Here is a 288,358-nt window from a genome sequence, read left to right as displayed (position 1 = left end):
CGAGTGGATAAGGGGGTAATACATTCGCCTATGTAAAAGGAAGTGCGTGACATGACAAAAGATAAATAATGTTTTTTGAGAGGCAATTAGCGTGGGAACGAGGTGAGGGGGCAATGAGGGGATGTTGGGAGAGGGGAGTAGACCTAATAAGAAGACAGGTTTTACATCGGGGGCGGTTGCAAGTAGGGGAAATATTAGGAAATTTGTCACGGAGGGGTGCCAAAGGGTTGGTGAATTTCAGAAGGGGCGCCCACCCCCCCGTGACGCCCCTTCCCAGGAAGACCTGGTACCCGAAAAATCACATAGCTTAGGTGGAGCTGCAGGTTCCCAGAGTTCCTTGCCCGGGAATCGAGCCCGGGACCCTCCGGTCAGTAGTCCAACGCTCTACCCCCTGGACTACCGCGACCCACATATACATATATATATATGCAGAAAATACATGCATATACATAAACGTACATATACACAATCTTGGGGAAAACAAGTAGCGGACACCGAAAATTCATATAAGATACTATTAAAACAAGTAACAATAAGAAGTAAACCACCATATAATAAATTTCCAGTTTCGATGGCCGTGCAATCTTTGTTGTAGATCCTTCTTCCATCTACAGAGGAATACCGACCGAAACGTTAGAAATTAATAAATGTTTTTAATTTATGTCTTTATGCTGATTCTACCATGTATATGCACTGTGTGTGTGTGTGTGTGTGTGTGAGTGTGTGCGTTCGGGCATGTTTGCGTAGGTACTATAATCAACTTCGTAAACATGTTCACGTATTTGCCAACTAAATCGCAAACTCTTCCCCTCCTGCTACGCTAGGCAAAGCGCCCCATCCCTCGCATTAAGAACCACAATGCGTCCTCCCGTTCTCCTTAAGCCCCTCCAACAGTTTCCCCCATTCACACCTCCCTCCACCATGTCCCCTTCAATCACTCATTTCAGCGTCTCAATTGTTGTCTCTCCTCCCACTCGGACACGCCACGTGTCTCAAACCCTCGATGGGGCGTGCATTTGGCTCTGAGGAGCACGCTTGGACCCGGGTTTGAGCCTTGCAACCTCCGGGTTCTGCTCTCCTTACAGTCGGGTCTCAACTCCGACCCCCGCCCGTCGAAACCTATTGTCCTTCTCCACCCCCCTGCCGATCACATAAGATTGGCTTTCTTCCTTCCGTTGTAAATGGTGGTTATAACAACCGAAATATTAAAAAAAAAACAAAATTGTTCGTATCTTTTTTGTGGCTAAGCCTCCCACTGTCGTCGCAGAAGATTTCATTTCTTGGAAATATTGGAAAGTTTTTATTATGAAATTTATATAATATTTTTGTACTTATTTAAATAACTTAATTAATGCAAAAAATGAATAATAATAATATTTTTTTAAAATTTCATATGAAATGTTTTTAATAAATCATTGTTTTAACTAACTAATTTAATGTACCATTTAGCTGGGCCGAAGTAAAGTGACGGTGCTTTTTTAAAAACATGCGAGAGGTCTTTGGACCCAATGGAATGACATTGGCCTGTTGTAGTTATTGGGATAGGGTGGTGGACGGCGAGGGCTTTGAATGATTTAAGAGGGATTCTGAATGTAATAATGGATTGAGGAACAAGGTGCGTCAGGTGGGAGGATAGATACTGGAGAGGGAAAGGTGTCAGTGGAGGGAGAGAAAGGGAAGGAAAGTCCTTTGCTTTTAAGTCGGCGAGAACAAGGGTCGGGTTGGATTACGGGGGAGAGGGGGGGCAGGTGAGGCGAAAGGGCCTCCGAGCGACAGCAGCAGGGACAGGGAGAAAACCGAAGTGGATTGATAGGGAAATGCAAGGAATCTGGTTCGGTTTTATTTACTTGGCAGAGCTCTGGATTTAGAGAGGAAGAAAGAAAAGGAAAAAGGAACGGCTTCTTTGTCGCCAATGGATAAAAAGAAAGTTTCCTTTCCCCCACGCCTCCCTACTGCCAAGCCCTGGATCAGATGGGATAAAGCTCGAACCGAAGTGAGGAACAAAGGGCAACGAGCGTGCCATCTAGTGGGCAATTGCATTAAGCTACCCTAAGTGGAAACAGTTACAGTAACACAACGGATACTAGATGCTCCGTTGGGATATGTTTTGGCAGAAACTGAAATATTTCACTCCATTTGCGAATCTAAGCGTGTGCAAACGAAGTCTGCAAATACGCTCGAGTCCCATTCTTTAAACAATGATTGTTATCAAGATTTATGGCGATTAGAGATAAAATTCAAACGAATTGTTTTTATTCATATGACACCTAAGTACCTACGTTTAAATAGAGTGACTTGGAATTGCCCAAGGATGCGCTTCTTAGTGAATTAAATGGAAAATATGATATACTCAAACTATTAAAAATTACCGCTAACAAAGATTTGCAATTATAAAATTCAATTTTTAACACATTGTGTGTTTACAAGTTATTTGAGCAAAAAGGGGTTTTTAAATATTTAAGTTGACATGTGAATGAATATAGTCTCCCTTTTATCTTCGAATTACCAACAACCTATATGAAAAACCACAAATGTTAGTTATTTCAAAACGCCCCATTAATTTGAAAAAAGGTACGAAGGGGTTTAATTTGAAAAACATGAAGAATATTCTCACTGTTGAATTTCAAAGACAAATATATCAATTAATTTTTACAATATCAATTAATTCTGAAATGAATTATTCTAACATGATTAAGTATAAAATCCACGGCTTTTCCACTTTTACTTTGGAGGATACCAGGGTCACCAACAATTATCAAAAACCAATCATTTTCTGAAAATTTCGTGTCTAAATAATTATAATAAAAATAACAAGAGCCCAACGGTGGACTTATCATTGCAAGGGAAATTTGTAGATAACCTCTAATTGATACGAAATCTATCGGAAAGGGACCCAGCCATTCAATATAGCCTACCTAGGACAATGAGGAGTTAGTCCGCTTCAAAAAGCTTTCCTTTAGACTTCACTCAATTAACATTCCCACTTTTCAAAACAATCAACTAAGTACTTTTTCGGAATGACTATCAGATACCTCGTTGTATTCCCTCTATCTCGCCAGCATCAAAAATATCGTCATAAGCCGCAAACTATAACTCAAGTTTTCTAAAAAAGGTCATAATTGGAGATGAGTCATGACTCTACGACTGTAACCTTGAAAACAAAGTCTAGTATTCTCAACAGCCGGTGAATAACAAAAACACTCCAGAGTAATTTCATAAATTAATAACGAAAACAGAGGGGAAATATTTAGTAGTTATGTGGTCAAAATGTCTTCTCCAATTCTAACAACTTTTAAAAATTGTTACCAAAGTTTTTAACCCGAAGTTTAATTTGATAAATTAAAGTAGAGCTCACCCAGTACTAAGCGCAAAGGCGTTTTATATTTACTCATCAGGGTTGGAGGACCGGATCATGCTGATATGACTGCGAAAAGAAGTGAAATGAAACTCTGCATAACTTACCCAAAAAATGTATATCCATTAAAATATGACTAATTTTTATTCAAAAATAATTAATGGTTTGATTAAACTTAACCACAATAGAATTAACAGTCCGAACGGATGTCATTAGAAGGTGACGTACTAATTGGCTGATCAAAGGACAGCGTATTTGTTTTCTTAGCGTATTTCTCTTTGCAATTTTGGTATGAATTTCGCGGCGACACGTGTCACGCCCTAATCATTGGTAAAAATCTAATGACACGAGGTTTACCTTCTGAAGTGCCAACTTTGCCCTGCCTATTATATTGGGCATTGCACCACACCCCTCAATATCAGAATTAACAATCACCGAGCATCATGCGAAAATTCTTCCCTAATTGCTACTTCCTATCCCCAAACACGCCTCCAAAAACAACACTCCCTTTGATAAATGCTATAGTGTATCCATCATAGCATCCCTCCCACCCTCTGATCCTCAACTGAAACTGAAAATATTAGAGCAATCCTTCATCTGGCTCTTGGAGTCCTGGAATTGGCCAGGAATCAATATTAGGAATTAACTACCCTGCTCCAAACATATATTCATCCCCCTTCCACCTTCACCTTTTACATTTTCCCCACCCTTCTAACGCTGCCCTTCCAAACCCGTCCCTTCAGAATTCTCTCCCCACCTTCCCCTTCCATCCATCGCTCCAGCCCTCGTATTCCCTTTAGTTCTGTCCCTCTCTTCCTTGATAAAGGTGGTCACGACCACAGAAAATTCGAAAAATAGTGAGTCTCTTTTTTGTGTGTTTCTGTGTGTTTTTGTCTGTGTCCACTAGTACTAAGTGTTATACATTATTATTCACGTCCGTGAGACTTTCAAAAAGTGTTATTTATATTTATATATATATATATATATATATATATATATATATGTGTGTGTGTGTATATTTATGTATATATATATAGATATTAATAAAAACAAATATATACCATAAACAGAGTAATCAACCCGAAGGTCGGTTTGGTAGGTGATGGTAGACCTCAACCAGTGCTAAGCCCGACGGCGTGTGAAATATACACATCAGGGTAGAGGGGCCGGTTCCTATCCCTGTGCTTATTATGGTTTCCGAGGAAGATCTGGTATCCGAAAAATCACATAGCTTGGGTGGAGCTGCAGGTACCCAGTGAATTTCCCGGGAATCGAACCCAGGCCTCTCCGGTCTAGAGTCCAACATTCTATGTTCTCAGGATCATAAACAAAAGGATAGAGAGTAGGGCAAATGATTACTTAGGGGATGGTCAGTTTGGGTTTAGGAAGGGGAGAGGTACGCGTGATGCCATTGCAGTAATGAGATTATTAATCCAGAAGAATATAGAATACAACCAGGAGGTATTTGCCTGTTTCGTAGATTTCGAAAAAGCGTTTGATAGAGTGAATTGGGAAAAACTAATGAGCGTATTGAAGATTTTAGGAATATATTTGAGGGAAAGGAGGCTAATTCGCAACCTGTACATGTCTCAGACTTCTCAGGTGCGAGAGGGGAACGGGGAGTCCGTATGAGCAGTGTTAGGAAGAGGTGTGAGGCAGGGTTGCCCATTATCACCGCTGCTGTTCAACCTGTATGCAGAGGAAATGATTAAAGAGGCATGGGAAGAACTGGAGGTAGTAACGAAAGTGGGCGGGCAATTCGTAAAATCAGTTAGGCTTGCTGATTAACAAGCTTTATTTTGTCAGTCAGCCAAGGGGTTGCAAGCATTGCTTAGTGAATTGGAAATTCAGTGCTACAGGTATGGGATGACAATCAACATTAATAAAATATAGGTTATGCGATTTTCTAGAAAGAAAAAGGCTGAGGTTAACATTAAAATAGGAGGGCAAAAACTAAAGCAGGTAGAACTGTTTACGCATCTTAGAAGTGTTTTTGACTAACACGGTCAAAGTAGAAGGGACATAAGGAGGGGAATTGCGCTAGGCAAATAGGCTTTCACAAGGAGGAGGGAGTTGATGACAGGGACGTTGAGTAAGGATGTTCACAAAAGACTCGTAAAAACATTGACATGGAGCGTAGCTATGTACGGCGCGGAAGCGTGGTCATTGAAGCAGGAGGATAGACGTAGACTGGAGGCTTTTGAAATTTGGGTGTGGAGAAGAATGGAGAAGGTGAAATGGACCGAGAAGAAAACAAATGAGGAAGTACTGGGTATGGTGGGCGAAGAGAGGGGTTTTTTGGGAGAAATCCTATAGAGGCACGAAAAGTGGATGGCGGGGGTATTGACCGGGAGTGGGATGTTGAAGACTGTAATTGAGGGGAGAATGTTAGGCAAACGAGGAAAGGGAAAGAACAGGATAAGGATGTTGGATGGGATGAAGGGAGGAAGAAAGTACTCAGAGCTGAAGAGGGACCTGAAGTAGAGTAGGATGCTGGATTTTGCGTTTCGTTAGGAGTCACAAAATATTTTTTTAGTAGTTGTGTCCATCCAAAAACCTACCTTAACCGGTAGATTACCTAATAATAATAATTATATGTATAATATTCATATGTATACATAATATATACATATATATACATATATATACATACATGCATATAATCTTTATTACATATTTACATTACATCCATTACATATTTATTACATTATTTACTTATATATATAAACGTTTTGGCAGATTTAAAGGAGCAAGTAGTGTTTTTGAAATTTTGCTTTCCGTTTGAAAAAACGGCTTCAGGAGATTTCCAATTGCTTCAAGAGGCTTTCAAGAAGGATGCCCTTAGCCATGTCATACCCAAGTTTTTGATTTGTTGAAACTTATAATCCTGGTGAGATGAATTTTAAAGATCTTGCCCCTTCTGCGAGTCCTTTAATATCTTAAAACTACTAAAACAATGAAAAAATTCGCTAAAAAAACCACGAAAATCTTCGCTTCACGATCAACAAAATTTCAGAACAGATAGGGGTGATTTGGAGCTCTTGCTAAGGAATTTTGACTGAGGATTTTCAAATGAGACGTTTCGCAGCTAAATTTTTCCTTCCCTGCTCGCAATAGATCGATCGAATCGAATAAAGACATGTCTGAGTTTGAGCCTGGACTTAAAAAATTAGAATGAAAGTAACCAAAACCTCTTCACCTTGGTCATTACAGATTATGACAGTTTTTGTGTATGGTATGGACCCCGAGATCAAGGAAAGTTCTAGCCATTGGACAACCCCCAACTCCCCATGAGGCCAAAAGAAAACTAGACAAGTGAAGTCGAATGTTAAAACGATGAAAATTGGTTTTTTTATGTTCGTTGAATTCAGCATCGAAAATGTGTACATCCTGGTCAAATCATCGACCAACACTTTTATTGGTAAGTTTTATGACTTTTGCGGGAGTATATAAGGAGGAAACGCCCGAAAATTTGGAGATCAGGTGACTGACCCCTCCATCACGACAACACCCCAGCACACACGGCACCCACAGCACACCAATTTCGCTTTCTTCTATATGGCTAGCTCGTTCTTTGACGCCATTAAATTCTCACGTAATCCAAAATTCTCCTTTTATATGCTGTTTAAAGCCCTCATATCTTTCACTATCCATTACCACTCACGCAGACAGTCATTCCTAAACGTGAATATAATACATTTGCAGTTTACGTGATTCATTCTCTGAGTCTATTCTTTTCATGAGTTTTATAAACGGTGATGGGAAGAAGAAACCTCCATTCACAACATTGCATTGTCATCTCGGCGAAACAATAACGTTTTTATTTGCCGACCTGATTCAATCTTATAAAAATCTGTTGTGGATCCATGAATCCCACTATTTCTGTATCCTTGCAGTAAAGATTCGTTCTTTCTTTGGTGATTGTTTCCTATGCGTCTAATCAGTGACGTCACGGATGTCACAAAGAATGGCTCTAAAGGTGATATGAAGGAAAGGAGTAAGATTTCGTTAAATAAGTCGCTGGTGATAAGTAACTCATCACAAAACTACAAAAATCCGTAAAATAAAAATTCTTGAACATAAAATGAGACATTACACAATAATTAATCAGTGGCTCAAGAATACATAGCCGACGGTCCATCAAACCTTCAATGATAAAGCGAAATGTTTAGCATCTTTACACTTTAATTAGGAAATCCATTAAGGGCTTTTTTTAATTTATACTTCTACTTCTCCATCTATATCCTGTTCATTTTAATTTTGAACCCTCACACATACAAAAAAAGCAGAGTTTTCCAAATTTCAAATTGATCCGTAATACATGTATATATGGGTTTTCGGAAAGAGTTCGAAGAAATTTTTATTGCAATTTTTAAAAATCATCTTTATACCTTTCACTAAGGGGGGGATATTTCCTCTCCGGTGATGGGATCGGAAGGGAGGCTTCCGGCGGCGGGTATTCTGATCATACTACGTACTTTCCAGTGCTAAGTGGCGCGGGAGTGAATGGCAAAGTTCTGACGTTGTGATTACGGAATCTTTAATGGACAAAAGAGGGAAAGAATTTCCTCTCCTAAATATTTTCAGAGATCCTTTTTGGTTGATCGGTGGCAGCCTAAGGCATCAGGAGGATAAGAAAGGTTGGAAAGAAGGAGTCGGCGACTTTGCTTGGGGCTAACAAAGACTCGAAAGTTAACAGCGAGAAATTTCCTCAGGTTTCAGCCATAAAAGAAAGTATTTCCAAACTGCCACCGCGGAGGTATCGACGATCCGAGGAAATGGATCACCGTTTTTTTGCGCCTTCCTCGTTCCTGACCCTCCATAAATTTCCTGCGCTGGAACTCAATAACTACCCCATCGTGAGTTCGTCGTTTACGACCTTAGCCTGAGTACATAGAACCCGAGTGATGTGTTCAGCCATTCAACCTAAGTGACCCTGAGTTATCGCAAAAATTAACGGCTCCATAATTTGAAAGTATTTCCTTGCATAATTATATAAGAAAAGGAACCCTTCCTACCGAAATTTGAGGTCAAAACGTAGTTTTTTGCCCAATGTGCTGATACTTGGGATTTTTTATCACACATATCGCTAATAAACCACCATTTAACTTATCAACTTTCCTCCATCGTAATATCTACCTTAAACAACTATTGAATTATCCAATGTTTAATTTATTTGGCCTAAATTGCCCTCACGGTTGCCCATAGGAGAGCGATTTTTAAGGTTGAATTTGGTGTGGCTAAAAATAATCTTCAATTCCTGTATATTCCCATAATTAAGAATTTCCACGATATGAAACAACATATAGCATTAAGTAATATGATCCTGATAGATATGCAATTGACGCCTCTTTTATGCCACAGTTATTGCCGCTGCATTCAGGATAACCTTTTTCTCAAGCGGGTGCACCTCGGAGCTTAGACGATCGATCGGTCATTACCAACCAATAAGGTTCGACTATTGAGTAAACCCTTCTGTCTTCATATGCCACCGCATTGCTCCGTGGAGTTCAAATGACACTTTAATTCGAAACAGTGCCCACGGAAATATTACGCCTTGCTTGGAAGTTTCCAGCGGCAAGATATTATACAAGTCTTCATTAGTTTAAATATTAGAGAATACGTATCAGTCACTAAACTTTGGGAAAAGGAACTGAGAACAAGAGTAAGTGACGCAAAAAATGACGTAAAAATTAATCAAAATCAAGGAAATCATCGGAAAAAAATTAATAAGAGACCTATTGGAAGGAAAATCTCTATTATCAAATATTAAAATATTATTAAATTAATTTTATTAAAATATAAATGGGCAGGAAGGGTGTCATGTGGCAGGGAGATACCTAATATCACCATAAAACTCTCCCTCTATTATCAATAGTATGAAAAGTTCCAACATCAATCTCTATCGCAAAAGGAACACATTCACATTCATCAAAATCGAATTTTCGACCATAAATTCAAAATTTAGCCGCCTTATACAAAAAATAATCAAGGCAAAAAAAAGTAAGTTACCTAATAACAGGAAACACCGACACTATTATATAACATAAATAAACTCAATCTCATAAATAACAGATTCTTAATCAATAATAAATCAAAACTAAGAGGCGCAAACTTTCCCATCAAGTAGGCATAGACCAGAGTAAAAAAATAATGAAATTTTTCATCCGCATTTATCATGAATATCATCCAGAAAGTTCCAGTTCGAAAATATGGCGGCGTCGGAGTAGGGGTCTCAGTAGACTCCTAGTATATCCATCTCCATTCAGCTTTTCTTATTCTTTGCCAGAATTTGACTCTGCAGGACGTATAGTTAGTACACGAAGAATTATGGTCACGAACGGTTCAGTGGATTAGATACAGTTAACGACTTCAGTTTACGCTCATTTTCATTCGACCTTAGCATAAACGAAACGGAAAGAGGGTTTGAAGAGAAAATGAGAAAGTCTGGGCACAAGATTAAAACTAGCAGCTAGGTGAGCGGCTAACTAACCACATGACCAATACGCGAGCTGAGGCCGTAAAAAATTTATTTTGCAAAGTAAAGTCCACATTCATTTTGTCCCCTTCAAAGTACTCTCCATTCGTTGCAATGCACTTTTTCCATCTTCTTATATTCCACTGTTTAAACCACCCTTTGAAGTCCTCGGCAGTTAGTCAGGTTAGTTTTCTCGTCGTTTCTTGCATTATTGTGTCCACATCTCCCCAGTGATGTCCCCTCATCACATTTTTGCATTTTGGCAATAGGAAAAAGTCACAGGGGGTAGGATTTGGCAATTAAGGAGGATGATCAAGGATGGTGGTTGAATTTTTTGCCAAAAGCATGTTAACAATCTGATCTGGCGCCAGCAGCTTGGGTAAGATTTTTGCACAATTGTATTAAACCTAAATATTCGGTTAAATAGCGTGCAATGTAGAACTTCCTACATTCAGTTCATCAGCTATAATTCGGATAGTTTTTTAAGGATCGGTAAGGGCAAGGGACCGCACACGATCAATGTTGTCGGAAACCCAGGTGGGTGAAGGTCGTCCCGACCTTGAATCATCCAAGGGGTGTTTTCGGCCACCTTTAAAACGCTTAATCCACTTGAAAATGGATGTTTTCTTCAAAGCATTGTCACCGTAAACAGTGTCACCATTTCATCAATATCTTGATAACTTTTACCGCGCTTCACCAAAAAACTAGATGTTGGTTCGTTGCTCCGTGGTTTTGTCGATTTCTATTTTCGACAAACAGTAAAAACAAGGACAAGAGAAACTAACATAACTGGCACCATACGCACAGCTCGACGATCCGCCAAGCACAGACGGCTCATTGGGTCTCAGACAAATAGCGCCGCTAGGGGGGGGGGGCTATAGTCCGCGTCATGGCCGCCAGATTGCACCACTTCAAGTATTTATTGCACAGACAACGTAATAACCTCTCTCACTCTCATGCGTTGTTTTTCCGTGATCTTCTGCTCATCCGAGACTCCATCCATCCATCGCACTGAGAGTATCTTTGATAAAATTAACCCATTACTTTCTCTGTCTATGTTTTCCTTTCAAACCGTTTGACTGCGATGGCTGTGTAAGTTGACTACGACCAACAGTGCATCTACTACGTCCTTCACCGGAGAAGCAGGGGCATTCTAGATTGGACTGCCTCACCTGCACGACATATCCTTGAGCATTTTTCCCGTATTACGCGAGCCGGGATGGCATGATGAGGGATGGAAAGAGAGGGGGGCGTAATTCGGATGGAAGGATGGTCGAGAGAGGTCCGAAATTGAATGGCGCTCTGGAATTCTGCGGCCCCTCCCCCCACAAAGGGAAGGTGGAGGGGGGGCACCTGATCGGATTGCACACCCTCTTACGAAAGGGGAACGAAATGAGAAGGGACACCCCACTATGACCACCAGAAATTCCCTCTACTCTTCTTCACCCTTAAAACTGAATCCCCAACCCGCCCCTTCCTCTCTCTCTCGGAAACCTCCTTTAGGTGCCATAGGCGCCCTCGATTTAGCGCCTCCCCGTCGGTTCGGGACGCAGGATAGTCTGCTCACCCTCATCGAAACAGGCTCGCTCGGGTAGGCAGTCTACGGACAAAGCGGCAGATTTTGGAAGAGTGCAAATCGTGATGATTCAAATTAAAAAATGTAAAACGCGCATACTTTCTTAATTTGCGATCTTTTTCAAATCTCAAAACACAACTTTAACTTTTCCACATTTAGAGAAAAAAATTCATTCACACGTAATTTTGAAATGCGGAAAGTTTAAAGCGTAAAAATCATTTAATTTGACGGAGACTCGAACCTGGATCCCCTCTATTTCCGGCCGAAAGCTTAATTAAGCTGAGTAGGTTAATTTAAAATTTTCGGATTGATGACTCCGTCGAATAAACTGTCGCGGCTTTTCTCGCACTTCTTTGTAAGCATAACATATTATATGAAAGAATGAACGTTTGTAAGCCCTGCAATTCAAAACAGAGTTATCGGCTCCAAGTACCGAATGAAACAAAATGGACATATCGCTTCATTCAGCTAGCATCCACGGAATTCAAACGCTAAAAGCCTGCCATGATTGATGCATCTCTTTCGGAAAATATTCTTCAATTTTCTCCAGACGAATTGCTTTTGAAGTTTACTTCATTAATATAAGCCTAAAATTCTCGCCCCCCTCTAGTTCCAATTGTATAAATAAGCATGTACAATGATACAGGTAGAGTTACCCAATGTACGCATATTTTCTGTACTTTTGTTTTTTCAGCCACAGAAAAAATTCTGCTTGGAGTGGAAATTTGATATGATAGATAAATGACGAAAATTGATATCAATTTATAATTCCTACTAAACGTAGATGGTGAACTTCTACATTTATCAGGCAAAGGTTTTCTTTCTCTGACTATCACGAAACTTTCCAAAAGAAAAAAATGCATGAAAACATTTTCCACAGTCAAGGTCGTCAGTATCCTTTATAAGTAATAGGATCAGATCCTAAGCTCTCCATTTCATTTTCATTTCGTCCATTATTTTTCTTATTTATTAATTCCCTATTAACGAGTCTATTCCTCGTCATTTGCTTGAGAACTTCAATTTTTAATTTTCTTTTGTAAAACACCCCTAAGATTCCTTTCTAATATTATACCCATTTTGCTTTTTTGACACTAATTATATGTATAATGATGATTCATTGTTCTTTTAGCCATTTACGCATACTTATTTCTTAAACCACTCTTAACGGAACTGTTAGTGATCAGATTAGCGAATTTAATTTTCATTCTATCTACAGTTCAATTTTCTATTTAATGCGAGTTATTTTCGGTTTTAAACTTCTCCCGCCAATGAAAAATTTTCTTCTTAATTAAAAAAACCCAGAAGAAAGTTATGAAAGTACCCCTATCACTGTCATCTTTGTATTTTGAGCAATAATATATGTCGTTATATTAAGATATCATCTCATGATATTTTTTATATTTTAAATGTCAGATTGAAAGATTATTATTGACAAAATAGGATTCCAATTCCAAAAATTACTCTAATTAATATGAGCGTATGGACGGCTCAATCCTATTACGCTCGTAGCAGAAAATTCACTCTACTCAGAGCGGAAATTGTTAGTTCTCCCATTCAGATTTCAACTTTTCAATGAATCAATCAAATGCAAAACCAAATTATTAGGATCTAACTAATGACATACGAGGGTAACATACCTAACAAAGATGCAAGACATTTTTTCTGAAATTGTCTGAGGTCAGAAACTTTTCAGACCACCCTCGAACAAAATGAAACCTCCCGATTAAAATGGGAACCCTATGTTAACTCTAACCCTGACGAGAAACCTAAGACTACAGTATATATTTCATATTTTATAGTATTTAAATATATATACAGGTATATATTTAAATACTGTAAATACATATTTAAATAGTATTATATATAGTTCAAGTCCCGGTCTAGGAAATATTTTTACAATTGTGATTTGCCTGATTCCGCCTTCCCCACCTCTACTATGTTCGTCCTTTATACGGGTTCCTATCCCTTTTCCTTATGTCTATTTCTATGTGAATATATATATATACATTAAATATATACATATATACACACATATCCATCCATATATCCAATGGACATAAATATATATATATACAAATATATATATATATATATATATGTAAATTCTACCCCTTAAAAAATGTCAAGAGTACTTGTTACGTTTCACAAATTCAGTTGTACAAAACAACTGATTTCGCTAAGTGGGCAACATCATAAGGGCAAAAAGCGAGGTGGATGACAGGACTTATTAAGGAGGGTCTAAGTTAAGTAAAGGTCAAAGGTAATTGACTGAGCAAATGACCTATCCTCACTCCTATTTAATTTAACCACTCCCAATCTGTAAATTTACATAAATTTTAAGGGTAAGCCAAGCTAATCATTCCGTGATATGTGATTCGTAATATTTCTACTCCCCCGTCAAAATCCGATAATTTCTCCGGATATATTTTTCCAGTTCCTGAGTCTCATTTTCATTTACGTAATCGTGAAAATTTCATTCTACACGTGTCGTAGTTTAGTTTTGGATATGGAGGTTTAAAACAGTAAGATGCAAAATCGATCAAATAAATCATTTATGCTTTTATATTACCATTAACGAGATGAAATACATTATTACAAGTAATCAAAATTATAACCTCGACACTGTTGAATGTATTCATAAATACATGCAAAGGAAAAAAATATTTTATTACAATTGTACTAGTCTTCAATTATAAAATGTATGCATAAGCAATATTTATTCGCCTCCAGCTTTACCCTGTGTTCTTGCAGCTTATGCTTTGTCTTTGGTCATGCATGAAACCATTCATAATATATGCAACAAAATGTATTAATCATTAAATACTAGAATACTTTTTTATGAATTTTCATGGTTTTTTAAACGTATTCATTGGAGCTAAATAATAGGCATAGACTGGAAGATTTTCCGATAAGAAAGTGGAGACGAATGGAAAAGGGGAAATTAGGAGTGCAAAAAACGAGGAGGTGATAAACACGGATGGGGGAGGAACACTGAAATGTTGGGAGACATCCAAAGGAGGCAGGAAAGCATGCAGAGCATGTTGATTGGCAATGAGTTATTAAAGTCGGTGATAAGATGAGAACGTTAAGCAAGCAAGGATGAGGAGAGAAAAGGATAGCCATATTGTGTAACCAAATAAGAGGTAAAATGTATGCGGAAATGATGAAGGGTTAATTGTAGTTCAGGGTTATTTTGTTTCTTGTACGAGGATTAAATATATATGCGTGTGTGCATATCTTTAATGGCAGACTACCAAAACATTTATGTATTATAATAACTCTATTCAATGTAGATTTCTACCCCGTGAAAATTTAACCGAATAAAATGGCACCTGTCCTTATCCGTATAATGGCGAAGATTTAGCATTTACCTTTTCTCTTCATATTGGTGGCATACCAAGCCAACTGTAGCTCTTGCATTTAGTGCTTGCCTGAGGGCATAAGTAGTTTTGCTTGCCACTGCCAGGGCACGAGAAAAATCGCGCAGATAGTGCAAGAAGCTAGTTTCCTTCCTCTCTGACATGCCTCACTATTAAGTCTCTCGGCGCGATAACCCAGAAGGATTTTGGGATAATTATGAGAGTTTCCTCAAATCAGATCGGAAACCTCGTATCCAGCGGAGTGCTCAGCCTTAAAGACCGCCATGCCACTTGTATTACGGGCATTATCTGTACTAACGCACACTTCGCTCAACTAGTGAAGAGTTCCTTCTATAAATAATCCCCGCAAATGTTTTAATTGAGATTTTACAAATATTTTAATAAAAATGATAAACTAGTAAAAAGCCATAATATGTATAAAATTTGGCAATTGACCTTTTTTTAGTGCGCAAACGATGGGTTATAATGAGAATGATAATTGACTATCTCTTTCTATTCCCTCCGTTGCCGGAATTACATTTTGGAAACTTCATAGAGGACCCGATCGCTAACAAGCCAAATTTACTTTGAATACCCAATCATTTCCGGCAGGAGCAACTCCATTTTCCTAGTCGTTAATCTTTTCCGGGAACCTCATCCAGGTCCAACGATATCTACTAGTAAAGGTTGAATTCCAAAACCGATTAATTAGTTTTCCCGAGCAAAACATTAAAGGCGAATATGGCCGTAAAAAATCCTCTTCATGACGCTGCTTGAAAAAAAGGAACCCGGAAATTTTTGAATTTCAAAAATTCCTGCGTACCCCCCACTAACGCGTTATTTTTTCGAAAGAGAGGCAATGAAAAGTATTTTGAACCATAAAGGTTTAATAAAGGCAAAATTTTGGCTCGACCTCGCATGCCTCATTTGGAAAACAGATCAAAATTTTGAAAGTTATATTTATTCCAAATTTCTTAATTAGTCACAATTTATAGACCGCAAGAATACTGGCGATAATTAAGGGGTTAAATCTTTTGATCCAAAAAGGAGAGGTCATAAAATGATGAAGAGAGGGAGGAAATGGCCTCAACTTATACTGCTTAGTATGTTTCGCAGATTTTTATTTTTGTAAAAATTGTTTTTTTTTGTTAAGAGGATTTTTTGACTTGATTGAAATTAAGGATAGTGTGACTTTTGATGCTCAGTTAGGAAGATGATTGAACTAAAGCGGGTGCTTTCAACTTTGCCAAGATCCTGCCAAATTTAGAAGTTGCCATGAAATCTACTCCAAATTTCTGGAATCCATCCTCAATGGTTTACGGTAGTATTTCTTAATAGTGTAAAAATAAAATAAAACAGAAATTACTGCCGTTATTTGCATAAATTTTCAGAGGTAGAGCGTTTCCAAAATTTATATAAATATTATATTTCAAAATCTCCTTAAACAAATCTGATTTGGTTCAGACGAACCACCTAAGAGATGAAATTTCATAAAATCAATGTATAATAGTCTTAGAATTTATTTTTCTTCTCTGAGATTTCCTTTGTCTGTTTTGATTAAACATTTATTCTCATCTTGAAATTATTTTGCTTATAATGCCAATTATCATTGGATTGAATTGGACATCGCCGTCATGTCGTCATTCCTTTAAGTAATATTAGTGTACGTATTTTGCATCAAATTCTGAACTCTTTCATCTCCCCCCCGAATACAATATTCATAATTTCCAATGGCAAGAAAATTCACGCAAAGTTTTGAGTAATTTAAATGGTGACAGACCAAGAATAAACTATCTATTAACAAAAATATCTAAAGGAGGAGACGTTGTTGATAAAAATAATTCTTTGACTTGCGCCTCTTCGGATAGTATTCACATTATCAGCAGTCTGTACTCATAATGTTTACTCCATCTCATACTTGAAATTTCATACATTTTAATTTAGATAGGGACGAAGTTGTTCAGTGGTAGGTCCCCAGACTTAGCTGAGCGCCCAGGTTTGATTTCCGGGGACGTCTCCGGGCACCCTCAGCTTTACACGAACTGTGTAATATTTTGTGTACCAAAACTTCCTCGATAATCATAGATGGCATAGAAAAAGAAACTGACCCCCTTTAAACCCTGATGTTTCAATTTCACACACCGTTAACTTAGTAATGTCTAATTTCTCTCCTCACCTATGAAACCAACCTTCAGTTTGATTGTTCTGGTTTGGTTTGGGTTTAATATAATAATATTATTTTGCGAGGCAAGTATAAGATTTTGAATCATATCAATTTAAATTTCGAAAGCAGCTTTCCTTGCCTTTCTTAGCTTAACTGCAAATTCAAAAGATAATTAAGTTAAAAATTAATTGAAGTTGAGACTGAATTCACTCTTCGGAGTGATTAAAACTCGCTTGGTTTCAAAAGAAAATATTAGGCACTTTTTATCGGATACTTTGGTACAGAAAACTACTCAAGAAAAATGATAAATAACATTTACTATACGCCCATTAATCCTTATATACGATAATTAAGGTATTGCCTAGTTGAATATGAGCTGTCTGTAAAAATTTACCTTTCATCTCCACAACAGATATCATGCGGCCAGGAAACAGATATAGGCAATGATCATATATATTTTTTAATGAATGCTTTTAATACAGTACGAGTAATAAGGATATTTGTATTCATTTGAAGTACTATTAGAACAACACAAATAGATATTATACATAAGAAATCTTTTAAAAAAACAGTTTTATCTTTGATTTCAAATGAGAACGACGCATTTCTTGTGTGGAAGTTTAAACTTCTAAATTTAATCAATAAAATTTGTTAAATTATTTTGATTGGCAGCTTTCTGTCATCGTGCCTTACAACGGTCACGGAAATAACGATAATTACAGAAATTTAAATGTTCCTTACAATAATCACTACAGTATATGTAATCATTCGAATTCTTACAAAATCATCTCATGGACGAAGGTCAAGAGTATGTTGCTCGACGCACCAAAGTATTAAACACACTCATTTTTGTAAATTATTTTATTTGCAATTTTTATCACATTACGTGTACAATCACTTTGTTATTCTTAATTGTAGTAAGGAAGACATTTCCATCGACCTTGTGTTGGATTCTAGTTTTTTTTATACATTCGCCACCGTCATTTACAATATATCACAGATTACTTCTAATTTCAATTACTCTCATATTTATCATTTTCAACTCAGGATTCTTTCCGCTTTATAAATGTTGGTGGAATTTGCCCCGCCCATACAAAAACCACAAATTTAGTGTTTTGAAAGAAATGTAGTGTGTTCAAATTACGAGGCGCAAGCGTGGCAATGTAACCACTCGAATCGAATTCGAGGTGTAAAACAAGCGATTTCGACTCAGGGCCGGCTAAACAATTCGCAACTCACCTCAAAATACTCCCCTCAACCCAACTCTCAATTTCCTCTCTCTTTCTAACGCCTCGATTCGCCGTCCGACACTCCCCTCGCCCCAGTTCCCTCACCCCGCCGCCCACCCTCCCTCCCCCGCCCCTTCTCGAACGTTGCCACCAAACAATTTCCGCGAACGCGCGCCCCACTTGCAGACCCCGCCAAAGAACGGAGCGCACACAACACGCGACCGGCGGAAGGGAAGTGGAAACACGGCTCTTCCGCCGCGCAGACACGACGGAAGGGGGCGGGAGGGGGCGAAAGGGAGCGGTGCGAACGCCGTCGGCCGCGATATTAAACGAAACCTCCCCGAACGGTTTTAAACGGCCGCACCTTCCCACCGCGCGCCCCTCTTCCGTCAGCCAGACCCCACAAACGACACGCGCTCGCTCCCTAGAGACCCTCCGACCACTCCGCCCCCCCCCCCACAACAACTCCCTTAAAGTCGCCTTCGCCCTCAAAACCAGGACTCATTATACCCTTAAAGGGAACGTGTCCACGCACGCAGAAATCAGAGCTTGAGACTACCATACCCATCCATATTATTGGGAGGAAACCTTCGGTGGTTGCTCCGATTTGTGAGGAAAGGGCTTTGTTTCTTTCATCATGTGTAGAGAGGCCATGTAAATATATATATATATATATATATATATATATATATATATATATATATATATATATATATATATAGTATATATATATTCTCATTCACATAGAAATAGATATAAGGAAAAGGGATAGGAACACCTATAAAGGACGAACACAGTAGAGGCGGGGAAGGCGGAATCAGGCAAATCACAAGTGTTAAAATATTTCCTAGACCGGGACTTGAACTCCGGATCTTTCCACTTACCGGGCGGATGCTCTTAACCACTTGAGCTATCCAGGAAATGTAATTTACATTGAGATCTGCGATGCTTTAAGCAACCAAGTGCTCCGATTCTTTGGCCAAGAGATGGCGTTAGTGAGCTGTTTCACCCATCAAAGGAGAAATAGACAACACACAAGAGGAAAGGATAGTTAGCAATCATGCAACATCCCAAAGGTCAACCCGAAGGTCGGTTTGGTAGGTGATGGTAGAGTAGGACCCAGTACTAAACCCTATACGGCGTGTGAAACTCACACAACAGGGTAGGGGGCAAGTTCCTTTCCCTGTGCCGGTTATGGTTTCCCAGGAAGATCTGGTACCTGAAAAATCACATAGCTTGGGTGGAGCTGCAGGTGCCCAGAGAGGCTTGCCTGGGAATCGAACCCGGCTCTCCGGTCAGTAATCCAACGCCCTACCCCTGTACTACCGCTCTATCTATCTATCTATCTATGGACTACCGGCATTTCAGAGCCTTCAATTCACGCCTTTCGTTCTGCTTCAATAACCATTTTCTGCGCCGCACATAACTACGTCTCATATCAATGTTTTAACGAGCGTTTTTTTAACATCCTCACTCAACATCCTTGCCATCAATTTCCTCCTCCTTGTGAAAGCTTATTTGATCAATGCAATCCTTAACGATATATCTCTCCTACTTTGAACACTTTGGTCCGAAACACTGCAGTGATACGTAGACTGTTCCACCTGCTATAGCTTTTGTCTTTCTATTTTAATATTAAGCTTAGCCTTTCTCTTTCTAAAAAAACACGTAGACTTTTCTATTTTCATTTATTCCCTTCCAATACCTATTGTATTGATTTTACAATTGATTCAGCAATGCTCGCAACTCCTGGGCTGGCTAAAAAACTAAGGCTTGGACATCCGCAAATGTAACTAATTTTATAAATTCCACGCTGACTTTCATTCCTACCTCCAGTTCTTTTCATGCCTCTCCACACATTTCCCCCGCATACACATTGAACAGCACAGGTGATAATTGACAGCATTATCTTACCTATCTTCCTAAGTAAGGGAGGTGGAGGGTCTTGGTAGATGGCAGCATTTGCAGCGTCGAGGGTTGCATGGTGTGGACAGGGGCGGGGAAAAGACAGGGATTCTCGCAGGTAGTTATGTCGACTTGAAGATATATCGCAAGTTCGACGGGCGTTTAAATGAAACGAAGAGGCAAAGTGGGAATAAAATTGATGTAAACCGCCTGTTATTATTAATTGGGAAGAATTCACGGATTATATGTTCATTTTGTGTTTTCCAGGGAAGAAAGTGGTGTTAAGATTAGGGCATTTTGGGCGGTTTGGTTTGGGGAGAGGAGTGTATTGAGTAGACGGTTTGAGAATTTTACCGATCAGTGGTTTGTCAGGGTTCCCCGAGAGAGTCATTTATCTGGTCCATGTACTTTTTCTGGGGGTGGGTGTTGTTGCAGAGACGGAGGCGGAGGGACTGAGAGTAAGAAAGGGATGGAGCGTTTCGTAAGCGAGAGTGGCAGCTCTTGAAATGGAGGTATTGTTGGATGTTGGTCGGTTTTATTTAGACTGAGGTGTTGAATTTATTGTTCTGGATGTGAATATATATATATATATATATATATATATATATATATATATATATATATATATATATATATATATTGATTACAGGGACGTTGAGTAAGGACATTAAGAAAAGACTCGTAAAAACTTTGATGTGGAGCGTAGCTATGTACGGTGCGGAAACGTGGTCATTGAAGCAGGAGGATAGACGTAGACTGGAGGCTTTTCAAATGTGGGTTTTAAGAAGAATGGAGGTGAAATGGACCGAGAAGAAAACAAATAAGGAAGTACTTGGTATGGTGGGCGAAGAAAGGGGTTTGTCGGGAGAAATCCTATGGAGGCACGAAAAGTGGATGAATGAGGTATTGACCGGCAGTGGGATGTTGAAAACTGTGATAGAGGGGAGAATTTTAGGCAAACGAGGAAAGGGAAGGAACAGGATAAGGATGTTGGACGGGATGAAGGGAGGAAGAAAGTACTCAGAGATGAAGAGGCACCTGATATAGAGTAGGATGATGGATTTTGTGTTTTGTTAGGAATCACAAAATATTTATTAAGTAGCTGGGTCCATCCAAAAACCTACCTTAACCGGTAGATTACCTATATTTAAATATATTGATTGATTACTTCCATATCTTTCGATGAAGACGGAGCAGAATTCCGTCAAAATGATCAAGAAATAACGTGTAAGTGATCTTTTTATGTTTTTCTATACTGTTTGTTGCTGTCCAATTTATTATTCCACACTTCCGTCTTATGTTGACGAAAAATCATCTATATATATATATATATATATATATATATACTAATACTATATACTACTAGTATATATATATATATTTATATTTATTTATTTATATATATATACACATATATATATATATATATGTGTGTGTGTGTATAAGAATATTAAATTCTTTGAAATGGAGATTATACTGAGAAAGGCACGAGGGTAGGAATGAGCGGCTTTGGGGGATGTCCGGGGTCTCAGAGACGAATGACACAGGTGTGAATGTGGCAGAAGCGAACCAGCTGTGCCAGGAGAGAGAGTGGTGTTGGAAGGAGGAGTTGAAAGGGAGTCGATCTTCCAGACCATGACCTAAAATTAGATTTTTTTGACTGTGCCTATCACGGCAGGGAACGGCGTGAATAGTATGTATTCTTAGTTCGTTGCGATTGGATCAATGTCTTCAGAGCATGAACCGTCTCCGCGATCTCTGAGGGGAGAATTAGATGACGAGATTTTCCGCATTACCTATTTCATATGCACTATGGTCATGAAACATGATAAACACCTATTTAGAGCACGTATTCCACCAGTCTTCGTATATCACTAATCGGTATGCACCTCTTGATAAATATTTACACCTGGTAGTCGATCATTATTCCAGCGTCTAGTATTTTAAAAGCAATGAGTTTAAATATTTGCATAGCATATGTTCACACAATTTCTGATTACATAAAATAAATTTTGTTTGAATTCTGTGAACAATAGTTCATGTTGATTAAGATTTGATACGATATTTTTTGACACTAGATACGAATAGTTATATACGAAGCCCAAGTGGAATCACTTGGGTTTAACTTTCCTATAGACACCCTAGATCTTAGAAAAGGCAATGCCTAGGCTGAAATAATCTATAAAATACCATATTTAATATCTTATTATTTAAATATTTTATATACTAAATGTATTTTTAATATTTGCAATTCTTTCAAGCGTATTTCCGTAACTTCCAAAATACGCTGTCTTGTTTGTCAACACAATTAAAGTTTCCAAATTTAAAAATTAAGACAACGGAAAATAAAAAATAATATTTACACCTTCATTTTTAACGTAAGTCAAAATTCAAGCTGACGGAATGAGCGAAAACGGATTATTTTTTAAGTTTAAAGGAATCCGCCCGGAGGGCAGTTTTTTCAAGAATTGGAGTGTAACGTGTAACAATTGTAAGTGTAACGCATGCATAAGAAACTCGCAAGGGATTGAGTACCGCGAATGAAAGAAGAATACGTATGAAATGAAGGGATATAGTGCCTAACAAAAGAATTCTGCAAAGAGGGGTCAAACTAAATATCCAAGCGGAAATACTAAAAGGGCATGAGTCCGAAGTCGTTTCGTACACTTTGCGTTTGGGATTATAGATTAGTTTTGTAACGGTAATTAAGCCGGTAAGCTTATCCCCTCGCAAAGATAATTAGAAATTACGTCTAGTTAAAACACCTCATAATTTTCTGTTTAACTAATTTTTAATGAAAGTGCTTGTAGCTAAAGCATGGTCTCAAAGAAAAAAATGGAATTTTATGAGGCAAAAAATTGGGAAAATTTTGATTAGAATGGATGGAAGGTGAAGAAAAGAGATCATTTAAAGTAAGTTTAAGTTATCTCAAAAATAAGGATGAATGCGCGAGAGTCGATGGGAGAAGGTGCATACTTTAGGGCAAGTGGTATGAGAAGAATACTGTTATGGGTGGAGGCAACGTTTTGAGGGTGTAATAGGGTGTGTAGCTTAATTCGACAGTACTAATATAACTTGACGAGGTCATAAGTCTTATAGTCACACGTTTAGCTAAGTATGAATATTTTATATTCCTGTTTTATTACTTTATGTTTTATCATTCGTTAATATGCAACAAATCATGCAAAATTCATTGTAAAAATCAAACAGGATTTAAAATACCAATCTACATAATACCCTGCAAGTTTCCGCGGGGGCGTGTGGCGGAGGGTGTAGGTGACCACCAGTAAAATAGAATAAAAGCACATGCAAAACCAAAGCATGTCACCTCTACACAAATATCACACAAACGCACAGTTTGATCATGCACTCGATTAATTTTAATCACACGAAAGAAAGTACTTATATGCAACAATATTCAATAACAGGATAAGAATATTCAAATTATAGCGTAGAACTGTTTAAAAGATAGGTTTATCAAATAAAAAGTATAATAATGAGCAGGATATCGACGAATACATACACAAACTATTGTAATTATCTCCTAAGCGATTGCTGTTATGTCTATTTTGATCTCTAATGGTTCGAGGAAAAACGACATAATAAATGTATCTGTTCTACAATAAATCTCCATGATTTCACGTACGTGAATCTGATCCATCATAGTAAGTGGGGGCCTGAAATATGCCCTTAACATCCTCAGATATGTAACTTGCCTCAAATTTACGCAGTAAAATTAACCTGTATTTAAGCCTACGGTCAACGAGCGGATCATATTCTAACTCTTCCAATAGAGTCATGACACTGCTATCTTGTTCATGACAACTTTTCACAAACCTAGCTGTTCTTCGTTGCACTCGATCTCGATCCAGAATTAAGCTTGCTTCATGAGGATCCCATACACTTGCAGAAATATACTCAAGTTGGGGCCTAACTAACCTGAAATAACAAAGTTCCTTGACCCTTTCATTACAAATCCTGAGTATTCATTTTAGGAATACTTAATTTTTATTAGCTGTTCCGAAAATTTCAATTTCTTTCAATTTGTCTCTCAAATATTTGTAAAATCGAATAAAAAAAAGGTAATCCCGCAAAAAAATATGTGAAGATGGTCTTCCAATAGAGCAAATTAAATGTAAACATTGCACATTTGAAATAAAATGGGTAAGCTATTCATATGCTAAAGTGGTAACAAAGTTGCCCACCGTATTTGTACTGGGTACATATTCTGGTTTAGTACAATACATTTTATATATATATATATATATATATATATATATATATATATATATATTACTCCCGCATATTTTTAAGAAATGCAAAACGTAAACAATGTATAAGTTACGTTATTCCGCAACACTTTTTGCCAAACTATTTTTTCACCATCAATACATAAATTAATAAAAACAATTCACTTATTTCTACGCCATCTTACGGGTGCATCTATGTTCACCATAATACGAGTATATGTAAAATAACTCTGATCGTAAGGAGCACGTGTAGGTGAGGGGCGGAAAAGACGCGGGCCGCAGATACACACGCACGTGCTATGGAAGGCAGCCACAAAAAGATACTTGCGTTTTGAAAGTAAATATGAAAGCAGAACGTTGTTAGGATAACCTTAGTAGCATATCAAAAATATTGGGGGAGCTAGGCTGAGAATCACTCGCGAAGCGAAGATTCAATTACGGATTACCCCTCTTTCATAAATTGCAGGGATTAATTCTTTAGGAATAATAATGTATTATTACCCCATCGTACTACGGTAGGTGAAAATTATGTCAATAAAATTAGAAATTTTAAGTGTACAACTGATTGGTTCAAGATTAATTTTTTCGGCGAACGATAAGAGATCAGAATAACGTTGTCCGACCGCACTAGAGGGGAAAATATTCCGGTGAAAATTACTCTGGTATGATTTACTCCCTGCTACATATCCTAGCGGTGGCTTGCAGGGTGCTTAAAAATAAAAATAAATTAAAACTATTCAAAGGCTGGTTGATTGCAGTGCACTACTCTTCCCTTTCTAAGACCAACTCCCTTGAAGATCCCCTGATAAATATTCCGGCTGACTCTCTTTAATCTTGGGACTCCCTTCTCATTTGGTTTATATATTTAATCTTTTGAATTCACCTCCAGCACCAGGTTTCGAAGGCTTCTATTTTCCTCTCGTCTGCTGGCCCAGTAGTCCATGTATCTGCTCCTTAGATCCCTGGGTTCGCCACGATACCCCATACGAAAACTTTCAAAGCTTCCTTATCTGCCATTTTCTCTGGGCGATGCGGTTGCCTCTTCATTGAGAACGCCTTCACCGCATGAGTTCATCTCCGCTTGATATCCGTCGACCTTCTCCCATCCCATTTACGCCACTTCCCCGGAAGGTGTGACACATGCCGCGTTTTATCCCCTCTCCCTGCCTTCCGTCTTCTCGTCTCCGACTACTTTAATTTCATTGACTTCATTTCCATGTAAAATCACTTAATAACCTCTATGGGTAGAAAACCCTCGTGGCATGTGGCAACCTGTAAGCTCTAAATTCCCTATATTTTGCATTGGTGATGACTTTCCCCAAACTAAAACATCTCTATTACGTCTTCATATTTAGCCTTAAGTTATTACTTTTTTTAACAGCTAAAAACTTGTCATTCCTAATTTTTACACTATCTTGTGATCAAAAACTGCTTTATTTCAAATTAGGGTTATTTTGACTACTTTGAGTTACTATCCGTATTTTAAGAAGGCTCCCATTACCTCTCTCTTTGAGGGGGGACGCTTCCGCTGCCTGTGCCTTTGAGGGTTGGGACCATGGTGTCCATGCCCGCGTGATGGTGGAATTTCCCCTTCCTATTTTTCAATTCTATTTCCACTTTACTAGATAAATTCCACTACATTCTTAGGCGCACGTGTATATTAGTTCATAAAATATATAGGGTGAGTTCCAAAAGTAATGCAATCAAATTTCAGCGGCGCTCCAATTGATCAGAGAGGAGTTTTAAGTTTCACTTTCTCGCAAACCGCACTTCCACCTCATCTATGTTTCTTTCTTCAGTGCCATGCGTTCCTTATGTACAATAACCGGTAAAGGTGGGACTTCACTCACCGGGACGGTTTATACTTGCCCGCTTGGGCAGTCAATGAACTTTTGTGTAGAGGGATCGAGTTTTGCCGAAAATCCAGTCTCAGTGCTCTCCAAACTGTGAAAGCGGTAGAAGGTTAGTTATTGTAAACCTCTGCGCGCCGAGTGTTTCACAAAAGATTGACCGAGCGGAAATTTCAAGTGAACTCTTGCAATGCATTGAAAATGAACCTGATTGTTTGGACAACGTCATCACAGGTGATGAAACGGGTTATTTAATACGACCCAGAAACAAAACGCCAAAGCTCTGAGTGACACACCGACCAGTCCCCTAATCACAAAAAGGCAGGCCTGAGCAAATCAAAAATGAAAATAATGCTCATTGTCTTTTTCCACAGTAAAAGAGGGGTCCATAAGGAGTTTGTTCCCCTTTGACAGGCAGTTAACGCTACCTGTCATTGTGGTTTGCTGGAAAGACTCCGAAAAAGGATCATCAGGACGAGAAAAGACATCTCCTCTACCTGGCAAACCCATCGCGACAACGCGCCTTGCCATAACGTGCTGCGAGTCCGCGAGTTCCTGCCAAATACAAGGTGCCAAGGCTACCCAACCCCCCTATAGCCCAGATGTCGCCCCAGCAGACTCCTTTTTGTTCCCTTGGATCAAGGCAGCCCTGAAAGGAACCCGTTTTCCGTCCATGGAAGAACCCAGTCAGCTGTGACGAAGACCTTGAGAGAGGTCCCCGAAGATGCCTTCCAGGTCAAGTACCGGTCATGGCAGAGTCGCTGGAAAAAATTTGAAGAGGTCCAAGGACAGTACTTTGAAGAATTTTAAGTGTTTGAGTAAATCTGTTCAATAAATTACTTTAAACAAATAATTGCATTACTTTTGGAAGTAATACTCCGCATACTTGCATGTTTACAAGTTGCAAGGTTTTAGGATGAATATATACGCCTCTGTGTGTGTAGATTTGCATGAATATGTTGGTTTTGCATATAGTTTTATTCTCCTTTACTGGTGGTGCCCTAAAATCCCTCCCACATGCCCCAGCGGTGGCTTGCGGGGTATTATGTAGATGTAGATTACTTGTAATTTTTTCAGGTTTCAATTATGCGAGGATCAACGTCCAATGTGAGCACTAGGGATCGTCAGGCATGTAATCCGCCTTCATCGATAAAAAAACATTAGCACGCGAAATGAAAAGTTGCGCGTGTACGTTAATACTTCCGCGCTAGCACTTTCGATGCTCACACACGCGAACGCAACAGCAAAGCGGCTCGCCGTGCCGGTGCACATGGTGAAACGCGGGGAAGAAGGAATAATGGAGCCGTTCACAAACCCAACGCACCCCACAGTAATATCTCGGATCGAGTTCGGACCGGAAGAAAAACTCGAAAGAAAATCATTTGGACGCAACAATCTCTCGGGTCTTTTCTGAGCGTGGTTGCGATGAGGGAGGAGGAGGGGGGTTGGGTGGAGGGGTAAGAATGGGGGCGGGACTGTTCCCTCTTCCCTCCCGCCCTTGGGTTTCCGCAGGGATTCACTCCCCGGGGACGAATCACTCTAAGTGGCACGCCATGCAATCCCAAGTGGGGCTGTCATTGGCCATCTCCACATCCTCCAGCCCGCTTCATTTCCTTTCTTCCGATCCGCAGTCACCCCTCTCCCCCACCCCCCTTCTTCCTATTCTTTCGTCGTCCATCCACTCCACCCCCCCCCACCCGATCGCTTCCCTCCCAAGTAGCCACCGTTCGCCCCCCCCTCCCCTTCGGGAACATCGAAGGATATGAGAAGAGAGTCGATGGTGGAGGAAGAGGGAGGAACGCGGGGGATGGAAACACGAAGGAGAGCAAACAGGGGCAAAGACGTAAAATAAAAGGAGAGAATGACGGAGTCGGTGAAGAAGTTATGATCATCAAATGAAGAACGCATTGTATTTTTCAACTGTTATTTTCGATCATCTCGTTCAAAAATATTTTAAATGCAACAATCTAATCATTGAAGAACCGGATAAAGGCAACACAGTGGCGGTGAAGAATAGAATTGACTATATAAACAAGTGTTACGACTTCATAAACAGTGAAAAAATCATGAAATTCCCGAATTTCCCTACCACGAAATTAGAAAACAATAGTTACAAAGTGTTTAAAAATTACCCCCAATATCCTAAAACAAAGTGAAACAAACAAAGTAACAGTAATAAACCCGAAAGCTACCAGATTTTTTGGCCTTCCAAAAATTCAGAAAGAAAATATTCCAATGAGGCCAGTAATTTCCGGTGTATCGGCCCCCACGAGGAAACTAGACTCTCTTCCGAGCTCCCTCTTTAGGAGTTTACAGATTTCCAACCAAAGTTAGGAGTAAATTCAAGTGATTGCTGCGCTCAAATATATTCTGGTGTCATTTGATGTTACAAACCTTTTCACAAGTATCCTGGTTTTTGAAGTTTTGATAGTGATGGAGAAAAAGCTGGGGCCGAACCACCCTTCCTCAATTAGTTTATGTCACTAATGATATTTTATGTTGAACAAAACTATTTCCAGTTCAATAATGAATATAACAGACAAGTGAAAGGTTTAGCAATTGGGTCTCCCCAATCACCCTCACTTGCTGACCTTTACATGAACAACTTTGAAGAAAAATTATTCAGCAGTCCCTCGGTACGAAAGGTTGAGAATAAATTTGATTTTTCATGAAAAAAATAAGAGACCTTACTTTTGGAATCGCCCACGTACAAACAAGTGGAAGGATTAGCAATGGGGTATACTCCTTTATCACCACTGATTTAAGTGATTTCTTTACTAATTAAGTGGCATTTACATAAACGAATTTGAAAGAAAAATATTCAGCAGTCCCTCATTTTTTACAAAGAACATTCAATGTTGGCTTCGTTACGTAGACCATATCTTTGCAATATGGACAGTCACTGAAAGACAATTATACAATTTTGTAAACACCCTAAATTCCCAATGCCAAGAAATCAATGTCACATGTGAACAACAGTGGAAATACATTGTGTTCTTCATTTAATGAACATAAACTTTGAGCCAGAAACAATCGAATACGAAGAATTTATGATTGTTCGGACGAAAATAAATTGAAGAGTGCAATGTTTTTTTGATTGAGTGTACATTTTATTGAAAGAAAAAAGTCATAAATTTATTTTTTTAATTTCCTGCCGTGCGGATGTGTTGCGTCATCGGAGCATTTCGACAGAGTTTCCCATATTTCCCGGCTGATCTCTCGTGGAGATATTTTACCGCCAAAGGGTTAGTTCATTTTACTGCAATGACCGACACGAATTTTATTTATGAAAAATGGAAAAGTTTACGATTGAATGTGGTGTTTCAAATGCAATTTCACTTGAAAACGTTCGAAATCTATTAGGCTTGTTATTTTCCTCAACTGCCGCATGGGTTAAGCAGTAGATACTAATTCCGTTTATTTAGTCAATTTTCCGCCACTGGCCACAACTATCTGGCGGTTAATCAATAGCATTCAATGAACTCACAATCCACGCCGACATGTTTCATTTCAATATATCCTACCTAGCAAATGCCGGAATGTCTCGATAATTTAAACGATGCGTCATGAGTTTATTTAGGTCGTTTATGCTTATTCAAAAACAATTCACGGCCTTCTATTCTAATTACTGGATGCCAAAAAGCTAAATAAAACATATTGTTTTTTGCGATTTTTTTACCATTAATTTTAAACGCGGCGTTATTTAGAGGAAGTATTACGCATTGAAACTTTTACTAATTCACTTATTTTGAAGCCCAATGTGCAATATTCGTATTATTTATCTCGGATATTTTTATCATGAGCCTGTAAGCTTATTTTCTTTGAGATTTGAGAAAGAATAACCACTTGGAAAATCATATCAGTTATAAATACTTCAGACAAATTGAATGCACCAATATTATTAAAGAACAAATGTAAGTAAGGATAGTTCCTCAAAAATATTCCCCTGCCGTACATGTTAAAATTAGTTCATCATTTCTGGGTTTGAGTTAAGAGCCGAAAGATAGAATCTAGATTCCAGCAAGCAAATAAGTTCAAAGCAGTGCGGCAGATGCCGTGAAAGTCACTTTAATACAGTTACCCGATGATATTACAGCGTAAAATTCCTTCTTCTTGACCGGAACTCGATCCCGAATATTACGAATTCCCATCGAATTCTTGCCCCAATTAACTCCGGAGACGTCCTATTACAACGTGGATTACTAGAGATTTTAAAGAAGTAAGATGTTATCAACGGAGAAATTAAAAATACAAAATTACGCCTCGCTAGCTTGATTGTTTAAGGCACTCTGCCGGAAATGAAGTGAACATGGGTTCAAATGCATGTCAAGACGAATGCGTTTTACGCGGTGACTTATTGCTCATTAAACCAATATGAGCGAGGTTTTACAATCAATTTAACGAGACGATAGGATTCAGCGAGATTAGCGTAAAATATACCCTATGTGCACTAGTGCTCACCAGAAAGTACCTTACGTTTCGGCCTAGCGTGGCGGTGGTTAGAGCCACCACCTTAATGTCTAAATGTCCCGGCACTATGTACGCATCCTGCTGCGCAGACTGGGGTCCTTCTACTTTGCTCACATTGCGAACTGTTAAAATGTGTATTACAATCGGAAATCCCATGAGTTGTCAGCGATGGCCATCCAGAGAGTAACTTACGTTTTAAAATAACATATCAACCTAGTTTAAAGACGAAGTTTTATTTTACGCAATTGAAAGGCACACTCTTTAACTATTTTTCAGCATATTTTCCATTCAAATTGAGGCATTTATCATAACGATATACGAGCTTTTCAATTCCGTCCCTGAAGAAATCTTCCTATTTACATTTAACCATATGTTTACACCAGCATGCAATTCTGCGTCCCTGTTGCAAGCCACGTCCAGTGAGAGACCCGTAATCGTAAATCGGTGGTTTTTACGAATTTCTTCGTTGATTTCCACAGTCAGGTCATCTGCCACAAGGCTAGGCTGACCACTGCGGTCCACGTCGTGAACATTGGTGCGGCAATTTTTAAACTGAATGCACCACTGCCTCACTCCGCCTTCAATCATTATTCCATCTCCGTACAGTTCACAAAGTGTTCTATTCATTTCAATTGGCTTGTAGCTTTTCCCAATTAATACCTAACCACAGATCGCACTTCGTGGGATTATCTATTGCAGCGCACATTTCAACATTTCGCAATGTGAGCAGAGTAGAAGGACCACAGTCTGCACACAGCAGCAGGATGAGTAGGATACCACAGCAGGATGAGTAGTACTGAGTGTACTGGACGTTTCAATACCTCGATGTTGGCACTAGCCCTCCTTGCTACGCCGAAATGTAAGTTACTTCCTGGTCAGCCCTCGTGCATTGAAAGCAGCGCAGTAAGTATACTGTGCATCCCATGAATACGGCAGTAACACACAAACGCTCCGAAAAAACCCTTTATACGTTAGATGCGATTCACTTCTTTTTTAATACAACACCTCCCCGGAGAAATACGCCCACGAGATGTGATAGATAGCCATGGCACTAGGCTACCTGTTCCTCTGTCGTGGCGGCAAGAGCAAAGCCCTCAGGGCTGAAGGGTTGGAGAATCATGAATTAAGAATTGGGCGCCTTCATCAACCCCCGCCGTTCGGTAAAAGATTTGCCCAAAATTCTTGCCACGGTCTTGAAATAAATCTCGATGCAGAAGAAGATTCCCGAATGTTGCATTAAGGCGGAATCGATGTTTTGGCTTTTTTATTTGCACCAAAACTAACGTATATGACGTGCACTGCACTTAATTTTTTTTTCAATTAAAACATGAATATAATTGGCAAACCACCAAAATACATGGATATAATAGGTAAAAATAATGGTTGAACATTCAATTACAATACGGGGGGAGGAGCTGCTTTTAAAGTTTAGAATATTCACTTCCAAACGGAATATAAATCACTAATTTATTCAAATATATATTTGAATCACTCGTTTAATATCAATTTTTTTAATGAGTGAATATTTCCAGCTGCAACAACAATATTTATATTTTTTATTTATATATACCCTGTAAGCCACCGCTTCTTCATTTAATACACCGCCAGTGTGTTTGGCAGGGGGTGAATACACACCTGAATGATTTTACCGGAACATGACCCTACCGCAGTCGAACAATGTTATTATGATCCCCTATCGTTCGTGGAAAAAATGACATCTTAAATCTATTGGGTCTACACTTGATCTCTTTAATTTTATCAGTATGATCTCTCCTACCGTAATACGATGGGGGTAACAATATTTTTTCAACATCACTGCTAAAGACACCTTCCAATTTATTCAAGAACTTAAATCTGTAATTTAACCTTCGCTCCTGCTCGAGTGATTCCCAGCCTATCTCCTCTAATATTTTGGATACACTCCTAAGTTCATCGTAACAATGTTTTACCATTCTAGCTCCTCTACGTTGCATGCGATCCAATTCGGCAATTAATCCATCTTGGTGAGGTTCCCATATACTTGCAGCATATTCTAAATGAGGCCTAACCACAACAGATAACATTTCTCTATGACCTTTTCATCATATTTACCAAGTACTCTTCTAATAAATCCTAATTTTTTGTTAGCTTGTCCACATATTCCCCGTATGTGTTTTACCCAGGAGGGATCATAAAATTAATCAAAATATTAATTTCCTAGCATCCATATATTATATTAATACATTCATTTTTACTCCACGGACTGACAACTTTAAACCCCCCTTCCGTGTGCTACACGAAGCAATGGGTAGGTTGTACGCATGTGTCTTCCTCAAGCATTTCCTCCCGGGAACCGGTCGACCTAATCACTTCTGGGTAGTGCAAGCACGGTCCTTGTTCACGCTGGCGGCTTTGGCTTCATCGATTAGCGATCTAATATGCTCTCTGGGACTTGGACAGTTACACGTGAATCAATCAGATGGACTGACCCACTCCATTGGCAGAAAATCTCTTTCGCCCGAGATCCGAATGAGGAAATACTGCTCTGAGGGCTCGTGTCACCCGCTCGTGCGCAAATCGCTTACGAAATGATCAAAGATACCGTCGCAGTCATTTCCTTTTGAATTATGAGAACATTCGGAAACTGCGCAGACTATTTCAATCGCCATGACCTCTTCAATGAATTTAACGATTGAGATCCCTCCAACCGAGAGACAGTCCCTCCCCCCTTACCCCACACCCACCAATCCGAGAGTTGATTAAATTGCAAACCAATCATTCGTAAAATATCATTCATAGAGGTGTGTGTCGGAAATATAATACGTTTAAGCATGAACTTAATTCATGAATGGCATTTATTAAAAATAACTTAAGTTTGATTGTTCATGTGTGAAGCTCATGAGAGAAGGAAAGAATTTTGGTATAAAAAATGGTTAAAAGGCAATCAGTATCAGTAATATGAGTTGCTACAATGCTTCATATAATGTATCATTTTTTTAAATTCATACTTTTCTTATCTTTCAAACGAGCTTGTTAGACACGTGCCTTAGGTTTAGAGTTTCTTTTCTGATTGAAGTTTGAATTAAGCAGTAACTTGTAGGGCATTATAACTTCAGTCCATAAACGACTCATCTCTTTTTGGATTTACTTTGTGTCCGCGTAAGTAATCAAAAAAAGAAGTTGAGTCGAAAATTCTATATTGATGACAACTTTTTCACAGAGCTCCATTTTGAATTTAAAGTTAAAACTCTACAAATCTGATTTTTTAAAAACCTTAGCATGAAAACATATAATAGATTAAGGCAATCCTAACATGAAGAAAAATTGATTTACAAATTCATTGAAATTGACTCGTCTTACTTTTTCATCGCAGAAATGTATATTTATTTTGTTAACTAGAAATATTATAGTGAATGGGATATTCTCGGCATTTTATCTTGATTTCAACTCGAGGAATAATATGACTCGAAAGAAAATACCCAACTGTAAAAAAATTAATAATTTATCAAAAATATGAAGTTTTACATTCTCTGCGCATTACATTTAAAGTGGACTAAAACAAGAGCCATAATTCAATTCGATCGAGTCAGGTCACTTAATTCAAATCATATAGAATGTTGGTGATGGTAATTACCTCACCTAAAATTACGACCCTAGATAAAAATTATTCCATCATTTGAAAAATAAATTAATACTATATTTCATTTAAATTCAGCGCTATGCATAAAAGTGGCAGAAATAAATTATCTGATCAGGTATTTCTATTGAATTTACTTTAATTAAAAATTTTAAACAACTTTATTAAATGAATATGTAGGATGCGCATTAAAAATTGACATGCAAAGTTCAAGAAATTTTCATTCAAATAATTATAAACACCGACATTCACAATTTAATTGATATCGGCTTCATGTTGGGAAATACTAGAAAGGGTATAAAAGTCTAATTCAATGAATATTCGATAGCAGACTGCAAAGAGGTAATACAGCACATCTAGTGAATGGAAAGTCATTAGATCTTTACCAACGAATGGTCATGGTAATTCACTCTTGTGACTTCAGATATCCATCAAGTTGTTAACTGTGCCAAATTAACGATAACATATATGTAGATATAATGTCGATATTTAGATTCAAACCATTTTGAGTCAACCATTTAGATTCAAACAACAGTTCAGAACGCGTTACCATTTTAAGTACTTTTAATACATTAATGGAGTCCTGGTAAATTTATTGCTTTTTAATACTTATTATATCTTCTCCAACACTAACATCAACTTCTCTGGGTCAATAGACAAGTTAAAAAATTTCTTAACTTTAATGATCAACTCGCGGTTCATCCCTTTTGTGAGAATTACTTTCAGATCAAAAAACTGATACCTCTTAGCCAAGGGTGATATTTTTCTACGAGCAAGAAAGTTTTTTGAACTCTTTTGCATTGCCCAAAATTATTTCCGATTCAAAAACCAGTTGTTAAAGACAAATCGTGAGAATTTCATAGGTAACCCCGCTCTCCCTTTTTAATTAAACTATGTTTCAATAATTTTAAAATCAAATCCTCCTCCAGACATGGTACTTCACATTTTCATTCATACTACCATTACGTTGATGACATATTCAACCTCTTCGACGCTTCCCAAATATACATCACTTCCTCATTTACCTCATCAATGTTTCCCCAACCATTTCTTTCGCCATAGAGAAAAAGCACAACAATTTTCAACCATTCTCAGATATTTTGATCCAAAAGACTCCTAGAGACCCTTTCTTTGGAAATATATAGGTAATTATCACAGTCAGACTTTTTCATCACTTCAGATTTCTCAAATCACCGCGAAAAAGAATTTTTTTCATTTTCTCCTAAACCATCTCATCACGATCACATCTTATTAGATAAGCCTTTTCCAAAGACTTTTAAGCACGAATAAAACAAGAGCCACGATTACAACACCAATTTGATCCACCGAATCCTCAATATACAGGTATTCAAAAAACCAAAAGAGTGCAACCCAATCATTTCTCCAATTTCCGACAAAAAAATATATTCCATCTATTCTATCCGTCTTTCTCCACACCATCATAGATCACTTTCTTGAGCAAATTAAAATTAAGAAACTTCCCTGCCCGTGTTATATACATAACCCCTATCATCCAGCATGTCGTGTAGTGAGTTAATATCCCACTTCTAGAAACAAAACATACGCAAGACTTAATAATTGACTTCTTGGTAATAGATTATTCCCTATTCATGGACTACAGTCTTGACGTGGCGAAATGGTTTGTACGTTCTGATGACCCCTAGAGCTGTGTTGATGGAAGCAATGATATTCTGATCCTGATAGGGTCAACCATGGGTCAGAGGCTAAAATCCAGACGAAAGGTAGTCCGCGAAGCGTCTGTTCCTCATAGGTGGCTGCAAAGGCGCCTGACCCCAGTGGGGCGGCCATTTGAGGAAAGGTGTTACGATAAGATTGCTGCACAAGGAGGCAATCGGAAACCACCTCCATTATATCCCAAGGTAATTTAAATAGACAACATAATGAAAATGAGTCCCGGCAACTCGATTCAATCGGGAGATGCAAGGCTTCCGCGGTTAATATAAATTGATCAATTAAATAATAATTCGTCATCTCACAAAATACTTGCCAAGTGGAAGCGATAGGGAGGACGAAGGGAACCGAGCTATTTACAATTGAGACTTGGAATGTTAGGACGATGTTTGAGGATAGGAAAATTTAAAAAGTATAAAACGAGAGATGAAGACCAAAATTGAGCGCTTTTCGAGAAAGAGAAAGGCTACTTAAATATTGCAATAGGATTTCATTAACTAAAGAAGATGAAAAAAATGAATTCATTCGGAGAAGGAGAGTTGTTGACAGGGACGTTGAGTACGGGAATGCTTTTGAAATGCGAGTGTGGAAAAGGATGGAGAAGGTGAAGTGAATGAAAAGGAGGTGCTAGCCGTGGTGGGGGAAGAGAAGGGATCGCTGTCAGAAATCAAAAGGCGACAAGAAAAATGGATGAAGGGCGTATTTGATCGGCAATGGAATGTTGAAGACTGTGATGGACTGGAGAGTGTTAGGCAAACTAGGAAAGGGCAGGTACAGGATAGGCATGTTGGTCCGGATGAAGGGAGGAAGGAATTAAACAGAAATGAAGGACTTGGAGAATGAGATTTTGGGTTGTGTTTTGTTATGAGAGACAAGATATTTATTTGGTAGTTTTGCCCATCCAAAAACCTACCTAAAGAAGTAGATACCCTAATAATAATCATATATTTATGAGTGTGTGTGTCTATATATATATATATATATATATATATATATAGATGATTTCGTCGACGTAACACGTAAGTGCCGAATAGTAAATTAGACAGCGACAAACAATATAGAAACACAAAAAAAGGTCACTCACACGTTATTTCTTGATCATTTCGACGGAATTCCGCTCCGTCTTCATCGGAAGATAGAGAAGTAATGACTGCGGGAATAGTAGAGGTGAGAAGTGCGAGGGAAAGGGAAGAAGGCCAGGGGAAGGGGCGAACGGGAGGCGGAGGAGGGGTAAGAGGAATGGTTGGGGAGAGGAAAGGGAGAGGAGAGGCTAGAGGGGAGCGGAGATAGGGAAGGAGGGAGAGGGAGGAGATGGAGCGGTCTCGATTCCGCCCGGATAAAAACATTAACTTATGTATCAATTCAGCCTCATCAGCTTTCTTAATGTTTCAGTACCATATTAAGCTCTTGCTTCGGTTTAAACGACCAACGAGCCGTTCATTTGCGCTGCGCCGATGCGTCTTAGGAAATCCGCCTCTCTCGTCATCCTGCGATCCCCACTCCTCTTATCATGTTCCACCAAAAAAACATGAACATTAATATAATACCTGTAGCACCTTATGTGGATCATGACTATCAACCTTATACATGTAATCATTTTCCAATTATAGTAATGGTTATTCTATTTGAGACAATTAACTCCGTTCCCAAGTCTCTTTCAATTAAATGCGATAAATTTCATTATGTAATCTAAATAGTGCGCTCTTAAATCTTAGTAGCTATATGTTACCTTTATAGCTTAATTTAATCCTTAATTTAATGTTAATTTAAATTCTTGCGTGCGGAGGAGAGAAGCCGAATGCAGATATCACAATTCGAGAGGTGAAACTGGAGCTAGTGGAATATACCTGGGCAGCAGCATAACATGGGATGGAAGAAGTTCGACCGACATCAAGCAAAGATTAGCCCAAGCTAAGAACGCATTCATGAAGAAGATTTAATTACTAGTTTCAAAAACCTAAGGCTGGAAACAAAGAAGTAATTCGTCAATACTTTCGAGTGGAGCATGGCAGTCTACGGATCGGAGACATGGAATATTGGAAAATTGGACCAACGAAGAATAGAAGTCTTTGAAACATGATGCTGGAGGAGAATGCTGAAGATTAAATGGACAGACAATGTGAGGAATTAGGAAGTATACAGAAGAGCAGAAGAGGATGGGAACCTATGAAGAATTCTTCGGCAAAGAAGAAAATGGATGGATCGGACACACATTGAGGCACAATGGATTGATTAGGAATATAATGGAAGGAAAAATAGAAGGGAAGATTCCACGAGGAAGACCAATAGACATGTATATAGGACAAATTAAGAAGGACGTAAAACAGAGAAGGTATCAAGGGTTGAGGAAATTGACATTGAATAGAGTAGAATGGAGGGCTGCAGTAAACCAATCCTAGGATTGAAATACTGATGATGATGAGCTTAATTTCAGCATTATATTTCAATTATAGCGTTCTATCTTTGTTAAACCCCAACTGTGGTCATACTTCACAGTGCATTTACTAGTAAACTAGTGCATACGTATACTTAGTACAGTAAATATATATTTAGTGAAGTACCTAATGAGCATAATTACATGGGAGGACTCCTTCATCGCCTGGGAACAAGAAGTGAACGCACCAGAGTGAAATGAGCCCACATCTATTAATATTTATCCCGGAAGATACGTAATCAATAAAATTTGAAAAAATAAATATTTAGTTTAAGAGTTAGTTACATCTACTCTTATGCCTCGTGATTGGTTGGTTGTAATATGGGAAGCCTCAAATTTTCCATCCTTGAGGAGCAACTAATATCTCTAAGAAATTTGAATGAATAGCAATTAAAAGAATCATTTCGAGAGAAAATTCTCGCAATTTCTCGGAAACTCCGGGAAAATGTTTTTTTTAGGGATAAAAAAAGAAATTTTCTGGCAGTTTGATGGCGATCGTTTCGGCGTCCATTACTCTCGGAGGTTCCCCGAATGGAAGCACCGGGAAGAAAGGATGAGGAAAAAAAATCCGCTCGCCTCAAATTGAACTTCCAAGCTTTTAGAACTTAGTGCCGCTTCGAGAAAGCCACTCGGGTATATTTAACAGTTTGGGCATGAACAGAGACGAGAAGTCACAATCCACATTAAAATGGACAGAAAACCAGTTCCGTGCGATGGTTTTGGTCGTGGAAAATTTAAATACCTGGTCTTTTTTTATTTTTTTGAGCGTTATGGGACCGAAAGACCCTTATGAAAAATTCTACGCCATTAGCATCAGCTGAAATACCACCGACAGCCCTTCCGGTGACTAATGGAGTCATTTTCGAGAGTCCTTCCATCCCTTCACTGAATAAACCCGACACCTATTTCTAGAGTGTCTCGTTGAATGTTGTGCACACCAGAATTGAAGGGAAGAAAAGTCGTCCATGTTGTGGTTTACTCTTCTTGAAGATCCTAATTTCAATAGAAATCAATCGCGAAACACTCAAAACGTTAGTCCTTACTTGAATCCATAAACAATTTAAAACGACCCAAACGATACGGAACGGCAACAGCTGTCTTAAACCTTCGGGCATTATCGGCCATTACCAAAATCGTTCTTCCCACCCCACGTCGCCATTGTGGTAATAGCCTGCTTCAAGGAAAAACTTCTCATTTTACCTCGTAAGCGTAAATATGAATCATAAATGGCATGCTATGGGTGTGCTATTACCAAGTTTGCCGAGGAGGAAAATTTCATTTCCATCATAATCCCCAGGCTATTTTCAACAACCGTAGAACTCAAGGCGCAAATCGAATTTGAAGAATAATTTATCACATTCAAATATTTTGATTTAATATTATAAATAAATAAATAAATTGATGGAGTCCCAATTGTTGTTGAATTTTTTAAAATGTATTATCCCTAACGTTTTACTCTTTGTGGGCACAAGGATTTTAACAAGGATATGTTTAAAAACTAATACAATTAAACTTAAAGCATAATAATTATAATAAAAGAAAAGATGAACAGCGTAGGCTAAGCAAATCCTCACTCTCTCTCTCTCACTTTCTCTCGGGTTTTCGATTATCTTGAGGCACTCCCACACAGTGAGGGCTTATAGGGTTTCCACTCAAGTGCTGGGGGCATCGCACAAATTTACAACACTAACGGAAAAGCACGCACGTATAAACGCACGCACACCACCACTCGGGTTCGTGATACAAAGGGACCATCTTCTGTCGCACATTAGCACTATCTGCAAAATGATCGAACTCTAAAGAGGGGGATCATTTTGAGGATAAAGGTGTCGCACTTGGTGTCAAGTTATTCCGGGCAATGGTTCGTACTCGTGTACCAGTTGGGTGGTCATTAAAAGAGATGGTGTCATCAGAAATACTAATGAGAAAGAAATGTGATGACCAAGGCAATTAATCACCCCAAAAAGTCACGATGGAACAAAATATGAAAATGAGTCCTGGCATCTACAAGACTCGGACCACAGAGCCGAGTCTTGCGCCCGGCAGCGGAGGAGGCAAAGCCTTCGTGTTGGTCATCATATTGCATATCCGAGCGGATCGTATCACAAAAGAAGAGGAAGATGACGACACCCACCGTGAAATCAAGAAATTGGAATGCTAGGTCGATGGCGAGGACAAGGGATTTGGAAATTACGTGCACTAAAATAAAAATGGAGTGTGAAAATAAAGGCATTTAAATCTGTGCGAGGCGTTGAGATGATGCGATAGCGTAACCTTATTGGAGTGGTAGTCATAGCTTTAAATTTAGTAGAAGAGTGGGAAGTCCAACTCAGAATGCAGTAGCACTGAAGAAGATACTACGGAGAAGGGCAGTTGATGAATAACACGTGGATTAGATTATAATTATAGCAGAAATAAAAGCAGCCTCATTCGATGTAGTGATGACCTGAAGTTGCATCCCTACAACTAGTTACTTTGAGGAAGAAGATTACAGCGTACATATACGATCAATTAGACGAAATAAATGTGAATGTGCACGGAATAAAACACTTGATTGTGCAGGGGGATTAAAATTCTGTGGTAGGCGAAGGGAGAGACAGGAATGGGTTAGGAGAGATTACGGTTAAAGAGAAAAGAATGACCACAGGGAAGTAACAATAAAGTTTGGCAGAAGATCTGTCTAAAGTACGTTGTCTGTGCAATAAAAACGAGAACTGGTGCAATCTAGCGGTCATGAAGTGGACTATGGCCCCGCCCACTAGCGGCGCTAGTTGCCTGATACCCAATGAGCCGTCTGGGCTTGGCGGATAGCCGAGCTGTGCGTATGGTGCCAGTTATGTCAGTTTCTGTTGTCTTTTACTGTTATTCGAAAATGGAATGAAGGAAAAATTTAACAAGATATTACTGAAATGTTGAGAGCTGTTCTATGTTGACGATAACATTGATCGTGTGCGGTCCCTTATCCTAACTGTAAATGCTGAGTTCTACCTTACAGTTCTCAAGTGTTTGAGAGATCGCGTGCGTCGTGTGCGACCAAATTTGGCTCAAGGCGATGGATGGATCCTTCACCATGATAATACACCCGCACATTCAGCATTGACTGTTCGCCAGTGTCTGGCAAAAAAATCAATCACCATCCTTGACCATCCTCCTCATTCGCCAAACCTACAAATCCCCCAGATCTCGAAATCCCCCTTCGACTTTTTGCTATTCTCAAAATACAAAAATGTGATGAGGGGACCTCACTGGGAAAATGTGGACACAATAAAGCAAGGAACGACGAGAAAACTAAAAAGCCGATCTGCCATGAGGACTTCCAAAGCTGCTCTAAACAGTAGAATATAAGAAGAAATGAGTGCATAGCAACGAATGGAGAGTACTTTGAAGGGGACAACATCCATTTTGACATTTTGACATTCTCCCCTCTATCACAGCCTTCAACATCCCCTTGCCGATCAATACCCCCTTCATCCACTTTTCCTGCCTCCATAGGATTTCTCCCAATAAGCCCCTCTCTTCGCCCACCATACCAAGTACTTCCTCATTTGTTTTCTTCTCGGTCCATTTCACCTTCTCCATTCTTCTCCACACCCACATTTCAAAAGCCTCCAGTCTACGTCTATCCTCCTGCTTCAATGACCACGTTTCCGCGCCGTACATAGCTACGCTCCATATCAACGTTTTGACGAGTCTTTCCTTGATATCCTTACTCAACGTCCCTGTCATCAACTCCCTCCTTTTTGTGAAAGCCTCTTTGCCTAGCGCAATTCTTCTCCTTACGTCCCTACTACTTTGACCGTGTTGGTCCAAAGCACTTCCGAGATACGTAAACTGTTCTATCTGCTCTAGTTTTTGCCCTCCTATCTTAATGTTTAGCTAGCCTTTTCATTTCTAGAAAATCGCATAACCTTTGTTTTATTAATATTGATTTTCATCCCATACCTGTCGCACTGAATTTCCAATTCAGTAAGCAATGCTTGCAGCCCCTTGGCTGACTGACAAACTAAAGCTTGGTCATCAGCAAACCTAACTGCATTTACGAATTCCCCGCCCACTTTCATTCCTACCTTCAGTTCTTCCCACGCCTCTTTAATCATTTCCTCTGCATAGAGGTAGAAAAGCAACGGTTTTAATGGGCAGCCCTGCGTTGTAACGCAGGGCTGCCCATTCGCAGGGCTGCTCCTCTTTCTAACACTGCCCATCCGGACTCCCCGTGACACACCCACACCTGAGCAGTCTGAGACATGTGCAGGTTGCGGATTAGCCTCCTTTTCTTCCAATTTATTCCTATTTTCTGCAATATACTCATTAGTTTTCCCAATTCACTCTATCAAACGCTTTTTCGAAATCTACGAAACAGGCAAATACCTCCTGGTTGTGTTCTATATTCTTCTCGATAATAATCTCATTACTGCGATGTAATCACGCGTACCTCTCCCCTTCCTAAACCCAAACTGATCATCCCCCAAGTAATCATTTGCCCTATTTTCTATCCTTTTGTTAGTGATCCTCAACTTTAGATGCGTGGGATATCAAACTTATTGTCCTGTAGTCTTCACATGATGTAGCCTTTACCTTTTTCGGAATAGGAACTAAATCTGATCTCACAGTCTTCCGGCCAGATTCCTTCCTCATATATACTACAAATCATCCCATATAGCCTCTTACTACCTCATTTCCTTAAACATTTCAGTAGTTCCACAGGAATTTTATCCAACCCCACGGCCTTATTTAGTTCCATCGCCCTTATGGCCCTTTCTATCTCATTGTCTAGTATGCCTGGGCCTAAGCTATCTTCCTCTATGTCATATTCTTTTTCAATGTCTAACTTTGTTGGTCGAAGTTCTTTACTATACAGTTCTTCTATATACTCCACCGTGCTTCCCTTGCCCTATTTAATGCCCGCCTCAATTCATTAACTCTTTGTACTTCATTTTGCCTAACTCTGTGTTCATATTCTTCCATTTTCTCCGCTCATCCATCTTTGTAATCAGCTCATCCGTGATCCATGGTTTCGTAGTCCTTTTCGCGTTAACGGTTCCAATAGTGTATTTTGCGGCTTTCGAAAACCCTTTCTTTATCCTTCCCCATTTTTCTTCGATAGTACTTAGCTCTTTACCATCCTCCATGATTTCCCTTACCACCTATTGATACTCCTTCCTTTTCAAACCATTTAATGCTTCTACATCCCATTTTCTAACTCGCCGCCCCTGCCTTATCTTTTTGAAATGGACGCTACATTTCATAACAACTAAATTGTGATCAGAGTCCGTATCCGCTCCCGGAAAGCTGTGCGAATTTATCACACTGTTCCTAAACCTGTGTCTAACCAGGATATAATCTAGCTGGTACCTCTCTTAGTCACCTGGCATTTTCCATGTATACCTGCGTCTTTTCTGGTGTCTAAACCAAGTGGTGGTGATGACCAATCCCTGTATCCTGCAGAACTCAACTGCTTTCTCCCCGCGGTCATTGCTCGTGCCTAAACCGTAGTCCCCCACCTCAGCACCATATCTTTCTTCGCCTACCGTTGCATTCCAATCCCCCATCACTATCAAATGTTTCCCTGAAGGAACACACGCGATTATATCCTCTAATTGATCGTATATCCTGTTGACCTCTTCCTTTGCATGGTTGCTCGGTGGCATGTATACCTGAATAATAACCAAGTTCATCGGTTCTTCTTTTATCTCTTCTAGTAATAATTTATCCGTTACCTGCTCTATGTTGACTACGCTTCTTCCTACCTCTTTTTTTAATACTATGGCGACCCCTCGTTGGCTCTCACCCCCGCCACTGTATATTATTCTATACTGATCACTCAAGTAATTCCCACTATCCTTCCATCTCACCTCACATAGACCTATAATATCTATTTTTCCCCTTTCCATCTCTCGCTTAACATTCTCCAATTTCCCTGTCCTCATCATTGTCCTAACATTCCACGTTCCTATTCTGACTAATGTGGTGTTCTTCTTCTGCGTCTTCTGTCCTGCTGCTGCCGGTTTTCCCTTGCAAGGGTTCCTTGGGATGACGACCGCGGAAGCCTTGCCCCTCCCGCTGCCGGGCACGGCACACGGCCGATTGGGCCGAGCCCCGTAGTTGCCAGGACTCAAAATCTCTTTAGTGACCATCATATTTATCTTGGGAATGATAATTGAGGTGGTTTCCCGTTGCCTTCCTCAATAGTGTTTTTAACGTGACACCATCACTTACTGGCCGCCCCACTGGGGTCAGACGCTACTGCAGCTGCCTCACTGAGGAACAGACGCTGCGTGGACTACCTTTCGTCTGGCTCCTAACCTTCGACCTATCTGGCATGGGTGACAATACCGGGAGAAACTATTATTACTCCCGCCAGCACAGCTCTAGGGGTCATCGGAACGCACAAGCCCTTCCACCACGTCAAGGTTGTAGTCGGGATATAGAAAAGATAAATTCGTTTACGCTACTACTCATGCAACGGGTAAAATATTAATAAATAGAAGATTTTCTGATGAAATGGAAAGTATACTAAGATGAAGTACGCGTCAGAGATAAAAGGTCAATAATTTTGTATAAAGAAAGGTAATATGATGTCCATGAGGATAGCTTTTGACCGAGAATACAAGACAAAGAAAGCATTAAATGAAAAGAAATCGAAAAAGGCTGTGAGGAGAAATAATATCCTTTCAGAACCACTCAAAATCTTACGAAAACGGGAAAGGCTTTTATGGGACCGATTTCAGCATTTACGAGGAGAAAATTTGGCCCGGAAACTATTAGATCAGAACTGATACGGTCCTAAAAAAAGGAAAATTCAGGAGTCTAGGAGGACTATGAGGTTAATGTCACACGCAGCGAAATTTATGCTTAAGAGAGTCAAAAACCAACTCCTTGAGAAGGAAGACTAGATATGGAGGAAGAGGTACAATAGGGGCCGTATAGGGCCAGAGTGGGAGAAAAGCATTGTGGGTATGAAGGAGAGGAAAAGGGGTGTGGAGAGGTGGAAAATTGGCGGGGGCAAAGAGGGTTGAGTGAATCTGTTGGGGTGGGGGTCCCCGTACTTTGGTAAATACTCAATTGAAACATCTTCACGACACTGGTTTTGCTTGAGTGTGAGCAAACGCGGCACCCATCTTGCACACAGCTTTCTCATGTCCAAATTTTCAGTTATTTTGCGATTTACTGCACTTTTGAAATGCCTACTATGTCTGCTAGCTCGCACACTATCAGTTGACCATCATCCAGTATCACTTTGAGGAATTTCTTCGCCGTTTCTGGAGTCGTCACCTAATTTGGTCAACCAGCGCGATGCTCGTCTTGACAGCTCGGTCTCCTTTAAACTCTGCTACCCAATATTTTACTGTTGTATACGAAGGAGCAGACTCACCCAGAGTATAATCCAGTTCAGCTTTTATATTGAATGGGCTGAGGTCTTTCAAATAAAAGTGTTGGGTCACAAAACGATGACCAATTATCTCTTTTTTCACAAATTCAATGAAAAGTTCACTATTGATGGCTGCCAAACAAATACTAAACAACGTGGCATCTACAAACTTGAAACATATGCATAATAGATTTCATATTTTCTAATACAGTGATATTTTTAAAACAACTACCCCCTATCTCTAGGTAGGACGGGGTTCTTATGGGACCACCCTCGTAAGTAGAGAAGTGTTTTAATGAGACCTAGCCAATTCTGGGTTCGAACATGCTTGCAAAATCCAAGCAAACCCCCCTAATTTTTTCTGCTAAGTTGTGAGGCTGTGTGTGGATGATAGGGCAATATGAAGCCGTTGTAGCGTTTAAGCATTGTCAATCAAATACTTCTTCGGTCCCTACACCTTCGAAAAGTAAGAGCACTCCGTGATAATAAAGTAAGAAGTTTAATTTAAGTTTCTATTGCCGCAGTAACTTTTTTAATTTTTTAATGTAATAACTTATTCTGAAGTTCCTATTGCTGTTTGCAAACAAGAGAGAGTGTTTTTCTGCATTCCACTAATAACACCTTTTCTGAAAAACATTTCTGAATAAAGAATACTGAGTATAGTGAATCACGTTCGCAATGGCTTCGAGTAAATCAATGCTTGACCACGCGGTAGTTGAAAGAAAACGAACGCCGGCAGAGGTTGGTGCATTAGACTAAAGTAGTCACCCCGTTCCGACGATCAGAGGAAAACACATGGAGGTTCAACAGTCATATTTTGATAATCAAATAAAAAAAGAGAAGAGGCTTTGCGGAGCCATGAGAATTTGTTTTTGGAGTATCGATTGAGTAAATAAGGGGGCAGTCTCTTTGGAAATAAATATAAAAATGGAATTAAAAATTACCCCAAATCCCTCCCTCTTTCATACTGCCACGGAGTTGGGGAAACGGGGGGGGGGGGTCAGAGAATGTCCCTCGCGTAGAGACCAAAAAATATGGATGATGGTGCCCGAGGAGGGGGGGTGGGGAAATGGTTTTAGAAGGTCACAGAAATAACCCGGAGGACATCCTGCTTCAGATGCGTACACCGCCTCCCGCAAGAGCCTTCAACATACTGCCGAACCCCGGCCAGAGGGAAAAAAGGAAACGCCGCGCCATAAAATAGTCGTGGAAGAGGCAGCCGTAGGCAGCCGGTTTTTCTGACACACGCCATAAAGCAGGCACTTTAAGCACCGCGCGTCCAAACCCTTAAACCTTTGCGGACAATGTCGCTTCCAACACACGCACTCTTGAACTGCCGGCGAAGATATTAAATAAATATCCAGCCGATTAAAATGCCTATGTCAGATATAATAAAAATGGCTGCTGTTTCCGAAAGTGTGTGCGACTTCCCAACATTTCACCCACGGCATTCGTGTATATGCTTTACATGTCCTCAAACTATAGCCACCCAAATCCATAAAGTTTTCAAAAACAAAAGCTTAAATTAATTTGGGGAGATTACCACGTGAAAAGAGGAGAAATTAATAATTTGGGATTTAACTAAAAAAAATGAATTTAATTAATCTAAAAAGTTAAATTAACATTATTGCTGGTATTGAAAATCATTATTTCAAGCAAACTCACGCAAGGGTTGTCAATTGCTCATATGAATAAATAATATTTTTAGTGCGTATCATGTCAATTTAATTTGTAAGCGTTTGATCCAGCAGGACCGGTTTTTTGGTCATTAGTTGTCATATCTATTCCATCTCCTTATCTGCTGTTTAAAGCACCCTTGGGAGTCCTCATTAGTTAGGCTTTTTAGTTTTTCCGTCTTTTCTTGATTGATTGATGGGGGGATTGTGTTCACATCACCCCAGTGATGTTCCCTCATCACAATTTTGCATTTTGGGAATAGGGAAAAGTCACAGGGGGTGAGATCTGGCGGCGAATAAGGAGGATGATTAACGACGGTGATTAAATATTTTGCCAGAAACTGGTGAACAATCAATGCAGGTTAGGCATTATTTTTCCACACATTTTTTTGAACCCAAATGTTCGGTTAAAATAGGGTGCACTGTTGATTTTCGTAAATTCAGTTCATCAGCTATCCTTCGGTCAGTTTCCCGACGATCGGTGAGGACAAGGGACCGCACACGATCAATGTTGTCGTCAACACAGGTGGTTGAAGGTCGTCCCGGCCTTGCATTATCCCTAGCGTCTTGTAGGTCATCTTTAAAACGCTTAATCCCCTTGAAAACGGATATTTTCTTCAGAGCATTACTACCGTGAACAGCTGTCAACATTTCAGTAATTTATTGATAACTTATACCGCCTTTCACCAGAAAACTTGATGTTGATTCGTTGCTCCGTGATTTCGTCAATTTCCATTTTCGACAAACAGTAAAAACAAGGACAACGGAAACTAACATAACTTACACCATACGCACAGCTCGACGATCCGCCAAGCACAGACGGTTCATTGGGCCTCAGGCAACTAGCGCCACTAGTGGGTGGGGCCATAGTCCGGGTCATGGCCGGCAGATTGGACCAGTTCGCGTATTTATTGTACAGACTACGTACGTGTAGGTAAGGCAGCCCAACCATTACTAAGCTCTTAGAATCCTAAGCAGATGGTGACGTAAATTCAAATTTGAAGTCTTTAGGATGCAGCAAAAAAGTCTATATATTCGCAGATATTCAGTTTGGGGTCAGTAATATTGGTGTGTCAGTCAATCAGGTGACCGTCATCCGGGATGGGAAAGTATCTGGAGTGGTTTGACCATGGCTCCTGGCCTCCTACCACGTGAAGCCACCCATAAACATTCCACTCCCAATATTGGTCACCTGGTTGATCAGTATATTAGTATTAGGAATTCTTTCCATGAACTGGCTGGCGCAATTTCCTTTAGTTATTGGCTAAAGCAAAACGCGTATTTTGAAGCATATTGATCACATCTCATCTCTTTTAATTTCCCCTTTTAACCCACAATCCTTGATGAACCTCGAGAGTGTTCAATGATATCTCTCGGTTCCTATTACTACCAGCTACACAGCGGTATTCCGCACAGATTGCAAAGACACCTTAGAGACAGAGAGAAATGGGATGAGGACTCGGATAGGAAAAGGAAACCATTAGGTCGCTGTTACCCCATCCTGTTCACGAATAAATAAGTCCTATACATATCCAATGATTCGGACTTTCATAACTCTAATTTTCTTGAGAATAGAAAAAGAAACTTTGCACTTCCTCATAAATATTTAATACTTCACACGACCATGGTTTCGATGCTGTGCATCATCATCTGGTGACATACAACATGAAAAATGTTTCAACTTATATATCCTGGCTCCAAGAGGGGAGGCAGAAGGTAGGGGGAGTAAGGGAGAGAGTGGGTGAGTTGAGTGCAGGTGCAGCAACCTATTAGTGGGCTAGGGGAGGGGGAGGGTATGCATTCGATGGTTCCTGGCTCAAATTTGTGAAAGTTCATTTTCATTAAATGAAGAACACAATGTATCCCTCCACTGTTCTTTTCAGTTTTCAGAACAGTTTTCTCTTCTCTTCTATCTTCTTAATTATTTCGTCAATGATTCGTAGTTTTCATGTTTTTTTCCTAGTTAAATGCTCATGCAGTTTCGTTTTCGGCTTCTGACATCCTTTTCTTGTCATCTTCCCACTTTCCCTCTACTGTGGCCCTCTCCTTGCCCTCAATCATATTTTTTCTACTTTAACCTGGCATTCCTTTCTTTTTGTTCCGGCTTCCACCTTCCGTTTCCTCATCCGCCTTCCCTGTTTTAGCCTCTTGAGTCTGAAGTTGCTCGTCATTAGTGGTAAATTACTATATAATCCTAATCCACATCAGTTCCCGGGAAACTCAGCAATTTGGTCACATTGTACCGACATAACGATAAACTTATATCCTTAGACAATTCAATTTTTGCTTAATTCTCCAAGGAGAGCACAGTTTCAAAAATTCAAGAAAGGAATAATGCTTTCTCAGTTTTGAATATGTACAAGGGTAGGCTGAAAACCAATGCTCGCATGCTTGGCAGCCAGGGAGGACACCATTTGATTTCTCACTGTGAAGTCTCGCGCTCCTCTTTGTTTCCCCAATTGGGTTGAGGAAAAACCTCGCTCGCGGTTCGAACCCAGAACCCTTCGATGGATAGCCGAGCTCTCTAATCGGTAAGCTACCACTTTACCTCATCATTGTGCATATCCTTAGAACGGTAACGTGGTGAAAAAAACCCCCGGAGCGGGTTGAAATCTCGCGCCAAACGAAAACAGCTTACGTTTGCGACTCGGAGCCTCTAACATAATTCAAATTAATCAATGTGCCACGTAATTCTACGTTAAAAAACGAAAAAAATGAGCCCCCATAGGACTCTCGTAGTCATAATGGGTGTGAGATTCGAATTTTTGAAAATTGCCATCCCACGTTACCAAATAGGGTGAAAAAATAGCGTTACCGTTCTAGGGATATATAATTCGATGGGAATTCAATTTATAAATGATCAGTTGGTTGTGAAATAGTTCCCATTCTATGACCAAAATGTTGACGAGATGTGGGAAAGGCAATCCGAGTAATTGCACTTTTATTTTTTCTCCGTTGTTTATATAACCCTCGCTGGACAAGTATTTAGCGCACGAGATGAACTTTGGCCAATACGTTTTAGTAGCGATTCGTCGAGTTACTTTCTGTTGATGCAAGCCAATTTAATCAGTTAATATCGGTGGCAAAGGTATGATTTTGGGAAAAATTATTATTGATTTAGCGAAATACCTTCAACAGAGAGTTGCATAGATAACATCAAAGCCATTTTAGAATATGTTGTTACTCTAACGCATTAAAAGGCAAACCCTTTAGAATATCACGAAAATACTTTGGTTCCTAATTTTAGCATCCACATTAGCATAAAATTGACAAATGAAATCCGCAAGTCTCTCTAGGGAAAGGTCACTTAATGTGGCATTCTATAAGGGAGATTGAAAATACCTACTCAAAAATAAGTCTCCAGCACATTCTCATCAAAATGAGTTTCTTCGACTGATTGTAATTTCAATTTAACAGAGATCTGATTGAATATTTAGAGATTGTCAGGAGAAGCCACATTAACTATTGCTCGTGTTCCAAATTCAAAATGTATTGAGGTCCAAGGCAGCCAAGAGGGCTGTATTTTCCTTTCTATAACAATCGCATTAGCTTTTGTTCGGGGAACCCTAATAATCACAAACCCTGCCGACTAATTATCTGCTTTAATAAATGGCGCATTGTTGCTGACTTAATGTTAATAAGACGATTACAGAGGCTAAATAGATATGTACAAAGCTCGACCTCTTTGGAATCTGTAGAGATTAAAGAGCATAAGCGGAACTTTATTAGAACAAAATGAGTTACAATTTTGAAATGCAAAAAGTGCTTTCAAATAAAGAGTGATCTTGCACCGATTCAAATATTATAATCACAAATTTACTGATAAATTATTACCTTTACCGTACATTTTAAACTACTTTCATTTACATTAATAAAAATTTCTTTCAAATCCATAATTATTCATGTAGCCATTTTGCAAACATTTGGAACCGAAAAAAAACTTGGAGAGTGGAATTGATTCAATCATTTCAGATAACCGATGATAAGACTGCTTTCTTATTTTTCGAGCTATAGGTCACTAATCATTTATTTCTAGGTGGGGTAGCTTCAAATCTACCTTTTTTATGCGAAACATAAATTAGTGAGATTCTTCAAAATGAATCTGGGAGCAGTGAGCGTGTTTATCGGCGTCTAGGGGATTATTAACTAGTATTAAAGACATCCTGAATTAATAATGACATCATCACTTGTTAATAATGTATTTGCGTTGATCATACTCCTTGCTTAACTGCAATTTCTCCAATTATTTTCGCATGCACATAATTCCATATCACTGACGCACTTTGACATTCCGAGAGACGTCCTCCTCGCAAATTCCTCTCTAATTACGACAGTGACGACAAACAAATAGACCACGTAAACCCTCCCCCACACGTGCCATTGGCCTCCCGAATCGATCAGAAAGACTCCCGTGACATATGTCTAACAGAATATCTTCCGCCTATACATAATGGAGGCTGAATAAGGAGCTCAATCGTGTCAAATGCTTCCTTTCATTTGGACAGGCATTTGAAAAAAACCTAAAACGTTACTTCTCCCTGCATTCAGATATCAACCTATATCGATACATCCTTAAATAAGGCTTTGTCATTTGCCACTTCCATACAATCTGCGACTGCCTAGCAAACACATTTTTCTGGATACAAGTCTACTATTGCACGCGCCTCCGATAAATATCCATTACATTTTTAAGGAGCGCGCTCTATAAAGGTCCGATGCCATTTGAACTAAATGCAGTTGACAAGAAGAGTAGGATTAAACGGATGGATGGGTTACCTGTTGATGAATAAAGCAGGTCCGTTTGAAGAAGTTCTAATAAGAAACCACAAGTAGTCTGTACAATAAATACGTGAACTGGTCCAATCTGGCGGCCATGACCCAGACTATAGCACCACCCACTAGTGGCGCTAGTTGCCTGAGTTGCCCAATGAACCGTCTGTGCTTGGCGGATCGTCGAGCTGTGCGTATGGTGCCAGTTATGTTAGTTTCCGTTGTCCTTGTTTTTACTGCTTGTCGAAAATGGAAATGGACGAAATCACGGAGCAAAGAATCAACATCAAGTTTTCTGGTGAAAGACGGTAAAAGTTATCAAGATATTACTGAAATGTTGAGAGCTGTTCTATGTTGACGATAACATTGATCGTGTGCGGTCCCATACTCTAACTGTAAATGCTGAGTTCCACCTTACAGTTCTCAAGTGTTTGAGAGATCGCGTGCGTCGTGTGCGACCAAATTTGGCTCAGGGCGATGGATGGATCCTTCACCATGACAATGCACCCGCACATTCAGCATTGACTGTTCACCAGTGTCTGGAAAATAAATCAATCGCCATCCTTGACCATCCTCCTTATTTGCCAGACCTCGAAATCCCCTTGCGACTTTTTGCTATTCTCAAAATGCAAAAATGTGATGAGGGGACCTCACTGGGAAAATGTGGACACAATAAAGCAAGGAACGACGAGAAAACTAAAAAGCCTGTCTGCCATGAGGACTTCCAAAGCTGCTTTAAACAGTAGAATATAAGAAGAAATGAGTGCATAGCAACGAATGGAGAGCATTTTGAAGGGAACAAAATCAGTGAAGATTAAATTTTGCAAAATAAAGTTTTTATGGCCTCAGTTCCTGTATTTATTGGATAGTCCTCGTATACTGAGCGTTGATGGGCGAAGATGCAACAAGTAATGAGAATAGACTACGTTGCCTTTGTTAACAATGGAACACAAAAATTTGGCTGATAGAATTGAAAAGAGACGAGCGGAGGGCTTCATCAAATTAATTTTCGGATTCCTGCTGATAAGAGCGATCGATATTGCGTTAATAAATTCCAATACCGACGCTACACTTCCACTACTTATTTTCAGCCGAAAAATTCAGCGGTAACATCCTGGTCTTTAAAGCATGAGGGTTTATCCGTGAAAACACCGTTTCAACGAAACGACCTCTTTTTTTTCTATAATATTACTTGTTGTGCTGCGGACCTGTGGATCGAACCCAGTGAAATATAATAATTGTACCATCACCACTTTTCTGCTTCCAATCTCCTCCTTATCTTTATTCGATGGGCATACAGGGCATTTTCAGGGTTGGGTTGTGTGGGCATATCGGAGGGAGGAGTCCCGATGTTCTCAATTTCGCCACCGCTCGAATATCCCTTTATCCATCCGACCATCTATCTCCTTCACTCGCAACTCCAGCCATTAGGCCGTCCGCATCCCTTCAGAGGCCCACCCCCCATTCCCCCCCCCCACCCTCTAGTCCGCGGGCGTGGAGGGGGGGAGGACACTCTTCGTCCCCACCCCCTCTCCTCCCGTGCGCTCACTCCTCGTCGCGCCATCTTTTTTACGCTCCCATTCGGGCCCCAGGGTGGGAATTCCTCCTCCCTCGCGCGTTGGTTTTAATGGCCCTCCCTGTCAACTCCCACGGGCAAAGCGACGCAGAAGAGGCGAAAAGAAAAGGGAGGGCTTCGAATGGGTTCCGGAGTCCTCCAGAGGGAAAAGTGGAACGCCCCCTGGGAATGATTACTCTCTCGCGGTGTGATAGTAGTGTTCTCTCTCTCTCTCTGTCTTTGCCACTTCCTCCTCTGCCACTGCATCCTCCTCTTGTATTTCATCCCTCTCTGTGTGCGTTTATGTTCAAGTGTAGATATCGCATCCCCTTTCTCCGCTACCTAGGGACATGTCCGGACCTTTTTTTCAAGGGTTCACACGTACGAGGAGTTGTATGTCCCTGGAGGTGGCAGGACACTATATCGGTAAATAAATGCTTTATGCAGCACCCGCAAGGCTTTCTCCTCTCTCAATCTCTTGGTGCGTGTGCGTACGTACGTACATACAAGGTGCGTTCCGAAAGTAATGCAATTATTTTTTTATAGTAATTTAGTGAACAGATTTGCACAAACACTTAAAATTCTTCAAATTACTATCCTTGGGCCTCTACACATTTTTTCCAGCGACTCTGCCATGATCGACACGCGCTCTGGAAGCCGTCTTCTGCCACCTCTCACAAGGTCTTCATCATGGCTGATTGGATCTCTTCTATGGACGAAAAACGGGTTCCTTTCAGGGCTGCCTTAATCTGAGGTAACAAAAGAAGTCTGCTGGGGCGACGTCAGGACCATAAGGGGGGTGGGACAGCGTTGGCACCTGGTGTTTGGCCAAGAACACGCGGACTGTAGCGCGTTGTGGCAAACACCTGGGGCACGAGCTTTCTGCACGACGCACAATTCCTTCATTCCTAAATCTTCAGTAACAATGCGAAACTCAACAGTAGACGACAAGTTCAGTCCATTGGTAACTACCTTAACACTCAATTAACGGTCAGATTCCAACAATTGTCGAACACCAGCCACATTGATGTCGGTTTTGCTGGTTGACGGCCGCCCAGAGCGTTGTTCCTCGTGAACCTCTTCCCGGCACTCCTTAAAGGCCTTTAACCACCTCAAAACTTGTAAGTAGGACAGATCAGAGTCCCCGAGGGCATCACCAATAATTTCTCTAGTCTCCTCAAGAGATTTTTTTAGTTTAGCACAAAACTTAGTATTCGCGTAACTTTTCTCGATCGTCGATTCCATTTTTTTCGTGACACGGTTGGCGCGCTGATGTTTACAATAACTGACGTCCTGCCACTGCCACGTTCACAGCTTGGAGAGCACTGAGACTGGTTTAGCGGCAAAGCTTGGTGTCTCGCCCACCTATGGGATTGAGAAAGGTGTGTGCAAAGTTGGTACCGCGAATCCTCTCGGGCGAACAAAAGTAAACTCGCTCGCGGATCTGCCAAGGGCTTCTCGACCATGCCCCAGCCACTCTACAGCCCTAACGTTGCTCCACCAGACTTCTTCCATTTCCCCCACCTTAAAATCCGTGCTGAAAGGACGTCGCCACGGCTCTGTGGAAGAGTCATGATAGACCGTGACGAGGGAGCATAGCAGCATTCTGTTTACTTTTCATTACCTGTAGGCAACTCCCTTATCTCTAGTACACTCCGCAGGCTAATGATTTTGAATTTATCAACCTCGGCAGCAAGGAAGACATTACGGCTTCGACAATTCCCGAGTATTTTATAAAAGAATCGGCATCTTTACTTGTCAAGGCTATGAAGGAAAGCCTTCGCCCTTTACGTGGTTCAATAATTTCGAGTGCATTTCCTTGAAATGACTTGATCGTTCGATGTTTCCGTGTTTCTAAGTTTTTCTTAATGCCAATGCAAATTATCCACGAGGTTAGGCTGAAAAGTAATGCACGCATGCTTGTAGAGCGCGAACAAAAAAAATAGCAAGATCGAGTGGAAAGTACATTAAAGTACATTTCTTGAGTTTCAAAATCATATGCTTATTTGGCAAAATAGTCACCATTAATGCCAACATATTTCTCCATACATGTAACAAGTTTTTTTCATTCCATCACTGAAAAACTCTTCCGACTTTTCTCGAATCCAGGACTTGACAGGTGCCTTCACCTCATCGTCCGAGGTGTAATGATTACCTTTGAGGTGGCTCTTGAGTTGAGGAAAAAAATAAAAATCACAGGGCGCAAGATCGGAGGAATAAGTAGGGTGTGGAATCGGTTCAAATTTCAGTTTCCGCAGAGCTTCTCCAGTTGCGCGTGAGGTGTGTGGTCCAGCGTTGTCATATGGCAAGATTATTGGCGCCAGACTACCTCTAACACAAAAAACTCGACCAATATGGTTTTCGATGCGCTTTTGAGTGATTCGCCGGTCATTTTGAATCAAATCTTCGACGAGGTTGCGATGTTTATCGTCTGTGGCAGTGATCGGACGTCCGCTGCGTGTTTCATCAACAATTATGGCTTTTCTAGGCTCGCAACCACGAAATTTCACTACCCTTCGATTTACAGTAAACCTATCAACAGCATCGTCACCATAAACAGCCTTTAAACGACGATGAATCTCAGTAGAAGTCACTTTTTAAGTCACGCTGTTTAACTCGCGTTGACATAGCATTGCATTGAATGAAACGACCTCAAACCTGCGCATGCATGTTGAGAGGGAATGTTACTTCCAAATAGCACCAGGAGTGCTTCTGGAGGTAATTTTGTTTATGGTCTACAAGTATATGTGCATTAGTTTTCAGCCTATCCTCGTACCTTTTGAAAAGAGAGAGAGAGAGAATGATTACCACTTATTTACATTCTAAAAAGGTCGGAAACCTTTATTGCGCCATTCATCATTTCAAAAGAAAGTTTGAGGAAAAATCACGCCTGTTTAACAGAGCTTGGCCGAGCGCTTGAGCAATACAATTAGCTTATTGAGCACGAATGCACTTATGCACACTGACGCACGCACGTCAAGCCCAGCGTAGGAAGCTGAATAGGAAACGAGATGGGACACATCAGGATCAGATTTACCAAATCTTCCACACATATCCGTAGCTAGGATCAATCTCATTCATGATCATTTGGATGGTTGCTCTCTGATCGAATACGTGGATAAAGTCCTCCACTTTCTTCACTGCGCCAGCATTGCCCGTGGGTGATGGTCTTCCACTTCTTGGATCGTCGTCTTTGAGGGACATGTGGCCAGTTTGAAAATTCATTTTCCACCTCACAATTGTGTCATATGACGGGCTATCATTTCCATAAACAGCCATCGTTTCATCACTGATTTTCAGGGCACTCTTACCTTTTAAATGAAGGCACTTAATCACAATGTGAACCTATTATCTTCTCCATACTGGGAGTTACTTCATTCAATGGCTTCCTGAAATAAAACAAACCTACATTGATGGCTGCAATTAATTACATTATGCACAAGAGACCATATTAATATGCAGAATAAATTTTATACAGATATCTCAGTTATTTCCCAGTAATAGTTACTTAAAAACGATACCTCCACGTAGTGTTCATTTATAAACTACTTAAAAATATGCACGTTTCAAAAATTTCCACTCCTAAAATTTTTCACTGCTTGGAATGTGTTTGATACTTTGGAGGATACTTCTGATTTGGAAGATACTTCTGTTTGATACTTAAAAGGGTACTTCTGAAGGTTTTATTATACTTTTATCGTGATAATGAGAAACACCTACTATATACATTTATCAAACTCAAGCATAGATAATTTCTGAAAAACATTTCATCCTCCAACAGCAATCAGTCCAGCAGTAGCACCCTCTTAAGTACGGTCCGTGGGTTTGACGGAAGTGGCATTTGTAGATCTTGGCATTAATCCGATCGCTTCAAATTTCATATATTTAACATCGGATCAAACTTGGGTTTTTCGTCTGTAGAGAGCATTTCGTCTATGGAGAGCGTGTGCAATGGATCAGCAGTCATGGGCGATAAGAAGCAGTGCTTGAGGGCGTAGGGGTTTACTCGTATGCTTGCGTGACCTCCTTCAAACATAAATTGAAAACTCTTGAAGATATTGATACTGGTCGCCGCCACCAACATCAACCTGAAAGAGAAGCCAAAGGCCCTTCTACATCTACCTGATACCCCGCAAGCCGCCGAAAGGACGTGTGGCAAGGGGTGACCAGCCATGCACGCACAATCGTCATCATGTTACCTCCACGCATATATTAGGTTGATCATGCATTCGAAAAATTTCAATCACATGAAAGAAAGAACTCACACCCAACACTATTCAATAAAGGATACGTATATTCAAACCAATCTGTAGAATAGTTTGAAATATGGATCTATTAAATAAAAAGAATAACATGCTGGAAGAAACATGCAGGATATCTAAAAAAATATATACACTACGAATTCTAATTATCCCCTATTAGATTGCTCTCATGTATATTATGATCTCTAATGGCTCGAGGAAAAAACGGCATTTTAAATCCATCCGCTCTACAATAAATCTCCATGATTGCTGATCTGATCTACCATGGTAAGTGGGGGCTTGTAATATGTTCTTAACATCCTCAGATGAGTAACCTGCCTCTAATTTAGGCATTAAATTTAATCTGTATTTAAGCCAACAGTCAACTAATGGCTCCCATCCTGATTCTTCTAATAGTATCGCGACACTGCTACCGTGTTCATAACAACTTTTCATTAAACCTAGCTGCTCTCTACGATGCACTCGATCTAGTTCCAAAATTAAGACTAATAATTCATGAGGATCCTCTACTCTTGCAGCATACTCAAAGTGGGGCACTAACTAATGTGAAATAACAGAGCTCCTTCTGATGAGGGGATCGAGATGGTGCGGGGGCTAACGTACTAGCTTCCCACCCAGAGGGCCCGGGTTCCAATCCCGGCGGTGTTCAATATTTTTCAGTGGTATCTCGATCCCTACTTGAGGTGCTTTATGGAGGGCACTTTGAGTGAGTACGCCGTCCGTCGGATGGGACGTTAAGCTGCGGAACCCTTAGCGCCTTTCGCAAAGAGTAAGCTAACGTCGACGCCGGGTTTCTCTCCACCCTTCATCCTTTCCTATCCATCCCCTATGGCGCAAATGACCTCAGCTCCTAAATACTAAATCCCCTAAATACTACCACTGCTCCTTCTGATGAGAGAAGGCGGAGTGCGCCCAAAACAGAACTCATTTCACTGCTGGCTAGGATAAAGATGACGGTAATGGAAAGAGCATTTAGATGGGGAAATACCACATCGGTATCTCGAGGAACAACCCCATAACCATTTTTCTCATTCGTTTGTATTATTGATCTGTTGACAGAAGATGTGGAATCCTAACGAGAACAGATGGTGTGGTTTAAAGAACTTCGACGATATAAGGAGGCAAGCTGAGGAGTAAATTTGGAGTAAATCAATCTCTTGGGTTGATAGCAGTTCCTGACGATGAACAAGAACACTATAAAAGAGGGGTTATTCATTCAGAGGTGCAGAAAGCCAGAACCGCTGGTTTTTCTTCCCGACTTCTGCGTTAAGTTGTGAAAACTTGTGGAAAGGTCCCATCTTGTCACAGTAATCAACCGGAAGGTTAGTTTTGCCGGTTAGATTTAGGGAAGAGTTCTCTTCAAACTAACCCAAAAGTCTCTTGAAGTTCGCACATCCAGAGTAGGGGGGCCCCCTTCCTTCCCTTGCGGCACCTGAGGCTGTGGTTATTCCCGAAATTATGTTATCCATAAAACCGCACCACCTCGGTTGGGACTGTCCAAAGGCATCACCGCCGGAGACCCGCCGACAAGTAGCCGAACGCTCCACCCACTAGACTACCACGCCGCCCGAAAGGACCAAGAGAACTGTTTTAAGTCCTATCTCGGCCATCCACGTACACATAAACGTGTTGAATGCCGTGTTAAATATAGGGAGAGAGATAAGAGGAGGAGATGAGAGGAATAAACGGACCGAATGGGACTGGATGACAGGGAACAAGATGAATGGGACGGGGGATATGGCGACCGGCGCAGCATGAGTGGGGTGGGAGAGGAAAAAGGGGGGCAGTGCTCGGAGGAGACGGGCCAGCAAGGCGATTCGTATCCGTCCTCCCTTAACGGTCCGCCGCGCCGCTGAGGGCGGTTGACAGTTCGATCCGAGGACGCCCGCCCGTTGAACCACACCCACGGGGTATGGCACTCCCACGAGCGATATCCTGTTCGGATGGGAAAGGTCTTAAGGGTTTCTATGGATTGGTTTCCGCGCCACCGTTCAGGGTCAGCTCAATAGTGCGCGCCTGAGTGTCCAGTTCATTTACTGAGTCAAATTTACGTGTTATGGCAAAGGTCATCGAATAACTTCCACTGACAAGTACTTTTTCAATTTTTAAAAATTCAATACGTCTCCCACAAGTGCTTTTTTAATGAAATACAATTAGCCTATTGCCTAGAATTATGAAAAACGACGTCTTATATTAAATTGATGTATTATAAGTAGGTTTAATAAAAAAATTGCAATAATTGAGAGTTCAATATCTCGATTTTAAAAAATCATAGAAAAATTTGTAACTTCAGCGTTTGCCTATCTCGTGATTTGTCGTAAAAAACTGTACTGGGCAATAGAAAACACCTTTTTTAATCCTACCCTTAAATTACTCTTTTTTATCATTTGAAGACTTCCTACTGCCAGCAACCAGATTCTCGGAGCCACTATATATTACGGGATCAAGATTTATCAGATGATTCGAATAATTGTCATGGTGTATGATAGAAATTCGTTTCTGTTTCGTCCGACTATAAATAAAGTCAGTGATTTTGATGACTATTTATGGGCATTGTACATTGTACTAATAATATGAGATAGGTCGTTGCGCAAGCTTGTCATCGGCTGTTTTGAAACCCGCGATGTTACCTGAATTATTTGGAACTGCACAATTTATTCGCAAACACATGGTAACTCTGGCGGAATCCATTAGAGGGGAATCATATTTGATTTATTCGGTTCTATTGAGCATCGCCTTAGTGATGTCTCATAATATCGCGTTTTGGTGTATTATAATATGAAAAATGTTAAGGGTAAGGTGAATTATTTTAGATTTCTTTTTGATCCTTCGATACAAGTGAAGTAATACGATATTTAAGAACATACAAATGTATCAATTATTTTATTTCAAATTGTTTGTTTTGCCCCAATTTCTCGGAGTAGTGGTGGGATGAAATATGGTTTTTCATTATCATGTGATTCATAATTGTCATCATACAGACTAACTATTTTGAGGAGTTTATTTTATGAATTATTTATGCTAGGGTATCAATATTCACTTATTATGTTTACCGCTTTTGTATGTAGTGTTAGCTTTCCTCGTAACATGTTGGTGTTACAACATGAAAAAATATTATTACAAGTTCAGTGTACGTTAGTCGTTTTTATCATATCGGTATATCTTTTTGTGAAGGAAGATCTATTCATGATGGCATTATGGAACTAAATGTTTCATTTTGCGCCGTTATAATTGCATTGTGAAGCGCATATTAACGACTACCAGTTTTTCAATGTATTGTTTTGCATCTTTGATAGTTTGTTTTTTAAATACGGCAACTTTTGGTATTAAACACTAAATATTTTGGTTAATTTAGACCTTTAAGTATAAATGGATGTTGTTGGCTTGGTTCCTGTAGAACTCGACGGCAATAAACGAAATCCCAGGTTCCTCAGACTATTAGTAGTGACCGCAAGCAAAAAAGGGAAGTCGTATTTTGTTAATAGAATTGTTTGTTTGCATTTAGGATACTCGATGAATTTATTGAATATATATATATATATATATATATATATATATTATTTATAGGTAATCTACCGGTTAAGGTAGGTTTTTGGATGGACACAGCTCCTAAATAAAACATTTTGACTCCTAACAAAACACAAAATCCATCATCCTACTCTATATCAGGTCCCTCTTCATCTCTGAGTACTTTCTTCCTCCCTTCATCCCGTCCAACATCCCTATCCTGTTCCTTCCCTTTCCTCTTTTGCCCAACATTCTACCCTCTATCACAGTCTTCAACATCCCACTGCCGGTCAACACCCCCTTCATCCACTTTTCCTGCCTCCATAGGATTGCTCCCAACAAACCCCTCTCTTCGCCCACCATACCAAGTACTTCCTCATTTGTTTTCTTCTCTGTCCATTTCACCTTCTCCATTCTTCTCCACACCCACATTTAAAAAGCCTCCAGTCTACGTCTATCCTCCTGCTTCAAGGACCACGTTTCCGCGCCGTACATAGCTACGCTCCATATCAACGTTTTGACGAGTCTTTCCTTGATATCCTTACTCAACGTCCCTGTCATCAACTCCCTCCTCCTTGTGAAAGCCTCTTTGCCTAGCGCAATTCTTCTCCTTACGTCCCTACTACTTTGACCGTGTTGGTCCAAAACATTTCCGTATACGATACCGTAAACTGTTCTCCCTGCTCTAGTTTTTGCCCTCATATTTTAATGTTTCGCTTAGCCTTTTTCTTTCGAGCAAATCGCATAACCTTTGTAACCGAGGACCTCCGACACAACACTCTGCACGGAGAAGTAGCCACTCTCTTCATTGAAGCCTCCCTTTATCTCATGAAGGGTAATTCTTCGGTTATTGCGGACCATCTCGTCAATTGGAGCCACTGTTGATTCCGGCAAACTTGGCCATCGCGACCGCTGCTCATCGTGGACGTTTTCCCGGCCATCAAAAAACTCCCTGCACCACTTCCGCATGTTTTTGATGTCCATACACTTCTCACTGTGCACTTCCACTAAATGGCGATGAATTGACATCGAAGAAGCAGTCGTCAGTTGGCTTCGTGACACGGCAGGAGAAAGGTACGACGCCGGTATTAAAAAGCCGCTTAAAAGGATGCAAAAAGTGATTGATCGTCAATGTAGAAAATATTTAAATGCTCAACCTTTCCAACGATGCACGCAAAGTTGAGAATAAATAGGTTTTTTCATGAAAAAAGATAGAGGACCTTACTTTTTGAATCGCCCTCATAATATCCTTACTGAAGCTGTACTTCTGTAACCTCGGAAAAACTGGTTTACTGATGGAATGGGGAGTTTCCCTGCAAGTTTCTTACTGCCTTTCAAGCCGCAGAACCCTTTTAGTGAGACTAGGATTAGTCGAGACCAATTTTTTAACGCTTCCAATGGGGATGAGTACATTCCCTTTAATGCTCCCAGGTTGGTCTAAGACTCAAGAGAGTTTCATCATTTATCATGGGCCATCATTTTATCGTCCTAGTGATATGCTGGTATTTACATTTTGCACTCATTCCATTCTAAATATTATTGAGGATTCCATCCAAATAGTTTTCTTGATCCAGCAAATGAAATAGTATCATTTAATTTTAATATGCAATTAAAACTTTTGAAATCTCTCACCAATTTGCTTACAATAGTAGACAACAGTTTCCTGAAATCTGACGTCGTTAAAATAATATTAATTCATATCTCGTTGACATTTTTAAAACGTAAGAATGGTATCAAGTTTCCTTGTTCCAATTATTACTTTATACTAAAAAGGTTTGACTTAACAATAATAGGAGTTAATGACGATTCAGAAGGAAGAAGGGTGATGTATCGAAACCCTTACTTGCTATTAGAAACTCACATGACATATCACTTTTTTTCAGGGAATATTTTATCAAGTCGGACTACGATAAAAATAAACTTCCTATCTGACAATTGTATATGGCGATTATAAGTTTAACAAACGCATTAAGTATCAAGAAGTTTTATTCTAAATCCGAACAGACAGATGATTACATGTCATGCTGATATATTATAAATATTGATTTAAAGAAGGTATTTCATTCATTCCGTCGCAAATGCCGACCTTTCATTGGCAGTAAGTTATTATGTGGTGCATTTGTTATTAACCAGTTCTTTCTCAGAGTTGCTAACTAAACTAACACGATTAACAAAATGATTCGTTGGGCTTACGGGGACTCTGCTCTGACTTATTCACCAAGTTTCGAGGTGGTTGAAGGCCTTTAAGGAGGGCCGGGAAGAGGTTCACGACGAACAACGCTCTGGGCGGCCGTCAACCAGCAAAACCGACAACAATGTGGCTCGTGTTCGAAAATTGTTGGACTCTGACCGTCGATTGAGTGTCAAGATGGTTACCAATCATCGGAACTCGTTGTCTTCTGTTGTGTTTCGCATTGTTACTGAAGATTTAGCGATGAGGAAAGTGTGCGCCAAGCTCGTGCCCAAAGTGTTGTCAGACGACCAAAAGACCAACCGAGCGGAAATTTCAAGTGAACTTTTGCAACGTATTGAAAAATAGCCTCAAGACTTAGACAACGCCATCACTGGTGATAAAAGCTGGATTTTTTTTAATACGACCAAGAAACAAAACGCCACAGCTCTGAGTGGCGCACCGATCAGTCTCCCAAGCCCAAAAAGGCAATAATTAGCAAATCAAAAGTGAAAACAATGCTTATTGTCTTTTTCGACAGAAAAAAAGAGTGGTCCATAAGGAATTTTTCCTCAAGGACAGACAATTAACGCTGCCTACAACGTGGATGTGCTGGAAAGACACCTAAAAAGGGTCATCAGGGCAAGAAAAGACATCTCCGCTACCTGGCAATTCCATCACGACAACGCGCTACGAGTCCACCAGTTTCTGGTCAAACACCAGGTGCCAGCACTGCCCCATCCCCCCTTATGGTCCTGACGTAACCCCGGCAGACTTCATTATGTTCCCTCGGATTAAGGCAGCTCTGAAAGGAACCTTTTTTTTTCGTCCATAGAAGAGAACCAATCAGCCGTGACGAAGACCTCTGCGAGAGGTCCCCGAAGACGCCTTCCAGGGCGCGTACCGGTCATGGCAGTGTCGCTGGAAAAAATTTGCAGAGGCCCGAGGAGAGTACTTTGAAGAAATTCAAGTGTTTGAGCAAAATTGTTCAATAAATTACTTCAAAAAATAATTGCATTACTTTCAGAACGCACCTTTTATATATCATAGTGACATGAAGGCGTAGAGTAGTCATTTAAAAATTTGAATTATGAGACGTCAATCATGAATAATCCTAAAGCTGTGTAAATTTTGTAAATGTTTTAATTTCAACAATGTGCACCTTCATGACGAGACTCAAGCACATCGGCATTCTATTCTAAAACTACTACCCAATAGTTTTCTTTATTCAACAACGGGAATAGCATCGTTGAACTTTTCAACGACGATATAGAATGGTAATTCTATAATTAGAATTTAAAATATACATAAATGTATAGCGTTATTATTATTTGATAGCCAACCGTTTAAGGTAGGCTCTGTTTGGACACCGACTGTACATTTCTTAGCCTCGCCAAACAAGAAAAAAGCTGGCACCGCCCAATATAGTAAACCCTTCTTCACTCTTGCATACTCATAGGTACGCATTTCCGCCGATTACAATGTCACGATCGTTGTTTTTAGATGCGAAATTTTTAATTTTCAGGACTAGTTCTAGCGCTGAATTATTTCTGTCGTCCGGCGACCTGTAAAATGCGTATTCTATGATTCTTTTGGATTCAGGACTTTCGATTGAACACCAAACGCTTTCCAAACCGTTATCTGAAATTTCCTCAGCCCTGCTGACGTTAGAATTTTTAACTACAATAGAAGCACCGCCCCCGATTCTATTTACGCTATCCTTTCTGTAAACAGAGAGCGATTTTGGAAAAATTGGCCATCAATTCATTTAAAGTTAAATTATTTGGCAATGAGAACTCTAGAGACCCTCTAATTGACATACCCGCTGCCCTACACTTTGATCTTTAAAAAGCCCTACAGGGCTCAAATATCCTACCCGCTACACAACTTGCGGCCTCAGATGTGTGATGAACACCAGAAGGATTCTGATGGTTCCTACACGATTGGATTGCCCGCTGAAAGTCTACGAAAGAGGCCCCGATATCCCTGCAGAAATGGTGCAACCTCTGATTTATGCCTTCCACTGGGCTCCAAACCAAAGGGATCAATCACCAGGACAAGGATAAAAATACCGGGCGTCTTATCAACCCCCTTCACTCCAGAGTTCAATTCCATGAAGTAATCCAGAATATCTTCAGATCCGCGGGTCGCGGCACCATTGACGCCGTGAATTCGCGGCTCTAAGGGCCCGTATCGCTGCGTTGGAGGGTATCATCTGTGAGCTTCGATCAAAAGTAGAAGGGAAGGTAACTCTTCTGTAGAAGGATATGGCTTTGGATGGAATTGATAAAACCCACTGCGCCAACGCGACCGCATCTATTCGACCGACCGAATGCAACCAGCAGCAAAGTAATAGAAAAACTGACCACGGTTCAGTCTTTCGGTGAAGGAGAAGCTACTATCCATAAATCGGAAGATTGGAGGGTTGTCTGGTGCTGTAGCGGAGGGAAGTTAACGCTACGGCGAGGGATGGGAGACTTCATCCCCGTCTCCAACAAGTACTATCTGGTGCTATCGGAGGATAGCCCAGCGGTATCTGCAGACCCTACCTCCGCCCCTGTGAGAGTACCTCCCAGAAGAAACCATCAGAGTGGGAAGGGCGAATTTCAGTGATAGGCAGCAGTAATGTCAGACGTGCGATTTTTCCATTGCGGAAAAGGGCAAACCATGAGGGTGTGAGCCAGCACCAGACAGCAAGGTACGTTCTGAGTGGTGGCATTTCCCAGGTGACAAAGGCGGTTGGAGCAGCGTCTGCGAGCTCAAAGTGTTCCAGGCTTCGGGTCGTGGCTCATGTAGACACATGACATAAACTGCATAATTAAATGACTTATTGATTAAATCAACAGATACCAGCAAGAATTAATAAAAAGTGTTGACTATTTTCATGGGTCTAGCCCCATTAAATATGCAGGTTGCACAAATGTAATTCTCTCATCCCACGGTAGCAAATATGACGACATGCAGCAGTACTGATATACAGGAGTTATTTGATTGGTATCAGCAGAACTTCTTGAATCTGAATGCTGAAAATTCCCAGCCTAATTACTCTGCAAATTAAAATAAAAGAAATATAAAATTGAGCATTGACCTTGGTGGCAAAATCGTCCAACAGATATGCCCTAGTAATTTCATAGGAATTATTGTTTATAATCAATTTACATTTTTGGATAACATGAGAACCTTTTATCTTCTAATGACTTATTGCAAACAACATATGGGCATGTAACTTTAACTTTTCTATGAAAAATCATGCACTAAAACTACATATAAAATAATGTATTTTATGTGATCAAGGAGAACAAACTTACTCAATCTAACAAAGAGGTGATGAAATATAATATAGAGATATGATACAAAGAATAACAAAGGAAAATAGATCAGAGAGATAATTGTATGCTCACTTCCTCTAGCCCAGTGTGGTTTAGTTGGAAATAAACTGGATAGTCTCACTAACGGCTGAAAGTGATATTCCGTGATATTTCAGATCAATTCAAATCAATGTCAGTTCAATTCAAAGGTCGCTTGATAAGTCATTATCATTGATTTTTAAAAGTATAAATACATTATAAATGATTATTAAATAAAACTGATTGACTCATCACTCTTTGTCAACACTCAAATGATATAATGCATCCCTTCCAAGGCTATCAAACTTTGGAACACTTCCAATGTACTTGTTACACCACAGTCATGGTTATGAATGGTTTATGAGCAGGGGGGTAAATACAAACAGGGAGCTTTTCACCCACCCATGTAGCATTTGTGTTTCCACTGGTGACCATGCTCCACGAAGGTTTACCTCTAAAATTGGTGTAATATGGAACCAGAGCCTCCTTTCCACTTTCATTCCCATGGGAGGGTCACCCATGTCAGAGAGATCAAAGAGTAGGAGCCCAATGGAGAGCAGTCCACACAGCATCTCTTCCTTATTGATTGAAAGGCATCTGACCCCGTCCACTGGGCAAATTTTGTGCCTGGAAGAGGGTAGGGAAGGTTTACGTGGTCAACATCACATTGAATACTTGCACTCCAAAGCTAAAAATGGCTTAGAAGAACACTCAGAAGAGGCCCGCAAAAGGATAGGGACATGGAATTATTTTAAGGTACTGATAAGAATAGGGAACTTTGAAAACATTGAGAGTGAAATGGAGAAAGAAAGCATAAATATGTTTGTTTTTTGGAGGTGTCATAGAAAGACAGTCAGGATTTCTGAAATGAGAGTAAAAACTGTAAGAGCTAAAGCATAGAGAATGTTTCTAGTATGTACTTATAAAGTATAGTTGAACTACTGTTAGTTATATGATAATTGTTTGTTTGCCTGAAGAGTAAAGCATGTGATAAACACATTAAATAGATCAGGTCAAGATTATAAGGTTTAAAAAGAGTAAGCAATAGTTGGATGAACATTAAAGCAATGAAAATAAGTATGCAGGATAAGGTAGTTAAAAAATTATTTTAACAGAGGATGATAGGTCGTGCCTGTGTATTCATTAGCATTCAATAGTATGGACCTCTTTTAGGAGAAGGCCTAGCAGGGTAGATGTAACCCAGAACAGAATACAATATATAACTTGAGAGTATGATTGGTCATAAAAAATTAAAGTAACACAATCACATATTGTTTTGTGAATAGTCATTAGAGGGCAAAAGATGAAGTTAAGTGGGTTACCCAAGATTCTCATGAGTTCAACGAACGTGAATTTCTCATCAACTATAATTTCTAGGAAATAACTAGGACATATCTGTTGCATCATTTTGCCACCAAGGTCAATGAGCAATTTATATTTCTTTTATGGTGATTTGCAGAGTAAATAGGCTGGGACATAATTCAGCTGACACCAAGTAAGGAACAGCTGCATTTCAGCACTGCTGCACGTCATCATGTCTGCTACCGTGGGATGAGAGAATTAGGTAGGTTTGTGTAGCCTGTACATTAAATGGGCTGGAGCCATGAATATGACCCATAATTTTCATATAAACTTGCTGATATCTGTTAATTTAATTAATAAAATTGCATTATGCAGTTCATGTCACATAATTGCTGAATGATTATGTTTGTCTTTAAAGTTATTCTTTGTAGACATGAGTGTAGACTTTGTTTACTGAGAAGTTACAAATTAAGATTGGCCTAATTTATACTCATGAGATTTGGTACTTTCCTGGAGCACAATTCCAGTAAAGTCATTGCAGGTATTTATTTTATGCTTTAACTTAGATCGTTCTGGTGGAAAAATTATTCCATGAAATTGTATTTGTTAAAATCATACTGGAGAAATAGCTACTTCATAATGGATTTTTTTGTCTAAAAATTAGATTAAAGTTATGGGCAGGATGGTAACTGCCAACTGGGACCAAGGAATGAGGTTCAATTACAGGAAAAATTGAGGCATTATTGAAGAAATTAAGATTATAGTCTTAATGTTAAGATTTTTATGGGCAAACAAAGCTCAAGATTGTGAGTTGAAGAAAAACAAATAAATTAACTACCAGATAGAAGTAAAGAAAAGAATTTCACTCAATTGTCAATGCATGCTGTTAAGTAAAACACCAGAAAAAGAGTTTTGATGATGCTTGGTTTTTTTCCGATTATTGTCAATTGTCATTTTTTGGCTACCAAAGAGTAGGCCAAGACTTTTTCTTTTCTGCTTTCCAGTTCTCAGTCAGCAGCCATATGTAGAATGTCACTAGAGCCATTCATGATATTCTCCAGAATGATTCAATATGTTCCAAATGACAAATCACTATGAGTCTTACTCATTTCTCATTTTAAACATTATTGATTCAAGGCTGCATAGGTTTTCGCAGTGGTGGTTTGAAGGATTTTGCATTCTCGGGTTTCAAATAACGATGCAGTGAAACCCAAGAATGTAGAAACCTTCATTATTGATTCAAGCAGATCTCTGCCATAGCCCCACAGATTTCTCCTTCTTACTCCCTGATTGTACTTTCACCTTCCAGTAGGTTACATCTGTTTCTCCATTCCCCTAAATTTATCCTCCACCATATTTCTTTCATTCTATTAGTTTCCCTTTCAAAAAAAATTTGTTGTCTCAGGCGCAACTTTGTGGAATTTGCATAACATATTGAAATGTAAGAAATAATTGACTTTGTAATTCCACACACTTTATTTAAAAAACACGACCCAGGTTTCAACGTTGAACGTCATCATCAGGTCAGGCAACGTCGAAACCTGGGTCGTGTTTTTTAAATAAAGTGTGTGGAATTACAAAGTCAATTATTTCATTACATTTCAATATATTTCCCTTTCAAGTTTACATATGCATAAAAGTACTTCTTTCTTCCCAATTTTGTTTTTGCATTATTCCATTTCCTTCCCTCCTCTATCTTCATAATCATGTCATCTGTAATCCATGTTTTCCAACTAACATTCCCTATCGTTTGGTTTATCAATATGCTCTTCCAATTTCTTTGCTTAACAATTAGAATACTGCCATCCTCAGTCATATATCATCAGTCATCTGTTTGTTAGTCAGATATCCCAACAAAAAAAGCCGCAATAACTATTACTTGCACAGCATTCCAGGTCTACTATGTAGGCAATGACCTTAGCAAACAGTGGCTTAGCTAACTAGTTCAAATCACAACCTCAAGGAAAATAAAGGTTGTATTATCAGGAAATTTGAATATTGAGGTTCATATTCAAGAAAAATTTCAATTTGACTTTCTATGGCATAGCCATTATAATGGATAGTATTCTATGAATTTATGTGACTGACAATGCAATTTGATTAGATAAATTCAAATTTGCTAAGTATGCTGTTAATACCTTCGTAGTACATCCATTTTCATTATTAGTTTACAGGATTAATTATTCTATAGGGGAAGTATTTCTAAACTGATATTATGGTTCCTTGATTAAATCATTTAACTATTCTTTGCTGTATAAGTAACAACATATCCAAAGAATAGCACAGTTAATAAGTGATTTCCTTCTCAGTTTTGAAATTGCTTTGATCTTTGCTAACATTCCCATTCAAAAATTGTTGAACACCTTCAAACACCTCACCTACTGTGGAGTTCCAGAAGACCTCACAGAGCTGGTGGTGCATTGCCTTCAGAATCCATTCCTCCTGTGTAAAGGGAGGCATTTCAAACAAACAGAAGGATACAATTGGTTTGCCATTATTCCCAGTGGTAGGCAGCATTTATAAATAGGAATTTGAAGAGAAGTTACTAATTGACTCATACAAGAAGATATCAACACTATAGCTGAGACATATGGATGACCTAATTGTCATTTGGCCACATTGGAAAGAATGATTGCAGAAATTCCTACAGCAAGGTGAGGTTTAGGAAGTTCAGCATCATGCAATTCAATTCAGCTGGTCACTTGCTGCAATGGTTTCCCTGCTTTCTTCACACATTTTTCTAACCTTTTGCTGATGTTTTCAATGCTTGAAAAAATTGAATGCGTTCAGTGCCAGTCATTCAGCTGGGGCTTCCTCACTCTCAGAAGCAGTTTATCAGAAGAGAAAGCAATGCCATAGAATGGATTTGTCAACTTGGATGGAGAGGCATATGATCCACTCCAGAATACCTTTCAGAGGTAGCAGCCCCTCATCCAACTCCCACCGACTACATCCTTAGCCCTCTTCTAGATACATATTAAAAAGAATTCCCTCCCTTGTACCTCTTACTCTGAATAAATGACAGCATCCATTTCCAATCCTAGTCTGTTAAACTTGCCTGTTGAAATACCTGTTAAACAATGAGCAATTCATTGCATTGACACTTTGCCTATACCTGAATAAACCACCATCTGAGTCCTGTCTAATCACGTAGGGGGCTTATTGGGAGTTTGCTCTTCCCTATAGCACAGTTAGAAGATGGTTGGTATGGCTTAGCTAGAAGAGAAAGAATCAATTTCACAGGAAGTTGGAGCTGGAGCTCCATGGAGCTCAAATAACCGCTCTTATGGAAGTGAACAGTGACACCCCTGCTGCCAATGGAAGAGAATACATTCTAATAACAATAACAGCACCAACAGAATTACTGAAAATGTCATTGGGTGCTATTCACACCTTGGTAACAGAAATATTGCATGTGAGATAGATAGATGTATTTCAATCACAAGATGGCATCTAATGATAACATGCCTCCGAGTGGCTTCCGTGAAACTTATATAGATTTGAAGGGCAAATTTATCCCCTGTGATCTTTGCTCACTTAAATTCCGTTCTAAATGTTCAGGTATTAATGATATCTCTCATAAAATACCACTTGAATTCCACGACTTATTTTGGAAGTGTTTTCCTTGCCAGTGCTAAACTTTAAAAATATAAAATATGATGAATGACATCAAATTTCTCAAGCATTAAGTGGGTATTCTAAAATCAGCCCACATTTCTATACCAGTGAATTCAAAAAAAGTTGTTTTTTTTTTGCCGACCAAATGAAACATGTCATAAAACCTGCTAAAGATGTGCTAAAACGTTCTTCTAACAGCTAAGAAATCTTCACCTACTGCAACATTATGAACAACCAGTTACTCCAAACTCAAAGTGCAGAGTCAAGGCTATTGCTCATTAACACTTGATATCTCGGATATCAGATGCTGGTCCCTGATACCCAAAAGATTCCTGTGACTTCCAAGGTTGAAACTAGAAAAAATGCTGATGTTAGCATTCCTGACATGGAAAACAAGGAATTCACTCTCATTCATTGTAGACGTAGACATTCTTGTCCAGCATTGGGCTTCTCAGTTAAAAATGCCCTCTTTTGGGGGTCCCTAGACAATCGAATCTACATGCCTGGAACTTCACTCCAGACACAATAAAAGATGAAGCAATAGTGCATCTAAAGGAACAATTTCCAGCAATCGCAGACTCATCAGCTGCAATTGAACAACTAAAGGTGACTTGTGAAAATTATGACTCCTCCCATATCACAATAAATGAAGATCTTCATAATAAAGTATTGTAGCCTGATCTTTGACCAAATAATATTTACTTTGGAAATTATTCTTTTGCAAGACTACGCCTACTGACAGAAGCAGGTAAATCCATCACTTAACACCCCTTACTAAGGCGGCATCAAAACCAAATCTCTTAACCTATTACCAAAATGCTAGAGGTTTGTGCACAAAGTCACCTAATCTGAGAGACTCGGTTCTAAACTGTGTTTCGGATTTATTTGCCCTTATTTGACTTGGCTTTTTGCTAGTAAAATAAGCTTTGAACTAAGCCTAGGTGACTTTAATATCTACAAGAAAGATGGAAGTGTTTCTACTAGCTTGAAATGCAGTGGTGGAGGAGTTCTGATTCCAGTGAGATCTTAATATCTGTGCAATTTAGAGGAATAACACCTTAATCTTGAATCCTTTTTGTTTCCAATATAACTTCTCAATCAAAAATATTGATTGGCAAGGTTTATTGGCTCCATACTCCTCAACAGATGCATTCATGCATATTGCAAAGAAATTGAAAATTTCATTGACCCAGATAATTATTTGGAGGTTTTAATAGTGGGTGATTTTAATATACCAAGAGTTTTTTCCTGAGATTAACTGAAATCAGCAAAACAGTCATCATGTTTAACCTCCTCTTTGCCTGCTCCTGCTCATGTGCTGATAGGTTCTATGTGCTACTTAAAATTTCAACAAGTTAATAACATCTCTAATTACAATGGAAAATTATTAGGCCTAATTTTTACAATTTCAGGCTTCACTTCCGTTTCCCAGGATAACAATCCTCAAATATCATGTGATCCTTATAATTCTGCCATACATATTTTTCTTCAACTGGATTGTCCAATTCAGGTAATTGTGCAAATATAACTTCAAGAAATGTGATTTTTTTGCTCTGAAAAATGACTTGCTGAATATTCACTGGTGCCATAAACTCATCAATATTGATACAAATGTGGCTTTTAACTACTTGTATGATGTTCTATATTAGGGAATCCAGTTGTTTACTTCAATTAACCCCTCAAGCTGGAATAAGTATTTAAATGCTTTAACTTAAACAAGAATGTATTAATTTCGGGGTATTTACAGTATTTTATTTTTCTAAGATCTATCCCTGGTGCAGCATTGTTGGAAATAATTTATATCTTTTCAAATATATATTCTAAAATTTGAAATAATTACCTCATGTTAAATTGCTTATTCTATTTAGTAAACATTTTATATACCTTATACTTAATATTTTCTCTTCTTTATTCACCTTTAAGTTTTGAACCTCCGTTCTAAAAGTTCAGTTTTGTGTGATACCAGTAACCTCAGGCACCAGACATCCCTCCTTATGCCTCGTGCGGAGCACACCTGATATTTTCTTAGAGGCCTGGACTTCTTCCCGGTCGGCCGTATCTTTTCAAACAAAGTGCCTCTCGACCAATCTTCGTCACTTGAACTTGCACTGTCACATTCAATACTCACTTCGCTTTCTCTGTCTAAATGTTTAACTAAATTCTCTATTTCATCTTCACTCAAAAAAAGCTTACACTTCTTGGAATCCATTACGGGGGTTAGACACAAGGATTTTTACTTCTCTTTCTCAAGAAAGAAATCTAACAACTGAGACTATAGAAGGTGGAGAGGCCTTTTGCCCTCTTAACTATTATGACGAAACAAAAAGAAAGAATGAAGCACAAATGGTTCCAGAGAAATTAGATAGGGAAATCATATCGAGCAATAAAGAACAGAACCGAGGACAAAGCATAAATGCAAAGAACTTGCTTATCTTATAAGGATGGACTTGATAGATTTATCTTCCTTATTGAGTGGCTTTTCATGTAGCCACAACAGAATGATTAGCAAGACTTATTATCTAAGAGGCCTAGGGCAACCATATATATTGAAATAATTTGATGGTACTGCAGAAAAAAATTCAAAACCGAGGGAGCAGAGCGGGGCATACGGCATACGTCGATGCGTAGAAAGGGCCTGCCAACTGTGACGTATCACATACTGAGAACCACACTGAGGGGTTAATAATTAAAAAATTAGTAGTTATCCTAGGAAGTTTAGCTTTGAACTGGAAAATTTGATTGGGAAGAAGAAATTACAGCACAAATTTTATAAACAAACTGAATTGCAATCTGATTATGCTAAATGTTAACAGTTAAGGCCAGAATGTGCTAAATTGATAAGGAATTATTACAACAGAGTGAGTCAGCTATCCAACATAATACAAAACATTCTTGGAATCATGTCAGCAGTATGAGGAAGACAGACAAACTAACCAATGTAATGTTTTTTTAATGATTTTTCTGCTTGTTCATAACAAACCTTTTTTCAAAATATTTCAAAAAATCTCATGGCTTGATTAATAAATATAAAAGACCAAGGACTGCGAGTTAACATTCCATCAACATTATAACTATGTTCAATCTAAAGCATAAAAATTACTTGGATTTCATTTCCGATACTGTAAAAACTTTATCATGTAAATCCATTGAAAGTTCTGCTCATCTCATTAGTTATGTCACTCTGTCAATAATGCTCTACTGTTTGGTAACCTTACTACAAACTCCATATTCATACAATGAAATATGTTCAAAGAAAATTTGTGCATAGAATTGCACTCAAATTCAATTTTCATAAAGATCTTTATAGCTATCTTAAAATGATCCCCTAAATCTTTCCTCCTTACATAAACGTAGTAAAATCAAAAACATAAGTTATCTTTATAAATTACTGCATAACAAAATTGATTCCTTAGAATGTCTACAGGGTCCACTGTAAGAGTAATGCGTATTCTCTAGGATGTACCGATCGTTCTTGTACAAATACTTAAAATTCTTCAAAATGCTCTCCCCATGCATCAATACACTTGCGAAGACGAGTTCGCCATGCCTGAAAGGCGCCCTGAAACTCCTCTCACTGGGAATATCTCTCAGGAACGTTGTCATATGCGTTTTTCACGGTCTACCGATGCTTTCCTTTCAGCTCTCTCTTCAGTCAGGGAAACAAAAAAAAGTATGTAGCCAATCCAGCACAAACTGCAAGGGGCCCGGGGGACCACCAGGGTGGTGTTCTGGGCCAGAATATTGGTAACGATAAAGGACGTGTGGCTGGGGGTATTATCATGGTCGAGCAAACACTCCATTTTCGCGCCGTGTTTCAAAGTAAAAAACACACTACACATGGAGGCACGTCTTTCCGTTTAGACTGCTTGGAGCAAACTGGTGACTGGCTGCGTTGGAAGGGCAGACTCCCCCACCACATTTCCTGACCAGTTTTACTGTACAGCCATCGATAATCGCATCACAATAAAATCATGCACATTAGTTTCATTATGAACCATGGAAGTGCAACATCTTCCAGAGTACCTACATATAAAACAAGGTATGAAGCACTTTTTGAAATAAGATATCATGCACAAAACTACACTTACTACTCGCCTATAAGCTAGATGATGAGAGATGCCCTTTGATGTGTTCTATATTTATACAACAAATCCTCGAACAAAAGAAAATTGATTCGATTTGCCAGCAATAGCGATTATATTGACCTACTTTCTTTCTCTCACCAGGATCCAAAGTGTTATTACATATACCTGAAAATTGTAGAATGATAATTATGGCCAAGTGGATATGTGTACATGCCAATAAGTTGCTCCCAATGCCCAATGGGTTAATTTTCTTAACCGAAGCCACAATGTCTATTTAATTAATACAACTAAAATTAGGTGTGTACGATTACTACCATCTGAAAATGTCTTTCACGCATAGGCAGTCAAGGTTCTTCTTAAATTCTAAATTATATTTAAATTCTCAATAATGAGCATGTATATTTTTTATAATTTGTACCCAAATGTAAATGTTTTTTATAATTGTTGAACTAATCTATTTTTGCCTTTCTTTTTATAAAAGGGTTCCTCCCATCAATAAATAAATCTTTGGGCACGATGGGTTCCATGAAACCCATGGCAAAATTTTGATCATTAAAAAATGTATGGCTTTGACCATCTCAGTGGGATGAGTCTTGGAGTCCTCTGGGAAGAACTACTGGTTGACAGAAGAGCTGCATGATGTTCACTTCTATCTGTAGACATGTTAACACAGAGTGGTGTATACCAACTTCAACATAACGACCGCAATGGTGTTCACATTGGGCAGACGGGAAGAGAAAATCAAAGAACATTGGGTGTGCTTCATACACAAACAACAAAGTTGCTCAATATCTTGTGAAACATTTATCAGAAAACAAACGCAATAATGATTTCAAATTCACTGCGTTACACGCAGAAGGAAAAGGGCTAAGGTTAGATGGTCTGGAGGGATTACTGATATTGCTAAAGGCTAAAACCAAAAGGGAATTTTTGTTAAATGAGCTATGAGTCCCCAACCTGCTGCCCCCCCTCCACACTCCAAACACCAGCACTTAACCTCTCCTAAGTGTCTCCTGCTATATGGAATCTCTCATACCCAACAATCTTTTTGGGGTGGATGAGCGAGCATGGGCACCCTCCTGTCCCAGGCAAGAGAAATCCTCCACTAAGGTGAAGGAACCAAAATTAATGGTCAACAGCATGAAAATTCAGAAGGCAACAGGGAAACCAGTGCATTAAATATCCCAAGTTCCTCTATGACTATGTCCAATGCAAAATATAAGGGAGTCTCAATTCCTCTAATCGGATCTCCAGGGGGAAATTTTTTGGATAAATCTATAAGCAAGGAAAAGTCCAAGAATAAATTCATAATAGGAACATGGAATGTAAGATCCATCTTGAAACCTGGGAAACTTGAAGAATTCAAGCTGCGATTAAAAAATCAGAAATGGACATCCTAGGTGTCTGTGGAACAAGATGGACTGATAATGGGGGTTTTATGTTGAGAGAATTAAGAGTTGTCCCTAGTGGGAATACAAAACCAGGAAGAAATGGAGTAGCAACAATCTTAAGAGGAAAACGGAAAAATAATCTTATCGTATACAAACATATACCTGCATCACTACAGTAACAGAATAATTATGATTAAACTCAAAGCTTGCCCTGTTGAACTGTGTATTATAACAGTATACCTCCCAAAATGCAGAGCAAAGATGAGGAAGTAGACCAATTGTAAGAACAGATAGAAGAACTTTCCAAATTAGTGAGAGAAAAAGATAATCTTATTATAATGGGTGATTTTAATATAACCGTTAATCAAACAACCTGCTGAAAATTGATTGGAAAGTATGGATTAGGAATAAAGAACACCAATAGAGAAAGATTGATTGATTTCGGAGAATAATACAAAATGATAGCTGCTAATACATTCTTCGATGTGCCCTTCAGAAGAAGATATAAATGGAGAGCACTAGGGGACACTAAGATATCAAATAGACTATATATTAGTCAAACAAATATACAAGAAACAGATCAAGTCTAGTCGGCATGGATAGTAACCACCTTCTTGTGATGGTGAATTAGGTTCAAGAAATACCACGGAAATATACTAAGTAAATGGTGCTTAGAAAAGTTGAAAGAGAAAGAGGTTGCCCAAGAGCTGACAGAAACAATAAAATTATAGATTATAAAGAAGATTTGGAACAAATGAAAAATTAATTACAACAGCGACACAAAAAATACTAGGAAAAAGAAAATTAGAACCGTGAAAACCATGGATCAGTAAAGAAATATTAGATCTCATCAAAGAAAGAAATAAGATGAGGAGGAAATATTTTGGAGATTACAAAAAGCTAAAGAATCAAATTACTGAAAAATGTCGGGAAGAGAAAGAAAAATGGAGGAACTAAAGAAGTGAGGAAACAGATAAGGATTTGGTGAGGGAGAGAGTGGACAAAGTATTAACAAAAATTAAATCACTTCAATTGAAGCAAAGAATGTGGACAAATGTGATTCCAGATAAAAATGGTGATATACTCTTTGAAATTGATGAAGTGGGTGAAAGATTGAAAGAATACATTGAAGAATTATAAAATGGAATAGAGGCACAGAATAATCATGCCTATATAAGGGATAAAAAATGTATTGACAAAGATAGGCGAGGCCCTTCAAAAACAAAAGAGGAATTAATTTTTGCTTTGAAAAATTTGAAGGGCAAAAAAGCAACAGGCCCAGACAATAAATCTACAGAAAGACTAAAAAATATGGGCAATATGACAGAAGAAAGGCCCTTCAAAATGATTGATGAATTCTATGAACCAGGAAAGATAACTGAAGATTTTACTAGTTGTTAAATTCGCTGACCCCAGTGACAGTGGAGGTACATCCTCATTTGCCATTCCAAGGGTCGTGGGTTTGATTCCCACCTGAGTGAGTTTTCCTCCACCTAGGGCTTGGGTGTTTGTAAATGTAACCATTGTTAATAGTCCAATGTAAAGGCCAAAATGTTCTGTTTATGGACTATTGCTGAATAAATAAATAAAAGTTAAAATTCCCAAGAAAAGAAACACAACAGACTGCTTCAATTATAGAACAGTTTCCATTATTTAACGCAATACAAAAATTCTTTTGAACATAATGAAAAACAAAATAATAGGAAAAATCAAACCAAATTTAGCAGATGATCAATTTGGATTTAGGACAGAAAGAGGAACCTTTAAAGGAAGCATTATTAACACTATGGTAGATTTTAGAGAGGACGATAGACATTGATAGAAATACATATGTGGCTTCTAAAGATTTGAAAAAGGCATTTGACAAAGTTGACTGGAGACTACCATTACAAATATTATTGAAAAAAGAACTTTATTGGAAAGATACAGGTAAAAGATTGATTTTAAATTTGTATAAGACAGAAAACCAAAATTGATATAAATGGATAGAGGAATAAAATAAGGAATAATAGCAATAACAGTGAAAAGAGGTGTGAGACAAGGTTGTCCCCTATCCCCATTCCTTTTTCATTAATTCATCAAGGAAGCAATTGCAAAAATGAAAAAAAGGATCACAGGTATTAAGGTGAATGGCAGAAGAATTCACAGTATCCGCTTTGCTGATGATATAGCAATAATTGCAAACTTTGAAAATGACATGAATAAGATATTCAAAATACTATCCAGAAGCCTGAGAATTGATATTAAGTGTAAACAGGTTAGCCACACCTTACTCTCTTGGTGTCGTAATAATTTCCTAGATTTGAATAGGGGAAGTCTCACCTAATATATTTTGCAAATAAAAATAAAGCAAGCAAAGTACTTTCTATTGAAGTTGATGGGAAGGTGATCCCACAGGTACAAATTACCAAATTTTTGGGTTTCCACATCAATTCTCAAATTTCTTGGGATGAACACATAAGTACTTAAACCAGTAAGTTAAGCTCGGCCTGCCTTTTAATAAGGTCCATTAGATCCACAGTTTCAGTGGCTGTTCTCTGTGCACTATACTATGGTGAATTTTATTCTCACATAGCCTATAGTATCCTTTACTGGGGTTCATCATCTAAGGCCTTGGCTATTTTCAGGGTCCAAAAAAGAGCCATTTGGCTAATGAGTTTTGCAAAACACAATGCCCCTTGCCGTCCCCTGTTTAAAAAATTGGATGTATTGCCAGTGCCATGCATTTATATTTTTCATGTAGCACTAATTACAAAAAGAAATCTATCTGAGTATGTGAAAAATTGTGATATCCACAAATATTCTACAAGGCAGAATGAGCAGCTGCACGTTTTATATGTGCGTACAAAAATTGCAGGTGCTGGCCCAAATTTTATGGGCCTTCAACTTTATAATAAACTCCCAGCTGAGATTAAGGCCCATAAAAGTGTGGCTGCATTTAAAGTCAATCTACTTAGGTTCTTAAAATTAAAAATGTTTTATTCAATTGCTGAATTTCTGGATAATGCCTGATATGCCTTGTATCCACAAATGTATTTTGTCGCTTTCCCCTGACGTGTCTTATATCAAGTGTAACATTTGTAGCTACTTGATCGCTGGACAAATAAAATGTATTATTATTATTAGAATGTTGTCAGTCACAGAAATGAAAAAGACTTCTGATCATATGCTGGCCTGAGGGAAGCAGAAATGAAGAGAGAGTAGTGTTGCTATTGTGACGAGGCTCTGCGTTTGATGATGATTGAGCATTTAAGTCAACCTAACACCAAGTAAACCAACAGCATTGTACCGTGAAAGTATCACACCAAATAGCTTATATTAATTAAAAATAGGGTTTCACTAGGAATTGCCAAGTTATACACATAGTGATATAAAAACCTTGGTATAAAGTTCTTGATATAAAAACCTGAGAAAAAAGTTACAGAATACAGTATCCTCCATGCATCTTAAAATTTTGATATTCAAATGAAAAATGATTTTTTTTCATAATGGGCTAGTAGCATTGAGTTTAATGACAACAGATCAACAGTATACTGCAAAATTACCTGAATCATACAGTAAACACTCACACATTACAAAGCCATACGAAGTAGATTCACCATTTCACCAGATGTCATGGTTCATCTCATGAAGACATGGTATTCAGTCCTCTTGCTGAAACAAAATTTCAATGATTCACACCATCACTTCAAGATTGTGAAGTCAAAGTCCTTTTCAAACAGTCAATTTAAAAAATTAACCAAACAGACCTTGTATGCAACGTTATCCTAAGGAACCTTCACGTTTTATTGAATAACAAAACAACTATTCCCCCTCATTACTACTGGATGACATTATTTTATTTTAACCATACAATGCTTTAATTCATACCAATTAAAGTTTGGAAGCCTTTTCCCCTCCACTTAACGTAATAGCTTCAACAGAGACATCAAAGACCTATAATTGACAGGAATCTCAATTTATTTTGCATTTTTATGGAAGAACTTATGACTATTAAGTAGTATCAAGTAGTCGCTCATTGGTTCTTATTTTTCTTTGTTCATTTATATGCACTTAACCTTTCTGGTTCCAGCAGTCTTAAAGAATCATTCTTGATGGAATGAAGATGTACAGAAAAATCAGGAAAAGAAAAAGTCGACCATGAAACCAAAATATTGGCCCCTAAAATTGAAATCTTAGGCAAAATAAAATTGGGTAAAAGAAGGAAAGCACTAGGGTGGGAATATAGGGTTGATGACTCAGCAATTTAATTCAAAAGATAAAATAAGCTCAGATAAGATTTGGGTGTTCACACCATTTCCACTGGAGCAACATGTTAAAGAATGTACAAACAGTGTTCATTAGGGTGCAGTAAGGAGGAATAGTTTCTGCACACCATCAAGCTACAAAAAATATTTCCCTACAACTTTCTGCCTTCATTGAAGATAAAAAGAAGTTCACACACCCCAACAAATTTTCCACATCAATGAAATGGCCTTTTAATTGGAAAAGAAATTGGGAATGAGGTGAATGTCAACGGAGAAGTGATCAGCATCATTATTGTGTCTATTTATCTCTGGTGATTTTTAAGGGCAAACAAATGCTACGAGGGTAGGCTGAAAACTAATGCACACATGCTTGTAGACCACAAACAAAATGACCTTCAGAAGTACTCCTGGTGGCATGTGGAAGTAACATTCACCCTCAACATGCATGTGTAGGTTTGAGGTCGTTACATTCATCCAGTGTATTTTGAGAAGCAGAAGTATGGAGACATGTTCTAGTGCTATGTCAACTCGAGTTAAACAGCATGACTTAATAAGTGACTCCTACTGAGATTCATCGTCATTTAAAGGCTGTTGATGGTGACGATGCTGTTACATTATCTACTGTAAATCGATGGGTAGAAAAATTTCGTGGTTGCCAGCCTGGAAAAGCCATGATTGTTGATGAGACACACAGCAGACATCCGATCACTGCCACAGATGATAAACATTGCAAACTCGTTTGATTCAAAATGACCGGCGAATCACTCAAAAGCATATTGCAAACCATATTGGAATATCCGAGGAAGAAGTTCGTCCTGTTAAAGGTAACCTGGCGCCAATAATCTTGCAACATGACAATGCTCATCCTCACACCTTGCGCGCAACCGGAGAGGCTCTGCAAAACCTAAAAATTGAACTGATTCCACACCCTCCTTATTCCTCGGATCTTGCACCTTGAGATTTTTATTTTTTTCCTCAACTAAAGAAACACCTCAAAAGTAATCATCACACCTCGGACGATGAGGTGAAGGCAGCTGTCAAGTCCTGTATTCAAGAAAAGTCAAGAGTTTTTCAGTGATGGAATGAAAAAACTTGTTACACGTTGGGAGAAATGTGTTGGCCTTAACAGTGACTATGTTGAAAAATAAATAAATGATTTTGAAACTTAAGAATTGTACTTTAATTTACTTTTCACCCGATCTTGCAATTTGTTTTTGTTTTTTGATCTTAAAGCATGTGTGCATTACTTTTCAGCCTACCCCCATAGTTTAATATGCTACAAAACCCCCACCTGCTTTAAAGGGGAAAAATAAGGCTGCTGAAACTCCACATGAAAAGGTTTAATATAAGCAGTATGTTCGTGGATTGGTTCAAAATTTCCTCAGTTCAAGTCAGATTATCTTAAAAATATAAAATTCTATTGCTGCTTGATGATCCCCCTGGAAACCCAACTGCATGCGAAATGCAGACAAAAATGTTGAGGTGCTATTTCTCCCACCAAATACAACATATATTGCAAGAATAGCTCAAAATATTAATGCATTTATTTAAGTATGAAGGCGAAATTATTTTCAAGGCAGGTAATAAGTCCACATAATTCTCCTTGAATTAAGTCCAAGATTTTTATAATTCAAGAAAAAGATTCCATGTTCCAATTTTTTCAAGGAGTACTAGTTAAAAAAAGTGATTTTTCGGGTACCAGATCTTCCTGGGAAACCATAACCGGCACAGGGAAAGGAACTGGCCCCCCTACCCTGATGTGTGAATTTCACACGCCGCATAGGGCCTAGCACTGGGTGAACTCTACCATCACCTACTAAACCGAGCTTCGGGTTGATTACTTTGTTTATGGTACTAATTAAAATCAGGTGGCTTTCAAAGTAAAAAACGGTCATTTTTTGATTCTACACCAACAGTTAACTTTTATAAATCTATTTTTTTTGAGCCAATCAAAATTTAAACTTAATACAGCTAAAAAAAGGCTCAATTTGTATTTGTGAGTTCTTCATGATGACGATGATGTATGGTTGCACTATCTGGGTTTTAGAAGAAAGACTGACTGGTAGAGAGTATGTTTAATAGTTAAAAACCATTGGTATTGTAAAAACAACAAGCGAACAATTCAAATGAAATACTGTATTCACAGCAAAGCATTTTATAAAAAATTATAGGATGCCAAGGGTGGAAGACTTCAGTTAAAATTCCATGAGAAATATATTTACAAAGTCAATTTGCCACTTCTTACACGAACCAAATGTGCTTTAGTGTGTTATCAGGAGACAAGAAGAAACCTAAAAACCAGCTCTGATAATATGTACAATGCTACAGGAAGTAGCATTTAAATGCTATAAACACAAAAGTGTACCAATATTGATTTAGAATTTGTCTCCTTGAATCACATGTCATTCAAATTATATACAACACATAATTTCCAAATTTATAAAATACAAAATATTGATGATGTATAAAGTATTTGGTGGTACAGTGGTTGCTTTATAGGCCACAAATGGCACCCTTTTAAGGCATTATGCATATACACAATTGTATAAATATGTATTCTTGTACACGTGTTTGTCACACAGTAATGGCATCAGTACAAAACTGGCATTACAGCATTCACAGTTTAATATTTCGAATAAAAAATATATAGAGCTAAAACTGCAAGAGCATATGGTAGAAATAACATTTCCTTTTAAAATTCATCATATGTTTGTCTATAACTATAACAATAAAACTGCAATAGCACATAATATTTATATATATTTGTTACAATGGTATAGTTTAATGTTTGTAATAAATGTTTGATTGTGAAAAATATGGTCAACATTTTATAAAGTATATGAAAAGCTTTTAATAAACATTAAAATGGATTAATCAGGTTACTTTGGAATTTTGTGCAAATGGAAATAGTTCAAGGCTTTACATTATTGATTTATCTAAGGCACTTTGAAACTGTGCATTACAACACAAAGATGTATTTGTGCTTACTCCTTCTGAAGACCATCTCTGCAACTAATTAGTTAAGCATTCTATTCTTCAGAAAAAAACCACAGCTATACATGATTAAATACTCATCCATGAGTATTGCTGCATCTCGTCAACATCCATCAACCAACATGCAAAATAAATGGCAATTAACATATACACATCCTTCTAAAAATACATTCCATGCAGCCTACTGGGCTTTAGTAACAATACACTGCTCAGGATGAAACACACGCAACTCAACTAGGCTTAAGCCCAGCCTCCCGTCAGTTTGTGGAACATCTCCAAATTGAGAGATTGGTTTGCTTCCTTGGAGCGCATCGAAAGGAATATATATCCGCCAATAAACTCATGAATGACTTTGCAATCAGCAGACAGACAGCTAAAGATGATATTTCCTTCCTCAAACTGGACCATCATGTGCTTAACCTCCCAATTGACATTCCATGCCTGCAAATAGAGAAGAAAAGAAAAACAAAGTTACACCAAAGTCGTAGGTTGCAGCTTGATTACGGAGATCCACGACATTTGTGACAATTGTTTTTATCTTCATAATTTTATTAAATCTTTTCAAACTATTAATACAATATTAGAAAATCTATTTCTAGATTGATTAGAAGTGGCTCTCAATTTATATTTTTTGAATCAAATTAAACTTTATAAAAAATAATTAATAGTATGATAAATATCTTAAGAGGCAATTACTAGGTTCAAAGGACCTAAGGCTGGAAACAAGGGTGCAATTCGTCAAGACTTTCGTGTGGAGCATGGCGCTCTATGGTTCCAAGACTTGGAACATTGGAAAAGTGGATCAACGAAGAATGGAAGCCTTCGAAACATGGTGCTGGAGGAGAAGGATGAAGATTACATGAACAGACAAAGTAACGAACGAGGAAATATGTAGAAGAGCAGAAGACTATAAGACCACTTGGAGAACTTTACTGCAAATAAGAACTAGATGGATCGGACACACATTGAGGCAAAATGGATTAATTAGGAATATAATAGAAGGAAAATTAGAAGGGAAGATTCTATGAGGAAGACCAAGTGACATGTATAAAGGACAATTTGAGAAGGACGTAAAACGGAGAATATATCAAGGATTGAGGGAATTGACATTAAATAGAGTATAATTGAGGGCTGCAGTAAACCAATCCTAGGACTGAAATAATGATGATGATGATCCATTTCTAAAACTTTTTTTTAATTTTATACAACCAGTTTTAACATTATCATTGGGTGTATTGTGTACAAGGCAGATCCCCTTAATTTATGTATGTTGCAGGGTAAGAAGGGAGGGCGAGGATGGCAATTGTTCTGGAGATGATTGGAGGAATGCATGCATTTGGGGAGTGTGGAGGTGGCCGCAGTGTTCTCATTTCTTTAAGTGGGGAATTTCAAACTGGGGGAGTGAGGTGGGAATAGGAAGTCACTTGCAATGCACAGGCTGATGTTATGTACCACATGTCATAGGTATCCAACTTTTCCTTTCTTCTCACTCGTAAATTTGTGTGCCACCATCTACCCCATCCCGCATTTATTTAATCCTCCTGAACAACCCTTCCTCATGCCCCCCCCCCTTTCTTACCCCACAACCAACATAAAGAGAGATCTATCCAGTACAGGTTACAACTGATGATAATGTTGAGTATTGCGATAAAGAAACCGGTTATATTAAATAAGTGTGAAAATGGATTCAGCTCTTTATTCCTCATACAATCTATTACATCAATCCCAATTTGAGGAGGAATGTTAAAATAATAAATGTTACCTCTACAAAATCTTCCCTCCTTGCATAAACATAGAAGAATTAATCACATAACTTTTCTTTATAAATTACTGCATAACAAGATTTATTCCTTAGAACTCTTAAAGTCAACATATTTCCAAGTACCTTCACATAACCCAAGGTATGAAGCACTCTTTAAAATTTGATATCATGCACAAAACTACACTTACTACTCGCCTATAAGCCAGATTATGAGAGATGCCAACACTTGCGATTATATTGACCTACTTCCTATCACACCAGGATCCCTTAAAAAAATGTTATCAAAAATATCTGAAGAATTTTAGAATGCTAATTATCATCAGGTGGTATATGTCAATAATTTGTTCCTTGATTGTCCATTGGGAACATTTTCTCAATCAATGCGACAAGATCTAGTTAATAACTAATACTAACATTTATCATTTTGTACCATCATCTGGCCCATAACAAATACTATATTTCTAATATTCTGTTCCATTTTTAAATTTGGAATATTATTTAATATTGATATTTTCTATGTTTGCCTACCTAACTAGGCATACCTGTATACCATTTGAAAATGTCTTTCATGTCTATCTTGCAAATCAAAATTCTTCTTTAACTTTTAATATTTTAACTCTCAATAACGAGTATGCAACTTTAGGTAATTTGTACCCATTTGTAAATGTTTTTTTATGATTGGGGAACCAATATACGTTTTTTGTCTTTCTTTGGGTAAAAGGGTTATTCCGGTTAAATAAAAAAATTACTAAATATATGTGTGACCACAATACAAATTGAAAAAAAATACCAGATGGGAAACTAATGTCAAAGGCACCTCCGGAACAAGGTTTCAAAGAGACCTCTACTTTTATTTGCAGCTAATGCAAATAGCCAGTCACCCACCTTCATAGTGTTGAACCTCCATGTCTTCAAGTGGTCACCAGTTGCAATATCCATGCGCATGAGCCTATTGAAGGCAACACCCAAGAGCTCTTCTTTCCTGTGACCCATGAACTTCACAACAAAGAGAGAGACACCATAGTCAGGAAGAGATTGCCATGCCCTGATGAAGTTCATCTTTGCTTCTGTCAGTGCAAGTGACTTAACGTTGCCGTGGGCTTCAAGGATCCTCTGTATCAGCTGTGGATGAGAACAAAGAATCAATTTTGAGTGTTTCATTACTTCCACAATTGAAAGGACCCTAGAAAATGTTGGGGAATTTTGCTGGACTAATATTGTCACAAAAATAAATGCTAATTGGAGAACTTCAGAGAGCAACGTTTCAATGTTTCATTAACACTCAATAATAGTTATCACAACATTAAAGATAAAAAAAAGACTGTTTTCCTCCATGTTTTCATTCCATACATCACTGGTAGCCCGCATAGTAATTTTTTTTGCCTCCAAGATTTTCACTAATATGCCACTCTTGGCATATCATCAGGGAGTCAACCACCCACCCCTAACCCAGTCAGTAATTTAAGTCACAAAAAGTATATAACCTGAGTTTTTAATTATATGAACAGACAATAATTGGAATGAGAATGTGATTATCAAATTTGACTATTGTTTCACATGCACCATTACAACAATAACAACGATTTCTTATTTGTAATTATTCAGAAGATTTGACTAACTGAGAATTAATAACTAAACTATTATATTTCATCAAAAAAACCATAGTAATCAACCCGAAGGTTAGTTTCATAGGTGAGGTTAGAGCTCACCTAGTAGTCAGCCCAATGGCATGTGAAATTCACACCTTAACAGGGTAATAAGGGGGTCCAGTTACTTTCCCTATGCCGTCCATGGTTTCCCAGGAAGATCTGGTGCCAAAAAAATGAAAACTGCTCGGAAATCCAACTTGGGCCCTTCATTCACTAATCTAAGGCTCTATTCACTGGATTACAATGTCCCAGTGTATTAACTATCAATTAAAATCAATTCATTCCCGGAGCTTCTTTGATGTGTGTAAATATTTACACCATGCAATAACACACTTTCTTAGAAACATGCAACATAACACAAAAAGGAAAAATGGGCAGGAATAAACACTAATCTAAAAGTACACTCAAATATGGTAGGAATCACAAGAAATATCTAGTACACTTAATTGTCAGCCTTTATATCAGAGGAAATTATTGGCATTCAAAAACATTTGTAAGAGTAAAAAAATATTTTGGAAGGGAATCAATGTTTTAGCGCAAAAAAAAGAATGGCTATATTGCAAGTTACATCTAACATTGTTGTCTGCAGCTCCATTTATGTAAAATTTAAATTTTTTATCACAACTTAATAGAATTATATTTTTCTCACTGCTCTGAGTGAAAGAATATTAATACAATATTCCTAATGAATTTTCATTTGTACGTCTGGTCACAATTTATTTATTAGATATAATCAAATGCTACACAACACCACCCCTTCATCAAACATTTTTTTCATCTTGAATCCTAGAGTTTGATATATAGAGCTCTGACTGAACATTTAAAATGTGAATAATCCCCTAAGGGTCACACATCACTATGAAGATGGCCAGGGAACATTTTCAATGGGATCAGGATGGTGAAATGTCCAGCGTACTGGCTTCCCACCCAGAGAGCCAGGGCTTGAATCTTGGAGATGGCAGATCTTTTTCATCAGTATCCTGATCCCTTCTTGAGATGCTTTGCAGAGAGCACTTTGAGTGTGTATGCTGTTTGTCAGATGGGATGTTAAACTGTGGACACCAAGGCGTCTTTTAATAAGAGTAGGCTAATGCTGATGCTGGGTTTCTCTCTACCCTCCCTCTCTTCCCAACCATCCCTAATGGCACCAACGACCTTAGCTGTCGGTCACCTCTCCTAAATCTCCAGCTCACAAGCTTGGTACCAAGGTGTGCTCCTAATGAAATACCTCACATAGCATGTAATAAACGTGGTCTGCCAAATAAATACGCAAATGGTTGCAATCTGGCGGCCGTGACGTGGACTATAGCCCCTCCCACTAGCGGCGCTAGTTGCCTGAGACCCAACAAGTCGTGTTTGCTTGGCGGGTCGTTGAGCTGTGCGTATGGTGCCAGTTATGTCAGTTTCTGTTGCCTTTTACTGTTATTTGAAAATGGAAATTGACGAAATTACAGAGCAACCAATCAATATCAGGTTTTTTGGTGAAAGACTGTAAAATTTATCAAGATATTACTGAAATGTTCAGAGCTGTTTATGGTGATAATTCTCTGAAGAAAACATCCGTTTTCAAGTGGATTAAGAGTTTTAAAGATGACCGACAAGACGCCACAGATGATGCAAGGCCAGGACGACTTTCAACCACGTGTTTTGACGACAACATTGATCGTGTGCGGTCCCTTGTCCTAACCGATCGTCGAAAAACTGTCCAGATGATAGCTGATGAACTGAATTTAGGAAAATCAACAGTGCACACTAATTTAACCTAAGATGTTGGATGGATCCTTCACCATGACAATGCACCTGCACATTCAGCATTGATTGTTCGCCAGTTTCTGGCTAAAAATTCAATCACCATCCTTGATCATCCTCCTTATTCGTCAGATCTCACCCTCTGTGATGTTTTCCTATTCCCAAAATTCAAAAATGCGATGAGGGGACATCACTGGCAAGATCTGGACACACTAAAGCAAGAAACGACGAGAAAACTAAAAAGCCTAACTGCCAAGAACTTCCAAGGGTACTTTTTAAACAGTGGAAAAGAAGATGAAATAAGTGCATAGCAACGAATGGAGAGTACTTTGAAGGGGACAAAATTGATGTAGACTAAATTTTGCTAAATAAAGATTTTATGATATCAGTTGACGTATTTATTGGGCAGACCTCCAGCAAAATCAGGGAGCTTGGATATGACTATTTGTGATAATTTATTTTTATAGAACAGTAAGTAACAAAGTTTCAAAAAAAATTTAGGATATTAATTCTTTGTAATTCTCATTCAAAAGTTCTAAAAATAAATAATATTTCCTTGGTGGAAAAACAGGTAGGCATTTGTACAATATGCACAGAATAAGACAGGAAAGACACCATGCCCATCTAACGTATGCTCTTGTCCTAAACTACGATAGAGCACACAGAATACTATGGATACACACATTGAACATAGAAAACTCGGGGCACATTTGCAGAATATTCCTGCATGCAAAACATCAAATAGAGTGGTAATAATGCAGGAAAAATTGGTGCAGACATCGCTGATATCTAGTGCTGTTCTAAGGGAAAGAAAAACAGCAGGAGAAATATTAGTTACCAATTCTTTATCTGCAGGACAGCATCCTCTACAATTCTGTAAGAAAAATATCAACATTTCAGCTAAAACAAGAGTAGATTATATAAATAAGGGTGTAATATGCCAAGAGATACATAAAAACTACCATTCTGGAAAAAATTTGCATATTTAGATGATTATAACTAAGGTATTAATGAAAAATAAGCCAAGCAGATAATTATACCAAAAGGGAAATGTTAGTTTCCCAATTGAAAGCATTATTTTACTGGGTAAGTTGGAAAAATGTTTTTAATGAAAAAATTCAAGTTTTCCTCACCAATGCCTGTATAATTATGTACTCAAACATATAATACATATGATTCTTAAGAAAAATTACTTCTAAAAAAGTTTATATGGAAGAATATACTGGTTACTAAGCTCAATATTAAACCAATTTATTATCTATTTATGGCTATCAAAGAGTTAATAGCATTCTCTGAAAACTTCAACACTGAATAGCATTCTCGAATACTCTCAAGTTCCTCTTACCTTTCCCTTAAGCTTTCTGAGGAACCTTGGAGCAATGTAATCCTCTGGGTTGATGTCGAGAGAGCTAGGACTAATGGCAGGAGTGGGTGCCGGGCGCTGCATTTGCAAGAATGCCATGATTGATTTCACTTCGGCTTCGTACGAACTGTCTGCCAGGGAACGCCCTTTGGCTCCTAATCGACAGGCAGCCATCCACTTGGCATACTGATCCTCCTTTAAGAGTGACAGAGAGAGAGAGCGCAGAAACATAAGATTAATGACCGAGTTTGAAGTAGGAGCTAATGGCAATAAAATATGAATTCTTGCACCTCAACATTCAATATGATTTAAATATTTAAATAGATCATTAGTAAACACCTCTTCCAGGACTAAAGAATAATTACAAAGTTTTATAAACATGATTGATTGGTAATTATAATCATTCAAACAACAGAAAAAATTTTCTTCTAAATTTACTAATATCAATCAATATGTTTTGGCAATACCACTCCAAAGCTACGTACTGAATCACATCTGATCCACATTTCTGACATTCCTTCTGAGCTTGGTACTTCTAACTTGATTCCAAACTTCCGACTGGCCAGGTTCACTTCCGGTGTGACTTCACAACCCCTGAGATTAATGGTATGAGCAGCGGAGGCACCCTTCATCGCATCCTCCTTTGTCTTATACAGATTCAGGTGAAGATCACGACAAGTAAACCAGAACCTCTTGAAAGCCTTGAGTGTGAATCTCTTGGGCCTAAAATGATAAAATTCATGATTATTTCCAGTGGAATACTATACACACTAAAGCTTAAGCACACTGAGAGATGAAGAGATTATTATACTGATGACCAATAGAGGAGTTTAATTCAAAAACAAATTATTTCAAACACTTCCATAATAAGAGGTGTTTGCATACCCAGCTGTTGTTCAGAAAATTGAATAATTACAAACATGCTTCATGTCAAATGCATTTATTTATGGGTGCCCCTCACTGTTTTTGTTTAAAACTCAAGTTTCACGATATTTGGTTGCACAGCCACTCAGTTTAAAATAAAGGCATTCGCTTAAAAAATTAGGAGGGCATCACTCAAAAAGATTTGCTGTGCTGCCATTGCCGCAGCTCACAAAGAAAAGAGAAAGCAATAAAGAACAACAGCACTTTTTAAACTCAAATTGTACAGAAGTATTAAGTTGAAATTAAAAGAAGAGCAGAAGTATAATTTCAAGAATAAACTTGCACAAAGAAAACTTTTAGTTGAGCCGTAGAATGAGGAGGTGGGTGAGATACATTATCCTAACACATTCAATGATGTTCCATGGACAAATGAGTATTTAAGGTGATTGATAGATCAAATTCAAACTTCTTTAAAGTAGCATTTTAAATTAAAAGTAGCTTCCATTCTTGATTTCAGTTCCAAAATATCTGGAGGATGGGCAGGTAAGCAGCAATCCATAATTAAAACAGCAAATAAAAATTTAATTCGTTTGAATGAAAATACTTTGTAACTTCCACACAATTTTTATTCGTACTACTGGTTTCAACGCTTCGGCATCATCATCAGGTACCTGAAGCGTTGAAACCGGTAGTACAAATAAAAATTGTGTGGAAGTTATAAAGTATTTTCATTTAAACGAACATGAACCTCCACAAAGTTCAGCCCGAGACCATAGAATTCAAAAATTTAATTACTTCTGAAGAATTACCATAATATGAGAAAATTCATGCCCCTTCAGAGTTTTGCATATGATCTCTATGATTTTTTTAAAGTTCAAAACTAAAAGACGATTCTCAAATTTTAGATACACACATGTATTCCATAATAAATTTTAGTCCCATATTAACACCAATCTTAAAGCATCTGCTTCTATCTCCTTTTGTCTTCTTCAGATGTTTATTTTAAAAGAGATGAAAGGCTGAGGCATTGCATTTATTGCAAACCCACCCACAACGATATCTAATTCAATGGTAGCATCCACCACCATCCTGTCATCATTGATACACAGGGCCAAATCTATAGCCAACAAGGAGAGCTTGCCAGGCAAAATTAAACACCCAAGGAAGACGTTTCTCCAGAACAGATACACTGAGCAGTAGATCTCCCAGGCCCTAAAAAGGTCCTTGGACGAACATGGAAGGTGAATAAAAGAGATGGACGAAAAATCTGTCGCCACTGCCTGCCTGCCATTCCTCTCTACTTGATTCGGAAAAATCTCTCGAGCACTATGAAGATTCAACATTGTCACGATTCATCTACCAACAGCCAAAATTAGGCACCAGCTGGCCAACATGAAGGATCAATTGGCCTCAAGACTTGACATCAGTGAAATGGGCCACACGATTGAAACCTGAATGAAAGAACTTAAAAGGTGCCTAAGATTGGGACAGTTAAAAAAATCAGCAATCGCTGAATACAGCATTAGCCGAGATCACGTCATCCAATGGGACGAGGCCAAAATACCACGCTGTTCATGAGGCTTTTAGAATCTGTTGGACAAAGAGGCTGTTGAGGTCTGCCTCCAAAAGAATTACAACAGGGAATCAAGTTTTCGATTATGCAACAACTGGAGACTTATTCTGAAATGCATAGCAGAAATCAGGCAAAATACTCCACCAATCAGGAGATGCCAAGGTTGATGTTGGTCTACCCACCAATAAGAGGACAACTTATCCCAAGACAAACATATACGAGGGCGATTTCAAAAGTAAGGTCTCCTGTTTTTTTTCATGAAAAATCAAATTTATTCTCAACTTGGTGTACATCGTGGGAAAGGCTGAGCATTTGGCTATTTTTCTACTTCGTCGTCGTCAGTTGGCTTCACAACGCGGCAGGAGAAAGGTACGACGCCGGTATTAAAAAGCTGCTTGCAAGGATGGAAAAAGTGATTGATCGTCAATGTAGAAAAATAGTTAAATGCTCAACCTTTCCAACAATGCACGCAAAGTTGAGAACAAATTTTTTTTTCAAGACAAAAAATAGGAGACCTTACTTTTTGAATCGCCCTCGTACATCAGACAAAATTGATGAAACGGCATTCAGAAGTCCTGAAGACAATGACAGAGTCGGTTTTCGTAATGCCATCAATGAAGACCCTAATCCAGTGGAAGACCCGAGAGGACTTCACTCAACAGATATACTGGGCAAGCCCTTGAGAGGCTTTTAGTATTAGCTAGTAGCTGTGCAACTTTATTTTTGGACATTTGAATACCAATTATTAAAAAGATGAACTAGTAACTTAATTACAAGCCTCTTCAAAGCAATAATTTCAATTCAACTGGAGGAATCAAGATGATTTTGCAAAGAGACTGCCAAATGTCAAGTCCAAAATTCAAAACACAATATCTCTACTTAAACACGTGCTAATTTAATTTGCATTAACATCAGGTTTCAATGAACTTTGGGGAATGAGTCATGGTTTGGGTACCTAATATGAATATGAGCATATTAAAATGTCTAGGTACTTACTTCAAAAAGCGCAGGTAATCATATAGCTCTGGAACTTGCATTATATCCCCAGGCTCTCCTAATGAAGTCGTAATGTGGGACCCTTCAAGTGTAACCTGCAAATCTGTGAGTGCAGCATCAATTTCATCATCATCATCGCCTATTCCTGAGGAGCCTGATTCATCCAGGGGCATCGGTTGTGGAACTCCAGCTTGCAGTGTCACTTGAACCTGTGATATTTAAGAAGAGATAATTAAATCACTTTCCAGTTTTCAGAAGCAGTAACTGTTGTAGCAGGTTGGTTATGTACCTTACTCAAACCATTATGCCAAAGAACCAAAGTAACAGGTTGGATAACATTATGCATATCATGCAAAGTGCTTGAAATAGTAGCTATACATAGGTGAAAACATTAGAGCACCAATTACCCAAAAGTGATGAGGGGAATCTGTCTGCGGGGTCATGAAGGCCTTATTTCTAAGGGCACAATCATGTTTTACATGTCTCACTATTGAATTTGCATTGGATCTTTTTTTGTAATTTCCTTTATTTAATCATCTATTGCATTAACTCTTCCAAAAAGTTTAGGCTAAAATCATTGCTAGTTAATCAAGTGTGGGTACCTCTCCTCATTTCAATGCAAAAAAGTTAACATTGACAGTTTATGTGCAAATATTATCAGTCAAAAAGTTCATGATGATTCATTTTCCTTAACTTTTAACAAATCAAGTAGGTGTTAAGTTTTTAAAGTAAACCATTTGCTCATTAAGCAAATGTAGAGATCCCCGTTGAAAAAAGCAGCCTCACTGATGTGGAATTACAATATATGCCCAAACATAAGCAAACCCTGAATATAACATGCCCCCCTACCCCCAAAAAAACAACCTTCATATTTTGGCAACAAGTTATTTTTGAACACTCTGTGTTTAAACATTCCAGACATGCATGACCTACCTAAAATACATAATACATGGCATTTTACAAGGATAACATGAGAAATAGTGGTCATTACTGGAATAAAGGCGTTTTTTTTACCTAACCATTTAACTTTCCATACTTTCATTGTAATTATACAAAAATGCTGGAGTCTAAAAATGATATCTCAATTTGTTTTCAATATCACTGCAATTGATAGTCCCATGCTTCAGAAAATACTTCAACCAGCCTCCGAACTCACTTTCTCCTGAGGGATTAATGTTTTTAAAAAGAATTCGAAAGGAGAAGGTTTAAGGCTAGGAAGTGAAGACGATGCTCTGAAGCTTCCACTTGCCACCTTGATTTTAATTTGGCAGCACCATCCCATTCCTTTAAAAACACGCCTTAGGGTAGCCTTGCGTACATAAAACAATGAATGGCATTGCTTTGTGCCATACTCTCATTTCCCATCACGGCAATTACAGATCTACATTTTTTCCTAAGCTAAGGGTCGGCTCTCTTGGCTCAAACAATCGCATCATAATGGCTCTGCTCTTTCCAAACCCCCATATAAGTCTCCATTTTTATGTTACTGGAATTGAAACCTTTGAGCACACTATTCCATCACTGGATTATATGTCTGTTTAATTAACACACCTAATTTTTAAGAGAACTTTGGAGTTGGATTGAAATATTTAAACAACAGTAATGAAAATAAAATTGAGACTCCTTTTAAAATACATGAAAAATACAAGCTTTTAATATAAATACTTGCAATGCTAACTTTTACTTTTTACGAAGCAATGAATGACCCTACAATTGAGAGAACTTTTTCTGAGGCTTGAATTGAAAATGAATGTTGAATATTTTCATTAATGATATTGGCAAAAAGCATTGCCTTATATTACGGGGGATCAAGATGGTGCAGTGGCCAGGGTACTGGCTTCCCACCCAGATGGCCCCAGTTCGAGTCCTGGAGACAGCACATCTTCATAACATCCACCAGATGTATAACATCCATCAGATGGGATGTTAAACTGTGCGACCCCTTGGTGTCTTTTGAAAAGAGAACGCTAATGCAGACACTGGGTTTCTCTCTATCCTCCCTCCTTTCCCATCCATCCCTGATGGTGCAAATGACCTAAGCTGTCAGTCACCTCCCATAAATCTACTACTTATATTTGGGCAAATATGGTATATTCCAGATGAAGTAGAGTTATCACAGATACACGCACTAAGTAAGCACAGGTTCGCTGCACAATAATCTTCAGATACTCTCCACCAGTGCCTGCTACCACTCTCCCATAAGCCGAGGGAACACAATAGACCCTCCAGGAGATGAAACAGCATTGTCCAATTGAGATCGCCTTGCCGAATCCCCAGCAGTCCTGGCCACTACTCTTCCCTCCCGCCTCCCAAAAGCCAACTAATCAACGTCACCACCTTCCCTTACACCCAGTCATTTGGCACGGCTAAAATAAGCACTTCACACGTGGTCCTTTTTGTATGCAGTAAAGAAGTTTATTTTATTAAAACACCCTCCAAGAAGTTGAGGAGTGATTTATGTCAACCAGGAAATGTAACCATTAAATATAATTGAGCTGCACACCCAAATTATTGAAAAAAAAATTCAGTTTTGCATTATTAACTGCCTAATTTTAAGCTTCAGCAGAACAAGTGAAAACTACAATATAAAAGAAAAGGTGAAAACTACAACATAATAGAAAGAAAAGAGAAATTCATTTCAATTTTGACATTTTAACAGAGAAAGCTGAGAGCGCCCATCTGTAAACAGAAATAACGAAGTTACCTTTCAACATGGCTAAAACCTCACAAACAGCCATAAACATTTGAAAAAATGCTAAATTTTTTTATTCATAAATACAGGAGGTATAGAATGAAATGACATTAAATATGATTAACTTTAGTGATAACACAAGTACAGAATGCACAGAAGAGTGAACAGAAGAATATATATGCATATTATATTTATTATTTAACACATATAAACCACTACAAATATTTTTCAAATAAAGTTAACATTAAAGAGCCTGACAAAATGATGATGAGCAAGGTAAAGCATGTAAGCTAATTAAAAATTATATATGACTTAAGTGGGGGTGAGGGGGGGAGGGGCACAAGTAAAAGTGACAAACCTGGAGGGCAGCAAACATGAGCATCTCCTCTTCGGTGCAATCGATTTCTTCGTTCAAGAGCTGCCACTTTGCCTGCTCGTAGATCTGGTTGATCCTCACAGCATCGTACTTGGGGTTGAGGTCATAGAAGCAGAAGAACTTGAAGCGAAGGCAGAGCGTATCAAATTCCCTTACGCCTTGCTCCATGATTGACAGAGACGAGTCCAACCAGCTGCAGGGGAAATTTTTAGGAGGACTAATTAAAACACAATCTTTTATCTTATAATTATTAAAATTAATTAGAACTTTTCTTTCAGTCAGATTTTCACTCATGAAAACCATGCCTACGAGTTGATAAGTGAACACTACTACTGTGGCCATCAGGGAGCAATAAAAAAACCACAAACACGGCAATCAACCCAAAAGTACATTAGGTAGGCGATGGTATAGTTCACCCAGGACTAAGCCCAACAGCGTGTGGAATTCACACATCATGGTAGGAGGGCCAGTTCCTTTCCATGTGCCGATTATGGTTTCCCACGAAGATCTAGTACCCAAAAAAACATAAAGCTTGGGTGGAGCTGCAGGTGCCCAGGAATCGAACCCGGGCCCTCCGGTCAGTAGTTCAACCGCTTAGAGTCCAATCCCTGGACTACCGAGACCACAGAGAGCATGTGGTCATCAGGGAGAAAACAATATGGGACTGAATACTTTGATTGAGAACAGATTTGATCACAAATTAAAACAACTATAAAATCAATTTCTGTCCTCGACTTCTAGATTTTTGTCATTTACATTAAAATATGAAAACATTTGCATGAAGCAAATAACTGGGTGATTAGATACTAGATATGCACTCAAAACACATCAGTTTAGACTTGTATTTGATCATCTTATTAACTTCCACTATGATAATTAATAACTGCCTCACCCTGGTGCCCAGATTATTACAAGGGTAGTTATTTCCTTGATGGCTGACCCCAGGCATTGGTTGGGGAAATATGAACAGTGAGAGGAAAGCATTTCCGCCATCAAACAAAATTGAATCTTGAATTAAATCTTTCCATTAAAAAGTTTACTTTCTGATGAGTTCAAAAAGCAGATTGCATACTCAAATTGCTCAAATGTTCCTTTTTTTCAACTTAACCTCCATCCTTTAAGAAAGATCAAATTAAGATTTCGAAACCTTTTCAAAATATTTTTGTCATGCTGCCATTGCTTTGGTCAATAAAAATAAACAGTAAAACAAAATAAGATTAATTCAATGGCTTGAGGCTCTACTTTGTGAAAATTGATGATCACTGAATAATTCTGAATGGCTTATTAAATTCTTCAGCATCAAATATTGTGATCTGGCCAATCCCTTACTTTGAGAAAAGGGTATTTCATCCCATTTCTACTGTAAATTATTCAAATGGCTTATTACTACTCACATAATGCATTGTCACAACCAGTAATAATATGCATTCATTTTTATTGTTTCTCATAGGATTCTTTTTTAATCAAGCTAGTGGGAGGTGAAGTCACAGAGATGATGTAGTCGGGCATATTTAGGGTCAATATTAACATTTTTCCTCCCATGCAGCTAAATGGTTTTTAACTTACAGCAAACTCTTGATTATTCGTGAGTAACGAATGATGCATGATGTAACACAGATAATTGAAAAAAAACAGAAAACCAAAATAGGCGGAAAATGTGGTCATGAGTAGCAGTAGTTTAAAGCAGACCGACAGTTGAGGTCATTTTTGACATTAGGGATGGACAGGGAAGGGTGGAGAGAAATCCTGCATCGGCACTATTAACTACTATTAACAAACAAACGCCAAGGGGTCCATAGCATAACTCATTTTCCCACTCACTCAATGACTTAAGCTCCCATCCGACAGACAGCATGCTCACTCAAAGTGTTCTCCACAAAGCCCCAATTTGGTCCACCTCAGCCCCAACTAATCTTAAATCCCTCAATTGCATCTCTCACTTATTAGCCAAAATAGTCAAACACTGAGTCCCACATTTCTGCAATATGTCTTGAAAATGCTGTTCTGTATTCTTTATCCATTTCTAACCCCCAAAACCACAGACTTAAAACTGATTTTAAACTCCTCCACAACACCCTAAACTCGACTATTGATTGCCCTGAACTGCTCTCTCTCTTCAACTTTAGGATACCAACTCAATCCACCCACTCCCTACTCCATCTCTGCCTATTCCTAGAATATCTCTCACCAAGCGCTCACCTTTATTTCGTCTCTCCTCCCTTATTAATTCACTCCCTCATGCTGAAAATCCTTTTTATTTACCACGCAACAATTTCATCACCTAAGCTTTATCCCACCTTTCAACAAATTAAATATTTCCCCTGTCCATACTGAGTTCTCATCGTTTATTGTTATGCTGATATTGTATTTTGTCATCTTTCATGTTTTTATCATATTTTGCACTTTAAATTGGCCCAAATGTTGTATGTGAATAATTTTTTAAAATAAATAAATAAATAGACATTGGGATACCACTGAAAATTATCTGCTGCCTCAAGGATTTGAACCTGGGCCCTCTGGGTGGGCAGCCAGCACGTTAGCTACCGCACCATCCTGATCATCAAGTGGTCATGACACAAATGGATACACATATGGAAACTCTCCTCTTTCATTCCTGGTGATTAATTCCAGTCTTCTTAGAAATCCAAAGCACAATTTATCCATTTTTCCAGCCACTTTTATAAGGGTGGGATTATTATAGTTTCAAAAGAGCACAGAATCGTCTGATCAAGTGGAAAGAGTAGAATATATTTTTCCTCAGAAAGCCAACCTAATCACAAAGCCTAGGAAAAAACAAATGACTGGCAAAAGACGAATATTAACTAAGGACCACTGATGCACGGATTCATATTCATCATATGACATAAAAACCATAAACACAGTAATCAACCTGAATGTCAGTTTGGTAGGTGACGGTAGAGCTCACCCAGTACTAAGCCCGATGGCACGTGAAATTCACACATCAGGGTAGGGGGGCCAGTTCTTTTCCCTGTGCGGGTTATGGTTTCCCAGGAAGATCTGATACCCAAAAAATCACTTTAGCTTGGGTGGAGCTGCAGGTGCTCTGAGTGCCTTGCCCAGGAATCAAACCCGGGTCCCTCCAGTCAGTAGTCCAACGCTCTACCCCCTGGACTACCGCGACCCACCAAATGCTATACTGATTGTAATAATGCAGTGTAGATAGTTGATGACTAACTTGTTACATATTAAGTGAAACTATACTATATATATTTCTCAAAAATTTCTGCCTCAAAAAGGAGAATATGGAATTCTCACAGTTAATGAATGAAACAGGAAACAAAGATGGGAAAGAATGGATAAAATAAAAATGTTTATTTTAAAACATTAATCACTATTGACAACTTTCGATTTCATAAAATTATAAAAAAAACTTTTAAGGAAGCAGAGGTATTTCAGGGAAAGTTTTTAAAAAGTACATCAAAGTTTCAAAAGCATTTAACTATCATTACGATTATACTTGTATTGTTATTAAATTTTTGAAATGCTGGGAAAAGAATAGCAGAGATAATCGACACATGGATAATTGACAGTTAACTGCACCTCCAACCTCCACATTCCCTAGGAATATTGGCACTCTGCCCAACATTCTGATTAGCTTTAATAGGCAATGCCTGCCTGGAAATGATTTCACATTAAAAATATTTTGGTGACCATCTGTGATTGGCCAGGGATACCCCCTCACTAACGTGACTTTTTTTGCTTAACAAATAACCAGGGTAACTTAGACTGAGTAAGTTATTAGAGACTGTGGAATACATTTCAGCAGCAGAGAATAAGAAGGCACAACTTACGCAACGTTGAGTCGTGCCCTCTCCACCAGTGTCTTGGGCCTGAGGAGACGTGCCCTTGCCTCAGGGCTTGGCGTTGCGGGACTGTACGCAAGGGAGGAGGCAGAGGACTCAAAGAAACTGCCGCCACCATTCGGGGTCCCATCGAGGACCAAACTGGGTGGAGAAATTGCACTGCCGTAAAGGGGCGAGCCAACTGATCCATTGGCATCACCTCCATGCGGAGTCCTTCTCCATGTCCCGCTCTGCACAACGAAGAAAAGGAAATAACATTATGAACTAAGCTCCCCAGTTCCTCCTCCTCACTACATGGTAAGGCAATAAAAGGGTCAAAGTTATAAGCAACGAATATAAGGAAAATATCATTTAGGACTACTTTCCTTAACTTCATCATGAGCTTATTAATATGGTAGGCCAATAGAAGGGTAGAAAAATATTAATAAGGTATGTACCATTAAATAAGGAAAACACATAGCCATATTACAATTTCAATGATGTACACAGTACATGTCCTCAAGAGGGAGGAAAACAATGGAGCTAGAATGACAGCACTGAGATAAGCTATCTCAAAGCACTCACAGGTGTGGTGCTCCCTGGCCCGCCATGGTTTGAGTGATTTGGGGAGGTCGTGTGCGCATTGTCTGATGATGTCCGAGGATGTGACCCTGACACTGGAGCGCACAGGAACGGGGATGCTGGGCTTCGATCAAGGCTGTTGTTGGAGCCTCCCATGTCATCTCCTTCGTGCTTGTGCCCATTGTTGCTCGTCGCTGGGATGAATGTGTTCGTGTCGGGCGAAGGGTGTGCCGGACTCCTTCCCGGTGTGCCATTCTCCATGCCACGCTTCTTGGGCATGTCCTTGTAATTATATTTGAGGTGGTTTTGCTCGAGCGGTTTGCAGAGTGACAGTTCTTCTGGATGTCTGATGCCTTCACAGGAAAATACAACAACACTCACTCAATTATTAATGCAATTATGTGCAAAAACATTAAATAATATCAAAAGGTTTTTAATGAAAGTAGTTTTAATGTGTTACTTTTAAGGTTTCAACCCAGGGAGCAATTACAGATTACACTTGAAATTTAAATTTTATGGAGAAATGTGCATATCCACCTTTCCTTGTGTTTACAAATACCAAATTAAACAATAGGAAACAAAATATTTTATAACATGGACTTTTACAAAGTATCTATCAACTCAACACTTGGCATAAATTTATCAAAAGCCAATGAGAATCACAAAGTGTATCTGATATTTTACTCCTATTATTTTACTTTGGCTTAGATGATTGAATGTGTTGAGTAATTTAGTCGTTGATCAAAGAATATCATATCCAAAACCATCTAAGGATCTAAGCCAGCATTGTTTGAATTTTGGGACCAAATTTTCTTTTTTGAATTGGGCAGCACATTAAAAGTATATGACTCACCACTCACCCTGAATGCGAAACCTCATATAATAAATTAATTTTTTTTAAAGAATAAGTCACCACCATATTACATAAATATAATATAATCATAATACAGAGTGCGGCAACATACCTTCCTTTTTTTCAAATGCAAAATGCTTTCAAAAAAAAGGAAGTTATGTTGCCTCACCCCGCATAATGAAAGGGAAAAACATTTATCATCTAGATAAAAAAGAGAAAAGGAGAATAAGCCAAAGAGAGACGTGAGCTCAAGAATTTGTTGTTAGAACATTAAAGCATATTGCTATTCCGCCAATAGGCTGACATTCTACGGGGCTAATAGAACAAGAGGAGTTCCACCCCCATTATTATCCAGCTCTTCAAGTTAAAAACCATTGTTCATGCTGCCATTAGTATTAATTACAAATATATTAAGTTCAACACCCAAATGTCTCAGAACTCAATTCTAAATAACACAAGAAGTTTTCAAGGTACCCCTCCATTATTTTAAAAATATATCGCATAGCATGGAATTAGCCCTGCAGTGCGTTTTGATCAAAAGGTTTGACTGAAATAATGAATGAAACAGTTTCTGGCGTCACTTGGTGGAAATTCTTCTTAAATTTAAAATACTTCGCCTTTCCACATAAACCACTTTTATTACTACCTAGGTTTCATTATGGTATATACCTGATGATGTTATACCATAACGAAACCTAGGTAGTAATAAAAGTGGTTTATGTGGAAAGGCGAAGTATTTTAAATTTAATTTCAATATGAAATAATGAAGCTTTCAAATGAGGGGACACAATCAACAATGACGTGGATGATTAAAATGGAAGGCTTCCTTACCAAGGTCTTTGCAAATGTTGATAACAGCACTTATTGTGTCGACAGAGTAATTAACGCGGCAGTCAAGGTAGCGAAGATCGGGGAGTTGAACACGCAGGGTCTTGTGCATCGGGGTGAAGTGAAGAAGGGCATCTGCTTGAACGCCGTACTGATCCAATGTCGAGCGAGTCCGACTGAGCCACATGTTCCGTGCAGGCCACCATAGTGCATGGTCCGACCAATCTATTGCAATGTCTGCAAGGAGAGGAAAATTATGTTTAGTTCCATTATTTAAAACAACACATGAAGAAATATAAATTATGATGAAATACTCTGGGACAAAATGAATTCTAAAATGTCGGTTGCAACAGACAAAATTTAGGGAAGGTATTTTTTTGCAGTGACAGTATGACAGTTTGAAAAATACATAGAGTTACAATTATTTTTAGATAGTTAACTTAAACTTAAATGCTAGGGTATCTTAAAACAATGCGGTCATTTGAAGTTATTTGGAGAACAACATATCACATACAATTTGTCTTGTTCATTGGTTGAGAGTTCAGCATTTTAAAATATCAAAAATAATATATTATCAGCATCCCAATTAATAATTTTGAAAGCTGCAATGAGAGTTGACAGGTGGGCTCAATGCTAATTATTCATTATATAGGACATAATTAACAATTAGTAACAGCAGTGTTAACTGTGCTATGACATGTTATCAACATGCACAACGTTTGGTGATGTGATTGTGGACACTCCAAATTTAAAAACACATGGCTTCAGAGTGTAAATACCACTTCATCGCATGCCAAATTTTCAGATGTTGACAACATACTCACACAGTCAAAGTAAAAAAAATAATAGAGGGATTTCATGGAAATTGTCGTGGGAATTATATGTGGCCCCAAAATATGAAAAATTCTATAAACAATACCACCAATAACTGATACTGATATAATCAATTATTAGTGACTCACAGTCCATACATTTATAACATGATGGGAGAGACCAAGTGCTATTTCAGATGTGAATACACTCAATATATTTCAGACTGGAATGCCAATACAATTAAGTAAATCAACAAGAACAAAACAAATTTATAGACATCCCTAGGCTTATAACAGACGTGTTACATAATTATTGGTGGGAAGGTATTAGCAATGGTATCAAACAAACTTTTATTATTTTCTTAAGCAAATGTTACATTCGTTTATTAATAATTCAAATGACGTAGAGAACTATCTGCTCCTTCGAGACCAAAACTGATCCTATGGAAACTCGACTCATGCAAACAATTATTCATATGCATAAAACTCGCATATACTGTGTGAGAAATGTCGATGCGGCGTGATTGCAATAAGTAAGAGTAAATGCGACTGGCGGAAATGCAATGATGCCTTTTAAGTTTCGCTGTAGATACCGCACGTCTTGCTAGATTCAATTCTCATCGCAATGACACGCTGTGTGGGGATCAACCAACCTCGACACGAGTCGTGGAAGGTACACTTCCACATCCTTGCCGAATTTCCACCGATCGTGGGGCGTAATTATTTGGACAAAACCTGTCCGCTCTCTCTCTCTCACACACCCTTTTCAGGCTCCCACATCCCCATGGCGGAAGAGGGGGAGGGGGGGATTTAAAAAAAATTAACTACGCGGAGATCTCTCCGCACCAACAACGCCTTTGCCGACTTCACGATTCTGTCCGCGCCTTAAAAAAATGATAAATCCCACGCGACGGCCGCGCGTAAAACTCGACCACTTGAACCCGCTCAACCTCTCTCCCGTTCCTTCCCCTTCGTCCGCACGGGAAACAGATTGCTCCTGCCCACATCCCCCGAGAATGGGGTGTCGGCCTCTCTCCATCGACTCCCACCGCCGAGGGAAGGAAGGGAAAGACACCCAAGTTTGGCGGTGCCCACGCGAGCGGGTGCCGGGGGCGTCGTTGGGCCCTGTCGTGCACACTTTGGCATTCACGTTCCATTCCGCAAATCTGCTGAGGTGAAAGAGCAGGACAATTCCATGGTTGCCCGAGGAATAGTTTCTATTTTCCTTTGATTTCCTTTACCCTGCTACGCGTGAATGCTGGAAATCCAGCGGTGCTGTCTATAGCATACACAAACACCAATAAAAAATTTAACTTTCAAAGGAAAAGGTAGCGTCATCCGATAAAAGTTCACCAGTCTCTCGCGGGAAAATATAATATGATTTCAAGAAAACAAACGCTATCAAAGTTAACTATGTGGATTTGTTCTCAACTTTAATGAATAGCAAATGCAATATCCTAAACATTATTTTCACGACACTGCTTCGAGTTCTTGAGGATTATTTCCTATACTCAATGGTTCAGAACTGAAAAAGTTTATTATTCCATAATTTTTACCTTAAATTGGACACTTAAATGGTACAAGAGACGTAGAATGACGAAAGCGTCTCGAAGAAGAGGCGGAGGGGATAACGCCGGCAGAGTCAGGTAAAAATTCAATAAGGAAACACGAGCGGACCTTTAAGGTTGCTTGGCAGCATTTCCCGACAGAAACTTACAACACAGAGCATTTTCTCTTTCACGCATATTTTTTTTAGCAATTTACTATCGAACCTGCCCAGGATCTAACGCTTACTTATATGGATTAACATGAAGCAACCGCCTCGATTAAATCCACTTAGTAGTAATGAAGCATCAAGTTGGATAACGAGTTTCATCCAGAACATGATCGTATGTTCACGCTCTCGCCTTCATTTCCTTCCTGCATGGGCTAGCAGGGACATACGACTTGCGGCATTTAGTGCTCGACAAAATATTATACCCTTCTTAGAATGTTGACCCGGCTAGAACTCTAAATTAAATCAGGACGGCAACTCTTTTCCAATATTCCCATTCCCCACTTTTCACGACCTCCTCCTCCTGGTCCATCCCGATTACTCTCCCGAGTGCTTGCAATCCGTACGAGTACATTTCCTTACCTGGAACATCCCTCGTCACCTCGCACGAGAGACATTGACATCACTGAAGTCAGGAGCCGAGATTCCCTATTTTTTCCGCGAATTCCGAAGAAGAAATTGAGCAATCCAAGTTTTCCCCGCCTGAGTGGCGGCCATCCGGAATAATATTATTTCCTCCGGCAATCTTTCACCATGACATCACAATCACGAACCGTAACTCCATCATACGAGAAACTGCATTTGAAATGAGTACATTTTGAAAATAATAAATGCAACACTAAGCACACAGGTTTTTTTAACGTCTGAAAATCTGAGTAATCACTGGGAAACATCCCTTCGTACATTCCATGCTAACTCTATATCGTACGATCAACCACTTTCAAACTATCCTAAAAAACTGTCTTCTCAAGGAATTAATCAATTGATCTGACGTAATGGAGCTTATTTTTGATGGCACGCGCCGTTGGTTTATTTTTTTTAATGCTCGCGGGCTTGGCTCCACAAACATAAAAAAATGTCGCGCAGCTGTCCCTTCGGCAGCTGGAGGGAAGCGACGCTTGGTTTCACCTGAAGGCGTTGGAGGCTGGACCGAAACATCCGTACCCCCATCCCCCTCTCCTGCGATTTTCTCGCTATCTCATTCACGTGGAGAGGTCTCCAAGGTCGCCACCCTTGCGCAACGCCCAGAAACTGCGGGGGAGGAGGAGAAGGGGGGCGGAGGAGGGGTGGAATTGGTGGGAGGGGAAGGGCGCGGACAAGGGGGGAGGGAAACTCGGCAAACTCGGGGTGGGCGACCGAACGACCGCCCACTCCCTCTCCAATCATTCCGAAAACACATCCGTCCTTTTTTCTTCATAAATACGAAAAACCACGACTCCCTGCGGATTTTTGATGTTCGGCTGCCTTATCTAGAGGAATACACATTTGAGTAATGAATGGAGTGCCAAAACATGCAGTCAAGGGGAAGAAGAAAAAATGCCCTTTGGGGTCAAGGTTATTCAAACAATCCCACACTCCCATTCTCTCGATTGGAGAGCTCTTGAGAAAGTGTCGACGCTCATGTTCTAAATCAAAATATAAGCGAATCGTTTTCTCTGCCCATTTATGTCAAACGCGCCATCGCCTCTGGGTGTTGTCCTCGGTGGGCGGCACTGCCCGCTTCGGCAAGAGCAGATGTCAAGAGCCGGAGTGCGAACATTCGCCGCGAAAGTTCACTTGAATCAAACACAACATGAATTCTGTGATTTGCCGATTTGTCGAGGTTCGTGCCGGCTCTGTTTACCGCTAAATAAGACAGCTGAAGGCTGATGAACGTGAGAAATGCCCGCTGAGGGTGCAGCACTTGAGACGACTCTGGATGCGAGAGGAGAGAGTTAGAAAAGCGAAAAACCACAAAAGAGTGACCGACAAAATCCAGGGAATCAAAAGTAAGTAAATTGATTGAAATGGTAAGAAATCAAGCGCGGAGCACTTCCTCCATTTTCTAATTTCTCACACATTCATTGGTTGATTAGTTCATTACATTTTCTTTTGCAACTAACCCCCCCCTCTTTGGTCCAATCACAACTTCACTTCCCTCGCTACGTCTCGACGCGGGTCGCTTCGCTATTGTTTCACGTTTTATTTTCATTACTAATGCCATTTTCCAATCGGCAGGCACGCTTACTGTCCCGCCGAACAGATCAGGAGATCTAAATCTACATAATATCCCGCAAGCCGCCGCAAGGCCGCGTGTGGCGGGGGGTGTTAGGTCACCACCCGTGAAAGGGAGCAAAAAACCAACACATACATGCCAACCCATACCCACAGTGGCGCATACATTCGTGCAAAAATTCTTTCATTTTACACGCATGCAAATGCATATACTATCATCTAACAAATAACTGCACCTTAGGATGCAGTGCAAAATGTAGCCAATAACGTGCAAGCTATAATTTAAAAAAAAAGCAAGAAATCGAAATACCACCACCACATGAGATTGCCCGCAACAACGACGTTTCGCTCAATGGCCTGCCGCATTTGCACTCGCCACTGTGACTTCCCCGAAGTCATCTTCGCCTTAAATAAGGTTGTTTGCCCGACTCATTCGGAGACGTCTGCGAACCATGCGACGCATTAAATGGCTTTAGGCACGCCTCTGCCCCTCTCAGGGCAACATGATTTCCATCCCCAAGCGGCCAGCATTTTTCTTAACTCTATTAACACCGGGCGTCAAACGACATCGCACACATCTCCTACAGGGGGACACACCTATGGATTCTTGTTTATGGTCACGAGGAGAGGAAGTGGTCGAAGATATATGGCAACAGAGATATGGAGAGAGTATTAGCTTAAGTAAATATTTCAGACCGGTCCTATTATACGGATCCGAATGTTGGGCCATCAAAGAATATTGGGCTCAAACCATGCATGCTGACGAAATGAAAACACCGAGACGGAACTGCGGTGTAAGCAGAAGGAATAGAACCACAAAAGAACGTATATGAGTAAGCTGCACCATAAAATTGATGCGAATGGAATGCATTGCTTGTATCAGTGAAGCGGCGTATGCAAACATCTGCGAATAAGAGAATGCGTAGTTATTCATTAGTTTCTGTTGTCCTTGTTTTTAGCGTTTGTAGAAAATGGAAATTGACGAAATCACGGAGCGACGAATCAACATCAAGTGTTTGGTGAAGTGCGGTAAAAGTTATCAAGAAATTACTGAAATGTTGACAGCTGATAATACTCATCGAAGTGAAGAAAACATCAGTTTTCAAGTGGATTAAGCGGAGATTAAGGATGGCCGACAAGAAGCCACGGATGATGCAAGGCCGGGACGACATTCAACCACCTGTGTTGACGACAACATTGATCGTGTGCGGTTCCTTATGCTAACCGTAAATGCTTAGTTCCACCTTACAGTTCTCAAGTGTTTGAGAGATCGCGTGCGTCGTGTGCGACCAAATTTGGCTCAAGGCGATGGATGGATCCTTCTCCATGACAATGCACCCACACAGTCAGCATTGATTGTTCGCCAGTTTCTGGCAAAAAATTCAATCACCATCTTCCTCCTTATTCGCCAGATCTCGCCCACTGCGATTTTTTTCCTATTCCCAAAATGCAAAAATGTGATTAGGGGACATCACTGGGAAGATGTGGACACAATAAAGCAAGAAACGACGAGAAAACTAAAAAGCCTAACTGCCGAGGACTTCCAAGGGTGCTTTAAACAGTGGAAAAGAAGATGGAATAAGTGCATAGCAACGAATGGAGAGTACTTTGAAGGGGACAAAATCGATGTGTACTAAATTTTGCTCAATAAAGTTTTTATGGCCTCAGTTCGCGTATTTATTGGACAGACCTCGTAAATCTAATGGGCAGAAAGAAGTGAGAGGTGCTGACCAAAGAGAAGGTGGGATGATTCGGAGTGGTGACCGGAGTGGTGCGGGAGGATATGCGCAAGGTCGGACGAGATTGAGGAGACGGACGAGAAATGTCGACTCCTACGAGGGATACTGGCTAAGCGAACGAATCCCCACATCGCCGGCGATATGGCGATAATATTGCGTCGGGGAGATATTTTTGTTCGATTCTATCCAAGGTAAATGACGAGCCTTCGGGTCAACTAAAGCGTGCCAAAATCAAAGGGTGCCCCTGAAAAGTGCTTGCGACATTCAAAATTGACTAAGTCTAACTAAGAAATCGGTAAGAGGTTTTGCATCTCCATAACACATTGGGGAAAAGGTTATCCAGCAAAGAGCGCGGGTGATAGCAAAGTGTTGAAAGAATTATATTTGCGACTTCATAGCGATGTTCTGTCTTTCGAGGATGATACTTTTTCCTCGCTTTCCCCATTTGCTCTGAACTATCTTCCCTTGGTTTATTTTCCCTCGCGGACATCCAGGAAATGAAAAAATGTACTTAACGGCTAGTCATATTATTTGTTTACCAAGGTTCAACATCACTTTTCCGCCGTTCGCCCAGCCCTCGGAAAGTGGTTAAAGAACGAACGTGGTTACGAACATTCAACGGTCAAAACATTTGAATTTGTAACAAGAGAACTCCCCATATCCATGGATGAATAATATTCTGAAAAATTTCCTACACATCTTCAGTCGAACATGAACATATGCGTGAAAGAAGACACAATCAACGATGGAAACTGGATCGAAACGTTTGTAATTATTCAAACAAAACCACAGAAAAATTTTCCAGTATACAACCCACTGCACATCACGGAAGTAAGACCGTAGTCATTTAAGCTTCCCGCTTAAAAGTTTATCATCAGATTTTCACAGATAAAAATTCGAGAATTGAGGAAAAAAATTCCAAGACTACGAATCACTACGTGTTTTTATTTAACGACCCATCACTGCGAAATGAATAGGCATAATATACATTTTAGCACTAATTAACAGAGTCTTTTAATTTTAAAATATGTCACATAAACCTAATAACTCCGACAAATTCCAAGAAACTGCGGTAGATGCCGCAACAGTAACTTTTAACGAGGTCATCCGCTAATATCCATTTCAATGCAACAATTTCAAAGTGTAAAAATCGTTCGCAGGGATTCAAACCCAGATTCCTCAATTTCCGGTCGAGTGCTTTAGCCAGTTAAGCTATCAAGGCGTCCTCTTAAACTCAGAAGTTTCGGGGCTTAAAAGGGACAAGATATCATCATAATCATCGTCGAAGTCGCACAATCATGTCATCAGAATCATGTCGCCGTAATCATGTCGTCGTAATAATGACATCGTAATAATGACGTCGTAATCATATTGTTCCTTTAGAGTCCCCATAATTTCAGAATTTAAGAGGGCGCCTCGATAGCTTAACTGGCTAAAGCACTCGGCCGGACATCGAGGGATCCGGGTTCGGATCCCAGTCAAGGCGAATGATATTTACATTCTGAAATTGTTGCACTACTGACTCCCTACTAGTCAGCATAACTGATAGATGCAATCGATGGCCAAACACGACATTTTCTAGCATTGGAATTGAATCGAAAATCATTTAAACTGTTCCTGTTCAGATTTTCTTCGTCATAAATGAGAAATTGGAGACAATTTATGGACACGTCGAAGAAAATTTTCTGGACAGTTGTAAATTGGAATACGAGCGCTGGAATGACTCAGGAAGTGACCACACTAATAATCACGGCGGGAGTTTTATGAAGTTTATTTTTAAGCGCTGTTTTAGAGTGCTTTAATCACTTTATAAGAGCGCAATGCCACCTGTTTAAAATATTAATTCATGGTGTCCCATCCCATCGTCTCATTCGGTGAACGCATATGAAGGGCACGCGACTACGACATATAGGACGCAAATTTTGGACACGCTTCGTGAACACAAAGCGCAATCACTGTATTCACTTAAATGGATCCCATCACAGCGACGGGAACTTGACTTTCCACCATCAAATAACAGACCATTGTAATTGATTTCGAAACAGCAACGACGTACGCATCAACTTCGGTCTCGTTCGGGGTGGAGGCGTACGATGTCTTCCCCTTTCTAAGACTGCCTCACACAGAAGGCCCCTTTGTGCATGCCGTGCGGCTTGAACCTATTTTCGTACCGTTTCCTTCAAACAATATTTTGAACCCCGATTAAAACGTTTCTTCGAAAGATTAAGCCAACTGCACACACGATAATGACAAATAAGTGTTTCCGCATGTATGTATATGATGTGGTAATATTTGTTTTTGAATGCGCATATTTGCTCTGGAAGTTAACATTAGTCGACGTGTACTCGATACCTTCCAATCGTACACATTCGTGGCGTCTCCGAGGACAACAGATAGACAATTTCAAAATAATACTACAACAGTTGAGGCCTTTAGATGCTAAAAGGAGGAAGAGGAACAAAAAAATTTCGTGAAAATAAGCAAAACGAGAGGGCCTGTTCCTTCGGTTACAACAGACTAAATATGGAGGTATACAAAATAATAATTTTTTATCAAATTTACTTGTTTAGGTTCTTACCATTGTTTCCCGCGTTTTTTATTTTGACAATTATTACTGTAATATTAATCAAACATGACTTTTTAAACTTAAAAAGGGATAAAAATGCGTACGTGAATAAACGCGCGTAAAAATAGCCATCAGTGAAATCCTCCCCCAATCCCTTTCACTAAATTCTTGACCCTGTCAGCTGTTTACTTCGTGTGAGGAGGGGGCAGGTGTAAATAGTGAAAATGTATTAGTTCTTTATTCAAATAAAATTATTTCACAGGATGATGATGTGCTTGACAGCATTTTTTTGTCTGAGGCGCAGGTATTCGCGCTCTCCAAATGCTTCCGAATCGATTCACACTGTGTTTGCATGAGTATTGGATGAAGGGATTTTTGCATGAGTGTGTGCGCTGCTGTGGGTGTTATTTTCCGTGTTGTTTTTTTTGCATGTGGTATTTTTCTTTTCTACGGTTGGTGACCTAACACCCCCCGCCACACGCCCTTGCGGCGGCTTGCGGGGTATTATGTAGATGTAGATGTAGATATATATATACCTGTATATATATATATATGTATATATATATATATATATATATATATATATATATATATATATATATTTGTAGAAACCATTTATTCTTCGGCTCGTGCGATGAATGAATGTGAAAAACAGGTGATGAACTAATATTCCTAGAATACCTGCCTAAATAGGATCAATTCGAAAACATGTTGGGCACACGGAAAACCGTTTAAAAATTCCTTGACGATCCTGTCTGCCTGAAAGAACACACACGAATATATCCGAAGATAATGACCGTGGCTAATTTGCCATGCCAAAAAATTAATTATCAAAACTAACAATACTGAAGTTTAGTTAGGCAGTGGTCTCACGGCGGACAGGAGTTTGATCAGCCGCCGCCTCTGGCGGTCGGACATCAAACATCAACTATCGAAATGTCAACTTCGGCGCCAATGCCAAGGTCCTCCCTCCCATAAAGTTAGAAGACGCATCCAATGCTCAAGGAGAAGGAGAAAACGGCGCCATCACAGTCACAAATGAATCTTCGCGAAAAACATTTGTTAAAGGAAAATCACTTTTGTAGAGAAAAACTCCAAAAACTAGTCTAGCCCAGTTAGAATTCTGCAACATTGCAATATATATTTTACGTTGCACCAGGCAGTTAACAAATATATCTATTTTGCATATCGGCCGCTATAGCGCTATTATCCGGTATGAGAAAAATTTTCCATTTTTCCAGTCGCTAAAACTTGTTATAACTACTCGTTCATTTTCGGGTCCCTGCCATCGCAAGAGGAAAACTAAAGAGATAACTTAAATAAATCCTAAATAGTTGCCGGGGTCGCCTACTCCTGGATAACGGGCGTGGGTCACGTGACAATGGTATGCCGAAATGAATAGCGTGCAGCGTAGAGGAGCTAGATTTGTAAAACGTTGTTACGATAAACTGAGTAGCGAATCCTAAACATTAGAGCAGCTAAGCTGGGAATCACTCAATAGAGCGGAGGTTAAATTACAAATTTCAGTCAATTGCATTAATTGGAAGGATGAATGTAGTAATGTTGAAAATGTATTATTACCCCCATTCGTACTACGGTAGGAGAGACCATGTCAATAAAATTTGAGAGATTGTGTAGAACTGATAGATTTAAGATGTTATTTTTTCCACGAACGATAGGGGATCATAATAACATTGTTCGACCGCGGTAGGGTCATGTTCGGGTTAAAATTAGTCTGGTGTGTATTCACACCCTGCCACACACCCTAGCGGTGGCACACTTCTACCTTCCTCAAACCTACGCTCCCGCCATAGTCTCGCTTTATTGCCCTTTCCCAGATTTCGAGCCCAGCCCACCAATTGGTCAAGTTCCCACTTCGACTAAGGCCGCGACGGGTGCATCCGACCATAAGTAATTCAAACTCGATTATTTATCGCGGAGGCTTTCGCCCTCCTCGAGGGTCGGGGACACGCCGGTTTAACGGCCTCAACGGAAATGCACGCAACCAAAACAACCAAAGGTCCGCGTAATTGCCGCCTCCAATCCCACCTCTCGTATCATTACGGGCCGTTACATGACCCGATTTATTCCTCCATGTACTAATCCCGCCTTGAGACAATGTCAAGACGAGATGCCACTTGTTAGTGCACTACTTCCTCGGCATTTCCCAAAGACCCGTAGCACCCGTCTTATGAGCTCGTCATAAGAAGCTAAGAATTATTGTGTTTACCTTATCGATTTTATTTTCTTTGACTTAAATTCCATCGTGAATGTGTGCACGAGTGAACAATGAGCGCCGTGGCAGGGAAGGATTAAATGGGAAGCCGGGTGAACGCGAGTGGAAATATTCAGAAGAAAAATTAAGTAGTAGTAGTTTAAGGGGAGGCGACCGACAGCTGAGGTCGTTAGCGCCATTAGGGATGGATGGGAAAGGAGGAAGGGTGGAGAGAAACCCGGCGTTGGCATTAGCTACTATTGTCGAAAGGCGCCAAGGGGTCCGAAGTTTAACGTCCCATTCGACGGACGTCGTACTCACGAGTGCTCTCCCCAAAGCACCTCAAGTAGGGATCGGGATACCACTGAAAAATATCTTCGCCTCCGGGATATTTTGACCCCGGACCCTCTCGGTGGGAAGCCTGTACGTTAGCCACCGCACCATTCCAATCCATGATAAATTAACGGGTAAGCATTACGTGCGAGGCACATCTCCGATTCTTACGCTTGGATTTTTCTGGACTACTTAGAAGCACACGTGTGTGCCGTGCGGAGAATACATTCGAAAATAGCACGCCCTGCGTCCGATTGATTCCGCACGGCGCGCTTATTCGGGATCACTCAATGTCTCGCTTCACAGTTCCCCGATCCCTTATACAGATATATCCCTGTACGTATTGATTCATTACTTCCGTGATGTTATTTGCCTCTCTGTTAACGCTTTCATTTTATCAATTATTGATAAGTCGTCAAACAAGCCTTAAAATTAATTATTACCCTTAGTTTAAATTTATCTTAAGGAGAAAAACGTATATTTCATCATGGTAACACTTATGTATTACACGTGGATACGTACACTACGTTTCAATTAATATATTGCCTTAAATTGATCGTTTCCATTGCCCCACATCACGCCTCATTGGTTCTCAATTAAGTGCTCAGCTCAAGTGCTAATCATCTCCACCTGCGCACATACGTACTTTCCATTTCCAATACTTATGCCTCAACTTCTAAGACATTCTTTTCAATGTCCTGAATGCTATTAGTTAATTATTTCGCTGGCCACGCCACTTAATGACATGGACGTCGCGAGATCTTTCTATAAATAAAATAATTCAACCTAAGTCGATCCCGACTCAACCCGAGTCAAATTCGAATGGCGAAATTGCTCCAATAAATTGCCATTACAGGAGGGGAGGGTAAAAACATTAATTCGTCTGGACTTAAAGAAAATACCCAACCTTACTGTCACCAAATCTTACGACTGCAAAATAAATCTACTCAATAATTTACTCATGCATCGTAAAACCGAAGCCCATAAGTTTTCAATACACGGAATGTGCATCCGAGGAGGCATCTACGCGTGTTATGGACATCATGTAGACAGGGAGGGTGCTTAGAAGGCGAATGCAAATGTTCGCGGCGCTGCTGAACTATTACAGCCCGGGGGCTGATTTTGACCCAGTAGCTCCCACCTCATAAGGCGCGTAGGCTCTCATTGGAAATCCAGCCGAGGATAATAGCTCGAGCACATCTGCTGGCAATGCACAGCTCTAGGACTAATCATACCATGCCCGAGCCACCAAAATAAAACTGAGAATTTTTTCTACGACAAAAAACAGGACAGAGTCAAAGAGCATGGCGTAGGGCTCAAAGCAGCGAGGTGCGACGAAACCGCGGGTCCGAATGCGTAAACGGAGCATGATTTACTCCTTATCAGTGGCAATGGAAGAGAACACATTTTTTTTTGTTTTAGAAAGAAAATAAGGCGTGGAAAGTAAGACTTTTGCAATGATTATGTGATTTTTTTAAGCTAACCACAATACGTACATTTAATATATGACCACTATTAATTTATTAATCGGTTGAAAATAATAACGAAGAGAGTACTAATCCAACTTATAAAATTATTCGAGCTTGAATAAGACATTTTTATTTTTCATCTCAAAAAGCCAAGCGTTTAGCTCATTGGAAGTACTAGTATTTCGTTAGATAACCTTCGCGTCAATCTACACGGCAGCAAATTATCTCCCAACAAATAACGCTGCACATAATGTAGGTACTCATATTACCAATTTTACATGAACGTCAATCAAAAAAATTATATAATTCAATATTTTTTAATATCCAAATTACTATTGACATAAAATGGAGCATAAGTTTAGGCATAAGAAATATTCCCGAGTTTTAATCCAATAAGGATTCTTGAATTAATTTGAGTAATATAGCAAATATTTTTAATTAGCGCGCTGGACCGTTTCTCCTAAGCGCGCCCAACGGCCAGATGGGCACATTCAAAATACGAATACGTCATTCTCAACTTTCGGACTCGTGGGCGTGGATTTCACAACACGAAGGCCCTTCCTCCTCTTCCCACCATGAACACACGGCGCCACTTCTCGAAGCTATCAACAGTCACTTTCACGGGCCCTTGGGCTTCAGCTCCTATCGGCGCCACCTCCAAAATCCTATCTATCTACCTACCTTAAATCCTATTTCATGACCGAGGTTCGGTGCGCTCGCAATCTTCGCCATAACTGTCGAGACAATACGGAAGGTAGCAAACAAACGAAGACAATACACCAGACACAAAAAAAAACTAAGTTAACAAAAGCCATAGGACGGAGTCCCGAAAACAGTGGCGAATACTTGGACAGACAACGCATCCCCTTACAAACTACCAACACCAGAGCCTTGTTTACAGCAATACGAACTCGTATCTTCAACTGGCATTGGTACCACCAGCCGGAACTCGCTTTTTCTTCTCTCTCGAAGAAAATCATTAATCACAACACGTCACCGTCGAATCCAAAACCTGATGCAACCTGCAGTAAGTGACTGCGACGCCCGCGGGAAGGAAGATACAAAAAAATATTCATAAGATGAAAGACTTGGATGAGTAATAAATCGGACTCCACGTTCAAATGGATTGCCCGAAGGATTACAAAAAGGAAGACGGGAAACAGATGCATTGGCTGCACGTAGCAAACAAAAAGGAGGGGCAAACATCGCCGTAACTCGGTGAGGATTATGGAATGACTACCCAGGAACCACGAAGCGGGGTCCCAAGGCGGCGAGGGTCGACATGAAAAGGCCGAAAGAAGGCCGCAGAGAAAAGAGAAAGAAAATTTCTCGTTAAATAAGCGTGCATTGTTCACGATAGGCCATCGGGGCGAGCAGCGGAAGTCTACACTTCCCTCCAACCAGTGAATTTCGTATAGGAATGCTTGACCGACTAAAAACAGGGAGGAGACGCGGGTGCCTTCACGGGGGGGATCTGAGGGATTCGAACACGCATCCCTCAGATCGGTAAGCTCTTAGGCCAACCCCTGCTGTGATCAAGCGGCGCGCGAGTTGACAACATTTCGTGAAAATTACACGCGCAACCTGAGAGGCTCCGCGAAACCTGAAATTTGAACTGATCCCACACCCTCTTTATTACCCTGATCTTGCGCCTGGCGATTTTTATTTTTTTCCTCAACTCAAGAGACAACTCAGGTGTAATCATTACACCTCGGACGATGAGGTAAAGGCAGCTGTCAACTCCTTGATTCGAGAAAACTCGCGTTGATATAGCACTACGACAAGTCTCCATACTTCCGCCTCTCAAAATACACTGGATGAACGTAACGACCTCAAACCTGCACATGCGTGTCGAGGGGGAATGTTACTTCCACATAGCACCAGGAGTGCCTCTGAAGGTCATTTTGTTTGTAGTCTACAGGCATGTGTGCATTAGTTTTCAGCCTACCCTCGTCTAAGTGGCAGAGGAACTGGCCCAAGTACGCCGAATGGACAAATTTCACACCCCAGGAACCTCGATGGACTTCAAACGAGGCCTGGAGCCTCTTCAAACGAAAGAAGCGGCTGGAGATCGGATTACTGAGGTGATTAAGACAACTCTATACACTTCACGCCGAGGGCCCGGGTTCAAACCCAGGCGGATATTTCCCAGTGGTGCTCCTATTCCTAATAGGATGGTGCGACTTTCAAAAAAACCACATGCAACATCGCGGTTCTCTCTCCCGATGAGCTAAGATCACGGCAGACATTGCACGAAGAAACAACACTCGCATCAAAAACAATATATGTAAATCCCAGTTTATTGACGGCCACTTCTTCAATTCAAACGATGGACGGAGAAAGGATTTACGTGAACATTCCCGTTACACCGCTTATAAATCATCACATCGGGAATATTTTGGCTATAAGAAAATTCAAATGATTCATATGACTTTGAATTTTACCCTAGGCATAATACCTTCTCGGTTTTCCAATTCAATGTTCAACCCAGGATGTCTTATCAACTTACATTGTAGGCAAATGTCCGTTAAAATTAGTTTTTTCAAACACGGAAAATGCTCCCCCTACAACACTGCGGTATGTGAAATTTACGAAATCGGTAAGAGAGCGGGCGTGAGCCATTCTTCCTTTCCTACCAACGATTTCATATAAATCTGTGGTCCACGCGAAAGCGCACAGCGTGAGTAAACACAGAAGCAAAGACAGCAGCAATTTTTCAATCCCAAGACCCTCCGATGAGTTGAACTCTCTAGCGACTTGACTAAACAATCACTTCAAAATGTTCCGAAATGTGACGTCGCCCAAAAACCGTCTCGATATTTGGAATCGATTCGTCTGAAATCAGTAAAGCAACACATCCAACACAATCATTATTTAATTAAATCAATTAATAATCATAATTTGACGTATTCCAAGAAACCAAGGAGAAGCCGCGAGTGTAATTTTTCACTGTCGCGGTATCTCCCGCAATTTCTTGGCATTTATCAAAGGTGGAACACCCCTCTGTGTTTAAAGTTGGCTGGAACCTCGTGGACTGTGGCGCATCGCGCACGACTACGAATGCCTGTGAATTTGTATGCACGGTATTCCGTCACAGCATCTAGTTCCATTAAAACCTCCAAAATTTCGGAGTGAAAAGGGCGCCTCGGTAGCTTAACTGGCTAAAGCACTTGGCATCGAGGGATCTGGGTTCGAATCCCGGGAAAGGCGAATAATTTTTACACTCTTAAATTGTTGCATTGTAATAATTTTATGTGTTTGGCATTCACATAGCGTAGTTGATTCAAGTTAACGTTCCAACTATTATATAGAAATACTACGCATTTTTGAGAGTAACATTGAGCACAACTCATTTTTGATGCCGCGTGCCTCCAAGTATCGCACACCACAGTGGCGGCTTGAAGGGTACACCATGCGGATGTCGAATTAACGCGAAACGGTCAAATAAAACTATACATATTTCGCGTGAAGCGTTTGCATCTCAATTCATTAAAAACCCATTTACAAAAACGAAGCAGTGATGGCGACATTATATCAATCAATTAATAGCTTTCTTTGAGCAAGAGAGAGACTAGTAATTAGAGATGCCAGTTAAAAAAACTCTCGATAGGTCTCACCCAGCGCGGAAGTGTGTCGTCCACGATGACGGAAGAAAACTTGGACCAACAGAGGAAAGAAAATCCACGAAATACTAACAAAAGCCAAACAAAAGCATGTCAAATGGCCGTAGAGCAAATGAGTGTAATCATATGGGTTGATGGGCGGCTCCCGGCCAGAGTCTCTCTCACAATTCCCACCAGAAGAGGTGGCCATCGTGGTGCTTGATGACGGTGGGCGTACCAGGGGCGCGGCGGGGGGCGGGGGACGTTGCAGCGGGATCCGCTAGCCTCCCCGCAGCCTCTCTCCCTCCGACACGTGGGCGGGCCGATTTCCATGCGCGACCACAAAAGAGCCCTTCTTGCGAGCGGGGAAGGGCCTCTGCGCCCACACGCCCAGGGCCCACGCCGCCCCGCGGCCGACACGGAAAGCTCTTTAAAAGGCGAGCGGGTGGGTGGGTGAAAAAAGTGTGTGTCGGGGGCTGGGCCACGCACGCACACAGACCGCCACGCTGTTCTCACGCCACGCACGCACGCACGCGCAAACTCCCCACACGCCATCCTCCCACACTACCTCTCCATGCCTCTCTAGACACGCGTATCTCCTGCCTTTCTTTCCTCTTCTTTTTGGAGATAAGAGAGAGACCGGAAATCGGGACGATGTGCCCCCTCCGTCCGGGCAATCGCCTTCGATCTAAGGAGTTGAGTGATCTTCCAAGATGTGAGACCTCCCTTCTCTCTCGGTCCCCTTGTCAACCCAAAAATGGGCCGAATCGCGAGGTAAGGCGGCGAAGAACACTAAGAATTCATTTCGAGGTGAGGAGGAGACCCAGCCGCTGAGGTCATTGGCACCATTACGAACTGCTCGTGTATTTATTAGGGCACACAGTTTTTTGTTTTCATTTATGCTTTCATTTTTTACGCACGTTCCGACATCAAACGCCACAGTTTTTTCCACCGGCCGTGGAGGAAGTCGGCCTGAATGCTCAATTCCTCCAACGACAATTCCAGGTCCAAAAAAATCACTAACGCGTGATGACTACGAAAACCGCCGCGGTCATCCCGTAGGTTGGCTTGATGGTCGAGGGGGTAGAGCTCACGCAATAATAAGCCCTATGCGGCACACGGGCATCAGGGAAGGGGGAGGCTAGAGGGCCCTTTCCCTGTTGCCGGCTTTTGTTTCCCAGAAAGAACCGGTACCCGAAAAAGCAAACAGCTTATACAGCAGTAGATGAAGCTGAGGGTGCACAGTCGTCTCTAATTTGCTAATTCTCGTGGACGGACCCCCGTTACTCCGGTCGGGGCTCCACTGTGTTGCCTTTCCAGCCGCCTAGGCTTCTAAGGCAGGGCGTCGTCTTCTGCGTTGTCACGGCGTTCTGGCGATCCCTGCTACTGAAGCCTGGGCCTCTTCTTCGCTGGGAGGGCATCTTGGCGATCCATGCTCGCAATGGGGCGCTTATAGCGGTCCCACGTTGAAACCTGGATCTCTCCGAGGCGTCGGATGGTGGCGACGTCTGAATCCGCAGCCCTCTCGAAGAATCTTCGAGACAGCTCCGGAAGAAGGACGTTCAGAGGTTCCATGTTCCCGTCCTGGTGCATCTCTTCCACGCGGGCGTAGCGCCCGCATCCCAAGATGCACCGTAGCGCAGAGTTCTGCACCACTTGGATGAGAGCGAGGGTAGACTTCGGCACTCCTGACCATACCGGCGCTGCGTACGTGATGACAGGCAACACGCACGCTCGGTACAGTCGACGCTTCGTTTCCGAGCTCAGGACCCCCGGACGAATAATCGGCCGAAGCCGGTTAAGCGCCGCGAAGGCCTTCCCTCGGACACGTCGCGCTTGGGCGTTCCAAAGGAGTTTCCGGTCCATCAGCACTCCGAGGTAGAGAACCTCGGATTCCCACGGAAGGGTGACTCCATTCACCGACAGCTCCTCTTCTGTCGGCGCTCCTCTGCCGGTATGGAAGACGATTGCCTTCGTTTTCCCGGCATTGACTGCAAACCGCCAGCGACGATACCACGAAAGTAGCTCGTCGACGACGATCTGCAGCCTCTCCACGGCGAAAGATATTCGCCGGGAGCTGCACAGGAGCGCCGCGTCGTCCGCGTATAGTGACAGGACCTCGTGCCTCCCATGACTCCTGGGAATGTCATGGGAGAAGATGTTGAATAATACTGGCCCGAGAACCGAACCCTGGGGGACACCAGCGGAGATCCGGTGCACCCCAGAGAACGAGTCAGACCAGGAAACGACGAAGGTCCTGTCTCTTAGGTAGGAGCGGATCACCTCGATGATCCACGTCGGGAAGTGGAGTCTCCGCATCTTCAACAGCAGTGCCTGGTGCCAGACGCGGTCAAACGCCTTGCTGACGTCGAAAAATGCGCCTGCCACAGACATCTTCCTGTTGAAGGCGTCCGTGATGAAGTCCGTGGTTCTCACCAGCTGATGGACCGTGGAATGCCGCTCGCGGAAGCCGAACTGCTCATCCGGGAGGATGTCAGCCTCTCGGACGAAACCTACTATCGGCTCCAGCAGAAGTCTCTCGTACATCTTCCCGAATCCGTCGAGTAGAGAAATGGGCCGGAAGTCTCCGGGTCCCACCTCCGTCCTCGACGTCTTCGGGAGACATATGATCCTCGCTCTCTTCCAAGTGGTCGGGAAATAGGAAATCCTGACGCAGCCGTTGTAGATGCTGGTCAGGTACGCCACCGCTGCATTCGGAAGTTCCCGGATGACGATATTGGGTATATCGTCATTTCCCGGGGCTTTCCTCTTGCGTAAGCAGCGTATCGTGCCCAGAACGTCCTCCTTCCGGAACTGGGGAGCAGCCTTAGCATCTTCAGGGGCAGCATTCACCGCTTCCTCCGACACCGCGATCTCCTCCTCGATGGCCGCCGAATCCGCGTTCCCGGGGTTAGGACTGAAGGTGCCCTCGAGATAGGTCGCAAGCATTTCTGCCTTCGCCCCGGGAGATGTCGCCACCTCATCACCGCAGAATACGATGGGGTCCAGTCGCTGGCTTCCTCGCAGCTTCCTGCAGATCTTCCAGATCTCTTCCATGTCCTCCGCGCCATCCTCCCGCAAGAGATCTTCCCGTAGGTGCGCCTCCCAGTTGTCCGAGCGGACTTCCTGGAGGGCGCAGCGGACTTCCCGGTCAAGCGCATGTAGCTGCTGCCGAAGGTCGTCGGTCCTGTACCGCTGCCAGCGCCTGCGGATGTTATTCCGGCGCGTGATGAGTCCGCGAACCGGGGGAGGAAGCGGCACACGCAAGTAGTACGAGCGCCTCTCCCTTCTAGGAATCGCAGCCTCAATGGCAGCGGTGATGGTAGCAGTGAGATGACCGACCATTTGGTCTGCCATCTCCTCCGATGTTGGTGGAGTCAGTTCCCTCGGCAGCTTACCAGCGATGAGCCCTCGGAAGGTCTTCCAGTCCGCGGCACGAAGGTCAAGTTGAGATCTGGCTGGAATCACTGGAACTCTGGTCCCCAGCAGCAGGATGGTCGGGTTATGATCCGACGACAGTTCAACACACGAGTGCATACTGAGAGACGTCCGGACACCACGTGAGATTGCAATGTCAAGGACGTCTCCAAGCTGGTGCGTCGCCGTCGCCGGGCCAATCACCGTTAGTCCCTCGTCGTCTGCAAGCTCGCGGAGGGCTTGTCCTCTCGTGTTGGGAGACCTTGAATTCCAGGTGGGGTGCTTGGCGTTGAGGTCTCCCAGAATGATGGCCGGGCTGCCGTTTCCTAGTAGGTCCAGGATGAGATCCGGGTCCCAGGGCTTCCCTGGCGGGAAGTATAGGGAAGATATCCGGAGCCATCCTCCCCGCGTCCGGACGTCCACCGAGACAGCCTCCGCGTTCCGATGAGTGATCATTCGGCACGCTCGGTGTTCAATGTTATTCCGGAACAGTCGTCTCCAGGAATTGAACACAGGTCAAAGGTCCAGTGCTCTACCTATTTGTCGGCTTTTAGTGCTTGAATGTGTATTTGGCCAATGTGGCTCGTTTCCTTCTCCTGGCTATGCGTGCCATGAAACTCACTGTTCCTATCCTTTAAGACGTTGTATGATTGCTTTCCCTTCCATCCTTTCCTCTTGTGTTCTCGTCCATTTCTCCTTCGGTGGGTGAAACAGCTCCCTAACGCCATCTCCTGACCAAAGAATCGAGCACTTGGTTGCATAAACCCCCTCAAAGCAGATTTCAGTGTAAAATTACGTTTCCTCAATATCTCAAGTGTTTAGAGCATCGGCCGGCAAGTCGAAAGGTACGTGGTTCAATTCCCGGCCAAGGAAATATTTTGACACTTGTGCTCTGCTCAATTCCGCCTTCCCCACCTCTCGTGTTCCTCTTTTATAAGTATTCTTATCCCATTTCCTTATTTTATATATATATATATATATATACACACGGAGCTAAATTACGTCGAAATTAGTAAGAAATAACGTGTGAGTGTTCTTTTTATGTGTTCTTATATTGTTTGTTACTGTCCAAGATTTTTATTCAACACTTCCGTGTTACTTCGACGAAATATATATATAAGAAATATAATGTACTGTTTTGGTTTGGCCCAACCTGTACAATGGCACAATACATTTACTTGCCTCTCCTATAATAGTTCGGTGGTCTCAGCCACCTTCGTCAGAAAGAATGGGAGCATAAGGAGCATTACCCCGCTCCTTTCCCTTGTACACCTCTATAAATTGAGTTGGCCTTATTCTGACTGGCGTGCGAAGGCATCTTTTCCTTTCTTATCTTGAGGATTTCAGGCGATTTACATATGGCGTCATTTTCCAGTAATTTCCGTTACTCGTGTCACAATTGCTTCACCTCATTCCCATCATTTCAATGTGACGCAATGCGCGGGCATCAAGGAATATTGGCGCCGGCCTTAGTCTCTTAGCAACGGACCACGAGGCTTCCGCAGCCTCGCATCTTCTCGCATCCGAGGACGGCTTGCAAAACATTCCCAAGACGACACACCCACTTGATGATCGGAGCATGTCTGAATAATGTCACCGCTGGGATTTGAACCTGTGCTTCCGAAGAGGAATCGCATGCCCTTCTAATCTCGTGCACTGACTCATCAAACGGAGGTCAGTCGACTCAAGAAGGGTCGACTCGCGGACAGGGCCGATATACACGCAGTGCATTCCTGCCCACGAGCATCCGAAGGACAGTACTTTGGTAGAGATGTAAAAACATGCTCATCCCAGGAGAAATCATTTGCGACAACTCGGGTTTTGGTATGATGAGAACAGCATGCAATTGTGTCCATGCGAATTCTCCAGATAAGTGCACATCTCGCGCAAGCCTGGTGAAACCCATTTCTTTGAAATCAGCAATGGGTGCGCTTACTTGATTTCTTTTCATTTTTGTCAATTTATTTTTCATTCAGAAACTAAGTAAAAACTAAGTTTTGATTATATGAATAGATTATTTTTGCAGGGTTTTAAAGTTTAATTTTCAGTTTAGAACAATACGAACATGGAGTCCCGTATGTTCATTTTGCGGGTCTTTCCTCAGTGAATCTTACACTAAGAGCCTTAAGCCAATTTTGACTCGGTGGGATGTGCTCGACAAAAAACCACGTTCCGTCAATGAAAGTGGGAAGCTATCTTATTATCTTAACAGCGTATCCAGTACGAATGGTTGGTAGAAGATGCTCAAAATAAGGAATGGTATAAAATACAGGAACCAAATAATGATTTTACGCACGTGGAAGATAACTCTTACACTTGACCAACGCTTCCGACACAACCGGCAAATGTGACAACTTCGAATGCAACGTGAATGATTCCGACAAATTTCTTTCTATTATTCTTTCGCTTCCTAATTTCTAACTGCGTCGCCAATTAGTAACTTTTCCAGGGACATGAGTGAGCGGATATTCCTCGCCGTTGAAACTGTAGGAATTTTGCGCCAATAAAGGCAATAGACCAAAGTAAAAATTCATTCCGGCTTCACTTTTCAGAAATTCAAGTCGAGCGGTTTTTCTGGGTGCAGCGTTACACTTGTAGCAATGTGGAGACCAAGGAAGGCTACGTGATGAACCTCTCTCGGCTCTCCATACATTACTCCAAACGCTAAGGAAGTGCAAAGTTAACTCCGCTTAGGCGTCCATCATTTTTCTGAGATCTTTAAAGTCATTTGACAAGAAAAGAAATTCCAAATAATAAAAAAATCCATCTTACTTTCCTATTCTGTGATCCCAACTCAAGGTGAACATAAAACGAGTATTCTGGAAGGATGCCAAATGAAACAAATACGAGAAGCGGCCGACACTATTTTGAATTGGACATGAAAATCTTGAGTGAACTCCTGAACTCAGTTTCCGAATGGGATATTTTTTTCTTCCTTCCATTTAGGCGTGTTATAGAAGTGAAAAAATGTATCGCAATACTAAATAAGGTTTTCTTTATGGCCCCTTAAAATTCACATTACAAACGTTGATTCCTCACAAAAAGCGACATTTTACAGTCATTATCCGTCGCGCTCTACAAGCGGATCGGCAGAGCTACCTGACGTGGAAGAAGATGCATTGGATCGAATCTAGAGCAATTCGAGATGCGAAGTATTTCTTCGAGAAAAACATCCCTCAATAAAAAACAACTTCACATTTTTTTCACTCTCTCACATTTACATCCAACCCGGCCTTGAGCACGAAGTCGACAGAGAATAATTAAAAAAATAACACATACACGAGGCATGAGAACCTTGAATCCTAACATGTCCATTAAAGGCTCGCTCCACATCAATGCCGACCTCATCCGGAGTCGAAATTCAACGCCGAAGAAAAACACCGATACCCGATTTGAATGTATCGCAGAGTATTCAAATGAATCTGATCGCCTTGTACACTTCTGTCGACAAGCAATGAACTGAGGGGCTCAATGTCAAACATTGGAATAACGTTTGGACCCATTTATGCGATTCAAAAAACTTGATGATCGAAATGCAAGCGCGAATTCAAACCCATAGCGGAGTTGGGAAATACGTACTCGTAATGTATTTTTCAAGGACCAGCCACGACTGCCAACGTTCGCCAGGGAGGAAAATAATGAAGTATTATATGAATATTGAACAGGTATTGCTGCACATTTAAGAGAAACGATTTTAATACTAATGATCATTTGAGACATTCACAAAACACTCTCTATAACTATGCATAACAAAGCCGACTGGAATAACCTGGTAGGCAAGGCGATCGCATGACAATCTAGAGACCGCGGGTTCAAATCCCGTCTCATCCGCGGATTCGATCGTGATGACACGTTATGGCATGTCGAAACCCTAGGATGATCCACTCTTGGTCTCCTTCGAGTTAATGTCCCGATGATAGAATCAATTCTGCGATTAATTGCCGAGTATTGGTCCTTCTTAACCCGCGCTGATATTATTTAGCAAGCTTGAGTAACAGAGACGCAGTAGCATGTCAACTGTAATTATCCCCATGAAAGCTAAAAACTCAATTTTCGTAAAAAATACCATTTACCTAATAATACTTCCTGGCACGTATTCTAAAAGGTAGCATTTGAAAAACTTTCAATAACTACGGAATAAAAATGTTGATACCTGAAACAACTTCGGGATGTTGGGGAAAATGAAATTGTGACGATAATGAGCAAATGTACATGATAGGCTCATGCACAACATCGCTCCATTGGCAGAAATAAATGGGATTGAAAATATTTTGGAAAGCAGAAAAAGCAATTGCGGGAAACAACAGGAGGCGTGGGAGCCTACATGGAGGCGTCAGCGTTCTGCAATTGACCGGAGGAACTGAGTTCAATTCCTGACGACGCCTTTGGTCACCCGCCTCCAGCCTCACCCGAACCCTGCCGGCCCGGTGGCAGCGGGGTAACGTCCTCGCATACCCTAGGTGGATTTTCCTCCGTCTAGGGCTTGGTTATATGTGATTATCTTCAATTTAATGTCAATAATGTAAGGGTTAGGTGGAAGAAGGGACTATAGGTCACAACCTCGCCCAATTAAGTCGATAAATAAATAAAAATAAATAAAACCCCTCTTCGATTTCACAGACAGTTATCTTCCTGGGGGAAACCTCAAGCAGCGCAAGGAAAGACATTGCCCCCTTTGATTGCTGTTAACTCGTTTAAATGTAACACTGCCAAATTGGGGTCGCTACGAGGTACGCTTTATCCTCACCTATCAAACTGAGGTAGAAACGATAGTTATATCGTCAAAAGAAACGTCTTCCACTAAGATTAGGAGCCCCATTTTCATCCGAGGCTTGAGCAACCAGTCGGGAAAGCAAGCGCTCTTTCCGCGCGAATTGATCGCCACTGAGGAAAACAAACGGCAAAGGGAATTTCCTCCGTGGGAGGAGCCCCGCGGGGGCGTTTCCCTTTAAGGGAGTCGCGGCCCGCTCGCTTACCCGTGGCGCGAGCAGAGCCGCCGCCACCTGGCGGACCAGGTTGCATCACCACACACGCGGGGCGGTTTAAAGGGAGTGGGGAGATGCCTCTCCTCTCGCTCCTTTTAAAGAGGACCCCAGACAAAGATTCAACAGGTGAAATTACCGACCGGGGGGGGTGGGGGTAAAGGGGGGGCAAGGAAGCCTATCCGCGGAAGCGTCACCTCCCGCGTCAAAAATGTCAAGGCAGACGGATGGACACTTGTGGCCAAAACATTAGTAGGAACCCACGTGGATTTAAATCCGCATTTCCCACAGCATGGGATTATCGGGATCGATAAGAAACATTCGGGATGAGAATGGACCGAACGGAACTACCCCTGGGAGTTATGAAGTTGGAAAGACTCGACAAATTAGCGTGCCAGTCCTGAAAAATGACCACACTTGAACGGTTGAGTGACGTCAAATTTTGTTGACGGATTGCTTCGAGTAGAAGGGGAAGCACCCGGGAGGGGAAAGCGTTGTTAGGGGAGGAAATGAATTAGAGCAGGGATAAAACATTTATTAAGGCAATATTTTGAAAGCAGGAGGACAAAGCCGTGAGGTCATTAGGATTCGAATCGCGTTGGCACGAGGGCAACGATCGGAATAAAGGGACGGGAGTTGAATAAAAGATCAGTCAAAACGGTTGTTTGTTGGAGTGTAGCGTATGGTTCGGACATTTACGACTCGAAGAAATGAGGACAATTGTAGGCGGAGGATTTGGCAAAGCACGGAAATAGAGAGTTGGACAGAAACGAAGAAAAATAAATGAAAATTTAAGGAGGTGCGGAAATATTATATATTATACTATATAAATCACCTTACAATTAGGCAATTTTACTGGTGGTAACGGTCACTCTTACAATGCACATACATAAAGCACATAAGAAGAACAGATATGAGACAAAATGCTCTCTTATGTACAATGACACTTAAAGATTACCAACGCCACCTTTACCATAACACATGGGAGAGGTTCACACCATACATACTACAAGTACAACGCTCCGTCCATCGCCACACTGTCCATAATCACGCACTCTATTTCATATACCGTTCGAAAGCACACACCGTTAACACATCATTCACTTTTGCAATACAACTTCTCACGCCGCCCACATCACATACAAAGAATATTTTAATAAGTACAATAGTATAATAATCACTGATCAATGAAGTGTATCACCCAGTGGCTGCTTTACACTTATTCTTAAAACTCCTAAAATTGGATGGAAAGGACTCAAACAAACCTTCAGGCAGCTGGTTCCATCCAACAATAGTTCTGTTTAAAAAAGGAATATTTTTTCTTGTTTTTATGCGTTCTTCTTTTTATTTTTTAAACCGTGGTCGTTTTTTCCCTTAAAGTTTGGCTTTTCTATCTCTTTCCATAAATCTTCCCAGGCTTCGTCCTTTTTAACAATTCTATACATCGCGCCTAACCTACTCCTTTTTCTTCTATTTTTCAAACTCTCCCATTTCAGTATAACCCACATTTCCGTGACACTATCTGTTCTTTTGTACCTTCCGAGTACATATCTTGCTGCCTTTCTTTGAACTTTTTCTATCTCTTTAATATGTCCCCCCTCATATGGATCCCATACTATGAACGAGTATTCTAGGATAGGACTAACCAATGCCCTTTATGTTTCTTCTTAAATTTCTCATTACCTAATGCAGTACTTTAAATGCCTTTCGTGTCATATTATCTACTTGGACTTCCCACCCAAGATCCCTATTTAAGTATATGCCTAAATATTTTCAATGACTGCTACATGGGATTCTTTCTCCAAAGAGGGTGTAAATATCCTTTTGTGCATACTTTTTATTTGAAAAATTGATGTTTTCTCTTACTACCCTTAATGCCCATATTATTATTTGTAACCCAGTAACCCAAATGTGAATAGAAAATTCCTAAAGGGTATGATAAGAGGTTTTCGGAGATGCTGCAGGTGATATGTATTTGGTTGCTAGAGCACCGAATTGCTAGGGAGTGGGGGATATTGATAGACGTTGATGAGGAAGGGAGGTATGCACACAATAGCACGGATAGCAATATAATTATGAGCGCGTGAAAGGGGCAAAACTGTTACTGGAAAAGTTCATTCGTGAGGTCGAGTCGCACAGGGCCTAAACACAACTTATCGCAGAAGGGTCCAATCTAACCCCGGTGCGGCCCGTTAAGTCCGTCAAACCGACCCACGGATGATTGATGGGAGAAATATAATTGCAATGGAAACGAAATTCTGAAAGTCACCCAGGAACCAGGCGGAATGATTGCCACGAAGCTTAGTGTAAGCTTAATTAAATATTTTATTCGGACGAAAAAGGAAATGATTAAAATGTTATCATTCATTAATTCTATATATAATTAAAATTCTATCATTCAAATTAATTTTGATAGTTAATATTATAATAGATAACATAAATTTATTATTAAATATTATTTAAAATAAAATTAATAATATTTAATAAATTACTAAAGGTATAACATTGGTCCATGGTCTACTTCTCCGTCAAAATTATAGTCAGGGGTGGATGGGGAAAATGAAGGATTCTTCTGAGAACGCCGCGCACAGATTTTCGCTTCTTACTTCCCGACAGTTCTCTCTGTGCCCAGCAGTAAATAATTTCTCATTTTTCAAAGTATTGGACGTTAACTATTAGCAAAATATCAAGTAACAGTCAAATAAATGGACATGACCTTCTCCATGAATACGTCTATGCGTTTATTATGATACGCTTAGCAAATGCCTAGTTGAAGGAAATGACAAAATCTAGCATCATGGACAATAAATACTACACCGTTAGAGGCTATCCCTTCTGCTTCAAATCCATTTGACTCGGCTTTTTTCCTTAGCCCCTTTATCCTTACTGGTCTCCTCCATTCCGTTCATATCAATTCCCTTTTTCCCTCTTTCTCCATGTTTACCTACCATGCTCCCCTCTACACTCTCACCCTTCTTCATCAAGAATCGCCAGAAGGCGTGTGTGTTCATTGACCATCCAAAACAAATCTTCGCATACTACATACATGTGAAGATTTGTTTCCACATACACAACCTTCCTGAGAGACACTCCCGTCAAGAGGAGTTGTAGGGTGCCCTCAAGGCGTTGCAGATACATCTCCGCAAGTGTATTATTGATGCAGGGGGAATGTATGCTGAAGAATTTTAAGCATTTTTACAAGTACGATCAATAAATCTATTTTTCCCAGAGAATGCACATTACTTTCACAGTGGACCATGCACTGAGGAATTGCTTTTTCATGTCATCCGTGCGAAAGAAAAGATATTTGAATCATTTTAAGAAAATGTCTGCGTGTGATGCAAGTTGCAGGGAGCATAAGACGCTATCTCGACACATCAAAATATGGATGGTGAAACATTTGGCGCTGGACATTTTTCCTCCCGAGAATAAAGGGAAAACCTGTCCGCTTCCAAAACCTCGAAGGGCTTAGGGAACGATAACGAACGAACGTAGATATATTTTCGATTGGAAGACGAGAGGGGAGAAGTGAGGGGGAGGGGGGGAAAGGAAACTTACTTCTGAGGTGAGAATCGCGTCTTCAAGTACTGCTGGCGATCTTTTCCCCGAAGGATGACCTGCTTTGAATGTTTGTTTCGCCGAGCGCGCGTGGGGGCACTTTCACTTTTGAGGGGGAGCGGGGGGGGGAGGGCTCGATTCCAGGCGCAGGTGACACTTTTCGCGATTGGATTCGACCGCTTTCGAGGCGGCTGACACGGAGTGAGAGGAAGGGCGGGCGGGGGAGAGTGGGAGGGGAGAGAACTCGAGCCGAGAGTAAAAGGAATGGACCGGGTTACCCGCGCACCATCCCAGGAATCGTGGTGCACTCTAGTGCACAGCTGTCCGCGATGTAAACGTCAAACGGAAAACCTTGTATGCCCTGACAGTGGAATGCCACACGTTCCGCCGAGAAAATGTATGAGGCTACGTGGTGTTCATCAAATCCGTTGAAATAATTTCTATCAGAGTTCCATGACTTCTCAAATTGCTCTTCGTCCGCGATTTTTAGCGTTGGCGTGTTTGGTAAGGTAGATTAGTTCACGGGATATCGGCATAAAACCGTAAACATTAACAGAAGAACTTTTTTAAGAGATTAAAATTAAGATTTTATTTTCCGTCTCGCAATGCTAGCTATGGAAACATGGACCAGGAAAACATTCCCAGGAGTACCATTCATATAAGCTTATCAATGCATCGGTTCTTCCACAAAATGAAGTTTGAAAATGTCAATTATTAAAGCAATGAAACGAATTGGAAACGAAAACGATTCACGCAAAAATATTTCCTTGACCGGAACTTGAACCACGGATCTTTCGACTTGCCGGGCCGATGCTCAGTGAGCATCAGCGTGAAAATATCTATCGAAGGCCTTCTTAACTTCTTCATTGGACCCGAAGCGCTTCCCACAAACAAATTTCTTCAACTTTGGGAACAGATGGAAGTCTGAGGGTGCTAAATCAGGAGAATAGGGGGGATGGCCGAGCAAATCATACCCCGAATCCCTTAGTTCTTCCATCGCCAACGCACCTGAGCAGGCGACAGCAGGTTGTCCAGGTGAAATATGACTTTTTTCTTCTTCAAGACAGGCCTCTTCTCGCGAATTTTAGCATCCAGCTGGTCAAGAAGGTTGGCGTAATATTCGCCTGTAATTCTTCTGTCTTTTTCAAAGGTAATCGATTGACAGGATCCCTTTCACATCCCAAAACAAAACGCCATGGCCTTTCCAGCAGATGCGATCGACTTCGCTTTCTTTGGCACTGAATCACCGGCTTCCACCCACTGCTTCGCCTGCTGTTTCGTTCCTGGATTGTAGTGGTGGACCCTCGTACTTATTTGGCACGATACGCTAGTCAACGGTCCATTCCCGGAGCGGAGGAAATATCACATTCCTCCCCGATAACACGTCTCCTCTCGAGTCTCCGGCGTGTGCAAGTCGCTTATCTTCAAGTGCTTACATAAAATACCAGGCGCTCCAGAAACACACACCAGAGATAGCAGTTGGAAATGAAGCAAACACCGATCATCTCACAAGCGCGGAATTATGCGAAACCAGGACGGAAGCCTCCAGCAAGGTTTTCGGAAGGGAAAACTACTCAATGCCACGTCGTTAAAAAACAAAAACTCAATTTGAAATAAGAGCAAGTGTACTACTTTGGTGCATAGTTGAATGGTAAAATAATGTTAAAATGACGATATTGGGATCGAACGGAAACAAATTTATGAGCTGGGATACGTTTAATCAAGAGGTCAACATGGCGAGGCTTGGATTGCATAATAATGGCAAGATTCTATTATTCGCGATCAATGCCTTTGAAATTAATACGTGTATATATTCATGTTTAAAAGACGTATCCCCGAATGGAGATAGATGTGGTTAATTCGTGAGGTCCGTTTAACTATATACACACGTTTGTAGACAAGCTAGACCCTATCTACGCGGAAAATTGAGTTCCCCGCAGAGTTTTATGATGCGACTAGGAAATGGACGAAGAAAGGCTGGCGCGATGCAGAGAGATGGCGTCCATGACTTTGAACCGTCCTCCCACGTCCAATCGTGATGAAACAGACGCGAGATAGAAGTCGCCGATTCATTAAACTAAGACTCTCCAAATGTCACTCATGCCCACTCAAATAACTTAAGAAAGGTGAATTTCTCGTATATTTTGGCGAAGCGCCCTTCCTATGGGAAAACAAATTGTTAGCTATTTTTCTATTTTTGATATTTTCTAATTATAAAATAAAAAATTATTAAAAAGTATTAGCAGAAGTGTAAGAAAAGAGATCGCTCTTAAGAACAATAGGACAAAGAAGAGAAAAATTAATCGGACATTTATTAAGGCATAATCAATTCCTTAAGAACATATTTGAAAGAAAGGTTATGGGGAAGAAACCCAGAGGACGTCTCACATCTGCTTCCTTCAAGAACATGAGGCAAGAGAAGGACTCATGAGAGGCGTGGCTATAGAGAGAGAGACATGTAGAGATGTAAAGAGAGGCGTGGCTATTGCGACAAAGCACTTCCTTAAGTGTTTCATGGTTTTCTAAGTTTTATTCATTCTACCCCATATTTTATGATACATTCATATTTAATTATCCATCCCCTATTCCATATTTTAAACGAAAAGAAACAAATAAAACATTTAACGACACAGGCTGCAGGATGACAAGATAACTTTGAACGAAACTTATGCAAATTAGTTCAAGTCATGCTACTTAAATATTTACCTCCGCCTTTTTCACTGGAAGGAGGCATGTTTGGATCGCATATATTTGAAGAACTCTTAGGAGCGCGGCGTGAGAGATAACGGATAAGAATTTAATGCAAAACGGTGAATTTCAGAAATTGGCGTTTCAGCCAACTCAGCAACGTTTCTATTCCACACACATCCGATAGAGCCATTGTAAATAAGAGAAAAAAGACAAACCTAATTTGAAAATGATTCACTACTCAATGTACGCCACGCGAGGAATGCATTATGAACTTGGAAGAGCCCATTCCGAGTCGACGGCACGCACACCATTGATCTGCGCGGCTGAAGCCAGAACGTATACACAAGTTACGCACGGAGTCCTGTTGGGGAATACGCACGATGAAAAACCTCCGAAGTACAGACGACGAAGCAAAGAGCCCTTATGCCCTTCAAGCTTTTTTTAACTGTAGTCTCCGTTATAACAACCATTCATAAACTAAGTGGATGAGAGGAACTGTCCAGCCTACTCGCCGTTAGGATCAAAAGTACGTGGTCGGCCCAAAAATACACGAACTGGTGCAATCTGACGGCCATGACGCGGACTATAGCCCCGCCCACTGGTGGCGCTAGTTGCCTGAGACCCATTGAGCTGTTAGTGCTTGGCGGATCGTCGAGCTGTGCGTATGGTGCCAGTTACGTTAGTTTCTCTTGTCCTTGTTTTTACTCTTGCTCGAAAATGGAAAATGACGAAATCACGGAGCAACAAATCAACATCAAGAGTTTGAAGTGTGGTAAAAGTTATCAAGAAATTACTGAAATGTTGACTGCTATTTACCGTGATAATGCTCTCAAGAAAACATCCGTTTTCAAGTGGATTAAGCGTTTTAAAGATGGCCGACAAGACGACACGGATGAAGCATGGCCGGGACGACCTTCAACCACCTGTGTTGACGACAACATTGATCGCGTGCGGTCCCTTGTCTTTACCGATCGTCAAAAAAACTGTCCGTATGATAGTTGGTAAACTGAATTTAGGACAATCCACAGTGCACACTATTTTAACCAAACATTTGGGTTTTAAAAAAAATGTGTAAAAATCGTGTACAAAAGGCATTGGTCGCCATTTGCTGGCAAAAAATTCAATCTTCATCCTTGGGAAGTGTGGGTTTCTCGTAAACCTCCACTATCGGTTAACTCTCCCAAGGAGTACCCCCCAGCATACCAGAGGCCGAGGTGCAGTCTTTCATTATGGCATTGCCGGGAATTACGAATCATCTTTCTGAAGCAATCGCTTAAGTAATTTCAGGTAAACAACAAGACCTTAAAAAATGGTGGAGTGTTAGAGCTCTGTTGTGCCGTGTGAGAAAAGCGAGGATTTGTTTTATCAGCTGTAAGGACGTTCCATGCACCTTATCCGGGTACCCTATTCTTTTGAGACAGCAAGGGACTCAACCTCGTCAGTGTCAGAATCATCAAAGTTCAGCACATTTTCTTATTAAAACGCTATCCGCTAGTTTGATCTCTTCGAGACTGATGTGACTCCAAATCTCCGACTAACAATAGCCGCCCTTAAACTCCTATTGCTCCTAACCTTTGCATCATTTTTCGACAATTAAGGGCACCGTTTTCAACTGTATTTAATTCCTAAAATCGTCGCCTCGATACAATGGGGTCCAAAAGTGAACTTATGCACTTCGTTGTTGAATGTATACATGCAATGTTGAATGCATACATGTACTTGTATACTGTGTGAAATTTATCTACAACTTTATTCTTATATATGGGTAACGAGGAGTTAGGCAGTAGAAGAGAATGCATAGTCTTAATCTCGCCCCAAAATAAAGAATTATCTATCAATGAAACAGTTGCGGCATACGTGGCCCAACTGAAATGAACTCTAATCTTTTGCTTTCGCGCCATTGATGACTACTTATCGCTCAAGATATGAAGTCTCCAAGCGATTTTATCACTTTATAATTCATTCCATAATATTTACGCTAGCGTAATCAGATTGCTAGCAATCAATTAATCAACCCTTAATTTACGACACCTCAGCGGTTATTAGAGCCTAAAACATAGTATGTACATATACACACTACCGCCACTTCGTGCATAAAAGAAAATGATACCTTGTCATCAATACCTTCACCAATCTCGAAAGTGCATTAACACGGAAGTGTATTCATAACCCAACCCTCAAAAGCAATATCACTCTATAAATATGCACACACAATACCTTGGAATAAAATACACGGGGAAAGAAAATTATGGTTCAAGGAGAACGGAAATTGATTTAAGACGGATGCCGCCGTGGCACGGGATTTCTCCGATATTACACGAGCTATTTAATGGCTCGCATTCTATTTCATAGTTTCCGTGCCGTTTCCGTTTAACACTAAACGTTTATGAGGAACGGCGGACAAAAAACGAATGGCTTCTTGCATAAACCTTGGGAGTGATCGTGCTTTATTCTCAATTCGGCGAAGCAGCTGGGAGAGCTTGCAGAGGCAAAGCCGTTTCCCAGAACTCCTTCCCTCAAACGACTCGTTAAAAGCGAATTGCTGCCGATCATTAGGACCCTCCAATGAAGCCGACAGCCGCTTGAGGCAATTAAACAGTGAAAACAAATCAACTCCATGAATTATGGCGGGAAAGCGTTCTCCAGAACTGTGAGTGACGAATCCGAGAGATCCGCCGCCGTTCGGCGGGCCGCGACACTTTCGAGGGGTGTGCGAGGAAAGAGGGCGGCAACCGAGTGGCCCTGAGGGGATTACGAGAGAGGGATGCACCAGGGGCGGGTGGCTGGCGCAGTGTCGTGTACGTGGCATGTTAAATTTCGATCCACCTATCCCCAACAACGGTGCAGTGCAAGGACTTAAAAAGAGCCCATGTTGCCTGGATGGCTATGGTAGATTAGCACTGTTGACTCGCCCATCGGAAAACAAAAATGTGTTTTGACAACTTATAGGGACAAAGGCGAGATTCAAACCTTCGGAGTCATCGGCGAACCCGATACACACCCAGCGTGAGCGTGTCACGACGGGCTCCCAGAAGAGAAAGGGCCATCGGTTCTTTTAGAATTCTCGAAAAGCCGTCTCCATCTTCACCAGCAGTCCACCGAGAGAGTGAAACCGGAGATCGCACCGGACGGAAGAGCGACCACGGAGCCCCAGCCACCCACGGAATAAAGCCAAGAGTGCTCTCTACTGCTCGGTAGAGTTTTTAATGTCTCGGACACCGGGAAGATTAAAAAAAATGAAATATTCAAAAAAACCAAACTCTCAAACGGATTCAAGAGAGGGCCATCATGGAAATGGCCTTTCACGCACAGATAGCAATATCATCGAGTTTAACGGAACATAAGGTTAATATAGTCTCTGAAATCAGTCGCAAATTTGGATATTTTTTTAAAAATTCAAAACAAGGATGCCAAGCTGTTCCATTTTGACGCAATAAAGTTTCAAGACTGGTATCATTTACCTCGAACGTAACAAGGTTAGCCTTGTTTTTTTTAACAAAACATAAAATCTTCCGATCAGTGGATTCTTGGCTTACCAGTTGAGAGGTTTAGACCTAAATAAAAACAATTGGAATGTCCAGAATCATTTCAATAACAATTTTTCAATCTGAGTGACGGCTGAGTGCGGCAGCCGCTGCAATGGAGGCAGTCCGCCAACACCACACTGCCTTTCGGTGGCGGACCACGCTCCTAGTCGGAGGCTTCGACACTCGGTCACGTGCCCGACGAGTCCATTCCAAGCGTCGCAAATTGAAAACGACGGCGCTCGAGAAAGGAATACGTACACTTGCATATTGAGTGGATATCTAACAGAGCAACAGCTTCCTTGAACTGAAGCCGAGCCGGGAGGACGCCGCCGGGCTTATTAACGAGGATGCAAGCGGTTGACAGGGGATGGTGTCATTACGACGGCACGCACCCTCTCGGTGGAATGCAGAAGGAAAACCGCAGACGTGGACGGGTATCGGTCATACGGATGTTTTACAAGGGGGGAGGAGACTGCCTCCCGCTCGCGTGTCCCGTCACGGAGGGGGTGAGGAAGAACGGCGTCGAGGGGGAGTGGGGCGGGAGGGAGAGTACGAGAAGGGGGGACAGGGGCAGGGGGGGGTGTCAACGCAGCGCCGCAACCCTCCTCCCCCATTCATCTCTCTCGCTCTCTGCGAACAGTGCGTTACTCTCCCGGAAACGCCCCCAAGGCGCCTCTTCGTCTGCCGCCAACGTTCTGAACTCTTCGTTTTCATTGGAAAAGGTGACCGCTTCTCATCAAGTGCCCGATTGTCCAGGCGTTTGGTTCAAGGAGCACATTGTCCAGGGTTAACAGCACAATACAACAATGGGTTGACGAGATTACTACCTGGAGTGCATTGATCAATCTCCCTGACGTAAGGGCCTCGATTCCGTATCTATTGAAGACCTTATCCAGTTATGTGTGATTGGTTCTTACTTTCTATGTGCTCTGTCCTTCAGTTGGGGTTGCAGATTACTTTTTTAAGTTGATGGTTCCCGGATTAACTATTTGGAATCGATTCATATTGGGAATGAAAAATAGTAACTTAGTGATTCCACAGAAAATTTATTACGATACGACCCTTGTTTCGACGTTCAACGCCCTCATTCCGTTTGCCAGAAGAACTTCAGGTTACCTGAAGATGACGTTAAACGTCGAAACCTGGGTCGTGTCGTAATAAATTTTCTGTGGAATCACTAAATTACTATTTTTCATTTCCAACACTTTTTTAAGAGCACAAACAAGGGAATATCGTGGAATGACGAAGCAGGAGGACTGAGTGATCGGATTTTAAAACTTATCGGTCCCCTTTGGTTTCGATGGCGGTCGTCGTGTCACTTTTCACATGCTCTGACTGTTAGCTTTTAAGGAGAGGATTAAATGGCCATGATAGAGATGAGAGAATAGCATGTTCGGGTGGCTATAACCAAGGCATACCTATGAAGGGCGCCGAGACTAAAGTTCACAACTTGTCGAACTCCTTGCGAGGAGTGAAAGGGGTGGTACGTATTGTCATCAATTTTCACACGCTTTCAAACCTTTGGTTTAAGCAGCAATTCCGGCGGCCATCAACACCAACCTTCAAGATATCATTCCCAGATATGACCATTATTCACGTTCTAACAGCGAAAATCAGCAGTGATCTACGATACAGGCTTCCCCGCTTATGAACAACAAAGTTCTAAGCAACAAGAATACCGTTGATATAAATAAAAAATTAACAACGAAATATAAGGGGAATATAATAACTATACTATAATATAATAACTATAATATAAGGGGAAATATAATAACTAATGATGTGGAATAGTTCAATTCGACCGCCTGTGCAACATCAGAACAGGGTTGCCTAATCTTAGCCAACGCGATTACGGAAGAAATATTACGTAAATAGGAACCATTCCCCAAGCAACGTATTTAATGAAAAATAAAATTACAAAATCAAGGCGCTAAATATTCTAAATCGCAGCCCTCAGTGCATTGGAATTAGTTCTATGCGAAACTTGGGAGAAGGCCAGGGAGTGGCAAGGGAGAGATGGGGGCGGACGCATGGGGGAAGATGACCTCTCGGACATTAAAGGCTCGGGAATGTACAAAATGGTGTCATTATGAGTGAGCACATGGCTCTGTCAAAGGTTACTATGCATGTCTATGGGTAACAATTTTCACAATAATGAGAGAAAATCACAGACTAAATTTGAGATCGAGATTACTCTTGATCTTGGAGCATGGAGGATGAGATCCCATTCTCGGGCTGAAAAATAATCACATTTTTGCGCTATGCGGCGAATCGAGTGAAGTATTGAACGCATTATCAAAAAAAATAAAATAAATGAACAGTCGTGTCGTGGGAGATGAATGGAAATGTGGCGATGGTATGGGAGAGAGATGAAGCCCCGTTTAACGGGCCGAATAACCGAAGGGTTTCTACGTGTATTACGTAAAAAAAGCGGAAAACCGAAAATAACAAGGGAGCGCTTTAACGGACGCATTTTGAGTCAAGACAGTTCGATGAAGTCACTTGTTGACAAAAATGGAAACAAAGGAAGAAGCTGGATGAGAGACTCGAACAAATTGCGCTTTTCCCACAAACCTCATTCTTCGCTTTGACTTTACCTATTTTATTGTTCTCTTTCTTCACTGTCATTTACTCTGAGTATGCCTGCATGTTTAGATGTTTCCTTAATTAATGTATATAAATCCCGGGAGCGGATGCGGACTCTGACCACAATTTAGTTGTTATGAGATGTAGCGTCCGTTTCAAAAAGATAAGGCAGGGGCGGCGGGTTAGAAAATGGAATGTAGAAGCATTAAATGGTTTGAAAAGGAAGGAGTACAAACAGGCGGTAGAGGAAATCATGGAGGATGGTAAAGAGCTAAGTACTATCGAAGAAAAATGGGAAAGGATCAAGAAAGGGTTGTCTAAAGCCGCAAAAGACACTATTGGAACCGTTAACGCGAAAAGGACTAGGAAACCATGGATCACGGATGAGATGATTACAAAGATGGATAAATTAAATCTTTATCGGGAAGTAAGGAAGGGAGATGTATGCTAACACTTAGAGATAAGGCGGGAACATAATAGTTGACACAGGAAAGACCCAAGACAGATGGAAGGAATATATAGAAGAACTATATAGTAAAGACTTAGACCAGCAAAGTTAGACATAGAAAAGGAACATGACGTAGAGGAAGATAGCTTAGGTCCAGGCATACTCGACGATGAGATAGAAAGGGCATTAAGGGAGATGAAACTAAATAAGGTCGTGGGGGTGGATAACATTCCCGCGGAACTATTGAAATGTTTAGGCAAATGTGGGAGGAAGAGACTATATGGGCTGATTCGTAGTATCTATGAGGAAGGAATCTGGCAGGAGGACTGTGTGAGATCAGTTTTAGTTCCTATTCCGAAAAAGGTAAAGGCTACATCATGTGAGGACTACAGGACAATAAGTTTGATATCCCACGCAGCTTAAGTTGTTCTCAGGATCATAAACAAAATGATATAGAGTAGGGCAAATGATTACTTAGGGGATGATCAGTTTGGGTTTAGGAAAGGGAGAGGTACGCGTGATGCTATTGCAGTAATGAGATTATTAATCGAGAGGAATATAGAATACAACCAGGAGGCATTTGCCTGTTTCGTAGATTTCGAAAAAGCGTTTGATAGAGTGAATTGGGGAAAACTAATGAGTATATTGTAGAAAATAGGAATAGATGAGAGGGAAAGGAGGCTAATCCGCAACCTGTACATGTCTCAGACTGCTCAGGTGCGGGTGGGAAACGGGGAGTCCGGATGGGCAGTGTTAGGAAGAGGTGTAAGGCAGGGTTGCCCATTATCATAGTTGCTGTTCAAGTTAATGTATGGGTATGTGTATATATATGTATATACCTGTATATCCACCGGCGACGACCCCTTCCCCGATAGAGCATGGAAGGGGCGGGCAACGGCCCCCACGCCAGAAGAGCATTCCTTCGGCCGGAGAGGGGGCAGGCGGACGGGGGCGGGGGGGGCCGAGGTGGAGCGGGGGGGATCGCCGCTGCATCAGTGCCCGCGGCCTCCCACTGACGCTGTGGGAGGTCAGGGGCGTGGACGAGGGAAGTCGCCACTTGCAAATCAAAACAATGCACGGCGAAGAACGCCCTTCAAGTACTCCACGGAAAAGTGAAAGCGGAGAAAGAAATCTGAGGATAGCAGTGGAAAATCAAGGGTAGAAAACAAAATCGATGCCCATCGTTAAAAAAACGGTTCATATGCCGATGAACATATATTTGGCATTGACAGTATCATGAAGTAGTGGAGATGAAGCATACGTAAGAAGTGCAAAGGAGTGTACGAATATTCCAAACACCATAACTCAAATAAGTAACCGCAAAATTAAACACACTCAATTTATCCGTAAAATGTTGTAACATTATTACGACTGAACTCTCACGCCAATTCTCAAAAAAGCATTATGCAACCAAGCCGCCACAGGTGTTCCACCAAGGTTATGAATTTTGCCTCATTCCATTAATTTTTATGGGAGCCAATTATTCTTATAACAGACAAAATGATGGGCCACATTGAGGTAATCGACATTTCAACGCAAATCTATCCCAATGCTTTTTGAGATGGGTACACAATTAAATTTTAAAACGATCTGTCTACTAGGTAAAAGTACTCCCTTGGCAATCCCAAAGGCGCAATATCACGATTTGCGTCTATCGGGAAGAAAAATCAGCAATGCGTGTGTGTATACATCTAGCAGTTATCGTGAGTATCATTTCACTGTTAAGGTGATTTCCTCATAGATTGGGTGAAACAGAGATGGATTTTCTCAGCCTTAGTAATTGCCTTCCACAGCAACTGTTCAAAATAAGATGGAGACGGAGAAGAGATGGTACACTTTACCACTAGGTGCCATCGCAAATACGGCCTCAATCTTGAAAAAACCTCTAAACAATAGCGTACTGAAAATGACGAATTAGCGGTACGCAATTTATAAGATTTAATTACAAACGTATTTCATGATTACAAGAGCGAATCAAGTACAATTCACGAAGTGCGGGACAAGGGTGATACGTGAATTAATCACTGAAATCACATATCGGATAAGGAAGATGCATTTTATCGATGTGCATTACCAAATATCGATGACAACTCAGATTTTGACCAAAGGGATTCAATGCGACGGCTGAAGGATTTTAGTAATGCCCTCCTAAAGAGTTTGTGGACCAGCAAATTAGAACACCAGCGCGCTAATTGCGACTCTCCCGGTGGGGGCCTCAAGGGCGTCGTGGGGGTATCCGAGCCCAAAGTATCACGAGTGATTATCGGCAGAATCACAAGTGGGTGAAAAAACGAACGGCGCCGGACCGGCGACCTGACTCCAGATGTGGCGTTTCCATTCCTTCCTTAGTCCTGAAATGTAAAGGCAACGCGTGATCGGCATTTCAGATCTGCGGAAAGAAAGTTAGCCCAAACCGAAGGGCTGTCTGATCCAGTTAAGCATCACCCCCCAGAAGAACCCCGGCGAATACGCGCGCCTGCCCGCGTGCTCGTAAGTCATTGCCGCAGGTTTACGTTTGGAGTCCGATGCGGATTTAGTTTATGGTACTTGACAAAAATCTATTCGTGACACCCTCAGACTAGGAAGCAAGCTGGAATGATATTAATTGCTACTCAAGAAACGTCTTCCGCTTGTCTGGATCTATGACCTTAACGCGAGGAAACAGGGTTCACACAATCAAATAAATAGGCTAACATGATGATTCAGCGCCTAAGCGGCCTGTGGCGGGGGAGGTGGTTTTTGGGAGGCCGTAACGTAAGACCTCTTCGCCTGTAATTAAGTAAACGCAGTTCGATGTTGAACATTATACTCAAATTCCTCCTTTATCTCGAAGATTACGAGACTGTATCAACTTCACGGATTGGAAGAGCCCACGACACGTTATCTAACACGCAAGCACCCTTCAAGTGAAAATAAGTTTTTCCATTTGGCTACGAGTGAAACTTCTTTCCGTTTTGCAGATAGCATGGACCAATTAATTGATAAATTATTAGCATCCGTACTATGATTGGGATTTTGAAAATGTAAGTGAGATAAGTCGGTTTCCAGGAAGCTAGAAGTATTTAAGTCATGAAAAATCAATACGATAGCAATTCAAATAAAAATATATTTACTAAGCGACAAGTTAATTCTTCGCTCGAAAAACTAAAATCATTAACGTTCGCGAATAGTCACTGCCATTCGCTCCATCAGCACCAAATGTCTACTCTAGCCTTTGCAATATCCCCTTCGCTATAGATACTTTTAAAACCAGCATGAACTCCAAGTGCATTCTTAAATATTCATAATAAATGTACCTATTTAAACATATTGCATTGGCATTCATGTACACACGAGATCTCGATAAGAATTAAGTCATAGCCATGGAAGATACGTGATATGGAGAGTGAGTGACATGAACTAATAAAATTGGAAAACAAACTTTAAATTAGGTAAAATTAATGGCAAGGAAATTGATTTTTAATTCATTACACGAAATGATATCTAACCCACTATTAGCCCATTGTAAATTAAAGCCCTTGCGGCTCAAGATCTTCACATTTTCTACTAAATCGCTATAAATAGCAATCCGCAATAAAATACCAAAAGAAATCGGGCGGCCATCCACCATCATTATAATACGCAGCCTGCCTGTCTGCGGAACCTGAATGGACCACGCCAGTTTTCCGCTTAACTCTGGGCCTGCCTTTTTGTGTTAAGGGCCCACACCATTCAATGAAATGAATCCCCATTGAGTCACAAAAGACTTTATTGAAGCGAACTTCTTACAATGTCCTTTTAAAAAATATTGGAAATGAAGCCCTCGTCAATGCAAAATGGTAACCAGATAACTGCGACGTGAGGAAAAAGTCACCGGCGCAGCAATCGCAAAATATGAATGAAACTAAATTTATGAGTCCCCCTTTTTCGAAGCACGGCATACTTAGCACACTATCTCCCATGAAGAACCTTTACCCAGGGACTGGACGGCGGAAAAGGGTAAACCGTAAGCCTGGAGGAGAGGAAGGAGCCGTAGGGCGCCCAGGGATTGAGGGGGGTGGGGGTCATAATGCCACTTGAAGCGACTGCAGTGCGGAGCTTCGGGGGTCCGCGGAGGGGGGGGGGAGGGTGCTTACTTTCCTCCTCTTAAGAGACAGCTTAAGCATTGTCGTGGGAGGGGGCGTTGCGTGGCTGACCTTTTGGCCGACATTCGCCTCATCGGAACCTTCGGCGCAGGAGGGCGCCCGAATTGAAGGGAGACAGAACCACGGCAAGCACCACGCCAACGAATTTGACGCAGGAAAGCGTGCGTTATGACGCCCAGGAATGCACGACCGGGGCCATTCGAAGCGGCGCTACAAACATCGAGCACTTGAGATACCCTCGGATCACGATACTAATGCTCCCTCCCCGTCCGCGCCCACCAAAGTAATCCCACATGCACTCGGGCCGAAAAGACTTACCTTCTCGAAAATACTAAACCGCTCAGTGCTTGCGATTTTACAATAACGTAGTAGATGTAGAGATTTGGTATACTACTTAATGACATGCAATAAATTCCACCAAATCACAGATGAAGGCAGACAAAATCATTTATATGACTTCGGATACTCAAAAACTCTTGAAAAAACGCCGAAAATATTTGTTTTAAATCTACATTTAGAATCTGTCAGACGTAAGTGTGAACGATAAAGAAATTTCAACGCCCACAGCAAACCTTTCCTTGAGCTACTTTAACGAATGTGTTAGCGTAGCTTTCAACACGGGCTTTCAAGCAGACGAAATGAAACGACTCCAGTTATGGACCATAATTTTTGCCCCCGACATTTGACTGAAGCCTCAAATATGGCGGGGTTTGAAAGGAGCCATACCTGGCGCTATGAATGCCTCGTGAACAAGACAGGGACTCGATTTCCGTGAGGACCATTTTATGCTATCACTAGTAGCGATTTCTACTCTCCTTAGTGGCGTTCAGTTGTGCTTTAGGGTTTCATAATTGACGAGTCTCTGGGGCACGCCTAAAAGCCCAGCACGTCGTACGCCATGAAAATGGAAAACTAGGAACGTTGAACCTTAAGAGAAAATTAAGATAATGTCGACTCCCGTCCTCCTCTAACAATGCAATCTCCGCACTAGTTACGACTACGCTTCACAACACCAAAGGGTCGTATTAAAGGCCTAAAAGCACAGGCGCCACCTCCTGTCAGAAGTTGTAAATCCTTAAGGTTTATTAGATGGAGTTTTTCGCCACCATCTGTTTTAGGATACTCTCTTCATTTCTTTTTCACTTCCTACAGTCATATTTTCCATTTCTATCCACTTGATACGAGGGCAGGCTGAAAACTGATGCACACATGCTTTTAGAACACAAACAAAATGACCTTCAGAAGCACTCCTGGTGGGACGTGGAATTAACATTTCCCCCTCAAAACTCTATGTTAACTCGCGTTGACATAGCGCTAGAACCCTGTCTCCATTTTTCCGCTTCTCAAAATACACTGGATGAATGTAACGACCTCAAAACTGCGCATGCATGTTGAGGGGGGAATGTTACTTCCACATGCCACCAGGAGTGATTCTGAAGGTCGTTTTGTTTGTGGTCAACAAGCAAGTGTGCATTTGTTTCCAGCCTATCCTCGTACAATTCCACTACTGACCTGATCCTCTCCATGCGTTTCCCGCTTTTTCTTTCCTTGCCCCAATTCCTGTCTTCGGGGGATCGCTATGGCTTATAGCGCTCACAACGTGACAAACTCTCGTTTGAAATATTGTTTACAGCCTTCAATATTATCCTGCTCTCTGCAGGATTTTTATAACGGTAATTTGCTCCGTTCGCTTAATATTCAACAATCTCCTGCGACACGAAACCGTCTGTTAACCATCTCATCCATCCTACGGTCTATACTATGTAAAAATGATTGTTTGTTTGTTTTAATATTATGTAAAAATGATTGCTACAATGTATATGTATCTTTCCTTTAATTAGTAGGGGTTTCGCAGGATTGTCACTCCCCCCTTTTCTTCGCGGTGTTTTCCTGCGTGGTTTTTTACTAGGTGAGCAATGCCACGCTCTCCCTAGCTTTTCCCACATACCCTCATTCTTTGCTAAGACTTTCCCTATTTTATTGTTCCCTTTCTTCACTGTCATTTACTTTTAGTATGTGTGTATGTATAGGTGTATCCTTAATTTATATATGTATATATGGATGTATATATATATATATATATATATATATATATATATATATATATATATATATATTTTCCGTTTCTTTTCGATGTGCAAATCTGTGCATAATGAACTTGTGTCTGTCTATATGTATTTATGTGTATATATATGCATGTAATTATGAACATTATGCCTGATATAATATGTATACGGCGATGGGTTAAACGATGGGATAAGGTCTCAAGTTCTCCCAAATGAAGGCCTCTATCTATCTATATACGGTACCTTCTACACCTGAAGCGAAAAGCTCCCATTTTATTCCAGAGCGAAGAAGCTCACACGCTTGGGAAGTAAGCAGTAGCTTATAGAGACCGCATGTTACGCAATATAGAGTTCCTGACAAAGCCGAGATAATTATTAGGCTCTACTCCCAAGCGTTTCGTTCGACGCCTCTTCTGCGCGGGACTGGGAGAGGACGGGGCCTGGCCGGGCAAGCATTCTCGTCGTAAGCGCACGACAATCCGACCACTGCTCGTTAGTGCAGAAACGGCTTACCATAAAGATCACGAATCCGTGAATTTCACTCTTTCAAATGTCCTCTTCCCGAATTTCAACTTCTAAGTTTTAGGCAAGAAATTTTTCCAGCGACGTTAACTTATCCGAGCGCAAGTAGGCCACTATGTTCATTAGTGGATAACCACCAACATTGATTCTCTAATTTGGCACTAATGCGCCATAACACCCGAGGAATGACATAATTACCTTGTATGTCCAATTTCTGCTTTACGATTACGACCTGATAAAACCAATTATTATTTTGAAATAACTAACAGTGACCTTTTCTTATATAAATCAACGCATCATTTCCTCTGGGTCTCGACTCTGCTGTCTAATGTTAGAACAATGACCTTAATAATGTAAAATTAACGGGTGAGATGTTTAACAAATTCTTCGCAAACGAAGGGCAGATGGTAACAAGATGTAACGGCAATGTTGGAGGTGCTTTACCTTGGATTTGCTGCGATTGCGATTTGTTCCAGAGTGTAACATGAAATTGAATTTTTCTGAAGGGGGTTCATATTTCTATTATTTAATAGGAGTGGTCTAATCTGCCTATAAAGTGTGGGTTCATAATAATTCTTCATAGTCAGAAATATTAACTGGAGTGTCATTCACCTTTCTTCTCCCGTTAAATCTTCGTCTCGCTTGCTTGCGTCATAACCGGAGGCCTCCATATTCCAGTTTCTCTCTTAAATTCATCGGTTTAGCTTCTTAATTATACCAGAGACGTTACATGATTCACGCCAAAATTATCAGTACATTCAATTCAACGTACCTGCTTTGAATGTTCGAGTTTCCCGGGATCAATATCCAAGCATTTTAACTTTTGACTTAGTTGCCAACCGTAACAAACCTGAAAGTGCCAAATTATCGTTCCGTTGCGCCCGATTCTTTACGATTCTTTAGCCCCGTAGGGTTTAGAGAAAGAACATAACGCAAACGAATTGCAGCAAGTCGTAAAAATTATTTTGGGAACTGTCAACATATAATTGAGGGAGTAAAAATGATCGAAGAATGGGAGAACTTATAACCTCAAAAGAAAGACAAAATCCCGGAGACTTCCTTACATCACGCAGATACCCATTTAAATTTTGAATTATTTCCTCCGTCGACACTCAATCAAACCAGTTTCATTTTCGACAGGTCTCAAAATAATTTTCAAATGTCACGAGGATTTATTACTCAGGGCAATTAACAGAAAACTACGGTGTTAAGCCATATGGCGTCTATTAGTATTGCCAGAGACAACGAATACAAACAGCAAATTTTAAAAATTCGACTTTTTCCGACACGACGGCTGCCGTTCCGACAGTGGCCGAAGGAAATGTAAAACATGTTCCATATTTGACACAAGCACACATTTATTTTCGTTTTGAACATCTTCAAGCAATGCCCGCCCTTGGATTTAAGTTAGTCAATATTGCCTTAATTTTTTCACAAAAATTGCATTTCTTTCAAATGTGTGAGTGCCGGTTGACGCGGCGGCATCACTTAACCGAATGACTCGGTGCACTCAGGCAAGCAAGACGGGAAAATAGAAAAAGGCAGGCGCGGGCGATTGGGCAGCAGCACTCTTTCGGCGGATTTGAGGCTGAAATGAGAGAAGCGAGGAGGGAGAGGGGTGGGGGGGAAGCGAATGGGTGGCGAAAGAGCAGCTAGAGAGGCGATCTAAATATAGGGGTGAATGGAGCGAAACTACCTTCTTCCGAAACGGAGTCAACAGGAAGGCGGAAGGGGAGGGGGGAGCGGCAGGGTGCGGTTAGCTAAGACGCAGGACGGACGGAGAGGAGACGTGGCCTCTCTGCACGGGGGCCGCGGAAGAGACGTGGAAATTGATCGGACGGGAGCCCTATGAGGCATTTTTTTAAGGATCTGGGTCAATGGATGGCGGGAGGAAACATTCGGATGCCAAGTCGTTAGATGGTGTTTGGTGCACGACTCACCACACTTGGTGCTTCGCATTGCGGCACGCGCTAATCGATTCGCATCCCTTAGGATCACAGACTGCAACAGCGAAGACAAGAATGCACACGTAAGTCACGCACACATAATACAAATTACCTAACGACATCTGCTTCGCGAGTGAGAAGCAATGAAAACAGATCCAGAGACGCAATTTTATTTTGGAGCACATACTAACGTTTAATAACACTCTATTCTCAGGTACTTTGGTTCCTAGTCCATAATTGAATAACATACCCTTAAAAATCCTCCTGAATTCAGTGCACCGTCGTAAAAAGGTCTTTTGGACACCGCGCGGCAGAGTGTAATCCACCTCTCAGGCACTCACGTGCATATTCAAAATAATTCAACTCACGAGACCTTAAACTGTAATTTTGGTGATTTTGCCAGAAATTAATTGATTTTGCGGATTGATTTGCAGATAAGACAGCAATCATTTTGTACCGTATTTAAATGTATCACTCCAACACCATTTCCTTACTCAATCGACATCACCCGTATTCCAATAACATCCGTCCTCTTCCGATAAAAGAATCCATGGAGATGCAGGTTATTACGGGCAGGAAGGTGAAAATTAGCCGACATTACAAGCATGATGAGTTACGACGACTATTATCACACTCGCATTTCTCCTAAGATGTGCACTCATCAAAAAAAAGACTAAACAAAACCAAATGGTTTACGAATCAGGGAAATAAATTGAAAATTCTAAAAGTCGTAATACATTGGACGTCACCATTTATGTTTAAATTTTTAAGTCGACTGAATACCATCCACGTTTCAATTTTTCCATCTATTGGATAATGAATAACAAGTGTCTTTCTGGATTTAAGATCCCAAAGCAATGCCGAAGACTGGAAAATAGCCACCATTCTTTTACAATTAAATCGGCAAATACACAATCACTTTCCTTCTTTTGCAATCTTTAATCCTCCGGCGGAAACTTCCTCAATCGTGTGCAATTCTCGGTATGACATTACGGTCATCCTATGGTCAGTTTCGCGAGAAAGCCACTGTCTGATCGTTCATTGCTCTAAACATGTCCACCAATGCCGGTAACAATAAGGAGAAATATTTCAATAGCTCAGATAAAGAATTCATTCGCAAAATTCAAAAAGTTGTAGTTTTTCTCGAGCTCCAACGAAATCGCTAATTATAGTTCGCTCATTTCGACAGTTCTGGAGGTATAATATTTTTCCCTCAACAAGACATTTGAGAGTTATAAAATCAAAACCAGTTCCAAAAAAACGTCATGTTTTAAATTTAAGTGTCAAGGCAATATTCAAAGCTTCCAAACCAATGCACGTATATCTCCCCGCTCAAGAGAATCATCCAATGGCAAGTCTGAGTAGAGTGGATGCCTCGCGGCAGCGAAACCATGGTCGCGCAAGAAATAAATTGTGGATTGCGGTATTGCAGGGTTTTGTTTCGACCGTTCCTTTAAATGCAAAATTAAATGTTAAGTAAATGGAATTAAACCAGACCCCATATTGCCTCGGCAATCAATTTAAGAGTGACGTAATTAGAAAGACAGCGGAACGGATGTACTCGAAGATTAGTGTTTACCATCCACACAATACACAACCATATCACACGAAGAACAAAACACTAACCCGAGGTATTGCGCATACTACCTTGATCAAAAAGTTCCCGGAATAACCACCGTGTGGCGCTCCCATCGTTCCGATTTGAGTTCTGTTTTTTTTGTTAAATTGGTACATCTGTTGTTGATATTCCCTTTAAATCTTAGTGTCATAACTTGACATTTGCAAAAGTTACGTAGCCAAGAGTACATCTATCTCTGTGTGTGTTGGCGATTTTTTACAATTGCAGAAATGGATTTAAATTTGCAACAACGAACTTGTATTAAATTTTGCGTAAAAAACAGATTTAGTGGCGCACGGACGTTGGAAATGTTGGAAAAGTGTTTCGGCAACGATTCTCTAAAAAAAACGGTCGTTTACCAGTGGCACGAGCGGTTCAGAAGTGGTCGTGAGTCAATCGAAGATGATGAACGCAGTGGCAGACCATCGACATCGAAAGTCGGTGAAAAAATTGATAAAGTAAAAGAAATGTTGGTCAATAACCGCAAATTAACCATCAGAGAAATAGCGGAGGACTTGAACATTGCCTATGGATCCGCCCAAGACATTGTGGTTAATGATTTGGGTTTCCGTCGTGTAGCAGCAAAGTTGGTGCCAAAAGACCTCAATTTCATGCAAAAAAGAGACCGTGTTGACGTCGCAAAAGACATGATTTGCGAGGCTGAATCCGATCCCACATTCATCAAAAGGATCATTACCGGAGACGAGACGTGGGTTTATGAGTACGACACGCAATCCAGACATCAGGCAAGTGAATGGCGTTCACCAAATGAGCCGAGACCAAAAAAACCACGTCGTTTTCAGTCAAAAAAGAAGGCAATGCTGTCGGTTTTCATGGATTACAACGGTGTAGTGCATCATGAATTTTTTCCAGAAGGCCAGACAGTAAACAAAGAGTATTATTTGGGCGTTATGAGACGTTTGCGTGAAGCAATTCGCCGAAAAAGACCAGAAATGTGGGCAGAAAACTCGTGGATTTTGCACCATGATAACGCACCGTCGCACAGTGCTATCATTATTCGTAATTTTTTGACGAAAAATGCAACAAATACCATCCAACAGCCACCGAATTCACCTGATTTGGCTCCCTGTGACTTCTTTCTGTTCAATCGAGTTAAAAAACCATTACAGGGAACGCGTTTTAGCAGCCGAGAGGAAGTAATGGAAAAATCGCAGGAAGCACTGATGGACATACCGAAAACCGAATATAAAAAATGTTTCGAGGATTGGATCAAGCGCTGGCATAAGTGTGTTGCAGTCGATGGGGATTACTTTGAAGGGGACAATATAGATTTAGATGAATAAACTTGTATTTTTAATTTTCTGAATAAATTCCGGGAAATTTTTGATCAAGGTAGTATATGTCACCCTACTACAGAATTCGCCTTCATTTTTATGACTGCTGTCACACAATTACTCTCGTGAAAGCATGCGCAAAAAAAGTGTGGATACGGATTGATACATTGATCAGTGTTTCCGACCGCTGATTGGTTGTCTACATGCATCCATCACTCCTCTTTCATGACCTTTCGCACCGATGGCTCTCCCGTCTTTCATTCCTCATTACTTGGCCCAGGTCCATGTTCCTGTCCTGGACATACCCCGTGCGACATTTACTTCCATTATTTTCCCAACCGATCCATTGTTTCTGTACTCCACCAAACCATCCGGTCCCTTCCCGCATACGGACCCACATGGACTTTCCCTTTCCTGTTTCTCATCATATCTATCCGTTTGATCTTTAAGCAGGCAGACGCAGAATTCCAACCGCGTTCGAGCAAAAAATACTACATTGAAATGGAATCCCCCCCAGCATTTTGCAAACTCGTCGACGAGCAGCACAAGCAAACCAACGCAGGAGAAGACATTTGCCTCGGACATCCCAGACGCCGGGCGTGCGATAATCGACACGGGAGCGATATCCCCCGCCGCCACCCCGTGGTGGGAGTCCCGAGGCCACTGGCTACGGGCCGGCCGGCTCCGCTTCGCCTTGACAGTGCGTTGACCGCCCTGGAGCGCCGCTATAAGGGGCGCACACCTGTTTCCATTCGCGAGAAAACGGACGAGGAGAGAGAGGGAAAGAGGGGGGGATGCAGGGAGGAGGCAGGCCGACGATGCTATGGCAGGGAGGTAAGGATAAGGAGAGAGAGAGAGAGCGAAGCGTGGAAGAGACGACGTGGCTTCCGAGGCCGACCTGGGCGCGGGAAAGTGATGATGAGCACTTGCACAGCCAGAGAACATTGCCGTGCTCTTCAAGAACACCACACGAAAAACCAATTAACGTCGAAATAAATCTATCGATCACATCGAAATGCACAAGTCTTCTTTGGGACCATGCAGGCACACCACTTTCTAACTTTTCACGATCGTAGACCGTTGAAAGTGGGAAGCATAACGACAAATTCAAGATCCTAAATGTTTTAACCACCAATTATTTTACTGGATGACAAACTACATCCGCCACACACACACGTCAATGCTTGCAGGTTTAGTGTAGATACCGCTCATAGGATTTTTAGGCCACTTTCGTAGCCCTCCAAACAGAATTAGAATCCCTGATTATGTGCCTTTAGCATGCCAAAAGACTTGTTTCTCTTTTCTTTTATCCCGTAACTATTCCGTACGTAACTCCAAATTGTGATCCAAATCACCAGAGTGCGGCCACTGTCCTCCGGTATCCTCATTTCTCTGTAAATCACAGTAGTGCCGTCTTAAAATAATCTAATGTTACGGCTAACTAGGGAACTCCGGTCACTAACGAACCCTAAGAAATGTAGAGGCACCATAACCATTCCTGCGGTAATATTGTATTTAAGTCTGTCTCAGATGCACTAAACACTACGACTATTTTTCGTTTACGGTTTTATAATGAGTCCAGCTGACCTTTTTCTCATCAATGCCATAATAATTTCGTGCTCGTGAATCAATTTCTCGGAAGGGACCTTGACGAGGGTTTTCCTGAAATATTAGCGCACAGAATCCACCTGTGCATCCTCCTCTCCCGATTACAAGATATTATTATATAAGGACTCAATTTTGTTTCATATTATCTGCTTCTCCTGATCCTGCAAATGGCTCTTCTTGTGGACGTATGTATGTGCATTGTAAGGGAGACCAGACTTGACCGTTTCCACCAGGACAATTGCCTCATTGAAACGCAATTTATATAATGTATATTAAAAGTATACTGCTACTGTAGAGGAAGGCCATTGCAATGCTAGCAATGATATGTTTCAAGATATTGGAGGATATTAATGCTAAATAAATCGGCCTGCAATAACTGGGGTTCTCCGGATCACAGCCGAAGTAGGATGGAGATGAAATAACGGCGTGATGCTTTCCCACCTGCCACACACCCGGGTGGTGCGTTGGAGGGCACTAAAATAAGAAAACAAAATTCTTAAAGTGACGAGAGAAGAGAGTGGGAGGAATACTCTCGGCTCCTCGTCGATGTCCTGGCACGTTCCAGTTGTGTTCGCCTTAACGCCCTCAATACCTCGAGAACAATACGTAAATCAGACCAACCCTTTGACCTACCACACGCCCGGATCATGCACAAAGATTCACACCTTAAATCCCATTATTCTGGGTCTCTCCGGCATATAATAAAATTAATCCATAATTTGCTATCAAAGCGTTAAAACATGGCCGTTCACATTTATGAAAATAATGCCTCAGAAAAAATAATGAATAGCCTTTGGTTATAAAAACGAGTACCAACTCAGACAATGCATGCGAGAGAAAAAATTCCATTTCATAATTGAGGATTCCAACTCTGTTTCTGTAAAAGATTCCATTCGTGATTTGCCTTCTCTTCACATTTAATGATCCGCTATTAACCTGGGATTAAGGTTGTCCGACGAGATACTAGGAGACGAACCAAGAAGCCCTATACGACCTTCTCTCTTTTTTTAAACTGGGAAAAAAGGCACTAGAGTCGTTGATAAAACTATTGATCTAATTAAGTAGATGTACAGACAGACGCCCAAGCGACTCTACTTGCGCGGCATTATTACCATGTACTGAAGGAATTATGGTTCAACGCTTCAGCCTCACAAGATTGAAGAGTATCCGAAAAAGATGGCAGCGTGGTGGCAAAGCGCCATCCACATCTCTTGGGAAAAACTCCCCGATTTCTTTTAACGTCGACGGAAAAGAATTTTTTTCTAACGCCGGCAATACGGCTAAATTCATAAATTCACCTTTGAAGACACAAATATCGTAAATGTGTCGAGGGAAAGAATTAAACCTACTCGAACCATTCCACGCCTTTTCGGCAATTTGGCGGGGCAGTCAAAGAGACTTTACGGTGACAATGGTAAATAAATCCACTTTTCAAAGCTACAGAGAACCCTATTTTTCTAAAAAACAATTCCAACCTATAAATCTAACCAAAGTTGATATTTTCCTGGATAAACAAGTTGTGTATCGATAACTGTGTGCACCTATTCAACGAGTTCTCTCTAAACGGAACCACAGGTGGGAAAGATGAGGGTTGTTAAGGCTTAAAATTTGGTGATTCCGGTATTTGAAATCCACGTGTTCGTATTCACGGACGAATTTACACATACAATTGCAAATTCAAATAACAACGAAAAAGTGCCACTTTTGTCAAATCGAGTCTCTGCGCAGTAGCTAATTGTTATGGCGCGTCCAGCATTCGAAGCAAGGGCCAACGGGAATTTCAATTTTATCTCCCATAACAAGAACGTTAAACCAGGTCAATTTCAGCATCAAAGGTTCCAAACCAATCCATCTGATGGTGTATTCAGTGGGTATTTATGGCATGCATTATCCCCAATGCAAATGCTAATCACAATGAGTTGTTAGAAACGTAAGAAAATATATAAATGAGATGATATACGCCGAAGTCTGAACAAAAATGTACATCAAATCATTCGAGCGTTCGAATCGTACAGATTTATTCTATAGTTAATTTATTCTATTGTTTATCCTTGTCATGGTCGTATTAGTTCATTGATTAGAGACTGCAGCTACAGACTGGAGTCACCCGCGCCGCTGTGTGATTTCTTGGGTACGGGATCTTTCTGGAAAACCGCAGGCGACACAAAGGAAATAAGGAACTGACCCCCCTTAATAACCAGATGTTTGAATTTCACAGCGCCGTTGGGCTTAGTACTTGGTGAACTCTACCCTCACCTATCAAACAGACCTTCGAGTTGATTACACCAGGTATTTTTTTCTGTTCGAGACCCAACTTCTTACACTATAAAATTCCCACACCAACTTTTGGATGGATCGTGTACCCGGACAAGAGATCCAACTGAGATCCTATATCTCGCCCCCTGTGACTTTTTCCTATTCCCAAAATGGAAAAATGTGATGAGGGGACATCACTGCGAAGATGTGGACACAATAATGCAAGAAACGACGAGAAAACTAAAAAGCCTAATTGCCGAGGACTTCCAAAGCTGCTTTAAACAGTATAATATAAGAATAAATTAGTTCATAGCAACGAATGGAGAGTACTTTGAAGGGGACAACATCGATGTAGACTAAAATTTTCAAAATTAAGTTTTCATGGCCTCGGTTCGCGTATCTATTGGACAGACCTCGTATGCACCGAGTTAACTGTTGGAAGACCCCAGCGGAGGGCAGGAGAATTCTCCGGGACTAATACGGGGTTGACGATTCAAGATCAGCAATTGGTGTACTATATGTGGGGCGAGTAACATTTCCCTTCAAATAACGCTTGCATACGACTGGCTAGGCGCGGAAGTACGCTTTATTTGGTGATTACCCGAAAGGAGCCTGGCAGGGGGTGCGTACTGTCCACGAAAATAACTAACGCGGGGAACTCTCCTCATTTAGCGAAGTACGCACGCGTTTGGGAAATCCTCCCCAAGATGCGGGTGGACCACCTTCCTCGCTTTGTGTGAACTGCCTCCGAGAGTAGATTTTGAAAATTAAATGTGGCCGGGGAAAGTCAAAAAGAAGAGGAGGCAGTACTGCGACGGGGGCAGGGGATGGACGGAAATTAGCGCTCCTTCGTAAAAAAATAGAGGAAGGGGTGGGTTTTGGGAACGATAGCGGGGGAGAGAATTGTAGAGGGGGTAGAGATATAGCCAAAACACCCCTCTCCAACCCCCTCTGGGACTGAGTCAGTGGTGTATTTTTACTCCTTTGGAACTGAAAGAGATGGAAAGGGGTCAGAAGCGTGAGAGAGAGAGAAGGGGTGGGAGAAAGGGCGCCAAGATGATGAAAGGGAAGGAGTAAAACGAGGGAGGGAGGAGGGTATGGTGGGGGAGGAACATGGGGTTGCCCAAGGCTCGTGATATAGGAGGGGGGATTGTGTATGACTAGTGTAACACCCAAAATGGCATAGCCTAGATACTATGAGTCTGGGGTTGTCTGGGGTTGTCGGGGCCAGGGAGAGGGGAAAATGAAGACTTGAGCTATGCATTCGATAACCCTGCCACAAACGAGAGACGAGTGAGAGAAACAATCGAAAGTAGGCCATCCTTATCCCCTTTCGTGATATATGAATCCTTTTTGGGTGGCAGAAAACATACGAGATGATGTATATTTGGCCAGGAGAAATGACGGCATGGCCTATATCCATTAGCGGCTTCTCTCCACCCTTCATCGGCCACACTTACAAGTTATCAGTAACAGCGAAGTCTGACAGCAGGGCGTCGAACGTGAAACGAAATCTTAAAGACTCCTAATAGAATAATCTCCTTCGACCCAGGATCCATTAGGCAATAATTAGAAGAGATGAAATCGGATGCTCATGATGTCGTGGGAAAGGTAACTAAAGAATGAAAAATATTAGAAGGAATGAGTCTTAAGAGAGCTAAAGGACCACCACGATGCCTATCCCTACTTGTACAAATATTAACTCATATTTGTAGAGGTGAAAACCAAGTTTGCGAAAGTGATTGAGGAAAAGTGTCCAGAGTATCTATAAAATTACGAGAATTTTAATGGACTTCGGGAGAAATTTAAACAAAAACTGCAATCATTCATGTGAGGAACTCAAGGGTACTGCTACAGAACACCCTTGGAAATACTTTTTCAATAAAGGAGAAGAGAGTTTACCCACGATTTAAAAATAGTTAAAAAAAAGTCATTGCGTAATTCTAATGAATGGGTCACCAGAAGGGTAAACTCGTATAACGTCGACCACACATGAAATCAAGGATGCGCGAAGCCTCACGTGAACGTCAGGGCAAAAATTATGCGATTATTCACAGGAAACCCCTGTATAATATGTGTATTACGTTAGATAATTACAAGGGAAGCATCCAACTACACATTATTTAATGAAAAAAATGGCAAATTGGTCACAGACACCGTAAAAAAAGACCAGTACTTGGAACAACCTGTTTCAGAAGGTATACAGCACATTTATCGATGCACAAAACGAAGATCATCCACACACAACCGAAGACCTCATCAGCAAAGAGATATTTCGCCCCAGAAAGGAATAGAAAAATAGCTCCGAAATATGAAAACAAGCAAAACCAAAATTCCCACTTGACTAAAAGGGCTCGACCAAGGGAACAAAAAATAAAATACAAACACCGTCACCGACAGATATAAGTATTCGTTCTTTCCCATTCACCCCAATATATTTAATCACTTTAACGATTTAGTTAAGCATTTCAAGAAGATCAATTTCAGCACGTATGCATGAATGTGCACGAATGCTTTCTATATGATTAAACAAATATTTAAGTGCAGGTATACGGCTGTTAATGTATGACTGGAGCCCTACCACCCTCACCACTGTATATTAATTGAGGCGCCTTGCGAGCTATTACATAAGTGCATTCGGGGCGGTCGTGCCATTGCCCTCCAAACGTCTTTTAAGGGAATTTCATTTAAAATTTGGCTTAAAAACTAATTAAACGTTCGCTTTCATTCGTGACGCAACTCTCTTTATCAGTGAATTCAAAGCCATTAAACACGACAAATGCTCTATTCCGTTACACCTTGAAGAAAATATCCTTTTTCCATCATGTAAAAAAGAAGTTCACATGCCTGGAACATATCATTACGCACTATCATGATGCTGTTATATGGCAAGAATTCACGAGAGCTCAAATTATGAAAGGCTGAAAAAAGACAATCACTAATATAAGACACAACCCTGGTCACGAAATGCATGTGAAATAAAATTTGTTTCCAAACAGCGAGCACAAAAAGATGTAAAAAACCGAGGTTTCAGCTTCAAAGCTCCTAATGATAAACATATCGTCCATATTCTACGTACTTCACGTGACTATTATCGCATATTCCGACTTTTTAAATCTAAGAACCTATTCACAGTTACCTGAGTGAATTATTAAAATAATGAATTTAATATTAAATCCCCCCATAGAGCATGTTTAAAAATGACAATACCTACTCTCATTGCTCTCTCGGTGTGAAGAATACCAACCGGATTACTTGAGTATGGACCGTACTTTCATACTGGAACTAAAGGTCGCGGCTTCGAATCCCTTCCATGGCATGAACGTTGCGTTTAGATTTTTATCTGTTAGTCAAGTTTCTTGCGATGATAGAACTTACGGCGGTATACCACCTTTAATAACTTTAATGCTGTAGCTTTGAGAAATATTGAGTGCGTGATTACCAGCTCGTGCGCCGAGTTAAAAAAGCGAACTACCCACCTGATCTCGAAGAGTAGCGACATTGGGGGGGCGCCGAACGTGCGCCGCACACTCCTCCGTCCAAAACTTTTGACGGAAATACGCGGGCTACAACGAAAATCCACCCGCACACGACTGCCTTTCTCGACTATTTTTACGATCTGGAAAAATCTAATTTTTCTCACCACCTCGAAAACAAGCATGGCGCGCCAAGAGGAAAGGTTTCCGTTCTGAGGAGGAAAAGGGAACACAATCGAAATGACTGCCATGATGAAGAACGCAAGAGCGCATTCACTCTCGCCGTGGAGCGAGGAGCCCTCTAGACAGAGACGAATCAAGTACCCCGTCGAGGTCGTCTACGATAAACGTCAAGCATCGAAATAATTGCGCGGCTCACGGAGGGAAATATTAATCGACGGCAACCTACAAATACGAGGGTAGGCTGAAAAGTAATGCACACATGCTCGTCTGTGAGACGGCGTGGTACCCTTCGATCACAGATTTTACGGTATCCCAATTGTTCAATAATGAAGCCAACACGTTCATTGAATATTCCAACATGGTTTGGGATACGCTATTGATTGATTCGCCGGTCATTTTGAATCAAATCTTCGACGAGTTTGCGATGTGGCAGTGATCGGACGTCCGCTGCGTGTTTCATCAACAATTATGACTTTTCCAGGATCGCAACCACGAAATTTTACTACCCATCAATTTGCAGTAGACCTATCAACAGCACCGTCACCATAAACACCATTTAAACGACGATGAATATCAGTAGGAGTCACTTTTCTGCAGTAAAAAATTCGATAACAGCACGCTGTTTAACTCTCGTTGACATAGCACTAGAACACGTCTCCATACTTCCGCTTCTCAAAAAACACTGGATGATGCAACGGCCTCAAACCTGCGCATGCGTATTGAGGGGGAATGTTACTTCCACAAGCCACCAGGAGTGCTTCTGAAGGTCATTTTGTTTGTGGTCTACAAGCATGTGTGCATTAGTTTTCAATCTACCCTGGTATTATATCGATGAGGCAGAGATGGCGTCAGCACCGCCAGCGGCGGCAAGAGGTGCTCCTTTCCTCCTCCTCTTGCGTGAGGGCTCTTTGAGATGAGAGCCACGCCCCCCCTCGCCACGCGTCTGGCGATAAAGAGCCCGGCCGGGGCACATGGCCCCGCAGTGCACCCTCGAGAGCGGCGGCGGCACACGTGGAGGCGCAGATAGAGCGACGGCGGAGTGGGGCTTCGCGGAATATGGAATTCGCGCGCGGCGAAATGCAACCGAGGGGGAACTGCACCCACTCCTGCGGCAACACCGTGGGCGCAGTTTCTAAGGCATATTTTTGCCGAAAACATTAACTGCCCACCTAAAAGGTGATTATGCTCACATTTCGAATAAATCCATGTGTTTCGAAATTCTCATCAACGCATTTTCAGATTATGGCTTCTTACATACGACGCAGATATCTACTCAAAAATATATTATTGCTATTATTGTCAAAACTTACACGTGCAGATGGACAATCTCAGGTGGCACACAAGTCCCTAGTTTTAAAATCAAACTTGGCTTGAAAAAATAGCATGGCATCTCAAATCCAAACAATATCACAACAGATAATGAATAACATCAGTCAGAAAAAAACAATACGCTCAAAGGAAACTGCCAAACACCAATCTCTAACACAAAAAAAGAAAATCTCCATCTCATCAACATCGGTCTGTTAATTAACAGGAACAATATCAAAACTAAGCTGTCACATACAATTTTTAACAACACATCAATCAAATTATTATATAAATTGTTTACATATTTTCTTTAAAGTATTAACGCCGTTAGGAAAGGGCTCCAAAAGTTTTGCAGGTAAACTGTGCCAATCAACAATGGTTTTATCAAGAAATGAATTTTTTTTATTGGCTCTTTGTGCCCGGCATTTTATAACTATAACTTATTAAGTTTATATGAATAAATATTTTATACAACATTTTATATAAAATATACATTTTATTTTATAAAAAATTTATATTTTATAACTTAAAGTATCGAGGAATAACCCATTTTTTCGAACCTACAATTATAGCTTGGTATTTTCGAACGCTTGATACGCGAAGATAAGAAGTGAGGCACGCTTTTAGCAAGGTTCAGAACACACCATGAGTTTGACAATGACGCGGCGAGAATTGTTAGGGCCCCACACTATTTGAGTAGTTTATGCCACACAGATAAGGTATGGGAGATAGACTCCAGTACAGATATCAACATTCGTTCTTTTCTCGGACAATCAGGAATCATAACAGTAAGAAATGGTAGTCATAATAGAAATAGCAATGGCGTTCGAATTAAAATAGAGTGAGAAGATAAAACGCTGGTGCATTCGCAGGTGAATATGCCTGTTTATGCTAGCTGCTAGTCTCCGCGGGGGTGAATTGGCATGTTTTGGGTTGTTTTGCAAGTTGCTGCATTTTTTTTTACAGATGGTGTCCACAACTTTTATTTTTTTATTTCCTGATGAACATAAACACTCCCACACATAGGTACATGCCTATATACACAATTCAATAATTGGTGCGTTTAACTAAACTATTAAAATTTGGTCCCTAAGTGATAACATTCGGGTGCTTGGGTTCGATTTTGTTATGATCATGTATTGTGCCAAGAAAGATCAAGTAGTTAAATCCTCCGGTGGGAGTTTTCATATCGCATCTTGTATCCCAGTGGTCGAATGTGCTCGTATAATGAAATTTGAGCGCATAGTAATTCCCTCGGTGTAGCAAAATGACTCACATGTCCTCTACTTTTCTTTCAATTTTGGTCTTGCCTGCTCTCCTCGTGCCTCAAGGTGCTAACAACCCAATTCGATCCAATCACGCTCACCCTTCTCTCGTACCGATTTTGAGCAAACCTAGCGGATTCCCTGTGAAACTTTTCCAGTGCCTTAATTAACGATTCCTCCCATGGATCCTAGATGCTGGCCGCGTACTCCAAACGTGACCGAACTAAGCGGAGTCGCAATTCCCTTTTAGCTTATCATTACGTTTTCCTACAACCCGCCTCACGAATCCCTCATTCTCTAAGACTGACCTGCATGGGCCTCTGATATGTGCGGGTCAAAGATTTCAAAGGTTTGACGCTAGTGCAAAACCCAACCTGTATTTGATCAGAGCTACTTATTTCAAACCCATCCATTTTACCTCTCGTTTTTTCTTTTCCTTTATTCCAAAACTTCAGCGCCGAATTGAATTCAATTTTCAATTTCAAGTGTTTATTTATCCAAGTAGGTGTACATACATTTAACAAGTAACAATTGTAACAATAAAATTTCATAAAATTTCACATTTAACAGTGCCCCTACAAGGAAGCCCTGTTTTAGGCAACACGCCTCTTCAGGGTCTGTTTCCACTGATTGTTAATAGTCTGTGGTCAGCGGTAGCAGAAAAAAGATTTAATTTATGACTGGAACTCTTTTCTTCGGGATGGCATTGGTCTGGCATTTGCCCGCGGCGGAGGGGTAACCCGAAAAACCCTCCAGCGCGGTTAATTTTCCGATACTTAAATGCTACCTCCACCCAATATAGTAGACAATAGCTCCAACAAGACAAAAATACGCTCACTCCGATTTCTGGCCTAAATCGCTAGAGAGTACGTAGCTCCGCATCTGCCAGCATCTTTATTTTTCTATCAATGTAGAACGGAGAGAACAAATACAAATAGACTTCAAATCTCAGATTTCCAACGTAAGTCTTTAATTTTTTGAGAGTAAGTAATGCTCATTGTATATGACCCTACGACTAACAAATCCGAATATCAAACAGCTGAACTTCGGGACTATCAATTTCAGTTTTTTTTTGTGCAAGTGAAATCATCCCTCAAATGACACCACCATGGAACCCTAAGTGCCTTCAAAGAAGCTTGCACACGTAACCCTTAGGACGTTCCGGGATCCCGCCTACCAGGGAGCTTTCGAGTCGTGGAAAAGCCGCTGCCACTGGTGTTTTGACGCACGAGATGCACTTTTTGGACAACTTTGAGGCATAGCAGCAATATCTGAAATAAATCTATTTTTCCGAAACTTTTCATATAAACCATGTAAGCAATATATGCACTAAGTATGGGTATAAACACCCATTACTTAATACATATATTACTTACATCGGCTATTGTACAAGTCAAGAGCAGATGACGGATCCCGGAGGAATCGCGACCAATCAAAATGCACCCCGCGACAATCGCGGGGTGCATTTCCCGCACCCCGGGGCCCTTGTCGTGAGTGAGAGAGCCTCGAACGACTGCCTCGCGCCTTCGACTTGACACCGCAAAATAGACGGAAATAGGAGCGACCGGAAATTCCCACGCGACTCGCTCTTATTATCAGCCGAAGGGCGGCGAATGCGCGCTAACGATTGCTCACAAAATTCTTGCAAGTCCGTTGATGAGTAACATCTAGAGAGAGAGAGAGATAGAGTGCATCGGGGTGTAACCGCTCCTCACCATTTTGAATAGCAACAAACCACCGCCGAATTGTCTTACGCACATGCTACCAACTAAAATGATTGTGAGCTAGTATTTTTTAATAATGAAATCGGCCACGAAATATTCCCATTACTATCGAAGTTTCTCAAACCGAAGCGCGATGAATCACCAAAACACGCGCTAGTTTACGAAAACTTTCAGACATCGTTTTTTCTTCTGAAATTCTTTTAGTAAGTCATCACGGCGCGGCGCTCTCTTTACCGATGCCATGGAAAAACATTATAAACGAGAAAATATTCGCGTTTCCACGTGATAAATAAGCAAAATTTTTAAATGAACCAACCATGGAAATAACTTTAAATTATAAGAAGAGTACTTGGTAAATGTGATGAAAGGGTCAAGGATAAATGTTATCTTTCGCTGGTTAGGCCTCATTTAGAATATGATGCAAGTATATGGGATCCTCACGAAGTCAGATTGATTGCCGAATTGGATCGCGTGCAGCGTAGAAAAGCTACATTTGTAAAACATTGTTATGTTGAACTTAGTAGAGTACCTAAAATATTGAAGTAGCTAGGGCTGGGAATCACTCACGGAGCGTAGATTAAATTAAATATTAAATCTATTGCATAAATTGGAAGTATGCCTTTTTAGCAATGACGCTGAAAATGTACTCCTATTATTACCTCATCGTAATACGGTATGAAAGATCTTATCAATAAAATTAGAGAGATTAGGCGTAGAACAGATAAATTTAATGCCATTTTTTCCACGACCGTTAAAGAGTCAGAATAACATTGTCCGACCGGGATACGGTCATATTCGGGTCAAAATTAGTCTGGTGTTAATTCATCCCCTGCCACACACCCTAGCGGTGGCTAGGCAGGCTACTATGATAAAATAAAGAAATAAAACTTTATAGCCAGTCAAATGCAACATTTACCACGTTGCATTCGGAATCTTTCTGTTAAGGTGCGCCGAAAATGCTTCTCGGAGGAATCATATTCGGAACAGCTGAAAAACTTACACGACTCTCACCCACGCGTAACGCAGGCGAAACGGGCTGTCCCCGGCCTCCGACCCGGTCGGTTCTCCATCGGCGGATTCTACCGCGCCGAAGACATTCACAAGAGGCGGTGCTCGCCAAACCGAACTGGACGCGTGACACAACCGAGGGGGTATTTTAAATTGTGACGCGGGCAGATGAAGCGCTATAAAGGGCAAGTGGGTGTGAAAGTCGTGATCCCGGCACACGGTCCGGCATTAGGCAAATCCTTTCCAATTCACCGAGGCGAGTCAGGTGCGAGTCGCCCGAGGCAAGAGGTGGCTGCGGGACGAGTATGGCCGTGCGAGGGAGAGCCCAGCACCACGAGCGGGCGAGAGGTGGCGGCCGTCGTGTTTATTTGGTTTACCCGGGCCGTGAAACTGCTTCGCCGATGCATGGACGAGGGGTTAAGTCAATTGACTGGGCCCTCGTGGAATTTCAGGGGGCGCCTTACAACCGTCTTTGTTAAAAACATCATATTCTCGAATGAATACCATCGCTTCAACGCCGTAACTACGAACTATTTCCTTAAATTTAGACGGTTAGTATATGTTTAGGATTGGTCCGGATAAGCTATTTTCAAAGTATATTTCAAAAAATTGTCAATACTTAAGAAAGGTGTTTAAGGGTCATGTAAACAATTAAATACTTATACGAGCCTTCACATCAATTTTCGTAGAAGTACATTCGAGCGTTTTAGGTCAGTTAATGTCCACGGTTGTGGGCGTGGAAAACCCTGCTAAAACAAAACATTCGAAAAAGTAGCCTATACACTGACTTCGCCTATCTATTACTATCTATGCCACCATATCTTGGGTTTCCATTATCATCTTTTGAAATTAGCTGAGCATCATCTCTGGTACTACTTCCTACTAGCCAATGATCATCAGGTAATATTGCGGAATCATCTTGAAATTCAACTGCAGGGTATATTTTACAATCTTTAATGTTCACATCATTCAAAAATCAATTGACTAATGTTGTCTAATGTTTGAGAGGAACAGAGAAATACTCAATTGAAAAAATCTCACATTCTCAAATAGAAAGACTCCCTCTGCCTGCGAGTGAATGACATCCCGAAATGAAGAAATGATGGTCCCTACTGAGCAGCAGAAATCGAACGACCCTTTCCAAGGGAAAATTTCATGTAAGGTCAACCACATACTGGCACTTGAAGATTTTCTGGTCACCAGTTGGAATTTTCAATATTTTAGGTTTCTCAATCTCTTCGGGTTAAGACGTAGGCAACAAAAATGAGCGAAAGCATGATGAGCTATCGACGGGTTATTCAGATATATATTATCCAATGCAATAGAGTGAATCACTTCGGACTTGGAAACTTCAACCGTGTACCTAAAGACTGGCATGGAAATAGGTTTTTATCAATGAATCACTTTGGAAAATCACAAGCTTTCTTATTTCGGGATGAATTTTAATTTCTACAGATTAAAACCACTTACACCAATTGACATGAAGAACTTAGACTCACTTTTTGTAACATCAGATCCGTCTTACTCGGTCGCCGTGCGTCAAATGTATCAATGCGGTTAGAAACGAAGTATAAAGAGGAAATGGAAAGTGTCCGGGGAAGAGAAGCGCATGTGGGTACGCTACACCTTGAGTTATGGGAACAAAATAAAAAGGAAAATAGGATAGGTCCCACAAGGTAAACAAATATCGTGGACAAATAGAAACGGGAGTGGGGACGTCATTGCTAAAGAGGAGAGAGAGGAGAAATGTCGTAGTCGACCAATACGATTAGATGGACTGAGATAATGTTCAAAACTTTTGAACTTTTAAAATTCCCAAATAAAACAATTGTTGATTGGAACAGTTAACCTGCAGCACTTTTCGAGCCCTATCCTAACAGCGTAAATACTTTTAAGAAAAGATCTGAACTGATTACATAATAATTTGAATAATGTGTTGTGTAAAATTGTATTTAACACCTTAGTTTTGATATTTTTCTTGTTGATTGGGAAACTGATGTTGATGAGATGGGGTTTTATTTTTTTATTAGGTGTTGGAGATTGGTGTTTGGAAGTTTCCTTTAAGTGTATTGTTTTTCTGACTGATTTTATTTATTATCTTTCGTGATATCGATTGAATTTGAGATGCCGTGTTATTTTTCCAAGGCAAGTTAGATTTTAATACTTGGGACTTGTGTGCCACCTGACATTGTCTATCTGCACGTGTGGGTTTTAATAATAATAATAACGCAACGAAATTTGCCTTACGAGGAAAAACGAGGGAAATTCGCCTTATGAGGCAAAAAGGGAGAAATGTCTACCGCTAGCCCTTATCTGCAAATATTATGTCCGTGTTCATCACACAAAACAGGAGAAACTCTGGTGGCTGCCTCGAAGAGAAAATCGACAAGTCCCACGCAAGGAATTTTAACGTCGTCACCTGAATCCAAGGGTTTGCTCTGGGAATAACAAATGCCCAAGGCCTTCTACATACTACATGGAACCAGCTCCTTACAACGCCGAAAAGTCTCCGGCAGCAACACATGCATTCGAACCAACCTTCTCTTAAGTGTGCAATCATATTTGCAAATATGCTCAAGTTTATGCCGCGTGAAAATTGAGAATACTTTTATCACGTGCTCGTAAAAAAATTTATTACGCTGCCGTATATGCCTGTACTGAAAGATATACCGACCACGATTTATTCCTCTTTTATTACATTCAAAATCAGTTAAAATATCAATTCATTCCTTCGTTCAGACTTCTGCCCGGTTTTCAGCTGCTAACCAGTTAAACTTCGCCATTGTAGCTATCTCTACCGTTGCCAGAGCGAACTAGTGCCCACATCACTAACTTGCAAGAGGTATAGGATTACATCACTAAAATACTACAATGAACTAGGAGCATGGTATCATGAGGTTTTCAGCGTATTTACAACAAAAGATCAATATTATGAACTCCATTTAAGAATGACCACGACTGAATATTGTAAAATGGAAGAATTACGCTGATTATCCCGCCGTATTTGTATGCACAGCAAGGTAACGTTGCGAACTCACAAGAGAATTTAAATGTAATAAATAAAGGGGACAAAATCGATCATGGGATGAATATTTATTTTCAGGTTGAGCACGCACAATGGAACATCAGATGGGTTATCTAGCAAGTTAAAACTTTGATGAAGTCAGCAATTCGAACAAGACGCACCAGGGGGGATAGACCAGGGTAGTCGGTGAGCAAGAAACGTTGGAGGAATGGGGGGGGGAAGACACGAAGAAGAAGAGGGGTGGCCCACTTCACGGCGAGAGGACGCAAATGTCTCTCCGACAACAACAGGACAAGGTCGAAGGCGCATCCAGATCAAAAGATTTCACCGCAAACAAGGGAGGACTTATTCCACGCACACGCTATCGGAAGGAGAGACGAACAAAGGGGCATCGGAGGGATGAAGTGCTCGATGCATGGCGATGATTACTGGGGGCACTCGTCACCCAAACGGGGCGAAGGAAAGAGAGCTGCTGCGTAGACTAGATACTCCCACGGTAATTCCCTGAAAGCGCCGCGCCACCCGTATCGCAGGTTGGCCCCACCGCCCGAAGCAATCCCAAGCACTCTCCCCTTCCCTTCCATCACACGCTGACCATCGAAGCACGGGACTTTGTTCCCGTGACGACTTCCTGAAAAAGCTTCATCGCCGACTATGCGCAACGGTGAACAAATTGATAATATGCGTGAAAGTAGCAATACAAACAAAATGTTAATGATTTAGCCAAACACACCCAATACTGAGTGATGCATAAAAGCATGCATGCGTGCACGATTACGTGGGTGTGTGTATGTGTGAGCAAATGTTTGTTCATATGCATTTACGAACTCATAGTTTTGCATGAATGACTGATACCCCATTACATCCCCCGCCACACACCATCGTGGAGGCTTGCGGGGTACTGCGTAGACACTGGCAGGCATGGAATCCGCTATGGGCAATGAAAATAGCCAAGTTGAAAAAATGAACGAAAGACGAGAAAACATTACAAAAAATGAAAACAAATACGATAAATTAATATTAACATGAAATATAATTCAGCGAATTTTTTTTACTTTTCTGCGCCTTTTAAAAAAATGTTTCAAGCGTTACTTTCACCCATACCTGTGGTACTGCGGATAAAAAAATTCCCAGGGAGTAAAATGTATATAAACTACCATTTAACTCTTAAAAGTATTATAAAATCAATTATTAACCGGTAGTTCCAAAAATTAGAATTATTGAGAACATCGATTACAAAGTTTTCTCGCCTGGCAAAACACTTTTCACTTTTTACAAACAAATTTCAGCTATTAAAGCTACGAACACTTTAATTAATGAGAGTACTTTTTATTAGGCAAGAAAACGTTTAAACCCAACTACCAAACACAACAGACACCATCTACCCAAACAAGTATTCTCCTAAACCGGCGCTGATCTCCAAATATCCTTGACGAGATCGTCATTTTGAACATCTTCACAATAAGTAATGGAATACCCCGAGGACGCAGTTTTTCCTATAATTTATTCTATAATATCCTTCTCAAAAAATTACAACCCTACCCTACAAAAATTAAGAGCAATTTACCACCACACAAGTAAGAGATCTACGCTTAAATCCATGAAATATATTTATATCGATTTTCACGGGTGGAAATTCGTACAAGTTATTTGGACGTGCTCTAGAAAAGTTGAATTCTCCATTCCATTCTTCCGGGATGACACAGATTTGGAGCGAATCCCAGATCACATTACGAAGGCGTTTCTCAGGAAGGCGTAGTACTGCGAATGAGGCGAGTCATTCGAACGCATCTCGCTGTTTCAAAACCTACCGGGATTCTGAATGAAGTTAATCTTCGCCAAAATACTCATAACATTCACTTGGACTGAGTCTTTGCATTACTGACTAATCTTCAAGCAAAATCTCTGGTGCTATCATGATATCAGTAGTTCCTTTTGTGGTAAGTTGTCACTAGTTTCGAGAATTTTCAGTGTTACTTAAAGTAACAGAGGGTGTTACAGTGTTTATTGTTAGTTACATATGACGATCGATTCAATACATAAAACTTGAGAAGTATCCATTAACAATATTATAATGATATGAGCCACAATACAAGATGCATTATGACTTGTACAGAGTGAAACATGAGGTTTTTCCAGCCAACTACGGGGGTAGGCTGAAAAATAATGCACACATGCTTGTAGACCACAAAAAAATTACCTTCAGAAGCTCTCTTGGTGAAACGTGGAAGTAACATTCCCCCTCAACACGCAGCTCTTACTTCCAATGGCCTCGGTACACTGATCAGTCAGCCTTAATTGGTATATAAGTTTATATGTACTTGAATGACATTATTAACTCAAGTGCCGTTTATTTCTCATACAAATATTTATAGGAAGGGGAGAAACCTCACTGGCGTTCCGTCGCTAACGAAATGGTTTTAGTATCTCAGCATGCTTTCCATTAGTCGCATTTATGCAATTTCACTCCATACCCTCCGCGAATATACGAGTGTAGGCTGAAAACTAATTCACACATGGTTGTACACCATAAATAAAATGACTTTCAGAAGCACTCCTGGTGGCATGTGGAAGTAACATCAACACGCATGCGCATGTTTGAGGTCGTTACATTCATCTAGTGTTTTTTGAGAAGCGGAAGTATGGAGACGTGTTCTTGTGCTATGTCAAGCCTACCCTCGTAGTTAGGAATCACGAAAGTACATGCGACAATTTCACCAGCCATGTACTTCACCACGATTTAACTGCATACACATGAATAATAATAATAAATAATAAAGGAACGTTTGTATAATGTGATTAACACATCAATCTCGAAGGAGACAGAATCCATACACAAGTCGGCGATTCGGGTGAAATCAAGACCTTACAACCACCCACTAACACACACACACACACACACACACACACAACTAACCTCTCTTCCCCAAACACAGATATAGACAAGCACCCTTTTAAAAGCCCTTCCGGAAAACATCGCTGCCTGGCCCGCCGATCATAAATAGATCCCGTCTACAGCGACCACGCCGTGTCCCCCCTCACCCTCCGAGGCCAGGCCTTCCTCCTCCACCCACCCACCCACGCACATAATAATCTCCCCCGACGCGCCGGAACAACTACCCTTCCCACCGGGACCGCTCGCGCCATATGACAGGAGAGGGAGAGAACCCTTTTCCGGAAAACATCGCGAGAGAACCGCCATTCATCCTCACCGACGCCACAAAAAGAAACCCTGGCGGCGGATCCTCTTGCCGGCGGTTTAAGATTGAATCTATTTTTCATTGGGCTTCGGCAAACCGCGGAGTGATCTCCGTAATGAGAAAGAGATGCGAGAAGGAGAACACGGAGTTAAATGTCGGAGCTGTTTTCGGACGGGAAACGACTCCGGCTGTGTCGACTTATCGCTATCATGAGGCCACATAACGCTCGCCTGAAATATTAACATCACAGGAGTTCCAACAAGTATTGGAGTTTGGATTTAGAGACGGCGTCAATATATTTCGATGGGAGTTCAAAAGACCCACGCAAAAATATAAATCCGGGCAAACAATACATTTTAGAATATACAGGTATATCTGTATCAGGTATATACCTGTATTGTATGCCCAAATTAATGACGACATTATCTCGCTTTCACGGATCATTCAGCGAATGAATAGCTGACGAACGCTGTTCCAGCCACTGCTAATTGGAAAATGGGACTGCGGAGGTTTAACCTATACATACAATAGTGACACCGAGAAAGTGCTCAATTTCTCACCTAGAACAATATAAGAGGTCATTTGCAATCAAATCTTCGACGAGTTTGCGATGTTTATCGTCTGTGGCATTGATCGGACGTCCGCTGCGTGTTTCATCAACAATTATGGCTTTTCCAGGCTCCCAACCACGAAATTTTACAACCCATCAATTTGCAGTAGACCTATCAACAGCATTGTCACCATAAACAGCCTTTAAACCACGATGAATCCCAGGAGGAGTCATTTATTAGGTCATGCTGTTTAACTCGCGTTGACATACTGTAGAACCAGAAAACGTCTCCATACTTCCGCTTCTCAAAAAACACTAGATGAATGTAACGACCTCAAACATGCGCATGCGTGTTGATGTTACTTCCACATGCCACCAGGAGTGCTTCTGAAAGTCATTTTATTTATGGCGTACAACCATGTGTGAATTAGTTTTCAGCCTACACTCGTATATTCGCGGAGGGTATGGAGTGAAATTGCATAAATGCGACTAATGGAAAGCATGCTGAGATACTAAAACCATTTCGTTAGCGACGGAACGCCAGTGAGGTTTCTCCCCTTCCTATAAATATTTGTATGAGAAATAAACGGCACTTGAGTTAATAATGTCATTCAATTACATATAAACTTATATACCAATTAAGGCTGACTGATCAGTGTACCGAGGCCATTGGAAGTAAGAGCTGAAAGAGAGCAGATCGGTGGGTGGTTAAAAATGTCTCGCTCTCGACAGTGACAACAGGCAACTTGAAATACCAAATCTTCCCGAATTGCGAGCAATAATATTCGTCAAAACTCGGAGCAGACAAGCTGCCAATTGGTCTGACGTTTCGGTTCCCAAGGATGTTGTTATCTGATATTCGCCGAACAAAAAAAATCTTAAATCGAGTATTAATTAATTTTAAATTTGGTCTAGGGAGGCATATTCGACCGGTTCGGTTTGGGTTAAATGTCATCGGTCATGGTATGGGCAGAAGGAAAGGTAATATCTGAATTTACTGCCCCATAAGAAAAATGAACACGGAAATGATTAATCTATTAACAATCACTCATAGAGAAGATATCTCTCCTTAAATAGCCTATGACATACACATAACTTTTTAACAAGAAACGTTTTTGCAGCCGCACTCATTGAAAAAGGGGTAACATTCCCAGCAGAAGACGTAAAGACTTTTTTTTAAGCGTTCATCGTTTCAGTGGACCATTGCAAAATTACTAACGAGGGAAACTGAGTCAACACTTGTTATTTAAGGGAGGATAAAATAAATCTGTACTGGATTACTGGAGAAAAATGTCAAATATAACCGGAACATAGCAAGCTTCTTCTCCAAAGATCCACCCTGGATACGACATCCGGCCATTATTTCCGCGAGTACTTTGGAATGGCAGGCTTTTGCTGGAATCACAACGCCGAAAGCAACATTTTCGCACAAATTACAACGAAAAGTAATCGACTGGAAACAGAAAACTCGAAACTCTGATGCTCCGAAACCCAGGTTAGCATGAGAGGGAAAATATCCGTACGTAATCACACGGAACATCACGGCAAATTCTTGAAAATTATTTAGACTGAATCCTCAATGGATTAAGCTTGAGACATCGAGATTAGGGTTTGTTTTTAAACTCATTGCTGTGTGAGTAGGAAAATTACGGATTTAAAACGCATTCATGAACTTATAAACACTATGTACACATAACACTTGAAAATCTCCTCCTCGACCTTTGCTGAATATGAACGATTTTTTCAGCATAATTCATAGAAGAGAATGAAATTATACAGGAATTTCCACTTGACCTATGACAGAACACTGGCAGATAAAATCCTTTTTCTATGGATTGTTACAATGCATAAATATAACAAAAATTCTAGCGTCGAAACACATTGCACTTACACAGCTGGGGTCAGACTAAACTTATTTTGCCGACAGACGAAGAATAACAAACTGGCGGGTTACTGAGAGCAGAACAGAGTTACAAGAGAAACTAGCTAATACACACCTTGAAATGTCTCCCGAGATGTCACTCTCACTTCTCGTTCGGAACTTGGAAACGGAGATTGAAGCTCACCAAGAAGACGGTAACATCATCGAAACACACCTTAAGAATGACGTCTGAACGAAGCGACCTTGGTCTACCCAGACTCAATACTGGTTTTGGTCGATTTGGTCTTTCACCACACGAGTGAGGCTCACCAAAGACTGATAAAACACACCAAAACTCGCGAGCAAAAACACCGTATAGGATGAATTAGCAATTTTTGGCCCTTAGATTTCACGCAAATGTCATGTATTTGCATATCGTATGAAATGTTTTGGGAACACGGTCACCCGCGATAGTTTAGTCACGCCATCGAACGTTACCGAGGATTGTTCGACATTTGGCTTTTCTAGTCATCAGCGAGATAACCACCATATTAATTCGAGATACATGTATAAACTACTCTGGAAGAAGAAACGTCGACTACACCATGATTGGAGTATGAAACCATATCGAGAAGGGAAGTACCTATTCTACGGTGAAATTGAAAAATACATATACTGATGTAGCGGTCTTTGGTCATCGGTATAGAACCTGCCGTCTCAGTTTTATACAGGTTTTAACACACTCCTAAGGAATTATACGTGCAAAAGTACTCATATACAAGTACTTCGTTCACCAAGTGACCAACTTCAGCAAGGAATTGTCTTTTATTGCAGGAAAGGGTTTGCATTCAGTCCATCCATGCGAGGTCTCAGCCACCACGAGATCTCATCGAGATGTGAGATCACCGTCTGAATCGAATCCCGAGAACTTTTAACGCCGTCAAAAATGCTATCATAATCAAAGCCAGAGGAAAACCATTTTCTAAGGTTGACGTCATTCTAGGCGGTAGCCAAAGACGTTCGGCAAACGGCCAAGAAAGCGAAGTTACAATGGGACCATATCTCAAGAACTGCCAAGTGCTGTCTTCCAAATACGCACGCTCCGCAAATTAAAATTATTTAAGGTAGCAAGGATGTGTGCCCTTTATTTTTTTCGATTAGGAGTGAATAATGCTTGCCTCCGGTTGGAAACGACTTGGGAGGCGGCCTGAGGCGCACTGAACCCTCTACGCAGACGAAATGGAGGGTCGAGAAGAGACAGGACTCCCGCCTGGGATACCAACCAACCAACCAGGCATGCTTCTTTCGTTTGGTTTAAATTGGGCGCGGACCAAACGACGAAACCGGGAATAGGAGACGTGATGCAGACAGGAATACGTAAAACAAATCAAAGTCGAAAGGTCCATTGTTTATCTCGAGGAGGCATAATTAAGCAAGGGAGGGCGGAGTAAAACCGTGGCCACGCGTGGTACGGCTGGTGCCGCGTCATACGAGGAAAGGCTGAAAACTAATGCACAAATATTTGTAGACCACAAACAAAAGGACCTTCAGAAGCACTCCTGGTGGCATGTGGAAGTAACATCCCCCTCAACACACAACTTTGACATAGCACTAGAACACATCATACTTCCGCTTCTCAAAATACACTGGATGAATGTAACGGCCTCAAACCCGCGAATGCGTGTTGAGGTGGAATGTTACTCCCACATGCCACCAGGAGTACCTCTGAAGGCCATTTTATCCGAGTTGTAGAAGCATGTGTGCATTAGTTTTCAGCCTACACTCGTGTTAACTCTTTAAATGTGAGATCTAGATAATTAAAGCATACATATGAAAGCGGAAAAACTAATACTCGTAGCATCGTTGTGTGAAATATCTAGATGTAAACAAGATAATGCAGTGCCAACTTCTACAGCACTGAAATAGAGAAAATACGTCAAATTTTACGCGGAACTACGAGTTAAACGCCCGTGAGTGCGGGCGCCAGCCAGTTAGTCCATCGTCTAAAATAAGACTCAAGTGCATCGCACGTGGTCCACTAGTGACGGTGAGACGGCATCTCTCCCGTGATTAACGAAGGATAAAGAGAGGGAGCAGAGGCAGGCCAGACGTGAGTCAAGGAAAAGCATTCATGGACTGCGAGAAAGGATAACGGGGCGCCCAAATTTCATTTTCCACAAGTTGCACCGCGGACTCGAAATAGTTCTCACAATTACGCATTTAAAACTTAGGCCTGACATTGTAAATGATTATTTAAAATACAAAAAAGCAGTGGGATTGAAACCACATCAAAAGAATCGTGCCATTGTCTTAATTAAGTGTGACAGGTCTCTTATTATTATAGGGGATTTAGACTGGGAGCCACTAGAGATACGAAGAGAACAAGCGAGACAGACTTTTAGAAAGGTTTAGAACAAACGAGTTTAACAACGACACTGAAGGAATTATTATGGCCCGTTACTACTTGGATAGATCAGACCACAAAGATAAAATAGGGGAGATGGATTCCAGTACATATACAGACAAATACCCATTCCTTCCCCGGATCAGGAATCCTAATAGCAAGAAACCTAAGTCATTTTAGAAACATTAAAATCATTTAATTTAGAAGTCGTAACAAAATTGAACATGGCAAATACATCTAGTATACATATTTGTAGGTGCATGTGTATGTTTGTCGGTATTTTGTATGTTTGCATGTGTTTGGGTTGTAAGGGTTTTAGCATTAATGGCATTTGGCATGTTTTGTTTGTGGACTGTTTCGCGGTTTTTGCATGCGGTTTTTTTTTCTTAATTACGGGTGGTGCCCTAACACCCCCACCACACGCTCTAGCGGGGTATGCAGTAGATGTAGATGTAAAATTACTGACAAAAAATGCATATGAATGGTGACTACAATACGGGAAGTAGTTAAAATTAGTCCCTAGCCTTTCAAATTGGAAAATCCCTTACCTCAGCTCATGGGATATAATCCTTATGTCGGGCTTTCCGAAGGGGCGACGGGACGATAACGGTTGCTTAGCAACCAAATAATAATGCACACCGCCGGGAAACGTTAATCCACACACGATAGCGCGGCTCCGTGAATAACACTGCGCCGTTCACGAAAAATAAAAGGGGCAGTCATATTCCGTCCAACACACCTAGCCACTTGCATGGCGCATCGATTTTTTTCTTCCATTAGCACAGCCCCACCCTCCTGTAGGCTTCGATTTATCGGCTCTTTGGCAGCAAAGCAAGCAATCGAAGTGCTCCATTAACGAATGTGTACCACAAGCAACTGCCCTCAGCAGCACTGCAAGCACATCGACATAGGAGGGTAGGCTGAAGCCTAATGCACATAGGCTTGTAGACCAAAAACAAAATGACCTTCAGAGGTACTCCTGGTGGCATATGGAAGTAACATTCCTCCATCAACACGCATGCGCAGGTTTTTACGTGGTTACATTCATCCCGTGTTTTTTTGAGAAGCGGAAGTATGGAGACGTGTTCTAGTGCTGTGTCAACGCAAGTTAAACAGCGTGACTTAATAAGTGACACCCACTCAGATTCATCGTCGTTTAAAGGCTGTTTTATGGTGACGATTCTGTTGATAGGTCTACTGTAAATCGATGGGTAGTAAAATTTCGTGGTTGCGAGCATGGAAAAGCCATAATTGCTGTTGAAACATGAAGCGAACGTCTGATCACTGCCACAGACGAAAAACATCGCAAACTCCTCGAAGATTTGATTCAAAATGACCGGCGAATCACTCAAAAGCCTATCGCATACCATGTTGGAATATCCAAGGAAGAAGTTTGTCGTGTTAAAGGCAGCCTGGCGCCAATAATCGTGCAATTTGACGACGCTCGTCCACACACCTCGCGCGCAACTGGAGAGGCTCTGCGAAACCTGAAATTTTAACCGATTCCACACCCTCCTCATTCCTCCGATCTTGCGCCTGGGGATTTTTAATTTTACACTCAACTCAAGAGACACCTCAAGGGCAATCATTACACCTCGGACGATGAGGTGAAGGCAGCTGTCAAGTCCAGGATTCGAGAAAAGTCGGAAGAGTTTTTCAATGACGGAATGAATTAACTTGCTAAATGTTGGTAGAAATGTGTTAGCTCTAACGGTGATTATGTTGAAAAATAAATATATATTATTTCGAAACACTAAAGAACTGTACTTTAATAAGCTTTCTGCCCCATCTTGCCATTTGTTTTTGTTTGTGGTCTACGAGCACGCGTGCAGTACTTTTCAGTCTACACTCGTACCTTCCGCGAGCGTCGCAGAACAAGTGGGGTATTATTCTCGAGGAAATAGGGCACTTGGCCAGTGGCTATTAATTCAGAGAGTAGTTCCAAATCTTTCACGCGGGAGCACTCATTAAGTAAAGAAACTTCATAAATTCAGTCTAAGGCTCGAGTTTAACAATAATAAAGAGATGAAACTTCATTTGGGAACAATTTTATGCCTCCATATGCGATACTTTTTCACGTGAGCAGTTAGCCAAATATGACCCTACCGCGGTCGAACCATGCTACAAGTATTATGATCCCCTATTTTTCGTGGAAAAATGACATCTTAAATCTATCCGTTCTACCCTTAATCTCTCTCATTTCATTTGCATGAACTACCTTAGTCCTACCGTAGTACGATGGTGGTAATAATGCATTTTCAACATCACTGATAAAGAGACCTCCTTCCAATTAATGCAAGAGCTTCAATCTGTAATTTAACCTTCGCTCTATTGAGTAATTCCCAGCCTAGTTGCTACTAAGTTTATCGGAACAAGGTTTTACAAATTTAGTTCCTCTACGCGGCCTGCGATCTGATTCAGCAAATCCGAAGCAAAAATTGTTTTAAAAATATTAAACAACTATCGTACGACGGTCCTTGACGATACAACCAATTATTTTATTTATACCTAAATAAACTGTCATCCGCTCAATTTCTCGATAATTTCTTACCATTACTCGAAAAATAAAGCATCCTTTGGAATTTGGTTTACTTACTTATTTAAACGCAGCTATTTTTCCAGGTGTAAGGCCTTCAAACACTTTGTCAAAGTATATAGATCTACGTATACGTAGAGTATTTTTCACTGACTTATCTAGAAAAAAACCAAGACGTATAAATGTACATTTCAATGCTATTTTAAAAACTAAGGCATCGGATCAACAGAAATTTGAATAAATAAGGCGGGAGAGGGCTCGACAAAAGTACATAAGTCGACGTGAGTGTCGCTCTCCAACGGGATCTGTCCATTTCAAGCGATTCTCTAATAGTTACGTCAGTGTTTTCTCAACAGCGCGCTTCTCCGACAAAAAAAACGCAAGGGGAGATACAATTCCACCCATTAGAAATTCGCGGACGCTTCTTCTGTTGTCTATCTCCAATAATAGATCGATTGTTACGTGATGCCGGCGAGGCGAGCAACAATGCGCCGAGGCCGACGACGATTGGTGCATCGCCTCATGACGTCACCGCTTCCCGCCCACGTGCCCCCCCCCCCCACACCCCGGCCGAGAGGTCAGCGGAGCACGCCCACGCGTCCTTCGCCTCCCTCCCGTCCCTTCGCCGCCCTTAATTGGAAGGCACGCCGTCCGGCCGCCGCCCTTCACAGCTGCGTCGCACGTCCGTGACATAACCGCACGCGGCGAACCCAGCCATCTTCTGCGCCAAATGCAACGCAGGGGCAGCACACAATAGCGCTCGACGCGTGCGCGAAATCACCCAACGTACAACATGCATGATCGCAGCTCGAATCGCGACCACCCAGGCCGGGGGACGTCTCCGCCAGCGACGGGAGGGAAATAACCAGTGGTCGAGACACCCCCTCGTCTCCAATGACGCGAAAATGAAGCACTCCACGAGAAATACGAAGACCCACGAAATTCCTCGAATGTATCGTCGTAACAACAATATAGTTGGAATGACATTATTATTCATTATTGATTAAATTAATCAATATAATGATGGCGACGTTAATTGGGAAGAATTTGAAGCAACTAATATCAAGATGAACGGATACATTAATTCCGTGTTCGCTAGGGTTTAGCATGACAGCACATTCTACGCTAACGACGTCATCTTAATTTTGTACTAATTGCTAAAACATAATTCGCCGTAATACGCTGAGGAAAGTATACAAATCTCGTTGAGATCAAATGTGGTAGGAATGCTTTGGCAAGCATCAAGGCCAAACGTGCTTGCAGACGCGAATCTAAGCTGTAATTTAAGAGGAGACTTGCGTATTAAGATAGCCATGCTTGCTGCCATCAGCAAACTGGAATGGGATCCTCATTACGAAGAAAACACCTTGTAAGGAATATGACGAGAGAAGAAGGATCGCAAAGAACATCCGCCTATTTAGTGCTTTTTCAATAACGATATCAACGTAAACATTCTAGACGAGCTGACGGCATACAGCAACTCAAAAAATGAACCGATACCAATGTCCACGTCATGATGGACCTAATATAATGCCGAGGCTTTTTACAATTGTAGTGTAATCTTCATCATATATGATATACAAAGAATTAGGACAATCAATACAACGTACAATTACGTACCATCTTTATCATATACCATAGTTATATGATGTTTCTAATATACAATAGTAGTATAAATTACAAATCCATATATGGAATGCTCAATTCTGGTCCTGCTAAGCCAGTCAGTCCTGTCTTGCAACGTAAGTAAAAATGAGAGCTTAAAGTGTACGCAATTATAAAGCTACATACATTCGGTGCCACGTTTTTTCCAAGCCCTAATCCATTCTACATAATAGTAAGTCTTTTATTCTCCCTTTCACAGCGTTTACTGGCTGTAATATTCATAATTCTTTTAGGTATTTCATTAAAAATTAGAGGTACAGTAACCTCCAATTTTATTCTACTTTGATTTGTATGAAAGTTTTTTGGAATATACTGAATATTGTCCCTTAATGATAATTCCTATTTGCTTTTAATTTTAATTTAAATTTTATTCAAATCAGGTCGTATTTTAGAAGGAACGAGCTAAGTTGTACATATTCCTCGCGTGAATGTTCTCCCGTGTTCTAATCGTGGAAATGATGCGCCGTCGGAAGCCATTCGATGCAAAAGACAATTTATTCGCCCCCGACAAGACGGCTTGGCGCTCCGGTGATTTATTCCCTGCTTTCAAATATCGAAGTTCAAGGCCTTTCTCCATAAATCGAATTAATCGATCCACGGGAGTACGTGAACTCATCGCTATAACGTCCACGCGCGTGTCATTCTGGATCGAGGGGGAAGAAACATTTTAGCGCATACATGGCAGATGGCCCGGGGTGTTCTGCATGAGCTGATTCTACATCATACAAGCTACATCCAAATCAAATATTACAATCGGACTACTTAAGGGAAAACGAAGAAGCTTAAGAATATATTTTTTTTTAATCAAACTCAAACTGATAGAAATATTTGTTTACAATCAGAATTACAAAAAGTAAAGTGTCTCAATGTAAGTTTTAAGAACCAATAAGGTGGAGATAGATGCAAGAAATGATGGCAATACAATATCAGGAATAATGGCTACATAAAACCTCGCTATCTACGTTACTATGAGTTTTTTTTCTGGATCCCATCACTCCACCTTATTTTCATGGCTCGACTAGCGTAGTGCAAAGGGGGTTAATAGTACAGGCGTCAAAATCATTAAAAGAGAGAGGAGTCTATTCCATTAAAGGGAAGGGATTCCGTGAACGCGACGAATCAAATTTAAGGGTAACTTACATCAATACAAATCGAAAATTTTGCATAATATCTGTTTTAAATCGACCATCGTATGAAATTATGAACAAGACAAAACTGTTTCAACCGAAAGCATTTTATTTGTAAACAAATACTACTTTCCTTCGCCTGCGGGCGCCCAGAAATATTGAAAGCCTTGAGCGCATATGGCGCTGGCCTACGTCACTCATTAATGAAAGTTACGCTTAAGTGAATCTCACTCAGAGCACTCCAGACGCGAGGAAGGCCTTGAAGAAAGTAAAAGAGAAAACTAGCAAAAACCTCGAGAAGCAAGAGAGGACAAAAAATGACGCGATCGGAGGTGAAGTCTTCGAGAGCGCCTCCTTCGATTGGGGTGGTGATGGCAAGCATGACGCCAAGCGTGGCTCCAATATGCCTCCCACATGACCACAACCTTCACCCACTGGTATGATGTCATGCGCGCGCGCACGCATATATATATATATATATATATATATATATATATATATATATATATATATATATATATATATATATATATATATGTATATATATATATATATATATATAATTACACACACATATATATATATATATATATATACCGATATAATCCTATAATATCCTATCATAAGTGCATTACTTTTGGAACGCACCATGTACATTGTACAACCTGAAAATAATGACCGGCCGGAAAAATCCTAACTTACGATATAATCACGTGAATCGACGAATTCATTTATGGGCAGGGGATCCACGTACAAGCATGTCCTTGACAGCAAACGAAACCAGCGAAATCTCGCCATGGGTCTCCTTCGCATGCCAACAACATCAGATTTCATAAAACACTGATAAAATAAAAGAGAAAGGATAAAAATTGTAGAATCTATTTGATCTAACACTGCATGCAAAACGTATGAGATGAGCAAATTCTTCGCAAATTTACAAGTCTCTCTATCGATAGATAAATGTCTTTATTTTTGGGGCGAGATAGAGACTATAGAGTCTCTTCTACCACCTAACCCCCGTAGTGTGCAGACACAGAGGAATGTTAAACATCGAATAACACCCGTCCCAGTGTCCACGTGTATAATCACACATGGTATATTCACATGGCACGTTAACAAACATTTAATTGGGAGGGGGTTTAGAGGAATTCTCTCCTTCAACTCTCCGTGGGAGAATAAATAGCGGGGAACCCATCACGCGCTCTCGGCCCAAGTTACGGAAAAACGAGGTCAGGGTGTCATATTTTATCTAACGCCTAGGTGGGCGGAGTCGGCCCGTGGGAAGACACCCAGTCTTCCGCAGGGTTGCCGCCTACAAGGGGCATCGACCCCCCTTGCTGACGCCCCCGTGGGGGGCAAGGGGCACTAGCCGCGCGGAGCGGGAGCGCGACCACACCCATCTCACTCCATCTTGGCGAAAAACGAGAAGCCAATCAAGAGACTATGGACGTGCCCCCCTCCTCCACGGGCGGCGATGGACACACACGCGCTGCCCGGGCAAACCACGCACGCCCGTCAACGACCGCGATCTTTGGGGTCGGCGGCGCCGTTGCTGAGGCCCATCCGGGGGCGTGGGAGGTAAGACGACACCGAGCTCCGGAGGAAGCCGCTTAACTGGCCGGCTAGAACTACTGCAATACCCAGCACCGATTTTGGAAGAGGAATTCTTCAATAAAAATGTTTTCATAGATTACAATAAAACAAGTTTCTCAGGTGGCCAAACGGAGGGAGCGGGTTGGATACTTTCTCGAGGGCCTTTCTCTTAATATGGGCGGTCCCTATTGTACCACATAGCTTCACTTGGGACTACGCCGATGCGGCCTTTCCTCCGGGGGAGTTAAGAGGAAGAATAGAACCGATTTATTTGGACCTAGGACCAACGCACGTCCAATGAAAATAATCATTCCAGCCGTAGGCACCCACGTCCAATAGCAACTTAACAGTAAAAATTTTTGATTTGATAACTGCTAAGTTTTTTAACAAATTTAATAATCAATTAGAGCAGACCAAGGATGAGGATACTTTAAACAATTTAATAATTAGAAGTTTGCAAACAATATAGTAATCACATCAACTCAAAATTTACTCTTATTTTACCATTTACTTACTAGTTATGATAGACATAAAACCATAGGTCAAATAAAACAAAGTTTTGAAACAAAAAATGGATTAAACATTATTACAGTATCCATTCAACATGGGACTATTTTCACGTTTTCTTAATGTATTGTCTTTTTTACGTGCTCAGGAAGGGCATTTCACATGCTACCCCGATGAGATGAATAGAAGGGAATTGGTCCCAGCACCTTCACTTCGGAAATTTCAAGCACGTTAGGACCCAATGCGAGGCAAACTCTACCTAACTCTATCCACCAAGACAAACTTCGGGTCGATTGATGAATTCGTAAGTCCCCCTGCACATACCGTTCAACGTTCGATCACATCACAATGAGGAATTGCGGTTCAAGAGATGCTCACTGCTTTCGCAGAAATATGCACATCAAATTATGATCGCCTGATTCCGCAGCAGTATAGACCACGTGCACCCATTGCCATTCGAGAGTACGACTTTGGTGCATGTCATTTGACGAGTGTTTAGATCGTGGAAGAGTTGCGACAGCCGCAAAATGTAAGCGGAGAAATAACAGGCGGGAAAGTAACGAACTGGAAAGAAAAATAAATGGGCCCCAGCCAGTTTATTTATGTAATGTCACTAAATAATATTCGCCCAACTGAATTTATATTTTAGGCTCGTTCTTTCAAAGTACTGAAACATGAAAAACAACCAATACGTCGACAACAGTATGGTCTCTTCCCGTCGCCATCATGGATCTCTCTCTAAATATTAATATTTCGTAATGATGTCCGGCAAACAAGCGGAATATACTTCGCCTCGTACCTCCGATGATTCAAAATTTCTCTTTCTGACTTTTCTCTCTTGAACGATCTTTCCCCGCTTGCTTAAAAGCAAATAAATATTCTGCTTCTTATGTCAAAGAATCAAGTGAAATGTATGTAACTTCCTAAGATTTTAAACTGTTAATTAAATATTTTAAGATACATAAAATAATAGGGCATTAAAGGATATGAAACTAAATAAGGCCGTGGGGGTGGATAACATTCCCGCGGAACTATTTAAAGGTTTAGGAAAATGTGGGAGGAAGAGGCTATATGGGCTGATTCGCAGTATCTATGAGGAAGGAATCTGGCCGGAAGACTTTGTGAGAACAGTTTTAGTTCCTATTCCGAAAAAGGTAAAGGCTGAATTTGGTGAGGACTACAGGACAATAAGTTTGATATCCCACGCAGCTTAAGTTGTTCTCAGGATCATAAACAAAAGGATAGAGAGTAGGGAAAATGATTACTTGGGGGATGATCAGTTGGGGTTTAGGAAGGCGAGAGGTACGCGTGATGCCATTGCAGTATTGAGATCATTTATCGAGAGGAATATAGAATACAACCAGGAGGCATTTGCCTGTTTCGTAGATTTCAAAAAAGCGTTTGATAGAGTGAATTAGGGAAAACTAATGAGTATATTGCAGAAAATAGGAATAGATTGGAGGGAAAGGAGGCTAATCCGCAACCTGTACATGTCTCAGACTGCTCAGGTGCGGGTGGGGAACGGGGAGTCCGGATGGGCAGTGTTAGAAGAGGTGTAAGGCAGGGTTGCCCATTATCACCGTTGCTGTTCAACCTGTATACAGAGGAAATGATCAAAGAGGCATGGGAAGAACTGGAGGTAGGAATGAAAGTGGGCGGGGAATTCGTAAATGCAGTTAGGTTTGCTGATGACCAAGCTTTAGTTTGTCAGTCAGCCAAGGGGCTGCAAGCATTGCTTAGTGGATTGGAAATTCAGTGCGAGGGGAATTGCGTGGAGGGGAATTGCGCTACGCAAGGAGGCTTTCACAAGGAGGAGGGAGTTGATGACAGGGACGTTGAGTAAGGATGTTAAGAAAAAACTCTTAAAAACTTTGATATGGAGCGTAGCTATGTACGGCGCGGAAACGTGGTCATTGAAGCAGGAGGATAGACGTAGACTGGAAGCTTTTGAAATGTGGGTTTGGAGAAGAATGGAGAAGGTGAAATGGACAGAGAAGAAAACAAATGAGGAAGTACTTGGTATGGTGAGCGAAGAGAGGGAGAAATCCTATGGAGGCAGGAAAAGTGGATGAAGGGGGTATTGACCGGCAGTGGGATGTTGAAGACTCTGATAGAGGGGAGAATGTTAGGCAAACGAGGAAAGGGGAGGAGCAGGATAGGGATGTTGGACGGGATGAAGGGAAGAAGAAAGTACTCAGAGATGAAGAGGGACCTGATGTAGAGTAGGAAACTGGATTTTGAATTTTGTTAGGAGTCACAAAATGTTTATTTGGTAGCTGTGTCCATACAAAGACCTACCTTAACCGGTAGATTACCTAATAATAATATAAAATAAATTGGAGGGAATGGTCAACATATGGATTTTCGTTGAAGGGCCTGAATTTATTTAAAAAAACAATTCATTTCCTGGAGGACCTGATCATGAAGACGGTTAAAATTACGAAGATGCCTGGATCTCCCAGGGAAAAAAATAAAGCACTTCTCTGTTCCATGGATACATGAAATAGTATAAACCGTATGAATTTTTCCGATTCGAGTAATTATACATGCCTTTCGTACTAGCTATGCGATATTATTTTTGGCGGGATGTAAAGAATTCAAATTCAACACGCGTACGTCCATTTGTAAAGCCCATGGTAAAGGTGTATCGCGGCACTGCTTTCCGAATTGGTCGATGGAAGGTGGGAGGAGAATGTGCCGAGAATGACGGCGGGAGTTGGGCAACCATCACCCCACAATCTGGGATGTTTTATGATCCCCATAAACTATTGACTTCCTAGAATGCCTTGAATTTATAGTCCAGATGATGCGTCGGCGGGCAACCCACATGTGAATTACAACTCTGGTCGAATGCTCATACATCACACCATCTCAAAAAGGATCGAATTCACTCTGCAATTTGCACAATACCCTAAAGAAGTAATACCTGGAACGACCAATCTGACTCCAGCACGTGACACCAAAATATTCCTCATCCGCGTGATTATTAGAGACAATTTGGTCATTATGAAGTGTAGCGTCCGTTTAAAAAAAATAAGGAAGAGGCGGTGGGTTAGGAAATGGAATGTAGAAGCATTAAACGGATTTAAATGGAATGAGTATCAGGAGGCTGTAGAGAAAATCATGGATGCTTGTAAAGGGCTGAGTACGATCAAAGAAAAATGGGAATGTATCAAGAAAGGGATATCGAAAGCAGCAAATGAAACTATAGAAACCGTTAATGGGAAAAGAACAAGGAAAACATGAGCAAGGATGAGATGGTTGCAAAGAAAAATAGAAGAAAAAAATGCAAGTATGTAAACACAGAGAACACAGAGGGCAATGTTAGGAAGGCAGGGTTGCCCATTATCACCGTTGCTGTTCAACCTGTATGCAGAGGAAATGATTAAAGAGGCATGGGAAGAACTGGAGGTAGGAATGAAAGTGGGCGGGAAATTCGTAAAATCAGTTAGGGTCGCTGATGACCAATCTTTAGTTTTTCAGTCAGCCAAGGGGTTGCAAGCATTACTGAGTGAATTGGAAATTCAGTGCGACAGGTATGGGATGAGAATCAATATTAAGAAAACAAAGGTTATGCGATTTTCTAGGAAGAAAAAGGCTAAGCTTAACATTAAAATAGGAGGGCAAAAACTAGAGCAGGTAGAACAGTTTACGCATCTTAGAAGTGTTTTGGACCAACACGGTCAAAGTAGTAGGGACGTAAGGAGGGGAATTGCGCTACGCAAGGAGGCTTTCACAAGGAGGAGGGAGTTGATGACGGGGACTCTGAGTAAGGATGTTAAGAAAAGACTCGTAAAAACTTTGATATGGAGCGTAGCTATGTACGGCGCGGAAACGTGGTCATTGAAGCAGGAGGATAGACGTAGATTGGAGGATTTTGAAATGTGGGTGTGGAGAAGGATTGAGAAGGTGAAATGGGACGAAAAGAAAACAAATGAGGAAACACTAGGCATGGTGAGCGAGGAAAGGGGATTGTTCCGAGAAATCCCAAGGAGGCAGGAAAAATGGATGAAGAGCGTATTAATCGGCAGTGGGATGTTGAAGACTATGCTGGAGGGGAGAGAGATATAATATAATTGAACACTGTAATAGAAGGGAGAACGTTAGGCCAACGAGGAAAGGGCAGGCTTAGTATATGAATGTTGGACGGGATGAAGGGAGGAATGAAGTACATAGATGAAGAGGGACTTGATGTAGAGAAGGTGGCTGGATTGTATTTTGTTAGGAGTAACAAAATATGTATTTCGTAGTTAAGTCCATCCAAAACCTACCTTAACCGTTAGATTACTTAATAATTATAATAATACCACGGCAGTCATTTAAAATAACCATAAACCAGTCTTCAAAACGCTAACATGTGACTTGATTTATTATTCAATGATTAGGGGATAAAATTCGTCAAACGGTTGAAATGGCTGATTACGACTGAGAAATCTAAAAATTTTTTAATAATGCACATCTTTTCATATTGAGTTATGAGGCTTTTACATTTTGAACGCAGAAAAATAGATGCACGCTCCTTTAATCTTGCAATACGATCGGCACGAGAAAAAATGTATATTATATATATATATATATATATATATATATATATATATATATATATATATATATATATATTATACATATATATATATATATATATTATACATATATATATATATATATTATACATATATATATATTATACATATATATATATATATATATATATATATATATATATACATACATATACATATGTATATGTACACTAGAACCGTAGAATGGCAGCCGCGACCACCCAGCCAGCCGCGATCCCCTGGCGAGTGAGCCTCCGTATGTCGCGGCCGACATACGGAGGCTCACTCCTCCTTCCTTGTCCAAGGAAGAAGGTGCTCCCTCCATCACAGAGAGAGAGAGGTTCACTTGACGTCGCCTCCACCTCAGAAGGGATGGATAACCCGCCCCACTTACGCTTTCGCGGTAGCTGTCCTTTTTGTTTAAAATAATTATATTTAAATTTTAAGAGGCCATTAGAATGAAGTAAAAATATATCTTTCCAATCATCCACAACCAACATGCTCCATCAAAGTTCAAAAGGAAAGGGATCAGATATAAATAAAATGAGAAGTAATAAATTAACGAATTGGTTCTTTTTATCCATCAATTAAAATTTTTTGCTGTGATAAATAATCAATTTTTCGCCCCAAATGACTCTAACGTAACAAAAATGTTTCCCAATCTCCAAGTCGCAACTCCTTGAGTATACTGAAAAAATAAGAACATTCTAAAGAAAAACTTCTTCGTTATCATGTTTCCCTTCCCACTTTCAGCTTTGATTTTTGATACAATTAATAAGCGTTTTCCTAATATCACTATTTTTATCAGCATATTGAATTTTCTTCAATTCTTTCCATGACTTTTTCCAGGCCTAACAATTACCATAATTGACAGGTTTCGAAAATAAAATATGCAGGTCAGGTGATTTTTTCATGAATGTAGGATAAATTTATTTCGTACGAGGTTCCAAAAACTGAGGACAATGCCGCAAATTTAACGGAATCATCGTCTAATATGCATTTCAATGCAACAATGTCGGAGCGTAAATATCATCCGAGGTTCCTCGTCAATCTCCAACTCCTACAAAGAATCGGTCGGAGCTATGAAAAGAAACGACACACAATGGAATAAAAGGCATCCCACCATTGCTGTTGCTGGGACGAGTTAAAACGAAATTGCCACTTACAGCAGGGCTTTTCCCACTCTATATCAACACACTCTAAAAGGGGCGTCATTTTTAAAGATTCCTCAAAATAATTCATTCCAAGGGTTGAAGAGAAACAGAAAGGGAGGAGGAAGGGAAAGGGGAAATACTCTTGGAGGAGCGGGAGAGGTGGTGTGACTGACTCTCACCTACACTCCACTTGTGGAAGGCCAATATACCTCCAAGTCTGTCTTCCGCCGAGGGCTATCTTAAGTCACTAACACTTCCCCTGCCTTTCCAATACTACTGATGCATCTCTTTCCGACCACCACCAATCCTTCCTCCCCACGCAGCAAGGCGACTGAAAGACGACACATTCACTTCTGACAGGATTTGGGGAAATACTCGGCACTAACGTAGATATTCCGCACGGAAAAATATCACAAACTAACATGAAACAGCCTGCCTTAATTGGATGATATTCCTTCACATTTGCTATTCAAAAAATGTTCTCATCATTTCGCAGAAGCTCTACGAAATAATTATAAAAAGATTCGTAGATAGTTCAATAGACGAGAAAATATTATGTACTGCCGGATACCGAAATGTCTCAACTGACCTAAGCGGAAGCATGACCTCCCGCTGATCGCAACGTACGGACATCATAAAAACCCCTAACCCCATATGTTATGCGTTCCGAAGACAAAATCTGCCAAGGAGGAATTCATGTGATGGCGGCTCCCAGCCCCGAGCGACACATAAACCGAGAGCTTCGCGAGAGAGAAATCGGTGACAGTTCACTTTTTATAACACCCGACTATTTTAGATTACGCACTAATATTTTATTTTTACTCATGTCCTTCCTCCAAGCATATGGTTTCTATATTACTTGTATTGAATCACTCCTGGGCAATATAAAGAGTACTTACGTATATCATAAGGAAACAATTCCCGCTGGCCGCAAAACATTTTTTTTCATTTGCGTCAATTCAGAATCAAGTCTAGGGTGAGTTAGAGTTAGTTGTAAATCACATTAGTCATGAATTAATGGCGACGGAAACGTAAGTTTTCATTTCCACAACGCTCGGGTCAGGTGTCGAAGAAATCTTTTTTTCGCTCCACAATCCACTCACGGTGTGAAATTTTGATCTCACGCAGAATCCGAGCGGCAACAACTCCAGATAGAAGGCTGCGGTTTCTAATCAAGCCAAGGTCCAGACATGCATCGCGTTTGTGTCCACGTTTATTCGCACTTACGATGGGGAATTGCCAATCCTCCATATATCGTACACACAACCCGTGCACCTCTATACAGCGAGACGCCTTCCATTCCTCAACATACTCTACCTTATTTTACTGATTTAACGAAAGAAATAAGGACGGTGTTACCACATGGCGATGAAACCAACCCCCCCCCCCACCTGCACCTTATATGATAAGCAACCCTTTCTCCCGATTAGGCGGCGACTTTTAATTGCCATTTAGAGACCAAAGCACCCTTACCCAACGTTTCTATATTTTCCCCAAACGATATTCGACTGAGAATATTTCTGGAGGGATTATTCGAAGCACCCCCAGACACTCTTGAATACTCGCCGGCAACTGTAGGAAGCGATGCCAAGGCGTTTGTTTTTTTTTATAGACGAGGGAAAGCGACGTACGCCAGTTTTTTTGCACGTGCGAACTTTCGACGAGTGGCGGCGCCATGCTAAGCGGTCGGTGGTGCTCCGACAGACCGTGGGAAAACGCACCGGATCAGCACCAACTGAAGCCCGCAGCCCCTTTAGAGAGCAACCGCCATTCCCTGCATCACCACCCTGTAGTGACCCCAAAACTTATTTTCGCACGACCCAAGGTCACCAAATTCGTTCACACAAAAACACTTAAAATTCACAAAAAACCCAAAAGTAAAAAAAAACTACACGAATCTCGATTAACACGCCATATTGTTGATACACTAATTTTATTTTTAAAACAACTAACTTCACTCGGCAGTAATTATATAAAAATGACGACAAATCTCAATTTTTAACGCAATGCCCAATAACTTGAATTTACAAAATGTAATGCAAGATAAAATTTTTGGCGTTAAATGGATTAACATAATTTAATAATTATCGGTATCTGACGAGGTCACTCGTAATTACTTCTTGTTACATGACCGCAACACTCAAGTTTTCCACACGGTACTTGCACAATTTAGTACTACTAGGTACTCTTTGCGACGCATCATCGTCAAGTTATAAAATCCTGCACCCGACGATGTTGGGTCGCAACAAAACCCGAGTCGTACAAAAAGAAATAGATCGCGGAAAACCCAAGTGTGTGTCGTGGTTATACAACAGAAAAATGACGTTATTTACATACTATATTCTGTTATAGAAATCTTGTGATTAGACCATCCTCAACGTGACTCAGGAAGGACCCTCATTGTGTCGATCACGATCAATTATCGTGAAGCCCCTCAATCTTCAGTATTCGCGTTGCTTCAGGAGATGAAGGAAAGATGGGCGAGAGAGAGAGAGCGGAAGGACCGGGGAATTCGCCCGAGGGACGACAGAGCCGCCGCAAGGCGAGACGAGTGGCGGCATTGCTATCAAATAGGAGGATCTCGCTCATTGTCGGTTGGGCACTACTCGGCGACTTGTCCGCATCTCAAAAGAGTTGCCCACACCACTCCATTCACATATAATCAAACGCAGAGTCCGCGAGACGAATCCGTTACAGCCATCATTGACGACTGAAAGTTAAATACTCAATTCCCTTATATCGCATTTGGACAAAGCAACCACTTTCAATGTGGATATAAAAATGGAATTTTAAGTAGCTCCTCGTTAACAACCAATAGAAATATAGGATGCGGCTGCATAACTTGCTGATTTGAAGGGTTTGCGGATTCGAATCAGCAAGTTATGCTGCCGCACCCTGCAAAAACGCAGCTAATAAAAATGAAAATCTATTTTTAAATAATTTTCACTATTTAAAAATTACATTAACGTAAGGTAAAGGTCCGGGTCGCGGAGTTCCAGGGGTAAAGCATTGGACTACTGATCGGAGGACCCGGGTTCGATTCCCGAACATACCTCCAAAGGCACCTGCAGCCCCACCCAAGCTATGTGATTTTTCGGGTACCAGATTTTCCCGGAAAACCATAACCGGCACAGAGAAAGGCACTGGCCCCCCTACCCTTATGTGTGAATTTCACATGCCATCGGCCTTCGTACTGGGTGAACTCTGCCATCACCTACCAAACCGACCTTCGGGTGGATTACTGTGTGTTTGGCTTTATTAGGTAAAAATTAATATATAAACGCCTACAAAAATTCTAAGTTTTTTTATTTGCTATATTTCATTAAGGACATTGGAAATATATGCCTGTTAAAAACATAGATTTTATTGAAATTACTGCCGTGAAACTTCATATAAAATTGAATACTTCAAGTTACCAATCACATATATACAATAGATTTCACAAGGTTAGGTGTGAGAGAGCTTTCTTCATACCATTGTTTTAACACGGAAATAGTCGTTAAGTCTCAAGTACATTTACTCTAAAGTCCCCGAAGGGTATGCTTAACTATGTGGCAGGGTAAGTGTAAATAGTGCCAACTCCAGATCGGGGCAGTCTGGCGCATAACCGTCCTCCTGCTTCTATCTGAAGAAGGCGCGCTCAGGTCGTGTGCGTGGTACGAATTAGAAAATCTCGTAGTTTTCCGAAGTCTTCCGGTTCCGGCTACAAAATCTCATTCGCGCGAACAACTAAAGAGGCGTCCATGAATATCTGAAGCGAAGCATTCTTTGGATTGCCAAATAATAACCCACAAGATGATTCATAGGGAAATGGCTTTCCCTTGCAATGTCCGTGGCGAGGCACATGACAAGTGGCAGATAAGCAGCACATAGGCGTGAGTAATAAGGGCACAGATGGCGCCAAGCGGGGCACGGTGGACAGCCGCAGTTTCCAATCTTCCCAGCAGCGACATGGCGACGGTAGCGAATGGACTTTCGACTGTTTCCAACGACGGGTTTCGTGGATGGTCATAAGTTTTCTATCCTGGGAAATTAACAGCTAGTGAAACCGAGAATACGTACATTCAGGGAGTGGGGGAAATTAAAAATGATCAACCGATTCTGAAATGGTGGAAATACCACGTTACCTTAATTACAAAATCTCAGGTCAAACTCGCATAAACGCTTCATGACTCTACATCGGGCACTCTTTTCAAGCACATAGAGAATCGAGTAAATAATCTGTCAAACCAATGCGGTTGATAACTAATTATTTCGACATTATTAGTACTATGAAAAAAAAAGTCATCACTCAAGTGTGTCTTAGCTGTTCACATCGCAGAATGAAAAGAATGTATAGTTGCAAGTGACCACGTGGGAAAAAACAAAAATGTTTAACGAAATATTGGCCCAGCACTCCAATTAATAGTTTCAATTACGACTAAATAATCATAAAAAATAGTTTTTTCTCTTGAATTTATAGAAAAGAATATATGAGTGGCGCGCGCACGAGGGGGTCGTCCAGAAGATCGAAACAGAGAAGGGGGAGAACGATTCCTACAATGCACGGCCAATGGTCTCATCAAAAGCGCTTCTCGGCACTGGGTTTTACATCATAAATCAACCGCCATTTCATTTTTTCTTCAAATACATCGCATTAAAGTTCCTCTATTCAAACTTGACGAATGCCGATATCTAGTAAAGGAATTAAGGATCAAGTGGAGGGAGAGGACCATTACACCTGGCTACAATTCAAATACGCAACCGAGAAGCGCCACGTAGTAATTTCCCTTCTTGGACGACTCACGTAACATCCTTATCGGGAAATCTTTTTCCATTGTGGTTGGCTTAGGGGCACTGGTAAAAGAGGTGACTTATTTCACATGACAAATGAACCAATTGCGCCACACACGACCACTCAGCGACGGAAGTCTTAAAATAAGGAGAAAGACAAGGAAATTGACGCAAGCGGTGGGCAAAACTTCCGATCTCCGGATGGGCCGCTAATCACATTACTTCGCCATTCCGGATGAACCCGTCACACTTTAATCGTCAGCCAACTCTTAGAATCCACGCAATCCACACTAAAACATTCCTTCGCTCAGTTCACGTCCGCCATGACAACCGCGCAGAATAGAATGGGGCGACCTTAAGACGACGTTCCAATTAAGTGGGGCGAGGTCGCAGCAATATGGTGCGTTCTCATCTCCTTCAAGAGAGAGAGCACGCTGTGGACGCAACAAGTCACCAGCACTTTTCGAAAGTGCGTGCGAGATGAGCGGAATCAACGGTCACGAAAAGGAACACCCACGCGTCCTCTGTCCACACAACCCCCCCCCCCCATTCTCCCGATGCGTAGCGCAGAACAATCGTGGGCTCCGATGTCCTTGGATCTCGATGTCCAACTCGAGAGGATTTAAAAGTCGCATTGTTCCAAGAGTGATTTGGCGCGAGTACACGAAACACAACACTTAATGCACTTCCACTAACTGTCTTTGGTCGCGTGACCGGTTTCATGTAGTAAGCCGGCACTGTCAGACGCATTAATGAAGGAGAGAGTGCTTCATCCCCCAAGTACTTTTAAGAGAATTAGGTGTGAAAATTCACACATCAGGAGGGCCAGTTCCTTTCCCTGGGCCGGCATATGATTTCACAGAAATATCTGTTACACAGAAATTACACAACTTGGGTGGTGGAGCTGAGGGTGCCCAGAGAGGTTAGTCAAGGAATCGAACCCGAGCCCTCCGGTCAGTAGTCAAATGATCAATGCGCCAAGTTGAGCATAAAAGCGAAGGGAATTTCCCAAAGCTAATTTCCTGAGCATGCGTACTTACCCTAAGACGGTCTACGAGGACAAAACATAATTCCACCAACACGCCAAAGAAACGAGAAGGTTGATAAGAAATGTGCTTCCCATTAAAATACACAATAGATACTTACATAAACGTACTAAGCATATGGAATAATTGTACTAAGGGACTACAACGTGGAAACGGAGGCACAAGATAATTACGAAGACAGCAGCGTTCTTTATCAAATGAGCGAGGAGTAAGAATTAAGTTTCTTCTATCATAAATCACGAATACGCATAGAAATCTATTGAAATATTCGATACAAAACGATCAGTAATAATGATTTTTACACCTTCAATAAAAAATGAAATTACATGGTAAATTAAACATGTCTTACTTAGCCCTTAACGACATACACGGTATCCATTCACAAAAAAGATTAAATTGAGTTGTAACCCATTTGTATCACTTGAAAGAAATTTTCAGGGACAAAATACCAGTACTTATACGATATTTTTCTTGTTGATTTGGGAAACAGATGTTGATGAGATGGGGATTTTCTTTTTTTTTATGTGTTATAGATTGGTGTTTTGAAGTTTCCTTTGAGCGAATTTTTTTGAATGATTTAATTCATTATCTTTTGTGATATTTATTGGCATTGAGATGCCATGCTATTTTTCCAAGGCAAGTTTGATTTTAATACTGGGGACTTGTGTGCCACCTGACATTGTCTATCTGCACAAGTGAGTTTTAAGAATTATAATAATAAATAAATACATCAACCGTCTGCTGATATCTAAACGATTTAGTTCTTAAGGTTTCAGCAGTTTTGCGACGGCCTAATATATCAAGTCCGATTCCGCGATAGTTCAGAAATAAATTAAATGGAAAATGATATCATGAATGGTAACGATCAGAAACCTAAATTTTCCGAACTACTCATTGGCTATGGTCCCATGACTGTCAGGTGAAACGCAAAAGAGCAACAATACATCACCGAATAAATTAAATATTACCCTCCTAGCCCACAAAAATTGAAGTCCGGAAAGCGATCTACCCTTCGGCGAAGAAGTTATCGGGGAACTATTCAGAACACTATAATGAATTGTTTACACGTGAGAACCAACAGCTTCTGAACTCGCCACAAAGGGCTGATAATAAAACCGTCTCGTTTACCCATCCAACGGGATTCGTCCATTTTTTGCTCAAAGAAAGGTGTTGAAATTCCTCATTTTTAGGGGGCATTAATTAATCTCATGTTTTTCTTCGGCTGGGGGGTGGGAGGGGGAAATGACTCGTCCCGAAGAGGTCGACAACCGCGGACTGAAAAAACGGGATCTTGTTCACTTTGAAAAAAAAAGAGAGATAGTTTTATTAGAGAGTTCAGACGGTGGAGCACATGTGGAAACAAGTTCATTTACAAATTACCCCCACGTAAATGCCGATTAAATATGCTAATCTTGAAGCTGATTTCCACGCTCATTCGCAAAAAAATTAGTATAAGAGGTTTAAATATACCACCGGCATAAACATGAACGGCAGTTTGGAAACTGGAATGATGTTAACACCTACTAAGTCCTTTGAAGAGCCGCAGATATCCAAACGATTAAGCCTCTACAGAACATGGGTGCGGAATAAATGGTTGGGTAAAGGCATTATCCAGGCATAATTGAATACTTTCAGCGTACGTGCCCTGCCATTAAGATAATGAGAAAATTTCCAAGGACGCTAGCCGGGAACCCACAATCGATAAAATTATAAGTTTAATCCCAAAAGGTGTTGTTCCTAGGTCTGATGAAAGTTGGATGACCCTCCCAAAACAAAAGAGACGTCTTGTTCAAGTTAAGGGCGGTTATGTGGCCCCAACTGTGCACGCTCAAAATAGGAAAAACATATTCCTCGCGAAAAATAACTCAATCCTTACGTATGCCCGCCAAAAACTTAAAGCCGTCGGTCCAATCGCGAATTTCATGCCCTCACTGTTTTGATGATCAGGATCCATTGAAATCAAACGGCACCACATATATGATTATAATAACGGGATAATATGAATATTTGCATCCCCATCCAGGTGGGGACGCAAAATTAAATGCAATAAAGAAAAAAACCTACATTATCATTAATCAATACTAGGTTTTCCTCGAAGAAATACCAATAGCGGAGGTTATCAGATCAACGAAGCAACCAAATAACAAAGAATTATTCCTCTTTTGGGCAACAACCGTACCAAGGGAAAGCTGCCCTTTTAAATCTTACGTCCTCCTCGACATCCGCCTCCCTCTAAACTTTCTTATCCCTTCTCGATACTTTTTGGATGCTACAAGAAACCTCCCGCTTCACCGGCGGAAGGCATGCATCTCTTATTCGCTTCACGTGTGCGCATTGTGTCCACCTCATCCGCGAGTTTAACCAGCGGAAATATATATATACGCACACACACATATATACATATATATATATATATATATATATATATATATATATATATATATATATATATATATACACACACACACATACATATAATCAATATGCCCAACGACCCTCGGGCAAACAAAGAGCAACGAAAATTAATCACTTCCAATTCGCGGCACACACGCACGTGAGGATTTTTTTCACTCGCCCGTCCGTTATCCTCTTAAGGGGTATGAACTCGACCCATTTCGCGTTCCCCCTCCCCAAATGTGTGGGATATACTGGAACCGGCGGAGAATCATTGTCACCCTCAGGGTAAATTACACGGGAAAAACAAATACAGCCGGAAACAGCTGCAAACATTAAATCAATCTTCCATTCCTGGGTCACACAACTGTGTTCCCCGCAAAACACCAATTAGGGAATGCCAACCACAAAACTTGGCGTCACAAAACTCTACCCTTTGTCATACGACAAAGGGTAGAGTAAGGATCCATTATTATTCCACGCACTGCAAAAAGCCTTCTCGACGATACAACACCCATGCGGTTCCTCGTCAGTTACTCAGCGGATGCGGTGGCCTGCAGGGCGCTCGAATTCTTGCTCCGGAACCAGTTCATGGCGTCCATCGCAAGGTGTTCTCCGGGATGCGAGTGGCGGTAAGGGTGGCACGCCTACGGGGAAAAGTGGAGGAGGAACTGGAAGGAAGGAATTCCTCATTCCACCTGTATTCCGTATTTCGAGCGAAAGTAGACGTAGCTGCAATGCCCCCATGTCCACGCAACCTCTACGTTTAACATAATTTGCGTTGCACAAGGATTCACCAAATAAATGTGACCGCCAACATACTGAGAGCCGTAGCGCGACTATTATAAAGAGATCATCAGCATACAAAACAGCAATCGACAGCATAAACTGCTCATATTCTAGCATCTTCAGCTATTTCGACCGAAAGCAATTTCAAGACTGTCTTCGTCTCTTGAATCACTCGCAGGGATTGGTTGGTGCGGAGGCCGGCGTAAGGGCTTCTCATCCTGAGGGCCCGGGTTCAAATCCTGAAGGCGACAGATAGTTTTCAGTGATATCCCGATCACTATTTGAGGTGCTTTGTGGAGAGCACTTTGAGTGAGTACGACGTCCGTCGGATGGGACGTTAAGCTGCGGATCCCTTGGCGCCTTTCGTTAAGAATATGCAAATGTCGACGCCGAGTTTCTCTCCACCCTTCCTCCATACCTAATGGCGAAAATAACCTCCCTTAACTATTATTATTAGGTAATCTACCGGTTAAGGTAGGTTTTTGGATGGACACATATACCAAATAAATATTTTGTGACTCATAACAATACACAAGTAGTAGTTTTTAGGGGAGGCGATCGACTGCTGAGGTCATTTGCGCCATAGGGGATGGACAGGAAAGGATGAAGGGTGGAGAGAAACCCGGCGTCGGCATTAGCCTACTCTTTACGAAAGGCGCCAAGGGGTCCGCAGTTTAACGTCCCATCCGACGGACGCGTACTCACTCAAAGTGCTCTCCACAAAGCACCTCAAGTAGGGATCGAGATACCGCTGAAAAATATTCAACACCGTCGGAATTTGAACCCGCGCCCTCTGGGTGGCAAGCCAGTACGTTAGCCCCCGCACCATCTCGATCCCCAACAATAAATAATCCAGCAACCTCCTCTGCGTCAAGTCCCCCTTCATCTCCGCGTACTTTCTTCCTCCCTTCATCTCGTCCAACATCCCTATCCTGTTCCTTCCATCTCCTCGTTTGCCTAACATTCTCCCCCCTCTATTACAGTCTTGAACATCCCACTACCGATCAGTACGCTAAACTACTTCTTCAATTACCAGTTGCTCAATAAATAAAAATCGATGATTAGCAGTTCTTAAAGTGGGTACAGCATTATCAACCGGAGACTGTCAAACAGTCCGCTTGAATGCGAACCGAGGAATAAGTTTTATACTGAACAGGCGAAGATCCGTGGGCTCAAGAGTTAGCTTAGCAACCCGTTTTCTTACCTCCTCCCCAGTACGAATGGTAGTGAATAGCATTGGAGTTGGCGAGAGAGTTTGGTGGAATATGCCAGCTCTCTCAGCAATTTTAATGAAAAATAAGCTGGCCAACGCGATTCTCACGACTACAAACACACCTCCATAAAAGCGATAATATTTTAACGGCAACACGAGAGAATACGAAGTTCCTAGAATTGAAATGCATTTAGAAATATGACGAAACACTGGCGCTCCGAAGAACCAGACATCCGGTTTGGACTCCGCAGTATCGGTGGAGGAGGAAATATACGAAATGAGGAGTCATTTCCGAGGAATCGGCCGGGGCAAGGAGTTTTCGGAAAAGACGAAGAAGACCACCACCTCATAAGAGTATACCTACCTACGTTCCCTACTCCCCTTGAACGACTAAAACCCGGGGGCCCGCTGTCGCTGCAACCCCCCTTCTCCTTCCCCCCCGCCCGTAAATCTCCACTGTGGCAGGGCCACCGTCCTTCCCTTCACCCACAAAGGCATCATCGGGAGGATGGGGCCCCAAGGACGAACGAGAGGCCGCCGGCCATTTGGTCACCTTGCGGGCCGGCTCGGGGCGGCCTTGCGACTCTCCAACCGTTACGGGAAAAAAGTTCACGAACATTATTCATTCCGGAATTCTTCTTCGTCAACGTGAAGGCGGTGGAAGGGAGGAAGCCCTTTTAAGGCACTCCCGGCCTCATTGATGACTGCTTCGGGTCGGCGGCCAAATGCGTCAGGGCCGATACCGCTCACGACCCTCGTGCGCTGCCGACGACACAGAGAACCCGGACGAAACCATTTCCGAAAATGGGCGCCGGCATCACGTCCCCCCCCCCCCCCCCACAAAGGCTGTTCAGATTTGGAAGTGTGCGCTTATAGTCTGCGATAAGTCTGGGCGAGATCGATATCGAAATGACATTGTAATTCGATGTCGCTAGGGGATTCAATGCACACATTTCGATTCTCTTTTTGCATTATTCCATTTCCACCACATAATCTAGAATTCAAAAGATTTTTAACGATAAAGATACGAGGTGTGTTCAGAAAATAACGGGAATTTTTAAATTTCGCGGGTTTGGAGAGTCCGAAAGTTTTTTTATTATGTTGGTATCAATGCCCCTAAAGTATGATAAAATTTTCTGCTGTATTCATTGTTTACTTTTTCTGTGGCAGCCGCCGCTATGGTTAGACGTGTTTGGATCAAAGAATTTGGATCAAAGTTTGCGTAAAAAATGAAATAAAGTGTGTGAAATGTTGAAGAAGGCCTGTTGTGAGTCTGCTATGAGTAAACAAAGAGTTTACGCGTGGTATAAGCGTTTCCAAGATTCCCATCACTTTCACAGTAACTTACAGTTTAAATTTTCAATAATCAACAATAGCTTACACAATATCCCTCCACAAATTTCTAAGAAGGGCATTTTTTAATTAAAAAATCGAAATGATGAACTCATATGAGCAGCACTGCTGTACATAGAATATGGACGGGAGTATGTAGACCTTGAAAAAACCCATGTTCGCAAGCCTAGACATTTCTTGATATATTTTCTCACCTCTGCATTGGAAAAGAAATCTTGGCGAGGCGTAACTCGACGCGGCGGTCGGCTCTCACTGCCGATCTAAAAACGTTGACACGCCTCCGTGACGAAGAAAAAACGTCCGTGGTTTTCGAATCTGCAGACAACAGGTTTCACACAAGTCTCTTTCAAGTACGAGCACAGGTGGCAGCCAACTTGATGGCGCGGAAAAACTTTTGCTCTCCGAGATCACGGCACAAGGAAAGCGCGGTTTGTTCCCTTTCGATCCGAATTGTTTGAGGTTGATACGAGCACGACGTGGTTCAAATGAGATACCACGGCACGAATGTCTTTTAAGTGCAAAATCACCGCTGACATACGTAAGCAGGTAATTCAACCGATTACTCGGATTTAATTCCCACTAAAACCAATCTCTGGTCGCAACCTCACTTCTCCGGTCACGTTGAGTCACGGGGCCCTTGGTCTTGTGCCTACTGTCATTACTTCCGCCCAGGAGACCGAACATAATGACTACGGGTGTCGCCAGAAAACGTCATTATTCGTAAGGGGCAATACTATGAAAACACAGCAGTGGGAGAAACAAATGCTTGCAACATCCCTCGGTGGGTGGGCAAGGACATTTTTATAAACTTCCTTATCGTCGTAGGAATAGCCCACTAAAACTGTTTGTACCCCGGAAAAGCAACAACTTGCGATGCAAACGGCGCCACTACGCCGCGGGGTTCGCCACCGAAAGATGGGGGGAAAAGGGAGAGAGAGAGAGAGGGATGAAGGCGATACCCAGCAGGGAATGGTTGTTCATAACGCCTTGGTCCGGTAATCAACTTGTCGCGCGTATTCAAGCGGGATAATTACCATGGAAATAGAAAAAAGGAAAATAAGCCAGGCGTTATACTTTACACCGATATAAATCTCGCTATGCTGGATATTGTTATGAGAGTTGAGAAGAATGCAAGGTCAATTATTTCATAATTTATTTCAACGCAGCATGTCTTCCAACGTTTAGATGTAAAAACACGTTCCAATTTTGGGAAAATACATTTGCTATTCCTTCGCTATTACACTGTCGTCATCAGTTTATAAGATGGAATGTCGGGGCTTCGGATGTCATTTTTTTAACCAATCAAAACTATAGATTGCTTTTGTAGTATTTGTGGGAGGCGACCGATAGCTGAGGTCATTTGCGCCATTAGGGAAGGATGGGAATGGATGGAGAGAAACCAGGCGTCGACATTAGCCTTCTCTTAACGAAAGATGCCAAGGGGACCGCAGCTTAACGGACGGCGTACTCGCTAAAAGTGCTCTCCACAAAGCCCCTCAAGTATGGATAGGGATACCACTGGAAAAAATATTTGTCACCTCCAGGATTTGAACCCGAGCCCTGGGAAGCCAGTACGTTAGCCATCATACCAAACCGATTCCCATAGATTTCTTTATAATTAGCCAGAATCAATTGAAGACAATGAATGAAAGAAAAAAAGAGAAGGAAAAATAACTTGAACGCATCAAATGTGCTGAAAACGAGAACGGAAACTCAAATACGAAATTCAACGTCGACCGTGTCAACCCTATCTTTTTAATTCCACTCGTCACGCCAAAAAATAATATCCTTCTTGACTTCTATTAAGAGGACTGAATAGCATTGGTGGAATTTTTCAATCAACTTAAAAAGTGGTAAGTGCTAGGGTTAAAATTGCTTACATCGCAAACCACGCATCGTGTCCCCCCCGCGGAGAATAGGCCAGAGATGCAGAGAGTGGGTGGGCGAGACTCTCTCGGCGCGGGACGAGGCCTCTGCCCCATCTGGTCGTGTTGCGGGAGTTTTTTACGCGGAATAAACGACACCGAACGTGGCTCCTGGAGTTTCATCTCGCTTACTTCAACTCCTTTGCCGAAATTTATGTCACAAAATAACCAATGATGTCACCGTAAAAGGCATGTGTAAAGGAACGTAGCTTCAGCATGTCAAGAAGCCGATGAAAAGTCCGAAATACGTGTTTGCGAGAAAAGCGCATTATTTGATCGAATGACATAAAACACACGGGAGGAATGCAAGGAACAATTGACGAGATGAGATCATCACGAATGAGCATCATCGAGGAGAATTGTAAAATAAAACGGAAGGTCATTCATTCACGCATGGAAGAACGAAGCAGGAAAACTGTACACAGTTCCCTGAGCCTCCCTTGTCAGTAATATTCAGCATCGTCAGGTGGTGGAGCCATGCCATAGTTCTGATTCCTACAAGCGTCATAACTTTCACCTTCGCAAATTGTGTCCTAGAGGCGAGTAACAAATGCTGCGTCATTTAACACCAGCCACCTCAGACCGAAGCGCAAATTGCATGGGCTTGCCAATCGACTTTTAGAAATTCGTGTCTCACAGCTATAAGGAACAACATCCTCATTCAAAATCCGCAAACCATATGCCCGACATTTCCCGGGATTTCATTGGATTTTCCCGATTTAAAAAAAAAATTACATTCACGAGAGAAGCCGCCCCCGCCAAGATGAGGCGGGATCCGAGGCCGATGACGGAGCTAATCCACCGAAAAGTACGCACAAAACATAAGAATGGCGAACGGTGGCGACGGGTTCTCGTGCAGGGGGAAAGGACGAGGCGACCAAACCGGGAAAGAGACCCCCTCCCCAGCCCCGGGCGTGAGTGACCCCTTCGAGTCGCCAACTCCGTCACGGCGTTTTGCATTTGCTCTGTGCATTCATCGCGTTTTCTTGCAGACTTTAAAATATGATTTGCGTTATCCGGCCAAGGAAAGGTCGCTATTTTGGGGAAAACTCGTCCCTTTAAGCTGAAAGTCGATCAACAAATTAGGCGTGCGGTTTAAAATTTCCCATAGCGCCTATGATAAACGTTAACTGAATATCAATTTTGAGATACGGGCCCATATCATCTACCAATTCTCCTTTCTCATTCAACACAGAAATTGTCCGTTTCGCAGAGCATCTTACTCTTTGACGAGCATTTGACACACCTGGAAAGGAAACAGAATAGAGATCTTCGAGGATAGAGGGATATTAATCATCAGAGGGAGCATCGTCATAAGGATGGGAATCACTCGAGCAGGAGCGAAGGTTATATTACAGATTGAAGCTCTTGCATGGATTGGAAGGACGTCTCTTTATCAGTGATGTTGAAAATGTATTATTACCCCAACGTACTACGGTAGGAGAGATCATGACAATGAAATTAGAGAGATTAAGGGTAGAACAGATAGATTTAAGATGTCATTTTTTTCACGAACGAGAGGGGATCATTATAACATTGTTCGACCGCGGCAGGGTCATGTTCGGGTACAATTATTCGGGTGTGTATTCACCCCCTGCCACACACTCTAGCGGTGGCTTGCAGGGCAGATATAAATAAATTAATCATTCATGTGGTTGGTCATAGTTTATGAGACACAAAGCTTCCATCCTCTCAACTTGACTAGCCACACTGCAAAGGAACAACCTTTTCGAAGGAAGCAGCACAACGGATTAGTGCCATCTAATCGGTTGTGCTTCCTACATCTAATCAATCACACGAACGGGATGAAAATAATCAAAATGGCCAAGGGTAAAATATCCAAGAAGTCATTATATATATATATATATATATATATATATATATCCGCTGCGTAACGCTATTCTTGACTATTTCCAGAATCATCTGCGAGTCTCGCTTATTAATACCTTCAACCTAAGATGCATTAATTTGAGAATATTATATTTTGTGCGAAATTTTCCAAATATCAGCTCGAGAACACTTTAAAGATGAATGCGTCGTATTTCATTATCAAATAATACTGAAACAAATTCACACACTGCGCCAATGTCAGAGAAATGTTGCCCCGATGCGTCAATTCAATTAGTTCCGAGTACGCATTGCTCTAGAGCGACGAATTGCCAACACCAGCGGCGGGGACAGGGACATTGGTATTTTGATTTCCCTTTCGAAATTGAAACGAATGAAGTAAGCGACTCGACCAAAAACCAACGGAAAGATAACGCCCAAAGCCTGGCACATCTTAATTTATTTTCAATTCGACTCACGACAGGCGTAATTACAACCCCTAGAAAGGACGTAAATCACAATGACGCCCACCAACGAATATCAAATCCATAAGTCTCTTCGCCCTCATTTTGGTCGAGGGGGTCTTAACCTCGCTGTTCCATTAGTATATTAGAGGATACAACGATAGCTAAGTACCTCTTCCATAATTTTCACAAACATTGAAATTCAATCTAGCGAGAGCAAGTTTCCCCGTGGGTCCCTGAATGAAAACGTGACCTCCGGTATAATGTCTAACATTAGCGCGTTTAATAGGGGAGACGAGAGATAGCTCAGGTCACTTGGGGATAAGTGGGTAGTTTGGTAGCAGGTAGGATATACAGGAAATGGAGGAAGGGACGAGCGAAACACGGCGGCCCACGTTTAACGAAGTGCGCCTAGGGGTCCACCCTTCCCGACGTCCCATCCGACGGATGCTCCAACTAAGCGTGCCTTGTGGAGGGATAGGACGCGAAGTGCTCCCTGCGTTGCGGCCCTAGCAGTAGGGATCGGGGTGCCCGTCGAGGTGAGAAGCCGGCGCATTATCCACTCCACACGAACTCGATCCCTGTAAGTACAGGGATCGAGTTCGTGTGGTCGTACAGTCATTCCAAGGCGTGATGTGGGAGTACAAAACAGAAAAAAAGAATAATTTAGACAGGGTATCATATTCTTCGCCATACAAAGTGTAGCGTAGATAGTGGTGTGCATTTATGAGCCTTGGTAGTTCATCCCCAGGGACAACCGGACGTATTCCCCGAAGCCACTGGTGTCTGCCCACCCTCTCTCACTTACGTCACTAGAATATTAAAAAAAAAACTTCCGCCACAGCAGACGACGCGCTGGGGGAGGAGGGACAGAAGAAGGCGACGGAAAAAATATGCACGCACACAAATTATATATATATATATATATATATATATATATATATATATATATATATATATATATTATTAAGTATTGACGTTTCAGCGGCTCGACCGTCGTCATCATATATATAATATATATATATATATATATATATATATGATGACGACGGTCGAGCCGCTGAAACGTCAATACTATATAAGTGAGGGTCCTTTCTTTGTTTCTATGTTTTAAAAATCTACATCTGAGATACATACATATATATATATATATATATATATATATATATATATATATACTGAGGAAGGCAACGGGAAACCACCTCAATTATCATTCCCTAGAAAAATATGATGGACAATAGAGATATTTTGAGTCCTGGCAACCACGGGGCTCGGCCCAATCGGCCGTGTGTCGTGCCCGGCAGCGGGGGAGGCAAGGCTTCCGCGGTCGTCATCCCACGAAACCCTTGCAAGGGAAAACCAGCAGCAGCAGGACAGAAGACGCAGGAGAAGAAGACCAAATTAGTTAGAATAGGAACGTGGAATGTTAGGACAATGATGAGGACAGGGAAATTGGAGAATGTTAAGCGAGAGATGGAAAGGGGAAATATAGATATTTTAGGTCTATGCGAGGTGAGATGGAAAGATAGCGGGGATTACTGGAGTGATGAGTATAGAATAATATACAGCGGCGGGGACGAGAGCCAACGAGGGGTTGCCATAGTATTAAATGAAGAGGTAGGAAGAAGCGTAGTCAACATAGAGCAGGTAACGGATAGAATACTACTAGTGGAGATAAAAGCAGAACCGACGAACTTAGTTATTATTCAGGTTACATGCCACCGAGCAACCATAAGGAAGAAGAGGTCGATAGGATATACGATCAGTTAGAGGACATGATCGCGTGTGTTCATGCAGGGAAACATTTGATAGTGATGGGGGATTGGAATGCGACGGTAGGCGAAGGAAGAGATGGTGATGAGGTGGGGGACTACGGTTTAGGCACGAGGAATCACCGCGGGGAGAAAGCAGTTGAGTTCTGCAGGAGACAGGGGTTAGTCATCACCAACACTTGGTTTAGACACCACAAAAGACGCAGGTATACATGGAAAATGCCAGGTGACTCAGGAAGATATCAGCTAGATTATATCCTGGTTAAACACAGGTTTAGGAACAGTGTGATAAATTCCCACGGCTTCCCAGGAGCGGATGCGGACTGAGACCACAATTTAGTTGTTATGAAATGTAGCGTACGTTTCAAGAAGATAAGGCAGGGGCGGCGAGTTAGAAAATGGAATGTAGAAGCATTAAATAGGTTGAAAAGGAAGGAATACAAACAGGCGGTAGAGAAAATCATGGAGGATGGTAAAGGGCTTAGTACTATCGAAGAAAAATGGGAAATGATCAAGAAAGGGTTGTCTAAAGCCGCAAAAGACACTATTGGAACCGTTAACGCTAAAAGGACTAGGAAACCATGGATCACGGATGAGATGATTACAAAGATGGATGAGCGGCGAAAATGGAAGAATATAAATACAGAATTAGGCAAAATGAAGTACAAAGAATTGAACAATAAATTGAGGCGGGCAACAAATAAGGCAAAAGACGCATGGTGGAAGATGCAGTGCGAGGATATGGAAAGTCTGCAGAGGAAGGGTGAAATCGGTGCGCTGTACAGCAAAGTTAAATCGTTATCGGGAAGTAAGAAAGGAAGAGCTATGCTAACAGTTAGAGATAAGGCGGGTAAGGTAATAGTTGACGCAGGAAAGATCCAAGAGAGATGGAAGGAGTATATAGAAGAACTGTATGGTAAAGAACTCAGACCAACAAAGTTAGGTATTGAAAAAGAATATGACGTAGAGGAGGATAGCTTAGGTCCAGGCATACTAGACAATGAGATAGAAAGGGCATTAAGGGAGATGAAACTAAATAAGGCCGTGGGGGTAGATAACATCCCCGTGGAACTTTTAAAATGCTTCGGAAAATGTGGGAGGAAGAGGCTATATGGGCTGATCCGTAGTATTTATGAGGAGGGAATCTGGCCGGAAGACTTTGTGAGATCAGTTTTAGTTCCTATTCCGAAAAAGGTAAAGGCCACGTCATGTGAGGACTATAGGACAATTAGTTTGATATCCCACGCAGCTAAAGTTGTTCTCAGGATCATAAACAAAAGGATAGAGAGTAGGGCAAATGATTACTTAAGGGATGATCAGTATGGGTTTAGGAAGGGGAGAGGTACGCGTGATGCCATTGCAGTAATGAGATTATTAATCGAGAGGAATATAGAACACAACCAGGAGGTATTTGCCTGTTTCGTAGATTTCGAAAAAGCGTTTGATAGAGTGAATTGGGAAAAACTAATGAGTATATTGCAGAAAATAGGAATAGATGAGAGGGAAAGGAGGCTAATCCGCAACCTGTACATGTCTCAGACTGCTCAGGTGCGGGTGGGAAACGGGGAGTCAGGATGGGCAGTGTTAGGAAGGGGTGTAAGGCAGGGTTGCCCATTATCACCGTTGCTGTTCAACCTGTACGCAGAAGAAATGATCAAAGAGGCATGGGAAGAACTCGAGGTAGGAATGAAAGTGGGCGGGGAATTCGTAAAATCAGTTAGGTTTGCTGATGACCAAGCTTTAGTTTGTCAGTCAGCCAAGGGGCTGCAAGCATTGCTTAGTGAATTGGAAATTCAGTGCGACAGCTATGGGATGAGAATCAATATTAAGAAAACAAAGGTCATGCGATTTTCCAGAAAGAAAAAGGCCAAGCTTAGCATTAAAATAGGAGGGCAAAAACTAGAGCAGGTAGAACAGTTTACGTATCTCGGTAGTGTTTTGGACCAACACGGTCAAAGTAGTAGGGACGTAAGGAGAAGAATTGCGCTAGGCAAAGAGGCTTTCACAAGGAGGAGGGAGTTGATGACGGGGACTCTGAGTAAGGATGTTAAGAAAAGACTCGTAAAAACTTTGATATGGAGCGTAGCTATGTACGGCGCGGAAACGTGGTCATTGAAGCAGGAGGATAGACGTAGACTGGAGGCTTTTGAAATGTGGGTGTGGAGAAGAATGGAGAAGGTGAAATGGACAGAGAAGAAAACAAATGAGGAAGTACTTGGTATGGTGGGCGAAGAGAGGGGTTTGTTGGGAGCAATCCTATGGAGGCAGGAAAAGTGGATGAAGGGGGTGTTGACCGACAGTGGGATGTTGAAGACTGTGATAGAGGGTAGAATGTTGGGCAAAAGAGGAAAGGGAAGGAACAGGATAGGGATGTTGGACGGGATGAAGGGAGGAAGAAAGTACTCAGAGATGAAGAGGGACCTGATATAGAGTAGGATGATGGATTTTGTGTTTTGTTAGGAGTAATAAAATATTTGTTTGGTAGTTGTGTCCATCCGAAAACCTACCTTAACCGGTAGATTACCTTAAAAAAAAAATATATATATATATATATATATATATACATACACACATAAATGTATGCATGCATTCACGTCTGTTTTTTCCTGCTCTCATCTCCAGCCGACTCTTCAGATCCTGAAATATAGCGCAGTGTCGGCAACCAAACACGATGCTTAATGCGCCCTCTGCAGGGAGAGCGCCCAGGATCGTTCCACACACTCTAAGGGGGAATTTATTTGACTTTTCCATAGCAATCCTTCCCGAAGCCTTTCGGCTCCATTCCGAGTGCACCCATAAAACAAAACGCGAGTGCCTCCCGTTCCCTCGGCTTCCGCGACGATGGAGGGCGCCGTTTTCGGAGCGACACATGTTGATAAGTGACGAAAGGTTGGTTGTTCGCTCGCCGCCTTGAGGAGGATCTCATTTCGTCGTCCGTCATCAATCACGCGAAGTTCTTCGCGTATTGATCGGAAATAGGTAGGAAACCGTGTCGTACACAGCGACCTGACTTCACGGGCAGTTCCTATCGGAGATGACGCAGGCTACGGACGGCGATTTGAGAACACGCGTTGAAACATAAGAAAAGAGCGGACGCACCTTTGGTTTTTTTCCATAAACAAACAATGTAATGGTTTAGGAAGTAATTGGCATTTGTCGACAAGTTGCAACCTAGAAACAGCGCCTCGAAATGACGCAATTTTAGAATGACGCCGACCTACATACCCGAAGGAGTGAAAATACAAGTATGTGCCAATCAGGACAGAAAGCTTTCCTTAGAAAAAATAGAATGAAAATGCACCAGAAAAGTGAAAAAATTACAAATACTGAATGGCAACTATATTATCTAATATATCAATCAATATTACAAATATCAATAATTACAAAGCACATGACGTCCAGTGATGCTGATCACTTTTTTGATATCTGTCTCCTAACCCCTTCGATCCACCCTTCTGTCTCATATGCGTGCAAATTCATGATTTACCACGTTGGCATAAACATGAGCAATGATTTATTTTTCGAAACGCCGATGAATAAATTCCAGCCTGAACTTGAAAAACTACTCCCTTCATCGCTTAATTTCTCTACGCTCCCTCCATCCCTTCGATTTGGAAAATCTAACCGGAAATGTCATATTTTCTATTGGATTCTCGGCCTTGGGATGATGTCCCTTTCGGCTACTTTCCGCTGCCGTAAGCTCGAGTGTTGGTGAATTTGGAAAAGATGAAGCCTCGCTACGGTCCGCGAGTTCCTGGCCTGAAAGCTTAGCCCAGAAATTTTCATTGCGATGAATTTGGGTTAACTGAATTCGTCATCGTTCCGGCAAAGAGTTCAAACGCTGGAAGAGAAAAAAGCAGGATCGTGTTACTCCTTTCGCTCCATTCCCTTTGAAGGCTAACTTGTGGTTTCAGAAGCCAATGTCGCGGTGAACCCCCGCGTCACGCCTTAACTTCGCGCCATTAAAAACCTCAGTGGCCCAATGGGAGAATGCGTAGATAGAGTTTAGATAGACTGTCGTAAAATCATGAGATGCACATAGGTTTTTCAAGAAATCTTCCATAAGATCCAAAGAGAAACTTTACAAGGGACACCCCCCCCCCAGTGTAGGAGAGAATAAGAGACTAGATTGATTTCAAGTCTTATAGGATGTCCATCACTACTACACACCCAAGTGGTGTCTTTCTTTAAATTCTAATCGTCCTACTTCCATCAGAAAAGTGAAAGTGCAAATGACTTCATTTTCTAATATTTCTTTATTAAAATCAATCGGGATATTTCTAATTAACGATATTTCTAATTAACTAACATTTAATTATAATACCGTTCTTTCCAATGCTTCTCCTTTTCTTCCATGGCCTGTTCACGGGCCTTAATCGCCATTTCACTTGACCACCGCGCCCTTTGGTACTTCGTTTGAGCACGGCTCAAATCTTGCTCAACATTCTCTCTCTTTGGGGCCAGTTTCTGGAGGAACTCAGTATTGCAATCAGCCTGAAGTTGTTCCTTCGCGTTGGAATCGCATCCCGCATATTGACATGTTGATCTGTCGCCCTTCACGTCATGATTAGGGTATTTCTTTAATTCGTGCACCACGTCCCTTCCCCCTCCCCAACTCCAGCGGGCCAGCCAATCGGAGGCGAGGCTCTCTCTCTCTCTCCTCTCTTTTCTAGCGTTTTTTTATTTCCTGCCGTTTTCACTACTTTTGTTTCGTCTTCTGACCTGCCAAGAACCGCCCAGGTTCTATTTTCTCTTTCCGTTACGTAAATATGTCTCCTGCTCGCTAGAAGCGTGAATCTTCTTAGACCCTGTTGTGTTTTCTATTCATCGGTACCCCGTTCGTTCCAAAATTCCGTTTGACTTGTCGAACTTGGTGTCCATGTGAAGGTGCATTCCTCAGAGCCAATTACACTTGGGAGTTGACTCGTGTATGTATACCGACTTGACGAATGTATGTATATGTATATATATACATATACATATATATAGATAAATATATTATATATATGCATATATATGTGTATACATAAATATAACACTTATGTGAAGGTCTCACTGATGTGAATAATAATGTATATGAAGTTAGCACTAACGGACAAAGACATAAGTTCCATCCTTCTCCTCCTTCAGAAAGGTATCCTCCTTGGATCACCGAAAATTCGAAAACTAGCGAGTAGTTTCTCTTCTTTTTTGTGTGTATATATATATATAATAAATATATATATATATATATATATATATATATATATATATATATATATATATATATATAAAGCAAGTCTCTGGACACCTGCAGCTCCACCTAAGCTATGTGATTTTCGGGTACCAGATCTTCCTGGGGAACCATAACCGGCACTGGGAAAGGAACTGCCGCCCCTACGGTGTGAATTTCACACCGTAGGGGGGCATAGGGCTTAACTGGGTGAACTCTACCATCAACTACCAAACCGACCTTCGGGTTGATTACTATATATATATATATATATATATATATATATATATATACATACACACACTCGTACACATGCCTGGAGGTCACGACATAAAAACCCTGCCGACCTGCTCTCGGCGGACCTCTCCGTCGCGGATCTGGCGACGGAGAGGTCCGCCGAGACGGAGGGCGGAACTAGGTTTGCTTTCCGCTGCTTAAAATGCATATAGTATAGTTTTGTTTAGAATTGAAATCATCGAAAATTCCACGCGACTGGTTGTATCTATTCACCTCCAGAAGGGACCTCATGTTTATCTCCCGATGCCGTGTTGACAGTTGCATTGCGAGGATCAATTATTATACCAATACCATTCCAAGTGCTCTTCCTCGGCCCTCCTCTCTCCGCCTTTCGGAGGTTCGATGCCCGTATTGGGCACCATCCCATCCTTGCCGAGGCGTTCGCATTCCGAAGAAGAATTTTTTAGGCGTCGCCAAGGCCACGCGGGGCCGGTTCCCCTCACTCACTCAAAGGGGAGCACGCGTAATGCTCCCTCGGGCGGCGGTGGAACACTTAGCGAGACGGTATGCGCGAGTGATGATGCCCTCGGAGCAGGATCTCCGCCCGTGGAATCCCCCTTGCCCCCCCCCGTTTGTGTATTAAGCGCTCGGGCGGGAGAGTGCGAGCCCGGGAGAGAGAGAGGGGGGCGCACCTGACCTCCTTCCCCCCTCGGTGTGCGGCCCGCCAGATCCGCGTCGGGGTTCGCTTCGGTGGGAAAACTCGCGACTGGAATGCGGCGTGGGCCGCATTTGGCTATCCCCGACCGGCCGGCCGGCCTTTCTTCCCATCGCCTCCTCTCTTGGTGCCAGGCAGCACAGCAAGAGGGATGAGCGGTAAATGCCTTGGTATCTCGCTTTTTGTTTTCTCTCGGTTGGCCACGCGCCTTGCAAGTGTCCAGGAAACACACGGAAATGTCCCGCAATATTTCGCAAATTCCCTGGGATTTAAGTGTGATTGTGGCGATGACGTGATTACGTCGACAGATGAGCCGTGATGCCGGTGATACCGGCGGGGCCACGCCTCCCTTCAGCTCCCCGTAATTCTTATAAGACAACCGCCTTAGTTTCGGAGGAAATCTGCAAGTTCTATAAACCAAATTTAGTTAACTGCGATAACTAATGCCATTTTTCTCATAATTGCTACTCGCTCGAATATCGATAAACCAACACATGCACTGAAAGTGCACTGAAAACAGTTCCGCGGCCAATTATCAATAAGACCACGAATACACGGTTTTAGGTGTGACTGCATTGCAACTTAAAAACAACCCTCTCATTGATTCAAGTAGAAAGTGCGCCGTAGCGATCTGATATTCTTCTAAATTCACGTCTGGTAAATATTGGAGAGCAAAAACTTAAAAGAATACCCCAGATTGATTCTTTTAATTTTCCTTTAATCTTGACAGCCATTTTCGCAAACCCCCATCAATGACGAGAAAATTTCCGCTTCGGAATCAATTTCGAACGTTTCATACCAAAGGAAATATAAGGAAAAGATTATGTTCACGCAGGAGTTAGCAAAAAATCTTCGGAATTCTTTCAAACTCAATTCCAACAGGAAAAGACGAATCAATCTTGAAGACGAGGCTCGAGTGGGAAGGGTGCGTTGGACATAAGATTAGTCAAGTCCACCAACGGCTGCGTCCTGCCAGAGTTGCGCGCTACCAGAACAACAACATGGCAGCAGACAAGAATCCCAAATGGTCTCAAGCGCGACCATAATAATTGTCTTAAAAAGCACTGGGAATTGAGCCAATCAAGGGCCTCCGTCCGGGCTTGAGGAAGGGGTAGAGGAGGAGGAAGGCGGCTGGCGAGAGACAGGCCCCCGAGCGAGGGGCGGCTGTGAGATTACGACTGAATGGAGCGCACCATCGCCAATGCAACGCTGACGACCCGAGTGCGGAGGCGACTGAACTCAGACTCCCCCCGATCCAGGGCGATGCCTCAGGAGACACGCCCTAAGAGTTGAACCCTCTCAATTTCTTCACGCAAAATGTTTATAATATTATATAGCACCCTGCGAACACACGCAACTTTAATAAAACCGGCCCCGAAGGATTCCTTCTGGATCGGAAAAGGCATTGTGTACTTAATATTTAAATTATCAAGGGATATGATATTAAGGGAATAAAAACTTCCGAAAATTTCTGTTCCTTCGTTTCATTTGTGGAATAAGAGCTGTTTCTCTTTGTATCAAGACCCGGAGGAGGGGTTTTCGTGGCAGTTAAAAGTCATTTTGAAAGCAGGCAAGTTTCATTTGAAAATAATAACATAGAAAGTGTTTGGTGCACCTTAATACGGACCAATCAACCCAACATAAATTTATGCTCTTTCTACAGACCTCCAGACTCAGATTTGAAAACACTTCACACCCTCAACGATCAAATTTACAATTTTACACGTAAATATAATAACAGCATAAACATAATTGGTGGCGACTTTAATCTCCCTGGTATAGATTGGGACAACAATATCGTTAAATCTGGGACCCGCGATCGCGAATCTTGCAATTCCATGATAAAATTGGTTCAAAGAAACTCCCTCAATCAAGCAGTACGCATGCCCACCCGTGGAAAGAACATATTGGATCTATTTCTTACAAACACGCCTGAACGTATTATTAGTGTATCAACTGATGAGGGCTTGAGTGACCATAAAGCAATTAATGTCCACTTGGACATAGAAATAAAAATGATTGTTAAACCAAAAAGAAAAATTTATAATTACCATAAAGCAGACTTTGAATCTTTTGCCAATCAATTAAACTCTTCACTACCCGAGTTCAAAACCCGCTTAAGTCATGTCAACGTGGAAGAAACTTGGACAGAATTTGTCAATATCATGCAAAAAGGAATCGTAGATTTCATACCTATAAAATACGTTAAAGCAAATCGCGACCCCAGGTGGTACAATAAAGACGTTAGAAAAGCCCTTCGAAAGCAGAGAATGCTACACTCTAGGGTAAAGAGGGCAGGCGTGAACACATCATCCCCTGAGAATAAACAATTATGGGACACATATAGATCCTCCAAAGTTGAAACCAAAACACAATTACGTAGCGCTTTACTGGACTTTAAACGCAAATTACTTTGCGAGCACTTGGACACTGACCCCAAAGCTTTCTGGTCATATGTTAGGGAAGTAAATGGGAGTAAACAAACCGTGCCTTGCTTAAGGGATTGTAGCAATATAATTCATACAGACAGTGAGGATAAAGCTAACATCTTAAATTCATTCTTCCAAAGCGTTTTCTCGAATGATGTTGCCACCGCATATCTCCAAGAAACAATACATACTCCACCCATGGAAAAAATAACAGTGGACCAACAAGGAATTCTAAAATTGCTTAACGAGATTAAACCCAACAAATCCCCGGGTCCCGAAAATATACCAGCTAGGGTGATAAAACATTTAGCTCCAAACATTGCCCCGTACCTTGAATTTATATTTAACAAATCCCTCACAGAGTGCAAAGTACCTAAGATTTGGAAAACCGCGCAAATAACGCCTATTTTTAAAGGTGGTGACAGGGAGGATCCCAGTAATTACAGACCTATATCTCTCACTTCTATCTGTTGCAAAATCTTAGAGCACATAATTGTCAGTTCAATAATGAGACACCTTGACAATATTAACTTTTTAAGTGACAATCAACACGGATTCAGGAAAACCCGCTCCTGCGAAACCCAATTAGGATTATTTACACATGATTTACTTTTATCGGGTGAGAGAGGTAGGCAAGTGGATGCCATCTTCTTAGATTTTCAAAAGGCATTTGATAAGGTCCCACATGGTAAACTCATTCATAAATTAAAGGTCGCGGGTATAAACAAGGGCGCCATAAGTTGGGTTAAAGATTTTCTTTCGGAGCGGGAACAGAGGGTAGTCCTTGATGGCGCTAGTTCCGACAGCGTTCGAGTCACGTCGGGGGTACCTCAGGGAAGTGTGATCGGGCCGTTGCTTTTCTTGATTTTTGTTAACGATTTGAACCGCGAAGTGAAAAGTAAAATTAGGATGTTCGCGGATGACACGGTGATCTATCGGGAGATATCTGGGGATGAGGATCGTTTTATTCTAGAGCAGGATTTAGGTTGCATTACTAAATGGTGTTCTAACTGGGGATTGACTCTAAATTATAATAAATGTTCAGTGGTAAATTTCTTTAAAAGATCAACGGGATTTGCTTACAAATTAGCTGGAGGTGACCTGGCAGTAGTTGATACGGTAAAATACCCAGGTGTCACATTCACAAAAGACTTAACTTGGGGGACTCACATACGTAAAGTCTGCGGTCAAGCATATAAAAGATTGGGATTCATTAGACGCATTGTCGGAAAAAGTGACTCGAAGGTCAAGGAACGTTGTTACCACGCTCTTGTAAGGCCTCATTTAGAATACGCATGCAGCGTGTGGGATCCGAGTGAAAAAGGCCTCATTCGGGAAATTGAGAAGGTTCAACGCCGGGCAGCCCGTTTTGTAAAAAATTCCTACGATAAAACGCAAAGCGTCACCGAAATGCTCATGGATTTGGGGTGGGAATCATTGGCTGAGAGACGATTCAATGCAAGATTGAAATTATTAAATAAATTTAGATCCGCATGTTTCAGCACCGAGGTCTCGCAAATTATTCGTACTCCTACATACATTGGTCGCTTGGATCATGCATATAAAATTCGGGAAATAGATGCCAGAACTAGCCGACTCAAGGACTCCTTCTTCCCACGGACAATACGGGATAGCAACTGCAGGGTTATAGATAGCAAAAATTCCACTTGCCACCCTCAGCGTCCAAAAAATTATTAGTTGTATTTAAATGCATGCTCTTCCACTAACCTTATGTGTTTTGTTATATTAACACATTCTTCCCGAATGACCTCATTCATGTTCTGTTCATCTGTTTTTAAGTTTCCATTTCAATCCCTCGTCCCTCTCCGCGGGGGGAAATTCCTGCTACCTGCAACGTTGGGTCGCATTCCCTGCCTTTTAAAGACTCTTTGGGGCAGAGTGTTTCGTGGTGCATTTTCATGTGGTGTTTCAATTTCTTGCTTGTTGTGTCCTGGCTTCCGTGTTGTAGGATGGCTTTCGTGCCGCATCATGGGGTGCAGTTTTATAGTTGTTTTGCGGTATATGTGTTTGCATGAGTATTGGATGAAGGGATTTTTGCATGAGTGTGTGCGCTGCTGTGGGTGTAATTTTCCGTGTTGTTTTTTTTGCATGTGGTATTTTTCTTTTTTACGGTTGGTGACCTAACACCCCCCGCCACACGCCCTTGCGGCGGCTTGCGGGGTATTATGTAGATGTAGATGTATTCAAAACCTTTCGTTTTTCACTTGTTTGTTATTGCTCCCAGTTATACGTCCATGGCAAAAGCGTCAACAAACATAGGATTCCAAATAAACAATAGGAGCGTCATTTTCTATACACGCCTCAAAAATCCAAAACGAGATTCCACTGAAAAGATGATCTAAATAATGCTCGTTCTGAATGCTCCAAATTAATGAATGAACACGAGCAGTTTCGAAGAAGCGATAACTCTCGCAGATGGATGATCGACTGAAGATGTTTCCACTAAATATCATCAACTTGCATTGCGATCGCCTTGCGCAAGTTACACCCCATTGTAGTGATTCGGCAAACAAATATGCGTCGCAATTTAAGGCCACGTTCCGGTGATAAAGGCGCTTCTGAAACACGGCGACAGTTTAAGGTGAAGGGGGGGCATGTGTTCAGCGCCACACGAAAGTAAATCGCGGAGGTCCTAAATGGTTTCACTTGTCACGGGGTGCGTGCCAGATGATTCGACAAGATGTTACATCTCGTCGACTGAAACGGGAGGAGGGGGATCCTGATGAAAGGAAGCGTGGAGTTGGGCGCTGCTAGACGGTGAAGCCAAGCACGTCGGTCGCCTTCATTCCCGCTGACGCTCGGAAATCAATGGCCGCCCGCCCATCCGTCAATTCTCCTCACGCTCAAGCACAGGAGACAAATACTCTTGAACTCAGCCACAGGGGTGTACACACACACACACACACACCAAGGGTGTTACCAAACGACCCGCCAAGGGGAAATCAACGATGTGACCATGTACACTTAGAACACGAGTGAATGGCAGTTTCATATTCGTGCACTTTCATTACGTCTTCAATGCTTTCTCCTATTGTGATCGAGAATTGTGAATTTATTTTTCAAATCTATCTGTGTGGGTTCCCAAACTATCCCTGTGACTTTGAGTTCAAGGGTATTCTGCCCCTATGCGTCAACAGGCAGTTCAATCGCTGACCTTCGACGGCAATGGATTTTCTGGGTGTCAGCAGGTCGAGTTGCATGCAGGCGAAGCTCCACGTCTCGACGTATCACGGCTGTTTTTAACTGAAGCGTGTTCAGGATATAAACAAGTCGAAATTAATATCTGATGATAACGAAGCAACACCTCAAAATTCAAACCCTTTTCCCAGAAATCGAACTGTGGGTGGAATCACGTGATGACGGCAGAATTTTTTAAGGCTACCCGCGCCCGTGACAATAATAATAAATAAAATAAAGAAAAGAAAAGACAGAAAAAAATGATAAAAGATTGAAAAAAAGCTAAAGTTAAAAAAATATATATAGTATAAATATTTTTATGCAAAACAGAAAAAAAGTAGTTTGTAGACCAGAGTTATAGTTTTATGTTTAATTTTAAAAGATTTAGGATTAGTAAATATGTTACGTCGTGTTGACGTGTTAATGGGCAACATGTTCCAGCCCTTAATTTAAGGTAATTTAATTAAATTTCTCTTCTTAATTTACGGCCAATTGCCAACCCACTAGTGGTCTTTCTTTCAACTTCTCCTTCACTAACACTGGAAAGGTACACGTTCGTCACTTACACTTTCGTTCGTTATTATATCCTATGTGCATATTGTACAACCACTACAACTGAAGGGGTGAACGATGTCGCACCGAAGCAGTTTTATAAGATAGGGTAAACGCCCAGACAAAATGGGGTTCTGGTCTGGTCTGGTGAAAGAATTTTCAAAACTGCAAGCAAAATGAGTGTGACTTCAAAGCGATGTTTACGAAACGACGAAAACGCTTCGTTTGGGAAGTGGGAAAAGCAAACCGGAAGTGTTCGATGGAGCAGCAGATGGCTTTCGCGCTCAAAGGTCGCCTTTCGTAAATGATTCCGTTGTTCTCGAAGAGCGTGCGTGCCTCCGTAGCACGAGGAATCTGGTCATCTTTTGCGCGCGAGCGAAAAAGTAAAATTTACAAATTATTTATAAGAAGTCCATCTTCATGTCCATAAAATTCCGAAACCCACTTGCGTACGATGAGGAATACTTGTATTCTCCTTAAAAAGAGAACTCAACTCGGCCGTATGGTGGGGAAAGTAGGCATCCAGTTTTCGGCAAATATGTGTCACCAAATTCAAAAGTCCTCACCCAAAGACTGGTTTTATAGGAGACCGTAGATGTCACCTACGAGATCTGTCCAAGAAATACAGAAACTGAGGACATATAAATTTTATTTCGCAAAATTTAGTCTACATCGATTTTATCCACTTCAAGGTACTCTCCATTCGTTGCCATGCACTTATCCCATCTTCTTTTTCGTGGAACACCCTTGGAAGTCCTCGGCAGTTAGGCTTTTTTAGTGGTCTCGTCGTTTCTTGCTTTATTGTGTCTTCCACACCTTCGCAGTGATGTCCCCTCATTACATTTAGAGTCCGCGTCATGGCCGCCAGATTTCACCAGTTCGCGTATTTATTGGAGAGACAACGCATTACTAAAAATAAGCCTAATAGCTAGTGTACTGCATCACGCATTGGAATATTATTGGAGGAGGAGGACTTCTTGTCCCAGACGATACGGAACCAGAAAAACCACAGTTTTTGGTGAATAATAAGTACGTTGTCGTTTGATTGAGGTACCTTCAAAACAGTTACTAACAACATTAAAATGTATAGTTGTCATTTGAAAAAACACACATATGGCTTTTGCTTGATTTGGTTAAGTTTCTATTCTTTTAAGTAAGTTTGGCTGATCACTACCGACGAGATCTTTTATTGTTTTATTTATTATTTTATTTTTAGTGCCCTTCAAGCCACTGCTAGGGTGGGTGGCAGGGGATGAATCAGAGCAGACTAATTTTAACCCGAATATTTTCCCCTCTAGTGCGGTCGAACAACGTTATTCTGATCACTTTCGTGGAAAAAAATAATCTTAAATCTATCAGGTGCACATTTAAAATCTATAATTTTATTGACATGATTTCACCTACAGTAGAACTATGGGGTAATATAACATTATCAACATTATTCCTAAAGAGTTAATCCTTCCAATTTATGCAAGAGGTAATTGCATCCGTAATTTAATCTTCGCTCCGGGAGTGATTCTCACCCTAGCTGCCCCAATATTTTTGATACGGCACTAAGTTTATCCTAACAACGTTCTGCTTTCATATTTACTTTCAACGCGCAAGTATCTTTTTGTTCCTCACTTCTATAGCACGTCCGCGTGTATCTGCGGCCCGCGTCTTCTCCGCCTCACCTACACGTACTCCTAGCGGCTCGAATTATTCTTTTATGATGAACATAAATGCACCCGTAATATGGCGGAGAAATAAGTGAATTGTTTTTATTTAAGAAGAGCCCGAAAGAAATTAAATTACATTAGCTAGTATAATAGACAGTTTAAAACATAACTCAACGGATGGTTGTTTTATTTTAGCGCGCGCCCACAAATATTTTACGATAATACTACAGGTCAAATCAAAAACTTTGGCCATGAAAAAAGATACACATAACAAAACAATGTAACTCTCACGAGAAAAATGCCTCCGCGGTTTTTCGCAATGAACTCGGAAGCGTCCAATTAAAAATCATGGCCGGCCATCACTACACGATCATTCACCGCTCAATGCACGAATGAAACACAAGCATGTAAGACTGCTTTGGCAAGGAAAAACTAGCGGACAGCGAGGCGAAACCAAGAGATGAGACAGAGTCGGGCCATACTGTTGTGCCGCCCATTATTCGTTTTCACGCAAATATTTCCGACCCCCTTATTTGACTTTTCAATTAGCGCTAGTGGCGCGACCTTTCAAGGTCGCCCAAAACGAAATGCCTAAATTGCTTTAGCCAGTTTGCCAGACATCATAATTTCTGCACGAATTATGTGATACAAACTTATAAAATAAAGAAATTGGAGGAAAATCGGCCATAGTAAACATGTGTTCGGCAGCTCACAGTCCCAAATACATACATGAATATTAATGAATGGTACACGCAGTTCAAGTAAGTTTTATAATTGACCGGCTCATGTTGTGCAAGTCAGAAAACACTATCAGCCGAAAAAAATCACGACTTAGAGAGGACAATGGTATCAGACGAAAATAGAAAGACTACGAGAGGACAATGGTTACTGCCATGCGGGAATTTCATGTTTCATCTTTTACGTGCATTACATTTCCAATAGAATAGAAGAATGTGTGATAACAAATGGTGGCACCAACAAAAAATGCAGAGAGAAGAGAAAGGTGCCAGAAAACTGAGGAGAGAATTTATCAAAATACTACACTTTTCGCGTTTCAGACTTTCGGATTAAAAACAAAGCGATAAATATCATTGACTAAAGCCAGTATTCCAACACCCGCCACTACAGCGGTACATCGGGGTGATCATGTAAGTATAGTATTTTACTGGAATATTCATAATTAACGATTTGGTGGAGTACATATAACAATAAACAATGTTGGGTAAACCGCCTGGGCCTAACATAAAAGATAAACATTATCAAGCAACCCGCTCTGGTTAATCTGGTTCCGAAGACTGCTCCAAATGCACATGCGGGAAACGCAGCTCCCACTACAGCTTTGGGCGAATACTTCCCAAACCAGCGTGAACATACTTACATAGCAATTAATGAGAATGAAACCTTCGTGCGAAATGAATTCCGCTCACAACTGGAAACTACGGCAGCGCCCTGCAACCTTGATACGTTGTTATACGTGTATATATAGTATTACGAGGTTTTAGGAATTATAGGCAATGTCTTCCAAGTTCTCAGAAACTTGTACTGTCATTCCGTGTTTTCACGTGACTATAAATATTAAGATACGAGAAGAGTTCGTTCTGAAGGCGCGAAATCAGTTCTATTGCATAATCATCACATAGTCACTAAACTATACACATCTACATCAAGGACGCTCACTGCAACGGCAACACACAAAAGCGTCGGGTAAGATACAATAGATGTCATTAGGCCAAGTTGTAAATCACACAAGTTGTGGACGACATGTCCTGGAATTTCAACATTCAAAAGCTCCCGAAATGAAACAGAAAACCACATGAAAGAGGTTCACTTCGTGGGCCCAGACCATGCGAGTATACGAACTCGCAACTCGCCGTTACTCGCAACCTTAATAATATTAACACAACCAAATACACGGTTTGGTCTAACTACTAAAAATTGTCTCAATCAGGCACTCATTCGTGATAGCAATAGCACTAAAAACACTATAAACATGCGGTGAACGTTGCAACGCAGTCGGACACATCAAACAAGACAGTACCTGAAAAAACAATGCCAATATAAAATAGCGAGTACTTACCCAAATCTTCCACGAGTTTCAGCATAACACCCCCAATGTGCAAGTCACCCTTGACCCGCAGTGTCCTCTCCACCTGCAGGTCGGTGACGTGAACCCGAAGATTCCAGGAGCCATCACCAACCAAATAGCCATCGGCCATCATCTTGAAGCCGTGCTATTTACAGACAACCTCGCGGTGTAGACGTCCCCTGAAGCGAAGGAGACTTCGAATTAGATCCAGAATGGTAAATCCTTCTTTTAGCACTTGGATGTATTATTTCTTCCTCGGCTATTCAATGACGAGAAGTTTACTCCGAGAGGAAACTTGTGACTACAAGAACCCTGTCGTTAAGGTTCGGTCGACTGTAAATATTCAGTCACAAAGATGCAGGTGCAATGAGGATGGCCAATACGAGCAAAACCATATGGGCGACTATACACTATTATTTCGTAATGCAGTGCAAGGGACGAGATTCGAGTGAGATGACAAAGAGCATGATCGCATCTTTTAATATTCAATGGCAGTATGAAATTTTAGATGCCCTTCCCTTGGGCTTAAATGCATAAATCAACCGTCAGAACCCACGAAAAACATATTACCGGTAGCCCGTGGGCGTCTGGTCTGTTCCAGTGACACCGTTTACCCGACCAATGCCTCACTACCTCACTCACAGGACGCCCACCCGACTCCCGCCAAGTTATTTACAAACAGAAGTAAACACTCAACTATCTTCGCATGTATATAAGAATATACGATAACCTATTATTTTTTTGCAAAAACAACATTTATATGTAGTATGACGAACTTACGTATGATTCCAAGTAGGTATCCGGTTCACCCGAAATCCTTCACTGTTAGCACTTCATTTAAAAACAAAGTGAAGTAAAAAGTAACTAAGTTTCTACGTCCATGAATACGGTAATGTCATCTAACTACGTGGTCACACATTAACCCCCGCACACAACATGAGAACATGTAAACTTCCAGGGAAACAAAGGAGAGAAATAAAAGGTCTCAGCAAGCACACACAGAGACGGGGCACTGGTTTCCCGAGGGACTTGTCCTCTGCGGCGCTGACGAACGCACAGTGAAGTTGGCAATGCCCGTATATGGGAACGGGGGCAACGTGAGATACAAGCTCACATTCTATTGGTGGGCAAAACTTACGCTCTTTTGGCGTTATTCAAGGGTTTACCTTTACTTGTGTATTATCACTGTCAATTAATGACAGGAAATGGTTTTTGTAAAGTGTAGTGAAAGAATACTTAATATATTGCGCTTCAATGAGATTTCTATTCATTAAAATAATAGCTCAATTGTCACTTGTTACAGCAATCGACGTTAGAGGGCATCGCCATGCGAGGTAATATCAGAGTATTTAACATTTCAATATCGATAGTATTTTACTGTATTTAAGGCGAGGGTATGTTAATTAATTATATAGATTAAATCTTCAAAAAGAAATTCAAAGTTATTTTCTTTCGAATTACAAATTGCACCTGGATACAGAAAGAAATTATGTGTGATGGCAGCACTTTACAGCCGGTCGTGTTGACCATATGTTCGATGTAAACAAAATTTCTCACAGGTGTTTTAAATACGTATGTTCTTGTATCTGATAGTGCTAACCTAGCTTCAATACGCAATTATTAGTTAATATAGCCGTACAAAATTCTTGCTGTATAATACTTATGCAATGCTTCACCATACATGTTAACTTTCTAATTTCAACTTCTCTAATAGTGTCCCATGCTTTATTTTTTAGGCGAATATGCTTCGAGCTCATGGATGGCGTTTGCCTCGCCTTCTTATAAGGTCTTTGAAAAACATCTCGAGTTACCAATTATCACAAAGGGCGAGGTATATTTGTTCTAATGTAAGTTTATCAGCCGAATGCCTTTCCAACCGAAGCATAGTCCGTGTATCTGGTAGTGATGCAGTGGACTATCTACAGGGACTTATTACCAACGATATGAAGCACTTAAGTGACGATCCTGTATCAACCAAAGAAGGGAGGCAGCATTTGAGGGCCATGTACTGTATGTTTCTTGATGCCCGAGGAAGAGTAATTCTCGACAGCATCATATACAGGGTCTTGACGAAAAATAAGAATGACGAACTGACTGATATATTTTATGTTGAGTGTGATTCAGAAATGTCAGCTACATTACTCAAACATTTAAAATTATATAAGCTCAGGAAAAGAGTTGATATTTCACAGATAAGCGATGAATTGGACGTGTGGGTTAAATTCTGTCCTGATGTTGCTGAATCGGAGAGAGCAAGCTCATATTTATTCGAGGAAATTAAAAGTCAGGGAAGCTTGGCTTTTCGTGATCCTAGGCTGCATTCGCTCGGGGTTAGAATTTTGTGTCCCAAAGGAGATTTTAATAAAACTGCAAATGTGCAGATTTTGGAATCTGGTCATTATAGGGTTCACCGTTATCGTCTCGGAGTAGGTGAAGGAATGAATGATATACCTCCTGGTAACAGCTTTCCTTTGGAAGCCAATTGCGATTATCTCCATGGAGTTAGCTTTCACAAAGGTTGTTACGTTGGGCAAGAGTTAACCGCAAGAACTCATCACACCGGAGTAGTTAGGAAGAGACTAATGCCCTTGAGTCTTCCCAATAGTTTCGTTCAGATGTCTGAAGCTTCCATCGTTGACACGTCCACGAGTAAAGTTGTAGGTAAATTACGGGGAGTGACGGATGTTGGGGGCAAGTGTGTGGGATTGGGTTTGCTTAGAGTGGCAGAAGTGCTGAGAGCACCTAGTTTGAAATTGGGTGAGTCAGAAGTGAAGACTGAGAAACCGTTTTGGTGGCCGGAGGAAGCACCCAAGGAACTCAAATCCAAAGGGAGCTCTTGAAATGTTGGCGTTGGACGAGGAAAGATGGGATAGGTACTATCACTCTATTTCCCACATGTTTTCCAATGAAAGCTCATTCACATAAATCCCCCAAGAGCTTTTGTTTTATTTGAGACTTTTCTTTTGTTTCCAATTACATGAAATTACTTAGATTAATGCTTCAACTTGGTTTTCCTGTCGTATACATGTCAAAGCAATTCCATATTTCCATTAGTGCATGGATATTTCATGTTTTCCCAAATTACCTTTTGATTGCTGTCATGTGGTGTTTATTTGAGGCTATGACAAGGCAGGATAGCTTTATTCCATTCTTTTGTTGCCAATTCGGGAGGTATTTTCAAGTCTCTTTGTTGTTGCTGAATCACTCTAGACTTTAAATGGATGTCATCAAAATAAGTTGTGGGTTGGAAATTCCAGTAGTGTTCAAGTCCCCTTTATATAATACTGATATTCTCTTTTGGCATTAAATGCAGATGTAGGGACACTAACCCTCGCTCATTAATGACTAATTTTTGCTTTTATAAAACGAAAATATGTTGAAATGTGAGCTGTTTTTAGTAGTCAATGACAAGAAAATTTTGGCCATAAAAATACCCTCACATAAACTACAGCCTATGGTATACTGAAATGGTCACATTTGGGTTAACGATTAACTGTAGAATCATAGGCTCTCATCAATCCTCTCGTCTGAATTTGAATGTTGGCACATATGAGTGGCAAATTATTTATGATAACGCTTCTAGCCATATAACATGATTAAGAAAACTTGGAAAATATTTTATATGTTTAATGATTAAATAATTTATTTAAATCTAGATATGATTAACATCTCAGTCAAGTGGGCAATGTTCAGCTGTGGACAAATGGGTCCTGGGTGATATCTCTATAATTGCATAACTTGGCTGTCTTAAATCTATGTGATGCAATTTCTTGCAACTTGGGAAAACAAATGGTGGCATAGGGAAATTAATTGGCCCATGTTATTATGTATTTAATGCAAGTTCCATTTGCTTTAAGACTTAACTTGGATGTAAGCTCTATCCTCACCTATCAAACCAACCCTTGGGTTGATTACAGTGTTGATGAGATATCCCGCTTAAGAGATGACAAGGGCCATTTAATATTTGCTTAGGATTATTGAATTCATATGTACATGAATTTGCCCCTATACTTCAAGGTCAATCTATTAAATTAAGCCATAGTGACATTACTTACTAATTGATGCAATCATGTGTGAACTAAGCTGACTGACCTGCTCTGTATGTCAATTTACTCATTTATTCAATTGTTTCTGGCTCAACATTGTGGAAGTTTATGCTCATTAAATGACGAACACAATGTATTTTTCCAATGTTCTGTTTTGGAATCAATGAGTAACTCAATGGACCGCAACTTGAATAATTTGTACCTGATGATGATGCCTAAGCGTTGAAACTAGTTGTACCAAAATACAAAACAGTGGAAAAATACATTCTGCTCTTGATTTAATGATCAATTTACCTGATTACTTAATAATTCTCTGGTGTTACCTTTATATACCCTCCTTATTTAGTTAATATACCCTCCTTATTTATGATTTGCCACATTTCTCCGAGAGTCCTGTGTATTTTTTTTATTTTTTGTGTGTGTCAAAATATATAATTATTTGATGAAGCTGTTGGTAAACTCCTTCCCTTGGATTTTTGGTGACCTGGTGCTATTTTCAGTGATGGCTGGAAGGAGAGAGAGGGTAGCTGCCGAGGCTTCAAGCGATCATGCAAAGGCACAAAGTGCGAAGGAAGAAGAGGGCAAGAGACATGAGGGCACATTCACATGCTCTTCCTGTGGCCTAGAGGAGCACTTCCACTACAAGGGAAAACATTCTCCTTTCACCACAAGTATAGAGTTTGTTGATTCCTGTTATGTTATGAAGGATCCATTCTCACCAGTGAGGCCAACTGCCGCTATTCGGTAAAGAAAATAGTAATTAGCTCTGGTGTTTCTTTCTTGAAGTCAATAAAATTTTGATGCCTCATCCAGAGGTGGAGTTTGGCATGAGGGTGTATCTAATTCTATGAGGGCGGTGTAACAATGGGGCTTTATTAAAAAATCAAAATGCTTGAAGCTAAGCTTCAATACTCTGCATAAGAATGGCATCTGCCAAAGTGCCGCTTCTACTACCTCTTGATCACAAAGACACCTCCTTTGGTTTTGGTGCAGTTTTGGAAAGACTTCATATCCACCTTATCACCTTTTATGATAATTAATATTTTCAAATAGCCTGATGTATTATTTTATGTGTGTACTTTGAAAACCATTTGTGCTCACCATTCAAATGAGCAATTATGAAATTAATGTGAACTAATCTTTTGTTGCTGCTGGTTTTACTCATTTTTCAATTGGTTAAAAAACAAATTCACTTATTTCAGTTCCAAAAATATTTATTAGCCAGTATTATGCCATGTGACTCTAGACACCCAAATGGAAGGAGAAAATCCAGTGCTCAAAGAGTATCACTATACTGTTGATAATCATCCCTTATTAGATGTATGGTGATAAGTGTTCCACATAACATTGCGTACTTATTTTTCAGTGAGGCCGTATACTTATTGGCAGTACGTACGAGGGTAATCCCAGAAGTACCCGACCCAACAAAGAAAACGAAAGTTTAGAAAAAAATGTATTTATTTTTCAATGTAATCTCCTTTCAGGTCTCCTCACTTTGCCCAGCGATATTCAATAAGTTCGACACCCTTTTTATAATAAGAACTGTCTTGCTCCTCAAAATAGCCATTAAGTGCCGACCTCACTTCTTTACGGTTGGAAAATCTTTGACTACTGAGCCATTTTTTCAAGTTTGTGAGCAGAAAATAATCCAAGGGGGCTAAATCTGGCAAAGAGGGTGCATGAAGTAGCAATTCAAACTTAAATTCATGAATTTTGGCCATTGCAACAACGGATTTGTGAGCTGGTGCATTGTCTTGATGAAACAAAACTTTCTTCTTAGCCAAATGCGGCCACTTATGCTTGATTTCTTCGCTCTAACATTGCAATAAGTTCACCTGATACTCGCCATTGATAATTTATCCTTTTTCAAGATAATCAATGAAAATTATCCCGCGGACATCCCCAAAAACGGATGCCATGACCTTGTCTGCAGGTGAAACGGTCTTCATCTTCTTTGGAGGCGGTTCTTGAATCCATTGTTTTGATTGTTCTTTTGTCTTGTGTGTGAAGTAATGGACCCATGTTTCATCCATGGTTATGAAACGGCACAAAAATTCTGGTTTGTTGCTGTGAAACTTTGCTAAATATTCAATTGAAGTGTCTTCACGGCACTGGTTTTGCTCAAATCTGAGCAAATGTGGCACCTATTTTGCACACAGCTTTCTCATGTCCAAATTTTCAGTAAATATGCGATATACCACACTTTTTGCAATGCCTACTATGTCTGCTAGCTTGGGCCCTTTCAGTGAACGATCATCCAGTATCACTTTGTCGATTTTCTTCATCATTTCTGAAGTCGTGACCTCATTTGGTCGACCAATGCGATGCTCGTCTTGACAGCTCGTACGGCCTCATTTAAACTCTGCTACCCAATTTTTCACTATTGTAAATGAAGGAGCAGACTCACCCAGAGTAGAATCCAGTTCAGCTTTAATGTTGGTTGGGCTGAGGCCTTTCTAATAAAAGTATTGTATCACATAACGATGACCAATTTTCTCCATTTTCACAAATTCAATGAAAACGTTTACCATTGATGGTTGCCAAACAAATACTAAACAACGTGGCATCTTCAAACTTGAAACATATGCTTTACAGATTGCATACTTTCTAAGACAGTGATATTTTTCAAACAACTACCGCCATCTCTAGGTCAGGCTAGGTACTTATGGGCCCCCCTATGTAGTACGGTGTAGTATATATGGTGCCAGATTTCTTGTTCTAGTAACAATTGACAGAATTTCACACTTGGCATCCTTGAAGAGTGCTTTGGAGATGTTAGCCACCTTGCTAATAGTGATCAAAACATTAGGGGCTAAGTAAATGGCACAATAGCATGTAAGTGGTGCTCTTTCACACACATTTTGTAGTTCTGACAGCCACCTAGAAATTGGAGTTTTTGGAGGCCTATTGGGAATTACATTCTGAGGTGTTATCCATTTCCAGTAAACATTAAAAGTAATTATAATTGGAACAGCTAAAAAATAATGCTTAAAATACTCCTAGGTCAGATGCCTGTTCTAACTGTACAATGTTACTTAAACAATACTTCTTTAAAGACCACTGAATTACATCAAAGAGAACAAACTTAAACTTCATATTTCTAGAGGTCATTAATCGCCACTTTTCCCAGCCCACGAACTATACATTTTGACTCCAAAATGTGCTCTAAAATAAGCCTGAATTTTATAGGCCGGGGATAGTACCCAGGTATAATTTCAAACTGTCACACCCAAGCCAATTCACCAGAAAACTACTTACTATTAAGTATTTTTTCCCCACATCTGGCATAGAAAATGGTTGCCTTTTACAAATTTTGAAAATGTCTCTGTTTTGTCAGTATTGAGCAACAAAGTTTTAATATTTTGTTGAAAGTGATTCGTACAAAAATCCCAAATATGTACACTGTAGCGTGCTTGGTTACATCTTGCATGTGGTGCTGCTCTAAAACTTAATATGCATTGGGCTAACAGCAATGTCGCCCCTCTGCTTTTACATGCACTGTATATTTCCCAATCAGTCTGGAGGCATTCAACCTTGATTAGCATGAGAGTTTCATAAAGGAATGGTAAATGGTTGTTTGTAATACAAATTTTGATAAATCAAATATCAAAATGAAAAGAGAAACTGAGCAATGCATAAAAAGTTAAAATGATAATAACATCATGGGAACTTGAGATGGGAGATTGTCATACCTAATTGCATTTGAACTTGAATTTGTGAATTACTCTTGAGAATATGGAAACAAGGCAGCTTAAAGGCATTTTGGCTCTGTGATGACAAAGGTCTGGGATTCTATGATGACTAAACCTTAATATATGTGGAGCTGTTAATTTTTATAATGTAACATTGAATTTTCTTTTTTATAAAGTGTTATCATGATAATGCTTTGGTATTTCTGTCTGAACCAAGTATTTTTTTGTAAATTCTAGCCTAAAAAATCCCAGTGTGACTTATATGCTGGTGAATCTTAGATGCCGGGAAATATGGTCCTTTTTTACTTTTAAAATCGGCAACAATAAAGAATTGCTTTGAGGTTGATCAGTTTGGGTTCAGGGAGGGACATGCATGATGCCACAGTAGTCATAACATCACTGATAGAGAGGAACATAGAATACAATCAGGACATATTTACTTGTTTCATAGATTTCAAAAAGTTACATAATATAGTGAATTGGGAAAATCTAATGACTATATTGCAGAAAATAGGAATAGATTGGAGGTATAGGAGACATTCATGATGTGTGCACGTCACAGACTGCTCAGGGCCAAGTGGTGGATGGAGAGTCTGGATGGGCAGTGTTAGGAAGAGGTGTAAGGCAGGGTTGCCCATTATCACCATTGCTGTTCAACGTAAGTATGTGCTGAGGAAATGTAGGCATGAGAAGAACTGAGATAAAATGAAATTCAGTGAACAATTCATACAATCGGTTAGTTTTGCTGATGATCAAGCTTTTAGTTTGCCTGTCAGCCAAGCCATGAATTGGAAATTCTGTGTAAAATAAATGTAAAAAAAACAAAGATTGTGTGGTTTTCAAAAAAGAGAAAGGCCAAGTTAAACGTTGAAAGAGGAGGGCAATAACTAGAGTGGGTGGAACAGTTTACATATCTCAGAAGTGTTTTGGACTTAAATGGTCAAAGTAGTCGATGGTTCCTGGTTCAACTTTGTGGAAGTTCATGGAATGGAGAACTCATTGTATTTTGACACTGTTCTTTATTTCGGTACCTCTAGTTTCAATGCTTAGGTGTCATCATCAGGTATGAAAAATATAAGCAAGTGTAACAACTTCATAAACAGTGAAAAAATTGTGAAACTCCCAAATGACCCCATCACAAAATTCCAAAAAATAGTTATCAAGTGTTTAAAAACCACCCGCAATATCCTCAAACATTGAAGCATACAAAGCCGCAGTGATGAACCCGAAAGCTACCAGATTTTTTGGCCTTCCAAAAATTTATGAAAAAATATTCAAATGATGCCCATGATTTCCAGTGTATCCGTCCCAACAAGGAAACTAGCAACCCTTTTAAACTCCCTCTTCAGAGAGTTTGAAAATTTCCAACCTAAGTTAAGAGTGAAAAATTCAAGTGATTTCTGTGCACAGCTCTCTGATAAAGGTCCCCCAAAGGCCCTCCAAACATATCCTGGTGTAATTTGATGTTACAAACCTTTTTACAAATATCCCGGTTTTCGAAGCATTGGTAATGGCGGAAAAAGTGCTGGGGCCAAACCACCCTTCCTCAATGAGTTGATGTCACTACTGAGATTGTGTGTTGAGCCAAACTATTTCCAGTTCAACAATGAATACTATAGACAAGTGGAAGGCTTAGTAATTGGGTCTCCACAATCACCACTACTTGCTGACCTTAACATGAACAACTTTGAAGAAAAACTATTCAGCAATCCCTCAGTTTTTACAAGAACATTCACTGTTGGTTTTGTTATGTAGACGATATCTTTGCAAAATGGACAGGCACTGAAACAAAATTAGACAATTTTGGGTACAACTTAAATTCCCAAGGCAAATAAATCAATTACACGTTTGAGAAAGAACATACTGGGAAACTCAATTTTGTAGATATCACAGCGTCGAAAAAAGGAAGGGGTTATGAATTTGCAATTTTTCGTATAAGTACCCTCTCAGACCACATCACTCCTTCAACTCCCACCATTTCATTTCCTGCTAAATAGACCTCTCTCTTAAAGTAATTTTGATCAAGACCTGAAGACGATAAAAGATACTACGGTGATAAATAAGTACAAAGAAAATTTAATAGAAAAAATACTAAACAGAAAATTTTCCCTTAGAACAAACCATCTTTTGTTTAAATTGGTTAATATGGATCTAAAAGATTATAAATGGTATAGACTCCCTTGTTATGGATTGATTTCACAAAAGATAGGCAACCTCTTCTCCAGGGAACAATTTCGGATAGCAATTTACAACGTGAACAACCTAAAATCATTCATGAACACCACAAAAGACAAAGTGGAAAAACAAAATAAAAGTGGCATTTATAAGTTTACCTGTAATGTGAACTGTGAACCCACCAATCGCCTGTCCTGATGCTTAACACACCCCTCCCTTCTTTCCCACTAAGGCTGATCACAACCCCCCTCTCTCACCCACCCCTTCCCCCAAATGAATGGTATATCAGTGGACTGCAACTTGAGTAATTTGCACCTGATGATGATGCCTAAGCATTGAAACTAGTTGTACCAAAATAAAGAACAGTGGAAAAATACATGGTGTTCTTCATTCAATGGTCAAAGTAGTAGGGACATAAGACCAAAAATTTTGTTCGGCAAAGAAGCTGTCATGAGGATGATGGAATTGATGACTGGGAATTTGAGTAAGGATGTTAAGAAAAAGCTGGTCAAAACTTTGATTTGGAGCGTAGCTATGTACAGCACGGAAACATGGTCATTGAAGCAGGATGATAGGCGTAGATTGGAGGCTTTTGAAATGTGGGTGTGGAGAAGAATGGAGAAGGTGAAATGGACAGAAAGTAAGACAAATGAGGAGGTGGTGGGGGAGGAGAGGAGATTGTTGCAAGAAATCTAAAAGAGACAGGGAAGATGGATTCAGAGCATATTGATTGGCAATGGGATGTTAAAGTCTGTGATGGAGAGGAGAATGTTAGGAAAAAATGGAAGAGGTAGGAAAAGGATAGAGATGTTGTAAGGATTTTAATGCAGTGAAGGTATGAAGGAAGTATGGAGAGGGGCTTATTGTAATGTTGGATGTCAGGTTGTGTTTTGCTAAGAGGAACAGGGACTTGCCACTGTACTGTTAGGTAGCTTGCATCCATCCAAAACCTACCTTAACTGGTAGATTAGCCAATAATTAAAATAATCTGAAATTTTGGTCCTGAAGTAATTAAAAAAACCATAAGCACAGTAATCAACCCGAAGGTCGGTTTAGTAGGTGATGGTAGAGATCACCCAGTACTAAGCCCTATACGGCGTGTGAAAATTCACACATCAGGGTAGGGGGGCCAGTTCCTTTCCCTGTACCGGTTATGGTTTCCCAGGAAGACCTGGTACCCGAAAAATCACTTTTGCTTGGGTGGAGCTGCAGGTGCCCAGAGTGCCTTACCCAGGAATCGAACCCGGGACCCTCTGGTCAGCAGTCCAACGCTCTACCCACTGGACTACCACGACCCACCCTGAAGTAATTATACACTGGAAATTATAAACCCCTACTTTATTGTGAAATGGCACATATTAATTGAAATAACTATAATTGATACAAAATCTAATGTTCCAAATTTTATTATATCAATTATTGCTTCCAGTAATGCTAAAAATTTGAAGGAATTTGCAATATAGTACTACATATCAGCGTCAACCCAGAGGTCAGTTTGATGGACAAGGTTAGAGCTCACCGAGTACTCTGCCCAACCTTGAGTGAAATTCACACCTTCTAACAGGGTAATGAGGGAGGGCAGTGTTCCTTTCCTGGTGCCAGCTGTGGTTATTTAGGAGATCTGGTATCCGAAAAATCACACAGCTTGAGTGGAGCTGAGGGTGCCCAGGGAGGCACAACCGAGAACCCAACCAGTGCTCTGTGGTCAGTATCACAGCACCCAACCCACTGGACTACCAGGTCCCCCTATATTATACGACCTACAAAAATTTATTTAAAATAATTTAATAACTCGTGTTAAAAAATGTGATTTGAAGGTACCATAAATTATAAGGATAATTTGAAAATTTCTTGAAATGGTATAGACTATAAATAAAGACTGACCTCAGAGAACCATTTTATTTTTCAATTTAGTCTCCCTGTACACAAATTCACTTGACCCAGTGATGTTCCTATGTCTTGATCCCATCTCGAAATAGATTCCTTCAGGCCTGCAAATGCCCGTCTACTTCGGCTGTTAGTACTTTGTTTGAAGAAAATCTCTGTCCACCAGAGAAAAAATTTGAGCTTGGACAAGAGATGGAAATCTGATGGAGCCAAATATGGCGGTGTGGCAACAATTCATATTTTAGTTCACGCATTTTTGCCTTTGCAATGACACTTATGTGTGGGCGTGCATTTTCCTGATGAACAATGACTTTCTACCTTGCCAAATCTAACCTTTAATCGTGTATCTTATCTGCTGTATTTGATCCAGGTTTGTGTATTAATCTCCAGTAATTGTTTGACTAGTGGGAAGATAATACCTGCAGAATGTCTTTCACATCCCAAGAAACTGAAGCCAGTACCTTTCCGACTGACTGTATTGCCTTTCTCTGCTGGTGGTGTATCAGCATGTTTCCGCTGCTTTGACTGTTTTTTTGTCTCTGGGTTCTAGTAGTGGACCTAAGTTTCGTTAGTGGTCACAAACTGGTGCAGAAAATCTTGTTGAATGCTCTTCAAATGGGTCAAACATTGTTGGGAAATTTCCATTCTGATACGTTTGTGATCCAACGTCAAGAGTCACAGCATCCATGTAGCAGATAATTTTCTCATGTCCAATTTCACTGCTAAAATGTGATATGCCCTTTCAGATGACATCCCTACAGATTCAGTCATTTCTTGCATTTCAGTGGACAATCCGCCATGACAATTGTATACTATTTTGCAATAATTTCTGGGGTAAAGGCACATTTTGACCAACTACTACACTGATCATCATCTTAGCTGTCCTGACCAAACTTAAAACCCATATGCCCCCTTGGCAACAGTTAAATACGAAGGAGTAGTGTGTTCTGAAAGCTGGCATGATCCTTTGCTTTCATACTTTGCTTTACGAAGTATTTAATCACTGCTTGAATCTCAATTTTTTCCATCTTCACAAATTACTACCCAGGAACAAAAATAGAGGCATCTGTACCACAGATCTCTTCCCCGAGCATTGGTGCATTAGGTGTTTACTCATATAGAATTACCTATGACTATGCGAGAAACTCGTTCTGCTAGGACTGACATCTGGTGGTGATTCCAAGAACCTTTCAATCTACCCTTGTATTTACTTCCTAATGTTTAGTTTTATAAAAAACTGTGTTAACTGCTAGAAATACTCTACTTCCTATTTCAACCAACAAAATCTCTTTCACTAGAAAAATATTGAGATCCATAGTTCATTTATTCTCCGCAGATGCTATTGCCAGAGATGGCTTTATTTTAAATAAGACATCTATGAACCCAGTCCAGAGGTAAAGGGTGGCCACTGGCACCTTAGGTACATCAACCATTCACTAGGGACATGCCTTTTACTCTTTATTTGGCATGTTAGATAATATCACCAGCATCGAGTCTTGGTGAAGTGGAATTTATAAGAGAGCTCATGGGGATCGAGATGGTGCGGGGGCTAACGTACTGGCTTCCCACCCTGAGGGCACGGGTTCAAATCCCGGCGGTGTTGAATATTTTTCAGAGGTATCTCGATCCCTACTTGAGGTGCTTTGTGGAGGGCACTTTGAGTGAGTACGCCGTCCGTCGGATGGGACGTTAAGCCGCGGACCCCTTGGCGCCTTTCGTAAAGAGTAGGCTAATGCCGACGCCGGGTTTCTCTCCACCCTTCATCCTTTCCTGTCCTTCCCCTATGGCGCAAATGACCTTAGCTGTCGGTCGCCTCCCCTCAAAACTACTACTACTAAGAGAGCTCGTGGTGATTGATTGCATGTTGAACTTGTTAATGGTCAGGAATGTTAACACTTTCTTAATGCGCATATTTGACTTGTACTGCTTGTCTTGTTAATTTCAGTATTTTATGCTTACAGGAGGCAGAGGGAAATCAATGAACCGTTTCTGATCCTAGGATCAGATTGTTATTCATGCAAGAGACCAGTATGTCGTGATTCAGAGTGCAGTGTCTTCTATAAACATCACTATTGCCTTTCATGTGCTTTGAAATCCTTGGACATATTTCCTGCGCAAATTCAGAAAAGACTCCAATCCAGTAAAAGCCAAAGATAGTGTCATGTGAGGTGCGATTTGCATAACCGTTTCGTTTTGTGATTGTACCTTCCATGAAATAAAATATTTTATAATGTGTAATTTTTTGTACAGTTATTTGCAGTTTCCAATTGCGGGTTCCATCAGCATTTCAATAAAACACTCAGTAAAAGATTTTCATAGCATGAACTTAAGAGGGAGTAGATTGAGGAAATGGCATATAGAGGCATTAACAAGGATGAAAAGAATCAGAATACTGTACTGAAAATCATGATTAAGGACAGGGAGAATGGTACGATAGAATAAAATTGGGAACATAACAAAAAAGGGATACTGAAGGCCACAAATGAAACTATAGCAAAAGAACTAGGAAATCATGGCTTATGGATAAGCTGCTGAAGGGGATAGATAGCAATAGTATTTAGGGGAGGCAACCGACAGCTAAGGTCATTTGTGCCATTAGGGATGGACAGAAAAGAAATAGGAATAAAAAAAATGGCAGACAAAAGAAATGTTAATCAAATGATGAGTTATGAAGCTCTTTTTTGTGGACCTAATTTCTTAAAATGTCCTCTGCCAAATATGATCAGCTTTGGAAATATTTCACTCAATACACAAATAAATAAACAGAATTACACTATGTTCTCAAAGTAGTTTTATGGAAGGTGACCAACAGCTAAGGTCATGTGTGCCATTAGGGATGGATGGGAAAGGAAGGGTGGAGAGAAACCCGGTGTCAGCTTTAGCCTACTCTTAACGAAAGGTGCCAAGGGGTTCACAGATTAATATCCCATCCAACGGATGGCGTACTCACTCAAAGTGCCCTCCACAAAGCACCTTAAGTAAGGATCCTCTGGGTGGGAAGCCAGTACGATAGCCACCACACCTTCTTGATCCCCAGGGGATGGATGTGAAAAGGAAATGGAAGAGTATAAACAGAGAGTAAGGTATGAGGAAGTGTAAGGAGTTAAATAATAAACTGAGGCAGAAAGCAAATAGATCAAAAGAAGTGCATTGGGAGATGCTATACAAGGATATGGAATGTTTTCAAAGTGTGGGTAAAATTGGTGCACTATGCAAGAAAGTGAGAGCACTTTGAGGAAGTATGAAGAGAAAATTCATGCAAGCAATCAAAGTTAGGCCCATAAAATAATTAATGTTACAAGGGAGGATTCAAGAGAGATGGAAGGAACATATGGAGGAACTATGGTAAAGGCAGGCCAGCAAGGCTAGACATAGAAAGAAAATATGAGATAGATGAAGATAGCTTAGGTCCAGGCCTACTCAATGCTGAGATAGAAAGGGCATTGAGGGAATGAAGATTAGTAAGGCAGTGGGGGTAGACAACTTTCCCATAAAACTGCTTGAAAGGTGTACAATGTGGAAGGAGGAGGGTTTATAGAATAATTAATAGCATTTATGAGGGTGGAGTTTGGCTGGGAGATTTCATCAGATTAGTGTTAGTTCCTATTCCAATAAAGTGAAAGGCAGCCATTAGTGAGGACTGCAGAACAATAAAGTTTTATTTCACATGCAGTTAAAGTGATACTCATGATTGTACACATGTGCATTATCAATAAGAGGATGAGAAAGCAGGGAAAATGATTATTTAGGAGATGATCAGTTTTGTTTCCCTGTTTAAAATCCAGAGTGATGTTTGCAAATCACCAAGGCTGTAGTTTTCTTGTTATTAGAACTTATTAATAAACCGAGCATTGAACAGGGAAGGGTACTCTCCCACTTATTTTAAATGCCACTTCTCTTATTCATTCGGACCGTTGTCGGCTGTCTCCCATGGAAAGTGATGTTAGTGTTATTTAGAGTAATTTTAATGTTTATTCTACTCGAAATACATTATAAGATATAAATGTTTATAAGGGTATTAATACATTATACATTTCCATATGTATATTTCTATTATTTTTGTGCATATTAATTACTGTTAAGTACTTAAGGGTTTCGGAAAACTTACGAGGAACAGTTGTCATGGGACTAATTCATAGAATGTTTTAAGGCAGCAGTTTGGCCAGGAGATTTCATCAGATCGGCATCAGTTTTTATTCCAAAAAATGGGATTGGCAGCCATATGTGAGGACTGTAGAACAAATAAATTTGATTTTGCATGCAGCTGAAGGATCATCAATAAGAGGATGGAGAGCAGGGCAAATGAACCCTCAAAGGTAGGTTAGTTGGGTTACAGTAAGGGCAGAGAGATGTATGATTCCATTGCAGTAATGAGGTCACTGATACAGAGGAACACAATACAATCAGGATATGATTGTTTATTTCAAAGATTTTTGAGAAGGCATTTGATAGTGAATTGAGAAGAATTATTGCAGAAAATAGGAATACATGGGAGGGATGGGAGGCTTATCCGCAACCTGTACATGTCTCAGACTGCTAAGGTGTGAGTGGGGGATGGAGAGTCCAGGTGGGCATGATTAAAGAGGCATAGGAAAGAAAATCCGTGGGGAATACATAAAATCAGTTATACTTGCAGATGATCAAGCTTTAGTTTGCCAGTCAATCAAGGGTTGGCAAGCATGTTTTAATGGCCTTAGTCTATGTTAAAGAGTAAGGCCATTAAGAAAAGTGATTGAAGTATGGTATTGAATGGCATGGAAGCATGGCCCCTAAACTACTAAGGACAGATCAGAGTGGCTCAGGCAAAGGTATTTTACCAGACAAAAATTAATTATCATGCATATTAAAATTAATTATGAACTACTAACAGCACAAGCTTAGGCACTTAATTAAAACATATTTTGAACACCTTTCACTGGTATTTGGGGCAGGGAAAATAACAGAAAAGACTGAAACCAAAAGTAATGTGTGCATGAATGTTAAATATTTCAAATTGCTGAAGAAATAGGAGACCAATTGATTTCTGAGTTAGAACATACAACCTTATTGGTTTAGAAATAGACAAGTTAAGCTGGAGGTTTCAAATGGAAAAATGTAGTAAAAAATTATGTTCAGCCCTACTCCTTTTAAAAAATCTTGCAAATTATTGTAATACAAAAGTATTAATCCCAGTATACCAAGGTATATTTGAGTCCAAAGCTCGATATGGTATCATCTGCTGGGGGAGCTCAGCACATGGAAACATCAATAGAATACTCACACTTCAAAAATGCACATTTAGGGTTATATTTAAACTAAATGCAAGAAAATCCTGCAAGGAATATTTCAAATGTCACAAAATCATGACCATTCCCTGTATCTATAAATGTATAGTGTGACTTTGTATGCCTGCACCAAAACCCCTTCACTGATCAGAAATAGGGATGTTCACAAGTACGACACCAAGGGTAAGGATAATCTTCATAATGGCCATTGAAAAGTAGCAGCACTACATAAAACCCCAGAAATTTCAGGAAGACTGCTGTTTAATTGACTTCCTGAAGAGTTCAAACGAATACTCCCCCAAGAAAATAAATTCAAAAAAATGTTGAAAGATTCCTTTGTAAATAATGTTTTAAATAGCGTCCAAAATTACACAGAAAGAGCCACTGTAGGGCATTCTGTTTTTTAAATCTTTAATACTCATTTATTTCATGTACATTATTATTCCTATGAATTTGTACATATGTTAATGCACCTATAAATGTAATTGAATCTTAACAAAGCCCATACAATTATGTATTGTTCTATGGTGAATAAATCTATCAATCTATCTATCAAAAAACAACTGGATAGATGGATTGCCTATGGAAGATGTTCTATGAACAGTAAAAACAATCTTTACAAATGCATTTAAAATACATGGTGGGTCCCATAAGTACCCAGCTTAACCTAGAGATGGTGGTAGTTGTTTGAAAGATATCACTGTATTAGAAAGTATGCAATCTATTTAGAACATGTTTCAAGTTTGAAGACGCTACGCTGTTTAGCATTTGTTTGGCAGCCATCAATAGTGAACGTTTTCAGTGTATTTGTGAAAATGGAGAAAATTAATCATCGTTCTGTGATACAATACTTTAATTTGAAAGGCCTCAGCCCAAACAATATAAAAATGCTGAATGGATTCTACTCTGGGTGAGTCTGCTCCTTTGCTTACAACAGTAAAATATTGGGTAGCAGAGTTTAAACGAGGCCATAAGAGCTGTCAAAACAAGCATCGCATTGGTCGACCAAATGAGGTGACAACTCCAGAAACAGTGAAGAAAATCCACAAAATGATACTGGATAATCGTCAACTGGGTGTGTGCGAGCTAGCAGACATAATAGGCATTTCAAAAAGTTCAGTACATCGCATATTTACTGAAAATTTGGACATGAGAAAGCCATGTGCAAGATGGGTGTCGTGTTTGCTCACACTCGAGCAAAACCAATATCATGAAATTGTTTCAATTGAGTGTTCAACAAAGGTTGACAGCAACAAAGCAGAATTTTTGTGCCGTTTCCTGACCATGGATGAAACATGGGTCCATTACTTCACACACAAGACAAAAGAACAATCAAAACAATGGATTCAAGAGGGAGAACCGCCTCCAAAGAAGATGAAGACCGTTTCATCTGCAGGCAAGGTCATGGCGTCGGTTTTTTGGAATGCGTGTGGGATAATTTTCACCGACTATCTTGAAAAAGGAAAAGCTATCAACGGCATATTATGTGAACTTATAGCAACATTTAAGCAAAGGAATCAAGCAAAAGCAGCCTCATTTGGCTAAGAAGAAAGTGTTGTTTCATCAAGACAATGCACCAGCTCACAAATCCGTTATTGCAATGGCCAAAATTCATGAATTAAAGTTTGAATTGCTACTTCATGCACCCTATTTGCCAGATTTAGCCCACTCAGATTATTTTCTGTTCGCAAACTTGAAATAATGACTCAGTGGTCAAAGATTTTCCAACCATGAAGAAGTGATGTCAGCAGTTAATGGCTATTTTGAGGAGCAAGACAGTTCTTATTTTACAAAGGGTATCGAACTTATCGAACATCGCTGGGATAAGTGTATAGAGCTGAAAGGAGATTATGTTGAAAAATAAATACAATTTTTCCAAAATGTTAGCGTTTTCTTTGTCGGGTCAGGTACTTCTGGGATTACCCTCGTAGTCTTATCGCATTTAAAGTTAGGTGAACTCTGTTAAGTTTTTTCTAATTCCTCAATGGAATTTATCTTCATTTATCATTTGCATGCATTGGCAGGTCAAAGACATGCTATACAGAATTTTATATTCATCGGTCCCACAATATTAGTATGATAATCACTTATTTGATTGCTCAGATATTCTCAGCTTTGAAGGTTTCAGACCAGCAATGAGTTACTATATTGTAGATACTAAATTGCCATAAATGACCTTCTTTGAAGCAGCCAACAGGATCTGGGTTAGCATGGGAACTACTTAATATATGAACAAAATTTGGAAATTTAATAGTTACTACCACAGTTGGAAATAAAAAAATTAATGCAGCAATTGAAATATTATTGTTGAAGTATCACAAAAAGTGTACGAAGGATTTGTTAATGAGCAGAAGTAAAATGAAGTGGCATGAGTAAAATATTCAGTGTACTTAATTAGTTGCAGAAAGGTCGCACGGTACAAAGTAGATTTTTAAAGATAATACTCTAATCTGTTCAGGCTTCATTTCGAGGAAGTATTAGATTTTAATTATAAGGTACAACGCGATACCGCAAGTCGGTGAAATGCTTTGTACCTCGTAACAAAAATCTGTGGAAAAGTAGTCTTTTTAGTATGGATTTTATAGATTAAAAAAAGCAAACAGTACTCAACCCAAAGGTCAGTTTGATAGGTGAGAGTGGAGTTTACCCAGTACTAAACCCTAAAAGACACATTCAATTTGTACATCGGGGCAGTGGATCCTTGTGCCGACTATGGTTTCCCAGAACGTTCTGGCACCCAAAAAATCACACAGCCCAAGTGAAGATGAGAGCCCGGGAATCACACCTGTGCCCTTGGCTCAGTAGTCCAATACTCTACCCCTGGACTACCATGTCTCCCATTTTTAGATATAAGGAACAAAAATTGTCATTCGGTTTCTCAAAAACATGGTACATTCTGTATATAAACTCAAAAATATTTATGTATCCAGACAGTAATAGAAAACTTACAAACTTCAAGGAGTCAAGTAATTACATTGTAATAATATCTAGACATTCAAACCTAAATAAAATTTCCTTTAGAACTTTACATATCTAGGTAAATATTACAGTATGCATATACAATACACAAAGTTTTTAAAAAACTCCTTATTGGTCGCTGATCCCACTTTTTTTCAGTTGAAGCTGAAATGCCAACACTCTCTTCTTCAGTTCATCTTTACTCAACTTCTTTTTCTGGAAAAGAGATGGTAAAATGCTATTAACACTAAAACAAAAAATAACAATTCATGCCATTAACATAGAAATATACTCTTCAGGTAATATCAAGGCATATTTCCAAAGAAACTGCAGGAGATGCCGCAACAGCAACTTTTAACGGGGTCATCTGCTTTATCCTCTCACAATGCCCCTCTCATGAGTATCATAATGATTGCCAAATGTTGGCAGTGCCAATGATATGGTCACACAACTACAAAGCAGTGTTCATGCTGAGATAACAAAACATTGCTTTGGGCAGGACATGCCTTTCAATACTGCATGACAAACCAAGTAACAGAGTTGCAAGACAAGGTTACACAGTGGTTTAAACATGCTGCTGCACTTCTCCAGATGTCAACCATATAACATTATCCGCACACACATGACACATTGTGACATGGTTGATTTTGGGGGTGTGTGAAAAGGAAAGACCTTCGCTTAAAAGCTATTTTTCTCAATGAACAATGGTGCACCAACTTGTCAATACACCCGATAACAATCAAAACGTACTCTGCAACCCTTCTTTAACATCAGCCGGTCTGCCAACTACAAATGCCTCCCTCTGCAATTGTTCTTTCAGTGATCGTTGTGATATTTCAATTATCAATCCTCCCGCCCTTCTTATACACACACACTACCTTCCAATCCCTCCCTCCCTACCCATCAACCACAGTCTTCCCATTTCATTGAAAATGGCGATTTTCTCACCAAAATATCCAAACTTCAAAATTGAGTTCTTTTTAGTCTTTGGTTCCATTTTCACGTATATAGTTTGTATAATTAACTTTCACCCTTTCTACCGGAGTGTCAAGGGACACTAGACACAGCTCTCTGCCAACTAATCACGTATTGAATGTCACCCAACACACAAAATAATCTCATTGTAAAGTTTGACCCTTCTTGTTTAATGCGGACACACACATGAATGAAATTTTTTCCATAATCTATAACTCGATTTCATAATATGTGCAGAATATAAAACATTATATATTTCATATTATTATCTATTATTTCATAGCATCAAACATGAACACCGTTGTGATGGGTGCCACAGCTAATCGTTAAATAATGTTGATTATGTTTATTTGCCATACTGCCAAAAGGAGATGTAAAATTTTCCAAAAAATACAGCCAGCATCATATGTTGCACACATTATACATATATGTAAGCACATATTGTACATATATGTAAGTATTTTAACATTACTAAATAACACATATATCCTCTATATGAACACTTTTAATTATTCAATCAATATTTATTTTGTATTATTTGATTCCTTTTTTTTTACTTTTCATAATGTACTTCCTCTTTTTTTCACACATTGCACATCTTTTGTTTATATTAAACTTAGTCAACCGACCCTTTTCCATATGAGGTTCATGATAGCCGGTACAAAGTGGAGAGAGACCTAGCATGGATGGTGGATTTTAGCTGAACCAGATGGTTTTTGATGATGTTTGCATTCTACGTGCACACCAAAATTAACGTATTTGCTTGCTTGGAAAATTCATAGCTATCAAGATTATTTTTTATTTATTATTCATGTTTGATCCTTTGACACTGTGCTCCCTTGAGGACATCAAATAAATGGAAGCTCCTGCAACCTTGGTTTCATGAAATTACTAAGTTAGAAGGCTGTGAATTTGGTACATAGTGGGATCAATCTCCACATATTAAGTATAAGGATCACTTGTAGAGACCAATGGAAATTAAAAATGGGTACTTCCATTTTTTTTAGAAAATTTTTTTCTAGTAAGTGCTTGATTATTTAAGTATTTATTTATTTAAATTACTTTAGCAGTGTGAGGTTGAGACTTCATAGCTCCTCTTTCCACCTAAATCCTACACATTACGAGGAAGACAATTACAAACATTCAATCCCTTGATGGAGGAAAAAACACCTTGGCAGAAATGGAACCCATAAACTCTGAGATTTGCAGGCGAGGACATTACCCCCCGCCGCCAGGGCCAGCAAAGATATTCTAATGCAGAAAGAAAGAAAAATTCTTCTCAGAAAGTACATACCTGTATATCCTAATACAAGGTGGCCACCTTATTTTATAGATTTTAGCTAACAAATTTGTCCTCGTTTCCCAAAAGAACACACAATCCTTCTTCCACATTTACCTCCTAAAAATCTAAAATTACACTACATTTTTGTGGATCATTTCCCAATCACTATACAAGTCATCATTGAAGTTGGTCCAAAACTCTAAGTTCACTTTATGCCAGTTTTGCACATGTGACTGCCCCAGGCAAACATGAATTGATCTCACAACTGAAACGGCTGTCGTCCTCATTGGAGAAACCCAAAATACCATATGATATTCCCAAGTCACATACTGATTTCTGGAATTAATTAGACCCTTTCACCATTTTATTTTAAACTCGGAAGAAGTAGATAATTTTCCCGGCTTATTCCTGATTTCTCAAATTTTTGGACAAGCGACCACCCTGAAATGTGAGAGGTAAATTTAGAGCTAACGAGTAAATGCCACCAACCTTTACTTTTACATTTTCATCCATCTTGTTTCCCAAGAAAGATGGCCCATCCCTGGCGGGTTTCTGGACTATTTTTGTTTTGGGCTTGAGTTTCAGCTTTTCCTTCTTCTTGACTTTTTGTGCATTTTCACTCTTCTCTTCAAACTTGTCACTGTATTCCACAAATTGTTTTTCATTCTCAAACTTGCCTTTTCCACCTCTCTTGAATGTTTGTCTAGGTTCCCTGTTGCCAGCCTTGGGAAACCTTTCAGCCTGCTCTTTAAATTCTCTCTTGTTTTCCACTAACTGATTCTTCCCAGCAAACTTGCCTCTCCCAACCCTCTTGAACGCCTGCCCTCGTTCCTGCCACCCAACATTGGCATTCACTTTTTTGACCTTCACCTTTTTCACAGCTCGCTTCACGCGAAGTGCACGCTCCTTCAACTCCTGCCCATCCAGCTTCAAGGCCAAAGCAACGGAACTCAGGTCCTGAAAATAGGATTTACCATATTATTCACTCAAGAGTCATTAGAACATTGTTAGGGCTGATTTATGTGAGAATTTCTTTTTGTTTAAATGCATATATAGAGAAATAAAAACTCACTCCTTCGAAACTTTTTTAAATTCCATTACAAGTTATTGTTGGGGAAACTTTAATAGTACCACAAATAACTGAGGTTCTGTAAAAGTTTCCTCAAAATAAATTACTTGTATTAACGTCCATTCAAACTTACACCGCATAAAGCACAAATCTAAATGAATAACTTGTATGGTCAACTGCCCTTCTTTGATTCCAATATATTCGTATAATTTCTCCCATTTCTACTCTCTTGACGGTCCATTCAAACTATTAACATAACCTCTTATTTTTTATTTATTCTTTTACTGCTCTGCAAGCCACCTCTAGGGTGTGTGGCAGGGGGTGAATACACACCAGAATAATATTTACCTGAATATTTTTACCCCCACCACAGTCGAACAATGTTATTCTGATCCCTATTATCGTTCATGGGAAAAATTACATCTGAAATCTATCTGTTCTAAATTTAATCCCTTCAATTTTATTAACATGATCTTTCCTACCTAGAATGTGGGTAATAATACATTTTCAACATCATTGCTAAAGAGACATTCTTCCAATTTATGCAAGAGATTTAATCTGTAATTTAACCTTCGCTCCATTAAATGGTTTCCAGCCTAGTTCCTCTAATACTTTGGATGTGCTACTAAGTTTAGCATAACAACATTTTACATATCTAGCTCATCTAAGCTGCAAGCGATTCAATCAGGCAATCAATCCAACTTCCACCAGGATGCCATATACTAGCAGCATATTCTAAATGAGTGATTTCTCTGCAAACACTGTGCGTCGGGATTCACGAGGGTCATGCTGTACAAGCCAAAAGTTGAGAAGTTTTTTCCCTTTCCGTTTTCTAATTTACTATCAGTGAACAAGCATCTTTTTGTTGCTCACTTCCATAGCACGTCCACATGTATCTGCGTCTCTTCCACATTCTCATTTCGACCAGAATTATTCTATTATAATGAATATAAATGCACCCATAAAGTGGTGGAGAAATAAGTGAATTGCTTTTATTAAAGAAAGGCCTGAGGGCAACTAAATTACATTAACCAGCATAAAAGGAATAGTTTAAAACAAACTCGAGGGATGGCTGTGACTGGCATCGGATGCTATGAAAACGAAAATAACTGGTACTTATATTCTTTCTAGTATGTAAATTATTAAAGACAGTTTCTGATTAACTGTGAATTATAAAGTAAACATACGAAACATGACCATGTCTTTGTTTGAAGTGCCTGAAGATTTTTTGCTGATTGTGCCTAGTAGAGGTGACGCATACCCCTTTGAATGTGGGCTGTTGAAGCATACACCCTTTGGGGTATGCGCTACGCCAGCACCACTTAGACTAAGCTGGCTAAGAAGGAATCCACGGTGTGCAGATATGGTAGATCTAAGTCTCCCGGGATTTACTACGTGTTGGTCCATATTTCTGGGACAACAGTTTCACCGGTATTGCAATTGCGTCATTACGTCTGAAGTGATAGATACCAGTTTCCATCCGTCTTTTATACCTCAGGTGCTCTCTGATTGGCCAATTAATCAACCATCTTCTTGGGTGATCTCTGATTGACCAATTTTTAAACAATCTGCTTGGGTGCTCTCCGATTGGCTGTTGGAGTTATCTGGTTGAAGACACATTTCCAGGCGCTGGAAAGCATGTAACTGTCATCTCTACTGAAGTTGTTGGATTATATGGCTTCCTGAATGAGTCGTGGGAATAACAGCTTTTGTTTACGATGAATTTTGCATTTTCAAAGTGAATTGTTGTGGGTTGGTTTGGTCCAGGTGTGCTCTGCAATGGAAGAGGTGCAGTTGTCCATTCTTTTTTGCTCTCTGATGTTCCTGTGAATAGCTTTCTAGTGCCCTTGAAGTTTTAAAATAAGGGAACTTCCACAGTACTATTCACCTCATAGGTACCACTTAGCATTTTCTTTGGTAGCCACTTCTTAGGTTTGCAGAGGAGGTCAGATGTCTTTGTGAGAGAGCTATGCCATCAACCGAGAAGACGGTCAATTAATTGGCCAATCAGAGAGCACCATAGCAGAGGTATAAAAGACCAACAAAAACTAGCAAAAATCACTTCTGACCTGAAGATGCTGACTGCAACACCAGGAAACTGTTGTCACAGAAATATGGACCAACACAGAGTAAATCCCAGAAGACTTATATCTTCTAAACTGGATGTTGCTTCACTTGCTCATTCCATTAGGCATTTCTCAATGCTGAAGACACTTTACAAACCTTCCGACATCACAGTCACCTTCCATCACAGTTCACATCTCCTTTTTTCTGATGTTACAATCACAACTACAAGGGTAATGCCAAAAATGGGTTCTTCAATTTCTTTACAAATAGAAACATTTATTATCAATTATTGGCACATTATTCTGAGGCTTGGATGTTCCTCAATTTTTCTACATAATAACCATTTCTGTTCGGTCTAAGGTGTGAAGTGGAATTACGGGTTTCATCACCCACAACAAGTGATAACAAGGTGAAAGCTGAGGTCCAATGCTTCCTTAACCCTAAAACGGCAACATTATTTCTTTCACCCTATTCTGGTAACACTTTTCAAAAATTCGAATCTCACACCCATTATGACAATGAGAAACCTATGGGGGCTCATTTTTTTCGTTTTTTAATGTAGAATCACGTGACACAAAGATTTTTTTTTCAAAGCTTATCAGATGAGAGAACATTTATTTTATATAGTGATGTTTTCTACTGCTCAGGGGTGTTTTTTCACCCCAGTTACCGTTCTAGGGTTGAAGATAAGGTGGTGAGTTGGTATAATATAGTCATGCAAAAACTGCCCCGTGTACCTACAAATATGCTTTGACTCAAATGATGATTATGTAGAAAAACAGAGGACTGCTCATGCTTTAAAATGGTGCACCAATTATTGAAAACAAACGATTCTATTTATTTTTTTTTAATGATGAGACCTTAATATTGGGATTATATTAATTTGGGACCACATATTATAAATTCATTCAATGAATTAATCGGTCAGAATTATGTGGTTCACCAATTTTCTGATGATGTAATACTGATCCACAACAGAGCAGTGACCTTCCCACAATTTCATTTAAAATAAGTGATTTTTTCACATAATTTTTATCGAAAAGCATTTTATGCACTCGCATACCAATAAAAGATTAAAGATTTAATGAGTGATTACTCCAACTGTACTCATCTTTCACACATAAATATTTCTTTTGGTACAAATGATCGAAGCAGTTGGCTGCAATGAATTACCCTTACAGATAGATTAGCAAGTACTGGGAATTCCACTAACCTTAAAGTTGATGTAAGCAAATCCTTTCCCAACCCCTGTTTGTGAGTCCCGAACAATGCGGATGCTGTCTATTTCACCACAATGTTCAAAAACCTTCCACAGATCATTCTCCTCAGCACCTATAAAAAAGGAAGCTTTGAGCTGCATGTAACAGAGAAATTTGAGATGATTCAATCCTAAAGAACTTTTTCACCCATGTAAATAACAAAGCCAAACTTCACCACATCAACTGCACTGCACTGAAGTAATTACAACAAAATTACAATAGAATGTCACCTCTTACCCATCTTTAGCAGTAATACTTCCTTGATCATAAAAACTGTTCATAGCATCACAAATTTGGTTGATGTTTTGGTAAACTACATGCCGTTGATGGTGTCATCGTCAGTGGAGGATAGGGGGGTGGGGGGGTGAAGAGGTAACAGTTACCCCCTGAGCCTTCAGAAGTCCCACCCCATGAATATAGTTAGCAAACACTGACTTTCAACATTACTTTCAGGGCTTAAATGCCTAGTCATAGAGTCAAAGATGACTAACATATTTTTAACATCACCATTTTTAACAGATCATACAGCCTTTTGGTTAGCTGATCTAGGAACTGGAATGATCACAACAAAATTTTCTTCCCAACCCACAATGTTCAATGTCTTCATGTCATCTTATACTCCAATCTCTGCCATAATCCTATCCACATTCTTTGTCATGGAATGCCATACACCCATCCCTCCTTCCATTTTCCATTTGAGTCCCTCCAAAGCTCATCCTTCCAGCAGAAGTAATCTTATCCATTCCAAAGAAACTGCGGGAGATGCCGCAACAGTAACTTTTAACGGAGTCATCCGCTAATGTGCATTTCAATGCAACAATTTCAGAGTGTAAAAATCATTCGCCTTGACTGGGATCCCATCAAGGCGAATGATTTTTACACTCTGAAATTGTTGCATTGTAATCTTATCCATTCCTACCATGAACATTCCAAAAATGTGCACTGTAATTTTTTTTTATTTTTTTTATTTTAAAACATTGTTCACATACAGCAGTGGTGCCAATTTACAGTGAAAAATATAACAAACATAAAAGAGGACAAAAGACAATAACAGTATAACAATAACAACGAGAACCAAGCATGGACCGGGGAAAAGTTTAATTTACTGAAAGGTGGGATAAAGCTTGGGTGGTGAAGTTTTTGCATGATAGGTTAAAGGGGTCGACAGTGTGAGGGAGTGAATTTAGAAGGGAGGAGAGGCGAAATAACAGTGAGCACTTGGTGAGAGATATTCTAGGAATAGGGAGATGGAGTAGGGAGTGGGTGCGGGTGGATCGGGTTGGTATCCTGAAGTCAAAGAAAGATAGCAGTTCAGGGCAATCAATAGCCGAGTTTAGGGTCTTGTAGAGGAGTTTTAAATCAGCTTTAAGTCTGCAGCTTTGGGGACTAGAAATGGATAGGGAAGACAGAACAGCATTTGAGGACATATTGCGGTAATGTGGGACTCGGTGTTTGACTATTTTGGTAAAGAAGTGAGAGATGCAATCAAGGGATTTAAGGTTAGTTGGGGATGATGTGGACCAAATGGGGGAGCAATATGATATGATGGGGAGGACAATTAATGAGAAGTACGAATGGAGTGCAATTGGATCTTTAATTTCTGTGAAGCGGTAAAGAAGGCCTAGTAGGGACATTGCTTTATTTTTTAAAGTCTGTATGTGGCCGGAGTAATTTAGTTTCTGGTCAATTAAAATGCCAAGGTCTTTAATGGTTGTTACTCGATTTAAGGGAGTTGAATTAATTGAGTAATAAGATTTACCTTCAGAATGGGGGAGGGAGGGTTGGTCAGAGTGAGAGGGGTAAAAAGGTTAAAATGTAGATGGGAGGTAAAGGGAAGTACAGCCCTTGGTGTCAATCGTTGGCTGTTTATGGGGTTTGTAGGGGAGGGGGATACCCCTGTGGGAAGCACTGGAAGGAGCAAAGTGCTTAGCAAAGAGGGATGTTATGCTCCTCTTCTTTACGCATGTTTTGTGCTCCTAAATTCTTTCTTTGAATTTCCATCCCATTTGCCCAATATATTTAGTGAAACAATTCGAACACTTAAATTCATACACTCCACTCCTTCCAACTTGGGGAACTTAATCTTTAGCGTGCGAGATCAGGTTCTTAAGGCATGGATTATTGTAAAAGGCAAATTTATTTTTTTTTTTTTTTTCTTTTGGTAACTTCTTGATTACTTTTTTGAGAAATATTCCCTAAACAGAGAATTCATCACCATTTGGCGGGGGGATCGAGATGGTGCGGGGGCTAGCGTACTGGCTTCCCACCCAGAGGGCCCGGGTTCAAATCCCGGCGGTGTTGAATATTTTTCAGAGGTATCTCGATCCCTGCTTGAGGTGCTTTGTGGAGGGCACTTTGAGTGAGTACGCCGTCCGTCGGATGGGACGTTAAGCTGCGGACCCCTTGGCGCCTTTCGTTAAGAGTAGGCTAATGCCGACGCCGGGTTTCTCTCCACCCTTCATCCTTTCCTATCCATCCCCTATGGCGCAAATGACCTCAGCTGTCGGTCGCCTCCCCTCAAAACTACTACTACTACCATTTGGCGGTGGGATCTTTCATATATTCAGGGTTGTAAATATTGCTCACCGGTAATTTAGTAAGTTTCTTCTGGTGAAGTTCATTCATTAGTTCTTCTGAGTAGCCATTATTAATTGTTTTAATTACATTCATTTCTTTATTCACTATATTTGATCTGGCATGGGAATGGATGCTAATCGGTAGATCATTGCATGAAATGCTGAAAGCTTTTGGACGAAACAATGTTTTAAAGTAGAATTAATTATTTGGTGCATATACATTTTCTTCCAAAAAATGTAGTACTCAAACCCATCTTTGCCCTTCTAAATGGGTAGGTCGAGGAAATTCAGGGAACCTTCTTTTTCACACATAAATTTTACATTAGAGATGAGAGACTTTAAATGTGTGAGAAACTTTACTAATTGCCTTTCAGTACCTGTCCACACATAGAAGATAACACGTCCACATATCATAAACAACAAAATGCATTATTAATGAGAGGGTGAGCTGAGGAGAACAAATCTTTTTCATATTGATCAAATAGACAAGAATGAGCCCATGGCTAAACCATTGGGTAGTTGGAAATATGTACTGTTAAAAATAAAACAATTTTGAAAAACACAAATCTTTAGCACTAAACAAGAGTTCACTAATAACTGGCACTGGGATGGATTTCCAGAGGAAGATATCCTTGGCAAGGCTCATACCTTCCATGGGTGGCAGATTAGTGAAAGGTAGCGTACATCAAAGGAAACAAGCATGCACTTTTTTGGGATGACCTCTTTCATTAGTTTGCTGACTAGGTCCAAGGAATTCACAACGCCATATTGCGCGGTGAATTAGGAAACACTCCTGAAGAGTTAATTAAGTCTCTTCGCATTCATGTGGTAGGGAACAGACGCAATAGATACTACCAATCTTATCAGAATCTCATTTTTGTGAACTTTTGATAGTCCGGAAAACCCTGGTGCTGAGGGATTCATTTGAACTAGTTTGTAGATGGAATTCCATTTTCATGAACAAAACCAAAATATCCATCATCATGATACACGCACCAAACTTGACATAAATACTGAGGCATGATCATCTAAATTGAGTGGCGAGGGACCATACCACCAAGGAGCCAAGTATTTCAGCTCTCTTCCTCCTCACTTGAAATCATCTTCTCAAAATGCATTCAAGCTTAAATTAAAGCATTCCTATTTATTATACCTTTATACTCAGTGAATGAATTTTATGCTCTACGTAAAGCAAAATCCAAACCTCACATTTAATTATAGTCATGTCTTCTAAATTGGAATATAAAATGTAATTTTGTTAAATATCATAATGTAATGGACATAACATTATTTTCTGAGTTGTTTACTAATGAATCTACATGAATTTTCATATTTGATGAAAATTTTTTTGTTTTATGACAAAACCATGCAGAACCTGCTTACAGCATATAAAATATTATTATTATTGCCGAGGTGAATTATTTTTACACTTTGAAATTGTTGCATTATTTAACTTTCATGTTAAGCTACAGCCTTTGTCAATGAGTTTGGTGGCCAATGAAAGCATCAACAAATACTACAGACTAATATTCTGTACACTTCGGTATTATGTACTGATACAATTGGCCTCATTTGTAATGAAGTTTATTCAATAATTGACTCCTAAACATGTTTGACATGCACACACTTTATCGTGTACCGAGAGGACTGAGAGAGAGAGTAAGTCTTTAACAAGAAATATTATATAAAAATTCCAAAATGCTAAGTATTATCATGCTTCATGGGTTTAACAACATTAGTTCAGCCCCCACCAACCAACCTGATTACCCTGGCAACTCCACCAATGCCAATTCAAGAGAAGCACAGGGTATGATAAATTTGATTCAGGATAATGACAGAATATGCAGTATTAACAGAAAAACAGAAACTTGCATTCCAAGAAAATAAAAATTACATCAAATATTTTTTAAAGTTAATCTACCAATTAAGGTAGGTTTTGGATGGACACAACTACCAAATTAATACTTTGTAACTCCTAATAGAAGACAACCCAACATTGCCGATGATGCAGTGGTTTACCGTGATATACGTGATCCTGAGGACACAGCACCTTTGTCAGATGACCTTAATGCTACACAACGCTGGTGCGACACTTGGCAACTAGAATTAAACTTAAAAAATGCATTGTCATAAATTTTTGGAAAAAGAGTAATTCCCACCCAAACAACAACTGCATTGGGAACACCAAAATGGAATGTGATGCAATTAAATACCTAGTTATTGCCCTGACTCACTATCTCTACTGGGTGAAACACATATGTAGGCAAGCTAACAAAAAATTAGGATTTATTAGAAGAGTACTTGGTAAATGTGATGTAAAGGTCAAAGAGAAATGTTATCTATCCAGTCTACGTCTATCCTCTTGCTTCAGTGACCACGTTTCAGTGCTGTAAATAGCTATGCTTGATATCAAAGTTTTTACGAGTCTCTTCTTAATATCCTTACTCAACGTCCCTGTCACCAACTCCCTCCTCCTTGTGAAAGCCTCTTTGCCTAGTGCAATTCTTCTCCTTACATCCCTACTACTTGGACCATTTTGGTCCAAAACACTTCCGAGATACATAATATGTTCCACCAGCTCCAGTTTTTGCCCTCTTATTTTAACATTTAACTTAGCCTTTCTCTTTTGGGAAAAACACAAACTTTGTTTTATTTATATTTATTCTTATCCCATATTTATTGCACTATTTCCAATTCACTCAGTAATACTCGCAACCCATTGGCTGACTGACAGTCTAAAGCTTGATCATCTGCAAACTTGATTTTATGAGTTCCCCACTGACTTTCTTTCCTACCTTCAGTTCTCCCCGTGCCTCTTTAATAATTACTCCAAATATACATAGAACAGCACAGGTGATAATGGACAACCCTGCCTTACTCCAATTCCTAACACTGCCCATCTGGAATTCCAATCCCCCACTTGCACCTGAGCAGTTTGGGACGCGTACAGATTATGGATTAGCCTCCTATTCCTCCAATCTATTCCTATTTTCTGCTATACATTCAACATGCAAGAAAATGACTACCACAAGGACTCTTCATACATATATTTCATCCTAACTAAATTTCAAAATCAAGAAATGAAAATACACCCAATTTAGGTATATTCTCAACTCAATTTCACATTTCTGAGCACTTTCCAAATGAGTTCAAATGATTTTGTCCATTATTTATTATTTTAGCTCCAACAAAATTCTAAATTCACATCCCAAATCAGCATTTCAGTTACCCATTCTGTTTTCCCACATTTTTCTCATTTATTTCCTGTATTCAATCATACACATTCTTCTGCCTCCTTGTCACCATTTAGCACTTTGTATTCGTATAGCCGGATCACGGTAACCTCCCACTTTCCAAAGCCTTTGGATACCCTAGGTACTATAAATGCATTTTGGTATCAGCATCCCACAGGCCACTTGGATAACACTGTTCTTCAGACGCTCAAGCGTCCAAAGATGGTATTCAATAGCCTTGATTTACTGTGCAACCAATGATATTTTTAGCTAATTTAGAGCATAAGTGCCAAAGGATAAGAAAAGGAAGTACGGGAATAAATTATTTAAAAACTTACTAAAATGAACGTTTCCCACAAAAACTGCCTTCTTCTGATCATGAGATTTATTTCTTGATGATAGGTCAACTCTTATGCGATGGGCTTGGCACAGCTGTCCATTAGCTTGTAAAGCCGCAGTTGCTTCTTCTTCAGAAGTAAAGCGAACATAGCCGACGATGTTTGTTCTTTCCGGGTGAAAATCTTTCCTAAAAAATTATGAGGCAATGCGTACTGTCACTCATACAAACGAACCAAATACTTAACATCCATTTAACTACAACGCAATCAATATAATTGGCTGGCTTTCTTACTTTATTACAGCAACCTTTTTCGGAATTCTGGGATCCTTCACTGGTGGGCACCTCAATCTTGCCGATTCAATTTCCCCGTACGATTTAAACATTTTCTTCAATTTCGTCACCTTGATATTACACGGTAAATTTCCGACGAATATCGTCCTCTTGTCTTCCTCTGGGTTAACAATTCTTTGTTTTATTTTCGTTTTCCCATCTTGCAACCGCTTGGCTGCGTTGGCCACATTATCCCGTTTGAACCGCTTTAACTTAGGGTTATAAGAAGATTCGTCTTCCAAATCCCTATAAAGTAAATATATTACATAGTATCAACACAAATAATAGAACAAAAATGAGCGTGAGATACAAGAAAACTTATCTTACTGATTCGTGAATTCTTCAGCTTCATCCTGATCTGGAATTCTTTTCCTTTTTGCAGCGGGTATCACTTTGAATTGTACCTCTTTCCCAGGACCAGATGATACATTTTGAAATAATTTTGATTTACCAACTTTTCCGTGAGTCTTCCGGTTGATGAGATCAGCTAAACTTCCCACATGAAAATCCATTTCAACTAAGCCACAAGATAAGTTCACAACTGCTAAGTAATTCAACACTTATTGTAAGGAGATTACAGCAAGTAGCTTATCATTGGTTCTTAATTACTTATTAGCCAACTTCCTTACGGTGAGAACTCACTCATGAGGGCAAATAATAAACACTAAACAAGTAACTGAAACTAGCCTGAGAAGAGCCTAGCCTACGTAACGACTCCATCTCGATCGGACTCGAGAATTTACAGTCACACCAACACTCGGAAATCAACCGATACAAAAAACGACTAGTCGTATGTCAATTTCAGTTTAGTGTCGATCAGTGATCCCTATATCCTATACTAGGTCATGACCGAATACTGCCAAGTTGCACAATATCAATTTCAAGGAAATGCGCTGGTATACGAGAAATAGTCGTGTATTTTGAGGAATCCGATTGAAAAGGGATTACAATATTGTGTGTGTTGGAGCCACTGAAATTACTAGCAAACTGTTTTACGGGTTCATAGAGGAAATAATTGCAGGCAAATCGAAACTGTCATCAGGCTCGTTGGGAGTTATGAAACATGCTCTTAGATTCCTAATTGTTTGGCGCCTCGTGCTAAGGAGGCTTGATGTTGGCTGATAGGAAGAGTCGTTACAAGATGACAGTATATTGCTATATACTCTGAGCAAAATAGATGGCAGTAGTACTGGCATATGAGCCAAAATGTAACCTCTGATCTCAAATTGATGGATTCCCGCAATAAGATTTCGACTAATGGATTGCACAAGGCTTCAGAACTGAATGAATTTTGATTGGACTAGTGTTTATTTTACTCATTCATTCGATGAATGTTTTCATTAATTATACTGCACCTATCTATATTATTTCGATGTCTACTTCCTCCTCATCCCTAAAAAGTAAAGGAAATCTTCTGCACTAAAGAATAAGACACCCTGGATCAGAGAGAAACTACGCTATCTATCAAGTTGCATGAAAAATGAAACTGCCTATTATACAAATAAACTGGCCCCCAGTGATCGGCTAGGATATTTAGCCTTAAAAAAATACTATAGGCGCACCCTCAATTACAGGATCAAAATTGCCAAAAATTAAACTAAAGAAATCTGGAAAATTTTAAATGAATCAAAGCCTTCCAAAAATGTAAAAATCTGATATCAAATTGATGGATTCCCACAGTAACATTCTTGCTATGACTTGCTTATGGCTTCTGAAATGAATGACTTTTATCTCTCCAAATGCAACAGGTGCACCCAGTTGAATACCAAAAGGTATTTCAATAATTACAGGACTTAAGTGGCCAAAAATAAAACTAAAGAAATTGCTTATTATGACTTGCATATGGCTTCTGAACTGTATGACTATCTCTCCGAGCAAACAGCTGTAAATCTTACTTCTCATAACATGGTCCCACCAATTTCTCAAGCCTGGAAATCATTTTTTTGTACCCATGCTCTGATGCTGAATTAAGATATAACATCCATAAACTAGGCAACAAGTTCCCCTCGGGCTTAGACGGCATCCCGATCTTATATTTTCTTAAAATCTTTCCTAGCAATTGAACAGCCTTTACTATTCTAAGTAAATGAATCTCTTTGATCTAGCGAGTTCCCTGCTCCACTCTAAGTCGCCAAAATAATACCCCTATAATAGGGTAATACTCTACATATGAGTTCGTATAGCCCAATCTTGGTATTATTACTTAAGAGTGCTTACGTAGTGAAACGGTAACTCCTTCCGCAAAGGTTTGGGGAAGTACCTATGATTATCTAGTTAGTTGCATGCAGACAACTGTATTTTTTACTAAGGGCATTGCTAAATGCTTACACTTTCCAAACACAAGATTTCGCTTGAAGATTCTGTTCCTTTGTCATTTTCATACGCCAAAATAAAGATTTGATAAGAACACAATTGAAGCATGGAGATGTTCTTAGTCATGAAATGAAGCACCAAACAAAGAAATGAGTTCTTACCTCTACATTTCAAATATCTGTATCAAATAACTTGATAAAATAAGGTTATTACCAGCATTTAAAGTGCATTCATACGGAAGGCGTCAAAGTTCTCTTGCTTATGGCAAGCTTGGCCTTTTCCTACCTCGCGTTTATAAAGCAATCGTCTTTTCAACGAGTAAAATTTTACCCTAAGCAGTTCAGTCATCCTTCCTATTTGTGTAGCAGACAAAAGCACTCAGTTAAACATTCGTTGGCCAATTCTGAAATTTGGGTGAAAATCTTCTGAAGAAGAGATTTAATTACCTACCTATAGATAATTCCCACAATATCCTATTAATATTTTTTTAAAAGATGCATTGATAAAATTCTAATGAAAATTACTATAATATTTTAAGTATGGGCAATGACATGCCCATATACGAGGGTCATCCGGAAAGTAGTACCCGTTCGTGAAATAAAGACACAAAAGTAAATATTAACAAACATAAAAAATTTTATTTGAAAGAGGATACTTTAAACTACTTCTCAACATAATCTCCAAGCAAATTAAGGCATTTGTCATAACGTGTGACAAGTTTCTGTATTCCTGCTGCATAGTCCTTCGCCGCCAGCTCATTGAGATACGCGAGGGACCCATCTTGCACAAATTTTTGCATAATGCAGATGGTGTTTAACAATTTCATGAACAATTGTTCGAGAAACATTGGGAAAATGCTCACAGATGTCATCAATTGTGACGCGCCGATCGTTCCTCACGAATTCGTCAACTGAGCTCACCAGTTGGTCTGTAATGACAGACGGTCTCTCCGAACGCTCATCGTCGTGTGTGTTCCCCCTCCCCATGTTGAAGTTGCGACACCACCGCCGAACAGACGACTCGTCCATTACATTGTCTCCATACACCTCCTTTAATTGGCGATGAATATCACATGGGCGAACGTTTCTTGCATTGAGGAATTTAATCACTGCCCTCACTTCACAACTGGCGGCGTTCTCAATTTTTTTAAACATTGTAAACAATCACAGAAACAACACAGGCAATGCTAGCGTCACGCAACTTGGCTCAGAGAAGGCAGACAAGCCACTGAAGCTATCTGACCTCGTCCAGCGGCTACTCGCGTCGTCAGCACTTCATGCGGCACGAACGGGTACTACTTTCCGGATGACCCTCGTATATTTCAAGTATATACTTGCAGATAATAATGAGTGTAATTGTGATTACCAGAAAGTAATATTTTTCGCTCTTCATCTCTGTTTTATGTGAAGTTGTGTTTCCATGTTGTCTATCCTTTAGTTTCTATTGGAAATTCATATAATGCTCTATTATTTGTGAAAACTTTGAAATGGAGTAAATAATTTTAAATGGAATTACTATTTATTTGTAATTTATGACTGAAAATAAAATCTCAGAGATGGAGTGGAAAGTAGTTTGTTCTTACATACTTCTTTAATTAAATTCTGGATGCAGACCACTCTCTGAGGACAACCTCTGATATTTGTACCAATTATGTAAGTGCTCAATTAGCAATGGCATGATCATGTACAAGGCAAAGGTTTGCAACCCCTAATGTTAATATACTCTCTTTTAGAACACCAAAATTAGACTAAATGCACGACAGTAGTAGCTGATTATTTGCATAAGACTTTCAGACCCATATTCATCAAAAGACTCAATCATTTGAGTCCAATTTTCAAAACCTAACTTTTCTCAACTACTTAAAAGAATCCCCACTGAACTAACAACACATTTATTAAATTGAATAAGAGTTACTCCAACTGGCAAAGCTAAATCTGGATGAAACTCAGAAGGAGACTATTCCAGTGACAAACAGATGGACTGAGAAAACCCCATGCACAAAGAGTTCATCACACAATGATTTATATGCTCCTTTAGGTACGAAATAGTGTCATCTAATAGCCAAGTAATACAATTCAATGCAATTACCGTGATACTAACCAATACAAAGTAATACTACAGAGCCAGTTTACCTCTCGCAAGTTGGCCACGACCTCTTACCAGACCCTTCTCTTAGATGGCAGGGAAAGTAAGTACACCATACTGGAGGCCTGCCCAGTAGCACTCAGCTGAGTCTGGATTGTGCCACTCTTTGCTGGGTATCATTTTATTAAGGTGTCATCTGAGCAGTAGTCATTTGCCCTTTTCCTCATCTTTTTTTGATAGTATTACATTTTCTGCATATAAAATTGAAGTTATGGTTCCATAGTCTTGACCTTGACCTAATGAAATCTTTTGTCATCACTCCTTCATCATAAACACTATGAACAAGCCAAAAGGAATTCTTCCTTCCAATTTGCTACACCCTTGATTAATTATGTCCATTCCACATTCCTTGATTCCTTTCATTTATCATGGCACTTTTCCTCACTATATCTAGCATCCTAAACCAGTACTATCCTCCTCCCTCTCCATAACAAATTTAATCAATCAAATCTCTATCGTGTTATGCAATTTCTCCTCATATTCATCCAACCTATCATGAATCTCTTTTAGTGCAATTACTTTCCTGTCTTACACGAACAGTAGGTATCCTTTGCATTTTTTTGTTTCCTGTCCTTTCTTTCATCTTTCTACAGGGTTGACCCACACTATTCACTATCACTGAAATCTTTATGAATCATCACATTGTTCTTTCTGCTATTCTTCACTGACCTCTTAATTTCTCAAGGTTTTTATTTAATTATCAGTACTTTCTTCTTCATAATTCAGTGTTTGCATTTTTCTCTATCCTTTCCTATTCTCCATTTCAAATTATTTCTCCTGTGGTCCATGGATTTTTGTCATCGGGTATATTCCTATTTTTTCTTTTGAGACCATAATTATGCTTTTTTTGTAATCTTCACACATTCCTTCTTCTATGGACATCCCGTCGTCCTCGCTTATAATCTTGCCAAATAATTACTAGTTTTTCTTCTTTCATTTTAATTCAGCTGTCTACATTCCAATTCTCCGTCCCATTTTATTCTCAATGAATGGGATGTTACATATCAAAATGATCAGAATCTAAATCCATCTAAGAAATGACGACTGAATTGATGCTTACATCTAATTATATCAAACCATCAATACAAAACCAGTCTCCTTTTTATCTAACAAGCCATACTCCTAAACCTATTATGCCATCTTCTTTACTCACCCCTGTATTCCAATTCTCAGAAACAATTATTTTTTCCTTTCCTTGGATATTTCCAATGGCTTCTGATATATCACAGAAACTTTTCTCATTCAGCACATTTACCTAGTTATCACTACATTTTATGGATCTGCATTTGTCTAATCCTCTTATATAAGGGCACCAACATCAATGATTGAGGATGCCAGAGATCAATTGGGTATTATCACTAAAAGCTAACTTGTTAAATTAAAATCAAAGTTGAAGTGACCAGGCAGCAGTGTTGATGTCTGAATTCTAAATGTGCAGTGTCTTAGGAAAAAACTTGTCAAATTGACCTTTTTATCAATTTAAAGGGGAACATCTTCTGCCTCTGAGGTAGAGAGAATTTAATAGGGTTAAAAATTGGTCTAGTTTTCTTTTTCTCACTTTCAGGGGCACATGACAACATCCATGGAAATTAATAAGGGGTTGATAGATGTCTAGGATGGCACGTACCTAGGGCAAGAGTAACTGTTACCAGTATCTAGGGTGATAAACGTGTATATATATACATATATATATGTATATATATATATATATATATATATATATATATATATATATATATATATATACATACATATATATATGTATAAAAAAATATGTATATATATATTTATATACATATATATATTCTATTTTTTCTAAAATTGTGAAGTTTATATCTGTAGTGTCCTACATTTGAGTAAGTGTGAATATGCACCAAATCTCTGGAGGATTAAATGAATTGTTATTATTATTATTATAATTTGAAGCTGCCTCACTGAGGTAAAAATGCTTGAAGGACTAAATTTTACTCTACCTTTTCTATCGTGAATGACCATACATATCTGGAGTTACCATCCCCGCCCATGTAATTAGTATTCCATAGTTCCAGGAATTCACAAGTTTTACCGTCACTTCCAAGGTTGAAAGGTGAGACATGAGATGCATCATTAATTCAACTCTCCCTCAGAGCAAAACCTTCGCGACTATGACACTGAGCTGTGAAAAAAGACATTTCTCCAACAAGTCAGAGGAGCACACCATACGCCAAATTTAAAGGAGGCATTAACGATCACTGGCAAGTGTGTGGTTCACTGCATGGTCTGAAATTCATCAAAAAAAAGGCTCACAAAAACACCACTGGGGAGTACAATATATAATAGATTGAATAGGGTTTAGATGATTTGTTCCTACAGAAAGGTCAAGAATTCAGTAAGTAATGAGTTACTATATGGTGATCAATTATATCTTGCCATTAGCCATACACAGCACATCTGACTCATTTTATTTGGTGCAGCTGGTCCATTTTTGGTCGTTTTTTACTTATTTACCATGGCATTGAGAGGTATGAGTTAAGATAAGTATGGAGTCATAAAAATACGTCCTCACTAATTTTTTTGTGCACTCTTTGATTTTTCAACCCTGCAATAACTACATTCCATGAGATTTATTTATTCTAATCAATTTTAATACAAATAATAAAAATTTTATTCACAGTTTCCCAGGAGCAGACGGGGATTCTGATCATAATTTTGTACAAATGAAGTGTAATGTCAGATTCAAGAGGATAAAATAAGGAAGATGGCTGATGAGGTGGAATATAGAAGCACCAACCAGGACGATAAGAAAGGAATTTTAGCTGGCTCTAGAGAAAATCATGAATGAAGAAAGGGAGAGAGGAACAATAGAAGAAAAATTGAAATATATCAAAAAGGGATATTAGAAGCTGCAAACAAAGTATAGGTAGAGTGAATACGAAAAGGACAAGGAAACCATGTATTACAGATAATATCATTTGAAACTAGAAAAGAGAAGGAAATGGAAGGATGAAGACAGAATTGGGTAGAAGAAAGTAGAAAGGGTTGAATAATATAATGAGGCATAAAACTGATATAGAATTAAAGGGTTTGAAGACACCGCTACTTTTTGGTAGCTTGCGCCCATCCAAATTCTACCTTAAATGATAGAATACCAACAATAATAAAAATATATTTATCTCCAAAAGTCACTCATACAAATTATGCACATATATATATAATCCATTCATATTTTACTTTGTCAAGATATTTGTAGGCACAAAAAAAATCACTATAAAACTAAAATACCATTGTCAGTGACGATTTATACTAAAACCTCAGCTTTGAAAACACACATTTTTTAAATTCAAGACATTTGATATAATGTTATATTGAGCACATTTTTTAGCTATTTACAAATCATCATCCAAATTCTTATAGCACCCTTATTCTCTGGAGGTTTCGGTACATGAATTCATCCAAAGACCAGAATTGACATTTACACAGGAACTGATCGAGTTTAGACTTGAATGACAACAAATTTTCTATTACCTTTAGTTTTATAGGCAATGATTTCTGGAATTTGATACCAGCATGACAAAGGCTCTTACAAAACATAGCCGAGTTATGAGTAGTTATCCTCAAGTCATTACACTGTGCTGTGCCCATGGTCAACAGCATGAAATACAGAGAATAGTTCAAATTTAAAATTATTTTAAAGGCATGTAAAACTATATGCCCTTGGAACTTAGCCAATTGACAATAGCCGGCAAATAAAAAAAACAATAAACACAGAACACTACTTGGACGATATTGCTAAGACATGGTGATTTTAACATTAAAACAGAAATTTCCAATCAGAAATTCCATCATTATATGGAATGTGGCTGGAAATAAAATGCCCATAAAAAAGTGAAAATCCTTTCATTCAAAATAATATCTGTAGCTGTAATAGCTAATGGTAGAATGGCTAATGCCAATATCATGTTGAAAATAATAATGGTTTAATACAATAAAATGAGTTTCTTAGCAATTACATGATGTTGAAGGGGTAACTGGAGGACTATTCACGATTTGAATAGTTTGGGATATGGGACTAGTCCACAACTTAGGGTTTTTCATTACCTGAAAATAAAAACATTGCCACAGATTATACTACAGCAAATGAAAAATGAAGTAAAAAATATCACAAATAAAAAATTAAACTAACAACTTCCAAAACTTGATACCATGTCCATTTCTTCAGATGCAATCAAAATTAATAAATACAATTATGGAGAATACATTTTGGCAACTTCCTTTCAATGGACAGCAAAATATTAAATTATTATAAAATCTATTCATTCATGTATAGGTGATAAAATTAAACTTATGGTATAATATAATGTCATTGTGATATAAATGCGAGAGTAGGCTGAAAACTAATGCACACATGCTTGTAGACCACAAGCAAAACAATCTTCAAAAGCACTTCTGCTGGCATGTGGAAGTAACATCCCCCCTCAATATGCATGCACAGGTTTGAGGTCGTTTCATTAGTCCAGTGTATTTTGAGAAGCGGAAGTATGGAAATGGGTTCTAGTGCTATGTGAACGCGAGTTGAACAGTGTGATGTTATCGAATTTTTAACTACTGAAAGTAACCCCTACTGAGATTCATTGTCATTTTAAGGCTGTCGATGGTGACAATGCTGTTGATAGGTCTACTGTAAATCGATGGGTAGTAATTTTTCGTGGTTGTGAGCCTGGAAAAGCCATAATTGTTGACGAAACACACAGCCGACGTCTGATCACTGCCACAGACGATAAACATCGCAAACTCTTCGAAGATTGAATTCAAAATGACCAGTGAATCACTCATAAGTGTATCAAAAACCATATTGGAGTATCCAAGGGAAGTGTTGGCTCCATTATTGAATGATTGGGATACCGTAAAATCTGCGCATGATGGGTACCTTGCTGTCTCACATACAAGAACAAACAGCATCGATTGGAATGCTGCAAGCAACTTTTGCAGTGTTACCATTATGAAGGAGACGTCTTTCTTTTGAATATTGTGATGTGGGACAAGCCATGGGCCCATCATTACGACCCAAAAGAGAAAAGACAGAGCGCTGAATATCAACATTTGTCTTCTCCTCAGGCGAAAAAGTCCAAAAGACAACCATCTGCAAAAAAACTTCTTTTGACTGTGATTTGGGATGCTGAGTTTCTGTGGCTGATTTTCTGGAACGAAGGGGAACGGTACATTCTTCTCAGTATATTCTGACTCTAAAACATCTCCAACGCACCTGTCGCATTTTTTGTGTTAAAGGCAGCCTGGTGCCAATAACCTTGCAACATGACAATGCTCATCCACACACCTGGTGCACAACTGGAGAGGCTCTGTGAAGCCTGAAATTTGAACTGATACTACACCCTCCTTAATCCCCCGATCTTGCGCCTTGCGATTTTTATTCATTTCCTCAACTCAAGAGACACCTCATGAGTAATCATCACACTCGGACGATGAGGTGAAGGCATCTCTCAAGTGCTGGATTTGAGAAAAGTCAGAAGAGTTTTTCAGTGACAGAATGAAAAAACTAGTTACACATTCGGAGAAATGTGTTAGCCTTAATGCTGACAATGTTGAAAAATAAATAAATGAATTTGAAACTTAAGAATAGTACTTAAATGTACTTTTTGCCCAATCTTGTTATTTGTTTTTGTTCGCACTCCACAAGCATGGGTGCATTACTTTTCAGCCTACTCTTGAATTAGCAACACTGTAAAGAGATTAAGAATAATTCATAAATGAATTTGCTCACAGGAAACGGTAAAGAATTACCATAATATATTAAAGTTTCACTAGAAGCATTAAATATTTTTTTTAATAGGGCATTTATTCAATATTGCACATTACAAACTATTTATATTAAACTTTTAGGGAATCTCCAAGGAATCTGATCCAATTACACAGAATTGGCATTCTTCATTAGTATATATAATGTCATCTTTTACAACTCGAAAAGGCAATTTCCACAATGAGTTTGTGCCTCTGGGACAGACAGTGAGGAGTAAGTTTTATGTGGAAGTCCTCAAAAGGCAGCATAAGAGAGCAAACACATCAGGAAAGAGATCTTTCCAAATTGGGAGCTTTTCCATTAAAATGCATCATCCCGCACAACCTTCCTTGAGACCAAGTACCTGACCATGGACATGACAACGTTGCCCAAGCTGCCTGACAGTCCGGATGTCATACTGCTAGATTTTGTTCCCAAGAAAAAAAGGTACTTGAAAGGCATCCATTTTGGATTACTGGATAACGCCAAAGAAACCATGACAAGATGCCTGCACGAGGTTCCTGTCAATGCCTTCCAAGAAGCGTATCGCAACTGGCAAAGGTGCTTGCTTCCATGTATGGCGTACACCCACAAAAGGGGGCAATGTTGAAGAATTTTGTCAATTTTGACTCTTGAAAACAACTGAGGGTAAATATTCAGTGATTCAGGAGCTACAGTCTAATTGACAGCTAAATTTAAAACAAAAAGACATTCATCAGTGAAAATGAACAACAATTCTCTAAATCCCTGGTGCCCCCACCATAAACTACAGTAGTAGTTTTTCAAGGGAGGCAACTGACAGCTAAGGTCATTCGCACCATTAGTGTTGGATGGGAATGGAAGGGTGGAGAGAAACCCTTTAGCCTACTCTTAACGAAAGGCGCCAAGGGGTCTGCAGCTTAATGTCCCATCCAACGGACTGCGCACTCACTCAAAGTGCCCTCCACAAAGCACCTCAAGTAGGGATCGGAATACCACTGAAAAATATTTGTTGTCTCTAGGATTTGAACCTGGGCCCTCTCTGTGGGAAGCCTGTATGTTAGCCACTGCACCATCCTGATCCCCCCATAAACTACACTTCACTTGAGGTAAATTATTTGGAAAAGGGTACATAAAACCTAGGAAACAAATGACAGATGTCTGTTGCTAGCATAACAAGAATTGTTTTGAATTATACACATCAGGAGTAATAGGAGCCTGGTCACTCAATCAAAAAATGACCTTATATTTTAGCAACATCCAAATAGACGTACACAAATATTTAATACATTTTTATGAATCTATGTGTAAATAATATACCTTCTACTGAATTTGCATCAACAAAGATTGAATTTTGCTTACAAAACAATAAACCTGCATGGAAATGTTTCAAATGATGTAGGAATACACCCAGCCCTAGTAGCACAAATTACATGGGATAATTTCATTAATAATTCTTTTTAAAAAAATCAGGTAAGAATCATGCAAATAAAAATAGGAAGGCAAATATATGCCAAAGTAAGAAAAGGATTTAGACAAGGATTCAAACTCTTGCAATCACTTAGCTTATCTGGAATAGGCAAGAAGGAAAAGAATTGAGCAGAGTGAATCTGAAGGCAGATATCATAATTCAAGGAACAAAACTATGGTAAGTGGAATCCTTCATCTACCAAGGCAGCAGTATAACATTGGATGGAAGAAGTCCTACTGACACCAATTAAAGAAAAGCTAATACAAAAGAAGAATATAGAATAGGTGTACAAATATCAACATCTAGAAAAAACAAGCAGCATTGTGTAGGAACACGTTAATTTAATTCATTGTAGTATGCCATTCATAACTTCACATTTTTATTATTACATAAAATAAACTTTTTTTCATTAAATATTCAGCTTCTCTTTATGCCAAGGGCATCCTATAGAGTAAAAAAACAGAATCAATGTCCAATGAAATTCTGTTAGCTGGTTACTTCTAAAAGTTTTTCTCCAATGACTGTGATTTCATATTTTCGCCGATGTCCTTCAACTTCAATGTTCTTTAGATATCTGATAGTCATTCATCGACAATGATGAGGATCAATTATTTCAGGCAGTAAGCAATTGAACTAAAACTTTTCCAGTTTTGGAAACATTAATTGTTCCCAAAACCTATCATTCTTTTAATTATTCATTTCCTTCAAATGGCTGGGTAGAAATATCTCTGCAGCATTATGTGAAGCTGGCCCTGGACTTGTAAATCGATACATATTATGAAGTGTTTCAATGCTGACAGGCCACCAATTCTCATCTGTTTTCCAGATAGCAATTTTTTTAGGGAAATTGCTTCATTGGGACTCAGTTCTTTAGATGAAGGGCAATCTTTTCCTAGAATGTAGTCATCTCCAACTAACCCATTGGGAGTAGTGGCAAGGTATGGTATCTCTTCATCAATAAATATCCCACAGGCAGGATGTAAGGCAGGTGGTTGCCTCAAAATCTTTTCGAGCCAACATTTCACATTCACTTCTGAATGCCAAAACTTAATTTTCTAAATTTCCATACATTAGTTCACTAAATTTGCATAATTTGGAGGGAGAAGCGTGTTGCAAATCCATCCAATATACAGAGCCGTGGGAAGTTTTCTCCTTATCTCTCTCCTATGCCTTCCTCCAGATTGTAGCATCATATCTCTCTCAATTTTCCTTGCTTCTTCATCTGTTCTGAAATGATCACTCAATAAACTGCAGTTTTCCTTCTCATACTCCATGGAAGACATATCTGGGCATTCAGCATTTTGCCCATAAGAAGAAATATCATATCTTATTTTAAGTAGTGACTTTCTGGCTGCTAGATCGGATTCGTTTTCTCGTACAGATACGTTTTGCTTTTAATTTGACATTAATTTCTTTTCAAGAATGGTCCTGATTTCTCTGAACTTGCAGTATTTATGATCGAAACCTAAGTAGACATCTTTGATAGAGTAAAGGGTGCCAGAAAGTATGCAGAGGTGAGAATGTTTAACTGTAATGCAGGATGTTAGGGTATATATATATAGTATGGGGTTAGGTAAGACAGAATTATGGCAGTCCTCAGTCTATGTGACTATAATAAATCTATATTGCCTGATTTATAATAATAATTAGGGAGCAATGAATGTTTATTGGTCATTTGTAATGAGGATATTATCTTGCTAAAGAAGATGGTAAGGCCAAGGATGTTTATTCTAATTCCTCCAAAAATTGTATTTATGCCATGACAAAAGATTGTTGTGCCACAATAATCATCTTATCTTCATACTTTCCCAAAATCTTTTTTCTTAGGCTGCCTTGAAAAATAAAGGCAAGCCCATTAGTGTGCTTACTTTCATAATCATACTATACATTTATATACAGGGTCCACTGTGAAAGTAATGTGCATTCTCTGGGAAAAATAGATTTATTGATCGTACTTGCACAAATGCATAACATTCTTCAAAATACTCTCCTCCTGCCTCAATACACTAGCGGAGATGTCTGCCACGCCTAAAAGGCACCCTGAAACTGGCGACGGAAACGATGTACGGTATTTCGTCACAACATCTCGTTCCTTTAAAAGCCCCCAAAATTTCAGAGTTTAAGAGGACGCCTCGATGGCTCAACTGGCTAAAGCACTCAACTGGACATTGAGGGCTCTGGGTTAGAATACCGGTCAAGGCAGATTTTTACATCAGAAATTATTGCATTGATATGCATATTAGCGGATGACTCCGTTAAAAGTTACTGTTGCAGCATCTCCTGCCGTTTCTTAGGAATTTTTTAGATGATTCATGTTTTCTTCAGTTCTGGCCATTGTTGGGCGTTCAGAACAGGGTTCGTTAATGACCTCCCGGCTCTCCTTGAACGCCTTGTGCCAACTCCCGGAGTGTGACCTTGAAATACAGTCCTCCTTAAAGGCCTCTTGAAGCATCTGGAATGTTTCAATTGCATTCTTTCCCAGCTGCACGCAAAACTTGATGGCATATTGCTGTTCAAGCAAATTCGCTGTGTTACAAAGTCGAAAAACACAATTCACGCAGAGGCTTGTCATTCCACTCTGACTGCTTGGAGCAAACTGGCAACTGACTGGGTTGAAAGGGCAGGCCCTCTACCACATTTCCCAACTGGTTTTACTGCGCTGCCATGGATAGTCGCGTCATAATAAAATCATACGCATTACTTTCATAATGGGCCAAGTATATATATGATCCCTTGCCCGGGATAATCCTTTCTTGCATTTTTAATTCAAAGTTCCAATTAACCAATGGACAATGTAGCCACGATTAAATTGGCTTGCTCATAAGCAGGCATTTAGCAGTTAATGCATCATGGTAATAAATTACTATTATAAACTTCAAGCAAGAAAATTCTTTTCAAGGTTTATCTTCTTTTCCTTGTTTTTACGCTCCTCACTTAAATGCCATTTCTTACATTGATTCCTTTCAAGGGATGAGCATAATTATTCAAGTATTCATTTTTTATCAATTAAATCCTCAGCCAATGTTCAAAATTAAAGTATTTTAAAAGGGTTAACAACAACTGAATCAAATTTCTAATTAGAGGTTCAAAGAAAATTTCTCATAAATAAAACTTAAGTATTTTCTTGTAAACAAATTAGCCGCACATAAACACTAAATATTTTGATGATTTAAGAGGTATTTAATAAAAAGTTAAGCCAAATGCAATAATAAATTCAAATTCAATATTGTGGTGACAAAAGAGCACCGTAAAGTATATAAAATTCACATACTAATGAGGTATTAGTAACTGACCCCATTTGAGTTTCATCCCTTTCAAACATTTAATATTTATAAGGAAGATCTGGAACCTGATGATTTCTCAAATAAATATTCCTACAAGAAAAGTGTTCCAAAGATATTCGGGATATAAATCCCTTACAAAAAAGTGCATCTGGACACTTATACTAATGCTAAAACTCATGTTAGGTTTAAACCAGTGAAATGGAATGGCATTAAAAATAAGTGTGCCAGTTGCAACATAAGCGTTTTGTTCCTTCAAGATTTCAATCATTTTTAGCAATTAAGCATTGCCTTCCTCAAGCAACCTCCCCAACTGCTGATCAGCTGACATACTAGCAGATTACACATTTCTGGTGAAATGCAACTAAATATTTAAGTTACGACTACAGAATGTAACTACAAATGGCATTTAAGAAGTTATGTCTTTTATGATTTTAGAATTCATTTAAATTCTAATGCTAAGTCAAACCATTACTTTTTATTTTTATTCATGATATAAAGCTTCAACAGTAAATTAACTTCATTAAAAACCGATCATTTTACATACACTGTAACGGTGAAAAAATCATTAATTAAATGCATTAAAAAATTATGTTCAGCCCTATTTCTTTCAAAAAATCTTGCCAACTATTGTAATACAGAAGTATTGATCCCAGTATACCAAGGTATATTTGAGTCCACAGCTTGATATGACATCGTCTGCTGGGGGAGTTCAGCATATGGAAACATCAATAGAATACTCACACTTCAATAATGCGCATTAAGGGTTATATTTATATTAAATGCGAGAACACCCAGCAGGGAGTACTTCAAATGTCACAAAACCATGACCATTCCCTGCATCTAAATGTATAATGAGATTTTGTATGCCTGCACCAAAACCCCTTCACTGATCAGAAATAGGGATATTCACAAGTACGACACTAGGAATAAGGATAATCTTCATAATGGCCATTACAGAGTAGCAGCACTACAAAAAACCCCAGAAGTTTCAGCAAAGCTGCTGTTTAATCAACTTCCTGAAGAGTTAAAACGAACACTTCCCCAAGAAAATAAATTCAAAAAAATGTTGAAAGATTTCTTTATAAATAATGTTCTTTATAGCGTCCAAGGGTACATAGAAAGAGCCAATGTAGGGAATTCTGTTTTTTAAATCTTTAATACTCATATATTTCATGTACATTATTATTCCTATGAATTTACTTTTTGTTAATCCACCTTTAAATGTAATTGAATCTTAACAAAGCCCATACATTTACGTCTTGTTCAATGGCGAATAAATCTATCTATTACAGCTATAATTCATGAAAAAATCATGGATGGAGGAATCTCACCACTGCTCAAGAAGCAGAATGATACCCTCACTCGCCCCTAAATAGGGGACTGCAAGAGATGTCTTTTAAAGTTTTTATCCATTTCAAAGTCCATTTTTTCAGTCCCTTGAACTTGAAAACAATGAGGTTTCATTACATTTATCGTAAAGTTAAAGAGAGGATTATTTACTCACTTCTGTGACTAACTTCTCAAAGATGTGGTCAACAGCTTCATTACTCAAAGCACTGGTTTCAATAAATAAAGCACCTTTGCTATGAGCATACTTCAGTCCTTCAGATCGAGGCACAGTACGAGACTTTCCCTTGAAGCATAAAGAAAGAAATTATTATGTTACTGTATTGATTTCTAAATTGATATTTATTGAACTCATACATCCGAGATGAAATTTTGCAGTTAATAGATTATTTTTGGTTAGTATATTGGAACCACACTTCAAAAAGCACCCCACATAATGAGGAATTCACATAATGAGTAATAATATTGTTCCTGAAAATGATTCACTACACTAGTGACTTTTCATTTAACGAGTGATGAGGCGAGGGGAATTCCCTGAGTGATTGCATAATGGCTACTTCAGTTCGTGTTTAGCACTTGTTCTGCTAGTATCTCAGAATCACTAGTATTCACACATTTTTTCAAATTTGAGTTCAGACATATCACGATTTTTGGTGGAAAGTTAAATAATATTTTGAGCAAAGTTTTAAAAATGCCCCACATGAAAAATACGCAAGAAGACAGCCATAAGAGGATGAAAATGACAGTAGAAATGAAAAGTAAAATCATTGAAAATCGGGAAGAAGATGCAAGCACGGCTGATCTTGCTCGCACATTCAATCGGTCAATTTCAACAATTTGAATTCCCTTAAAGCACAAGGGCGATTTTAAGGAGAAAGTTGCTTGAAAGAGATTGACAAGAATATTTATGCAACGGTAATGTATTCTCAATGATGTTGAAAGGCTAATTCTCATGTGATTAAATGAAAAGCTATTTAATACTGGCAATTTATACAGCAGAAAGCCCTCCAGCCTCAGTTGATTACATAGTTCAGTATATTCAAGATGAAAATTTGGCTAACTTCAACATAGTCAGCCCACCTAGGAAACACCATTTGTTTCGAAATGTATAAAATAAAGTTTTTTACTGATAACAACACCCATTTTTATTTTTTTATTCTTTTAACATGTTTGGTGATATGGACTGCCACGAGGTTTCTAATTTACTATTGTTTTTCCGATATTGCCAAGTTGTAAAATCTGGCCCATTACAACACATTATTTTGGCAAAATTTCTTTAAGGATGAGACCATGTTGGAGGTTAACATGTTAAAACAATTTTTTTTGCAACTTTCAAGAGGTATTAAGAGAATGGTTGTAGTCTGGCCTGCATATACTACTTACTTCAGATTTCTTAGTTTGTTTTTGGGAGCCAAATATTGAATTTAGTGACAGCATTTAAGTGGGAGTCGGTTTATGAAGGCTATAATCACAGCAGCATCTTGCACCTCAAGCACGGCCTTCTTTTACTGCAACACTTAGCAAGTCAACGTAGTTTCAAGTTGAAGAATTCTGTGAGAATGATCTGGGTTGGTTTGGTCAGACAATCTCATTTAACAGCAGTGAAAATAAGGAATCGCGGAAAGACCTATCACTCTGCTGAACACGAGAGTCCCTCCTAAAGGAAATTCAACCACAGTTGCTAGACTTATTCCCATTGGCTAGCATATTCCAGGCAGCTAAAATATGAACCTGCAAATTTTGTTGCCACCAATTACCGTGATCACTGAAGGATCTCCTAGGCTTTTCACATGATACAAGTATTTACAAGACTATGGCAACAAATATGCTTTCAGCCAGGTGCACAAAGCTACAGTCAGTCAGTGCAGCCAAAACGTTTGTAGAAGAAAAGAAGAACCTCTAGCTGTTGAAAATCTCCGCAGTCATGTTATATAACACTCACAGCTTACCTATGAGGGGAAAAGAAAAATATGGAATTGCATTTCAAGACCAGAGCCATTACTTTGATAAGTCAAATCCAATATTAAATTTCTGATACATGCAAGGCTATTATCAAAGCTGAGGTGATGAAAAATGCAAAGGTGTACACCTCCAGCATACTGGTTGAAGAGACAGCCAATGTATCCAGGAAGGCTATCACTTCTTGCTTGAACTTCTTTGGCAACAAGAAAAAGGAAAAATAGGAAGAGCTTGTGGGTTTTCTGGAGCTTCTTGCCCTTGACACTTGTGTTTGTCCACTGTACATCTCAAGTTCTCATTTACCAAATATTACATTTAGACTAGAACAAAATAAGCCCTCATTTATTTCATTAGATTTCAGCTAAAAAAAACTTCAATATGTGACAAATATTAAACTCAAGTCTTTCTTTGTAAAATATCAGATATGTTTTGCATGGTATGTTGTCCAGGGGAATAAAAACAGGATCTAGAATAATATGTTCCATTGATTTTTCACAAATTCCCTGATGTTTCCCTGGTATTTCACACTCAAATTACAATCCCTCACTTTTCCAAGTTTTCCCATGGGTGGCAGACCTGTAGAATGTTGTGCGCTTTTTTCTCAGACAAAGTTTGAAAACCTTCATTGTGAACAAGATCAAGCATTCAATTCAGTTTATTTTTTTTTAACAAGCACGCGGTTCAAAGTGATCTTGCTATGCCTCTGTTGGTTCTTGTGCCCCTTGTGTTCCTGATACGCCTTTGGCTTGCCATCAGGTGTCCCAGGGGGGCAAACCACCGGGGATGATGCGCAACATCAATATGCAGATCTAAATCTCAAGCAGAACTTGAGTATTTGGATCAGAAGGCAAGGACATTGCCTGTATAACTGTTCACATTTTGGTTGAAAGAATAGAAGGATTTTTCTGCATTGCAGCATATATGTCTTTCCTCTGTAGCAGATCTCTCATCCTACTTCAATGACTATATTTCTGGGGTGTACAAAATCACAATCCATTCCAAAGTTTTCACTAATATTTTCTTAACCTCCTCATATCTTACCCCTGTCATAAATTCCCTCCTTCTTGTAAAAGCTTCTTTGCCTTAAGAAATTGTTTCTCTCATATCCCCACTACATTTGACCCAAATCGCTTCTGAGGTATGTAAACTGTTCAACCTGCTTTACTTTTGCAATCAATGCTTGCAACCCTTTGGCTTACTGGCTATACGATCCACACACCTGATTTGATGAATTGTCCACCAAATTTCAATCTTTCAGTTTTCAATGCCTCATTAACCATGCCTCCACATTTACTTTGAAGAGGAGAGGTGATAATGGATACCCCTGCCTTACACCTCTTCCTAACACTGCCCATTTGGACTCTTCATCAGCCACTTGCAACAGCGCAGACTGAGACAAGTACAGGTTTCAGATGAGTTGCCTACTCCAATCTACTCCTGTTTTCTACAATACACTCAGCAATTCGTTTAATCAAATACCTTCTCAAAATCAAGGAAACAAACTAATACATCCTGAGTGTATTCTATATTCCCTCCAATTACTGATCTTCTTACTGCTACGGCATTCATATCCCTCCCCTTCCTGAAACCGAACTGACTAACCCATAAATATAATCATCAGCCTTCCTCTTCATAGTTTATTGTAATATAGACTGAATATGTAATGCATAAAGATTACTCACCAAGTCAATTTTATTACCCACAATTATTTTGACATTTCCTTCTATTGTCGCAAAAGTGTCAACATCAGTGAAAAGAGTATCCAAATGTTTAAATGATGGTCTGTTTGTTATATCATAAACAAGAATAAATCCATGAACAGAACGATAATATTGAGGCATAAGGTCTTGGTATTTTTCCATTCCAATTGTATCCTGCAATAACAAAGAATTATCACATTTTACTTGGGAGTAATGAAGAGTTACATTTTATCCATCCTTCAATTTAAGCATTCATATTTACCCAAACAGAAAGGTGCACTTCAATTTCCTTGTTCAGATGCTGTAAATGGATTCTCTTCTACCTAGAACTTGCTTGCAAAGTAGTTGCGGTTGGTTCAAATGAATTAAAGAAGTACCTCCTGAATAAGCTGAAATGATTAAAAGTAAGGGACCCAATGAATTTTAAATTACATAAAAATGTTTGCAGCGACCATATTTTCATGGCAGAGAATTTCCTTCGGAGAAATGAGTGAAGAAAAACACACATAATGTGCTTGTACACATCAGCGCACTCAAACATATAAACGAAAAGAAATTACAAATTGCGATAATGACGGTAGAAAGGGGAATGAAATGGTGCTAATAATATTTATTTTATCAGTGTAACTAAAGAAATGCCTAAAATATGTAAAACAGCTGGGACATGATTTTGCATACTTGATAGAACTGGACCATGTGCATTCATTAATCTTTGACTGGGCTCTGTTTACCAACTAGAAATTAGAATAAGGAAATACTTTAACATTAACACTTTTGAGTAGCTTCAGGCGTGACGTGGTGGAAGTCGAACATAATGAATACCTGATGATGATATAATACATCAAAATCCTGTTGTATATAAATTTCATCAAGTGGAAAAGTGCTACGATCAGTCATTCATTTTTACATTTTTGTCAAAAATTGCAATTAAAAATAAAGCCAACACCTAAATTACTCAACCCAATACTCCCTTTTCATTAAACATTTTGAAATATATAAACAGTGTTCAATACATTTAAAATGGGATAAAATTTAAATAAGTTTACCTAAATATAATTAGCATTCGTCAAATTTATATTTTGAATGGGTTTACACCTAGGTAATACACTGATGACAAAATATCCCATTACTTGAAATCTGAACCCAAAACTAGAAATCCTTGTGATTAAAAACCTGACGTGATTTGTGTAAATGAACACTGGCCTATTTTGTGTGATTTAAGTGTTTTTCATCTACTGGGGTATGTTATGGTCAACGGCTTCGGCCGATCATTGCATAAAAATGGCGGGGTTTTAACCTTAGTGTCTGAGAGCTTATATCACTCCCCAGTTGATTTCTCGTGCCCTTTCCTGAATGAAGAACTGGCGTTCAAATCTAGCATAATGCAGATTCATCTAAAGGACTACGACCTCATTGTCTCCACTATTTACAATTCTCCCTCAAGTAACTTTGAAATATTCCTAGCCAAAATGACTGAACTATTCCAAATAATTCATAATTCTATTCAATGTCCTCTACTAATCATAACCAGCAACTTGCAACTATGATCTTAGTAGTAGTGTTTTAGGGGTGGCGACTGACAGCTAAGGTCATTTTTGCCATTAGTGATGGATAGAAGAGGAAGGGTGGAGAGTAACCCGGTGTCTGCATTAGCCTACTCTTAATGAAAGGTGCCAAGGGTTCCACAGTTGAACATCCCATCTGACAGATGTCGTACTCATTCTAAGTACTCTCCACAAAGCATCTCGAGTAGGGATCAGAATACTACTGAATAATATCTGCCACCTCTGGGATTCGAACCTGTGCCCTCACAGTGAGAAGCCTGTACATTAGCCACTGTATCATGCTAATCCCTAAACTACAATCTTATGATGAATTACAGAATCAAAATACTAATTCCTCGATTTACCATCATAATACAACCTGCATACCACCACAGCTGAATCCACTTTAGTTTGTCCTTCCTCTGCAACCCTCATTGATAATAATCTGACCAACATCGATTCAGGACTAATAGCAACCAAGGTTATTAAGTCTCATATCTCTGATCATTTCCCACTCATCTCTCCTGTATCTCGGATGAAAACCCAATCAATTTTTATGAACTGCTAAATTCCCATAATCGGACTAGTATTTACTATACTCAATCATTTGATGAAGGTTTTAATTACTTATACTGCACCTATCTATATTATTTTGATGTCTACTTCCTCCTCATCCCTAAAAAGTATAGGAAATCTTCTGCACTAAAGAATAAGAAACCCTGGATCAGAGAGAAACTACACTATCTATCAAGTTGCATGAAAAATGAAACTGCCTATTATAAAAATAAACTAGCCCCCACTGATCAGCTTGGATACTCAGCCTTAAAAAAAATACTATAGGCGCACCCTCAATTACAGGATCAAAATTGCCAAAAATTAAACTAAAGAAATCTGGAAAATTTTAAATGAATCAAAGCCTTCCAAAAATGTAAAAATCTGATATCAAATTGATGGATTCCCACAGTAACATTCTTACTGACTTGCTTATGGCTTCTGAACTGAATGACTTTTATCTCTCCCAGCAAACAGCTGTAAATCTAATTCTCATAACATGGTCTCACCAATTTCTCACGCCTGGAAATCATTATTTTTGTACCCATGCTCTGATGTTGAATTAAGGTATATCATCCATTAACTAGGCAAGAAGTTCACCCCAGGCTTAGACGGTATCCTGATGTTAATTTTTCTTAAAATCTTTCCCAGCAATTGAGCAGCCTTTACTATTCTACGTAAATGAATCTCTTTGATCTGGCGAGTTCCATGCCCCACTCAAAGTCATCAAAATCATACCCTATGTAAGGGTAATAAACTACATATGAATTTGTATAGGCCAATCTCCTTACTAAATCAATTTGCTAAAATTTGTAGTATATTGTGCTAAAAACTGTAGCATATTGACCTGATATTCCAACAATGTCACATAGTTTCAAGAGATTACTGCAAATCATTAGCTAATTGCATTACGACAGTTTACAGCATATATATTTATATCAAGGGCCGCGGTAGTACAGGGGCTGGAGTGGACTACTTACCGGAAGGTCCCGGGTTCGATTCCCATGCAAGTCTCATTGCCAAGGGCACCTGCAGCTCCACCCAAGCTATGTGATTTTTCAGGTACCAGGTCTCTCTGGAAAACCATAACCGGCACAGGGAAAGGAACTAGCCCCCCTACCCTGATGTGTGAATTTCACATGCCATTGGGCTTAGTACTGGGTGAACTCTACCATCACCTACTAAACTAACCTTCGGGTTGATTACTGTGTTCATGGTTATATTTATATCATCTAGTTATTGTGCCATACAATAAAATGTTAATCACTTGACAAGTTCCAATGTACATAATACGAAAGAATATAAGGAGAGCATATTCAAACTTGGCTAAAACCTACAACACAGGGAAATTCCAGGGCATCCCATGATTTAATCAACTACCAGTTTTTTCACATAGCGCCGACATTTCCGCATTCAAAATCAAACTGTATCATTGGCTATTACCCCAGCCAAGTTCTGTCAATGAAATTTCTTGAAATTATCAAAAGCGACTTGGTTTTCAAGAAAAATGTATTTAATATCTACACGTGTACTCTATTTAGTATTGTTACTATTTTTTAGCAATGTCCATTGTGGTATGTAACCAACCATGTAGTCCAAAGGTTAAATAATAATTGAATGGTTTTTGTTCACCGTGCATGGTTTTTAAATCATGGGTGAATACCTGCAATACATGCTCAACCATAAAGGGCTCACGGTAGTTCTCTTGGAATAACGCAGAAAATAATAAATTAACAAGGGGAAACAAGACAATTATATTAGAATACAGATTAGTATACAAAGAAAACAAGAAATGAAGGAAAAATTTGACTAAGGACAAAAGTAGAGATAATATTTGTTAGAAAAACAATGAAAACATGTCGTAGAAGAGGCCTCCATGGACCTGTCCACGGCAGATGATCTATGGTGATGAACAACTATTCGCAGAAAATAAAACATATCTCTGCAGAATACAACAACACCACATTAATGTTAAATAAAAAAAGCCTTACCACGTTTTTCCCACTCCACTTGTTCCCAGTAACGCAAAACGCAATTTCAGTGGTTTGCTTGCCATGCCTGTAAGCCCTCCTATCCCTCGTTTTCTTGAATTGCTTATTCAAAGGAAATAGCGCTTCCAAGTAGACCTTCAGACTGAACTTAACTGAACTTGGCCCAAGGAGAGCTATTTTAGACTGATCCACAGTCATGATAGCAATCGTGCGGGCCGAAAACAACATACAATTGTTGCATAACATCACAAATACCAGGGGCGATTATACCGTCCATGATTTTCTTATGAAATTTTAATGCAATAGTATAATAATTACAATGCTTATAAATGGAAGCTCCATGCTTTGACATGGAGCGGAAAAGCAAAAAATTAATGTTTGTTGGGGTGATTTCATTCAGAAACCAGAATCCAACCCAGTAATTTTGTTATAGAACTTCCTTGGCTGAAATGGTATTTTTCGGAAAGAAGAAGTGTTCCAACACATCAAATCTTCAGAGCACTTTACTCTCTCTGTTACCCATTAATTACACCTAAGAATGCTGTGGTATTTACAATAAAAATCTACGTTGTCTATGATACAAATGTAGACAATAGCACATTATTTTATGATTGATCAAAGCATATAAAAAATATTGACCTCAACATATTGGAGCATATAAATTTCTTTGGATTCCTGGATTCCCATTTGAAGCAGGATGGACATTTTACACATTTATTTTAAAAACTGCATAATACCGCATGTTTTTTGCACAGTATGCCAATTTAAGACTGCTGAAAAGAAAGAGTTATGAAAGTTCTAGAATGAAAGAGTACATGAATGAAATTGAGTTACTGCATGATAGAAATGCAGAGTATGCAGACTGGAGGGGGAGGTATTGTAACAAAGATCTTTAGAATTATTTTCGAAGAAAGGGCATAGTCCATTGGTACATAGTTACATAATTCCCTCGCCAAAATTAAATGGCAGAGAGGTATAATAGAATGCTAGGAAACACGTTGAGATGTCTGCTGTCAGCTTTACCAAACTTCATCCGGGGGAAGAAGCTGGTAAAGCTAATAGAATCACAAACTTATATCCATGTTTACCAGCGATTATGATTGGTTTGATACCTGTCAGATAACGCTTTAAGACAGTGTATTTTGATGAAGAGCTTGGCTAGCACAAAACAATGCTAAGCTCAAGACTAAGACAGTAAAACATGTATTTGCAGGTAATAAATATCATGTTGAAAGGTATAGGTTGTACAACATGGAAACAAAGTAAATTATCATAGGATTCCATGTAAAACTTGAAGATGTGACTTTTTTTAAGTGCATGGTAAAGGAAGAAAACTTGCGTGGGAAAGTAGATGTTTATCCAGGTGACTCAGATGTGAGTGTTGAATAAGATATTCATGTACAGAATGATGACCTTGATGATTTGAATGATGTGGATCACATGAATGTTGATGGGGGTGATGCTCTGTTGAATATTGAGGTGCTGGATGAATTGAGTGTGAAGATGATAGAATTGAGACAAACAATTTCGCGGCCTAAGTCTATTAATTGTTAACTGTTGTTACTTAGCAGTGTACCAGAGTAATCCCAGAAGTACCCGACCTAACAAAGAAAAAACAATAATTTTGGAAAAAAGTTATTTATTTTTCAACATAATGTCCTTTCAGCTCTATGCACTTTTCCCAATGATGCTCAATAAGTTTGATACCCTTTTTATAATAACAACTGTCTTGCTCCTCAAAATAGACATTGACTGCTGACATCACTTCCACACGGTTGGAAAATCTTTGACTACCGAGCCATTTTTTCAAGTTTGCAAACAGAAAATAATCCGAGTGGGCTAAATCTGGCAAATAGGGTGCATGAGATAGCAATTCAAACTTTAATTCATGAATTTAGGCCATTGCAATTATGTATTTGTGAGCTGGTGCATTGTCTTGATGATACAACACTTCTTCTTGGCCAACTGCGGCTGCTTTTGCTTGATTTCTCCTCTCAAAGATTGCAATAACTTCGCATAATACTTGCCGTTGATAGTTTTTCCTATTTCAAGATAGTCAATAAAAATTATCCTATGCACATTCCAAAAAACCGATGCCATGACCTTGCCTGCAGGTGAAACGGTCATCACCGTCTTTGGGGCTGGTTCTCTGCTTTGAATCCATTCTTTTGATTGTTCTTTGACGATCATTCAGTATCACTTTGTGGATTTTCTTCACCGTTTCTGGAGTCGTCACCTCATTTGGTCAACCAATGCGATGCTTGTCTTGACAGCTCTTATGGCTTGTTTAAACTCTGCTACCCAATTTTTTACTGTTGTAAGCAAAGGAGCAGACTAACCCAGAGTAGAATCCAGTTCAGCTTTTACATTGGTTGGGCTGAGGCCTTTCAAATTAAAGTATTGAATCACATAACTATGATTGATTTTCTCCATATTCACTGAAAATGTTCACTATTGATGGCTGCCAAACAAACACTAAACAACGTGGCATCCTCAAACTTGAAACATGTTCTTAATAGATTGTGTACTTTCTAATACAGTGATATATTGCAAACAACTTCTGCCATCTCAAGGTGAGGCCGGGTACTTCTGGGACTTCCCATGTATTGCAGGGACTTGGATTCTTGTAATAAGATATGTGCACCTGCAACTGTGCAGGAAATTATTTCTGGAATTAATTGTTAAAAATGGAAGAAAGTTAAGGATTTTCATTATGAACAAATGATGATTTGCATGCAGGAGAGATCTTAAAAGATTGTGAGATCAAAAGGTGATAATGGCTGTACATGGATCAGTAGGATGAACTTTGATGAAGTAGACTCTTAAGATAGATTTTGAGCTATGCCCTCCCATGAACTACAACCATGGCATGGTAAAAGACCTTGTGCGTTCTAATGACCCTTAGAACTTTGCTGGGGGTGGCAATAATAATTGTTCCTTGCAGGGTCATCCGTGCCAGGTAGGTCCAAGATTCGGAGCCAGAGGAAAGGTAGTCTGTGCAGTGTCTATTCCTCAGTGAGGTGGCTGCAAAGGCATATGACCCCAGTGGGGCCATCATTGAGTGATGGTGTCACATTAAAAACACTATTAAAACCACCTCAATTATTATTCCCAAGATGGACAGTATTGAGAAAATGAGTGTGGGCCACAATGGGACTCGGTCCAATCAGCCATGTGTGACCAGCAGCGGGAGATGCGAGGATTCCTTGGTCGTCATCTCACGAAACCCTTGCAAAGCAAAACTGACAGCAGCAGAAGAAGAAGAACAAAGCAGTTCGACTAGGAACTTGGAATGTTAGGTCAATCTGGAGGACATAGAAATAGAATATGACGTAGACCAAGATAGCTTAGGTATAAAGGTAGATAAAATCAAATTAGGCCATGGAGAAAGACAGCGTCCCAGTGGAACTAATTAAAGATTGAGGAAAATGTGGGAGGATGAGTCCTTAAGGACTAATTCGTAGCATCTATGAGGAAGGAATCTGACCGGAGGACATAATGAGATCAGTGTTAGATCCTATCCCAAAATAGATTGTCTACATCATGGGTGGACTAGAGAAAATTAAGCTTGATTTTGCACATAGGTCAATTGGTTCTTAGGATCATCAACAAAAGAATGGATAGCAGGGCAAATGATTCCTTAGAGGATGATCAGTTTGGGGTTAGGGAGAAGAGAGATGCAAGACGCCATTCCAGCAATGAGATCACTAATCGAGAAGAATGTAGAATACAATCAGGACGTATTTGCCTGTTTTGTAGATTTCAAAAAGGAGTTTGATAAGAGTGAATTGGGAAATATTAAAGAGTATATTGCAGAAAATAGGAATAGATTGGAGGGATAGGAAGCTAATCCGCAACCTGTACATGTCTCAAACTGCTCAGGTGTGATTGGGGAACGGAGAGTCTGGATGGGCAGTGTTAGGAAGAAGTGTAAGGCAGGGCTGCCCATTATCACCATTGTTGTTCAACGTACATGTGGAGGAAATGATTTAAGAGGTATGGGAAGAACTGGAGGTAGGAATGAAAGTCGGTGGGGAATTCGTAAAATCAGTTAGTTTTGCTGATGATCAAGCTTTTAGTTTGTCAGTCAGCCAAGGGGTTGCAAGCATTGCTGAGTGAATTTGAAATTAAGGGTGACAGATATGGGATGAGAATCAATATTAATAAAACAAAGGTTATGCAATTTTTCAGAAAGACAAAGACTAAGCTAAATATTTCAGTAGGAGGGCGAAAACTAGAGCATGTAGAACAGTTTAGTCTCTTGGAATTGTTTTGGACCAAAAAGGTCCAAGTAGTAGGGATTTAAGGAGAAGAATTGCGCTCGGCAAAGAAGCTTTCACAATGAGGAGGGAGTTGATGAGAGGGACGTTGAGTAAGGATGTTAAGAAAAGAAAAGTCCATACTTTGATATGAAGCATAGTTATGTACGGCGCAGAAACATGGTCATTGAGGCAGGAGGATAGACGTAGATTGGAGGCTTTTGAAATGTGGGTTTGGAGAAGGTGAAATGGATCGAAAGGAAAACAAATGAGGAAGTGGTACCTATGGTGGGTGGGGAGAAGGGATTGTTCGGAGATATCATTAGAAGGCAGTAAAAATGGATGAAAAGCATATTGATCGGCAGTGGGATGTTGACGACCGTAATAGAGGGGAGAATGTTAGGTAAATGAGGAAAGGGCAGGAACAGGATAGAGATGTTGGATGGGATGAAGGGAGGAAGGAATTACTCAGAGATGAAGAGGGACCTGATGTAGAGAAGGTTGCTGGATTGAATTTTTTTAGGAGAAACAAAATATTTAATTGGTAGTTGTCCATCTAAAACCTACCTTAACCGGTAGATTACCTAACAATAAAAAGAGGATGCCTTGGTAGCTTTATTTGAAATTGCTCCATTTTAACACACATTAGCGGATGATTCCACTTAAGTTTCTGTCACAGTATCTTTTGAAGTTTTTTAAATTAGATAAATGGTGTTATAAATTGTTACTTATGCTCATGCTTTTTGTAGCGACAGACGATGCGCTCGCGCCTCGACTCTCACTTGTCCGCAATTGCCCTAGAGGGCTGAGCGGCAATGACCAGAATGACGCAGCCCACCGGTGCATTTCCCCCTGCACTTTCACCCCGGAAAACCAGCAGGGCAGTCGGTAGACGCGGCAGCCGATCACCGCCCTCCTGTTCATAATCGACTCCACCAGCAAGAGACGGTTTCTCGTGGATACCGGTTCCGATCTGTGCGTATACCCTCGGGCCTTAGTTCACGGTCACCGCGAGAAGTCATCATACCAACTGTATGCAGCAAATGACAGCGTCATCGCAACGTACGGATGCAAGGAGTTGCTCCTCAATTTCGGTTTCAGGAGGGATTTTCGATGGCGTTTTGTGGTAGCTGATGTGACAAACCCCATCATTGGCGTTGATTTCCTTAGATTCTACGGCTTACTGGTCGACATGAAAAATCAGCGCCTCATAGATGGCGTCACAACCGTGAAAGTGAGCGGAATCGCTGTGCGCGAACCTTTCCCACACACAAAAGCGCTAAAAAGTGACATGAGGTGTCACCACATCCTCGCGGATTACCCAGAAATCACGTGGCCCGCCAGCTCACCCGAGGTCCCCCTCCACTCAACGGTCCATCACATCCGCACCACCCCAGGCCCACCGGTTTCCAGCAGACCCAGGAGATTGGCCCCCGATAAACTTCGTATAGCTAAAAACTAATTCGGTGCCATGCTACGCGCTGGGACTGCGCGCCCGTCCGAGAGTTGTAGGTCTTCTCCCCTGGACCTCGTACCAAAGAAGGGAGACGAGTGGCGCCCCTGTGGCGATTATCGGGCGCTTAATGCGAGGACCGTCCCGGATCAGTACCCGGTGCCGCACATCGAGGATTTTGCCCACAACCTCCGCGGTAAGACAGTGTTCTCCAAAGTGGACCTAGTGCGGGCATATGATCAAATTCCCATCAACCCGGAGGACATTGGGAAGACAGCCATAACGACACCGTTTGGCCTGTACAAATTTACATGCATGACGTTCGCGTTGCGAAACGCGGCCCAGACATTCCAACGTTTCTTGGAAGAGGTCCTACAGGGACATGATTTTTGTTTCGCGTACATCGACAACATCCTGGTGGCGTCCACTTCCGAGGAGGAACACACGACCCATCTCACCCAGTTGTTTGAACGTTTAAAAAAATTTGGTGTGATTTTAAACCCCTCGAAGTGCCTGTTTCTCCAGCCGGAAGTTATTTTTTTAGGATATTCTGTGTCTGGGAAAGGCACTAGGCCGCTCCCAGAAAAAGTAGATGCCGTTAAGAGTTTCCCTTTACCGCAAATGGTGAAAGGCCTCAGACATTTTTTGGGCCTAATAAATTTTTACCGTCGTTTCCTGCCCGGCGCCGCCACACTCCAGGCGCCATTGAGTGATCTTTTGAAGGGAAATGTTAAGGGTAAAGACCGCGTACCGTGGTGTGTTACTTCCAAGGAAGCTTTTGAGGAGTGCAAGGAGAGCATTGCACAGGCTGCACTCCTCACTCATCCAAATGTCAACCTACCTCTGGCAGTGTTTACAGATGCTTCCGACTTCGCCCTTGGCGCAGCTCTCCAACAGAAGACGGCAGAGGACCTTTCTTAATGTACTCGCACTTAGTCGCTGCAATAAACAGTACTACCTGATATTACAGCATTATTCCTACCTAACCGCGTGTAACCCTACACTTTTCATACCAAGATTCTTTTTACATGCCAATTTGTTTTACCAGAATTCCACCATTGGTGCTTTTATTATTCCTCTTAAATGAAAGTGTGGAAGACTCATTAGGTCAGAAAAGTAGGGCTTCACATATTGTATATTTTTGGATTTTAGTAGCATATTAATGGTATATTCATGACAACTAAAACACACATGCACACATTCAATGGTCCCATGGCATTGCCGGAGAAGCTGTCATTACTTCAACATATCAAGCAAGCAGTGGAACTGAATTTTTAAATAGGCAATTGAGGCTCATTTATCTAGGATGAAAGTTTGTGATTTCTGTTTTACTGATTTCACCCATATCAATGAAGGGAGATCAATGTACTAAATAATGTAACTTGGTATTTTTTTCACTAAACCTTTTAAAAAACTCAAGTATTGTGGAAAAATACTAAGTTTAATTTTTTAGTGATTATGAATTTTCTCAAATTTTGCCGGCCCCGGAGGCGGCAGGCAGATGTCTTCATCTGCCAACCCAGATGTCCTGGGTTCGATTCCTGCCTAGGAGATATTTCCTCCACCTAGGGCTTGGGGTTATGTAATTGTCAAATGTTATATCAATGTTCAAAGCCCAATGTTGAGGATGAAGTGCTGTTTTCGGATAAATTCAAAATTAATAAGATAGAGCCTGAACCCATTGGGACAAATTCCTCCATTGTTCCTGTTCACGGATAACACTACACATCAATC

The 288,358-nt window shown here is 40.4% G+C and overlaps 4 protein-coding genes and 1 non-coding gene across 6 annotated transcripts; 1 reads left to right on the top strand and 4 right to left on the bottom strand.

The window, feature by feature from the left end:
* Positions 1 to 19,005: 19,005 nt before the first annotated feature.
* Positions 19,006 to 19,081, bottom strand: TRNAT-GGU (transfer RNA threonine (anticodon GGU)). Its single transcript has one exon. It is a non-coding gene; the product is annotated as a tRNA-Thr (tRNA).
* A 64,717-nt stretch (positions 19,082 to 83,798) lies between these two features.
* LOC139695776 (unc-112-related protein-like) lies at positions 83,799 to 224,890 on the bottom strand. 2 transcript variants are annotated; one of them, XM_071594560.1, is made up of 12 exons: positions 224,482 to 224,890; positions 223,693 to 223,880; positions 103,765 to 103,998; positions 102,084 to 102,433; positions 101,508 to 101,749; positions 97,678 to 97,888; positions 94,628 to 94,836; positions 91,680 to 91,917; positions 91,177 to 91,389; positions 90,670 to 90,705; positions 87,319 to 87,555; positions 83,799 to 85,112 (listed from the first exon to the last, which is right to left on the bottom strand). In XM_071594560.1, the coding sequence occupies exons 2-12, from the start codon at positions 223,832 to 223,834 to the stop codon at positions 84,912 to 84,914; spliced, it is 2,313 nt and encodes a 770-aa protein (XP_071450661.1). In that variant the 5' UTR covers positions 223,835 to 223,880; positions 224,482 to 224,890; the 3' UTR covers positions 83,799 to 84,911. The 2 variants fall into 2 exon arrangements, with proteins under 2 accessions (XP_071450661.1, XP_071450662.1); XM_071594561.1 differs by lacking the exon at positions 90,670 to 90,705 and having other exon boundaries at positions 224,482 to 224,888.
* A 664-nt stretch (positions 224,891 to 225,554) lies between these two features.
* Positions 225,555 to 228,359, top strand: LOC139695777 (putative transferase CAF17 homolog, mitochondrial; the record flags this gene model as incomplete). Its single annotated transcript, XM_071594562.1, has 2 exons — positions 225,555 to 226,574; positions 228,248 to 228,359. A coding segment is annotated over one exon (987 nt), but the record flags the coding sequence as incomplete, so codon positions are not given.
* A 14,825-nt stretch (positions 228,360 to 243,184) lies between these two features.
* On the bottom strand, positions 243,185 to 257,565 carry LOC139695771 (RNA-binding protein 34). The gene is made up of 6 exons (XM_071594550.1): positions 257,182 to 257,565; positions 256,816 to 257,100; positions 256,523 to 256,710; positions 250,330 to 250,448; positions 246,470 to 246,937; positions 243,185 to 243,939 (listed from the first exon to the last, which is right to left on the bottom strand). Exons 1-6 carry the CDS (start codon positions 257,364 to 257,366, stop codon positions 243,853 to 243,855), a joined length of 1,332 nt encoding a protein of 443 aa, XP_071450651.1. The 5' UTR covers positions 257,367 to 257,565; the 3' UTR covers positions 243,185 to 243,852.
* A 6,902-nt stretch (positions 257,566 to 264,467) lies between these two features.
* LOC139695772 (ras-related protein Rab-18A-like) lies at positions 264,468 to 281,100 on the bottom strand. Its single transcript, XM_071594551.1, has 5 exons — positions 280,913 to 281,100; positions 277,088 to 277,214; positions 276,808 to 276,999; positions 273,324 to 273,452; positions 264,468 to 265,389 (listed from the first exon to the last, which is right to left on the bottom strand). Exons 3-5 carry the CDS (start codon positions 276,985 to 276,987, stop codon positions 265,291 to 265,293), a joined length of 408 nt encoding a protein of 135 aa, XP_071450652.1. The 5' UTR covers positions 276,988 to 276,999; positions 277,088 to 277,214; positions 280,913 to 281,100; the 3' UTR covers positions 264,468 to 265,290.
* Between the last annotated feature and the right edge of the window lie 7,258 nt (positions 281,101 to 288,358).

The sequence above is a fragment of the Hetaerina americana genome, unplaced genomic scaffold (assembly GCF_022747635.1).
Source record: "Hetaerina americana unplaced genomic scaffold, ioHetAmer1.1.p SCAF_63, whole genome shotgun sequence".
NCBI lineage: Eukaryota > Metazoa > Arthropoda > Insecta > Odonata > Calopterygidae > Hetaerina > Hetaerina americana.
The sequence above is the reverse complement of the archived record's forward strand: the minus strand, read 5'-3'. Positions and strand labels throughout refer to the sequence as shown.

What these genes read in the sequence shown, in the direction of transcription:
- LOC139695776 (XM_071594560.1), bottom strand. Translation starts at nt 223,834, where the DNA reads ATGATGGCCGATGGCTATTTGGTTGGTGATGGCTCCTGGAATCTTCGG. An exon ending in AGGGCACGACTCAACGTTGC is followed by an intron (nt 97,889 to 101,507) that starts GTAAGTTGTGCC and finishes TTTCCCCTGCAG; the next exon opens with CTGGTTGGACTCGTCTCTGT. An exon ending in TCATGTTTGCTGCCCTCCAG is followed by an intron (nt 94,837 to 97,677) that starts GTTTGTCACTTT and finishes TAAATATCACAG; the next exon opens with GTTCAAGTGACACTGCAAGC.
- LOC139695771 (XM_071594550.1), bottom strand. Translation starts at nt 257,366, where the DNA reads ATGGATTTTCATGTGGGAAGTTTAGCTGATCTCATCAACCGGAAGACT. An exon ending in TTGCTTACATCAACTTTAAG is followed by an intron (nt 246,938 to 250,329) that starts GTTAGTGGAATT and finishes TCCTATTTTCAG; the next exon opens with GACCTGAGTTCCGTTGCTTT. An exon ending in ATGAAAATGTAAAAGTAAAG is followed by an intron (nt 243,940 to 246,469) that starts GTTGGTGGCATT and finishes TCTCTTTTCCAG; the next exon opens with AAAAAGAAGTTGAGTAAAGA.
- LOC139695772 (XM_071594551.1), bottom strand. Translation starts at nt 276,987, where the DNA reads ATGGAAAAATACCAAGACCTTATGCCTCAATATTATCGTTCTGTTCAT. An exon ending in TGGGTAATAAAATTGACTTG is followed by an intron (nt 273,453 to 276,807) that starts GTGAGTAATCTT and finishes TTATGCTTCAAG; the next exon opens with GGAAAGTCTCGTACTGTGCC. An exon ending in TTGAGAAGTTAGTCACAGAA is followed by an intron (nt 265,390 to 273,323) that starts GTGAGTAAATAA and finishes TTTTATTTTCAG; the next exon opens with GTAATGAAAAACCCTAAGTT.